Source organism: Colias philodice, chromosome 5 (assembly GCF_061535455.1).
Source record: "Colias philodice isolate Cphi_HAF_F1 chromosome 5, ilColPhil1 Martin Lab GWU primary, whole genome shotgun sequence".
Classification (NCBI taxonomy): domain Eukaryota; kingdom Metazoa; phylum Arthropoda; class Insecta; order Lepidoptera; family Pieridae; genus Colias; species Colias philodice.
Window position 1 is genome coordinate 817889 of NC_143090.1, and position 224669 is coordinate 1042557.

Consider the following 224669-nt stretch of genomic DNA (forward strand, 5'->3'; position numbering starts at 1 on the left):
ACCACGTATTTCGGTGATAATATGAATTATAATGTTGCTTTGGTATTAAAATGCAGATTTGAATGTATGTTTCATCGCTATTTCTGTAGGACTCAGATTATTTACTCTATTCTCTAATAATAGATACATAATAGGTACATAATAATCATTATCTTTATATATAAAAATGAATCGCAAAATGTGTTGATAAGCGCATAACTCGAGAACGGCTGAACCGATTTCGATAATTCTTTTTTTATTATATTCCTTGAAGTACGAGGATGGTTTTTATGTAGAGAAAACGTAAATATGTACCACGGGCGAAGCCGGGGCGGACCGCTAGTTAGATATATATTCGCAGCTAGATAAACCTTATTTAATTCAAACAGCAAGGTATGAATATTCTCTGCATATTATACCTATGATTTGGAAAACAGATTTAAGTAATCTAGATTCAAAAGCGAACTTCTGAAGTAAATAAATAAAATTTAACGTTCATTCGTTCATCTTATTAAAAATTCCATAATACTCGGGTAATATAAGGAAGGTCCCGGTCCTTTGGAAGGCTTATGTGGGGACACAGGTCCAACACGCAGAGGCCCTTTCGAGAGAACTTTAATGTATTGTGGGATATCAAAATTATTACTAAATTATTAATTTATTTATTATTATTATTATAGGTATGTAGACTGATTTAAATATTTATGCTTAAATGTCTAAGATTTTAAATAATTTGTGCAAAAAAAATTAGAAATACTAATTTTATTCTTATTTGTGCAATTGTTCTAGAATATTTAAATGATATTTTCATGCAAAATAAATTTTAACTATGGTGTTACGTAAATGTGTTTTTGTGTCGTAATTGTTAAATAATTCTCAACGTTGAACTTGCTAATTGGATATTAAATAATATAATTTATATTTATTGGACGTTATATTATATTATGATCAAGCTCTATAAACTTTGAGAACATTCATTTTTATAGACTAGCTGTCCCGGCTAACGTTGCCCTACCTTACTCTTATCACTTAGAGCCCAAGGGTATTAAGAATAGATATTGGCCGAGACCTACACTTAAAATTTTATGAGAATCGGTCCAGCCATTACGGATGAGTATGATAACTAAAATTGTGGTACGAAAATTTTATATTTATAGAGATTTTATAGCCACACTGCCAGTGGCGTGCCTAGGGTGTAAGGACTGGGCAAGCCCAAAGTTTTCAAAGTTTTTGCTGGGTACCCTTTTCTTGAATTAGAAACCTATATAGGCCACTGTGTAATTACCGAATCAAATCTTCTAAATTTTCACGCGCGCCCGCTAACAGTTGAGTCAAACGTTTATCATTAAAATCGATAAATTATATTAAACTGTATGACATTATATTATTAATAAAATTGAACAAATCATTTATGTTCTAATAATTCAAAACGGCGATCTTCTGAAGGAAAGATTTTATAACATTGGAAGCGGAATCGGAATCGGAAGAAAGTAGGTGATTGTTTTAGAATTCAATTACCTAACAACTTTCAATTATTGATAATTCAATATTAGGCGTTCTTGGCCATGTGTATTTCTTAAATACGTACCTACCTATGAATTCGATTTAACGATGAGAAAGCACGCTCCGTGGAAGAACTACCTTATACCTACTAGCAGAAATCGTAACTACCAAGTACCAAATGTGCAAGTTTCAACAGCTGGGGCTTATAAGCAATTCTTATTCATGAAATCGATTAATTCGTAAACATATTTTAATTAAAATTTCGTTTATGTGACTTACTAGCTGTTTGTGTAATGCACAAATCGGGAGTTGGTTTTTATGAAGAAATTAATTGATGTTTTTCAGTAAAGTTTAATGATTTTACCATGGACGTATAAAAAAAGACGGACGCCGTTTTACGAACAAACAACGTGAAGCCACCGTAGTAAGCTAGCGATCGTGTAAAGACAATGAACACGCACACATTCTCACCATAGTAAGCTAGTCGACCGCCATTACGTCGTGAACTACCGACTGATTAACTGCGTCACTGTTTCACAAAAAATATTTAAAATGCCGTCTTGCGTGGTTAAATGGTGTCGCAACAGTACAATTTTAAATAACAAAACACAAGGGATTACATTCCACAGGGAAGCAAGTTATTTCTTTCATGTTTTAATGACAGAATTATTACGGCAAAATTTATAGAAAAAAATATAGCCGCCATTGTCATCAGGACAGCTGTTGCCATAGTGTTGCCATGGCAACATGGCACACACACATGGATGTGTCGCCGCCATTACTAGGCTTCACTCAATGTTTAGGCGATACTCCGTCCGTCTTTTTTTATACGTCCATGGATTTTACCTTTCCCCCGCTGAGCACAAAGCAAACCATCACAATTTACAACACAATCTGCTGTCGCGACACTCATTTTATCACAAAATTCGAAAAACATAACCTAAATTACACCGATATAATCACCCGTTCAAACAAACTATACCTAATAACAATAATATTCACGACGTTCGTTCGCGCAATCGTAACTATCTTCACACTGTTAAAGCCGGGCTTTATCGTGGGCCGTGGCTCCATACAGATTGCTATAGAATTCTATAGCTAGGTATGTAGCTACTAAGACGAAATTTCATACGTTAGAAGAGATGAGCGCAAAGCCCGGTAAAAGCCCACGCGTGCAAGCGAGACAACTACATGTTATAATCCATCCAATTTAGATTGTAACGTCAAAATAAAAGGTACGACCTTATTCTGATAGGAAGAAGGATGAAATTAAAAAGTTTACTCGAATTCGTCATTGTTTTATGTTAGGCGTATTATATATTATATTGTAGGTGAGTTTTCATTGAATTTCGGAGCAAATTATGAATTGCTCATTGCGCGCGAATATTCAAACGTGAATTTGGTTATTTTCCTATCTCGTAGCGAATTTCTAAGGCAAGCCGGGCTTTTCGGCTTGTATGAACGTACCGCCACTGCACACTGCATTTCTAGGGTCCAGATTCTATATCAAACATAATATCACTGTCTTCTTTTGGTAAAATTATCACCTTAATACAACAGGTCACAGGTTATCGACCTCAGAAAGTGTGATAGATGTTCAAAAAAAGTATAAAAACTGTAAAGCAGCGGACATCGCGATTTTGGGCTACCGTTTTTGGATATTTTTTTATTAGCTTTTGCATTCAAAAATGTGTAAGAACTGTAATTTTTCATAGAACAGTTCCATCAATGACATGGCACTGCTGTGTTATAATAACGTGCGTACAATTTACGAATTGAGGAAATAAAGATATCTCTATATTGAAACTTAAGTACTGGAATATTAATCATACAAGATGGATTTCAAAGATTTGAAATGGAAGTTCTGAGGTCTTCAAAAGAGAAGAACTTCACCTTCTAGAGAAGCGCGTCTCCACTTAGAGCACATCTTATGGGCTCTCCACACAATGGTCAGTGTTGGCCCAACGAATGATTGTCGATGTTTGCCACCAATGTCCAATACGGCGAATGGCGATTATGAATAACAATTTAAACTACTAGGTACTACAATGACGGCCGCTCATAGAAATTTAGGCCCTCTATACTATTGATTGCCTTTACTCTCCCAAATTGAGGTCATAGAATACACTTGAATACGGGTCTTCACAAGTACTGTATTATTTACGTCAAGTGCACATATCCAGACCATGACATGTCGCTAATTGACACTAACAGCACAACGGGGTCAATTACTTGTCGCGGAGGAAGAATTTGCAATTACCTTGCGATTGTATTACATCTTTAAGACGATCTCTAGAACTCTGTTACCTGTGTTTTCCTGTCAACAATTTAGTTACTTAAATGGTTATCGTATTAAACATCTTACTTCCTACTAATCCGCTTAATATTATTATTGGGTAAGTTTGTAAAGAATGTACTTATGTATGTTTGTTACTCTTTCAAAAATACTTACTTTTGCCCCCGGGCTACTAGTTATTATTCTGTGCCCCGGGTGAAACCGTGCAGCCCAGCTAAAAAGAAACTGTAGACTATATCACTATAGTTAGAAACTGTAGTTAGTATAGTCTTTACAAATTATTATAGTAGGTACCTATAAGCTTTATTTTTTAAATTAAGTATACATATTAAGGCATAAGACAGGTAGGTATCTATTGTCAATAATTAAACCTGTGATTAAACTGTAAGTTTTCAAATTAAAATTACATATATGCGGATTTATAAGTTACGAGTTCCTAAATAATTTTAAGTCAAAAATGTCTTTCAATCAATCGTGGCAGAGATAGAATTAAACCAACTAAAACCACCAAAAATTGGTTGTCTGTAAAGTCGGTTTACTGACGATAGTTGAACGTGACAACGACCGATTGTGCTTCTTTGTCGCTCGTACCGCGCTCTCGCTCGCACTTCAAGCCTTACATGGAACGCCTCAGAGCGAGGTAACGCCGCATGAGTCATGTTTTTTCATGCGTGCACGCGGCTCTATCGAATTATAAGACGTTGTCACGTCAAAAACAAAGCAAATATCATTTAAAATTTAAATAAATGATTGAGCTAACACACACGTTACATAATATTATATAATTTAAATTATTACTTAAATGAAATTGAATTATTAATTTTATTATATTATTTAATTTCTTAAATATAGTGAGCGACAAAAAATGGTAAGTTTTAATTAAAAACAAACAACATAATTTTATGTAAATTAGCAAATGGATCGTGAATGCTTGGGAACTTAGTTTTAAACAAATGCAGTAATAAATTAATTTCTTAAAATTGTGCACATATTACGATAGAGGAGGATGAAACACACACAAGCAAACATATACACACACATGCACCGAGTCTACGTAACAACTTCAATATAATAAAAATTCGCAGTGTGATAATCATATAAAGCTTGAGGTCAGTGTAACAGTAATGTCCCAAAATATTTACTCATAATAGATTCGTCTTATTCATGATATGAATAATTAGCAATACAAATTTTGGTCACCGTTAACTGAACTGTCATCGTAATGTAGGTAATGTTTGTTGATGACGATCATTCGATGGGTCCTTGATTACATTTTATTAACCCACTATTTCATTCATGGAGTTACCATGTCCTAAGCAGTATTATTTCCAGTATGGAAGAATGATAGTGCTGTATATATAGGATGTCCCACTGTTGGTATACTAAGCTCAAAGGAGGGTATAGTTTTGCATACGCTGAGTACGTAAAAAATACTTATAAAATTCCAGACGCAGTTTTTTTTTCAAATAGATGAATTCTAAAAACTCTATGTGTACACTCGCCCAACTTTGCCACCAGTACGTGAGCTTTCGTTTAAGATTATGTTTTCAAGGACAAAATGCTCACATTAGCGAAACGATACCGGCTGCGCGAAGCTAGAGAAGAAAACATGGATTTTCAGGAAAAGTTGAGCAAAATTTTTTTGATGTAATTTTGTTGTTTCAATATTTTTTACGTGATCAGTGTATGCAAAACTACAAGTCCCTTCGCGCTTAGTATTAAGTATACCAATAGTGGGACACCCTGTATAGATCGTTTAGTGCCATCACTTTACCAAGCTGGAAATAATTCTGCTTTAAAACATCATGGAAACCCTAGATGTGAATAAAAAAATACAATACTTTTTGTCCGAATCAAAACACTATGAACTAAATAACAAAAGACTAATGACAACACTTATATTCTGAACAAACTCTATCAATGAATTAATACCACAGTTAATACCGTACAATTCGTAAGTTTAGATGACAAATGACAAACAGTATAGAAGATTAGTAAAAACCACGTAAAAACAGTTTCTTTTCATACAATACTTTAATTACGCACGTTTCTTGAAATCTTATGTCATTATGTATCAAACGAGCTGGAAAATTTGGGCAAATCCCGGATATTTATTTGACAATATGTTGCTAATTGATTCTCGCGCTTCGCTATTATTTTTAATATTTCAAACAGAGCCGTATACGAGCAGCGTCTAAAACTGGCTACTCACGTACCTGCAGCAGGGGCAATTTTGAAATTGGACCCTTAATTGGCTCCTTTATTGTTATGTGACATGTGTATAATAGGCAAGCAGGGGCAATTTAGAGAACAACTGAAATTGCTCCGACTGCCGACCAACCGAGATTGTTCCAATATTGCCCCTGAAGCAAGTACGTGAGTAGCCGGCCTAAGACTTAATGGTCTTACTGTGAATGCTATAAAAACTATTGTAGTAGGTATTACACAAAGGTTTTAGGTCAACGGGGATTATAAAATATATCAATAAGATTTAGTACGTCTCAATAAACAAAATTCGGTTGATATAAGGTTTTGCAAACATCAGGCTTTACTTCCAGGCTCTAGGTTTTAGCATACATAGTTGCATTTGAATGAATTCAATGTGTCAATTGCCTTTTCCTCAAGCTACAGTCTGAGCGGAAAGGTTTGCTTTGCCAGTATATTTCAAAATTTGAAAGACATAATATCTTCATTTATCTTTGTAAAAATTATAACACTATGTGAAAAAAGCACAGTACCTCTTTGAGATAATATTTAAAATAATATGAAAATAAAAATATTCTCTGACATGGGTTCAAATTGAAACAAACGCTTTTTTATATGCACAGAAAATGCTTAAATAATTGTATAATAGAGACGTCCATAAAACCGAACTACAAAAAATAAATAAAGACCTAACTGTTTTGTCATTAAATAAAGAACAATGCTCTACGCACAAAAACAATATGATTTACTTACCTATGGTTTTATATAATTACCAGCTTCCGCCCACGACTTTTTACGTGCATCTCCGTTTTTCCCCGTTCCCGCAAGAATTTCGGGAAATCCTTTCTTAGCGGATAGGCATCCTAACATCTACCTGCATGCCAAATTTCAGCCCGATACGTCCAGTGGTTTGGGCTGTGCGTTGATAGATCACTATATCAGTCACCTTTGAGTTTTATTAATATATATTGACTAGCTGTCCCGGCAGTCATTGTTCTACCTTACTCTTATAATTTAAATTTTAGGTGCATGAGAAATAGATGTGGGCAGATTTTCTACCAAAAAAGCACACAAAATGTCATGAGAATCGGTCCAGCCGTTTGGGAAGAGTATGGTAACTAGCACTGTGACACGAAAATTTTATATAATACTAGCTTACCGCCCGCGCGGCGGCTTCGCCCGCTTTGAAAACCAAATAAATCTTATACTAAAACCTTCCTCTTGAATCACTCTATCTATTAAAAAAAACCGCATCAAAATTCGGTGAGTAGTTTGATGTGATGTTAACGTGGTAACTCGTTTGATACCTATGTTATATTTATTTTAGATTAAAACTTACAGTTCCGCTGAAATTCTTAAGGCGATTTTGTAAAAAAGAAGGAAATCACGGACAGTGGGAGTCTTAAGATAATCAAAAATAATAAAGACCCTTGTTCTAAGAATCCACGAGTTTCCACTTTAAACCATAAATCTGTTTCTATAAGAATATGAAATAATTGATAATCTTTAAAAATATTATAAAATTACTTACGCAAATGTGTGATTCCTATAATAAATATCACGCTATAAAATATGACGCTACTCCTACGCAAATAGAATATAAACGCTAATTAAGAAGTTTATTAGTATTTTCAACGGTAACTTGTATATTATGTTAATATTTATGTTGTTTTATTTTCCAATTTTCCTTATACAAATATATAGTTTATATTATAATTTTTATATTGTATATGGGATTAATAGATAGTATCTGATTGGGTCAAACTTAGGAAAGGTTTTTATCAAATTTAAAAGAACTTTCTTTTATCTTTCTATCAAAGCAATATTGGAAGTAAAGAGGTAGGTACTATTTTTAGGTAGTATTGTATTTTACGTTATTGTTTCATCAAGGATTTATGGAGTTTCTTGCCGGTTCTTCTCCGTAGATACTGCTTTCCGAATCGGTGGTAAATGTTAAAAATATTTCAAAAGTGCTTCTAGAAGAAGTCTAATTGAATAAATAAATGTTTGAGTTTGAATTTGAGTTAAGGACTTTAAAGGTTCAGTGGATCTCTTGGGCCTTAAGTATTATAGTATTCAAGCAATTTGTAGATACGGGTAACAATTCACAAACAAAATATAACTATACTTACAACAAAGTCTTTGTTGTATATTATTTAAATCGCCAATCTCTAACGATTTTAGGAAGGTTATACCCATCACGCTATGTAGATATGGAACATAACATAGCTACTAATGTATAAATGAATATTTATTATATTTCATTTGAATTCGAAAGGTGAACCAAAAATAAACATTTGTGATAACAATGTTGATACTCATTAGATGTTTTCTTAATTACCAATATTGTTTACTTTGTGGTTGCCGACCAGTGATTAAAGCCGGATGAATGAAAACAATGCCACATCCATTAGTATGAACTAAATATTAATTACATATAATCAATTAGTTCTAACTTTCATCCCCTATTAGGGGACAGACGGGCTAGATGGAGATAGCGGATAAAACGTATAATCGTTTTCGAACGATGGTGCGTCGATAGAAACAAAACTGCGGTTTCTTCAAACATAATATAACTGCACTTACAACCATTTTGAAGGCGTCGGTACAGCACACTTTTGAGGTTTCAAAGATTTTACCCGCTCATCAGCTCCATCTGGCCCGTCCATATATTCAAGAATGTTACCTTTTGCTGCCGTCATAAAAATATTATCTATTTCAACATCACATATTAATTTCGGCTCCGTGTTGATGTTTGAACCTGTCTATCAAACGATAGGACCTGTTCTATATAATAACAAACATTAAAGATTTGCGTATCTATAGATTGGCGCAGTGGATCGAGCATTTGCGTCAGAGGGTGTGGTATCTATTACCTTTGGCAATACGAGTATTTCGACTCGATGAGCTATTAGTTGATGATGAATTACTTACCATAAGTTATATGTACGTCAATGGAAAGTTTTGTATTTGACCGACTGTTTCTTATACATTAAGTTAAATGATGAACTAGTAAAGTACAAGCCTACAAATAGAAATGAGAACCTAAATTTTGCAATGAGTGTTTTTCATTAATTTTAATTGGTTACGCGGTAGAAAAGCTAGTATCTAAGCAATAAAACATTAAACTAGAATGTTTAACAATGCATCGATTAAACTTAAAAGATCTGCGTACTTATACATGGATATTTCTTGCAAATGTAGGCATAACTCTACCGTTTGAAACAAAACATCATGTCGTTGACACTTTTGGCCCTACCAAAAAAATTCAACCTAAGTAATGAAGCTTTTAAGTAAAAAAATTAACTTGTGACTAAATTATAATAAATGGAATATTGTAACAAAATAATGTAAGCGCAATGGTCTATTCACTTTTGTACATGTCACGGGAATTCAATTAGTATTGAATATCTTCATCTATTTTTATCAAAGTGACAATAAAGTTGTAACGATGATAAGTTAAAATAAACCTAGAGTTATCTTGGATGTAATATAACTATGATTTTTACAATATTACCGCATTACCTTCGTTGGCTACAAAGCCAAATAATTGAACAAGCAAATATAAAGCTGGTAGTACATGACTAATCTCACACAGAATTTGATTTCAAGAAACTGTTTCACGCATTTCAAGGTTTAGAAAAAAATATTGTATCAATATTTAACTAGATTATTCCAAATCATTATACAAACAAAAATACAGGAATAAATAATAATATGTATAAACATTGATGAATCTAAATTATATGAGAGACTAGCTGCGCTCCGCGGTGTCACCCGCGTGGCTCCGCTCCTGTTGGTCTTAGCGTGATGATATATAAGCTTATAGCCTTCCTCGATGAATGGGCTATCTAACACCGAAATAATTTTTCAAATCGGACCAGTAGTCCCTGAGATTAGAGCGTTCAAACAAACAAACTCTTCAGCTTTATAATATTAGTATAAATTTCGTTCAGGAGGAAATCGTTTTCCTTTCATACAGTTTTTATTATGTTAAAAATATGAATCGAAAAAGTAATTTGTAATTCCATTGATTATTGCACTCGGCTTATTTTGTTCATGTTTTTGTATAAATAATTATTAATGTCGAGACATAGTTTTTATGACGAAGTAATTCTTGGAAAATGGTGATGTATTGTATGAAAATCTCAATAAAAACTACCAAGCAAAGAAAAAATGTCAGTCGTTAATAGTAAAAAAAATTGAATACATATATCAATTTTATACATGATTATGTTTGATAATTATTGCCATTTCATTTATTTAAAAGGATACTTTTGAGTGGTTTTTATAGTATCAAATGTTATGGAACTTTTAACCCAGAATGTTGCTACATAATATTAGACATTGGCGGCAAAAAGCTGAAGACCGAGCTCTATGGCGTGCCTTAGGAGAGGCCTATGTCCAACAGTGGACGGAAAAAGGCTGAAGAGAGAGAGAGAGAGAGAGAGATTAGACATTTGTTAAAATACCTGTTTTATCCATACTAATATTATAAATGCGAAAGTAACTCTGTCTGTTTGTCTGTTACTCAATCACGCCTAAACTACTGAACCAATTTTCATGAAATTTGGTATGGAGATATTTTGATACCCGAGAAAGGACATAGGCTACTTTTTATCCCGGGAAAATGACGCAATCCCGGAAATCCCACGGGAACCGGAACTATGCGGGTTTTTCTTTGATTTCGCGGGCGAAGCCGCGGGCGGAAACCTATTTAACTATAAAAATGATATAAAGATGTTTTTACCTAAATAATATTCTTATCATAGCGAAAATTTATGAGACAGACATACATTCGGAAATAGAAACTGTACACCGGATTTATGTCACGATTAATTTGTTATTCTATACAACGAGATGTGAATATATCTAACTAGCTTTCCGCCCGCGGCTTCGCCCGCTTTGTCTAAAACATAATAAATTATAGAATCACTCTATCTATATCGTTGCGTAGTTTTAAAGATTTAAGCATACATAGGGACATAGGGACAGAGAAAGCGACTTTGTTTTATACTATGTAGTGATTTTAGCCAAGTGTGAATAAATGAAACCTTTTCTCTTTTATTGAAAACTAGGGAAACAAAGGGATCTTTGACTATAAAAAAAAGCATATACTGAAAAAAATTAACATGCTTTTATTAGCTCTATCTGTATGTTTGTGTAAAACCGACTACTTTAGTTTCGATTTTGGCCCAAACGGGCGGGACAGATTTAATTCAAACTAGGTATACACTTATCCGGGATCGGTCAAAAGCGTGTTTTTTAACTATATTTAAATTTCCTAACTGATTTATTTCGCTATACAAATAAACAGTTCTAATCATTTTTCTAGATATTTGACCATGTAAATAAATAAATAATAGACTACATGTAATGAAGCGGCAACGCGTATCGGGATCTCAATAGACTTTATATAGAGTAAGCGGTCTGCGCGCGCGCAGTCCACCGCGACTGCGCTGTGTGTGTGCGCCTCTGTACCGTTCAGTGATAATACCTGTGTGTTGTGTGTGTTTTGTGATACAGGTAAAAATTATTGGTGAGTACATTTTTTTTATTGCGGTGTTTTTTGTTAATTGGTGTGATTAATTTGTAGGTGTTTTTATTTAATTTTCACGTAAAATTGTGAGGATAAAAAGGTGTTAATTTTTATGTTAATTTAAAATTAATTACAATATTATCGTCATTTTACTTTAATTTAGAGAAGCCTATTTAAATAAATGTTTTTTCTTCATTTCTTTCTAAATTTTAATTAATATAATTTTTTCTGGGTTACATTTTTGCTATAAATAATAATTGAATGTTAGGATTATGTGGACATACTTTTAGATGAGAAAAGTTTCAGTTTTTACACACCATCCCAATAATAATGCACTTCTAAAAGCCAATAATATTTCTAAAAATATGCAAATAAATTCAAAACTATACGTTCATTGTATATAAATTATAATTTAATTTAAAATACAAGCTATTGATTGTTTGTCGATTGTTAGAAAATTTTAAAATGAAACATTAATAATTTTAACAAACATGTAGATATATTTCATTTTAGAAAAACCTAATTTATACCGGTTCGTTGTTTTGGGAGTTATGATACCAAACAAAAAACGCAGAAGCACATATTACAATTTCACCTTATTACATACCTACATACATCGAAAATTTTGATAAATTTTAATTTATTGTTAATAATTTATATTTAATACAGACTACAGTTAATTAATAAATCTGCAATCTGTGGGTTCGGGGATTCCCATAAAAAATAAGAAAAAACGTCAGGAGATCCTGCCAAATTCCTAAACCTAACCTAAGTTGGATCTTATAAAAATCACAAACCTTCTTGGGTTTAGATTAGGTAAGATTTAAAGATCCTTAGTAAATGCTTTTAGCTTTAAGAAAACCTTAGTGTGAAAACTAAATAAGAAAACACTTTGAACTCATATTACAGTTTACTTTAAGGCGTGGTTTACATTGTTTAAAACTGAATTCCTTCATTCATAATACTATAAGAAAAATGTTTTTTACGAGTAGATTTCTATAGAAATAACTTATAATAGTTCGGTAGAAAAAACGCAGTAAACGCAGAAAACGCAGTGACTTTGTTTAAGTAAGAGCTGATTTTTCAATCCTCGGTTAAAACTTATTCGTCGAATAACGTATAAAACTACCATTCCAAAATGTATTCTTATTGCACGCAATTGACAGTTTACAGGTGACATTTTAATATTATCGTGTAATACTTTATTGGACGGATAAGTTTTAACCAAGGATTGAAAAAAGTCAATTACATGTATATATAAGTCTTGTAAGTATTACTTGTTTGCAAATCCACTGACTCGGGTCCAGACTTGAAAGTTGAAACCCAAGCAAAAGATCAATATAACAGGTAACTTTAAAATAATCAAGATATTCTTGTATGTTAATATGATTTTTTATTTAACAATAAATCAGAAGCTAGTATTTCAGTATAATTTTATAGACTATTTTTTATAATTCACTAAACATAGTTTTTGATTTATTTCTGAATATAAATTTGTTATGTAACGTTATCTAAAAAATAATAAATTAATTCATAACGTCAAATATTTCTGTAGTTAATTTTTTCGACGTGATTTAGGTGATTCATACATGTTGACTGATGATGCATTTAAAATGATAAAAATAATCCTTTTCCTACATTTAAATTTCATAAGAAAAACAAAACAACTTAAATTTTTAATAACAAAATAATTGCACGCCTCATAAGCGAAGCGTTGAGGTGGGTACTACTGTCACTTCGCGCAAAACATCTGATTTTTCAAACTTAAAAATTAAAATGTCTTTATGTATCATACATTGCACTTGTAAGATAATACATACACACACATATTAAGAAAAAACACTATTTTTAACGTTCATGATATTTTTGATGTCATTTTTGTTATTTAAACTAGTTAAAAAACAGTTTAAAAAAGTTCTGTCTTGGACGTCCGTGTGTCTGTATGTGCGGATCCTTTTTCTTGTTAACACGATAGCGACCGAAATACTTTACTAATCGAGTCTTTTTTTTTCTCTTACGCTTGAGTATGCTCAGGAATAGAACCCTTTCATTTTTCAGGGTCTGATTCGATGTGGTTTAATTGTTATTAAATAAACAAAAATAATAATTAATAAATATTTATTAAAAAAAATTATGAGGCGTGCACTTTTGGATTTTCCAAATTATTTTAATTTATTCTTTCAAAAAACCGAGTCTATCGTGTATTTGATCCTGATAGCATCAAACTCAAACATATATTTACAATCAAGACTGTTTAGAAGCGCTTTTCAATCTTTAATTACATAGCTACCAGAAAGCAGTCTCTACAAAGTAGAGCGTGCAAGAAACTCTACCTATAGTTATTATTTTCAAATCGTATCAATTTCATTCTATTCGTCATACAAAAAAAATTGCAAAAGGACTAATTAAGCGGGCTACTCACATACCTGCCGCAGGGGCAATACCGGATGCACGGCAGTCGGAGTAATTAAAAAGCCAAAGAAATAAAGAATCCAATTTAAAAATTGCCCCTGCTTGCCTATACACATTACAATTAAGGAGCCAATTAGGGTGCAACTCCAATATTGCCCTGCGGGCTGCGGCAGGTTCGGGAGTAGCCGGCATAAGCAGTTATCTTGATGGAAAAATATTTATAATCTTCCCTATCTCTTTGAATAAATGTTTAATTTTAACACAGGTTTTAATTTAGCTAACTAAAACTCTCTTTATTTTATTTTTCACGACAGAGTTGACCCGTGATAAAACGAAATAATATATAACACTCGTAGATAGCGTGACTTTCTTTTGGGAAAATCATTTTTAAAATCAGTTCAGTAGAGTAGATCCAGATATTCTCCTCTAACACATCATAAACTTATAAATTAATAAACTTTATCCTGTTATAGTACTAGACGTAGTATATTATTATTAGTCTGTGGTACTAGTATGTACATAAATAATTGAAAAAATTAATGGATAAATATTTAGTAAAGATTATTGGATCAATATAAGAAATGATCTTCCCCGCAACGAACAAAGGAAATAATTTGTTTATAAACTTTCTCCTCAATAAATCTCATTTCTTATGAATCAATATTTTATACACAAAAGTTATCAAAGACCTTCTTGATTACAGGTCATTGACCTTAAAAGTTAAGTAAACAACGTTTGTTTTACATTTTTCGTTATTTCACTATTTTAGTGTGGAAACTTGTCATTTATTTTGTATAAATTAATAAGAAAACTGTTTATTATGTAATCACTTGGGAAATGAATCGATGTATACTTTGTAGCCGACTTCGAAAAATGGCCTGCAATGTAACGGCTACGTTTATTGAATTGCAATACCTATAAATGATAGTCTATTAGAGCTTGAGAGAATAATACTATGTTTGAAGTTTGTTTTATTTATAACATAGGTGTCGTAAAATCTCAAAGTTAAAGTCAGTTCCGTAGCACTAAAGTTACAGAGAAACAATAATTGAACATAAGGTATAAAAAAAGGTTCTGTGAATTTAAAAAGTACTTCAGAAATGAAAAATAGAGTACCTATTGATGATATATAATATTATTTATAATAAACTTCTATAAAAGAGAAAATGATGCTTATCAAAGGGTTTCCACCGTTCACGCAATAAATATATGCATATTCAATGAATTATTGGTAAATGGCGTAATAATTATACAAACTCATTTAAAATACGAAACACGTCTTCAAATTCTAGTCATCTAATGTTAATTTTAAAACGTAAACGTCATTTATACGACAAGAATAAAGTTATAGAAACATTGACACGATATTTACGGCCGGCCGGTTTCTGAATTGAGTATTTGACGTTACTCAAACCATGCTTAAATTCTCCTTAAATATTTTTGTGTATGTGACAAGATTTCTCCATCTTTAATCAAATAAACTTCTAATTCAGAAATACCTAAACTGCTTGATATTGTCTTTTGAGTCCATAGCAAATAATACAGAAGAACATTCAGCTAGAATGATCTTAATTCTTCTCTCATTTGCTTCCTCTCTTCTCCTCAGAAGACAATTCACTAGAATTTATTTTTTAATATTAACTCAAAACAGAAATAGAGTTCAAAAATTTACAATAAAAACCAAAAGAATACTATAAGAATACCTACTAAAAAAAATAATTCTTATAGAATAAAAAACGCCGGTCGACTTTTATCTCTAATGAAAATCGTTACGACTAAAATAGGAAGTTAATTTCAAAATGCAATAAAGAAAAAATATGATTTCTATTTTTCCTCGTGCGTGCCTCGTTTTTTTTCGTTTAATAAAAGTACTTGTATAATACTTTTGTTAAATGAAAATAAATACACATACGAAACATTTAAAATGAACATTTTTTTGGTCTTTTTACTATACCTATAGTCCTACAAAAATTTCCACACCTGTCTATATTTTTACGAATTAAGTACTTAAGAGAATAAAAAAAAAAACAAAAAGATATTAATAACTCATTCTCACGTGAAGGAACATGTGGATAGCATTAGGTACTAATCACATTGATTAAGCATGAACTATAAATTCGATGTATATTTTTCCTCAATATCAAAATATGCGGTTTTGCGACTTCAACCACATTTCGACTATTTACATCAATAACTAGCTGCTCCGCGCGGTTTCACCCCCGTGGCTCCACTCCTTTAGGTCGTAGCGTGATGATATATTATACCTTCCTCGATAAATGGGCTATCTAACACCGAAAGAATTTTTCAAATTGGACCAGTAGTTCCCGAGTTGAGCGCGTTCAAACAAACAAACAAACTCTTCAGCTTTATAATATTAGTATAGATAATGTGTTTCTAACAAAAAATATTTGTGAAGACAGATAATATAATACTATACTAGTATCTAGACATCAACATTATGTATAGATTAAATATAAATATAAAATATAATGTTTAATTTCTTAAAGCTCAATACGACATGTAAAGGTTAACGAGGCACGAAATTACCGAAAAATTACTGAATCGAAAAAACTGGGCATTCGTCAATAATTATGATAACTCTTTATTTCCTATAAAGCCTTAAAAAGGTAAGATGAGACGAATTCGGTTATTATACCATCAACCATTTAGTATAATTATGTATTTATTATTTTTAAATAAAAGTATGCGTTGGAATTGGGATAAATATTAATTTTTGGACACTAACTTGCCAATGGGAGCCGGTTTATCATATATATTCCATTTTTGTATAACTTATTGAACGCAAAAACAACTTTTTTTTGTCTGTTATAGTGTATTTTTTCCAAATAATATTATATTATTCATTTATGATATATGCCATATTATACAATATAGCTACATATAATATCCACTCAAGCCAACCAAACACAAATAACTTACCCCAAAAAAGCCTCATTTCATACAATTTTGTTTATTTTTTGCAAAGCACGTCATTGGATCTAAAATCGCTTTTAAATTGTTAGTTCCAACTTCAAGGCAGTTATTAGGTAGGCTTTGAGTCAAATCATATCTAGCTCTGGTATAAATTGAACGTTCATTTGTGATGAATGAAGACGGGTTTTAAAGGTCACGATACCTATAAAATTTTAGCCAAATTGTCTGAGTTATTATATATTTTACACGATGATAAAAATAGATGATTTTTTTTTCTACGTATCGATCGATAGCTTGATATATTATTTACTAACGAAATTCTAAACTGCCATCAAATTGTCAGAATCAGACAAAATTTTAATAGGACCGGACCAACCGGAAGGCAACAGCTATCAAATTAAAAAAAAAAACATAAAAATCGCTTTACCCAGTCGAAAGTGTCAAGTTGACAAATACAAAAAAAATCCAGGTGATCTCTTCTTTTTTGAAGTCTGTTGAAAGGATTATAAATTTTAAGTTGCAATGACGTAGAGGTCCTAATTGCTAATGCGGTAGGATAAAGGACACCTGATACCTATTGGTATTTTAATAATGTATTCCATCTAAATGATTGATGATGATTGAAATTGATCCCGGATTATTTTAAAAGGAATTTTCACACAGAATGGTTGAAGGGCTGCGTATTTACATCCGAATACATCAAATTTGTTACATATTTCTGTGCCTCCAGTGAATAAGGGAGTAAGACGAGTTATTCCCTTTGGTTTTTATTGCACCATTGGATTCAGCTCGTCAAAATACACAACATATCAAAAGGTCATATCTCTAGCTGCGTCCTAACCCATTTTTTCGAATGACCCAAACGGTATAAGTAGGGTGTGATTAACGGTATAAGTTACCTTATCCATCATTTTAGGCAATCGCAAAGGAACTATTAGTCTCGAGTCAAAAGTACCCACGAACACAAAGACGTATGTGTAGTTATACTTTTTGAATAAAGACTTAATTCATTTTGTTCCATCAGTCCTAACACTATTTTAGTATAAACTGTGGTATAAACGCATTTGTGTCATTTTTCTAACATGAGCATAAAGGAATAACTCTTTTAGTGTCATTGGTTCAAGTGACGACATGAGACAGTTTGGCATTAATGCCGTGTTGCTATTGGTCTATTAATTGAATACTGCACGGAAACAACACACACTATTCCTTATTATTTTTAAATCGTTTGTTCAATAAATCTGCAGCAACAAATCTTTATATTTTTTAAAAAAGGTACTTATCAGTTAACTTGGGATACTAATATATTTCTATGGAAATTAACTATTTTTTGCAATAGATATTAAAAATACAGTTAACACATTAAGTGCATTTAATGATATTATACTCTTTGTTTATATAAATACAGAACGATGATTGAATCATCTAAAAAAAGCCAACAAAAATGTTAAACTTATATTTTCTTCTTATAATTGGGTAAGTTTTTAAAAAATAACTCGTTTTTAATCTTTTTTCAAATAAATTATCTAACAACAATAATCAAGACAATAATACTATAGTCTATAATAGTCGCATAAAAAAAAGTATTTATAACCAGTCTTGACAATTATGAATATTGTTTTCTCCGCATATAGCGTTTTAGCCACTGTGCTTTGTTAATTTGCCTTTTTTATAGGAAAAAAATCCGCAATATCGATACTTCTTTGGTCCTGCATTTTCGTAAAAATTTTATGGATACTCTGGTACCACATATTTTGAAAAAATTGGGCTATTGTCACGGAGAGTCTCTTCAAAGTGCGTGCCTGTCTTAATTAATCTGTGCTTAATTTTTTCATAAAATCTTTGCGGTATTTTCTTTATTTATCTACATTATTTTGATATTATATGATATAGAAATTGTTAAAATTCTATATCATGCCGTAAAATATCGCAACTGACCACCTATAACTTTTCCTGTATTAACTGAACATACGTATGGTTTTCGGGCTTCTCTTATCTCTTTATAGTGCTTGTATCCTCAATGTATACCACCATGACATTGTGGCGTTGCCACTTTTATTATCTATATTTTATTATCTGTGGCGTTCCGAAACGGAACGCACTTGATCGAATTTTAAATTGATTCGACGATTCATTTTCACTAGGACAATAGCTGTTAATACGCAAAACGCAATACGCAGTTGATACGTAATTAATACCAATACTCAATGATTGTCTCCTGCTAACCTGTACAGACTAGACTCATTGTGGTGACTGGTGAAACATTGTATAGCACTGTATTATTGAAAGATCGATTAAAGGTTTATTTTACAATCTACGACTTTCATTATACATGGGTAACAAAACCCCATAACATATTCGGTTTTACTCCGGACAACATCTTCAGCCACCCAAGCCCTTTGCTTGAAGTCCAAATCCAGCGGAGGACAATAATCGTCATTTACTAAAATTGAAGGTTTTTCGTCCTAGTATAAAAGTTGTCTGGATCCCATTTTATACTCAATCTATAGTATAATACTATAGATATCATGTGAAACGTGACTTGGAAAAAAAATATTCAAATAAATCACAAAATAAAAATTTGAAACAATTTTAAAAGTTACGAAAAGCCCAATTATACGTCAAAATGACGCACAACATCCTCTTTACAACCAAATGGCGGAATTTACCTGGATGAGCCAACTGTGTACTGCTAGGTCTCGACGGCTAATAAGTTGGTTCTGGATTTTGCAGCGATTCGATGGTAAATATAAAAGAGTTCATACGTCAAATTTACGTAGATTGGACTTCTAGGGTTAAATGCATAAATACCTAAATGTTGTTTTGTTTTTATTATCTAATAACGATAAAAAAACCCGTTGATATCATTCGTTTTTCAAGCTACGTGCATAGTTTTTCCACTAAAATGCCTCAATTGAGTCATAAAGTACACAAATTTCAAGCATAATAAGTCACATCATTTCTATAAAACCAAAACTGGCAATAATATAAGTCGTGTTGTGCGATTATGAACATAGTGCATAAGGGCATAAGTCGTTATATTGCAAAGAGTAAAAAAAAAATTATGTGAATACATTGAGTTATTCCATGAAGTACTCGTTCATAAGGCCACAACTACAAAAAAACACGAAAAAAGTATATTTATGGGGTTGTTACAATATGTGTTCATATGTAAAAATATAGTCTAACATCATATCTTACACATACAAGCTTAAAATTTTGAATTAATAAAGATTTAGTATTGATATATAGTTTTTTGTCTCTCCTGAAAAGTGCTGTTTTTGAGTTATTCCCTTATTCACTGGAGGCACAGATTTTTCACCTACTTAAAAGTTCGTAATATTAGCTCATTGATTGTAACCAATATATAAAGAAAATAGCAAAGAAAATTATCAATAATTCATTGTTTTTGTTTGATAACAATTCAGTATATCCGTAACTCGTGGGGTTACGTAAAAAGCGAAATTTTTCAACGCTCCGATGCGCTGGCGCATCTAACACACTTATTATTTACTTATGTCATCAATTAGCACATGATAATTGATGTATTAGTTTTTGTTATGGCTTATTAATCCGTGTTAAATTTTAAAGGTTTGTTTAAATCCCATGTGGGGAAAAAGTAACATTTATTTGTTATATTTATAGCATTTATATTAAATTTATTCGTTGTAAAAAACACAAAAAAATATTAAAAAAAAATAATTTCGTATTAAAAAGTGTAGATAAGATGCATTCATATTTCAAGTCGAGAAATACAATATGCTGTAGTTCCATAGATTGACCTTTGATACGTTAAAAGTTAAAACTTAATCATGCTCCCCTATAATTTCTTTAATCATGGGAAAATTATCATACATGTTCATTTACCAATAGTTTTCATAGCGCAATAACATTACTCAACAGTTAGTTAAAATGTAATTTGTTTCATTTTTGAACCTTGACCACTCGCAAATGTCAGGAATTGAACCCACTGTTAGTTGAGCTGAGGTCGTTTGTTGACCTCAGATGCAGGGCCTAAAGGTAGAATGGGCAAACGTTGACCATTCGATTTAGATTTGTTATACTCAAATTCTTAAGTAGGTGCATTTTATTGATAAACTATGGTTGGCATAAACTACTACTCGTATGACTTAAGCAGTTGCAGACTGCAGTCATTGATCATCACTACATAGTATTAAACAAAGTCGCTTTCTCTGTCCCTATGTCCCTTTGTATGCTTAAATCTTTAAAACTACTACGGATTTTGGTGTGGTTTTTTTCAATAGATAGAGTGATTCAAGAGGAAGGTTCTAGTATATAATTTATTAGGTTTTAGACAAAGCAGGCGAAGCCGCGGGCGGTTAGCTAGTATATTATAAAAATCCTGACCATACCTTATACCTGCCACAGATAAATACACTTACTTTTAGGTGGTTTTAATTAATTTCGTCAAGTATTTTTCGCGTTAAAATAACACAACTAAAAATAAAACAAACGTTTATAGCAGATTAAAAATAAACCAATTAAAATGATTATTATTCGCAAATAAAATATACTTCAAGCGTTTTAAGAACTTGGAGTCTTAAAAAAATACTTATCAAATAAAAGTCTGTCCTACTTTTATAAAATTATGAATTTGTATGAAGTCGGAAGTGAGTGTGCTCTGTTTAATCAAAATAATTGTAAACAATGTAGATAATACACGAAATAAATGAATCATTGACTCCAAGCACTATATAATAATTTTAATAATTAATTTCATGACGTAAGTAGACACATTTCATGAATAAAGTTTTCTTGACTTACAATAATGAAAATGTTTTTTGTTCGTTACATGATAGTTTTTTTCCTAACTGAGGAAAAGCTTACGGTTATGTTAAGCAATAAGTTTATTTTGCCCATTCAATATTTTTCATATATTAGGTATTTCATAAATTCTTCTTTAGCGTGTAGAGGATTCTGTATTACATTCCTTGAGGAATCAAAATCATTAATTAAGAGAAGAAGAAGAAGAAGAGGAATCAAAATGTAACCATATTTTGACAGGAAAATATTCGATCATCTACTTATCTTTAAATTGAATCATAAGTACAAATTACATAATCCAATAACCCAATAAGGATAATTTCAACTTGATATATTATTAAACGTAACCAACACAATATAATACATAATACAGCTGTTATAGTATGAATGAGTACCAAAGAGACAAACAAACAAACACATTATTGCATTTATATTGACAGGGTGTATTAGTGCAGATAATGGCTATTTATCTGCAAAAGGTTATATCCTTGAATATAACTTTACTCGGCTATTAACATAATTCTTTTGTACGTATAATCTTAACTGGACGTTTTGTGCTTTGAATCTCAATTGGTTGAATAGCTTGTAGTCTAGGAGGCAGTGGTGAATTTTTATATCAATACTTAAACCATCTTAGCCACATTTTTGTATCTGCTAGATATAATTAAATCGATTCCGTCATTCGTTGATTCGTATAAAAGGCACTAGGTATAAATAAGTTAAGCATATATTACTACAAACTTCATCCACAGGCTATGCTCGCGCAGTTATATACAAATAATGGTAATTCCCAGTCATACTTAATCCGTTTTCAAGCCGATTCCGTTTAGTTGTGCGAAAAAAACCTATCAAAATTAGAATTTTTTTCAATATCATGTTTGTTATTGTTAGTAATGCGATGATTTATGTGGAACCATCACGTTATTTTATTCAGTCTCTTGGTGACCGAAATTCGAAATATTCAACAATTTAAAATAAAGTATAACCAGCTCTCTGACTAAAGAAATCTGAACACAGGAATGTAGTCACGTGTCATGCTCATTGTATGGGATTTAGAAATAAATTAAAAGGAGATAAAACTATTATTGTTCAATGAATAAGACATAGCATATCATTAATTTGTTATCGATTAATTATCTACAAAATAATAATATCTTTATAATAAGTATCACGTAGGTATCAAATATCAATGGATAAAAAAGTAATTGGTCTGTTTTGGACGTTTAATACGATTAAAATCAAATTGATGCCTAACATCGTAGATTAGTTGGAATAAACATGAAAATCGGCATATAATTTAATATTTGTGCCAGTTGTGCCCCGCGGTTTTACCCGCATTGCTCCGCTCTACAATAAATAGGCTGTCTATTGTCTCACTAAATAGTTTTTCAAATCGGACCCGTAGTTCCAGATCAGCGCGTGCAAGCAAACAAGCTTTATTCTTTAAGTATCGATTTTGTAAGAGATTATGAAAAATACATTATTATAATTGTTATTTGTTTAAATATAAAAATATACTATAATTATTTTCTATCACCTAGCATAAATATAATGCAAGTGTTTCCCACAATAATAACGATAAATTACTAAATGCAATTAGCACATCTTTGAAACCATTTTAACTTTATTATATTGCGCATTAAATATGATTTATTATTGCTTTAATTGTAGTTAATTTATAGAATATTACTGCCACGACTTCATACGGATGCAAAAGCAAACAATTATTAAACATTATAATATAAGCTGCTTACAGCTTTGGCCCCGGTTGCCTGGAAGAGACCACAGCTAAGTGATAAAGCCGCCTAATAAACTATAGTGTATGTGGATGGCTTTTATACTCTGCTCTAGACAATATGTTAATCGTCACAACTCACAACTCACAATGTATAGTTTCATATTTCAAAATTCAAAGTTCTGTTATTTCGTCAGTAGAGCATTTCAAAGAATATACCTACTTATTCAAACATAAAAAAACACGTTCTTTTAACATACTTGTACTGTTATGTATGCTGAATTTTATCGCTGTTTATGATTGTTTACTGTATTTTGGTCTAGGCCTTCTTAGTGTTTCCTTGGTGCAATAGTTAGCGTTTTAGTGTTAAAAGCAGATGTTATTGACTTCAATCGTCTCACCGACATTTATAAAAAAATATAAATAAATGCTCAATAGCTTCTTTACATGATAAAAGACCCAGCGTCTTGGAATAACAAATATGCAGTTACTACGTAATACATTGTAAAATTAAAATAAAAACAATAATATAATATGTAGTGATGTGATTAAAACTCTAATCGATTCTAGAAATGATACTGTTATTCGACAAAATAATGTCCACTTGAAAAGACTCGAATAATGTGTAGAGGATGAGATAGGATTCATGTAGTTTAGCATCCTTATTCCGTAGGTACGTGTATACAATTTAAAAATTAATTTGTAAAAGTATATATGCGATTATCTTGATGGATTATAAATCGTGTTTCATTTGTGTTTAGGTATCATACCTATTACAATACAATTATACATTTATAATATTGTATACTCGTAAATATAATATACAATTAATCATAATAGTGTTAGTCAAATTACTCTGGCATTTGAGCAACAATAACTTGATTATGGTTCTTTCGTAATGTTATAGTTTGCGTCTCTCCAAAAATAGTTCTCTGTACTCAAAAAACATCTTAGAAAAACTTCGAATAAGTTAATATCCTGTGCTAATTCTCTTGATATTCATTGGCATTTATTATCAGTCCAGTTTTGCACAGATTTGCGTGATCAACAATTAAAAACTAGTCACGTAAGTCGGTGAGTTTAACGCGAAAAAATAACGCAAAATGCCTAAAAAATAGAACCGGGTTTTTATTATTTATGACATACGTAAAGTATCATATTTACATAAAAAACAAAGCGCTAATTGTCACTTCAATAAAAGCGTATCTCTGTGATCTGTTATCGCAAAATAAACGGGTTTAAAACCGGTGTCATACGATCTGTGACGCGGTACATTATGGCAACTTGAAATAATTATAATAAAACCAGTTTATATACATTTTAATTTTTAAGCATGAATTACGACAGGAAAATTATGTAAAATAATAGGTTGTTCGAAATTATAAATAGGAAATCCATTAAGCTGTACAACTGTTGCTATTCGTTTAATTAAACCAAAAAGTAATCGAATTAGTAATGGTTTCATTTGAACACTTCATTCTAACTTGAACGGTTAACAAAAGCTTTGGTACCTACATTAATAACCGTAATTTCAACGCCTGGGCATGTTCATTAAAATTTTATACAATCATCACTACATAGTATAAAACAAAGTCGCTTTCTCTGTCCCTAATCCCTATGTCCCTATGTATGCTTAAATCTTTTAAACTACGCAACGGATTTTGATGCGGTTTTTTTTTAATAGATAGAGTGATTCAAGAGGAAGGTTTTAGTATATAATTTATTATGTTTTAGACAAAGCGGGCGAAGCCGCGTGCGGAAAGTTAGTTATACATAATATTATAAACTCATGGTCATCTCTCTTTCTATTCAAAAAACCGCATCAAATTCCGTTGCATAGTTTTAAAGATTTAACCATAATACATAGGGACAGAGAAAGCGACTTTGTTTTATACTATGTAGTGATATGACCATTCAAAAGCACTTCTAAAAAGTACAGTTATAAGCGTTTGTTTGACAATAAAACTTTGTAAGTACATGCTAAAATTGTTATAACAAAACACGTCATTTCTCGTTTGCAGTTAAAAAAATATCGCTAAAATTATTCAAAATAATAGTCACCTAGTCTGGCACCAAATCTGGCATTTGAGAATTTGCGTCAATTCCCATAACCAGTTAAAGTTTAGCATAATTACCTGTTCGTTATCTATAATACACATCCTTAAGTTTTGGCAAACGTCAACGTTATATATTGGACGTAAACATAATAAATAACCAAATAAATACATGTTTGAGGTCAGATATGACGTTTTAGAAATTCTTCAGGTTTATTAGTGCAAGCCGGATATTATAATATTTAACTGATTCGCCGAATTTCACCGAATCTTGTCTATTCTTTAAAAGCTGTAATAGGATTGACTTTTATAGTTTTATTTTCATCAATTTAATGCAAATGAAATGTCTAAAACTTACATTTTGCACGCCTCATAAGCGAAGCGTTGAGGTGGGTACTACTGTCACTTCGCGCAAAACATCTGATTTTTCAAACTTAAAATGTCTTTATGTACCTATCATACATTGCACTTGTAAGATAATACATACACACACATATTAAGAAAAAACACTATTTTTAACATTCATGATATTTTTGATGTCATTTTTGTTATTTAAACTAGTTAAAAAACAGTTTAAAAAAGTTCTGTCTCGGACGTCCGTGTGTCTGTATGTGCGGATCCTTTTTCTTGTTAACACGATAGCGACCGAAATACTTTACTAATCGAGTCTTTTTTTTTCTCTTACGCTTGAGTATGCTCAGGAATAGAACCCTTTCATTTTTCAGGGTCTGATTCGATGTGGTTTAATTGTTATTAAATAAACAAAAAATGTTGTGTGGTTTTATGAAACCACTGTAAAATTGAAACTGTCCGAACGGTTCCGAACACTGCTTTGTGTAGCGCATGTCGCGTGTCGGTCGGCTGCCGAGTAGGTATACCTACTCGGCAGCCGCGATACACGCGACATGCGCTACACAGACCAAAAAGTTTGAGACGATGTAATAAAAGTTTCACTTTAAAAAAATAATTATTAAAAAAAAATTATGAGGCGTGCACTTTTGGATTTTCCAAATTTTTTTTTTATTGCAACCCCGGCAATGGAGCAGGCGACCCACTTGATGATGGTGATGGTCGCCGCCCATGACAATTCACAGCATTCGGGAACGTATTGCCGGCTTTAAATAAACCTTTAAATAATAATTTACATAAACCATTAATAATATTAGTGTCATAATAGGGATAATTATACCCATTCTTGGATATAAAGCTTTTGATAAATATAAAGTTACTAAATTATATCTAGATTTTTCTATAAATCTGAATTAAAATCTTCATAATTTTAATATGTACCAACGCAAGAACAAGAACAGTCCTCTTGACAAAGGTTATAACGTTATAATTTGATGAAGGTGACCGGGTGAGGTATATTTAATAATTAATAAATTAATTTTAATATTAGCTGACGGAATTTATATGTATGTAACTGTGTCTTGGTTCTTATTTTTTTATTTTAAAAGTGAAACTTTTATTACATCGTCTCAAACTTTTTGGTCTGTGTAGCGCATGTCGCGTGTATCGCGGCTGCCGAGTAGGTATACCTACTCGGCAGCCGACCGTCACGCGACATGCGCTACACAAAGCAGTGTTCGGAACCGTTCGAACAGTTTCACTTTTACCGTGGTTTCATAAAACCACACAACATTTTTTTTTCTAGTCCCTATAACCACATCTATTAGTCTAGTCATATTATAATTATGTTTAATGTATGTTTGTCTTGTTACAGGTCCAAAATGGTGTTAGGGCCGAAGAAAGCGATACAACATGTCCCCAGCAAGGGGAGGATATCTATAATGAAAATACAGAACTTTACCGTACAAAAAAGACGTAAGTTATAATATGTTACTCATAATAATACAATATCTATCAACGCACAGGTGAACCAGCCTACAGATAGCCGCTATATATAATATAATTTTTTTTCTAATTATGCGGAGCTGTAAAACTATGTTTGCATGCCAGTGTAACTGGCGAATGTGCTCTACATACTTTCCTTATAATGTAATAACTTGTAAACCACATTTAAGCAAATAAAGATATTTATTATTATTATGATGTAGACATCCGCTAAGAAAACATTTTGATAAATTCTACCCCCAAGAGGTTAAAAGGGGACGATTTGTAACTGAATTTTCATCATTTCATCATCATTTCAGCAGCTAGTCACTTATAAAATATATATAAATTTATTAATAGACTCTACACACAACCGTTACCGTTAATTCATGTGTTAAATGTTTAAAAATAAATACCAAACTTAATTTATTATAACTTTTTTACCGATGATTTTAATGGACTTCCAATTAATTTCATACAACGAGACAAGTTTAATTTAAGAAATAAATCGCACTCATATTTCTTTTAAATTTGCTTTTTTGCGGCGGATTATTAATAATATAATTATATAAAATAAATATAGGTTAATGAGTTTTTATCAACCGTTATTTAAAATAAAAATAGGAAATAACCTTCTAAATTGAACCTGACCTTCCTTAAAGATAAACTATTTGATCTGCCATTATCTTATAACAATAAAAATATTAGATTAAGTATGAAAATATAAATAAACTTTAATAACTAATTTTAAATAACTACATCGACACAGTACACTGGTGAAGATTCTTGTAAAATAAGTATAATTCGCAGTCATTAGCCTAACCTTCGATTAGTTCTTAAAACGGGTTTATTTACTGACTTTCCGGTATACATCAAAATATAGAGAATAAACATACCTATAGGGAAAAACTAAATTATTGATCAGAATTTAGTAAAATGTTTATTTTTTTTGCATTCAAAAGTATTTAGATATTATCTGTGACCCGCGGTTTTACCCGCAGTGCTCCGCTCTTCTAGGTCTTAGCGTGATGATATATCCTATAGCCGTCCTAGGTAAATTTCTTTTATTCGATACTATACAAGCTAATAAGCAGCCAGGGTATCTCTATACTAAGTTGTAGTGGCGTAGGGATACTTGTAGGGGTGAAATAAGGAGTGGAACTCACGAACTATCCATTCCGCAGCATAAAACCTCAGCCTTTCGTGGGTCATTCAAATATAGCGCGACGAAATGTTGGAACAATATCCCCCCTCCAATAAAAAAATCTTAAGTGTAAGTCCAACTTTCGTCGCACTTACAAATCGTTCCTGCTAAAATTCCAACATTAGTAATTCAATATTCTTCGACAATACCTAATACCTGTTATACATATCCAAAATTATATTATATTATATTGTTATTACTTATTGCTTGCTTATATCGACTTCATTTCATGATTAACACATAGATATATACTACCCATAAACTTGACCAAAAATATTGTCTCCTATATATATATATAACTTATCCTTTATATTTATTGTATATCTATTTATTATTATTTATCTTATTTCATACTCCTTCCATCTTAGAGGCGCAAACTAGTCATGTGGGTATCTGGCAGAATTACCAGCGTTGTGGAGTTTGCCTCTGCAACATTATGCTGAACCAGGGCCTTTTTGCAGCTACAATGCAAGTTTGATATAATTAATGTCAGTTATAATTCGATTGTTATCATATATTTTATTTTTGTATTTTTTTTATTTTTGATGGTGTCTTAGAATGTATAAGCTTATCATTGTGTTGTTTGGTTGCAATAAATCTTTTTGTATTGTATTCTTGTATTGTATTGTAAATGGGCTATCTAACACCGAAAGAATTTTTAAAATTGGACCAGTTCCTGAGATTAGCACTTTCAAACAAACAAACAAACTCTTCAGCTTTATAATATTATAATCATTAATATTAGTATATAGATTTAATGTAGACTGCGAAGTTGCTAAAAATAATGGTTTTGTTTTGTTCACAGAGTCGGTAGTCACGCTAGTCTATGGAAGTTTATTAATTATTGTTGGAATGGTATCAATGATCATCGATCCGATTACAATAGTCACAAATTGGGTAAGTTTATATCATCATCATCAGTATATTCTCAATGCCTGTGTCACCGTAAAACTTTAAACATTGTCAGTACAATAAAGCACGTCACACACGGTGAAGATACTAAACACTGACACAAAATTTCGGGTCATTTGTAACAGGATGGCGGTTCTACAGGGGTCTTAGTACGCAATGACAAAAAGAAAAATGATGGTCAGAACGCTGATACCGCTTTCCTTAAGATACTGTAATATTTTATATTAGAGAATCTTAACATAAAATATTAAAGTATCTTCACCGTGTGTGACGCGCTTAATGCGTAAAATTACAAGCAAATATTACAGATTATAATTTTTTGAGAGTTTGCAATCTCGCGAGTTAAATTATAATCTATCGGTTTTAAAATCTTACGGCGACATTATATTATATCTTTTGTAAGAGTTAAGCAATAGGGCATAATCCAACACGCAGGCTTATGGGCCTTCTGCACAATGGGCAGCGTTGGGCGAGTAGAGGTCATCACGATAGTGTACAGGGCTTGTAGAGAGCCTTAATGTCTGTAATCGGTCGTTATTGTTGATTGTAGATTGATTCATAATCGCCGTATTGGCGGCAAATATCGACAATCATTTGTTGAGCCAACGCTGCCCATTGTGTAGAGGGCCCATTGGACAAGGTCGAGAGTAGCATTAAAGAAGTTTATTTATTTAGCTAAATTTATTTTAAAAAGTACTAATTCCCAAAAATACATTAATTAACCATACAATACTAAATTTTAAAAGGTTATAATTCATATAATATGCAGCAGATCTTCAACATTTTTAATGAGACCTCGACATTTACTCCTATTCCTATTTAAGTAACTTTATCTATTGATATTAAAGAATTATGACCGTGAGTAAATAATAACATTCCGATACATACTTATATAATAAAATTTAACATTTACATCAAAGGAACAAATCCATCATATTATTGTACAAATATATACTTAGGCTAACGAAGCCAATAATAGCATTCAATTTACAACTCATAATATCTTTATTACAATAAATTTGATACATTGTTCTTTAAAAACCTTCCTTTTAAAGCTTATTTATAAATTACAGGAAACACTGTATAAGTTTAACTTATTTTAGTTTGCTCAGAAAACAAACATATCCAACAAATATAACATTTAACACTGAGCTCGCGACATTGCAAACAAACTTAATTGTTCACATAATTATTTATTTGTTTGATTTGCTAAGTGTTTTAGTCATTGATTTGCTGAACAAACTTCCTTAGATAATAACGAACGTATTCTAATTATTTATTTTAGACATAACAGTAATTATCCGTATTATTATATCCATAATATATTTTATGTCGTTTTTACGAAAAATTAATTAAGCAATGGCTATTTTTGTTAATTTATTTTAAAAAATAAAAGCAAACTGTTATTGAGCATAATGTTATTGAATAATGACTTATGTATTATGATATAACGCTAAATAGTAAATAAAATATTTTTGACCTATTTCGTTATGTAACATAATGTGCATCGTGATCTTCCAATTTCCAATAACCTTCTTTATTTCGGACTAGCTGTGCCGCGCGGTTTCACCCGCATTACTCCGCTCCTGTTGGTCTTAGCATGATGATATATAGCCTATATTACTCGTGGATAATGTAGCTTTCGAATGGTGAAAGAATTTTTAAAATCGGTCCAGTAGTTTATGAGCCTATTCATTACAATCAAACAAACAAACAAACAAAGTTTTCCTCTTTATAATATTAGTGTAGATTAGAATATTTATTATTGTACTCAATGCCAAATATTGTTGTTGTCAATATTTTGGTTACTGTAAGTTGAATGAAATTTTAATAAATATAAATTGTGATCGTGAAGTTCTATTTTTCTTGGATTCATTTTAATTATTTTACCTTATTTTTTGATGTAGGTTAACAATAAAGATTGCTAATAATCGTAACGAAATGGAAAACGGATGTTCGTAAAAAAATCAATACTTATATCATTCAATGGTAAATATTTTCAGTACCTGTAGTGTTTTGTTACGTTAAGTTTGTCTCAAATATGCAACATATTATTTTCATTGTAAACAAAAGTCATTATTTAATATTTATATAGCTAAGTATTTTCAACATTATAATATAACTCAAGCTTAATATTAGATGAATACATACAACAAATACCTGCATTATTTTCAGCAGTTTTTTCAAACCTGCTTCCGTACCATTATGTTTTAAAGCAGTAGCTTAATTTATCGATATATTCCTAGATATATTATGACGATGTCCTCATCGTGGTACCCCCCTTGAAATATGAAATACTAGGAAACAAATCCAATTAGAAGTTTACTAATATACCCATTTTATTACAGATCAAAATATTAAGTAACTAGCTTTCCGCCCGCGGCTTCGCCCACTTTGTCTAAAACATAATAAATTATATACTAAAACCTTCCTCTTGAATCACTCTATCTATTAAAAAAACCGCATCAAAATCCGTTGCGTAGTTTTAAAGATTTAAGCATACATAGGGACATAGGGACAGAGAAAGCGACTTTGTTTTATACTATGTAGTGATGATACAATAAATATATTATTTTCAGTACGCAGAAATAAAGGAGGGTAAATTCATCTACAACATGTGGTCGAACCCGACGTATGAAGTATTCTCTGACGTCTACATTTTCAACTATACGAACGTTAAGGAGTTCCTGAGGGGAGAGGATAAAGTCCTAAAAGTACAGGAATTGGGACCTTATAAGTTTCAGTAAGTATTTAGTTTTATAGCATTCAAATGCATTATAAATAATATAAATTGTTAAAAACCCGAACCCGCTTCTTCCGCCATTCCGGGGTTACGCATGGGTCCGTGTTACGACTCCTTATTTCCAGACAGTTTATGCCGTGAATTGAACTGACTGACAAATTCATAATATACCTCCCCTGATATCGGCCGGGTGTGATCCCGCCAGAACAATCGAATTTATTCTACTCTTTCGGTTTTATGTGTTTGACAATGTTTAAAAAGTAGTTATCTAGTATCTAGGTAGTGTTTTGATATTACTTTTTAGATGGTATTTGCTTGGTAAAGGCTTGGTATTTATTATGTTTAGATGTCATTTTTGAAGGTTATTTAATATTTTATATTTATCCTCATTTGAATTTTGAATACCACGCGTAGGTATTATATTAAATCACAACTTTTTTATCTTTTCTTAAAGTTCTAAGAACTAACAAGTGATAATCTCTTTTATCTTGAGTTAATGACATTAAGTATAAAAATATCTGGTTCTTGCACAGGGTTCTTGTGATAAGTTTTTTACATATTGAAGTTAATTAAGCGAACGCGAGAGATAAAAATAAATCATATGCTATACCGTAATATTATTATGTTTAGTACCGTAACTAAAATATTTTAATCTTATGTTTATTTAGGACATAAGAGAAATTTAGAGATTATTTAGTAGATAAAAAATCTTTTTTTATTCATATTTTTTAGGACAAGACCTTCCGATCATAATTGTTAAAATATTGCCTATATCGCATTGGAATAATTTAAATTTCTACTGGGGGATTTTTTTCAAAAAATTTGAGAAAAGATATTCATTGCAATAAAAAGAAAAAGAAAAAAAAAATGTTGTGTGGTTTTATGAAACCACGGTAAAAGTGAAACTTTTCCGAACACTGCTTTATACCTACTCGGCAGCCGACCGTCACGCGACATGCGCTACACAGACCAAAAAGTTTGAGACGATGTAATAAAAGTTTCACTTTAAAAATTACATCTTACTTCAAAATATTACTCTTAAAAAACAAATAACTTACTCTTAGGGCTGTTTTCAACATTTTTTGATTCCATATGGCATTTTTTTATCATATAAACTTCATTAATAAGAAGACATTTAAACTGACATTATATATTTTAAAAAGCCCAGCCCTTACCATTATATCTTAAAGCAGTATAATTTCCAGTGAGGAAAAATTATAGCCTTATTTAGATCCTCTAGCGCAACCACTTTCGAACACAAGATAGTATTACTGTAGCCTGTAAAACATCATGGTAACCCCCCAGACCTTAGAAAGAGCATAACATTTGATCACATAGAAACAGCATAACATTTGATCACACAAAAACAGCATAACATTTGATCACATACAAACAACATAAAATATAATTACATAGAAACAGCATAATATTTCATCACAGAGGAACAGCATAACATTTGATCACACTGAAACAGCCTAACATTAGATCACTTGCAGGGAGATGAGGACGAACGAGAACATAACGATAGACAGAGAGCGCGGGGTGATGACGATGAACCCGGTGATCAAGCTGAAGTTCCTCCCGGACCAATCGGTGCGGCACTACAACGATACTGTGATCGTGCCGAATATTGCGCTGCTCGTGAGTTCGATTTTATTTTGGACTTAATTACACTCACAATATAAATTTAGCAACACAGAAAAAAAGAACCGAATGGCAGTCTTCTAGCCAGTTATGATCTCTTCCAGAGTATATAACCACCATTGCCTTAAAAAATGCGTTTAGAAGAGGACTACTTCCACCTTTAGCACGTGGTTTTACACAGTATAGTGGCGGATAAACGTGTTTATCTAGATTATAATTTAGTCTATTTTAGTTATGAAGTAGTAGTAGTTATATATTTATGTCAATTTTAGTCTACTTATAATATTGGTTCCATGGTTTCAGATACCTAGCTGCTAGAATCTGTTTAATATTTTTGGGCATAAAGCTACTTATAACGACTAGATGTATCTAACTTATCGATGCCATAAATATTATCGATGATAGTTATTTAGATTTTTATGAAACATAAATTACTCACCACATCAAAGATATTGAAGGCAGAAATTCGAAATCTCTGGACCAGTCTCATAAATCACTTTTATACATTTCGGCATTGTAATTATAAAGTTGTCACAAAGTTTCCTCAATGAAACAAATCGGCTCACGTGGTCACGTGTACACAACGCATTACCAGAGTTGAATGCCTGTTTGACATTAATATTATTACATCCATGTTAAAGCGACTTCTTCCTACATAATATAGCCACATATAGCAGACTTAAATCTTTGATTTATTGTAAGAATTTGCGAATTATAAAACGAGGGCGTCATTATGAGAAACGATTCCACGTTTTATTTAATTTGCGGAAGCACAAGTGGCATTCGGTAGCTAACATCTAGATAGATGGCCAATAGATTTTCTTGGTAATTGCGTGATAAGTTTATTTATTTATTTATTGCAAAAGTTACTGTCCATACCTGCAAAGTGCAAAGATAATGATCTTAAAAATACTTTTTCTTAATCTAATCACAAATCTTTACATTATTTCCTTTGAAAAGCCATTTGCAGAGGCCTTTTTTTGTTCATGGGCGGGTGAGGTCTATTACCACTCGTTTGCCGGTTCTGACAAAAAAAATAGTAAAGATTTTCCTCAACGTTAAGTTAGTGCCATTAAATTGGTAGTATCAGTATATTATGCTAAACGGAATTTAAGAAAAAATGACACCCGTGCATAATACATAACTTATAGTTATTAATAATTTTTTGTTGGAATTTGATGGTTTTGGAAAATAATATAAGTGGTTTGTTATTAAGATATTTGACTGATATTATGATAAATATAAAGATCTTCGAGGTTAAAAATATCCTTCTCCCTCCCCGAACCGACCGGTCTAAAAATGTAACCTTAGTCATTCAGCAGTAATGAGGCTATCAACTCCAATAATTTAAATTCAAACCAAAACCAAAACGTGAAAAACAAGCAAATCCCTAGCTCTATAATATTACTAGATTTCCGCCCGCGGCTTCGCCCGCGTTTGCAAAGGAAAACCCGCATAGTTCCCGTTCCCGTGGGATTTCCGGGATAAAAACTATCCTATGTGTTAATCCAAGTTACCCTCTATATGTGTGCTAAATTTCATTGTAATCGGTTCAGTAGTTTTTACGTGAAAGAGTAACAAACATCCATACATCCTTACAAACTTTCGCCTTTATAATAGTACTAGCGGCCCGCCCCGGCTTCGCCCGTGGTACATATGAAAAATAGATGTTGGCCGATTCTCAGACTTACCCGATATGCACAGAAAATTTCATGAGAATCGGTACACCCGTTTCGGAGGAGTATGCAGACTAACATTGTGACACGAGAATTTTATATATATAAGAAGATTAAGACTAATATATATTTTAGATATGGTAGGACCTAATGTGGGCTATAAGATTTTTAACAACTATATGAGGATTTGAAGTCTTTAAAATATAATTTATTTCATCAAATTTTTAGTTTAGAGTTATTACCAACTCAATAATACAATATGAATTATTATGGAAAGTCCTTTATATATTTTACTAGCGGTCCGCCCCGGCTTCGCCCGTGGTACATATTTACGTTTTCTCTACGTAAAAACCATCCTCGTACTTCAAGGAATATAATAAAAAAAGAATTATCGAAATCGGTTCAGCCGTTCTCGAGTTATGCGCTTACCAACACATTTTGTGATTCATTTTTATATATAAGATTAGCATATATTACGAGGCAGATTTGGAAGCACGTGTATTCTCATGAATACATGGGAAACGATAGCAAGGTTGGAGGTCATGTCACCTGTACCAGGTGTCAAAGCACATTAGCATATTGCTTTTTGCCGTGTTTTTGTTAATTTTTTGCGTATTTTTTGCTCGTTTTTGTAGTGTTTTGTTATGTATACTGGCGGTCGGCTGATGATATGCAAAATTGCTATTTGACGTTGTAAAGTAGCTGCTTCTTGTTGGAATAATTTTATTTTTTGAGAATGTCATGTATAAAAAATATAAACTGTCAATCATTTACATTTAGAAAAACAGATTTTCTTCATCATGAGTAGAGCTACTCGTTTATAGCTTTGATATCAAAACCTGTTGCCTCTTATTTTTAAACATTCTTTGTACCGAATTATACGTGTAAAATCTACCCTATTTTTCCACATTACCTTTCTACTATTTATACCTATCTATCTATATCAGGCCATCAGTACGCTTCTAGCTGACCAAGGGCTAGGCTATCTCGCCAATGCAGCAGCCTACTACACGATAAAGGCTCTAGACTCAGAACTCTTCAAGGAGATGACAGCTGGTGAATTCTTATGGGGCTATGAAGATCCACTGGTGAAGGTGGCCAGTAGTTTGGTGCCTGGTTGGATTGATTTCGGGAAAATTGGAATTATGGATCGGGTGAGTCTTTTTTATAATAAGGATGTGTGAAAAGTTAAATATCTTTTAGAGATATTTTGGAATTTCAACCTTTTTCTTTTTTATTTCCGTCTCAAAATTTCTTAGAAAAATAACGAGGTTCAATTTTTATGATTTTTTTTCGATTTCGATTGTCATTAATTTGTCGATCATTAATTAAATAAATAAAAAAAAATTATTGACGTAATAAATAAGTAGGTACAGCTTATATATGAATCCATAGGCTCCTGAATTTGTAAAATACTTTGTCTCAGGAGCCAGTGGCTTCTCCCATTAACCTCTAACGGCTCTAACCTGCGTTCATGCATGCATGCATCGCGATGACACATACATTCGACATATCTTCTACGAAAACCACCATATAATAATGTGGCGTAATTGAAAGCTTCAAAATATGTATGACGACTTACTGTAGGAAATTTACCTGCTTATATATACCTATTATATTATTTTTATAAATCTCAGTATAGCTGAAATTTGCATAATAATACATTATATATAGTGACAAATATTAATGTCTATAAAATAAACAAGTTCTAAGTAGGCACTTCCGTGGTTCGAGCAAAAAATCGCAAAACTCACACTTAGAAGGAAAAATATAAACTACGCCTATTTGGAAAAATTAATTTTATTGTCTTGTGACTTGTCCATTTAATTTGCTAGCCGTGACTCGTGATATATTATTTTGTCATATTCATCATACTCGTAAAAATGTATTTGGAGGAAACATATTTTATTACTCGACTGCGACAGAAGGGTTATGTTTTTCGAGTGTATGTACCTACTTGTCGTGTTTTTATATGTATGTGAGTTATGTCAATAGATTCATCTTAATAATAAGATTGACATATCATCTCATCAAAACATCTAAAAAACGGAAAACAGCGCCAAAAAATAATTAATAGTAAAATTAACAGTCGGATTTTTTGTTTTTATAATAATAGTATAATTAATAGACAGTATTATTACATTAAATCAATATGTCTATATTGATTTAATGTCTAATGTCTAATATACGTAGTAGCTAAATAGCTTTATACATTATGTTCTTATAAAATACCCATATTTGTGGAAGCTTTATCAAAATTACAACGTTTGCGATCTTCCTGACAACTACATTACGGTTTATCCCCGTCTCAAACATGAGTTCTAACGTATTTGTTTTTTTCCTGAGTGCTTGTGTTTAAATACCTTTTAACACGTTCGCTGCGGCACAGATATATCTGTACTTTCCATTACTGCGTTACGGGTCGTTTTAAACCTTGTCCTATACCAGAGATTGTGGCGGCACGAGGCATATTAAACCCCACCGCCCGTAGGAGACCAAAATCCTTTTTTTGGCGCCAAATAAGACAAAGTGTGCGGCTTTTGTCGTGATTATTATTAACAATGAGTTCATTAACCTAAATCTACCGCCGCCCGTGGTTAGATTAGTTAGTTTAGATTCTATGGGTAAAATAAAATGTGGGGTCTGATGTACCCCATACCGCACTGAACAATAGCAGTTTTTCATATAATTTAGTGATGGAAAAAGAAATATCGATTTTATTTAATTGTATTTATTTTTCAAACTTATGGATGTTTTTTATTAAAACAGGCCAAACCAGAATATTGTTTGCAACCAGTGCATTCTGAGAGAATTTCCTTTACTTTTTTGTCGGCCTCACGACTTGTTAAGAAGATGCGGAGTTTTTCGTAACATCCTACACATCTCCTCTTCTTTGATCCCTTTAAGAGATGATGACGTGCCTTGTTTGTTGGCTTGTTGACTTGGGCAAGAGTTAAATTTTGATGAGCCATACACCGATTGCCGGGTGTTTTGGATTTGCCGCTAGTTGATTCAATGAACAAACACACTAATAGTAATCATGATTATCAACCTATTTGAAGAAAGTTACTCAACATGTCACATTCACGTTTCTATTAACGATATTTATTATAACGAGTAGTTTGAAAATTAGGTACCTGTATCCACATTCAAGTCCTTCTTTGTAAAAGCTTCAATAAGTTGTTCCACAAATATGTAGTCTCGAATGCGTTGCACAACACTAACCGCGTGAAGCTAGCTTAGGGTGCGGTACGAGGTGCGCGGTGGTACGAGGTGTTCGCAACCTCGTTCCGCACTGTGTTAGAATTTTTATTTGTTCAGTGCGGCACGAGGTCTAAGAAACCCGGTATTAAGGTCGGTATACCATTGAAATAGGAATCAATAGCACATCTCAGATATATAGATATCACTTTCCTACACTGAACCAGATGGAAGTTATGCCTCTCGCACGACAGAGAAGTTTAAGATTTTTCCTACCGCTATAATGACGAGACACGGACAGGGTGTTTCAAGCCCTGTTTCGCAGCGAACGTGTTAAACTTGTAACTTGTTGTTATTATTGGAAAGCTTCCGTAAACATGGCACAAAGTATCATTGGGAGGATTCTAACGGAATTTAAAAATAAGATAAATTATAGAATCGACTTGTCCTTGTCCTTTTGTTAAAAAGGATGTTTTGAATATGTATAAAAATTATAATTTCAAATAAATATTATTTGAAAAAAGTTTTTTGAACGGATAGGTAAAAAATTCTAATCGATAATATTTAGATAGATATTATGTATAATTAGTAACCTGTGGTAATACCGTGGTGTAGACCATGGAGTGGACCAGATTCAAAAGCGTACCTAATACTTTGAAAAATAAAGAAAAGTTAGTGTTTGAGTCATCTACTTAAATCGATATTTCGCGTATAGGATGATGCTTCTCTATAAATATTGTAACATATTCTTGGTTCATATTATGAAGATGAATCCAATATTAAAGTATGATAACACCACAGTATTACCAATAATATTGTTATACTGTGATAACACTATGTCGTGCAGGGCGTTGAAATTTATATGGATATTTTTTCATTTGTTTCTCGTCTCCGGCATGGCCTGTCCCCGGCACGGTGTAGCGTGAATGATGTTTAAATATTAGAAACCATACTAATTAGTATTTATTAGTAATTTTTATTATTAATTAGTTGTTATTATTAAGCATATTAATTAGTATAATATCTTCAGTTCTATGCTCAAAGACAAGAAGAGGTGGAGGTGGAACTTCGGGATCCGAAAAAAAGATACTCCATCAACACGTGGAACAAGTTACCTGGTCTGCCTGAACAGGGCTTTAAAACGCTTAATACAAGGTAGGTTTTTGTTAACTTTGTATTAGATATTATTTAGTAGGTAATGTTTGGTTTTGAGTATTTTTGTACTAGGTACATTTTTTTTAGTAGGTTAGGCTTAGTTTTGAGGTATTTTTGGAAGTGATTTTAGTTTAGATTTTATTTTGTTTGTAGGATCTTGTCCTTGAAGCAAGTGTACATGTTTCGGTTTATTAAATTGCGCTCATTTGAATCAATTAATATTGGATTAAAATATTGTTGTTTTATTAAAAACCTTTGATTCTCATTGCAACTGCATGTCTTAATGGTCTTTTTCATGGGTTTCATTGCATTTTGGTTTTTGTTTAGTTTAGTCTGAAAGCAATTGTATTACGTTACACTAATTCTTCTTTTCAAGATATTCTGCTTTACTATTTTCGACACTTATTGTTTAACCCTCCCCAGCATCCCCTGCAACCGCCTGAAGGGCACGTTCGAAGGGTTGATGTTACCCCCGAACTACAACACGAGCAACCCCATCCCCGTGTTCCGCAAGCAGGCGTGCCGCGTGAACCCGTTCGCCTTCCAGCGCAGCTTCGTGGGGGACCTCGGCTTTAGTGTGTCCAGGTTAGTGTACACTATAGACTTGACTGTTACTGTTACTGTTCATGTTAATGTTGATGTTGATGTTGATGTTACTGCTAGGGCGGCCGTACACGAATTATATTGACCGACCCGCGAAGGCGCAAAAAAAACCGAAATTTACTTATTAATAATTTATTGTAATAAAAAAATTACATTATAAATTATATTATCTAACGGTTCAATGTTGGAACCAAGAGCACAGTATTACAATATTATTTCCTACAGTAAGGAATCGCCTTTGATGTCGCGCGATGCCGCCGCCAGCGTAGGTACTTACGCTGCCACACGAAAATACGCTAGAGTTGCAACAAATGGGAAATAAAACAATTGTGATTATTAATATTATGATGAAATCATTTATTCATATGTACATTCAAAATAATTGCGATTAATATATAATAATATATAAAATAGAATATATAATTACAGATATTGCACTGCTAAATATTTACGTGGACACTATTTTTGGATGTTCTTAATTGTATATTATAACATTTAACTAAGTAATGCATTCGCATTGGGATGTACAATCTGATTAGAAAATAATGAGGACAACATATACATAGCTTTGATTTTAATTCAACAGATACAATTAATACAATCTTTCTGAAATATTGTTTCCTTCTGGGATTTCAATGCAGATTTACATCCGTAAACGGAACAGTTTTTGCGCGCCATAATAGAATATGTAAGTACATATGTATAATAAAATTATTACACAAAAAATACGACTGCGTCGTCCTTTCGCGATAGTTAATGCAAACTCAGCGTGATTGCATTAAGCGGCCCGCGTCGCCCGACCCCCCGCCAGTTCCCCTCCGTTTCTCTGCACAAGTACATTCGTCGCACTACTGTAGGAAATATGGTAATACTGTGCCAAGAGTGTCCATCGTCTTCGGCGGGGCAGCGTCGCGGTGGTGGTAGTTGCCGTAACACTTTCTGGAATCGCAGGTGTGCGTGATGTCGCAATCGTTACCGGGCACAAGTCCTTACTGGGTGGCCTTATGAATCTTCTTATAATTAATGCGTGTTATATGTACATAACACACGGACTGCTCGAGCAGTAGTAACCACTTCAATCCGTCAACTGCGCGGTTTGTAGCGACAGCTCGAGCAGTCAACGACGGACCGCTCAAGCAGTCCGTGTACGTCGCGCAGCCGTTAACTGCTCGAGCCGTCCGTGTACGGCCGCTCTTACTGTCACTGTTAATGTTACTGACACTGGAACTGTTGTGGTTTATAGAATGAGTAATAGCGTGTTATTTGGATTAATGAATAATACATATAACTTAAATAAAATAACAAATTTTATGAAAGTATGACAAATCAATCAAAATATAATATTTCTAAGAAAAAGCAACTTTCTAATTCGCTAAAACTTTTGGGCTCAATTAAGCGAAAAATAACAAAAACAAAATGGCATACAGTGAAATTGCTATAAATCAGCTAATAAATCATTCTCTTAATTGGACTGACCAATAAATATTACGTACCAATAATTTTGATTACCTTGCAATTTTAACCGTAATCTGATCCGAGGCAATATTAATATTATCTTCTAAGTGGGTAAATGACTAAATAGCTGACCCGTGTCTTCTTCTATGGCCGTAAAACAAAACAAAAAGTTGAAATGTGCAGATTTAAGTTTTGTACTTATTTATTATAGTTTATGACACATAATATTAGTATTCCTGTGCGATTATTCAGAATTCATCAGAATCTTCCGTTCGAAGTGTAAATTTAAGCCACCTGAAACCATAGAAAAAACATAATTAAAATCGTTTCAGACCAAAGAACTTACCGGTATGTCTCATAGCAGTGCATAAACTCATGTGGAAATTATACTGATAATATGAAGCAACAAACACGTGCATAGAAGAAATATATACAGAAAGATTTAATATTAATTACTAGGTTTCCGCCGGCGGCTCCGCCCGCGGTTTCAAAGAAAAACTCGCATAGTTCCCGTTCCCGTGGAATTTCCGGGATAAAACCTATCCTATATTACTCGTGGATAATGTAGCTTTCGAATGGTGAAAGAATTTTTAAAATCGGTCCAGTAGTTTATGAGCCTATTCATTACAATCAAACAAACAAACAAAGTTTTCCTCTTTATAATATTAGTGTAGATTAATACTGTAATATTTCAGGTTCCAAATGGAAGATTCAGCGTTTAACAAGACTAATCGTTACGCGTGTGACTGCACGGACCACTGCTTGCCCGACGGCTTCGTCGATATCGGGAGTTGTTATTATGGTAAATATATTTAAATATTACTTCTATACTAATATTATAAAGAGGAAAAGTTTGTAAGTATGTATGTATGTATGTATGTATGTATGGTTTTCACGCAAAAACTACTGGACCGATTTCAAAAATTCTTTCACCATTAGAAAGCTGCATCTTTACTGAGCAACATAGGCTATATTGCATTTTCAAAAAAATTAGAGAGACCAAAAATGCAATAATGTAACCCAAGGTGTAAAAAAATCCTCAATAAAATTTCTGTCATCGCGTGCGCTGCAGAATCTATTGAAGATAGAACAAAAAAATGTTCTACGGTATTATAGAATGGATCAATATCTACAAGAAAGTCCGCGATACCATATGTCCATCTTCAGTAGTTATGTTACTACAACAACTTTTTTACGTTTTCAAAGTAAATAGAAGTGCCGACAGTAATCAAACCATGTTATCCATACACATATATTAATCCTTATCCCATTAAATGATGTTTTACTATAGACTGTTTCAATACCAGCAAAATACTTTTTAAATGAAAAGAATTGGATATTCCATTCAAAAGATATAACGAATTTTTAAAAGTGTCAATCTACAGAAAATAGTAGGTATACTGTTCGAGCAGGCCGTAGTGCGGGGGTCACGGAGGAATTCTACCAATATGCGTCTTGACGGAACACAGTGGGGTTTTGGTCGGTAGGAATCCGTCATAACCCACGGCCCCTCCCCCGGAGGCCGTGGGTATCTATGAAAGATTTCCCCACTAAAACAAAAAAAAAGGCCGTAGTGCGGGACGGGGTAAAGGTGATTTTCATGTGATTAAAAATTAAACCTATAGTCCGACCTATAGTAGACTTTTCACTGTAACGATATCGCTATCTATGCGAGTGAAGCCGCAGGGCATTGCTAGTCTATAATACTTTACTGTGCCTGCTTTAATTGTTGTGTTATTGTTTATTAAAATAACAATTTACTATTAAATTATATTACTATTTAGTTTGGATCCGATAATTTTTACAGCCAGAATCGGATTTGGTTTTCTAGGCTTGCAATATTCTTCCTGAATATTTTCATTGTAATATAGAAATAGAAATAGAAATAGAAAGCGTTTTATTTGCCACCATGTAACTCTTAGTAATATAATACACAAAACAGAAAAAAAAGTTATAGTAATGGAGGCAAAAAGGACTCCCCGTCAGCAAATATAAATATAAATAGCAAATATAAATATAATCTAATACTTATCCTTCCAGGATTCCCAATCGCTTTATCAAAACCACATTTCCTGGACACGGACCCGCAGCAGCAAGCGTTCTTCGAAGGCATGCATCCCGACCCCGTCAGGCACGCCTCACATGTGGATATTGAAACTGTAAGTAACTCAAACTTACTTGAACTCAAAATTAAACTGAGTTTAGTGTAATTGATTCTTTTTATTTTATATGAAATATCCTAAAAATACAACTGTTCATCGTCTTAGATAATATTTAGACTTTAACAATTATTGGCACTATAAATGCTTTCCGGCTAACATCAGAAAATATTATTTACAACTTTCCAAGTTTGAAAAATATTGACTAGAAATAATGATTGAAATTATAAATTAAAAATAAAAGCGGACCTTTAATAGAACCCTGTGGAACACCCATTTATAAACTTATGCCCGATAAATTTTGATGTGCCATTGAATTATTATAGATTGTGTTACTTAAGAAATACACTATCAGATCAAGAGAATTATTTCTGATTAAGTATACCAGTTATTTTAAAATAATGTTTTGTGTTCGACGCTGTCGAATGCTTTAGAAAAGTTACAGAAAATATATATTGTTGAATTTTCAAACCTTCCTCTTATATATTTAAAAAGGCTAAGGCTTCGTTAGTATAATAATGGCATTAAATTGTAAGTACTCCTAACAATTTTACAAAATAATTTAAACACAGTTAAAATGTAATCCAGGGATCTGTCACTTTAATAGTTGTCTATGTGAATTACGACAAAACCAGATTAAAGAAAATCCGCGCTTAAAGATAAACCCTGTCTAAAGTTTTTAGTGGTAAGACAGTATATGTTACGATTCGCAATTATTCCACACTTATCGAAGGTTTACAGTCGTCTATATAAAACTTCGTGTTATAAATCGAGCCAAAAAAAAATTGGTTGTCTGTAAAGTCGGTTTACTGACGATAGTTGAACGTGACAACGTCCGATTGTGCTTCTTTGTCGCTCGTTCCGCGCTCTCGCTTGCACTTCAAGCCTTACATGGAACGCCTCAGAGCGAGGTAACGGCGCATGAGTCATGTTTTTTCATGCGTGCAGCAAGCTCTATCGAATTATAAGACGTTGTAACGTCAAAATATAATTTCCATATATTCCAGCGGCTCGGCGTCCCAATGGCGCTAGAGACCAACATCCAGGTGAACATAGCGGTGCGCTCTGCGGCCGGCAACCCGGTCGCGGCGCCGCTCGCCAAACGCGTGCTGCCGCTTATTTGGTTGTCGCTTGTGAGTATACATACATACATACATGCACACTGTATGCATTGTACTGTATAGGTACACTGACACTATATATTGCACTTTAAACAATGCACTATACATTCTGCACTGTATACACAGACACTGTAGACACGGCCTCTATACACATTACACACTCATCATCATCAGCCCATATACGTTCCCACTGCTGGGACACGGGCCTCCTATAAGTGTACGGCCATAATCCACCACGCTGGCCAAGTGCGGGTTGGCGGATGACACATGTCGTCGAACTTTTTAATTCTTCGACATGTCGGTTTCCTCATGATGTTTTCCTTCACCGTTCGAGCAGTGGTGATGTAACAACATGCGCAGATAAATTGAAAAATCAATTTATTTCCTGCGCTCTCGTCTGGTCTCGAACCCCGGACTTATCGATTCGAAGTCTGAGGTCTCATCACTGAGCCACCACATGTGTGCTATACACACTACACATGTACAAACAAACATAATATAATATTTTACATAAAGATACACTTCACTGCAACACACAGTATACAAGATACTCAGCTCTACATACCACACTCTGTATACATTTGACTGCAATACACATTATACACTCTACTACACTGTATACAGACACTGCACTGAAACATTTACCATACACACTGCACTCTATAAATCACACATTGTCATTCATTCAAATATCTCAATTGTTATAAATAATAAATACCCAATATAGTAATGAGGTTATTCGATTTTGTTTCTTAATATTTTTAAGCTATTGCATAGCTTCTATCGCGGGCCGTGAGCGCGGGGACCGAATCGAGAAATTCCGTAACGAAAAAACCTCACGCTCCCCACTCCGACGGACACGGAGGTGTGGCTTGAAGGCATAGCATGCAATAGCTTTACCGCGGCAGTCCCCGAGTGCCACACGCCTTTTTTTATAATTTTTCACATTGTATTAGACATTTTGTACAACTAGTTACATCCATCATCCATAATTATTGTAGTTACTACACACAGCGTTTTCACCAATTTTTCCTATCTTTACAGTACTGCAAAGGGCCACCCCCAGAAGTGGCATCAATCCTCCGACTCCGTTTCGTCATCGCCCCACCTCTCCTCCTCACCCTGGAGATCCTCTCCATCATCAGCGGCATTGCCCTCATCACCCACGGCGTACTCCGCATGTGGAGGCCCAAGTACAAGCTCGTTCAACAAGAAGATAAACCCATGAAGGTCGTGGAAAGGAGGAAGACCAGTCTGGTTCTAAACATGGCGGATAACTTTAGTGATGATGAACTGGCGAAGGAAGCAGTTTCCTTGCTAGCGATAAGGGAAGAAGATATGGATCTACCGGACTTATTGATGAACGAATCGTGATTTGAACTTTAAACAGTTTAGAAATAATAAGAAATGTTAGTGGTGAAAATCGAAAAATGTGGCCAATAGTGGAAGTTTTTCGGAAAGCGTAATAAAATTGTGACTTGTGTTTTTGAGTTGGTGGGAGGAATCTCATAAAGTTGGACTGGACGCTGTGAAAATGTTAGAAATATGAATCTCGTGATAAGTGGAAGTTGGTAGGAGTTAGGTGGAGGGTAAGTTATTGAAGACGTTAAGTAAAGGTTAAGTGAAACTTGAAATGGTAATGTATATCTTGGAATTCTGAGATGTATAGTTTGGAATATATTTAATCAAATATGTATATTGTGAATCCTATGTATCTTAGAAAAACTAGTTACCTACCTAATAACTGGTAATTACCAACAGTATGAAATTCTGAATTTTTCATACTTTTTTTTATAAATCGATAATCCTCAGTGACAATATATTTAAGTAAATAAATACATTCCTTTTGCCTGTATAGTACTATTTTTTGGACAAAAATGTAGTCTAATTTTCTAGACTGATATTTTTCAGTCTTGGGTATGTAATTACTTAGAAAGTAGGTACTTTAGAAAAAGATTATTTAAATAATTTTCAAGAGGCATTTATTTTACGTAGTGACATGTTTTCTATTGAACTGCGTAAAATTTAGACAAAAATCATCAAAACATAGAAATGCTAGTTTATTTTGAATTTAGTGAAGTATAGAGATGTTTGAAATATATTCCATACAAAAAATATTGCATTTTACCTCGCTTTTCAACAAAGTGTTTGAAAATAACGTAAACTGTTCTATAATATTTATCTGTTATTTAATATTTTTAATAAATTAAAATTTAAAAAGACGTGTGGCACTCGGGGACTGCCGCGGTAAAGCTATTGCATAGCATGCCTTCAAGCCACACCTCCGAGCCCGTCGGAGTGGGGAGCGTGAGGTTTTTACGTTACGGAATTTCTGGATTCGGTCCCCGCGCTCAAGGCCCGCGATAGAAGCTATGCAATAGCTTAATAAATCCTGTATAGAATTGAAAGCCATATCCTATCACTTTTACTATAAATGATTTCACTCCAAAATTGTAACCTAAAAAGGATTACTGAAAAAAATTATCGTATTATTATAATATATTATTGTATAAAACGCATCTTCTAAAGTTGTTGAAATTATTATAATATGATAATATTGCTTGCCTTAAGATTTTTTCTTGCCCATAGATTTATTGATGAATTATTATTTTTAAATGTTTACATTGGGCCCTAATACGGGTCTAGTTATAATTATAATGCTATTTGCAATAGAATAATAATATTTTTCGTATTATGTTATGTACTTATATTATTATTACCTAGTTTATGGTAACACAGAATATTTATCATAATGGGTTTAAAATACCTAATTTCTATATTATTTAAATAACTATTTTTGTGAAAAATCTATGCGATAATTTTGCTTTAAAATATCATCTATTAAAATTTTACAATATTACAATAATAAAATTTTAAAGTGAAACTTTTATTACATCGTCTCAAACTTTTTGGTCTGTGTAGCGCATGTCGCGTGTATCGCGGCTGCCGAGTAGGTATACCTACTCGGCAGCCGACCGTCACGCGACATGCGCTACACAAAGCAGTGTTCGGAACCGTTCGAACAGTTTCACTTTTACCGTGGTTTCATAAAACCACACAACATTTTTTTCTTTTACAATATTATTTATATAAAGATTTAATGAAATATTATTATGAACAAATATTGCGGTAAAGTAGGCTTTAATTTAGTTAAAATACAATTTTAAACTGAATTTTCACTTAAAAATTTTTTTATGCAATATAAACAATTAATTGAAAGTGAATTATTTATATTGTATTGAAATAGAAAGAATATTCCAGAAATACTTAATTTTAAGTACCCATTTTAACTCAATATCTAAAAATGGGACTTAAAGTTGAGTTTGAGTGTCAATAAACTAATTGACATTATTGTTAGGTCTACTACATGAACAAGAAACTGAAATAATTTGGAAAATCCAAAAGTGCACGCCTCATAATTTTTTTTTAATAAATATTTATTAATTATTATTTTTGTTTATTTAATAACAATTAAACCACATCGAATCAGACCCTGAAAAATGAAAGGGTTCTATTCCTGAGCATACTCAAGCGTAAGAGAAAAAAAAAGACTCGATTAGTAAAGTATTTCGGTCGCTATCGTGTTAACAAGAAAAAGGATCCGCACATACAGACACACGGACGTCCAAGACAGAACTTTTTTAAACTGTTTTTTAACTAGTTTAAATAACAAAAATGACATCAAAAATATCATGAACGTTAAAAATAGTGTTTTTTCTTAATATGTGTGTGTATGCATTATCTTACAAGTGCAATGTATGATACATAAAGACATTTTAAGTTTGAAAAATCAGATGTTTTGCGCGAAGTGACAGTAGTACCCACCTCAACGCTTCGCATATGAGGCGTGCAATATTATATAATTTGTATAAATTATGAAATGATTCTACCTTTGTAAAATTGCTCAAGTAGTATTAAGTTTTCCCTGTTATTTATATTTACTTATATAATTTATAGATAGGGCTTCTAATTAGAAGTATAGATTGGAAACTGAAGTGTTATATTTTTAGACAAAAAAAAATATTGTGAAAAATGTAACTTTACAAATCGTTTGAGAATTTATTGTATTTTTTTGTAAACTAATATTTTCTGCTTACATAGACTATTGGTATATACTATAATAGGTATATTGTGTGTTTCTAGCACACTTCAATAACAATTAAATTATTGTTTTCGTAATAATATCATGTCAATATGTATTTCCTGTTATTTAGATTTCACTCTGTATAAAAGTGTATGTATGTATGTTAGTGTTACATTGTTACCATTATTGAAGTTGTCGAATATAATGTGATATTATATTAGTATAGTTATAAGTTGTAAATATAGACTGAAGGATAAATAAAACATTATTATAAAAATATGCCTTTTATTTCACTTGAGTAACATTTAAGACTAGACATTATATTTACAAATGGTAATCAAACGTTAACTTACATCTAAGTTAAATACGTAAAAAGTAAACTTAAAATTTTGTTAATTTCACATTTCAATCTAGTTACGTAAATTATGAATTTGAGAAACTAATTGAAAATAAAATATCATATGTGGCTTTTCATATCCTGTAATGATTATAACGGCTACCAATTACCATATTTCTTAAAAATATGATGTAGTTATTGCAACATAAAACATATTTTACCCTTCATCAGCTTAGAGAAATTTAATTAGCAATTTCTGTAATCAAGCTTATTTAATCAGGTAGAGTTTAATTTGTCTAGAAGCATTAAAAAATCTTCAATATTATATTGTTCCACCAGTTCTGATAGAAAAAAAAATGTATGCGTGTACTAGAGTACACACGTAAGAAGTGAAACTTCTTTATGACCTTAAAAATGTCACGAGTATGGCGTAACGCAAAAATGTCACGCGTACGGCGTAACGCAAAAATGTCACGCGTACGGCGTAACGCAAAAATGTCACGCGTACGGCGTAACGCAAAAATGTTACACTAAATTTTTGTCCAACCCCGATAAAGAAGTTTCACTTCAATAAATTAAAAATAAATACACCTTATTATTATGATTTCTATCGTAACCCACTTTAAATCCTACAGTAAATAAAAACCTAAAATAAATACCAAATTTAATATAGACCGGGAGATACTGACACAAAATTTCGAGTCATTTGTAACAGGATGGCGGTTCTACAGGGGTCTTAGTACGCAATGATAAAAAGAAAAATGATGGTGTGATCGCTGGTATCGGTGGTTTAGTCGCGTGGGCGTTAGCCGAACTCGTCGAAAAAATAGCGAAAGTCAAACGATTTGTAACACAAAAATTTTAGTATTTACCGATAGCCCATAAAAAAGAAGTAGGCGGTAGTGTCATGCCATACTTTTCCGGTGTGACTTACAGCCCGCCATACCGACGCGAATATGTTGATTTAATTAAAATAATTATTCAACCATTTGTACCAGGCTAACTTTTGCACAGGTAACCATCGTCGTGCAGCCATTTACGAAAATCGCCATGCCATACTTTTCGGACGATTCCAAATGGTCGCCATACCGCCGAAAATCTGCAAAAAAAATTTATTTCGCCAAACTTTTTGTATCAGTATTGCATTTGGATTTTTGGAGAGTATTTGATAAAATGTGACCATTATTATATTTGCCATACTTCTAGTAGGGGGAAAAAGTGCTGTCATACTTGAAAATTTAATTTAGTATTAATTTATATAAGTGAAGATTTCCAACACCTAGATCTTTGAAATTTTGTATTTATATTCTTTGATCCTCAAACTTCCAGGAAAAATAAGTGCCATACTGTTACAAATCGTTTGACTTTCGCTATTTTCCGACGAGTTCGACTAACGCCCACGCGACTAAGCCGCCGGTACCAGCGTTCACACCATCATTTTTCTTTTTGTCATTGCGTACTAAGAACCCTGTAGAACCGCCATCCTGTTACAAATGACTCGAAATTTTGTGTCAGTATCTCCCGGTCTAATAATACTAAAGGTATTTTAAACTTACGTGACTATGAATTATCAAAATCACTGGCACGGTGGTGAATATACACTAATAATAATTTTATTGAACTAAGTACATAACTTAAATATTATTTAAATTAAATATTTAAATAATATTAATTATTAAGGTATCTCATTCGGTAATGGGCCCTGTATGGGGCCTTTATTAATGTAAATAAATTCTCTATAAAATATTACAAAAATTGCTAACAAAAAATAAATTCTATTACAACATCAATATACATCACATTACACAGGAGCAAAATGAATTATTTCCATTTTTCACAATGATATTTTAAGTAAAAGGGTGTAGAAAGTTACCAACACAATATTCACAGAGACGAAATGAAAATGACTCTGAATGATACTGAAATAAAATGTGCCTAATATATCTACTACACCTTTTTATATAAAATATCATTGATTGTACAACAGTATTACTTCTATCATGCGCATTAATGCAATCTCTCTGTATTGTCTTTTCACAAAATATATCAAATCTATCACTGTTTTCTTTCATAATTTTTTTCACACAAACAGAATACCTGCTTAATCGACGTTATTTTTTTTGTCCATTGTCTAATTTTTTCGCATTAGATGTTTAGGCAAAATTATATTTATTTTGTTACGTATGCCATTAACGGTCTTTTCTAAATTTCATCGTACCATGGCTGTACTCCGACAGGCAAAAAACAAATTAGTGATATTTTATTGAAGTGAAAACTTCTTTAGCGGCGTTGAGCACTTTTTCTGTAATGGGTATAAAATCTTAAAATCGCGTCAGGACGCGTGACCTGATCGAAAAAGCGTAAGACGTAATATCAAACATGCTCAACGTTAATAATCAAGTTTTCACTTCTGCCGGCACTCCCGGAGTGCAACCCGTCTTTTTTTTTTACTTTCTTCTTCTTTCTATACACAATCTGGCACGCTCTTTTCTTCCACTATTCTTTATTGTTCTTCCCTAACTAGCATACACATGCGCATAAATCCACGGCACATAGTGTTCCACGTTAGTGTACACATCGGGCACTCCGCGTCGGGCGCAGCCCGAGCCGAAGGACGTGAGGCCCCGGAGCTCCCAGCGCCCGCGGGTGCTCCGGCACTGGAGTGGGCCTCCGCTGTCGCCCTACCGATAAATATAATAAAAATATAAATATAAATTTATAAATCTATCGTAATATTATAAAGCAGAAGAGTTTGTTTGTTTGAACGCGCTAATCTCAGGAACTACTGGTCCGATTTGAAAAATTCTTTGAAGCGGAGCTTTGCTTTGCTTTGGAGCGGAGCAATGCGGGTGAAACCGCAGGGAACAGCTATAATAAACACAACGAAATGGAATAAATTATACATTTGATGGAAGTGTGTGTTATGTAATGCGAGTATTTACGCATTTAGAAAAACTTTTTTACAGATAATCTTCTTATATATAAAAATGAATCGCAAAATGTGTTGGTAAGCGCATAACTCGAGAACAGCTGAACCGATTTCGATAATTCTTTTTTTATTATATTCCTTGAAGTACGAGGATGGTTCTTATGTAGAGAAAACGTAAACATGTACCACGGGCGAAGCCGGGGCGGACCGCTAGTAGGTAATATAACTACATTTGTTCGTTCGAAAGGTGAATTGAATATAGTAAATAAATCGAGCATTCTAAATATTGGTGTTTTTCTTAAATTCCTAGGTATTTTTTATAAATTGCTTGTTCTACTCTAGCAAACGTATGCCAAAATCATGCCAAAATCTTGTACCTATAAAAAAATCCGATATGAATATTTTTTATTTTATAGTATGTATATAAATATAGTACCTAGTGATATGAACTATATTTATATAAAACAAAGTAGTTTTTTCTGTCCCTATGTATGCATAATGTATCTTTAAAACTACGCAAAAGATTTCGACGCGGTTTTTTAATAGATAACGTGATTCAAGAGGAAGTTTTTCTAGATAATTGTTTGTATAGTGCAATAAATTATTATTTTTGTCGTCATCATATTTTTTTGTTTCATGTATTTAAACTAATTCGAACTGTGAAGGTATAGTCGAGCTCCACAGTTTAAATTATGATTCCAACTAACACACAACTGAATTCAACCATCGCTAGAAAGATCAAGTGAATTAAAATCCACCGCGCGAAATAGAAAAATCAATTTATCAATCGCGATCAAATGATTGAAACACAAGCTATTGACAAGCGCGTGATTCAGATAAGATACATTCCGACTGTAGAAAGTCTTTTTGATATTTGGGAATCAATTAGGGGTCATGTAATTGCTAGATACATAGGTACTGCATTTCATTTGTATTTTATAGAAGTTGGGGAAGTTTTGTTGTATTTTTATTTGCTTTTTTTTAGTTGGATAAAAAGATTTTTAATTTTAATTCTGGAAGATGTTACAATTGTTAACATATTTGGTAGTACTAGCATCATTAAATGTGATTGTTTGTCAATTTTGATATACTTTTTTGTATTCTGTAACTTTATTGTATGATGCATTGAGTAATATTTGCTTTAAAACAAATTTAATTGGTACTGCTACATGTAAAAAATAATTTAACAAGACAGCGTATCGTTCTGATTCCTGTATTAAAAATTGTGTAGAACCTACCAAAAATATACTTTTTTAACTTTATTTCCCATTGAATTATCAAATTTTAATTTAATTTCAATTAATATAAAATACCAATTATAATACACTAGGTTTCCGCCCGCGGCTTCGCCCGCGCTGTCAAAGAAAAACCTGCATAGTTCCCGTTCCCGTGGGATTTCAGGGATTGCGTCATTTTCCCGGGATAAAAAGTATATAGCCTATGTCCTTTCTCGGGTATCAAAATATCTCCATACCAAATTTCATGAAAATTGGTTCAGTAGTTTAGGGGTGATTGAGTAACAGACAGGCAGACAGAGTTTCTTTCGCATTTATAATATTAAGTATGGATTAATTAAAGTAAAATGAACTCACCACACACGCTCCAGTAGTACCATCAGTACTGCCAGCGCAAAGATGTCCCTCATTGAGCGGCAGAGTCAATGAATATTTATCCCTACATAATGTTAAGGGCAATATTGGTACTTCTGCCTCTAAGAGAACATCAGTTAGAGTCCCGTTTGTCTGTTCCCTTCCCCATCCTGTAGTATAACATTCTTCTTTTTCATCTATACCGTTGTTATCATCTATAAACGGATCTATTTCTTCACCAAACATTAGTTTCTTATCACTTCGATCTATACTTCTTTCACTTGTTACTATTTCATCATTTTCTTCGTTTTTACCATTTCTGTAATTGGGTTCTCTGTCGTCTATTTTAGCTTTAATTAGCTTTATCACACTATCCAAAGTGGCACTGTCGTAAATGATATCTCTATTGTCATCGCTTCGCTGTTCATCTGTCTTCCTTTCTGTTTGTTCGTTTGCGACTCTGACGTTGTATTTCATGTTTTTGTGTTTTTTGGAAAATGCTGAGAACACGTTTTTGGTTAAATTGTTAAGTTTTTCTAGGTATTTGTTTGCGGTATCAGGGTTTGGTCTTGGTTTAGGTTTTCGTTTTTCTGGTTTAGTGTAGCTTCGTTCTGTGTTGTGGTTGGTAACTGTGGGTTCGAAGGGAGGGAGGCAGATGGTGCGGATTCGGCTCCCGGGACTGACATCTGCTGGTCTTGTTAGCTTCATTAACGCTGAAAATATAATAATTTTAAAATTATTTATAAGTGAGGGTAATATCTCGTTCAAAATTTCATCTGAAGTTTAAGTAAATTCAATTGAAAAGTATTCTTTATTAATAATTCTGTTAAAGATTTTTAATTACGAACTCTGTAAGACCAGTAGGAGTTAATTTCTTATGAATCAATTACGACTTTATAAACACCCAATTTTTCACAAAAAAAAAACAATAAGACGGTTTTCCTACTTAACTACTAAAAGGGAGTAGTAAAGTATGAACAAATTCAACAAATCCTCACCAATATCATGCTGATAGTTATGAAAGCGGTGGTGCAGCACGATCCTCTCCACAGGGAGGTAGGCTCCTCTCTGTTCAGCGCGATCCCATTCTCCCAGCACTGCTGTCCAGAGTGCTGGCACTGGGAGGTTGAAGAGCTCGCTGAAATGGGAGTTTTTAATTTTTAGATTTTAAAACTTAAAATTAGAAGTTTATATCATATCATGGATAGTGACGTGACGTTTCTTAAATTGTATAATAATTCGTATTTTTTAGATTAATTATTTATTGCATATTTAAATTTCTATTTTTATTAATTTTTCTGTGACTTTATGTATGTTTCATTGATTATTATATTTTGTGACATTTGAATTTTATATTTTATGATTGTAAGATTAATTTTATGTGTATAATTGATTTTTGTGTATGTATTGTGTTTTAAAATGGGTCTTGGTTACTCTTAAATAAAGAATTTTTTATATTAGATAAGTATTATTATTATAACCCTGAAAATGATGATGAATAGTTTAATGCGTATGCGAAGGGGTTTTCAACTGTAATACCCGCGGCCCCATCATTAAAGCTGCTCGATGGAACACAGTGGGGTTTTAGTCGGTAAGAATCCGACATAACCCACGGCTCCTTCTCCGGGGACCGTGGGTATCTTTGGAAGATTTCCCCACTATAAAAAAGGGGTTTTAACTGTAGATTGCAGAGATGGATTACATATTTATAAAATACGTTTAAACATACATTAAAATAACATGGAATAGAAACAAAAATGTACTCTAATAATTTTACGATCTTTTATATTTTGCATTATCGCTATCTTCAACAACATTTTTGGTTTTGATTCAAATAACTTTATTATTTAATTACACGAGTATTCTAAAAATGCTCTAATAAGAGACGTATTTATAGAGTACTAGCTGCTCCGCGCGGTTTCACCCCCGTGGCTCCACCCCTGTTGGTCGTAGCGTGATGATATATAGCCTATAACCTTCCTCGATAAATGGGCTATCTAACATCGAAAGAATTTTTCAAATCTGACCAGTAGTTCCCGAGATTAGCGCGTTCAAACAAACAAACAAACAAACTCTTCAGCTTTATAATATTAGTATAGATTATTAGCAAAATTGGATATAAATAGAAATAAGGATTACTTGTGAATGCAGTGTGCGGTAGTTAGCAGCCACAGTGGATGTATGAGCACTCCGCCGCACCAGTGGCCGATCAGACCGTAGTTTGGGTGAAGCAGTTGGAGAGATACCTGGAATATCATATTTTAACTAAATTTCCATATTTTAATTATTTCTTGAGACGATTTTCATACTTGAATAGATAGGCAAATACTTAAGCATAAAGTTTTTCATCTATAGAAGCTTTATATAGAACGACCATTTCGCAATAATTGCTAAACTATGATATAACAATTACATAACACCAGCTCTATCTAAATAGAACACTTTTGACATAGCAATTAACTTCCCAGAAAATACTTATTAGACATTTATACAAAATACGTGTACAGAATACTGACCTGCCACGGCCATGCTCCTCTTTTGGATTCTCTTCCCTTGATGATCCTCAGCTGTCCCGCTGATCTCTCGCGAGGCTGCCTCGTGTGCCTTCGGAGGGGAACGCCACATTCTGGAAGTGTAAGCTGAATTTTAAAAATTAACAAAACATAAGTAATCCCTTTTTTTTCTAAGTTTATATTAGTGCCATCCTTTATTTCTAGATATAAAACCTTAATGAAAACAAACCCTTATTTTCGTAGTAATGTATTTCTGCTATTAAATATTGTTTTGATTTTTAATCTATGTTATTGTAAAGAATACAATTACAACTGGCACGTAGGTAAAGGACATTTGTATGTGTGTATTATAAACCACTTAAAAAAGTTGTTTTTCTGGTTCTCGATTACAGTAGGTATTTCAGATAACTTTTATAGTTTTCTGAAATATCAGCCCTATACGTATCTATATGTGTATATAAAACTCAAAGGTGACTGATATAGTGATCTATCAACGCACAGCCCAAACCATTGGACGTATCGGGCTGAAATTTGGCATGCAGGTAGATGTTAAGACGTAGGCAATAGGCATCCGCTAAGAAAAGAAAAACGGGGATGCACGTACAAAGTCGTGGGCGGAAGCTAGTGTATTATAAAGTTTAATAGTTAGTTATTACACAACGTCGTTAACAAGTCTAGATTAGCACTATCAGTTAAGCACTAAGTCATCCGCAAACGTCACTCACTTTCCCTATGTTTGCATATGCAAGCATACGGAAATATAGTGTGTTCACGCGACGTCACGCTCCGTGATGATAGCTATCTGAGTATTTCCTGTATTATAATCATTTCCACGTGCTTTTCCGACAGTTTTCTTTATGTTTTTTGTAGCAGGTGACGCGCGACGGATGTTACGAATAAATTATATATGTTCTAATAGGAACTACGTTAGTATATTATGAATGCTGTGACGGAACTGTTGTTATCATATTTATATATTAAAAAGTAAAATGTTTGTATTTAAAATAAATGAGAATAAATGCAATTATTAGATAATTCATTAGTTTTATTTATAAATTGACAGATATTTAATTCATATCACTATAAATACAATTTACAATACATATACCATTATCATTAAGTAATTTGTTTCCAAGTCATTTACTAAAGAGCTTGAATACGAACAAAAACGTAGGTATAACCCAATGGTATAACCTAAAATTAATTTTACCAGAATATAAAACTTTTCATTACAACAATAAATCACGAAAACAATATTTCCTTCGTCTCATAAACTTCACCACACTATTAACCCCATAAAAGCTGCAATAGTCGACATTCCTTTCCCTGATTTATATAACCGATTGCGCAATTTGTAAGGAACATTTATCATCTAATTGATATTCCGAACGCCCTTAGTAAATAAGTGTATAACTGTTACTGGTTTCACTTTTGCGCAAATATTTGCATCTACTCGGAGACTGTTCAATTTTTGCACGCCTCATAAGCGAAGCGTTGAGGTGGGTACTACTGTCACTTCGCGCAAAACATCTGATTTTTCAAACTTAAAATGTCTTTATGTATCATACATTGCACTTGTAAGATAATACATACACACACATATTAAGAAAAAACACTATTTTTAACGTTCATGATATTTTTGATGTCATTTTTGTTATTTAAACTAGTTAAAAAACAGTTTAAAAAAGTTCTGTCTTGGACGTCCGTGTGTCTGTATGTGCGGATCCTTTTTCTTGTTAACACGATAGCGACCGAAATACTTTACTAATCGAGTCTTTTTTTTTCTCTTACGCTTGAGTATGCTCAGGAATAGAACCCTTTCATTTTTCAGGGTCTGATTCGATGTGGTTTAATTGTTATTAAATAAACAAAAATAATAATTAATAAATATTTATTAAAAAAAAATTATGAGGCGTGCACTTTTGGATTTTCCAAATTATTATGTAATAGACTGGAGTAGTGCAATCTTATGCTAAATATGAAGAGCTTTCAATAAACGAGAGAGGTTTATTTACATATTTTTTGGTTGATATAAAAAATATACTTCATACTTACATAGCAATATATTAGTAACATTTCTATTAGTGTCATGAATTGATTGAAACTTTTTTTACTACTAGGTTCATACTACATATACATAATACAAGTAAAGATTTAGATCATTACATCAACTAAGATTATAATTTATAGCACTGATAAATAATAATTAATTGATTAAAAGAAATGATTACTACGGAATCCCTCGTAAGATAAAAAGGTCGATCATTAAAAAAATATATCTACATAACATCTTTTCAAAATCGATCCCATTTCTATAGGTGAAAACCATAGACATACCAATTACCTAGCTAAGCTAAAAGCTAGGCTAGCTTTTGTTAAAGGTTAAACACAAAGAGGACACATGTATTAAGTAATAGTGTATTTGAATAATGTATGTATGTTAATGTGTGCGTTGTATAACAACTGATGACATGTAATGAAAGTCAATGGTACAGGAAATAAGTACGCAATAATTGGTATCCGCTTTTCCGGACTTCATCCGGTTTAACCGGGGAAAAAATAAGTAAAATATAGTCTATATTATTAAGTAATAATGTAGCTTTCTAATGGAGAAGGAATTTTAAAATCAATCGATTGAATTTTGAATTAAATTGTGTCTACAAATTAAATTTTTGACAATATTTGCATGCTCTATAGTTCTATACTAAGCAAAACGTTCCATGTTTTTAGCAAATAAATGTTATTTTATTTTATTTATTTTAAAAATCAATCTATCACTTACAATATTGGTTTATATTTAGATTATTGAAGGTTCATATTTAACAGTAGTGTACGTATACTCATATCATATTCCTCCAGAAACTGCAAAATGCATTACATAGCTATTTATACTCAATACCGGTTTTCGAAATTGATTTCCACGGTACGATACGACGTACGATTTTTGATGATAAAATCTTGCTAAAATAATATTCATCAAAATCAGCCAAAGTCTCAATGAAATAGAAAACAATCTTGATATTTTTTGTCATTTATGTGAATTACGATAGGCTCTCGTAACTTTCTTCGTCGCAAAAAATATTACGTGATGCTATTGCTTACCGGATGACGGATCCGTCATTGACCACTCAATTTGAATTTTGGTTATTTAATATAGTTACTGCTTTGTGGTTAGAAATTAGTTGTAAAATTAGGTGCTTAAAAAGTAAGTAATCATTGTGACAGACTTTCTGGCATAATAATAATTATTGTTACTACTTAAGGATACTGCATTAAACTAAGAAAAAAGTACTATGTATTATGTAGAACCTAATACAAAAAAATTGAATGATTGTATGGTACATGGGTACATATTGTGTCCTGCTGTAACTATAGAAAATAAACTATTGAACAAATTTATATGAATACAAATTCAACAGACAGACAAAAAATTTATCTACACGAGATTTAGAAGCTCAGCTAAAATCTTAATTGTCATCGAAATAAGGTTATACATAATACTATTTTTTATCAGACACCAGTAAATAGCCTAGACAATCAATAACTAACGTCTTTAGAGAAATTTTGTAGGTAAAAAATACAATGCATCTAGGTAGGTATGTAATGTTTTTGGCAATAGATTTCTTTTCTTTCTTTGTTTCTTTCGGCGTTCTCTAATTAGGTATAGGTACAAAGAAAAATGCAATCTGGCTTTGATGTTTACCCAGTCATGTTAAAGCTTACTTTTAATAAACTCTTTTTATTTCGATTGCACAAGACTCAACTTTAAATATTCGTTCCCCATAAAATCTAAACCTAACCACAAAGATTACATCATTTCGACGTGATTTCGACCACACTGAACATTATGCCGACCATTACTTCGGGTTATATAATTTTATTGACCATTATTAAGGCCGAATCGATTTGCGAAATTCTATTGTTATGGTTTATTTGAGAAATTAAAACATTCAGTCTAATTCGGTTTTAAATCATAATAATACTAATAACGCGAAAGTTGGTAGGTATGGATGGGTGGATGTTACTCTTCTACTTAAAAATTACTGGACGGATTTCGATGAAACTTTACAGGAACATATTTTTACACAGTAGCTAAAAAATACTTTGATTTGGATTTTGGGGGTTCGTCCACGGGTAAAACGTGCGGTACAGCTAGTTCTTTATAAATAAACAAACAATTGAAAATAATATTGGCTTATTTTATCAAATACCCGGTTTATGCAATTAAATATAATATTAATTAAATGTTATAATGAGTCACACTTTCGTTCCTAGGTGCATTGTGCGAGTTATATATTTTTCGGGCCGGTTACAAAAAGTTTTATACCAAGCTTTTCTATTTCAGATTTTTATTCAAGCACTAATTAATAACCTAGATCAGCTGTTTAGATAGTGTTGTACAATGCAAAATTTAATTTCACATTGATTGCTATCAATTCGACATATCATGACATCCAAATTGAGATGCTTGATAAGTAATATCTTGATTGATTGTTGTTTGATTGAGTTTTATCCTGTTCCTATACCTATCTAATACTAGCGGTCCGCCCCGGCTTCGCCCGTGGTACCTACATGTTTAAACTATCCTATCTCTCAAGTTGGATCGAACTGCACATGGTGTGCGAATTTTATTATAATCGGTTAAGTGGTTTAGGAGTCCATTGAGGACAAACATTGTGACACGAGATTTATATATGTATTATGTATATTAAGAAGATTAGATCCTATACGTATGTACGTACACATACATACGTATGTGATCCTATACATGTGGCTATATAGAGGTGGATTAAATTGTATATGTTGCCGTCTTAAACTTGAATCTGCTATTTGATTGAATGACTATAGTGCGCTGCGAATGACTGCGACATACACTTAAATATTGTTTAGGTATAGGTATGTAAGAAAAATACGTTTTTATTTTGTCATCCTCTTTTTTCCCACTGAAAGAACTCATACCTTCTTCAGGGGTTCAGACCAACATGCAAAATTTATAGGTACTATTTTTTCAATATTTCGTTTCAATTGAGGGAGTTATCCACTGCGAAAAAATAAGATTCCTAATTAATTAGGATAAATGCGGAAAATACGTTTCTTTCTGTACCTACCTGGCTAAGATATATATCGGAGCTCATTTCAGTAAAATATTTTCTTATATAATATATAAGAAATGCAATAATCTTTATCGATTCCACACATGTGGTAAACCGTAAAACAGTTTATATAGAGACTACATATAATATGAGAATTAACTTCTCCGTCTCCCGTCTTAAATCATAACGCACACTCATAAGCCATAGAAACTTTAATAATAAACCACATGAAGCTTGTGTAACGCACACAAAAACTAATACCTAGCACATAGCATATAATTATTTCCTTATGCATTGAACGTTCTCACATCGGCTTGCGGTCACAAACCTCATCAAGATCGCATCAGCCGTTCCTAATGATTTCACTTTCTCTGATCTATTGTGCGGATAAATGGTGTTTTTTTTTAGGTATTTATGGCTTTGAAGGACTCGTGGGAAATTGACGGGTACTGTCTGAATTGTCAAGTTGGTATTGTAAACGTAACAAAAGAGCCGTTTAAAGTGTACAAGATTTTGAGTTTTTAAATTATTTACCCATAGTTAATATTTTTTTCTTAGTTTATTTTATACTAGCTTGCTTTTATCCCGCGGTTTCACCCGCGCTGCTCCGCTCATATTGGTCTTAGCGTGATGATAATTATATAGCCTATAGCCTTCCTCGATAAATGGGCTGTCTAACACCGAAATATTTTTTTAAATCGGACCAGCAGTTCCTGAGATTAGCGCGTTCAAACAAACAAACAAACAAACTCTTCATCTTTATAACATTAGTATAGATAAATGTATAGTGGTATAGTATAGTACATATAATAGTATAGTGCTCCGTAAATATTATATATCTAGAGATTTTATAGAGCTAACATAAAAACATGAAAATTGAAAATTAACACGGAATTTTCGATCGAGAATGTGCGTAGTTGTACGAAATCATCGGCAAGAATTTAAAATACTTTAAACACAGTAAAATAAAAATATTAATCTCTTACAAGCTTTATCACGAAAGCTCATTACGTTTACCAATAAAAATTTCAAAAACACTTTCATTTTAAAACCTTCGCATATTTGAAAATAAGAGGTTAATAGTTATCCATACTGTCCACCAATAATTTAAAAGTAATAAAATTAAACTTTCATATCCGTACCGATGGTATCACATTAATGAGAGCAATTAGCCGCCAGCTTCTGGTCCAGATTGCATCTCGTTATTTGTGCCATCTTTGATCTTATTGTCACTGATATTCGTAGGTAGAGAGCTCGCGATATTTTTTGCTGTCTTTTTTGTTTTTAGTTTTATTTAATTGATTTGGAATTGTAGTTTTAAATAATTTCGTTGGATTGTATTATATTCGTTTCTATTATTATTTATTTATGGTGTAATTACTTCAATACACAGATACTTAACATTAATGTAGGTAAGTAAAAATTAAGAGACTCGTTTATTTTTCATAATATCTACTTTAATTCAATTTAATAAAAATATGTTCGTATAAACTAATGAGATTTTTTATTGTTTTGTAAGTGATAGCTTAATCTAGTAACACAAGCACACAACATGCATTTATATTATATTTTAATTAATCCATAGATTCAGGAAAGAAACACCGTAACTCTAAGTTGATTTACAAAATTTTCGAACTTATAAAATGTTCATAATTATCAGGATAATTGACAAAATAAATCACATACTATACAACTCAAACTATTCATTTGTAGTACATACACAATATTTCATAGTTGAAGATCTATGTAATAATAAGACATACTTCGGTCATACCGTTTTTCCTCTCATTAAGCCAGAAAGTAAAAGGAACCAAGTCGGAACTGAACGGGAAGTTTTCCAATAACATTACCATTTGTGAGTCATTCACTTGTCATAATTAGTTCTTAATGTGCTTTCCTTGGCGCGTGCGTTGTTAAGAATAAATTAGAATTAAGTGATATGTAATGCGCTGACGCGGAATGATGTCATAATGTTAACAGAATACTAAGTGAAAACAGAATTAGGTATGGATTAGGGAATTTATTAGTGTTATAAACGGCCTTTTTTATACAGTGTTTTCACAAAAGTATGAGATATTAAAGTCCTATTTAACATACGGCAAAGATTAATATTATTATGGAAATAAAAATATAATAATTATTTGCACAAATATCACCATATCACAAATAATTATATTAAGGTTCTTAAGCTTGAATCAAATAAAAATAGAAAATATTAAGCACATAGAGATGTTAAATGGTTAAATAAACTTTTAACAATTCATAGGAATTCAGTCACAATATATGAATCATCATCATCATCATCAGCCCATAAACATATAGGAGACGTGGGTTCCCACTGCTGGGACACGGGCCTCCTATGAGTAGGAGGGTAGGAATATATGAATAAGTTTCATGAATCTTCATTTCCTTTCCGTATACGCAATAACTTGAATAAATTAACGTAGCGTAACTATTTAGTAATCTGTGATTAGTATCCCATGTTACAATGCATCCAAAGAAAGTAACTTCTTCACTCGTAAAGCACATCATTAAATTCCATCTTACGAACTGAATTGAGAACTTATTATGTACCAAAATCTTTCACAATCAATCTTCTAATCATCTATTCGTGCTTCATCTTTGCGTAATGTTAAGTCTTTCACCATAATGCACTTATCATTTCCATTATGGTGTATTGATTATTCCCGATTACATGAGGCTTGTGACGCAATGACGCCATGGTTATGATGTAATGGTCACTAGAACTGGTTGTGCAATGTTGCGGTTGCCTTCTGGACTATAATTGTATGGGAATGTTTGAATTAACAAAAGAGTAAAAACTTCTTCAGTAAATTTTATTTTAATCTGTAAGCCTTAGAATCTGTAAGCATTTACTAATGTATTACTCTAATGTTGTTAAATGTCAATTTTAGATTTATTCCAATAGAAATTAGGGTTTATAAATACCTAAGAACATAATATTGTAGTGAGCCACAAGCGTAAATAGTTAAGAAGAATATAAAAACTGCCCTTTTAATTTTTTAAATATACCCTCTCTCAGACAATTTAAACAAACTTAACATCATCTTATATATAAAATTCTCGTGTCACAATGTTAGTCTGCATACTCCTCCGAAACGGGTGGACCGATTCTCATGAAATTTTCTGTGCATATCGGGTAAGTCTGAGAATCGGCCAACATCTATTTTTCATATGTACCACGGGCGAAGCCGGGGCGGACCGCTAGTCTGAAGATATAATCCAAGCCCTTTACGCAACACAACATAGCTCTTATCGTAATCGGATAAACACGTGACAATAGACGCAATCAAAATTATCAACATTGTTCAACAATTGAAAGCTGACAAATGAATAGTATAATTGAAAACAGAAGCTGTATACGTTAATTTGCCGCATGGTTGCAACGTCCATCAGCCAGGCATCGAACCCGTGACCCTTGAGAGTGAAAGCTGAGAAACCGCCATCTAGAATTACCCAGTAATAAAATCGACATATTTCCGTGATTTGATCGCTTGTTATAAAACTATTTTCTAATAATTACGCAGTATTATTGTCTTATCGGTTTTGCATTGGGTAAAGCCCTGACCGGTGCGCACTTGAACGAATAAAAGAAGAAACTGCTATATATAAGCTTTTTATTGTATTACATAAAAGAATATGAAAATAGATCTTTAGGCGGGAACATTAGTCACGCCTTTTAATTCATCTTAACTAAACGCATATCTGTCATTTGTATTTTATTAACAACTAGCTTAAGTACCGCCCGCGGCTTCGCCCGCTTTGTCTAAAACCTAATAAATTATTATTATATACTAAAACCTTCCTCTTGAATCACTCTATCTATTAAAAAAAACCGCATCAAAATCCGTTGCGTAGTTTTAAAGATTTAAGCATACAAAGGGACATAGGGACATAGGGACAGAGAAAGCGACTTTGTTTTATACTATGTAGTGATGATGTAAGCTAATGATACAGTTACTAACACTAGAACTTCGAGAATGTTTGTTTCCAAACTTTTATATACTTAAAGCCTTAATAAATATACAGAAATGTTGTGAAAGCCTTTACAATTATTGTCGAATAATTACCTAAGACTAATTAAGACCATGATGCATATTCCCATTGAGTTATGTCCCTTTTATCAATAACTTGTATTTCTTTGATCGCTTTTACTAGTGAACTAGTCATTTGTTTTTAGTTTGATTAAAGCGTTAATACTCACGAAATACAATTACAAATTTTCAATATTTCCTTCCTTCACTATCACAGTCAATATATGGATAATGTTTTTTCTACATTTTACCAATCTACCTATTCATAAGAAAATAACTATATTTACTTTTGAAATGTTTTTGTTTATTATGTAAGGTAGTTAAAATCATTTTAACCCTAGAACACTAACCTTATTTTTCGACGTTTAATACCTACTAACCTTCGTCGTTTCGACTACGCTGTTTATTGGAGGCGATTTAGGGGTTTAATTAAAATAATATATTTATAGTTATGTTTTTATTTTAAGGACAATGTATTATTCTACATATAAAAATATTAAAATAATTATTTTTATATATTTTTAATTCAAACAGTCATCAAAATGAGATCATAGTTTACACGCTTTATGAACATTCTTAAAATTTTTGAAAAATTCGTAGATATAATATATACCACTAAATTGCTCGAAATAAACAATTAATTAAAAAAATAATATCGGAGAAATTAATTAAAAATATAATTTTGATAATAGCTTAGGATCTAAAACATTTGTGACACACATCAAGTTTGTGTTCCCCACACAACGATTTTTTGCACTTAGTGCACCTATTTTTAGTCTACCTTTGCTTTACAGAGGGACATATAGCATATATGTTTCTTTTATTTTGCTGAGGAGGGACATTAGCAGCATTACTTTGCTCAGTCTCATTTATAACATTCACATTACTTCTTCCTGGCATGTTTAAAATTTATGTGATTGAGTCCCGCAGAGTATCAGTAATGCCATCAATTATACCTAAAAAGCATTGAAGAGGATCTAGAATATCTTGAAAAAAAGCGTACAGGCCCACGTGCTATATATGTATGTTCCTTGAAGGTCTTATGCTTTGTGACTTTGTCTGTTGTGATGACCATATGTGTTTATCTTTCCCAAGAAGAATGGTACGCGATGGTCTTATAATCAAATCGCTAGGGGTCAGCTGAAGTGGTTGCTTGGTGCAAGAAGTGTTTCGTCTTCAATGGAGCGTGGGGAGATGCCTCATTATCTTGATCTGGAAATTTTTCTTTATTTACAGTAGAAACTTCATCATCACCCTCCGTTTCATGCTTCATCAGCCTCAATGTGGTCTTCAGACTCTCTCCGAGATGAATCCTCATCACTTTCGACTTCTAATAATAACATATGAATCGTATCTAAAAAATAAAATAATAGGCACCATTATAAATGATAAAATAACGTAATTTTAACTTAACTAAATAGTACGAAAAGTTACGTTAATACTAACCTTCGTCGATGTGACGAGCCATGGTTGCTGGAGCAGCGCGTGTGGACCTTCCACGCACAAAGCACTACCGTCCATCGCAAGCTCAACGGGTCGGCTGAGATTAGCTGAAGTTAGAAAACCATACGGTCGCGCGCGTAAAAGTTATAGCGATTTTTTTGGTGACGCGTCGTCGAATCGACGAAGGTTAGTAATCTAGGGTTAAATCACCTCTTGGACTTTAAAATTATTTCCGTTCGTCTTCACAAAACTAGAGGATATATACGTATATAGCGGATATATCATTTTATTAGCTGTACCACAAAATAATAATTGAAACTATCGTTAGATGTACTCAAAATGTCGATCATCCAAAAAAAGGAAAAAATGTTATGTCCACTATACCTACATAACATACATAACATTTTGCACATAATAAGCCACATATAATAATAATAATGATATATCTACATAAAAAATTGCAAAAAAAAACACAAACATCTCATATAGTAAAAATAATTTGGAAAATCCAAAAGTGCACGCCTCATAATTTTTTTTTAACACGTTCACTGCGGCACCTAAAATGCCAAACTTACCGTTGTTGCGGCATGTCTTCAATACTTCACATCGGCAAGTTCACCACTGTGCGTCATGAGCCATTTTTATCACATCGCACCTACTGACTTTGAAGGTTAATAATTTCATGAAATTTCAAGATATTTCAAAAATTTTTTTTTCGGATAATAGTAAATATAGTCTTGTATATACCGCATAAATAGCTTTTAGTTTGACTCAATAGTTTAAAAGATATGAGGGAAAATGTAAACCCCTGATTTTGTGAAAAATTATTTGCCATCCCGCACTGTGTTGATACGGCATGTTTACAGTAATAGCGATGGGAAACACTGTAAAATAAAACATCGATATCGATATAAATCAATTTTGTATATTTCAGTCTGTTTGTTAACAGATAACGAGATCGTCGATACAAAAAAAACACTTATAAAACAAGGTACTTGATAGAGTACTATCAGGAAATTGTTCAGTAACTTTTGTTTTAATTTGTTCAGTAACTTTTGTTTTAATGTTTTATATTATTTTCACAACTGTCATCACATTTTTGCATTTATGCTACGAAATAAAAGAAAGTAAAAAAACTAAAGCCTCTAAGGTATCATTGTCATTTAAAAATTTGATAACGACGCGTGCGGTCCTGGTACATCACTATGCGAGATTGACACGCGGCGCGCTCGCAGTACAGTGCGGCATGAGGTGCTTGTCCATGGCAAAATATTTGACATGCCGCACACAAAAGAAACGGTTTCTTTTCTATGCGTGTGTCTAATATTTTGCCATACGATTTTTAAACGAAATTGAGCTTTATCGTTTCCACTGTCACTTATATATAATGTTTCTTTACAACTAGGAGTTTTTCCAACTAAATGGAAACTGGCACGGATAGTACCTATTCATAAAAATGGTAAACGGGATTTGATTTCCAATTATCGCCCTATTTCTATACTCTCTACTATGTCTAAAGTCTTCGAATCCCTTATATACAGCCGTTTATATGCTACTGTCAAAAATACTCTATCTATCCATCAGCATGGTTTTGTTAATAAAAGATCCACGAACACTAACTTGGTGGCCTTTATAACTGATGTGTCAGAAATCGTGGACCGTGGTCATCAGATTGACGCCATCTATACTGACTTTTCTAAGGCCTTTGATAAGGTCAGCCACAGTATACTGACTGACAAGCTCAAACATTCAGGCATCACTGGAAACCTCTTAAGTTGGTGTACATCTTATCTAAGGGATAGAAAATCGTCGGTGGTCCTAGATGGTGCTCAGTTTGAATATTTTTCAGCCACATCAGGAGTTCCTCAAGGTTCGACGCTCGGCCCATTATTTTTCAACATTTTTATAAACGATTTACCTGGAATTTTCAAACATAGTACCCCTTTTTTATTTGCTGACGATTTAAAATTGATTCGCCAAATAAATAATCCTACTGACTCTGATTTATTGCAAACTGACCTAAACAGGCTGACTGACTGGTGCGAAACCAATAGAATGTACCTAAACTGCGGTAAATGCTATCAAATATCTTTTTCTCGAACCCGTCATAAAATCATATCTAAATATCATATTAATAGTAATTTTTTAAAAGAACTCTCAACGATTCGTGACTTAGGAGTAAACTTAGATTCTCAGTTACGTTTTACAGAGCATTACGATTTCATAATTGCATCTGCGTACCGCTCACTTGGCTTTATTTTGCGCAGCTCAAAAGAATTTAAGAACTGGTCTACCACGCTATTACTCTATAATAGCTTCGTACGTAGCCGTTTGGAATATTGCAGTACCGTCTGGAATCCCTTTTACCAGACTCACAGAAAAAGAATCGAAGGAATTCAAAGGAGACTTGTCCGCCAGCTGGCTTACCGAGCTGGTATCATGAAATCAGTGACTCGCTACGAAGACAGACTTAAATATTTCAATATGAGATCTCTTGAATCGCGTCGCACTATAGCTGATCTTCTGTTTTTGTATAAAGTGTTTAATAATGGTTTCGATTGTCCAGCGTTACTATCCAGATTTAATATTAATGTACCATCTAGAGTTCCTCGTCAACCTCGTTGCCTTTTTAGTGCCCCCTCTTATCGGACAAACCTTGGTAAAAACTCACCAATAGTCAGACTCACCCATGAGTACAACAAGCACACTGGTATCTCTCAAGACATAGACATCTTCAGTCAATCTCTCACACGTTTTAAATCGTTAATCCTGCAATTTAGCCAATGACGAAAGTTTCTATTTTTCCTTTATTAAATGTAACCGAACTGTATATATATATATTTTTTTGTAATGATAAATTTTAATACATATAATTATAATTGAGTAAAATTTGTAATTTTTTTTAATAATTATTTATTATGTATGTATAATTAAGTGCTCATTAAATTTTGGTTATATAATATTTTTAATAATGTGACGAATATAATTGTAATTTTAAATTTGTAATTTATTTGTAATTTATTGTAATACTTTTCGTGGTATATAATCAATGTTATTAAGTTCTTTTAATTTTTTTTAACTAATATTTTTTAATAAATTGACGAATTGTAACTAATTGTAATAAATATTTTGAACGCTGTAATTTCCTGTAATTAAAGGTGCAGAAGACCATGTACTTAAATAATTAGATGTAACAATTGTAATCTGTATCCTTTGTTGGAAATTCTAAATAAATAAATAAATAAATAAATAAATAAATTGAGTCCTACTTCAAACTGTGATCACAAAAATATATTTGTCTCTTTTCTAGTCATTGATTAACATATAAAAAACCTCGCCGCACCACGGTGATAACTGCGATTTTGGGCGCCGCACTGTGGTGTAGTCGCTGATGGCCCGATACTGGACATGCCGCAGTGAACGTGTTAATAAATATTTATTAATTATTATTTTTGTTTATTTAATAACAATTAAACCACATCGAATCAGACACTGAAAAATGAAAGGGTTCTATTCCTGAGCATACTCAAGCGTAAGAGAAAAAAAAAGACTCGATTAGTAAAGTATTTCGGTCGCTATCGTGTTAACAAGAAAAAGGATCCGCACATACAGACACACGGACGTCCAAGACAGAACTTTTTTAAACTGTTTTTTAACTAGTTTAAATAACAAAAATGACATCAAAAATATCATGAACGTTAAAAATAGTGTTTTTTCTTAATATGTGTGTGTATGTATTATCTTACAAGTGCAATGTATGATACATAAAGACATTTAAAGTTTGAAAAATCAGATGTTTTGCGCGAAGTGACAGTAGTACCCACCTCAACGCTTCGCTTATGAGGCGTGCAATATATTCCCGTTGCAACATCTGCTAGAGCACGCAATAACTTCCGCATCGACTGTCAACACGTGAAAGTGCATCTAATTCGATTTAACAATCGTCACTATCTTAGAAACTCGATAAATATCTGAAAACTGTAGACCTGCCGGTTGATAATTGGTGAATTCCGCTTGCTTCTGGCTAATTGTACTTTATCAATTTAATTCAAACATTTTTAATTGCTTTTTTGCATAACTTAATTTTATTATGTAGGTACGTAAAATACAATAGAAGTTAATTAAAAAAAAAGATAATCTAGCCTAAGGAAAAATAAATGTAACGCGGGTGGCTTAGATAACCATCAAATACATAATTTAAAATATTTTTAACATAATCTCTATCATCAATATTTAATGAATTAACTACTACCGTACTACTTACTGCTATAAAAAAATCTAATGAAATTAAATAGGCTTTTATCAGATAATAAGTCGGATGTGCTCTAGTTATATTTACATAATAATTATGTTCTCAAACAATAACAGTATGACTCAAACATTAATTCTTTTCTCACGCATATTACATGTAATTTTTATATAATTATTATGCAATGAGTTTACGCTTACTGTATATCTTAACGCGAATAAGAGTTCAATTAGTGTTAAACATTACTCGAGCAAAATTAGATTAGTCTCACTTTCAAACTGAATTTAACGGCATACTTACCTTAATCTGTTTAAGTCTTATTTTAGTTAATTCTTTATTTTGATAAATTTAAAGTTTATTAATTAACAAAAACTTTTATCCTAATGAAACTCTACATATTTTTAAACGTTAAAAATGTACACTATTGCTGAGCTCATATTCACAAATCACAAGTGCAAAATCTATACTTTGTGTGTTTGTTTGAACGCGCTAATCTCGGGAACTACTGTTCCGATTTGAAAAATTATTTCGGCGGTTAGATAGCCCATTTATCAAGGAAGGCTATATACATATTATTATGCTAAGACCAACAGGAGCGGAGCCACGCGGGTGAAACCGTGAATCGCAGCTAGTTTGCTGTTTGTAATAAGGTTTATTAAAAAAAGCACGCAATCATTAACTCTTACTACGAATAATACATTTCAACCGTACACAATATGAACGTATCGATCAAATTAATTGTTTCTCACACAGATGTATTAATTTAGAGAAATTATAGATCCAAGTGGAATAAACCGGAACGAGAAATTCATCAATACTTCCATTGTGCTGTCACGTTGTATTGTAATTGGCGGAACGTTTTTTATAATTGTGTTTCTCGGTACATGATGTTTCGTAACTAAGTGTAACTTTTAATTAATTTCTGCTAATGTTATGTGTATTGGATGTGTATTGGTTGGAAGTTGTATAGGATTTATGGATTTTGGAGATACAGGATTTTATTACAGGATGAAGTTCTCTTGGGCTTAAGGAAATAATATAGTTTGTTGTTGGTGAATTATGAGTCTAAGGGGGAGAGGAGATTGGATGAAGTTGTCTTTGGCTTCAATAAAATATATCTTTTACCATTGTCAATTAATTATATTCAAGGCTGTGGCCTGTGACGGTGTTAATTGACGCACTCTTACAGACGATCGACTCGATTAACAAACGATCACAAGATGGGCGCCGATTATATGATTTTCCAACTCTATAATTTTTCAACGTTCCATTTCATGTACACGAATTGCGTAGGTATTATTTTTTCACAAGATAATATGTAGGTACCCAATTTTGGGAACTACTGAAACGTAGATTTAAGTTTATTTTTCTGTTAGATAGGATTATTGATAGTTAACAAAAGATAGTTTTGTTCAATTTTATTGGTGGATTTTTTTTATTTTAACACAGTATTCGATCAAGCTTGTCATACAAAATCGTCGTTTTATAAATAGATATATAAGGATTACTTTCGTCTCCATAATTTATTATTAGTTGAATTAGGAAGTAAATAAAATATTAATGTGTCACTAAAGTTGAGTAAATTTTTGATGTTATGTTAGAAAATCGGTAACGAGTAAAATAAGTACTTATGTGTACATACCAAAATCATAACCTTTGCCGAGTTCATTTTCATCTATAATTTAATATATTTATTTAAAATAATCCTTTAGGTATTAGAATAGCCATAGGTATGATCGCAATGCAATAAAATTTAAATTGTAAAGAAAGGAGAGAGTGTTTGGGATCAAACCAAGAATTATTCAATTGATGGCTGTTGTCCAATCAAGATTATCACAAAAACATGTATAGCTTTAAAATGAAACAATGTAAAGGTAATTGAAAAATGGGTACCTACTATATTATTACGAAAACGGCTACACCGCTTTTCATGAAGTTTTCCGTAGCATTTTTTAAAATAAACAAACAATAATTTATAGTTATCGAAGATTGCATTTCTATGATTTTTATCTATCGTCGGTAAATGCACAATTAAATGCTTACTATTTCCAATTCCCGAAAAATCTTCAATTTACTTCTTTTGACACTTAGCACGCGTTATTAATAAATTAATGAAATACCAAAGAAATATTTCTTATCCTTAACATAAATTCTAGATACAATAATGCACTAAATCTAGTTCTGTTTTCTAAAACACCAAAGTGAACTCATTGAATTGGCCAAGATAATTGTCTATGCCTAGAGCTGTAGGGTGAAACCCCGTAATTTGTGTCCAACTTAACAAAATAAACGTTTTAAATCGATGTACCGCAGTTTTATCCTATACTAGCTTTCCGCCCGCGGCTTCGCCCGCGTTATCAAAGAAAAACCCCATAGTTCCCGTTCCTGTGGGATTTCCGGGATAAAACCTATCCTGTGTGTGAATGCAAGTTACCTTCTATATGTGTGCTAAATTTCATTGTAATCGGTTTAGTAGTATTTACGTGAAAGAGTAACAAACACACACACATCCTCACAAACTTTCGCATTTATAATATTAGTAAGATAAAACATTTGTTTCAATTTAAATTTCTAGATACATTTTGATTATATTTTTCATTAAGTTACAAATAAATATTTCATGAAATAAGGTGTCATATTATCTTTAAAATCAGTAAACAAAAAATATAAAACTTCGAAAAATTAACAGTTCTCTCTTGTCCTAATAGTTAGTACAATATGAATAATAGACCGTTCATTTGTCTTTTATAATCTTTTGTTCATATTTCGAAAGTAACTTTATTCTCATTTAACCGATTTAGGAAACGACAGTGGTTCACAAATTAATAACTCATTTATTTTTTACGAATATGTAAGCTACAGGAATGCTTTCAAAGCTTAGGTATATTTTCAAAGCTTAGGCTTAGGTCTATTACATAGACGGTGAATCCTTTATGTACCTATACGTTGATTATAAACAAGCACAATCAGTTCCTGTCATTTCCTGTCTTCAAAATATTATTTTATAAGTAGGTAAGTACCTAAGACGTAATGTATGAAAATACTGATTAGATGCTGAAAGAATTTTTGTTGGAAAGAGTTTTAAATGTATATTTTGCTAATTACAATTTATTTGGTTTGTTTCATGATCGATGATAAATTTGAAAAATCGTAAATTAGAAATGTATTGAAATATTGGTAGATATAAATTTTGAATCGTGAGAAATAATTATTTAGTAGTATGTATCAATCTATGAAGTTAATAATACATTGAGTAAAAGATAATATTTTGTTTTGTTACTTCCGCCCTGAAAATACTGTTGTAAATGTGAAAAACTCACCTCTTGGGCTGTAGCCATCACAACTTCGCAAAACATTGAATAATATATAAAATATTATCACACTACCAACAACACTTGTATAACATTTCACTGCCATATTTACAACACAAAATACTACAAGTTCATTATCACATTAATTTTTATAAAAGCAACATTACATCACGGACAAATTGACGATCACGTTTGCGCGGTAAAAGTGACATTGACGTTTTGGTTTTATTTCGAAATGGCGCGCGAAATTAAAAATAGAAAATGGAATCGGTTCGAACCATCCGTGGTTGACGGTATTCGAATTGGAAATGATAGGAAAAAAGGTGCGCGCGCGCATTTGTTATTATTGACTAAGTAGAGTATTTTTACTTTTTTCCGTAGGTAGTGCCCGGCGCCTATCCCCACTGGGGAAATATTGTGGTTGCGCTTAACAATGCAGGTGTGAACAACCATTTGTTCTGATGCTAATGACTTTGTATCGTCACACCATACATGATACTGCTAATGTAGTATCGTATGGAAATACAATGTAGATATTTTTTGTGATTTAAAATTAATTTATAGAGAATACGAATAAAGTTCATTGTAAATTGAACATATTTTAGCAGGAATTTCATATTGTCTTTAAGTATAATATTATTTGAATTTTATATTATTTAAAAAAGAAAATTATTACTGCAATATTAAAAAAATCTAAAGCACATGTTTGCACCTCGGTTCGTTTAAAGCAAATAAGATCATTATTTCAATAATTTATTAAGAAGTAAAATTAATACTTACATCGTTTTTTAATTATATATGTAATTTACATAACAATCAAAATGTTGAGCACAACAGAGCTATTATAGAGAGTGAAATGAAGTCCGCAGGCGCGTGGCCATTTACTTGTGTAGTGGCAGTCGTTATCCGACTGTGGTCACAGCTGGGCACCTGTTTAACTACATATTAATTAATTTAATACTAGTCACTCACCCCTGCTTCGCATAGACTAGCCCCGGAAATATACAAAAAACACAGAGGTCAGAGTCCACTGGGGCCCACGGGCATTACAAAAAGTTTCAATATTTTATCCTGCCTTATTTTCAATCTTAGATCATTACTTAATTATCTAAGCACAATTTGGTTAGTGGATCTAAGTTTTCAATGATAAAAAAACAAACTCTTTATAAGCTAAACAGGTTGGTTGCTATAAAAATGGCTATATTTTATTGCAACTTTGCTGCAACGATGATATTTTTAGTCGCGATTATTCAAACATATTAATTTCACACTTGCATTCATAATACATAATTATTACTCGCAGTATTCCGCAGTAATCACACGTAATTATGTGCGAATCATTTGTGACAAACCGCTGATTAGCTAAAGTAGGTAATTTATACTTGATCATAGCAATTTGATAATAGCTGTGTAATAAATTACATTGTACTTTTTAGGAATTAATTTTTTGTTTAGCATACCTACTTAACTAACTCAAAGCTTCAAAGCTTAGTTACCTAATATTTTTAAATAAAACTTTATAATAAATGGCAAGATATACTTAACTTGTAGTATGTATGGTGTTATTTTATTATCTGTGGTTTTATCTCATTTATTTTTTTTATTTTAGAACATTGAGCTATTGAGCTATTATAACAAAATAGTATCTCAATGTTTTAGAATGCAGATTCAACAAAATTTATATGTGCAAAATACTACAATTATATTTTTAATTGAATTAAACTTAAATGTTATATTATATGTATTACAATTTTCAACCGACTTTCTTATAATAATAATAATATTTAAATCCAAGATTTTTAAAAGTGCAATATACTTATACAGCGACATCTAGTGATTTGATACAACTAAATAAAGTACAATAAGCGCCATCTTTTGCATTCTGTTTAAACTCCGCAAAATATCGATATTGGTGTCCTAGAAAATCGAAGTAGTTTACTTTCTAACCACAAGAGGCGCTATTGACGCAAAATCATGTGGGCAGGGCTCCGTCTCTTTTACGCAAGCTACAAACGCGTTTACACGAAAGAGATAGCAATATACGCATTTCAAGTTATTCAACTTAGTACAAATTTTGAAATTGTAAACATGTCAGGATGTCAGTCGCGGGCACAATACCACGGTGGCAAGTAACAATTTTTTTGGGAAACAAGTTAAAAATCTAGTGACCGCGAGTTTTTACTTAAAAAAAGTGATAAAGTGCGTGTACTTTCCCGTTTAGTGGCCGATTTGTTCGTGTTTAGTGATTGTTTGTGTCAATTTGTATTCAGTGAAGCCGATGTCGGAATCTTGTAGCTAACGGTATTGAGTCGTGAAGTTTTGTCTGAAATTTAACATACCTACCTAGATGTTGCAGCCTCCTTTGCGACGAAATACCCGGATATATGCCATGCTACTTTAATTTGAACTTTTACAAACGGTAAGTGCTTTCAATACTTCAAAAGAAGTTTGTATTTATGTAAATACTTAAGTGTGGAAGCTTGATTAATGGAGTTTAAAGTAGTAGGGACTAGAGGGAAGAGTGAGCGAAGAATTAATAATAAAAAAAATGACTAAAAAGTAAAAAGAAACGCTAAATCTCGTTGCGTATTACAATAATTCAATTTTCATTCATTTAAGTAAAGAACACTTATTCATTGTAAGTCTATTTGTGTCTACTTAGTCAGGTCAGATATTTTTTACGATCATGCAGTAAACTACCTATTAACTAACAGACTTCTATACGTTATGGCTGGTTCACACTTTGATTAGTGCGAGTGCAGGTGATTAGTGCGAGTGCAGGTGTGTAGTGCGAGTAGTGTCCAATTCAACTGCGAGTGCAGGTGATTAGTGCGAGTGCAGGACAATGGTGAAATTCGCGACGCTACACACTACGCTAAACACTAAACACTAAACACTCCTGTCCAGACGTGTTTAGGCAGGCACACTGCGAGTGATGGGGAAGGGCGCTTGTGCACTACAAGGAATTTTACTGTCCGGCATTCCGATTTTTTACGGTCCGGTGTGGCATGAAAAAACCGATGAATTGCTTGTGCACCTGTCCGTCTTTACTCGGATCAGTGCGGTACAGTTCAAGGAAGTTTGGCGGTATAATGCTATCATAAATGATTGTTTTTGCATTTTACAAGAAACGAGTAAAAAATATAGAAGGTGAAATATTATATTATTTCGTTATAATAAAAAGTAAAGTTCCGTAAGAGATTTAAAATGCGTGTTTCACATATTTATTTTAATCGGTGACGAGGAGCTAAAGCTATTCCCACTTGAACTTTAACTTACCAACACTTACTTAGATAATAATTATAGGTCACTGCTTGGTCAATGTATATAAAATAACAATACCGACTTCTCAAATCTCATTGCCAACTAAAAGAAAGTAAAACAAGAGCTTACTTTCAATTGGCATATGCAGTAAAAACAGTAAAATCCAAGCAAGTGGGCATTCGAAAACAATTATACCTACAGCGACTCGTAGACACAAAAAACCATCCGGAATAGGGAAAAGTAAAATGTCGGACAGTAAAATTACGTCTAGTGCACAAGCTAGTATATAGATTAATGGCGTGCCATACCGGACCGTAAAAAATCGGAATGCCGGACCGTAAAATTCCTTGTAGTGGACAAACGCCCGAAGGGAGGGCGCGCGGGACGTGGCTACTCGCAGTCCACTCGCAAAAAAATAGAACACGCTTCTATTCACTTTACTACACAGCCTACTAAACACTCGCACTAAACAGTCGCTGTCCACACGTAGTACTACTCATCACCTGCACTCGCACTAATCAAAGTGTGAACCAGCCTTAAACGTAAGTAGGTACCTACCCATTAAAAGTACTTACAAACACCTTTTGTTTTAATTAAAAAGCTTCCGTTTGACTTGAGTTCATTATTTTAATAATTATGTCAATGATCCCATTGTTAAGACCCCATACCTACCTATGTGACGATATAAATGCGAGCTTTTGTAATCTAATATTCGAGCCAAAAATGGAGGGTAATGCCAAAAAAGAGTTTATTGTAAGTTGGTAGGTACGTACCGACTCTTGTTCTAAGGTTCCTATATTACTTATGGACCTACCTTCCTTCATTGTTCTAATTATTGTAAGAATAATAATAATTAGAACAATGTTTTTTTAAATAGGTAGGAAATACCTAACATCTTGTCTATGAAATTTTCGTTCATAACGATAACGATTAACCTTTTTTTTTTTTTTTTTTAAGTGGGGAAATCTTGCATAGATACCCACGGCCTCCGGGGAAGGGGCCGTGGGTTATGTCGGATTCCTACCGACCAAAACCCCACTGTGTTCCGTCAAGCCGCATCAACGACGGGGCCACGGGTATGGTAGAATTCTTCCGTGACATAACGATTAACCTAGGTAATACCTACCTATAACGTAAGTAGCTAAGGTAACTGGTAATCTAGATAGATAGGTACAGATAATTATTAGGTAATGCAACTGCATAGGTAGGTAGGTACTTCGAGCATGTTGGACTTCGGAGTTAGAACTTCTGATTCTCTATCTAAACCTTTTGACAAATTTTATTATGTACCTACCTAGGTAGGTTGTTTGTTTACCGATTACTTTTGAACGACGTAACCGATTATGAATTATGATGCGGTAAGAGTAAGAGCAGTAAATAAGGAAGTTTTGCATACAGCATACCTACGCAATCTCAGAAAGACTAGGTATTTCCTACAAAATAATATTAGATAGGTATTATCCGAAGGTTTAAAGTTAAATTAACGATCAATAACTACCTAGGTATGTTTTCTGTTAATCTTCCAAAAATTGCAGACACAAAAAAATTCACCCCGTGAAAGGTAGGTACATAGGTATAATCTAGTATCGATATAAATTATAATATTCCCTATTGTTCTTTTTAAACAACGAATAACTTTTAAACCATTTAAAAAGTCGATTTTTAAGGTCGGATGTCCTAACTTTTAGGATGATTCATTGGGACAAAGGAAGAGATATGCATGACACGTTCCAATATTTAGCGACATAATATAATAAAACATGTGTAAAAAATAGCGATATTTAATTGCAAAAACAATGAATTATTATTACAATTTTGAAATAGGGTGGAAAGCTTGCAGCTTTTTACGTGGGTGCAAACAGCTGGAGTTGCAGCCGTTGCATATAGCCAGTGTACCTAGTTGTATTTATAGACTCAAGTAGGGATATTAATTTTAAATATAAGTGGGTACCTACTTAATCTAATGGTCTGCGCCAGAAGCAAAATCTTGAAAAGCTCTGCTCTGTAACTTATACGGCTACTTGAGAGGTCTTTCATTTATTTTTAGTTGAGAAAAGAGATTAGATATATTAGAACCTACCTGTTTCACAGACCGATCTTTTAATTGACTCTATATAAAATAACTAGCCGCTCCGCGCGGTTTCACCCCCGTGGCTCCTCTCCTGTTGGTCGTAGCGTGATGGTGTATAGCCTATAGCCTTCCTTCATAAATGAGCTATCTAACACCGAAAGAATTTTTCAAATCGGACCAGTAGTTCCCGAGATTAGCGCGTTCAAACAAACAAACAAATAAACTCTTCAGTTTTATAATATTAGTATAGATTACAAGCTTGTTCTTAACAATTTTGTATTTATCACGCAATTGAAGAAAAACTAAAAAGTTAGAAATCCTACCCAATCGACGCATCTACAACTAATTATTTTAATTGATCTTGGTAACAGTTTATTGTCATTCAATAAAGTTGAGAACTAGGTACTTACTACCTACGAGGAAATACATTCGATGTGAAGGGAACGCAAAAGTATGCCTTTCTCAAATCATGCTATGCTATAAATGCGAAAGCTAACCGGTAAACAGTTTTGAATTAAATTCTTTAAAAAGGCGAAAAACAGAGCCTATTTCGTCTATGAAAATATAAACCGCCAGAGATAGGGCATGGGAATTTGTAAAACCTTCGCGCGATAGTGTGCGATAGCTAGCACGCGGAGAGCTAGTTCCCAAACATAGTATTGCTTTATCTTCCCACGTCATTATTGTTCAAATCTCTACCACAGTCTACGGCTATGTTATATGCGAATTGAAAAAGTGAAGTAACGGCGTACGGCCTTGTAGTAAAGGTCCGAGTCTACCGGTTTGTCGGTTTGTCACGCACGGTCCGGTCGTGAGTCGATATGAATCATAGCTTTCCTTCGATATTTTGTAGCTATAATTAAAGGCTTTGAAACGGATCTAGCTTTTAACCCAAAGGAATTGTTAAATTATTTAGTTAAATATGCAGATTATAGCTTTAAAGTTTAAACATAGCCGTAGCAGTGACACACCAGTAAAACTGGTACAAGTTAATACTAAAAGTATCTATCCTTTGTTCTTGATAACATAAAAGGTGATACGATTTATTACCAAAGAATAAATAAAAATTATTAAACAAAAATTCCCAATGCATACATTAGCATATTAAAAATATGCTTCACATGATCTAAAATAACTACTTATATCACAGACTAATAATAATATACTACGTATACTTATATATACAGTATGGAATACCTAAATGAAAATTGCACTGATCATGAAGATAGCTTAAGCTCATAGACCTAATTTTTCTGTTACAATTGCTTACAATGCAATGTAGAGCGATGTAAAAAAAAACAATTTCTGGGCAACCAATCATGAATGATCTAACATCTAATGCTTGCGTCGAGAGTCGAATCTTGCACAACTTTTTAAAACAGTCACCTCAATTTTAGAGTGCCAAGGTAACGAGAACAGTTTAATATCTTAATATGGCTGAATGTAAAAAAAAAATAAGTAAATCTATTTAAAAAAAATTACAATTATCATGACGCGGAAATTAGAGTCTCGCTCGCTCACTTTCGGTACGGAACCTTAAAAAGGAATCATAAAATGAATCTACACTTGAAATACGTCCCTTCCTCTAATATGAATTCCAGATATCCAAAGCAATTCAAATACTTATTTTTAAATCTGACTGCATTAACCTTTTGAAGGTTGCTCAATCAATTTTATGCAACTTATGACTAAGTAGATATTCTTCGTATTGGAGATCGCTAGCGGATGTGTTAAGATTAAAATTTTTGTATTTCCTTGTTTCTTATTGCGGTCTAGATTATAATTTTAAATCATAATTTGAAAAGCTTTTTTCGGTTTACAAGATTGTTTTAAATAACGACTTCCGTAACACAAATATAATTCTTTGACACCAAGTTTATCAACATTAGGAAAACATACTAGATTTTGTTTGTTTTGCTGTGTTTAATGTTTACATACCTAAATAAATTTAACGGTAAGTTACCGTTACCATATTGTGCTATAATAAAAATTGTAAAAATCTCATTTATAACTTAGTTTTAGCATTAGCACGTCTTGTCCTTTAATAAACACGAACAGTTCGTGAAAATGAATTGGATGTTTGTTAATCTCATAGCTGATAAGGTCTAAATTAAATAAGCACACATATAAAGTCTGGAACTCATTTCAACCAACCAGAAGAGGGTTATACTTATAGATTTATCAGTAAATTATCCATTATAATATTTGTAGTTTGATTCTAACCTTACTGGATATTCGATCTTCTAATTCACGTCAACACGTGGCGTCAAGGCGATCCGCATTCCTGCACAATATTTAACTATGCATATAGTTAGGTATACATTGCAATTTGCAGTTGCCAGTATTGAAATACTAACTAAATGACTTGAAACTGAATGAATAGACAGAGATATTAGCCCAGATCCGGTACCGTAGATTGATATCAAATATTTATTAATAACTAATTGGCTGGTCTTCGTGACTTTATCTAAATTATGAGATATAATTTTACCTAAGTTGCCCTACAAGCTTGTTCCAGTGAAAGTTCAATGACAAAATCGTTTAATACGTCTCAATGATTATTATCAGCACAAACAGAAAGGCGAACAGAAACGGTTTGTTGAAACTAAAGCATACGTAAATAGCAAAAAACTAGAGGAACATTATGGACTTACTTAAAATTTATTCGTAACTCTATGCCGATAAAATGCGGAATTAAAATTTGTCTTTGTACTTTTTTCAATTAGGTAGGTGTTATTTTATACCCATGCCTTTTATATATACATATATGTTTCACGTAATCTTCCTCCGTTACTTGAACATGAACTGGGAACAACCAGGAAATATAATTTAGAAACCCGACACCATAGCAGTTGTATTGTTCTCAACAGTTCTAAGTTTCACTTTTATACGCTGACCAACAGACATGACTAATGGGAGAAAATATTATGAAAGACCACTGGAAATTACGTTTATATTATCATATTTTATAATAATTACAAACCGCTGCAGCTGCTAAGTTGTAACTGTGCCCTTGCAAATATGAAAATATAGTTTTACGAATATTTCGCTCATTAATGATACCTATTTTTAAAATCCCTGATGGATGCATTTTATTTTTTGTAAAATCTTTAAGTGAGTGCAGACAGAGTATGAAGTTGAAAATGCGGGTCATTTTGTAGAATTATTTTGATTATTTTGATGATAATCTATACATACATATATCGAAAGTTCGTTCACATCTTATTTCTTCTGTAATTCGTTGCCTCGTCCGTATTTAATAAGTACATCATTATATCCTACGAAAAATATCTTCATTATTTTCGTATAAAGCGCAAAGTAGAATGCAGGAGAGAGTAGTTAGAGCTTGCGGATAAACTCCTATACAAATAATTTATTTTGCGTTTCGCTTCGGAGGTCACGTAAAGTTACGTTCAGAAATCGCTTCGTGTTCCGAATTTTATTCATATCCAGTCTTACTGAAAATAAACTGCACTACTACAATTTTATATCCTCATGTTTTTTTCTGCTGGGTAGCCTTCGTCCCTGCGGTTTATTTTTGTTTGAAACAGTTGTTTCCGTAATTCTGATCCACGCATCGATAATCAAAAACGTGGGCTGATTTTTCAATCCTTGGTTAAAACTTATTCGTCGAATAATGTATAAAACTACCATTTTAAAACGTATTCTAATTGCCCGTATTTGACAGTTTACGTGAGACTTAAATATTATCGTGTAATACTTTATTGGACGGATAAGTTTTATCCAAGCATTGAACAATCGGCCCTAAATATAGCAAAATTAAAACGAAAAGATGTTCTTTTATTGTTGTTTTATGCTAGCAAAAAGCATTATATACCATATTCATGGTACTTTAGCATTGTAATGCTACCAATTTCGTTTAATTAAGGGACCCAAACTTTCTCAGTAATTGATGATGATTTGCCCTAATGAATATGGAATAATTTACAACGCACACATAAAGTAAATACCTTATAATTGAATATTTAAGAATTATGTGCGAATAAATTAGCGTATTACCTAACGATAATTACGAATCACATTCTTTATGAGCGTTACGATGTTGTTATATCATAAAACGCAGCTGCAAGGAACAATTGTTAGAACAATGGGTAAAAACAATGAAAAAGAGAAAAAACACACTATAGGGGGTGAGACGTCAGAATTGGGTCATAATATAAACGGAAAATTTAGTTTAGAAAACCAAAGATTATGAGAACAATTACTACAGGGTCAAATACCCCGGCTGGGAAAAAATGATAACTTAATTTTTCATTGTTCTTCAATGAAGTTGAATATCAATTTGGAGCTCGACTCGATAGGTTTTGAAGAAATACATAATCTGGCGCCAAATAACAGCCATTTAATTTTTATTATAATACATATTTGGTTATGCCCATGTCTTCTTAAGTTAATTAGGTACTTATCTGCTGTCGTTGTCTGTCTGAAGTAAAATTGTAGAAAGAAAGAGGATCTATGAACTTAACTACTAAAAATTAAAACGGGTAAATTCGTGATTCAATCACATTTCTGTGCCAGCATTCAATAATTATCCTTAATAACCTCGCTTTAAGCTTATATTAAATTTCAGAAAATATTGCATGTACAAATTATACGCTTTACCTCTTTCCCATTACAATAATTATCTCACACAATAACAATACAGTCATTATCCTAAAACCCAACAGGACAGCAAATCCGCTCGCTTATTTGCATGCAAAATACAATTCTAATGACCATGACATTTAATTCAAATTTGCATGATTTACATCGAGTCTTGAACTACGTAAAATTAAATGTATAAATACGTGCTGAGGTCAAAAGCCTATAGCAATATGCAGTTACAAGAGATATTCTACTAATATTATTAATGAACTAGCCGCTCCGCGCGGTTTCACCCCCGTGGCTCCTCTCCTGTTAGTCGTAGCGTGATGGTATATAGCCTATAGCCTTCCTCGATAAGTGAGCTATCTAACACCGAAAGAATTTTTCAAATCGGACCAGTAGTTCCCGAGATTAGCGCGTTCAAACAAACAAACAAACACTCTTCAGCTTTATGATATTAGTATAGATTCAGATACATTATTACGAATAACTTCTTATTCTTCTCCTATTGAACTTATGTAATTAATTAATGATTCTTATAACTAGTATATTTATTTAAAAAAATAACTGGATGATAAAGTCAGAACTTCTTGTTCCCACAACAATATTATTCACAAGATTTTTGCTTCATGTCTTGGATGCTTTGCCATAGAACAAACGACGACCTCAGATGTTTTTTTTAATTAGTATTTATAATATTTTCGCTATGTTTCACACGAAACTGAAGGTCGCGACAAATGACCCGATTCCCAGGTGGCTATTCTTCGTGGGCATATATTGCATAGTACAGTTGGGTAAGGAGATGAACAAGATCTGTGTGCTTGTAATTATAATAGTTGTTAACCGACTTTTAGAATGAAGTATAAAGAGGGATTGTAGTTTGAAACGTATGTAGCTATTGTAGCTACCTGTATGTTTGTATGTCTATTAACATAATAACTAATATTGCGATAAATATATGTATGACTTTCAAACAATAAGAATTGGCGTCCAGAAAAAAATATTTTATATCATTTATCTGAGTCGTATACAAATTACGAAGTTACGTGAAGTAATGTGACATGAATATTCCCATTGAAAGTTAAATTTTACATCAATACTGGAATTTCCTATTTATCTTAGTTAATATCATTCTTTTTTACTCGTCTAGTTTCCGACCATGGGCTTGAAATCGAAAATCTTTGCTGAGAGTCACCATAGTTACAACTACAACTATCGCGTACACGTAAATTAAAATGTATAATAGTTATTTACTTTTATCCATTTATAGTGACCTTTTTATGCTTTACGATATGTTGTCTACATGAAAACCTGTCAACACTTAGTAACTAGTATTTCTTGGTACATTGACATGATTGTAGTGTAATTTATTCCAAGATAGAAAAATGTCGTATTGAATTATGGTTTGAGAGCGCTTTATTTTATTTTATTCTATTTTGAATTGAGTGGGTACAGTCTAGCTTTTTATATCTAAAAATGGAGTGTAAATATAAATAAATATCTACGAGCCATTAACTTAAAATCTTAAATTATTTCCTGAAATATTATGGCCCTTTTGCAAATGCAACATACCTTCCAGATTTTTTAAGGTACTATCTTTGCTTTTTAAATTAAGCTGTTTACGATGTTTCTGTTCTGTGTTCTATTATTTTGTGTGTATTTTAAATTAGGGATGTAACGATACATGATTTTGCCGATACGATACCGATACCGATATTTGCAGTAATGTATCGGCGATACCGATACCGATACCGATATCGATGGCTTGGTAGAAAAATAAATAGTGAATTATGCATAAAAAGTTACCAGCATTTAACAGAGACTCAACTGTTAATCGTATTCTATTAAATAAAAATACCAAATCAAAAAACAACAAAACCATTTATTTTAGTATTATTATTTTACAAAGTCAGTTAAACTTTAAGTAATACACATAAAATCAGTACCTAATAAAAGTTTACTATTGGTAGAGTTTTTTCAGAAAACAAAGTGCGCACGCGTGGGCGGCCTCCCGCATCGTTCATTGGGTGCGGTTTTTTGAATTGTTTGATATCGGTATCGGTTGTTTTATTATCGGCGATACCGATATATCGGCTTGCCGATTAATCAGCCGATATATCGGTATCGGTATCGGTATCGTTACATCCCTATTTTAAATGTATTCTTTTATTGTGTCTATTTATATATTTTTTTATATCTGATGAATTGAAGTAAACGCGTAAAGCTGTTTTCTTTAGTTAATAATTACATTAGTCATTAGATATAGTGAGATATAACGCAACGAGCTCTCTTACTACATATATATACTCCGGTAGCCGACTGCGAGATTCCTTACGCAATCGCGTAAAACATAGATTAGTTTTTATTCCGAGCCGGTAACGGAAAAATCTTGTCTTCTCCATAGTTATGCTCCTGCAAGATATTTTCATTTTATGGTAAGAGGGGAAGCGAATGGCGCGAAATGACGGTGGCCTAGTAATTATAAACTTAATTTAGTAATTTTCAGTTGAATAGTGAATTAATATTGTTAGTTAATTAAATAGATAATTAAATAGGTGAGGTTCAATTGCGTACGCTATTTTAATTTGTAATACAAATGGCAGAAGAGAAACTACTTGAAAGGCCGGCAACATACCCACAATGTCTCTGACACTGCGCGTACATATGGGCGACGTGGAGCACTTACCACCAGGTGACGCGTCTGCTCTGTTGCCCCCTATTGCATAAAAAAAAATGAGCTCTCTAGTAGGTACAGAGCTTTTCAAGAAGACCTTTTGGATACGCATTAGTTAGAATTAGTTGTTTTTGTGGGGGATAATGTTTGTAGGTTCGGAGGATTCTGGTACAACAAAAATGAAACCGTACCTAATTTATTTCCATACAATATAATGAAATGATACAACAGCTTACATAACATCAATTGCTTTTGAGAATCAATAGCGAACGTGATCTCGGGACGAACGAATCGTTTGATTATCACGTATTTTGAATATTTTTGTGACGTCATCACTGGGCAATTTTCTCCATGAGAATTTTTTACCGTCCACATTCCTTTCTGTGTAGTAGTAATTTGTTTGTTTTTATTTATATTTTTGTAAATTTTGTAACGTTATGAATATTTAAGTTAATCTATACTAATATTATAAAGAGGAAAAGTTTGTAAGTATGTATGTATGTATGTATGTATGTATGGTTTTCACGCAAAAACTACTGGACCGATTTCAAAAATTCTTTCACCATTAGAAAGCTACATATTTACTGAGCAACATAGGCTATATTGCTTTTTCAAAAAAATTAGAAATCCTTACCAAAAATGCAATAATGTAACCCAAGGTGTAAAAAAATCCTCAATAAAACTTCTGTCATCGCGTGCGCTGCGGAATCTATTGAAGATAGAACAAAAAAATGTTCTACGGTATTATAGAATGGATCAATATCTACAAGAAAGTCCGCGATACCATATGTCCATCTTCAGTAGTTATGTTACTACAACAACTTTTTTACGTTTTCAAAGTAAATAGAAGTGCCGACAGTAATCAAACCATGTTATCCATACACATATATTAATCCTTATCCCATTAAATGATGTTTTATTATAGACTGTTTCAATACCAGCAAAATAGTTTTTAAATGAAAAGAATTGGATATTCCATTCAAAAGATATAACGAATTTTTAAAAGTTGTTCGAGCAGGCCGTAGTGCGGGGGTCACGGAGGAATTCTACCAATATGCGTCTTGACGGAACACAGTGGGGTTTTGTTCGGTAGGAATCCGACATAACCCACGGCCCCTCCCCCGGAGGCCGTGGGTATCTATGAAAGATTTCCCCACTAAAACAAAAAAAAAGGCCGTAGTGCGCGACCGACGCGGTAAAGGTGATTTTCATGTGATTAAAAATTAAACCTATAGTCCGACCTATAGTAGACTTTTCACTGTAACAATATCGCTATCTATGCGGGTGAAACCGCAGGGGATTGCTAGTAGTCTAATACAAAGACACGTCAATATATTATTATTTAAGGTGAATGGAGTATATGAATTGAATCGCCTATAAAAGAAAGTCTCGAAAAAATAAACAACTTTTTTTGCACATAAAACATAATCATAAGTGAATTATGAGTAGGTACATAAATTATTAATTATACAAGCAACAGATTTTAAAAGATAAAAGATGTTAATTCAGAACATTATGCTTATGTTAATTTTATATTTAATTAATGTAAATGATCGGTTGAGTAATGTTACGCTAATGTTTTCTTACTTGAGAGTTGAGATGAAGTAACATCCATCTAGTTTAAATTATCAATTTGACCTAATGCGATTTACGAAAAATATATTTAAAATAAATTTAATATTAATCTTCTTATATATAAAAATGAATCGCAAAATGTGTTGGTAAGCGCATAACTCGAGAACGGCTGAACCGATTTCGATAATTCTTTTTTTATTATATTCCTTGAAGTACGAGGATGGTTCTTAATTCTTATGTAGAGAAAACGTAAATATGTACCACGGGCGAAGCCGGGGCGGACCGCTAGTTTATCATAATTATGCACAACAAAAATACTTTTGCACTTTTTATAAAAAATAAACATATTTCCATAAGTCGTAATATTTTTGTTTTATGTATTTCTTTGCTGCCTTTTATTAAGGCTTTATGTATTTAATAAAATATTAAATTAAAGTATTTGGTTGTACTTTGTTATATTGTTTTAAATAATAAATACCTACATAATTTCAAACTACCTATTAGGTACATATTACATCACGCCGAATTTCGAGATAAAAATCAAGATCTTACAAGAAATAAACCGCAAAAGTTATTTCCAACACAAGCCACGAAACCTGCACTATACCATGTTCAAGTAAAAGTAAATCAAAGTAACTGTAGAAGGTGTCTGGTTAAATTACACTAACTGTAACCAGTGATGCGGTTACGGCTACTGAGTTCCCATGGCAAGGCAAAAAACGGGATATCCTGGATAAGTTCCGTTGGAGTTATAGAGACTTGTATTTATAAGAAACTTCAGTTTCTTGATTTTTGAAATAAATGTTAATTGTTCTCTTTAATAATTATATTAATAGGTACTTTTAGTAAATTTTCGAATTAATCACAAAAATTCAATGGGTTTTTAATTTTTATACTCTACATCGTCTCGGCTACCAAGATTTTCTTGTATGTATGAAAAAATAATGATACCTATAGATCTAGTTTCATTAATTACTAGCTGTGCACTGCGGTTTTACCCGCATTGCTCCGCTCTTGTTGGTCTTAACGTGATGAAAACGTGTATAGTGTATACCTATAGCCTTCCTCGACAAAGGAGCTATCTCCGAACACCGAAAGAATTTTTTAAAATCAATTAATTAGTACATATATATAGATTTTATGTGTCCTACGTGTAGTTTAATGTATTTCTGTTGCTTTTAATTCAATGTAAAGTAACTAAATCACGTTCGTCTAGTGTCTACATTGAATAACATAACGCATACTACGCGGTTTAAGTCACATTATAAATTAAAATAATTTGGAAAATCCAAAAGTGCACGCCTCATAATTTTTTTTTAATAAATATTTATTAATTATTATTTTTGTTTATTTAATAACAATTAAACCACATCGAATCAGACCCTGAAAAATGAAAGGGTTCTATTCCTGAGCATACTCAAGCGTAAGAGAAAAAAAACCGGCCAAGTGCGAGTCGGGCTCGCGCACAAAGGGTTCCGTAGCAGCAAATATAATAAATTACAGTTAAATCAACCTATCTCAAAAACTATAAGAGATACTTTGATCAAACCAAAAATCGTTGAAAGAGTTAATTAGCATGCATCACCTCTATTTTTTTTAGAATTTTATACCCCGTAGTTATAAAAATAGAGGGGGGGGGACATACTTTTTACGACTTTGAGAGCTGATATCTCAAAAACCGTTCACTTTAAGAAAAATGTTTTTTAGAAAACTTTATATCATTTTAAAAGACCTTTCCATTGATACCCCACACGGGTATGTACATCGAAAAAAAAAATTTCATCCCTCAGTTACATGTATGGGGGGCCCCACCCCCAATTCTTTTTTTTACTATTTAGTGTCATATTTTTGTAGCGGTTCATACAACACATATTCCCATCAAATTTCATCACTGTAGTACTTATAGTTTCCGAGTAAATCGGCTGTGACAGACGGACAGACGGACAGACGGACAGACGGACATGACGAAACTATAAGGGTTCCGTTTTTGCCATTTTGGCTACGGAACCCTAAAAAAAGACTCGATTAGTAAAGTATTTCGGTCGCTATCGTGTTAACAAGAAAAAGGATCCGCACATACAGACACACGGACGTCCAAGACAGAACTTTTTTAAACTGTTTTTTAACTAGTTTAAATAACAAAAATGACATCAAAAATATCATGAACGTTAAAAATAGTGTTTTTTCTTAATATGTGTGTGTATGTATTATCTTACAAGTGCAATGTATGATACATAAAGACATTTTAAGTTTGAAAAATCAGATGTTTTGCGCGAAGTGACAGTAGTACCCACCTCAACGCTTCGCTTATGAGGCGTGCAAAAAAGACTCGATTAGTAAAGTATTTCGGTCGCTATCGTGTTAACAAGAAAAAGGATCCGCACATACAGACACACGGACGTCCAAGACAGAACTTTTTTAAACTGTTTTTTAACTAGTTTAAATAACAATAATGACATCAAAAATATCATGAACGTTAAAAATAGTGTTTTTTCTTAATATGTGTGTGTATGTATTATCTTACAAGTGCAATGTATGATACATAAAGACATTTTAAGTTTGAAAAATCAGATGTTTTGCGCGAAGTGACAGTAGTAGTTAGTACCCACCTCAACGCTTCGCTTATGAGGCGTGCAATATGTTATGGAATTACTTAGTTTTTTTGCATATAGCGTTAAAACTAGCATAAATTGTTGTCTTATTTTAAACACACTGAAAACTTTTTTTAAATACATCGAAAAAAGTACCTACAATTTATCGAAGCGTTGAGTTTTAAAATCAACACAAGTGAAAGAGTTTAGTCATTTGTATAATACTAGCTTACCGCTCGCGGCTTCGCCCGCTTTGTCTGAAACCTAATAAATTATATATACTAAAACCTTCCTCTTGAATCACTCGTTCTATTCAAAAAAAAAAATTGGTTGTCTGTAAAGTCAGTTTACTGACGATAGTTGACCCGTGAACGTGACAACGTCCGATTGTGCTTCTTTGTTGCTCGTTCCGCACTCTCGCTTGCAATTCAAGCCTATGGAACGCCTCAGAGCGAGGTAACGCCGCATGAGTCATGTTTTTTCGTGCGTGCAGCCGGCTCTATCAAAATTATAAGACGTTGTCACGTCAAAAAACTGCATCAAATTCCGTTGCGTAGTTTTAAAGATTTAAGCATACATAGAGGGACATAGTGACAGAGAAAGCGACTGTTTTATACTATGTAGTGACGTGATACTTACACCATAGGTATTACAGTTTAGGTGTTACTTAATACGTGTTATAACAATGCCCTCAAATACGAATTTCTTAACACAGATAAAGAAATTGGTAACAAACAATACCTACAGACGAGCGATTTGCAAAACCTTTCGATTTTATTGTTCCCACAGATCTGGTTTATTGCATTTCTTGTTATGTATGAACTCGTTTGAAGAAATAACAAGATATTGCTTGCAAATGTGACATACAACGATGACGTTTTTACTTTTGTGTAGTGGGACTTGTTATTTGTCGCAAGATCTACATATTTATATGATAATTTAATAAATAAGTCAACATGTAGGTCGGTACCTACCTAATTAATATTTTTTTCGTTATTATTGACTGCTGTCCGTAACTTCGTACAAGAACGCTTTACCTACTACATATAATTGTAAATTGTCACATTGTGAAAACCATTATCAAATTGGTCAAGCCGTTTCTGATACAAATAAAATATTTAAACCATGTTATTCCGTAGTAGCTGTCTTATGATAAAATGTGTCGTGCAGTTTTAACAATAAATCATAAGAACGATACAAACAACAAATTAAATTTCTAGGTTCATAATATTAGTCTTGTTTGTCATAAAGCATTATTAACCGTCTCTTACTAATCAAAACTTAAATTATTTAACTAACAGTTAGGGCGCGGGCACACGATGCGTTGCGGCGCCGCACCGCAAAGATTTCACCGTGTCAGTGGGCACACGAGCGGTGCGGCGCCGCAACGTTGTTATGTCGCAGCGGCGTCGTAGCAGGGTTGCACAGCGTGTCCTTCCTTGTGACGCAAAACAACTGAGCGGTGCCGCTCCGACGTCGCACCGCATTCACCCCTCCCCGCCTCGTCTTGGTGGTTGCAAGTCCGGTGCGGCGCCGGAGCGCATCGTGTGACATGCCACAGATATTTCTATGTAAGACGACGCAGCGACACCGCTCCGGCGCCGGACCGCCGCCGCAACGCATCGTGTGCCCCCGCTCTTAGCACCAACATGACTCTAAAATCTAAATAAACCTAAATAAAAAACGATCCTATGTCAACTAAATTATCTTTTAAACAGAGATGAGATTAACTATTAGTTAAATGCTAGTATCTTAACTAAATACAACAGATTTCCGTAGAAACCTCTTATCATAAATATCAACAACGAAGGGTTGTAAAGGGCTTGAGCAATATCGATTAATTAAACAATAAAACCGGCCAAGTGCGAGTCGGGCTCGCGCACAAAGGGTTCCGTAGCAGCAAATATAATAAATTACAGTTAAATCAACCTATCTCAAAAACTATAAGAGATACTTTGATCAAACCAAAAATCGTTGAAAGAGTTAATTAGCATGCATCACCTCTATTTTTTTTAGAATTTTATACCCCGTAGTTATAAAAATAGAGGGGGGGGGACATACTTTTTACGACTTTGAGAGCTGATATCTCAAAAACCGTTCACTTTAAGAAAAATGTTTTTTAGAAAACTTTATATCATTTTAAAAGACCTTTCCATTGATACCCCACACGGGTATGTACATCGAAAAAAAAAATTTCATCCCTCAGTTACATGTATGGGGGGCCCCACCCCCAATTCTTTTTTTTACTATTTAGTGTCATATTTTTGTAGCGGTTCATACAACACATATTCCCATCAAATTTCATCACTGTAGTACTTATAGTTTCCGAGTAAATCGGCTGTGACAGACGGACAGACGGACAGACGGACAGACGGACATGACGAAACTATAAGGGTTCCGTTTTTGCCATTTTGGCTACGGAACCCTAAAAAGTTGAATTTTAAAAATTTATTATAACATACAGTAAGTATAATATTATATAAATTTTTAAAATTCAACTTTTTTTTGCTTAATGAAAAAATCCTATCCTACTAATATTAATACAAAAGTTTGTGAGGATGTGTGTGTGTGTGTGTATGTGTGTTTGTTACTCTTTCAAGCAAAAACTACTGAACCGATTACAATGAAATTTAGTACATATAAAGGGTAACTTGGATTAACACATAGGATAGGTTTTATCCCGGAAATCCCACGGGAACGGAAACTATGCGGGTTTTTATTTGAAAACGCGGGCGAGGCCGCGGTTGCAAATGTAGTCTAGTAGATAATAAAATTGGGAATAGCTGCCACGTGTAACAAATAAGCTTGCAAGCAAAACCGCGTACAGAAAGCTAGTTAAATATTATTTAATCACCATTTTCCATCTCGTGAGAGCGATAACTTTGGCCAACTTTATGTCAATTATAAATCGCTAATTGTTTAATTGTGCAAACTATTCAATGATTTCACCAAGTATTGCCTTGCATGTTTTGTGTTCTACTAGTATATCAATTGGAATGTGGAAGGTTGAGTTTTAGACAAAATAATTCTGTAATCTTTTTGGTTGGTAATCATACATCTGCATTCTAGGTACAGTGTGTTTCTTTATTTTTTGTCAAACCTTAGTTTTCAAGCCTTTTCAGATTAGATAGTTTTAATAAAATGTCAAATATTACTTATATAGAACTTTTAAACGACATGAATACATCCCTTCCCTACTAATATTATAAATGCGAAAGTAACTCTGTCTGTCTGTCTGTTACTATTTCCCGCTTAAACCTCTCAACCGATTGTGATGAAATTTGGCACAGACAATCTTTAGAGTTTAGTCCCTGATACAGAACATAGGCTACCTTTTATTGCGAAAAAACACCACGCGGGCGAAGCCGCGGGCGGAAGCTAGTTATATATAAACATCTGTATGTGCATCTCAACCTACATAATACCTATGCAACATTAAGGTAACTTTGCATGCAATTTGTCTTAATAAGGTTAATTACTCGGACCTTTGGGTCAATCATTACAAGGTCCCTATTAATAAATTACCATGAACTAAAGTCGTTAGCTGGCTAATGATATTAAATAATAATTATGTATATAAATTCTTGACCTCGCAAATATAAGGAGGGTCAGCATTCAGCAATGAAAGTAGTTGGTTAGTATTATAACTTTATTCATTATATTAAAATTGTTGTGTCGCAGCGTTTTTAACCAACTCTTTCGAAACGGCTGGATAGTTTGTTATGAAATTCTTTTGGTTTTAAATACGGTAGGACTGACAATAGGTCCTAATATAAGGTAATACTCATATTTTTAGAGAAAGATGTGATTTGTATGTTTGTTATGCATGAACCCGAAAATGGATAAACCATCTTGTAAAATTCTTTCACACATAGAAAGCTGCATTATTGTTGAGTGATATAATTTGTAAATAAATAACATAATCAACTAGGAATGTTAGATCAATAATGACATTTATGCTGGCTCAGTAATGATAGGTTTCCGGCCTATAGGTATGTATGGATCATAGACTTCTCATCTCAATTGATTTATAAATGGCGAAGATTGGATGGTATTCTGACGATGACCTTTTGCAATGAGTGATAAATTCAATTAAAATGATTAATTAGTTATGTAAAAAATATGCATTATTTCAATAAAGTGTAGAAAACAATGAAATTTCCTACTTCGGGAACGAATAAATTTTAGATGTATATTGTAGGTACATACAATGTGTATGTCCCCGTCCGACTAGGGCCCTTCCGGCCTCCTCCACCCAAGCGACAGCCCAAGCCGAGGTTCGAGATCCCCGTCGAAGGGGGACGCCCTTGCGCATGTCGCTACCAGGGTGAACCTTCAGTTCACCCACGCGTCCTTCTGGCTAACATTGAGAGACACCACGCAAAAAAATGTGTATGTTGGGTACCTATTGCAATACTCAAGAAATTAATTATAGCGCGATATTTATATGAATTTTTAGAACAGTTTATTTATTTTTATTTCTTTGTTACAGATAATACGACATGGCGATAAGATGGCTTCCGATTGTGTTATGGGCAGCTATATTTTTTCGAACAGGTAACACTTTTTAAGCTATTACATGGTCGATATACATAAAGTACCCGTCACGAGAAGCTATAAATTATGTAAACAAACATCTTTTACTAAGTAAACATTTTATACTGCGAGATAATAATAAATTGACCATATTCAATCGACATGAAATATAGACGGGTTATATGAAAGTAACAACCTATTTAATTTAGTCGGATCATATTTTAACGACGCAAAGCGCTATCGTTTGTGTTTCTTGGTACCGGAACGCGTCCGTCGCAGGGATTGTGAACTATCGGGACGCCATTTTGAAATAAACGCATCATTTGAGTTGTTTCATTGCTTTGCATATATCGCGGATCTGGTTGTTATTGTTAATTTTGTTATTGTTTCGTTATCACTTTTTTATTGTTGTTACTTTAATTGTTGCGTTAATTTTATTTGTTATTACGTATAATGGAGCCAGTAGCCAGTACATCTAAGGAAATAAATTCGCCACGAAAAAAACGTCAAAAGGTGCGTAATACAATTTATCTAAAATATATAATAAGTAAAAAGAAAGAGTTGTTTGTTCAAACGCGCTAATCTTTGGAAACTTAAGGTTAATATTAGAAGTAGGTTTTAAATTGTGAAGTAATTGGTTAGGTTAATTGGTATACCTGGAGATATAGCTTGAGCTTCGTGTGACAAGTGACTACCGGTGATTTTTACAGGTGACGAGCTTTACGGTTAATGAGAAAAATATGGTGATCAACGTATATAAGTACGTGAAAGAAAATTGGCCATCGAATGAATATCCCTACAAAACCGAAATAAATAAAAAAACAGCATCGATTTTGGGAATTGGCATAGCATCTGTGTATAATATATTAAAAGAATATAAATCAGAAGAGGGAATAAAATCACCTATCAAGTCTAAAGACAGGCCTAAATTTTATCAGAAAGTAGACGATTTTGATAAATCCGTAATTAGGAAAAAAATTCACAGTTTCTTTTTAAATGGCCAATTACCAACAATTCCCAAGATTCTTCAGGCAGTCAATGACGATGAAGATATGCCAAATTTTAGCGAAACAACTCTCAGGCGGCTAATAAAGCATTTAAACTTTAAATATATAAAACGACAGCGAAATAACGCACTTATTGATAGAGATGACATAACAATATGGCTCGCCAGATATTTTACATGGATGAGACATGGGTGAATGCAGGTTAGTGTGTTTTTTTTTATTGCAGTGAAACGGCAGACTACCATACGGTTCGCCTGATTGTAAGCAAATACCGTCGCCTTTACCGTGAAGTGATGTGTATGATACTGCAAATCTATTTGCAAAATAAATATAACCCACGCGCCGCCGACCTTGAGACATTAGTTCTTAAGGGCTATCACAAGTGTGTATTAATAATAATGTACTTCAACTCTTTTACTGCGCAAGACGCTAATTAACAAATGTTTAATTGTTTTTACAGGACATACCGTAAATAAAACTTGGGTAGACAAACAAGTTAAAAGTAAGAAGCAGGCTTTCCTAGAAGGACTTAGCATTGGTGCACGTAACCCAACGTCAAAAGGTAAACGATTAATAATTACCCATATCGGCAATGAGAACGGTTTTGTAGAGGGCGGTGAAAATATATTTGAATGCAAGAAGATGGGAGATTACCATGAATCAATGGATGCAACACATTTTGAACAATGGTTCGAAAACGTTCTCCCAAAACTTGGAGAAAATGCAGTAGTGGTAATGGACAATGCACCATACCACTCAAGGCGTCTTGAAAGAATTCCTACTACTGCCTGGAAAAAAAATGATATACAAAATTGGCTTGTAAGTAAGAATATTTCTTACGACGACAATGAAATTAAGACTGAATTACTGCTAAAAGTAAAAAATGTTAAAGACAATTTTAAAACTTATGTAGTGGACGAGCTTGCAAAAAAATATAAGGTGGAAGTATTGAGACTCCCGCCATATCATTGTGAGCTTAATCCAATTGAGCTAATTTGGGCCAACGTAAAAGGATATGTTGCTCGCAAAAATACAAATTTTAAATTTGACGAGGTAAAACAATTATTACAAGAGGGACTGCAGCAGATTACTTCGGAAAATTGGAAGCGTTGTGTGGAGCATGTTATCAAGGAAGAAGATAATTTTTATTCCAAAATCGATGAGATGATTGATAAAACTGTAGACAGCTTCGTGATACATGTCACTGATTCTGACACAGAAATGGAAACATCTGAATCTGACGAATAATTATTCTTAAATAATATTTATGTTAATTAATATTTGTTACTTAATAATTTATTAAATCTTAAACAAATTCATTTTTTTTGTTGGTCCAAATGTTGTGAACTCCTGAACACTTGTTTACAAAATTTATAGCTTCTCATGACGGTTACTTTAGTTTAGTAGTGAGGATAATATATATTGAGTTTTTAACGATCGATATGTAGGTATGTCTCTTGCAAAACATCTCCTAGAGTTGGGGCTGAAGCTGTATATAAATACTAGCGGTCCGCCCCGGCTTCGCCCGTGGTACATGTTTACGTTTTCTCTACATAAGAACCATCCTCGTTCTTCAAGGAATATAATAAAAAAAGAATTATCTTAATCGGTTCAGCTGTTCTCGAGTTATGCGCAATGCTAGGCGTCCATTAGAGACGGATCGGGGCGGGTCGCATCGCAACGGGCCGTCTCTAATGGACGCGCTGTTTGCTCCTGCGTCCACCTGTACGGGGCGCGGCGGACCGCCTAGGCGGATTTTATCTAACAGACGCTCGCCGCTCACATCCGCCTGCCTGCGTCCACTAGACGGGTCGGGGCGGGCCGGGCCGCAGCGCACCGCCGGCAGAAATCCGCCTGCGAAGCGATATCCGCCAATGCGTTGCGGCCCGCCCCGACCCGATCCGTCGCTAATGGACGATGTTTCATACAAAACAAAGGCCGGCGTATTTTTGCGTTGCGATGCGGCCCGGCCCGATCCGCCTAGTGGACGCCTAGCATTACCAACACATTTTGCGATTCATTTTTATATATATAAATAAAGATGAAATATCAAATCTTCATTTGTTTGTTTGACCGCGCTAATCTCAAGAACTAATGGTCCGATTTGAAAAATTCTTTACTTGTTGGATATCCCATTTATCGAGGGAGGCTATAGGCTATATTATATCTTCACGCTAATACCAACAGAAGCGCAGCCACGCGCGGGCGGAGCACAGCTAATATTATACATATAATTTTTCGTTTGTTGTTGTGTTTGTTCAGTACTACTTTGTATCTTTATTTTGTGTCATATAATATTCCTCTTAACAAGTTTATTATTGATTTTTTCTATTCTTTATAAATTTATATTTATAAAGCATTTGAATGCCTTAACCAAAAATATCAATTTCAACAAAAAAGGTCGTGTTCCATCGTTACAATATTGTATTCACTGTAAAGTGTTTCGTGTTGGTTAAGATGGTTGTTTATCACCTCAATAGATGGCGCGCGGTGTGTCCCTTTGACACATAAAACTGAAAGAATAGAATAGATTCGATTGCTCTGGCGGGTCACGAGTGGCTGAATTGGTCAGGCATCCGCCCCGGAATGGCGCGAAAGGATGCGGGTTCGAGTCCCGCCTCGTGATCGAATTTTTTCTATTCTTTATAAATTTATATTTATAAAGCATTTGAATGCCTTAACCAAAAATATCAATTTCAAGTTTATGAGGTTTCATGTTCCTCTTAACAATAATTGTAACAGCTATGTCAAATATAGTACTTCTGAACTTTTCTTCGCTCCATACGAACCAGTTACATTAATTAACACAAGCGAGTGCGAACGTTAACACCTACACAATGTGTCCATTGTTCAAATTTGATGAATGTACCAGTAACGGAATCTTATATTGTATGTCGAATATTGTAGTTTTAAATTGGAGAATTATTTTGGACAGAAAGTGTGGCTTTCTCAGCATTGTTTGTTTATGATTTAATGCAATTAGGCTCGTATCCTGGTCTCGCTTATGTGAACGGAACTGCGAAATTATGTATCTACATAATATTATGTTTGTATGTAAATAAGTATCGTTGCGAATTTTAGCAAAACGCTGTAAACGAGTTAAAATACGAAGTGGTAATTTCTTCACACGACGACCATCCCGCGATTATACCATTTTGTAATTCATTCGTAATTTAAGTAATTAACATTTTGTAGTAATAAGTTAAAGTTAAAAAAAAATCTAAACCTAATTGAATACAGCAAAAATACCTCCTCTCTAACTGCTAGAAGCCTTCTATTGTAATCATTTTCCCAGTATTTCTGTAATAATAAATACCTGATTAACTATTCCAGGATGTCCCAAAGGCCTGCCAGTGTTTGTGCAGGATATGGATAACCTGCCGCTATCAGAGAGCACGCCAGTCGGCGAAATGGTGTACACTTTGCTAGGAACCGACCCTGAGGGGTTACCGGTAAGTCAAGAATGTTTATAGGATGAAAAGAATACTCTTTATTGTAATACATAGAAATATAGTTTGATATATGGTTGAGTTAGCTACTTATAACTTATAATAGAGATGTACAAAGAGCGGCTTTATCGCTCGTCAGAGATTTCTTCCAAACAACCAATTATCAAAGTAACTAGTTTTTAGAACTAACAGTTTTTATGGATTAAAAAGTGAAGTCCCATGTCCCCTAGTGGATGATGCATTATACATCTGTTTCACTGATCGATTTTTATCAGGGACAAGTAGGTGATCAGCCTTCTATGTCCTGCCAGACCGAGACATTTTTTTTTCTTCGTCTCCACGGGAATCGAACCCAGGACCTCTCGGTGTTGCGCTCACGCGTCAACCACTTACCAAAATATTTTTTTATTTTTTTTATTCGCGGTTTAGAAAAAAGCAAAGCCTCAAGCTCAAACCCAACTATGTATGGTTTCAATAATTTCTAATTTCAATAATTCTTGAACTAGTTTTTTTTTATTATAAGTATCGTACAGTAATTAGTAAATACCTACGTAATTTATATTGTGACATACCTACGTCATAACGTACAGCTGACATGTGCCATTTACATTAGAATACACTGGAATACACTTACTTGGATGTTAACTGCTGTAACTAATTCTATGTGAATTACTGACTAATGTATCCTTATTTATTTTATTCTTTGTTCTCACTTGTTGTATGAAAAAAGTTTATTTAAATAATTATAAAACTTTTTTTTTTCAGATTAAATATGGCTTAGTGGGAACAGATAAATTTTCCGTGAACACCAAAACTGGAGAGGTCACGCTTGTTCAACCGTTGGACAGAGAGGTATGTTATATTACTGTTATTTATTTGTATGGTAGGAAAAAATCAGAAAGACAAAGAAACAAGTTAAAATTACTAGCGTCTAGCTTACACTAGAAAATTAATATATTTAATCTTTTTTACAACACATCAAACATTGTTATAGAAAGAGGAGTGACAATAGCGATTATTAAAAAAATTGCATTGATGATTGAATAAAAACATTGTACAGCGAAATGCAATAATATCTACAAGTACCTACAATAATGTTTAATAATATTTAATATTATCAGTCCATATTCAATTGTCTTCGAAAGAATATCAAACACTGAATCAATGTTTATGTTATTGTTAATATTTTAACTATACCTAATTAAAATGCATGTTTTGGTTGATGTACCTATAATTAAAATGCATGTTTTGGTTGATGTACCTACGTTTGTTTCTCAATCAATCCTGGCTGGCTAAACAGATCTTATTAAAAATTTCACAGAGCCTTCACTTTATGGATGATTTTTTTAAGTTTTTATAATTACATCAACAATTGTATAAATCATGTAATTGTTTCAAATAAATTATTTATTACAGATTACTTGTACTTCATATCATTCATCCTTCCGCACTATAATATTATTTTTATTTTTTACCCACAAAAAAAATCAAATTAAGTATAAATCTTACAAACACAAAAACACTAATAGTTTAATCTAATATTCCAGAAAGAAGACACAATAAAGTTCCTAGTGGTAATCGAGAGTCTGGACCCAGATGCTGCCATCAACCTGGTGCAGACTCAGCCTGTTACCGTCATCGTTCTAGATGAGAACGACAATCCGCCTATATTTAAAAATGTATGTATTTTTCTATAACATAACCTATAAAAATAATGACGATACAAAGTGTATTTGCTAATTAATTTTTGAAAAGTAGTAAACCTCTTCATAAACGCTGTAACTGCGGAGCGATTACTTATTATTTATTTGTATTATTATCTGATGAACAATAATCAAGTGGCCAAAATAATCCTAGTCTATGTCTAATACCATTTCCCTAATTATAAGAAAGACATCCCACTTCTGATATATGATATATTAATTGTAATATTGTATTTATTTGTGACACTGACAAGCAATTATCAAATCAAAATATTTCATGAGCAATAAGAAACAATAATACAATACATTTATAGGAAAACTACTCACTCTAAGATAACACTTAATATTCAACACTGTACCACATCATTTATAAACATTCCAATGTTTTTTCCAGAGTCCCTATGAAGTAGATGTGCCTGAAGACGAGGCAATAGGCACAACAATACTACGGAATATAGAAGTTGAAGACAAAGATTCAGTTGGAGACAGTCTGGAAGTTGGATGTATTGTAAATGAACAGGTAGTTAAAAAAGTTAAATAATATATGGTGGAAGTAAGAGTCGTTAGAGCTCTGCCTTTCTAAGACGTCATGGCAATGTGGCCGGGCACATAATCAAGCAGTTATTTATATAGAAATGTCCAAATAAGCGACGTTGCCAGACCGTCGCCAAGTGTCATATACTTAAATTTTATGTATGTATCTCACTTGGCAGCAATGTTGCCATGCCGTCTTAATGAGGCAGTTCGACTGTAGTTCACATGAACCTTGATTGCACTCAAATTTATAATAGCTGATGTATACAGGGTGTAATCGTTAAGTGTGCACAGGCGATTATTATTCCGTAACTATTACAGATACCAAAAAACTTTTAACTGATATCGAAAGTAGGTACTATTCAAAAATTTAACGAGAATTATCCAAAAATTTTACATTAAACGATTACACCCGGTATAGATTATTAATTTACTTTGATTATTTATCTACTACATATATTTTTGTATAAAAAAAAATGTGTTTTTTCTTAGTGGCCAGATGTCTGCGATTATTTCGAAGTAGTGAGCCTGGAATCGACAGCCAATAAATATACAGGCGCATTGGTGTTACGAAAACAATTAGATTATAATGAGAAGCAATTCTATCAGTTTCAATTACAAGCCACGGTGAGTGTTTATGAGAAGAAAATGAAGTATTTGAAATCATTCTATTTTTCTACATTCTATAATATGTTGTAAAAAAGTTTTATTAAGATGGGAGTGTATTAATATTTCAACTGAAATCTGTGTACAATTATTTTTTCAACACTTTATTAATTACTTGGAATTTTACAATATGGAAATTTTTTTTCTCTATGTAAAGAAATGTTTTAAGATGTGTAAGTATCAACTTAATTTAAAAATATAATGTTGGGTCAAAAATTCTCTAATTTGCTATATGTTCACTATTATTGATATCTTTATTCTTTCAGGATGGAACACTAAATTCCACAGCGCACGTTGAAATAAAAGTAGTAGACGTCCAGAACAGTCCGCCAATGTTCAGCGGATCTCTAAGTGGCAGTCTCTCTGAAGATGCAGCAGTTGGCAGTGTAGCGCTGGTCATCAAAGCCAGAGATGCGGATAGAGCACAGCCCAGGGATGTTCGACTTGACCTGGTTACTAGTAAGTTTTAGGATTTAGGAAAAAAATTGGTTGTTTGTAAAGTAGGTTTACGATCGAGATGTTTACGTGATAACGTCTTATTGGTGGCAGCGCTCGAGATGAGACGGGAGATCGGTCCGTCTCTCTCTCGTTATACCTGCGATCGCGCTCGTGAGGTTTTGGTGTGACACAAGTTTCTGAACATGTCACCCGACTAAAACGATTTTAAAAACGTTATCACGTCAAAAATCATAAACATTAGGAGGAACGACTTTCCTGGGTTAGTAGAAGGCTTGGGCTTGTCTAGTTTGGTCTACTGGGCTATTAAAAAAGGTGTCGATGTTCACAATTGCCCTCAATTGCCTGTCAATATTCAGAATAGTCTGTCAATGTTCAGCGAATCTCTAAGTGGCAGTCTCTCTGAAGATGCAGCAGTTGGCAGTGTAGCGCTGGTTATCAAAGCCAGAGATGCGGATAGAGCACAGCCCAGGGATGTTAGAATTGAGCTGGTTACCAGTAAGTTTTAGGATTTAGGGAAAAAAGCATAAACATTAAGGAAGAACTTTCCTGGGTTGGCAGAAGGCTTGGGCTTGTCTAGTTTGGTCTACTAGGCTATAAAAAAGGTGTCGATGTTCACAATTGCCTGCCAACATTCACATTTGTCTGCCGATGTTCAGCAATTACCTGCCAATGTTCAGTGGTTTTCTCTCAGAAGATGCAGCAGTTGACAGTGTAGCTCTGGTTATCAAGGCTGGTTACCAGTAAGTTATGGGAACTGGAGTTAAGGCTTTTAGAAGTGGGGGGGAAAGTTTTCTGGATATTTCCAATTTGGTCTAGTAGGCTTTAAAAAATGTTCAGAATGGTCTTCCAATGTTTAGTAGATCTGTGTTTGATGCATTACTGGAAATTTTTAACCATTTAATATCCTGGATAATTGAATAGGCCTTTACGGTTTATGTTCCTGGATAATAAGATGACATGAACAGTATTTATTTTATTCACTTTTAAAATGTAAAAGTAATACTAACAGTCAAGGAATTGGTAATATTTAAGTTGGTAATGAGTTAAAGGTCGGACATTTGAAAATAGACTGCAAAGAATTAAGGAATTTATCAAACAAAGATAAATAGTAGTATATCACTGTTAATATGTTCCTCTTGTCGTCTTATTTCAGATCCTCTTGACTTCTTTTGGCTTGACAGCAAAACTGGTGAATTGAAAACAGCAAAGCCTCTAGACAGAGAAGCCTTAGCTGATCCATCGTCACCACTAAATCTTACTGTTCGAGTGAGTATACAACAAAATATATACAAATAATTTTAATTATTTTATTTTAATGTTTACAAAATATCTCTGAATGTGCGTTATTTGTGATTTACTACTTTTAAATGCAGAAGTCATTAATATCTTACACATTCACATTATTTTCAAGTGAACAATTATAAGGCATAAATTATGAAATCTTAAAACGAAATGACATTAGCTCTAATCTCAATCAATTAATAACATAAGACAACAAATTAACACAGACATCCATTTCAACAATTTGCTATATCTTCCAGGCAAGTGAAATAGTAAATGGTGTGCCAATAATATCAAACCTGACATCAAGCCTAGCAACGGTTACCATAACAATCCGGGATGTTAACGATGAGCCTCCCCGCTTCAACAAGAGAGAGTACAGTGTGGAAATACCGGAAAGTTTGCCTATTGGTACTCCGCTACCGAATTTGGATATGGTTGTTACGGATACTGATGTGGTTAGTATAATAACATAGGTATATTGAGTTTTTTGAGTAAAAAACTGAATTAAAATAAAAAAAATTGGTTGCCTGTAAAGTCGGTATAGGGGCGAAAGTTTTACGTGACAACGACTTTTTATGTCTGTCTCTTTCGCTCTTAGGCGGGCTAACCATGCCCGCGTGCCTCTCACTCGCTCTCATTGTGAGCGCATATCGTGAGCGGAGCGTAACGCAGTTTCTTGAAGTGTCACCCGGCAAACCAATTAATAAGACGTGGTCACGTCAAAAACGTTTTGTTTGCGTAAAAGTGGATATAATAACTCAGGCCCCGGAACCACGGACACAATAGAAAATCTATTGTGTCTGGGACCGATCGGGCCGCTTGGGGCTCAATGGGTTAAAAGTAAAGTAATAAATGTGCGAAATATACTCCTAAAACACATTTTTTTTATTATACAGTTTTCGCTATGTGTAGGTATTTGAAATAAACAAATATTTAGAAATACATACTTATAAATGAAAAAATCCGTACACTTACTCAACCGTGAGATTTCCAAATGCTTTTTTTTTATGCGGGATAGCCAGAAATGAGGGTAGATTTAACTTTACATAAATATTTTCTCATCCGTATTTGTTATTTATCTACGTTCTTATTCTTTTCATTTCTGAAAATAAAAGACATATTAGATCGACTTTTACAGGAAATTTGTATATTCAACATGATAGTCATTTTTTTTGTGCGAGCTTAATCGGATATTTTAAGATATTTATACTTTCCCATTATTACCTTATTTTTAAGCTATTGCATAGCTTCTATCGCGGGCCATGAGCGCGGGGACCGAATCCAGAAATTGTGTAACGAAAAACCTCACGCTCCCCACTCCGACGGACACGGAGGTGTGGCTTGAAGGCATAGCATGCAATAGCTTTACCGCGGCAGTCCCCGAGTGCCACATGTCTTTTTTTAATGTTTTGCAGGGTCTAAACTCAGTATTTAGTCTCCGTCTATCAGACGAGCTTGGAGCATTCATAGTGGAACCCAGCACAGCCACGGGTAGCGCTACTGTAACACTAAGACTGAATTCTAGTTTGGACTACGAGGATCAAAACCAGAGGAAGTTTATTTTAGAGGTGGGTAGTTGAAGTTTTAAAATAATTATTTGATGATATTTTTTTTATATAAATATATATTATAATTTTTTATATAAATATTATATAAAATAATTATTCGATATCTTTTAAAATGTTTTACTTATCGAATCGAATCTTTAGAATATTCACGAAAAAAAAAATTCAATGAGAAAAAAAAAACAAATATAACAACGTGATTTTAGACATGTTTTTTCTCGTCATTGATAATAGCGATATCTATTTTGACACAAATATACTTGAAAATAAATGTACAAATGATTGTACATTTATTTTCAAGTTGATATAAAATTACATTGAGGGTAGTTATCACAATAAAAAGCAAGATTTATTATAAAATTCAATTCATGTTTAAAAAAAAATTGCTTGTTTGTACGGCGAGTCCGACCCGCAATTAACGAAAGTACGAGTCGTACTCGCCGTACTTTTTAAAATGAATTTTTAGCTATTTTGTCGTGTCGCGTGTTTGTTGTATTATAACTTATTTGCTGTTATACATTTATAAATTATTTGCTGTTATTTGTTTCTTGTTTGGCTTTCCCGTTTCAGTTTAAAGTATGTTTACCTATTTTTTTTAATCTAGGTGATAGCAGAAGAGCTCCACACATCTCCGCGTCTCTCGTCCAAGGCCAGTGTCACCATATCGCTGTGGGACGTGAACGACAACGCGCCGCAGTTCGCGGAGCAGGCGCACGCGGGCAGTGTGCGGGAGGCGGCCGGCGCGGGCGCACGCGTGCTCGCGATACGCGCCGCCGATAGAGATACCGGACGGTGAGTGACACTGTATCCCTGTGGGACGGGAACGACAACGCGCCGCAGTTCGCGGAGCAGGCGCACGCGGGCAGTGTGCGGGAGGCGGCCGGCGCGGGCGCACGCGTGCTCGCGATACGCGCCGCCGATAGAGATACCGGACGGTGAGTGACACTGTATCCCTGTGGGACGGGAAGTTTATAGACTACAGTACATGTAGGATGAATTTTTCGACTGGGCGTGCTTGGCGAAGTACAAAATTGAGGGTAATATAAAAAAAAGATGATTAAAACTAAAACTGCATAATCAAATTTTTCAGAAATCAATATCGATTATGTCAGGTTTCGAACACGTTGATAAAAAAAGAACGTGTTTACCGAGAACACGTGTTAGAACCTAACCTAACCTAAACCTTGAAACTTCTTCGGCAAGATTAAAAAATACCAAAATCGTCGCTTTACTCCATGATGTGACGATATTGCTGTGATGATATGCGCATGAGTAAAATTTGAATTTATCAACTTGAAATTATACTCTTAATGCGCCTACAGAAGTTTCACTTCAAAAACACTATATTATTACACCAATTGATAATGTTCCCGAGAAACCAATCCCGGAAATTTATTACTTCACTCCCTGCATAATTTTATTATCAAAATCTATCACACAGGTTCGGTACAGAAGGCATCGTATACCAGCTGTCAGGCAATGGGGCAGATTTATTCCACGTTGACAATAGAAGTGGGGTGATCTCTGTTGCCCCTTGCCCCACGCCGGGTACGCCCCCGTGCTTGGATTATGAAACGAGGAAGGACTATTTCTTGCAATATAAGGTAAGAAAGAAATATAAAAAATTATGATTTTTTTATTGATATTTTTGTATTTGAAATTCTTATCGTCTATGTTTATTTTAAGTCATAACCTCAAAAACTCCTGTCCTCTGTTATAAAAAAATATATAATTGTCAAGTCAATATTTTTTGTTAAACTTTACAAAGTAATTATATCACGCTATACTTTGTAAATTTTCTACATCAATATTTCACTGTGTTCAGAACGAAATACCTAGCTTTCTTTAGACATATACTGACCAATCCTCAAACTATAAAAATTAACTTATTCAATTAGAAAAATTTTAATTGAATTTAGTTTCACCATTTAACACCGATTCCGAAAGCAGTTTATACGGGGGAAAACCAGCAAGAAACTCCATAACTCTATTTCCTTTTTTCTTTGACTCCGTCCAGAACAAAATTACTTGCTTATTTACGAACCTATCTACTAAAATTGTGAGGGGATCCTAAAACCTGTAACACAGTTTTGAACTAACACTGGCTTTAATTTTCCCAAATATTATAAACTGTATTATTTTAAAAAAATTTCAATAAAGATTTTTTCTATTTTTTTATCTTATTTCACTTCCAGGCGACAGACGACGACGGGGCTGGGCAAATGAGCGTAGTATCGCTACACATATCAGTGACGGACTCCAATGATAACCCGCCGGCTTTCTTAACACCAGTGTATCGAGCTTCTATAGATGAAGATGCGCTTAAGTTCGAGCCTGAGCTACAAGTTAGTATTATAGTAGTGATGTTTTATGCGTGTAAATTGCTAAGTACTGCCTTTTTATTTAGGTAAAAAGGTCAGGAATTTTGAAGTGAAAACTTCTTTAGCGGCGTTGAGCACTTTTTCTGTAATGGGTATAAAATCTTAAACTCGCGTCAGGACACGTGGCCTGATCGAAAAAGCGTAAGACGGATGGATATCAAACATGCTCAACGTTAATAATCAAGTTTTCACTGCTGCCGCCACTCCCGGAGTGCAACCCGTCTTTTTTTGAAAGTATAGTTTCGTGGGTAGAAGTTGGATTTATAGGAAGAATACCTTGCTTTATGTGATAATTGCCTTCATCTTTAAACTGGTAGATATGGTGCCAGAATTTGTAGATTTCATAAATGTATAATTATGCAAAAACACAAAAGGTAGTAACTTGTAAGTTTATCTGATTAAGAATTTCCAAGTATAATCCGAATTACAATAAAAACAACCTTTATTAAATGAATATTGAACGCTTACTAGCATAATATTGAATCGCCAATTTTACATTTTACTAAGGGCCGATTTTTCAATGCCTGGATAAAACTTATCCGTCCAATAAAGTATTACACGATAATATTAAAATGTCACGTAAACTGTCAAATACGGGCAATTAGAATACGTTTTTAAAATGGTAGTTTTATACATTATTCGACGAATAAGTTTTATCCAAGCATTGAAAAATCGGCCCTAAGATGGTTACCAGATACTATAACATGTGTATTTCTTATAAATATAGCTTTATATTTCATCACCAGGTACAAGCCCGCGACCCAGACACGACGTCTGACATCCGATACTCCATCACAGACCCACCAGACCATCCATTCTGGATAGATCCTGTGTCTGGTCGCATCCTCGTCAGACCTAATGCTACAATCACTGCGGAGGATAATAGGATCGTGCTGACTGTGCTTGTGAGTATAGTTTTATATGTTTGACTAACTGCCCTTCGTGGTTTCACACCCGCAAGGCTCCGCTCCTGTTAGTCTTAGCGTAATATATAGCCTATAGCCTTCCTCGATAAATGAGCTATCTAACACCGAAATAATTTTTCAAATCGGACCAGTAGTTCCTGAGATTAGCACGTTCAAACAAACAAACAAACTCTTCAGCTTTATAATATTATTATTTATTAGTATTAGTATAGATTAAACACAGGACGTCTGATATACGCTACGCCATCACTAACCCGCCAGACAACTTGTTCAACAAGTATTTGAGTTAAAAAAACATTTTATATGGTTAAATTGAAATGTTAATTTATTTAAAGCTAGTAATAACTATAATGGTCAATTTATACAAATGCATGGTGCATTCAAACTTCAGTTTTCGAGCTTTAAATTTATTTCAACATTATTATCATTTATCAAAAAATTTCAAAAAAAAAAAATATCAGCTTATATATTTAAGTATTGTATAAAAGCAAAGTTCTTACACTCCGATAAAGAAGGTAAACTGTATGTATATTCAGAATAAAAAGATCACTTGTAGATAAGTTGTTGTTGTTAAGCTCCATGTTATTAAATAACTTTATCTTTTATCTCCAGGCAACAGACGGTATATACAACGCGACGTGTAGAGTAGAGATAACAATTCGAGATGTGAACAATCACGCTCCGGCTTTCGACACGGATCGGTATGAAGCTGACATCGCGGAGGATGCTGTTATTGGTGAGATTATTATTTTATATTAAAATATAACAATAATATCCATATTAAATGGTCCGAGATTCTTTATGAATAAAATATAATAATACATTCGTAATTGGTTTAGACTTCAGACCTTGCTATGTTAGAAATATGATTCTATCTATACTGAAAGTATTTTTTGTTTTTTAGTATTGGTTTTGATGGATAGATGAGATATGGAGGTTTAATACCAAAATTATTTTGTTGGATTTGCCAATTTGTATTATTTTTTTAATTGTGTAAGACGCAAAAGCTAATAAACGTCATAGTTTAGGACTAGATATTTACTAGATTTCACACTACAATGTTCAAGTATTTGTTTATTGCCTCTAATTAATTGTGTTGTGTCCATTGTTATATCTTAATCTCCACACCTTTAAGAACATATTTACTCAATGTATTTACACGTGTACAAGGAAGACGGATAAAAACATTTTCCGAATTTGATATTCAGAAATACATACTAGGTTATCATCTCTCAGGTACGGAAATAGCAGTGGTCCACGCAACGGATCTAGACAGCGGAGTGAACTCAGAAATCAAATACAACATACAGAAAGGCGCGTTAGATGCGTTCTCTATAGATAGTATTTCTGGTGTTGTCAGTGTTGCAGCTAAACTGGACTATGACAAGCGAAACACGTATAGGATACAAGTTGTTGCTACTGATTCCGGTGAGTTAATCTTTATTTCTTACTAGCGGTCCGCCCCGGCTTTGCCCGTGGTACCTACATGTTTAAACTATCCTATCTCAAGTTGGATCGAACTGCACATGGTGTGCGAATTTTATTATAATCGGTTAAGTGGTTTAGGAGTCCATTGAGGACAAACATTGTGACACGAGATTTATATATATTGAGACTAGACCTATTTATAACGGAGAAATAATTGCGTTGGAGAGCATAATTTGCGTATTTTAAAAAGCTATCTTTGAAATTAACGTCCTAAAGTGGCAGATGGGTATTTCGTTTATTATAATTTTTCTTCACTCTTTATAACAAAATTAAAATTTAAAAAATAAAGTATTGAGCTTCGTGTCTATTGTATAGACAATGCCTATAGAGGCAGTAATTGTCTACGCCTTATTGTTATCGTTTTATTTGATATTCTTACAAATATTACGCAACCTTAATGCCAATTTTTATATTATATTTCAAGGATTTTTAAAAGGCTAATAGCCAATCTAAAGGCACTATTAACCCCTTGACCACTGCGGCCCGATCGGGCCACGACACAATAGATTTTCTATTTTGTCTGTGATTCCGGGGGCTGAGGCATTAATCAAGTCTCACTTATTACTACTGTACATTTAAATAATTTCCTTGTCACACAGGTATACCCAGCCTCACAGGCACAACCGAGCTAACAGTCCACGTTATCAACGTAAACGATAAACTCCCGAACTTCACGCCGCCCATCCAACGTGCGGAAGTTTCCGCCGACGCAGCACCCGGCACCATTGTGCATAACTTGATAGCTGTGGACCCGGATATCAGTGATAATGGTCTACTGGTCTTTGGGATGGAAGAAGGGGTGAAAGCGGTCGATAAGAATGGGAAAGAGGTGGGTAAAAGCTTGAAAATAAGTTTTTAAGTGAAAACTTCTTTAGCGTCGTTGGGTATAAAATCTTAAACTCGCGTCATGACACGTGACCTGATCGAAAAAGCGTAAGACGGATACCATTCCAAAATATCAAACATGCTCAACGTTAATAATCATGTTTTCACTTCTGCCGGCACTCCCGGAGTTCAACCTGTCTTTTTTATTTTATGGTGAAGGGCGGAATAGTGTGAAAACAAGTGTTATTTTATGGCGAAGAATGGAAAAGTGTGAAATCAAGTGTTATTTTATAGTTAAGGATGTAAAAGTGTGATAAACTTAATCCGCCGACGCAGCATCCGGCACCATAGTGCATAGCTTAATAGCTGTGGACCCGGATATCAGTGATAATGGGATGCTGGTCTTTGGGATGGAACCTGGGGTTAAAGCGGTCGATAAGAATGGGAAAGAGGTGGGTAAAATCTTGAAAATAAGTGTTATTTTATGGTGAAGGACGGAATAGTGTAATAACAAGTGTTTTTTAATGGCTGAAGGATGGAAAAGTGCGAAAACAAGTGTTATTTTATTGTAAAGGGTGGAAAAGTGTGATAAACTTAGGATATTAATTGTTATGGTGCTTTCTTGCAAATAGAATTTCTCCAATTGTATATCTCCAAATGCTATGCCGTTATTATTTAAATACATTTATGCGCTAAAACTACATAGAGCACCATAGTTAGAGTATAATTTGATAGCTATGGATACGGATATCAGTGATAAAATAGTATTTGGGATTGAAGATGGCATGATAATGATGATAAACTTATCATAATAGTGTTACATATTTACTGGCCGGTTGGCTTGGTTGGTAGTGACCCTGTCTTCCAAGCCACTGATCGTGGGTTCGATACCCACCCGGGGCAAATATTTGTGTGATGAACATAGATGTTTGCTCTGTGTCTGGGTGTTAATTATCTATATAAGTATTTATTTAAATTATATATGTGTGTTTATCAGCCATTTGGTTGCCATAACACAAGCGTGTGTGAAAATTGTCCCGAAATATTTAAAATATTTATGTTATGTTGATGGTACTGCAAAATACCAATGCTCCCAAAACCGTAATATGCAATATTCTTGCATTTATCTTTTAACATGTAACTTGCAGGTGACAAACGAAGGCACCCTGAGCTCCTGGTTCAAGGTCCTCTCTAACGGCAGCGTGGTGGTGGACCGGCAGCTCGACAGAGAACTGGCTGCTGTAGTCACTGTGCCTGTGGTTGTTACTGATGCGTCTGCGCCTAACTTGCAGAGGACTGAAGGTATGGAACTTTAAAGATTTTCTTAAAAATTGGCCATATATTGAATATTGAGATTAATACTGTTGTTTTAAAAAGTTTTTGTAATTGGTAATATTGTGAATTCAATAATTATTTTTGACTAGCGTTCCGCCCCGGCTTCGCCCGTGGTACATGTTTACGTTTTCTCTACATAAGAACCATCCTCGTACTTCAAGGAATATAATAAAAAAAGAATTATCGAAATCGGTTCAGCCGTTCTCGAGTTATGCGCTTACCAACACATTTTGCGATTCATTTTTATATATAAAGAAGATTACGTGAACTGTCAACTTATTTCTATATTATTACTATTTTTATGACCGTTTAATTACTATTTTTTTTATAAAAAAATTTTTTTTCTTAATATCCTGTTCTGATGATAAACACAACAAGAAAAGATCTAACAAAATCGGCCCAGCTGTTCGATTCGATAATGGGATTCATTTTAATGTGTAGTGAGTAGTGACCAAAAGAAATAGGAATTAATTTTTATATAGAGAAGATTATTGTTTATATCTATGAAATATGCATTTTTCTCCAATTTCAACTAATATTTTTCTCATTCTTTCCATTTTAATCCACAGGCGAGCTAATAATCAACATAGTAGACGTCAACCGTCATGCCCCCGTGTTCACACAGCCCTCATACTTGGAACGAGTGCCTGAAGAACAGCCAATTGGAACAATACTAGCGACTTATACTGCTACAGATAGTGAAACACCGATATCGGCGATAGTTATACACCCCCCTAGCCCGTACTTTGAGATTGATAATGTTACCGGTAAGTTAAGACATTTTAGAATATTTGGACCATTTGGTCTTATATATTTTCTTTAAGACGTACAGTTTTAGAATAATTGTTTTAATCGTCTAGAATGATGATTTAGGACTTTTGTTTTATAAAATGTTAGTAGAAAGTAAAGAAGTCCTAAAATTAATGTGTAACAAGATTGTTTATGATGTCCCAAATTTAATGTGAAAAAGACTTTTCAATATCCTGACCAATCTTAGCAGGAAAACATTCATCTTTTAATATCACCTATTATATGATTATTATTTCTAGAACAAAACACTTAAAAATCACCGTTCAATAATTTAGACATTAAATAATGCACCATCTTTTATATGTTTGCTATTTCTAGAACAAAATACTTCAAAATCACCGTTAAATAGTCTAGATATATATAATATTTGTAATTCCCAACAGGCATCGTAAAAATAATCAAACGAATCGACTACGAAACAACTCACTCTATAAACTTTACACTCATCGCTATGGACTCTGGTGTGCCCCAATTATCCACATCTGCTGGGGTATTTGTGCAAGTGGTCAATGTGAATGATGAAGAGCCTGTGTTCTTAAGGGAGCAGTATGAGGGTAGTTTGTATGAACATGCGCCCGTTGGTAGTTCTGTGCTTACTGTACATGCAGATGATGGGGATGAGGGTAAGTTGGGAAATTTTAACAAGTGTCTAGTTAAAACATCTTAGGGCTCATTTTTCAATTCTTGGTTAAAACTTATTCGTCGAATAATGTATAAAACTAACATTTTAAAAACGTATTCTAATTGCCCGTATTTGACAGTTCACGTGACATTTTAATATTATCGTGTAATACTTTATTGGACGGATAAGTTTTATCCAAGCATTGAAAAATCGGCCCTTAGATTACAGTACGATTCAAACAAAATGGCGCCTCGGAACATCGTACGTTCCAATGCGCAATATGAAATTTTGGGTTTGTTGTCAACTTGACTGTCAGTACCAGCGCGCAACTGCACTCGCAGCTAACTTCCGAATCGCCATTAAGTTTGAATCGAACTGTATCTGTTTTTATATGGTCGCGATACCTTAATGTTAGGCTTTGCCACATAGAAAGCGCATTGGAAAATAGTCTTTATATTCATTGCAACTCTAAAGTTATTTTATTGAATACCCTAAAACTACTTTCTATGTTTATGTCGAATGTTCATATCAATGAAAGTAATTTGTTTTAACAAAAGGACCTAAAGCTTATAAGCAATGAATACATACAGAACAGATTCTTTAAATATAAATATAAGATACCTACATACACATTTTCTACCGATAGGCCCGTGTCCCAGCAGTGGGAACGTATATCGGTTGATGATGATGATATCTGACGACGCGGTTGGCGCAGTGGTAAAGTAACTGCCTACTGAACCGACGGTCCCGGGTTCGATTCCCGGTCAGGGCAAATATTTGTGTGATGAACTCAATTATTTGTTCTTGGGTCTGGGTGTTATTATCTATATATGTATTTATTAAATATTATTTATCGTCGCCTAGTACCCACAACACAAGCCTTAATTGAGCTTACTGTGGGACTAGGTCGATTTGTGTAATAATGTCCTATAATATTTATTTATTTATTTATTTATTATATCCCTACCATTAACAAACAAAATTCTTTTCCAGGAGAATACGGCGAAGTTCGCTACTCACTAACCGGTGATCAGTCCCCACTGTTCACCATTGACCCATCATCAGGGGTGATCAGTGTGGCTGATAACATAGACCGGGAGACAGTGGCAGAAGTGAGGTTACGAGTGGTTGCCACTGATAAGGCGCCTGCGCATCTTAGTAAAAGCACTAGTGTGCCGGTAAGTTGTAATTAGAGAGATTTGTAATTGCTTTTGAAATTTAATCAAAATAACAGTAGTAATTATCGAAAAAAAATTATGATCAAGATTGGTAACGATAAAGGAAAAGCAAGTTATAATATTTCTTAAATTTTGTTTGAGTTTGACTTGATAAACTTAATTTGGCCTATGATTTTGACTTACTGAATAACAGTAATGATGTTACTACTAGTTCACTAGATCATACTACATTTTACCTTCATTTGGCTTGCTGTTTTCAAAAATTACTAAAGCTTTTTCTCTTAACCTCAATATCCAAAATTTCATTAACATACTTAAATGAATACCAATATCACTAGAATCAAATCTATATTATGTAAAACTAAATTCATAACTTTTTCAGTTGCACATAAAAATCCTAGACATAAACGACAACCCGCCGATATTCAGTCAGAAAGTTTACAAAAGTACAATCGCCGAGAACCTTCAGTTAAACCCACCGGCCGCCATCTTGCAAGTTTTGGCGGAAGATAAAGATGAAGGGATCAATGGAAAAGTGACCTATAATATTACGGAGCAGAGTGTACCAGGTAAGAGAATTTAATAATTTATTTATATTATTAATTATTGTTGTTTAACTGATAAACAACTGAGACAGAGAAATATTTATTTTCTTTACTTCTTTAATTAAACAATTAATCGCTGTAATTAGATGATTATGTTGAAATGATCATTGATCATGTCATAGTGGTATTTAGAACCATAATGATCTGAGATTTCCAGTTCAACATCATCAACTATAACTGAAGTATCATAAAGAATTGTCCCTTTCTAAATATTTCAATACATATATATTATATTGACAATAACTATAACAGAATATCCGTCCATATTTCCTCCCATTGCGACAACACTAACCTCATATATTAATGTTATATCCAATTTACTCGTTCATATCAATTATCAATAATATATTCCCCAAATTTTCCAGGCACGTTCACAGTAGACCCATCCTCGGGTATAATCTACCCATCAAAACCCGTAATGGGCGACAGCACATACACATTAACCGTAACCGCGTCTGACGGTGACGGTCACGGGTCTACGGATACAGCCCGTGTGGATATACACGTGGTTAGCGTGAACAGACATACACCCGTGTTTGTTGCCCCGCCGTTGGAAACGAGGATTGTGGAAATTCCTGTGGTAAGAAATAGGGTTACATTTTTAAGTAAGGTAGTTAGCAAGTAGGCTTAGTGGTTGCAGGATAGTTAGGGTAACATTTAAAAGCCCAGTTGTTGCTTTGCTACGAAAACTATTATTGATCTTTCTAGGTGAGCTGTCAAATTTACCTAAACTTTTGGTCAAAGAGAAATGCACATAATACGGCTTGCTATGTCGAATACAAAATAGTTAAATGGTCAATTTGAAGTGACGAAAAGTTATGAGAATTAAAAGAGGATCACAGAATTCCTGTTACTGAATATGTAACTCCTAAAAAAACTAAGAATAGGAGCTATATTTATAAATATTTTTATCCTGTAAAGTGTAACTAATATATAATTTAACATTTGAAAGTACCAAGTACGCTGAACCATCTTTTATTTGTATTTCCATAATTATAACTATTACCAACTTACAGTAAAACATTTTTGCCATCTTCATTTTGATTTTCACTTATAATTTCTAATTTCCAGAACGCAGCACAAGCAGACTATCTAGTAACAACGATAAAAGCAATCGACGCGGATTCAGGCGAAAATGGCCGTGTGTCGTACTACCTTAAGGTCGATAATCATAACGTGCTTGAAACACAGGAGTTCAGTCTAGACCCTAATAGTGGTCAATTGAGGACTAAGACGTTTTTGGATCGGGAAATACAGCCTGAATATCAGGTAAGTTAGTTTTACATATTTAAAACAAACACCGTTAATATTAATTGTACTTGTTATTTATTTGTGACATAAAAGAATTGACCCAAAGGTTTCTATTTTAGCAAATAACTACTAATATAGGCAGCAAACGGAATGGAAAATATTTTTTAATCAGTACCTAATGCTTAAAGATTTTGGTATCGGTCTTTTTTTACAGTTTCTCTTATTTCTAGATTTCTTTCACAATTTCACTATCACTACATAGTATAAAACAAAGTCGCTTTCTCTGTCCCTATGTCCCTTTGTATGCTTAAATCTTTAAAACTACGCAACGGATTTTGATGCGGTTTTTTTTAATAGAGTGATTCAAGAGGAAGGTTTTATTATATAATTTATTAGGTTTTAGACAGAGCGGGCGAAGCCGCGGGCGGTAAGCTAGTATTTGTATAAAACAAAATATGTTTTCTACGTTAATCAGTTGCCATTTTAACAATGAAATATCGTTACCAACAAACATTTATGAACTTATTTTCCATACATACATATTTTAATTAATTTTGACGACGCGGTTGGCGCAGTGGTAAAGTAACTGCCTACTGAGCCGACGGTCCCGGGTTCGGTCCCCGGTCAGGGCACATATTTGTGTGATGAACTCAATTATTTGTTCTTGGGTCTGGGTGTTATTATCTATATATGTATTTATTAAATATTATATTTATCGTCGCCTAGTACCCACAACACAAGCCTTAATTGAGCTTACTGTGGGACTAGGTCGATTTGTGTAATAATGTCCTATAATATTTATTTATTTATTTAATTTCTCATCTAGTTAGTGATAGCAGCAGTAGACAACGGAACCCCAGCCCAGTTCGAAAGCCTGCGCGTTCTCACGATCATACTAATTGACAATGAAGACCACGCGCCGGTGTTTCAAGAGCCTGTGCATATGTTTACCGTCGCTGAAAATTTACCCAGTGGCATTATTATTGGTAAGTAACAACAGTTTAGGAAACAGGAATATGGCGGAAAAAAAGTATTTGGCACTCAGGAGCAGTGCGGTTTTTTACTACTTAGGCGTCCTAACAACGAAAAAAATTAATGTTATGAAAGTCTCATAGTTATTTTAACAAATAAGTAGGGAATAAAAACAAAGATAACATTGTGAAGACCAAAATATCAAATAAAGTTAACGTATTTATGTTTCTAGTGTCAAAACAATTTTTTTTAATTTAATTTGGCCATGAACGAACGTTTAAATACAAGATACCTGATTTTTATGGAAAAATTGAAACATAATTGTTATTTGTTTACAGGCTCAGTAAAAGCAATAGACAAGGATTCAGGTGAAAATGGTAGAATATTCTACCACGTGCTAGAAGGTAACCAAGATGGCGCCTTCACGTTGGATCGAACGCAAGGGATCATCAGAGCGAACGTCAGTTTTGATAGGTAAGAAAAATATTATTCTTATTTTTATAAAGTTCTATTACGTATCGTATCATCATAGTATTGTAGTATCATAGTAGTAGTATCATATTGTATCTGTAAAAGTTCGTATTTCTTTTGTACGATAATTCGTCCATATTTTACATAGAAAAATTTCAAAATTTCTATTGTAGATCGAAAAGTGCAGGGTTAAGAACCTTGCCTTTTTTAACGCATTAATAAATTAACAATTAATAAACTGCATTTACAGAGAAAAACGCGACGAATACTCAATGACGATATACGCAAGCAACAACCCGATACTAGAGCACGCGGCGGCCATTTTGAATTCGATAGACAACACTACAGATAGCCAAGATGGCAGCTTCACCGTTGTGAAGGTTAAGATTTTAGATGAGAATGATAATGCGCCGAAATTCGAAAATAACCTTTATTATGCTGGTAAGAAAGTTCAGATTGAATTATCTTAATGTTTTTTCGTAAGAGTGCTCACGTATTTTAAGTATTTGATATTTGATTTAAAGATTTTAACAACTGTATTGTGTCAATATTGTCGAAATTTCTTTTACAGAGTAGACATTTTTTATATCCTACTTCAAAGTACGTATTATGTTTATGAGAGATAATCGTTTGGCCATTATAGTCATTGGCTTTTTTGTGTGTTTTTTTTTTTCGGATAATATTTATAGTACAAATTATCCGGATAAAAATATAAAAAAATAGTCCAACATGAGAGAACAAGGCATGTTCATTGTTCAACCAAATAAAACCCATTTTTAAATACATCCTTCCTCTTTGTTGAAATTGATATTTTTGGTTTTATGGCATTCAAATGCTTTATAAATATATATTTATAATAATGTTAATCATCTCAATAGACGCGCGGTGTGTCCCTTAGACACATAAAACTGAAAGAATAGAATAAATTCGATTGCTCTGGCGGGTCACGAGTGGCTGAATTGGTCAGGCATCCGCCCCGGAATGGCGCGTAAGGATGCGGGTTCGAGTCTCGCCTCGTGATCGAATTTTTTATATTCTTTAAAAATTTATATTCCTCCTCTTTTTTAACCAGGTGTAAAGCACACAGCACGAATCAACGAGCCCATAGCCACAGTACTGGCCATAGACCCGGATCTTGGCTCTAACGGCACGCTACTCTACGCGATAGCGGCCTCCAATCTATACAAGTTCGGGGCACAGGCCTCCAGCGGCAGTGTCGTGCCTTCGCCCTTCAACATCACGCAGGATGGTGAGGGTAGTTTCAAGTATACTAAATTGGGCCAATGGCTACTGAAATTGTATTTAAAAACATGTCTTTGAGGCACGTGTGGCACTCGGGGACTGCCGCAGTAAAGCTATTGCATGCTATGCCTTCAAGCCACACCTCCGTGCCCGTCGGAGTGGGGAGCGTGAGGTTTTTTCGTTACGGAATTTCTCGATTCGGTCTCCGCGCTCAAGGCCCGCGATAGAAGCTATGCAATAGCTTAAAAACTTTGTACAAGTATAATAAGTACTATAACCCAGGATTGACTTGGAAAAAAATGGTGAAAACATTCGCAATTATTGTTTCTCATATCAAATAAAATAATAATTAACACTTTTACTGTTAAAAATTCTCTATAGAAACTTCTGCGACTTACAGAGTTGTTAGACTTCTTTCACTAGAAAATATTGATGGCACGATTGTAATATTGTCATCTTAATCTTTACAATGTAGCAGAAGCATACATAACATTATCACCTCGATTAAGGGCCGATTTTTCAATGCTTGGATAAAACTTATCCGTGCAATAAAGTATTGCACGATAATATTAAAATGTCACGTAAACTGTCAAATACGGGCAATTAGAATTCGTTTTTAAAATGGTAGTTTTATACATTATTCGACGAATAAGTTTCATCCAAGCATTGAAAAATCGGCCCTAAGACTAATATTCTCACACCATAGTATCCTTCTCCTGGTTCTAACCTACCCCCATACCAATTTACAGTGAAATCAGTTCAGCAGTTATTAATATGCCTATAATAGATGTTCATAAATAAATATTTTCCCCAGGTATACTAGTAACAGCGACATTCATGTCGGAATACAACCAAGACCGCTTCGTGTTGGACATCATCGCGCAAGAGGAAGCACCTCCACATCGACAGGCGAAGGCGCAGGTTTATGTAAGTACTAGCTTCCGCCCACGACTTTGTACGTGCATCCCCGTTTTTCCCCGTTCCCGCAAGAATTTCGGGAAATCCTTTCTTAGCGGATGCCTACGTCCTAACATCTACCTGCATGCCAAATTTCAGCCCGATACGTCCAGTGGTTTGGGCTGTGCGTTGATAGATCACTATATCAGTCCCCTTTGAGTTTTTTTTTATACTTAGATAGGTCGACGTTTGACCTCATGGAAAGTGGTGACGAGATCTAAGGTGGTAAGTCACGCCCGCCTAGAAAGTGCCTATTTATATATATAGACTAGCTTTCCGCCCGACTTCGCACGCATTTTAAAAGTAAAACCCGCATAGTTCCCGTTCCCGAGATTTCCGGGATAAAACTTATCCTATGTGTTAATCCAAGTTACCCTCTATATGTGTGCTAAATTTCAGTGCAATCGGTTCAGTATTTGCGTGAAAGAGTAACAAACATACGCATACACATCCATCTTCACAAACTTTCGCATTTATAATATTAGTAGGATAGTAGGATTTTGTGTTTTTGAAAGAAGATAGAAAAGACGTTTATTAGTTATTACCAAACACTTAATACAAAATTTATCTTATGGTGGCAGTACACATGGGGCCAACGTGTTGGGCCAACGGGTTGGGCCAACGTGTAGAGAGCTACTTGGCGGTATGTTGGCTTCATTAACCTAGTTGGCGCCAATATTGGCAGGCCATCCGAATGTTGTCGGTTTTTTGTGCACACTTCAAAGGATCTTGGCGCGCTCCGCAAACAGCGTTCACACGTTGGTGTCTTGTTCAGTTTGTCGTTACTCGTCAGCGGAGACAGTATCGTTGCGCGTCAATGAAATTTACGTTTCCATGTTCCGATAGCGATGGCGGCGCCGATGTGGACAAGCAATGGATTTACAATTCGTAGAATTGTATCGACATGAAGGAATAATTTGGATTCCCCGGCATGAACTACACAAAAATAAAAACCATATGACTCAATAAATTAGATGTTTTATTTTCTATTTATTATATTATTCTAGATGTTTTTCATAACTCACTTTCATACATTTGCGATAAAAAAATGAATATATATTTATAAAATGAGTAAAATAGTATGAAACAGTTAAGTACTTGTTCTTAAAAATTAAATAACAATATACAATGAGCATGATTTTGATCAAATTGTGCTTTATTACATAAATAATATTATCAAATATCACCAATCAATACATCCGTCTGTAATCTTTAAAGTTTCGTTTTATAGGTAGTTAAAATTAAATTAAATGTAAAATGAACACATTTTAAACATTTTAAAAATTCAAAACATATTTTTTAATAATGTTTTATTTACTTATACAGAAATAAAAAAAGGAAAATAGAGATCGGAAAATGGTATCATCGCAGACGGCAGAGTACACTCATTGTTATTGGTTCACATATACGTAATAATTAAACGCACTGTATAAAATAATAAATTGCCGCGGCTGCAAGAACTTCTACGGACTACGTCCATCTTTGAAGCGCCAATGCAGAATGATCTGTACGCCAATGTGTGAACAGGAATCTTGATATCCTTCATTTTTTCCCAACACGTTGGCCCAACGCCTTGGCCTCATGTGTACTGCCGCTATTAGGTTTAAATGGGGCAAACGGATTTTATTATAGAATGAAAGAAACAAATGCTTATACTCTGAAGTATTTCAGAGTATAAGCATTTGTTTCTTTCATTTTTTAGCCTAATAAGTGAAACAGTTTTTATTTTACGAGGAATTTGCCAGGCCAATAATTGCCAATAGCATTCATGACGTACCTAATATTGTTTAATATGCGGACCAAAAATGTACAAGGAATTTTTAAATGCGTATGACTATCACACTTATTTTACGTGAGAAACACTACACCACAGAATAGTGAATATTTTAGGTACAGAAGAATTACTCGGCAAGAAGATAAATTATAAGTAAATTCGAGCCTTACTATTACGCGAAATGGTGGTATTTAGGTTGAACAAAATTATGTACCTATAATTTTATTCACCTACAAGTTTTGTCTCTTTCTATCGCGTGGCCCTTATCTTTTCTTACGCTGTTAGGGTTGATACCTAGTATGTACCTATTTAGGTATTAACTATTAGTATTATTGTAATTGTATGTAAGCTCTAAAAAAATAATATTTCAGACCTAGTATAGTATGTACCTATTTAGGTATTAACTATTAGTATTATTGTAATTGTATGTAAGCTCTAAAAAAATAATATTTCAGACCTAGTATAATTATGCGACTCGCGCGTGACATGACAATCTGATGATATCACACACACAAAAGAAAAAGCAAATACAAAACTAAAAATACTACTACTTGCTTCAGTGCAAATTTGCATTATTCCCACACAGTAATGCAAATTTGCACTGAAGCAAGTACGCATATTACGCATAATACAAAACTAAAAATATGCGTACTTGCTTCAGTGCAAGTTTGCATTATTGTGTGGGATTTTACGCACTTACGTGCGTATTTGCGTTTTGGGATTCATGCGTGTATCCGCATGTTTTTCCACTTGTAGGCGCGTGATTTAATTGAACGTGGATGCATTTTCTGTGTGTTATATGTTACATTGTTACAATATTAAAACACGCATTTATGTGTTATTCTATATTTTGTGTGGTAGCATGTTGTTAGGATAATTAATTGAGTAACAACAATTTGTCATCACTTTATAGGTGTGGATAATCGACCGCAGTGCACTACTACGCCTGGTGGTGTCGCACGGGTGCGGCGGGCCGCTAGAAGGCGCGGCCCGACGGCTGGGCGGCGCGGCGCACGCGCTGCTCGTGGCGGGCCGCCGCCTGCCGCTCGTGCAGGCCCGCCGGCAGGCCGACTGGTGAGATACCATAACAATCATAACAATAAACCTCGAAATAGTCCTCCATCGGCCGCGGACTGCTCAGATGGCCAAGACGAACGTCAAAACGACATGGAATAGAATACGCTATCGATAGAAATTGACATAAGCGTATGATGTTTTGTCTAAGGATTTGGTCACCCTACCAACGACAACGACGACCACGAACAAAATTTTCATCCAGTCGCAATTAAATAAAATTGTGCAAAACACAATTAAAAATGAAATTTAAGAATTTCCTGTCATATTGGTGTTTGGAAAAAATTTTTTTGAGATCAATGTATAAACAAACAGGTTTTTCATAGAAACGGTTGCTCCTACAAAAAATGTATTTAACCTTTTTTGTAGATAATTAGATGATCTACAATTTTGGTTCAGGTGATTGTATGATAAACTTACCGTCTCGGCGAAAATCGCAAAAAACCCTATTTTTTTTTTTTTATTAATTTACCTCGAAATTTTTTATTTCCGAGTACCAGAATGACGGGAGATTTTAATATTGATTTTGAACAAATTTCGGCAAGATTGGAATTTTGGTCGTGGTCGTCGTCGTCGTTGGTAGTGTGACCGAACCATTACCAAAATGTCATGAGCTTATGTCAATAATTAGCGTTAGCAGTATCTTTTCCATGGCGTTACGTACGTTTGTTTAAAGGCCCAGGACTGTATCTCTATAGTGCAGTCATGGGCGGGCTGCGGCTGGTGTCCCACAACACAGTAAAGTTCTCTAAAGGGCCTCTGCGTGTTGGATCCGTGTCCCCACGTAAGCCTTCCAAAGGACCGGGTGCCTTCCTTATGATGATACCCGAGAATTATGGAAGTGAGATACACATAATAATAAACGGGCCAAGTGCGAGTCGGACTCGCCCACGACGGGTTTCGTACTATGGGAAACCCACTTAATATTTTTATTATGTATTTATTTTTATTTTATTATTTGTTGTTATATTGGCAACGGAAATACATCATTTGTGAAAATTTGTGGAAGCTCCAGAACTTTATTTTAACGATTCAAACTTTTTTTTAAGTGGGGAAATCTTGCATCCCTTGAATTCCCCGGGGAAAGAGCCGTGGGTTATGTCGGATTCTTACCAACTAAAACCCCACTATTTTCAGTGGAGCCGCGGGTATTGGTTGAAATTCTTCCGCGACAACCTGCTTCTAAAAGACAAGTTTGATTCAATTCTATCTCTATAGGTGTGAAATCCACCTGCACGCAGTAGACCCGTCTACTTGGCAAGTGCTCCCAGTAGACCGGGTGCTGGAGAACATCGACTCGAAGTACGACGAGCTGAAAGACGTGTACCAGGAGTACGGGGTTGAAACCCTGGTCGCTGCGAGTGCTGCTTCTAAAGGTAAATATATGACACTAGCTGTTCCCCGCAGTTTCACCCGCATTGCTCCGCTCCTGTTGGTCTTAGCGTGATGATATATATACTATATAGCCTATAGCCTTCCTCGATAAATGGTCTATCTAACTAACACCGAAATAATTTTTCAAATCGGACCAGTAGTTTCTGAGATTAGCGCGTTCAAACAAACAAACATACAAACAAACAAACTCTTCAGCTTTATAATATATAAGTATAGATTACCATAAATACCACCCAAAGCATTAAACAAATAAAAATATTATATATTTTGTGTTAAATCCCATAAAAATAGAAGTTTTAACATAGCGATTGAAAAGAAGAATATCAAAATGTTTGGAATACTAAATTTAAAGAACTATCTGTGAATATTTACCCGCAGACTAAACTTCGTGCAACAATTCTCATACTTTAGCTGTTAAAATAATATAAAGTTGATATTTGAAAGAATTAGCTTATGTTTGTTCCTGGGTCTTCATTTTTTGTAACTAGATTTAATAGTGCTCTAGTGCAGTCGTGAAAGCGTAACCTCTTTTGCCTTTTTAATATTAATATGGACCATCAGGACATAAATCCCTTCTTTAGACACTTCTTTTCTCATTATACCAAAAACTTTGTAACTCAAAACAAAAAAACATAATTTTAGTAATAATAAAATTATTTTTCTATTTGTTTCAGTACCGGACAGTTTCGACCCCGCTCTGGCGACGTTAATAGCATTATTAATAGTGCTCTTCACAGGAATTGTTACATTTGTAGTGGTGTGTGCGTGCCTCAAACACTGGTAATCTAATAAACTAAACTTCTACTTCCGAGAAAACCGTCAATATTTTTCCGGAAATTTACAAAATTTTCTGGAGATATTTTTAGTTCCCTTACATTCTATTAAGTATTAAAATAATTAATTATTAAACAAACGTTAGTAGTAATGTTTCTAAGTCACAACAAAAATCTATTGATCTGTTTTTATGTGTTTTCTCTTTTAAGTACTGAAATTATATTTAGTTTTCTTACAAATAACATTGAACTTGCTCAAAATTTTTCTTATTTTTCATAGCACCAAAGGTCCTTTTTGTTACGTTTCAACTGCGCCGGCACTAAAGGTCCTTTTTTTAATTTTCGACTGATTTATTTAGTTTCAATGAAATCACCTCCCCTTTTCCAGGGTAATCCCCCCACCATCTCTCCAATCAAGTAAAGGCGACAGTTTGGCCCGACGACGAATTCTCGAAGAACTCAGTACTACAGAGAACCCATTGTGGTTAGAAGCCAAGTTACGGCCGTATGAAGAACAAGAACTGACTATGAATGTGTTCGCTGACCAGCAAGAGGCACAGGAGCAGCCTGTGAGTGATAATAAATAAATAATAAATAAATAAATATTTCAGGACAATTTCACACACCGCACGATCTGATCCCATACTAAGCTTGCGCTTGTGTTATGGAAACCAGATGGCTGATAAACATACATATATAATTTTAAATAAATACTTATATAAATAATTAACACCCAGACACAGAGCAAACATCTATGTTCATCACACAAATATTTGCCCCGGGTGGGAATCGAACCCACGACCTCTGGCTTGGAAGGCAGGGCCACTACCAACCAAGCCAACCGGTCAGTCACTATAGTAGAAAATATAAGTGTAGTTATTTAACCCATTGACCACCGTAAGGCCCGATCGGGGCGCGACACAATAGATTTTCTATTGTGTCTGTGATTCCGAGGACTGATGGATTAAGGAAGGTGTTTAGTGACCAACATTAGGCGCAGGAGCAGTCTGTAAGAAAAAATCATTTGAAATATAACAAAAACTTCAAAAAATATAAAAAAAGTCTTGGAACTGTGATTGATTATAGTAAAAAATATTCCAAAAAAGACGTGTGGCACTCGGGGACTGCCGCGGTAAAGCTATTGCATGGCCTTGAAGCTACACCTCCACGCCTGTCGGAGTGGGGAGCGTGAGGTTTTTTCGTTACGGAATTTCTCGATTCGATCCCCGCGCTCAAGACCCGCGATAGAAGCTATGCAATAGCTTAAAAACAATATGTTAATATTAGGAACGCATACAACACAAGTCATATACTTGTACTACTCACTACAGTGTACATGTTTCTACAAACCTTATGTAAATGTTTGCAGACGGTAGACAACACATACGCGACGATATCGTGCGGGGTGGAGCGGCTCGGCGACTACGCGACGCTCGGCCGGCACTCGCCCGACGCGCACGAGGCCGCTATGGGCTTCCAGGTGATATTTATATATTTTGAGTATTTTTTGGATTTGAAATAGGAAAAATATGTGACGAAAAATGGACCGCATTTATGTTTTAATATTTTCATAAAATAATGTATCTGCTACATTGAATAAAATGTCTTAGAAGTGACATTAAGTTTTTGTTTTAATGGTAAAATTAAATTACTTAAATGTATAGAAATAGTGTTTTTTTATTACTTTTTCCCATAAGAAGGTGCTTTACTAATGTAGCAAACTAACGATCATCAAAATCGGTCCATCCTTTTTTAAGATTACAAATGCTTATCTTATTAATTATTATCTTATTTTTTTCTTTGCAATCTATAGATAGATTTTGAATTTTATGTACCAAAGAAAATAGTCAATATCGATCCCTTCGTTTTCAAGTAATATAACGCAAAAAGAAAACTATAGCTTATCTAAGGGCCGGTTTTTCAATGCTTGGATATAACTGGAATAATGTATAAACTACCATTTTAAAAACGTATTCTAATTGCCCGTATTTGACAGTTTACGTGACATTTTAATATAATCGTGTAATACTTTATTGGACGAATAAGTTTTATCCAAGCATTGAAAAATCGGCCCTTAAATACTTAAATAATCCTATATAATAAATAGAATACAAATATTTAACATATTTTATTAATTTCCAGGGTAGCACATTCAAACCCCCAACAGCGGACACCCCGGAGCCCCCGCCGCGCCCCGCGGGGTTGGGACCCCTATAAATTTATTACACCTAGATATTCAAGTAGATAAATGTATCGACATACGGTTTTACAAAATGTTTATAATATTGAGAAAAAAAAATGATAGTAGAAAAAACGAAAAAATACTTCGTTATTTTAAATCATACAAAAATCTTTCCAAGCTTCTTTACAATTTAAAATAATTTAATATTTCAAGAACTTTAAATTATTAAACATTTTGTAAAACCTGTATATTTTATACGTATTGTAAATTGTAATACGACAAACGAGTCATTAGCTTTGAGATAAAAATATCTCGATAAGTTTTGATATGTAAATATAATTAAATAAAATGCATGCATGTTGGCGACGTATTATTTATATTATTCATTGAAATGCTCAAAAATATCAACAAATGGAATTTTATGTAAAAAAAAGCCTGTTTTGCATAATTATGAGTAAAAATAGAATTATTTTTTTTGTATTGCCAAGTGTGATATATCAGATTAATCATAGTACAAATTGCAATAGATTTTGTCATACATTTATATTTGCATTTGAAACTAAAATGTGTCATGAAAAATATACCGGGCGAATTAAGAACCTCCTTTTTTTGAAGTCGGTTGATACTCCTTCTATAGAAAACTTAACCCAGAATAGGTATCATTTGTGGTAATAATTTAATTAATATTCTTGTAATTTCTTATATTACGTCCATAATGTGACGTTATTACAATAAGGGCTGCTTTTTCAATCCTTGGTTAATACTTATTCGTTGAATAACGTACTAAACTATATTTTCAAAAATGTGTTCTTTGGCCGTATTTGACAGTTTACGGGTGACATTTTAATATTATCGTGATACTTTATTGGGCGGATAAGTTTTAACTATGGATTGAAAAATCGGCCCTAAATTTTATTTCCTTATTTCTATTTTAAAAACCATACGTTTTAAATGCTCCTTACTTTCTTGTTTCTACTAAATTCTGATCTTTAAAGTTACCAGTAATACGTCGTCAACGTTCATTAATTGTATAAATACTCCTATAGTATGTACTTATTTGTATATTTAGTTTAATATTATTGATAATTTTTGTATTCATTTTTACTTATAAATATTTTTCTACGCGTTTCTTACACAAGACTTAATTATTTTGTGATATTTTTTACAGAATCTCAAAATCTTAGCCATGATGTATTTTAAATTATTTTTTTTACTTATTAAAGTTTACGGTATTATTTAATGAAATCGATTTTTTTAACGACATATTTAATATCTTTTTTACAATTTTTTTTCAATTATACAATTATATTTTCGAATATTTGCATATGGTGTGTCAAAATCGAATTACTTTTCAATGTGTAAACTTTTCTGAATATTTACAAAAATAAATTGCCATAAAATTGTATTAATATAATAAATTCAACGACCAATACGATTTAAGATAAATTAAAAATTAAGGACCAATGAAATTAACTTAATAATATGGTCCATGAATTTCAAAATCAAAATATTGTACAAAGTAATAGAATATATTTTTAGATAAGATTGAGTAAAATAAGTATTTTTGTACATATTTTATACGTACATTTACAACGAAGTATTTGATGCCACTTTGATATTAATGAATAAATGATGATTTTTCTATTTGTGTCGTTTTATTTTTGGAAATATTTAATTTACCTCTTGCCATATTTTAGTTATTTATTACGGTTTATGAAATAACTACGTACTTAGTTCTCATTTCATAAATAAAAATTTTGAATTTAGTAGTTCAACTGGTTAATTTAATATCCTTGCTAATAACATATTCGTGGAATATTGTTAATAAACAAGCATTACAAATATTTGCTAATTCCCATCTCTAACATTTTCATGTGACATTTTTTATATGTATTACCTAAGTACTGGCTTATATTTTAATGGATGGATAATTTTCAACCAAAATTGTAAAATCGGCCCTAAAAACAAGGAAAAGCAATAAAACACATTATATTTTGCACTATTTTTATTCTTCATATCATAACATATATTCAAGTTATCCATAATACTTCTAACTGTATTCAGATATTGAGATAAACACGATTTCAAACACTCTTCCAAACTGAACGAAGCATACACCATTTTAAGGTAAAGATCGCCCATTGCTTTATGTTTCAAATTTATTAGCCTTTGAAAAGCTATGTCGAAGTTGTCTCGCTGCATCTAGAAAAAGAAATTAAGTAAGAGACTATTTCAATGGTATATATATAGGCTAGTAATTTGAATAGAAATCTACTAAGAATACAGTATTTTATTTTCATTACACTTAAAGATAAGATACTTACCTAGTAAAAATATTACATTTTAATGGTAATTTTATGTAATTCTATTAAATTATTGCTTTTTATTTTTAATTTCTGCTAATCTGACACTATATCTAGTTAAATAAAAACTGGCTTTTACTCATTATGAAATGTAACTTACATATTCAACTAAACACAATCCAACAGCCTCTTCATTCCCCGGATTATCCTGGTGACACTGATTTGCCAGATATCTGTAGCTCTTCCGCCATTTTTTTATCTAAAAATATTACTTTAGATGAATCAAATCCAAAATTTCAATGAGTCTATTACACTCTAATAACTAACATCGAAGAAGGACTAAGTTTTACTTCTTTCTTGGAATCCATATTAAATTTATTTATAAAAACTTAGTGATTCCCTAAAAATCTAGCTGTACTCTATTACCTACTGAAAAGGTTAATAATTTAACGTGTAAGTGCTATTTTTATATAATATTTTAGTTCTAATTGGTACTTATTCAAATGCTTTATAAATGAGATTTTTTTTAATTAAAAAAATTTGGACTTTTTTTGCTATAACTACTGCTTATGTCCAAAAAAAATATAATTAATTTACTATGTTCCCCACCTCCTTAGCAACCTGATGAACAGATCTCCTCTCAGTATTATCAGCAACACTGGCCACTTTGAGACATTCCTTTTCACTCTCATAGTACGTACTTTCCGATTTCTTTATTTCCTTCTCGTGTAGAGATAGGCAATCGAGCCACTGATAAAATAATTACAAAGTAGGTCTTAGGACAGATTTAATGAAAAAAAATTAAAAAAAGAATCATAGAACATTGCTTAGGTTATGTTAGGTAGGTATCAATAATAGATCATAGATTTGTTAAAATTATCAGTTTTATAGGAATCACTGGTTCTCGCTCTTATGTTATATTATGGTCATTGCAGGGCTGAAGGTACCAAATCACACTGCGAAATTACATCAACATGTATTCTTGCGTGAAAGAATAACAAACACCTAGGTATCTATCCATCACGCATACTTTCGCACATTTGATATGTGCGAACAGCGAAAGTATGCATGGGGCTTCTATACTAACTTACATGCTACTGTTCCAAAAATAATTATAGTAACATACATTCTGGCTAACCGCATTAGTGTTAAAACTGTGTTCCTTATGTCTGGTCATGTCCAGTCTATAATGTGACGTCACATTGACCAGAAACACTTGATTCTCCGTCGCCCAGCTCTTCAGAAGAACTTTGTCGCTTTTATCGAGGTCGTGGGATGATTTAATATATTGTTCGTATTTGAGTAATGTTTCCGATATGGTTGCTGGTGCAATCTGGGAATTGTTGGAATTGGCAACATTTTAGTGTTTCGTAAAATTATTTGTTTATAACTATGGAAGAACTAGTTGACTCAAGGGTTAGTCTGGCGACAAGTATCTATCATCAATTCATCAAATCCGTTCAATGGTTTTCGCGCGAAAGTGCAATTTGAAACTTTTGCGTAACTAATGCGTTTTTAATATCAGTAGGATATATTCTTTTCTTTATTATGTTGTAGTTTAAAAATAACCAACTGTGAAATGATAAATAAAGATGATGTTAGAAACATATGGTTGTTTTATTTTTGCATCCCTGTATATACCTAAGTAGGTATCTCTGGTACTTATAATGAGGATAATATTTTTTAATAAACCTTACCTTACAATGCACATTAGTAAGAAATAAGAAAATGAAATAAACACGACACATTATATCTAAATCGCATCAGTGCAAGTACTAGATTAGTGCTGATGTCAAGTTCTAAGAGTCAAGGGACATAGATAAGGGAATATACTAGCTTTGAACCCGTGCTGTGCTGTTTTAAATTTGTTGCGTTGATGTTATAAAAATTTGTTTGTTGAATTTTACTTAATAGGTAATTACATACTTTATTTTTTATACAGGGTGGAAAGTTTGAATGGGGCCTGGAGGAACAGTTCTTTAAATAGGTACCTACTGTCGATATCATTTTTTTCGGAAAGGAAACATTCCTTTATTATTAATGAGCAATAGCATTTAAATACTCACTTAGTCCGGGAATCGAACTAGATAAAAAGCTAAAAATTTAAAACATTTCTGTCGAATCAACTCACTACTTAAAAGACTTCTCGATATTATCATCTAATTACCTACTAAGAAAAGAGAATTTAACGTACCTAAATTTGGTAAATGTTCTTATACATTATAAAATTACGGTTACCTATAGAGATTAGGTGTATTATTAATAAAACACATATTCTTAGTTAAGACTTTATTACAAAAATATTCATCAAATTAACAACAAACATAAGCAATAGTTGTACTCTCGATATAACATATTTTGTTATTTTACAATAATTTAATAAATTACGACTATCACAGTGAGACTAAGTACAGATAATTCTAAGCTATGTCTAATTTATAACTAGAGTGATCGTTTGCATAATTTTGATAGAAATTACCTATATAGGTAATTTTTATAGGCATAAAATAGTGTTGTCAGAGAAATAGGATACTGTGAGGTTTTCATTACGTATACAACTATAAACATATTAATAAAGGCATAACTAGATTATATTCCTTATAGTTAAGTATATACTTATAGACAATCAAAAAACAATGAGATAGGTATATAATTTTAATTATTAGGTATTAATTCAAAAGTTTCTTTAGTAAAAAAATATTTTTTCTAAACCATTTTATCAAACGATCACCAGTGTGTCCTAATCTTACGTTTAAATGTGATTGAAAATACGTATTTTTTATTGTTTAAGAAATATTTCAAAAAGGATAGTTACGAATTGAAAACCTGTGCCATTATTGGGAACAAAAACGATATTACTCAAAAGTAGAACTAACTAAACTTTTAAAAGATTTTTTTTATTATATTGTACTTAACTAACTAAGTAGTTACTTATTTATTAAAATACGTATTTTCAATCAGGTAAAACTTAACCTACTAACAAAAATTGTTAAAAAATAAACATTTATAACTTAGGTTATTGGAGTAAGTATGTTTGAGTTAGTTTAAAGTTAAATTTTAAATGTTTGTACATAATAACAATTAATACTTTTCTAAAGAATTATACATCAAGCAAGTATTATAAAAGAAATATAAGAAATTCAAAATGAATGATTGAACAAAACGATTTAAAGTACTTAAATGGATTATTTTAAATTGATTATCCTTAGATTTAAAATGTTTTTGAAAAGTGAGTCAATTTTAAATCAAAAAATTTTGTGTGGTTAAACAAAGATTAGGTAGGTATCTACCTAGTTGATAAGTGAATATTCGTTCTGATATTATACATATTATTTAGTTAACTAATTACAAAAATCTTCCTTATACAGGGTGTCCCACTCAGCTCTACTTAAAACTATGAGTTCCATGAAACATAATACAGCATATTCGGGACACCCTGTTTATAATGTATTGTACTTATATACCAAATAATTAAGACACCTATGGCACAAAATACAGGGTTACTTGTAAAACACCAGCAACCTCTCAGGACAAGATAGCTAACATCATAAGTAACAACATTTGTTCTACGACTTTTGGCATAACGCAATACATTATTTTTAAATTATTTTTTTAAAGTTTTTATTGTACTCTCCTAACATTTGTAAGTCTATGTTCTATTCATTATCGAAAGGACGACGCGACGCCTCCTTTCCCCTCGGCCCTCTCGTTCGCTTCTAGTTAACGTAATTTTTGGGATGCGCGTAGAGTTTATACCTAATATTCAAACGGAAAATTAAATGAATATTTTATATTTATTTTAGTATGAAAATAAAATCTAACAAATTATCAAAAGTCATAGAACAAATGTTGTTAAGTACTTATGATGTTAGCTATCTTTTCCTGCGAGGTTGCTGGTGTTTTACAAGTAACCCTGTATATTATTAAGTAAGCAACATACAATAAGTAGGTTAAATACAGTTTTCACACTTTTGTATGGGAATTATTAATTACTTATTTCAATAAATTATCTAACTAATATAATTCTAAGGGTCGTTCGAATATTTTTACAATCGTTTATCGACAGCTCGTTTATTCATATAAAATTAAATATTATAAATAAAGGTATTTTTATGGCATATATTATGAATAGTTTCAGTAATGCATTTTATATGAAATAAAGTAATTATAATAAATACACATAATATATTGTTTTAGGTACATATAATATATTTATACTTTATAGTTATATTACTTCGAATAAAGAGTCTCATTTTGATTACGTACCATCAATTACTATATAAAATATACTTACTACTTACTCATTGTAGTAATAATGAAATATTCGTAGGTACACTTTTATATTTATCTATAATTTCAATACCAATTAGGAACTTTAAGTAAAATCTTATCTTAATTTGAACACAAGCCAATAACAATAATTTTAAATTTATAAAGAATAATACACACAAACATAATATGTTGATGATAAAAAAAGTTTTATATTACTTGCAAAACTAAACATTCTGTATAACGTAGTATGCATGGCATTTAATGTGAGATAAACAATATTAATTCAAAGAGAAATAACTCATACTATTTCTATTTCCGAATTTATTTCTCTCAAAATTCTTCACAAACTATTTTTACAATAACTCATATCATATGGCAAAAATCTAAACTAAGGTTAAATTTAAAGCACTCGCATAACATAACCAATCGATACCTAGACGAGATCTTAATGTATATTTTGTAATTTTCTTAAGCCGCATTTACACATTCGCGCGAACAGCGAAGCGAACAACGAACATGAAATTGTAAAACTATGTTATGACGATGCAAAAGTGCTTCTGAAGTGAATTCTGATCTACTTATACATAGAAAAATCGTGGGAAAGTGACAAAATAAAACATTGAATATTTTTTTAAAGAATTATACATGGGGCGTGATTTACAAAATTTATTGAAGCCTAAAAAATAAAACCATAATAATATAGATTTTATAATTTTTGTCTGGGCCAAATTCTAAAAGTACAAGTTAAAAAAACATGGATTTACTTCCAATTTTGCTTAAATATTACTAACAGGTCGGGTCCAAAGAATCAACACGCTAAGACCTGTGCTAAGACCTACGCTGGGAATGCAGGTAAAACCGCGGGGCACAGCTAGTTGAATAAATAAACGTCTGTAAACATGTCACGTCGCTTCACTATTAACACGAAAGTGTAAATTCGGCATAACATTATAAATTATAATGTATATTTTAATTTTATTTAAGCTAGCTACGTCTTACACAAGACTGTAACGTATTGATTGCGTCTTGTGCCCGCAAGGTGGCGCGTTTCCTGAAATGATTAAGTTTACGATGCGCGTGCACAAGTAGATCCTTGTAGGATCTACGCGAGTGCTGTATGTCGTCGCGCACGCGGTGGATCTCGGTTAGAGCGAGACGCCGCCATCGGGTTATACGGGGTGTTGTCTGAAAGTGATTTTGGTATTTTTATTTATTTTATTTATTTTTATTTTTTTTAATAAAATGTTGTGAATAATGTGTTAGTTTAGGCGATTTTAATGATATAATATGTTAAAGATTTTCATTAATGGTACAGTACGATTCAAAATTAATGGCGGCTCGGAACATCGTACGATCCGATGCGCAGAAAACAATTTTAGGTATTAGCGGGACGGTCCTGTGCGCACAGGAGCGCACACCTGCACTCACACCTGCACCTAACTTCCGAGCCGCCATTAAGTTTGAATCGTACTGTAGCGGAAAATTTGATAAAAATTAAAAACCTTTGTATGATTAATTTTGCCACTCTGAAATTTTTATATTCAGCTAAACTTGTATCCTTTACAATTTGGATGCTTATGAGCAATTCTGGTGTGTATCTGGTCTGTATATTGCCAACAATAAAACACCGTTACACATTCCAATGTTCCAAACGAATCGATTCGACGAGTTTAAAAAACCGATTCCGAGTTACGAAACATCAAAATTAATTTGCAAAAAAGACCAAAGCGAACATTTGCAATGAATAACGTCAGTAGTATAATTTACTAGTGCAATGATCTTGATTTATATTTAGCCTATTAATTGCGATGTAGACGGACATAATGTTTTCAAAAGATAGTGATGCAATATGTATTCTGAGTTCCTACCTTGAGCATTGACGAGTGCATAATATTTATAATAAGTATGTACTATTATGATGTTAGCAAATATTAACGATTTATGAATATTGGTGGGGTTCATTTAGACTATGGGGAACTACTATTGTGATTGATTGGGAAAAAATAGGTAATAAAGTAGGTATACTTACTTCACATGGCGTGCCACATGTTTTGATGATTTTGTCACACTTTTTTATGTATTCTTCACTCTGGAAAAGAACGAGATACTTAATTGATTAAATTCATAGATACTTGGCCCTTTTAGTGTCTTGCATTTTTCTCAAAAAAAAAATACCTACTTATTACTTGGCAAGAAAAATGGCATGTGAATTGTGTTACATAAGTAAGGACGTCAATCAGAAAGCTGCGGTGTTGTTAAATGATAAAACCACCATGATCAGTGCTATGGATTTATCAATATCTCCTCTAAAATAAACTTTTCTCTATCAAGACATGTCGTGGCTGAAACATCAGCATATTATAATTTATTAAAGTATAACGTACCTTATTAAGATGCATCCGGAACACAATCATGTGTCCCAAGAAGAACTTGTGGTGGTTCTCCCCACTGAAGGTCGCCGCTCGGTGCGCGTCGAATTCTATCTTCTTTAGCTTCCTTTCGAATTCTGCTCTGCAAGATGGCGGCTGGAAATATGGGTTTTTTAGTTAATAACAGATTGTGATTTATTTGCTTTTTAAGACATGAGTTTTGGTACCAAATTGAAGTTATGTTTACTTATCGTAAATTTTGATTGAAGTATTAGTTGACAGTTAATAAAATTATACTACACATTATTCGAAGTGTTTCTAGGTGTTAATATCGATATATCGTAAGCTGTAGGCTCCATTTGTATTTTAAAAATATGTAGTGAAGTTTTATGTATTTGCCAATCTCAACGCATGAATAGCTGAACAATAATTGATGTTATATACAGCAAATAGATAGTCTATAAATGTATAAATCACAACAAAATGAAGTTTCAATCGATTCTCATACAAAACAATGCTGAAGTGGATTAATCTTTCCAAACGAAGCCATTACTCGTTACTAGTGAATGAAAAATTTCGAAAGGTTAAGAATGTGGAATATTTACTCAACGTCTACAAAATTTACGTGTAATTTTTTATTTCACTCATAAGTTAATTTAACACCGGGAGGTTATGAAAACAACTGAAAATAGTCCGAGTTTCCGTCCGCACGTAATGATGTCCGTCAAATATAAAATAAATTGTTTTTCACAGCGATCGATAAAATATAGGGCCATGAATGATCTCATCGATCTTGCTTGGGGCTATTGAAACAGCGATTTAAAACTTAATTAAACAAGAAAGAAGCTTATGTGTGTAAAAATAAAGTATATGTCTGTATAAGTAAATCACCCTGTATTTTGCAATTATTGTTTCGAGTACACTGACAATCTTTTTAATTAAATGTTATAAGTTTGTCATGCTTTTGTTTTTGTTATTATTATTTAACTCATTATTCTTTTGAAGAACATAATATTATTACAATATAATAAATGTAGTCTTTCATTTAAACTGTATTAAAGAATTAACATTGCGAAAGACATGCAGTCTTTAAATAAAACCTAATATAAAATACACACGAACATTTTGGTAAAAAATAATTTTTCTATAATTAGTTACCTATGTGCGATATTTTAATAGACCTTGTATCGCCTGTGTAATGGCCACAACAATATGTCTGTCACTATCACTGTCAAGGTTTGCGCAGCGGATTACACAATGCTATTGGATATTGGATAACTTCTATATTTTAAATCAGATGTTTAAACGGATTTAAATCACGGTCATTTTAATGCAGTAGGTAGTTAGTTACCTACTTAAGGTTGGGTCGCCTAAGATCGGACGCATATGCCGAAAATTTTATACGTACTGTATTTTTTATTTTATTTCTCATGATTCGATGTCGTTTTTCTGTTGCGGTCAACTGTAAATTGATGACAAAAAAATATTGTTTAACCCCTAATTTTTTGGTTTGCGTAGATGCTATCTATCTAAGCAAATTTAGAGCCTAAAAAGCAGACTTTTTTCGACTTACCATAGTGAAGAAAATAACAGTTCGGCCGAAGATCGGACTATGAAGTATCTTCACTTCTATGCGTTTAATAATAATGTTAACATTAGGAAAACATCCGGACTTACGTCCATACATTGAGCATCAATGATTGAGTCAGGAAATTCCTCAAAAAATTTGACAAAGAAGTTTTTTTTTTATTGCGTTTTTTTTAGTCCGGTCTTCCCTCCTCATCCTAATTAAGTTTCTCAAACTTTTATCCTCCGTGTTCTAGGACTAAATAATGAAAATGTACCTAAGGTCTGATAGTCATAGCGTCATTGGATAGTTAAATATATTAAAAGTTAATAATTATTGCGCATTATTGCATAAGGCGCAGTCAAGAGCTAAACTTCGGTCCGATCTTCGGCATTGGGAGGGAAGATCGGATCTTGGGTTGTGAACGTCCTAGGCGTAATCAAAGTATACAGATGGAAAGAGGATTCGCTAATTCTGCCCCAAAATAATTAATTACATTATTTCAATGAAAGTACTCTCCACAATGAGCCATCAAAATTTTGTAGGTAAGATCGGATCGACGATTTTCGCCACAAAATACACCTTTTCTGCTGAATCACCTGTGTACACGTCACGCCGGCTGGCCGGCCGCAGAGTGAAGAGAGGGGCAGAACAAAATGGCGGATCTAGTAGTGTTGGTAGCAGTAGAGAATATTGCCTAGTTTGCGAGTTATTCCATGCATCCGATCTTATGTCACATCCGATCTTAGGCGACCCAACCTTATTTATAGGTTGAAAAATCCAACATTATTTTTCTTTTTATTGTAAGTATATTAAACAAATCTATTTATAGGTTAAAAAAACGCTTCACTCTTCTTCTTTTTACTTTCTTATGACTTTCTTATTAATATATCGTGATTTTGGATTTTCTTTATCACAAACATTTCAATAAATCCTGTTTATGAATTAAACAAATGTTTATGCTGCAAAAATCTATTTATGAAAGAGTCTTCATAATATGTATTGTCAGCCTAGCTAAATATTATGTTTCTCCACTTTTAGTGCTGTTATAACATGAACAATAAATCGAAATATTGTATCATATCAACTTTGATCAAACAAAAATAAGTTATATTACCGAATCGTTTCACAGAACTAGGCCATTAACAAGCTGTCAATACAATTACAAATACAAAATGTTTATTATCACAAGCAATAGTCTCTCACAAGTTTTAAATCCCCATAAAATGTTTCTCGGGAAGTCGTTAAAATAACAATCGTTACATAAAATGCAACCTTGCAATACTTGCTGAAACTGTAACAACCTTCATGCTTGACGGTACGCAAATATTTATAATATTGCACTCATGTTTCTAATGTATTCTTCACGTTTATGTGATGCGTCTATTTACTAGTTTAATTTCAGAGGCTTTCGGAAAGAAGCAGTTTTATTAAATTGATAGTAAGTAGGCTGTAGAGAATAATAAAAGAAAATGTATGTCACCTGAATGAAAATGTATGTCACCTGAATATGGGGTTATGAAAAGATGAAGGACGCCACTAAATATTTTAACAAATAATATTTTGCTGTGAATAAACAAAACCAATTTTAAAAATTTTTTTGTTTTGTCGACAGATAAACATAAAATATTTTTTGTTAGAAATGATATCCGATTTTTTTTTTATTTTATGACATTACCGTATTTTATTTTAACCGCGTAAATAAATTTAATGCAACCTAATAAATTTTAGCACATTATTAAAGTTTATTCGAGTAAACTACAGAAGACTATTGTCTAGTTATTCAGGGTCGTGTAATAAAATGTGGATATATGATGCTAATGAGCTACAGAAGTACCATGAACTGATGGCAAGTCAAGGCGAGATATTATTGTATTCATTAATAAAATATATACTTAATTTTATAATTATGAGTGCCATGCAATATGGAGATTTTTTACGAATGCATTGAAATTAATAATAATAGACATACATAGTTGGCAATTAATATAGCGTAGTATCAGATAAAATGAATAAACTAATATTATAAACGTTAGTTTGTAGGTATGGATGGGTGGATGTCTTTCATGTAAAAACTACTGGACGGATTTAGATGAAACTTAACTTTAGGAGCAAATAAATGTTTATTAGTAGATTTTACATTTTCAGTTCTTTAATCTTAAGATTTAAGATAATAATTAATAAATATACTACATAAATAAAACATTGCATTTCATTACATATTATGTTTCGTAATTTAAGTTTATTAACCCTTGGTTAGACCAAGGGTGTCAAAAATAGAGATAGACTCATTTGAGTGTTCCCCTCCACGGAAATCTTTAGTAAAAGGCGAAAGATTTATACGTTTTGAAGGGAAACCAGAGTAACGAAAATTCCTTGTTCCCGAGTTTAAGTATAGGAGAGAAAAAAATAATAATAGCGCGATTTAAAATCAAGCGCTAGACAGTAGCGCCATCTATGGTAAGAATATGTCCCTATAAACTAGTCACATGCTCCGAGCATTGATTACAGTATAGTAGGATTCGATTATAAACATTTAAGTACTATGTATTTTAAACTTAATTTTTTACACCGGTTTCTTTTATTGGATTTAAAGACCAACTTACTGAAAAAAAATCCATGTCTTAAATTATTTTCATAAAACCTCTTGATATTTTATAATAGTTTATAGCGTTTCGTTTCATTATTTAATTTTTAATATATTGTAATTCAGAGTATCTGGTGAAAATTTAACGAATTAGGATTATCATTTATTCAAATTATAACTATTAACATTTTAACCATTTAGTTTTAAATAGCTATCCATTAGTAATTGAGATATTTTGATTAAAACATTAAACAAGACGAAAGCCTTGAATGTTCGCAATTTAAGCCAAATGTTAGCGTGATATCAAATTTTGGCAACGCCTGCGCTTGCGTCTGCGTAAATAGTAATTATTGAATAATTATAAATAACTTCACTATTAGGTTATTTTGGAATTATATAAATTAATCTATTTACAGGTTTACGCATCTGTATTATCGGATATGATATTGTAATTTGATAATAAATAAAATATAGACATATTATCATTTAAAGTATTTATACGTAACTAGCAAACCGGGCGAACTTCGTTTCGCCACCAGCCTTTTCTTTGATAACCTCACGGAGCCCGAGACCTTTCCAATGAATGCAAAACCGTGGAAATCGGTTGGTGCGTTCTGGAGTTATAGCGTCAGGAAGGAAAACCCGACTTATTTTTATATAGTAAATGGATATCTCGTCTGCCACTCTTCAGTCTTCTATAGTGTTCATTAATGCTGCTGTGGGGTGAAGGTAAGGTGGTGGGGTAGCGTTTCCTTACATTTTTTTAAATGCAAAAATGTCCGTATTTCTTGTGTGTTGCCTTGCCACAAAATATCTTAACTGATTTTTGTTCAAAATTTAATAGAATTGAGACTCTTTAATAGGTCACTCTTACACAATACTACACAGTCAAACAAACATGAATCATATTCTAAAACCACTATCTCTTAAACTCATCTATTACATCGGAAATGCACAAATCCCAACCACGCAACCATTTGCAGGCTCCAATAAATAACCTGAGAGGATTATCTTAAGTACTAATAGCATAGATGTAGTTCAGGCATGTGCAATGCGTGCCACTTGGAAACATCTGGGTGTATACTGTATACTGCGTGCGAAATTATGGGAACAATTTGAATTAGATTCTATGAAAATTTCATGTATTTATTACAAGCCACTGGCATTCTTCCCGGATCCGATCGAGATACCCCGGGATAAACACAAAATTAAATTAAGTTTATGTCACAAAGGAATAATGTTGCTTTCTGTTAAATATGTTATCAAATAAATACAGTAGTTTCAGAGCCTATTCATTTCAAACAAAAAAGGGGACGATCAAATCTTTCCTCTTTAAAATGTTAGTGTAGATTAGATCATAATATAACTTAATAAATTAATATACCGTATAAATCATGGAACTTTATAGAACTACTTCATATTGTTATTAAAGTGTTTGTGCATATATTTCGTAAAAACTAATTCCAGACATTAAATATAGATGAGTCGCAGTTCTAGCCAAAGTTTAAGTTAGCTGATATTATGTAACTTATATTCTACGATAGCTCACAAGCCTAAAATTATTCTATTTTGCAATACATAAAACGTTAAATTTTTCACCCGGAAATCATAAATATCGTTCGCATTTAATAAATAGTAATATGCACACAACACGCTGACTCAAGTCATATGACGTATTACCTAATATCAATTAGACCGTAATAGAATATATTTCTAGACCAGGTCTAGGCTAGAGAAATTGAGAGTATTTAAAATCGATTAGTCATTTGATAGGAAAAGTTGGCTTATTGTTGACTGTCTATAAATAAATTGTAACACGAGTATTGTCTTGATATTTTAATTTGGCTCGCAGTTGATGGGAAATGCAACGATGGGTATGCTTTTGTCTATATAGGTATGTAAGTTGTTCAACTTGCAGTATAAAATATACTAATCTGTTTTAGTCAAATAAGATCGTTTAATTGTATTAGAAGAAAATTAATATACGATAATGAAATAGTAGCCTATGTTCTTTCTCAGGGTCTAAAGATTGTCTGTGCCAAATTTCATCAAAATCGGTTGAGAGGTTTATGCGGGAAAGCGTAACAGACAGACAGACAGAGTTACTTTCACATTTATAATATTATAGAAGGGCAGGCATGGGATTACATCTGACAGTAGGTAACCTGAATTAAAATTTACTAATACATACATTGTTACCTAAGAAGATAATTGATTTTAGAGTTATACTCGTTTATAGGTTACTAGAGGTCCGCCCCGGCTTCGCCCGTGATACATATTTCGCAATAAAAGGTAGCCTATGTCCTTTCTCGGGTATCAAAATATCTCCATACCAAATTTCATGCAAATTGGTTCAGTAGTTTAGGCGTGATTGAGTAACAGACAGACAGACAGAGTTACTTTCGCATTTTATAATATTAGTATGGATTTACTACTTGCTCTCCATTAATTGCAAAGTACTTTAAGATTTAAATGATATACATACGAGTACTAAATTTATCCTACTTTCGCTTAGGTTCGTGACTTAGCTGTTAGAACTTTCTATGTCACATAAGCACCAAGATTATAATTATTGCTACAGTTATCTTCTATGGAGAATTGTTTAACATTTCAAATATATGTACCTACATACGTATTAATAATTTTAATACATAATAAATAATAATAAATACGGTAATCACAGTTAGTTGTATTATGTATAAAGTTTTTCATACATTATAAACGTTTATGTATATAGTTAGTAACTATATAAAGTCAAATTTTATATTATTTTAATTTAGGACAAAACGCGATTTATCTACTAGGTAAATATCAATGTTTGCATTATTTTTTTACCTAAGTTTTTATTTATTATTTTAAATTATTTATTAATTACTACATTTCCGCCCGCGGCTTCGCCCGCGTTTTCAAAGGATACCCGCATAGACATAGTTCCCGTTCCCGTGGGATTTCCGGGATAAAACCTATCCTATGTGTTAATCCAAGTTACCCTCTATATGTGTGCTAAATTTCATTGTAATCGGTTCAGTAGTTTTTACGTGAAAGAGTAACAAACATCCATACATCCATACAAACTTTCGCCTTTTTAATAGTATTAAGATTACCTACCTCAATAATTATTTAATCTTACATCTGAGAGTGAATGTGTCATTTTACTATTGCCCTTATTCATTTATTTCTATCTCATGCTTATTACCATATCAAAATAAAACACATCCTGAATATAAATAAGCAAACACATATGCTAATAATAGTCTCAATAATTTCGGAATGCATGCCGGTACATGATACATATATGCCGATGCATGCACTTTGCATACTGAGACCGCATTCCAATGTATGAGATTTATTGTCTATGGATAATATATTGCATATCGATATCTATGGTTTCTAGAGTTATTATGAGGGAGTGGGTATTGTTGGTCTTCCAAGATAAACGTGAAAGTGCGAAAAACAGTAATAATTTTTATTACCTAGTTTAGGCACCAGTCTCACACTTATATATTCTACTGAAAATGTGTAAACTTATGTAACTGATGTGAGAAAATAAACTCTTTTTTTATTTATCTAGTTACTTATATCAGGTTATTTTTTACTTCAAGTGTACCCGGGTGAATTTTGTCGAATTTGCGTTTGGTAGGTACTCTTTTACGCAAAAGAAAACACGATCTGATCTGCATGAAATTGACTAGGTAAGTACCTACATAGTATAAAACATAGTCGATTCTCATTGTCTGTCTATGTATGCTTCAGTAGATCTTATATGCTAACTACCGAATGGATTTTGGTGATTTTTTTTAATAGATAGAGTGATTCTCGAGGAAGGTTTTATTATCTCTCGGCGGTATGCTTGAAACGGGCGAAGCCGCGAGCAGAATCTAGTAGAACTCATACATATATTTTACTCACCGCATTCTCCAAAACGCTCCTGTCCATTCCTTGAACAGTTTCCTCAGTCAACTTCGATATATTCTTAATAAAATTCTTCAGATCCGACCCGGCTTGTGCCGTGTACTCTGTGTATAGGAGGAGGGCATCTGCCTTAGCGGAGTGTAACTCGTCGATCACCTCTGGGGTGTACCGCCTTTCGATCAGGTTCTCTGGGGTCACGTCCACCCATATTGACGCGTCTGACTGTAAACATATTAAGGTTTAAAACCACGCAAACTTATGAAATTAAACTTATTAGGTACCTACTTAGGTATATACTATATGTCACCTATACTGATATGTGTTAAGTGTTCAAAGTTTGATGTATTTTTCTGTAAAGGCTTCTAAAAAAACTGCCTTTTTACACGCTTTATATTAGCTTCACCTGTATGTTTGTAACCGACTTCTTTGGGCGCGATTTTGACCCACTTTAAACGGCCAGATTTCGTTCAAACTTTGTAGATTTATTGAGGACCGATGACAATACACTAATTTTATAAAATAAATAATAGTTAAAAAAAAATAAAAAAACACGCTTTTTATAGAAAACCGACCTAAAAGCGTGTTTTTTAGTTTTTTAAACTATTATTATTTATAGAACAAATGCATTATGTTAGCTATAAAATGTTACATATCGTATTAAAAGATCACTAAGGAGTTATTGATTGAGTCATTGATACCTATTTAATAACCTAATTTATTGTAATAACATTCATAGAAGTATTTATTATGGTCGAGTAATATAAACGATGCTGTGAATAAAATTATTATGTGCGTATAATGTTATCAACAGACAACACTGATTTTAATAAAATAAAAATAATGTTTAAAATAATAAATGCATTATTTAATTTAACATTTTATCTTACCTTGAAAATAGAATAGGCCGATCATTAAAAAGTTCGCGAAAAGTCAGTTATTTAAAAAGTTAGCACTAAAGCGGCCTTCGGTACGCAAATTCCTACGTCATTAGCAAATAAAAATATCGTTTACGACATAATTAACAGTAAACGCTTGATGAGAAAAGCATATGCGTTCTTTTTGTTGTTTCCCTTTTTTTCTGTGACGTGCCAGTTTCAAACGTCATTGTTTCAGCGCGCAGCTTTCGCGCCCTTGTTCGCGCCTATATTTAATTATTTTATAATTAGAAATTGATATAAAATTTGATTAAAACGAAACTTCATAACACAAATTAGGCTTTGAATATAAAAAAATAGAATTTATATTTTTGCTGCACACTGTCTTAAGTCTCGAAAAAAAAGCAAATCATTTGAAAAACGAATGCGGCAATTTTTTTTCTTTCATTTTCTTTTTTTCTCTAGGTTTCTAATCAGCCAGTTATCTAGTTTTATTTTAAGCCTTGCCTACACGGCTGCTTAACTAGGAATAGGAATGCAACCTAACTTGTTTATTTTTAATATGACGTATTTTTGCGGTCGCCGTACAGTCTACATGTATATGATCATATTACGCATATCTATGATATTATCTAATCAAGTTTATGAGCATGCAGGAATACTACAAATGCAAAAAAGTACCTAGAAATTGTTTCAAGAGCATTGATTATAAATTGTAATAGTTTATTATAATTACCTATGTTTGTCTTTACATTTTTTTCGTCGGTCAAAATAAGAGAATACCTAAAGTCTGACTTTACGCAACTGAAACATGGATTTACCAGTTTGTGAGTTTGAATCCCCATTTAATATAAAAGTATTTTTTTATTTAAAACATTGATTGATTTGATTTTCTTCGAAATTATTGAGCTCGGGGCTTTTGCGTTACTATATTTTTTATATTGTATCTACATTCTACACCCAAACATGTCAAAATATGTATGCCTAATTACCTACTATTACCAACATACTATTACTAGGTGGATAGTTATTGATGGGTACTTACATTCATTAACCCCTTGATCTCAAATTATTCAATTTTGATAAGGCTATGATTGACAAATGCCTACAATAAATTAATTAGATAAACTCAGAGGGCTGATTAAAAGTGTTATCTATCCCTGTACATTTCTAGAATATCGTACCGAGTACGAATATTAAAATCGAATGCACATTTACGCAAAACCAACTGATCGGATTTGTTTGAAATTTGGTACAGAGATAGATAAAAGTCTGGATAAGCACAGAGGCAGTTAGTTTTATTTCATAAATACGAAAATATTAACTTTATCTTTTATATTTTCCGTTTTTAATAAAGACTCAACTCTTGAAATTGATATTTATCGTTTTATGGCATTCAAATGCTTTATAAATATAAATTTATAAAGAATAGAAAAAATTCAACTCGACTCTATATAGTCTATGTTCACATTATTTCGTTTCGATTTATTATTAATTTTATAGTTAGGTTCAGGGTCAGTATCCAAGTAACATATCTTCATAATGTTGCTATAATCTATGAATCGATTTTGGCGGGAAATAATTGACTACTTGTCATTAATTTTCAATACTTAATACAAAACAATTTAATCGCAAATGCAATAATATAGAAAAGTAACTGCACATTGGATAATCAAATGGAATTATATTTATATTAGCGGCCATATTTTATTTTGATTTTGAATATATAATATAAACTTTATGTTTCCTTGGTGACATCATATGAATGTTCCGACATAGTTTATGTGTTTCTGCCGTCCGTCGATAAATTCTAAATCTACTTTGATATTTAGGAATATGTTATAATCTCTAAGTGCATAATATAAATATTATGTATATGCAATTGTAACTTTTTTAGAGGCACCCTCCACATCAGGGTATTGTCTCAGCCTCCTCTAGAGTGTGTGTATAGTCTGTGGTAGAGTCCAGAGACTTTATTTTCATTTCATATCAATAAAAAAATGGTACCTAAAGAAACTACTAGGTACGATACGAACTAGAATGAGTTTCTCATGAACATAAAACTATCATTAGGTACTTTAAATTACATTCTTAGTTTATGTAAATAAAATAATACAGTCCTTTATATCAGTTTTTAAGCAGCAATAGTTAGAAATTGATTATTTTTGATATCTACTAATATTTTCGATTCTTAGGCAGCATAGGTAACTTGTATGAAGCATCAGATTGTGTAAACTTAATGATTTTTAGCAAAGAAGCAAGAAAATTAACGAAATAAACTGTAATGCTTAAAAATAAATGCACACCTGAAAAATTTCGTCGAAGAATTTAAAATATTTCAAGGTGAGGTCAAAGGTACATATTACATAAAAATTATCATCACAATGTGGATCAAGATCACCGTGCGAGATAACTCTGTTTATTCAGCATGTTTGTTCATACCTATGTAACCAAACACCAAGCTATTGTGTTACGGCAATATGTTATGTATTACTTTGTGATAGAGGCTATTCTCGTATACTTGTTTACTGATAGGTTTCAGGCACGGAATGTATGAAGGTATGTATTTTTATTTAGGTGACAAATTATTAAATTATTTAACATGTTATTGGTAGCTAACTGATTCAATAATGTACAGTAGCAGTAATCATTGGTTTAACAAATCTAACTGAAAAAATAAATAATTTAGTAATACCACAGACTAATAATAATATACTACACGGTATACAAGTAATACTAAATTATGTAGCTTGTATACAATGTATGTGATATAATAAAACAAAATAACAGTTTTTTACTAAATAAGTACTTAGTATAGTCGGTATTTTCAAATCTCAACGAAAAATATTTTTTACTTATTTCAAGCGTCACTTGAACTTTCATATCAAGATCGAAGTCAATTGGGTTTCTCTACGTATTTTTACTACTAGGTACATAATAAAATGATGATAGATTTGCTTTAACTTTGTATAAACCTTTTTAACTGTATCCACTATCCAGCGATTTTACCAGATATAATTATCATAATATTTAACTCTTGAAAGACATACCTAATATGTTCGCATAAAAATCTATTAGAATTTAGAATCTACGACGACGACTTATAAACAATTTTATAAGCATAGATAAACAATTTATAAATACATTTCATACGAGGTATGCAATAGGCTCAGCAGGTAAATTATTTTTACTAGCTGGTAGAAGGTCCCGTTAGTTTTGGACCTAGGCACTAGGCAGGGTCGGGACCTGGGCTCGATGTTTCTCCGTGATTTATGAATGGAATAATGGATATTTAATTTTATTTGGCATTGGTATTTATTGTTAGCTATTTTAGACAGGAAGGTAAGATTAAGTATAGGTAAAAATAAACTTGAAACTAGTTGATATGATATGAAGCCTTCGTGAAACAGAAGGCATGAATTTTTTAAATAGGCAAGCATGATATTTTTTTTAACAAAAAATATTTTTCCCACATCATGAAAAATTTATAGATCGATCAAATATTGGAATTTAGATGAGACAGACTTCGGGATTACATAATATTTTATATGTAACATACCTACAAACCTGACAAATCTTAGATTTCGACAAAAATTTCTAATTTAACAAAAACAGAAACACACACCAAAATATTTTAGTAACACCCATTGCGAAAATACCTATCTAATTATAATGCAATCCAAATACATAATATGAATTGCTGTAATTATAATGCATTTCAATTTATAGAATTGATCTCAGATCTAGACGGCTAGACTGAACGTCTAATCCGTCTAGATCAGCCTTTCCCAACCTTTTCCAAAGGCGGACCCCTCGCGCTACATTAATAATATTATGATGCGCGGACTCCTAGCCCCACATTAACATGATCCGCGGACCTCCAAAAAAAAAATTATTCGCATAATTCAATATATTATGTATTTAAAAAATTGTTTGTTTTCTTGCAGTTTTTTTTTTTGTGAGCTGAGCTGAGCCACCCATTATTTATCAGATTATTCCATTTTAAAACTGAAAAATACAAAATCCGGCCGTTAGAATAGTCTGGGCACTAGGCTTTCGTAATTTTCTTGATTTGTCTGCAGACCCCTGGTATATGCTCGCGCCTAGGGGTCTGCGGACCCCAGTTTGTGAAACGCTGGTCTAGATCAATTCACAAGTGTAGCTAACTATGTCTGTCTATTTATAACGAACTCATATGTCTCTTGGTATTGACTTTTGAAACATGCAGTTCATCTTTATTTTAGAACTGATATAAGTTTTTCAATGGCAACTAAGTATTCATTTCTAAGTTAATCAGGATTCGAACCTTTGCCAAACTTAAAATGCATGCACTAGCAAACAAAATAATTACCTACAATATTTTTAAACCTACAGATACAATCATTTTCATCAATGTCTCTTCTAATATGGCAAAGAAAAAGATTTGAGGGTGTTTGTTTGCGATTTGCGATGGATTAAGAGGGCGTATAAAGCCAGATAATTCTACGATTAAGCCCCGCACATTACGCGCCATGCCGCGCGCCCTCACAATACCCTCATACACCCGGCTCATCCAACGTACGTAAAGTTCATCGCACGCTAAATTATACACAATATTCTTCGCTCGTTCAACGCGTATTTTCGGTAGTTAGTAGGTATGTTGTCTAAAATAATTGTATAAAACAGTGAAGTTGAAATCATCACAAATTATGTAATATGTCTTTTTATTATTATTTGTTTATAATTATTAATGATAATCTATACATATTATAAAACAATAAAAAAAGTAAAAACTGTCTGTATGTAATATATAAAAAAAAAACAATATTAGGGAAACAGTATAGAGCACGAATCCGTAAAAAAAGTCTGTCGAAATAGCGAGTATAGATACTATTTTTAAATAAACATACGCAGTCGACGACACACATTCCTCCAGAACTTTATTTTGGTTATAGTCCATTGAATGAGTCCCTCCAAGGGGGGTCTAGAGTGCGTGAGTTAGTAACGTAAGATGTTTCTTCGGAAACATGTCAAGAGTCCCTAGGTAATAAACATACTAAAACCCCGGGCCACTAGGAGGAGCCCCGGAGTGGGGGGAGGGGGGAAATGGGTCCATTTTTTTCATTTTTCGCTTAAATCTCAAAAACGGTACATGTTAGAGAAAAACTTTCAAGGAAAAATTGAAAGGCCATAAAATTATCTACAAGTTGTACCTGAATCATTTTTTCCTATATCCTACCGTTTCTGAGTTATACGCAGTAAAACATGATTTTGGCTCAAACAATTTCAACATCAATCGATCAAAAAATATTTCTTTCTTCCAAAAAACTCAAATGTGCAACTTGTGACCAGTACTGATAGATTGCTCTTAATTAGGTCTATAATTGGTAAAATAAACACATTCCTCCATGGAAGCCTTTAGGAGGAATCGATTGTCAAAATATTATATTAGGGCAGTTTGAGTTACTGAACTTGATCTTTTTATTTTTTTCTTCCAAAAAACTCAAAAGTGCAACTTGTGACCGGTACAGATAGATTGCTCATAATTAGGTCTATCATTGCTAAAAATACCAGATTCCACCACGGAGGCGTTTACGGGGAATTGAATTTTATCAGGGTAGTTACGATACATGAACTTTTTATTTTTTTTTCTTCCAAAAAGCTCAAAAGTGCAACTTGTGACCGGTACAGATAGATTTCTCATAATTAGGTCTATCATTGATAAAAATACCAGATTCCACCATGGAGGCGTTTACGGGGAATTGAATTTTATTAGGGTAGTTAGTTAAAAAGTTCATGTATCGTAACTACCCTAATAAACCTACATTCATATCATATAAATATCGTCGCATGAATACTCAACTCGCGGAAACGAATTTACAGAATTTACACAAATAATAATATCCAAACTCGCCTGGATAAACTTTCTCAAATGAATCTATAGTTAGTTTAGGTGGTCTGTTGCGGTTCTGCATCAGGTGTTTCAGTTTTCAAAATAAATTATTATTTTATATTTCCCGGATAATATAATAGTACCTACACCACAAAATAACTTTCATTCAAATCCGTCCAGTAGTTCCGGAGATTAGCGTGTACAAACAAACAGACAAACACAGACAGTTTTTTTTATTTACGGGATAAAACTCATCCTATGACCTTTCTCAGGTCTCAAGCTATATCTGCACCAAAATTAGAGCCCAGACATACCTACATACAGACACACATACAAAAATTCTAAAAACTATATTTATGTATAGATATGTACTACATATTACTATGTAATACAGATTATGAATATATTATATATATACATATACATATGTATATTATAAAAAAATACCTATTCAATGTAAGTACAATTTTGACTTTCGTACGAATTTGTTATACCTATGTATAGATGTTATGTATGATTATCTAATACAGATTGTAAATATAATATATATGTACTATTCACAACCGGTTTACATATTATTGATATTATTATTTACTGGAGCGAACATAGGATCTGCCTATAGTAATAATAATATAAATCTTTCTTGACTTGATTGATTGCACCGCGACTGTAAGAATTAGGTACCACTATGAATTTTATTTACCTATCTATAGTTGCTGCTGCTATCGCGTCAATACCTACTCAGCCCGCGGAAATTATTTTACAGAAACTAAACTTTCTCAAATAGGTAAATCAAGACTTATCTTTTTATATTATAATTATTATTTATTAATATTATAACAATACTATTATATTATACATTATATACATTATTACCTTCGACATTTAGTTATCTTTTCAATTTGAATCTTCTTTAGTTCTCGTTTCTTAAGTCTTTTCATTTTGTTGTTTACCATTTTCAACAAATCAATATTCGGCGTAATTATAAAACACGGCGCAGCAATTTTAGCGTGGTCTACTCGTCTCAACGGAGCGATAGCGTCTGATGTATGAAATAGAATTATGTTTTTAGCTCCCGGAACGTGCGATGGAAGATGATTTCTTGCGTAATTAAAAATATAGTAAGCGCCAAAAGTGTTTTATCGTGATTAAACCAAAACTAAAAGTAATTACACAAAATGCTCTGACAAATATATTGCAAATGTTTTAATATAATTGTTTATGAAAAAAAAATCATAATAAGTATTACCATGTCCAGTAAAAAACGTAAAAGTGTGAAATTTAGAGGTAACTTCGTGAATTTTTTCTATCGAGTCAATTTCAATATTTTATGTTTTTGATCTGACAATATAATCGAAAATATCATCAAGTTTTACATATATTTTATTTTTTATATTTGGTCTTGAATATTACACGTATCAACTAAAAGTTGATTGGTGATTTGACTTTATACGCGCCCTTAACTCGAAAACCACTTAACTTACTATAAAAATTCTTCTACTAGTAGAAAGCTACATTATTCATGATTATCATAAGCTAAAATTTTCTCATTTTTACACGCTTTATATTAGCTTCACCTGTATGTTTGTTTGTTTGTAACCGACTTCTTTGGGCGCGATTTTGACCCACTTTAAACGGCCAGATTTCGTTCAAACTTTGTAGATTTATTGAGGACCGATGACAATACACTAATTTGATAAAATTTTCTATGTTTTAGTTCGGTTTTCTATAAAAAGCGTGTTTTTTAGTTTTTTTAAACTATTATTATTTTCATTCCAGTTCAATCCATTTACAGTTAAAACGAGCGGTTAACAAAAAAAATTGACTTGTCCAAACATTAGGTTTACATTGACTTATTCCTCATTATATAGATTAGCGGCGGTTTATTTAAATAGGCCATACGTCATGTGCATTGTGACGTGACCTTGCACATTGCAGACAGCGTCATAGTATATTTATAGCTTGCAGTAATTATAGGTATTATCGTATTATATAATCGAGTCCGGTTTGTGATGTGTTGATAATTTTGTTTATGTGCATGTGTGTTTATTGTTGGTGTAATTTTTAGGTTGAAATTGCTACTAGATATATTTTTTGTCTGTTCGTCATAGGGCACTGGAACTTACCTACTAATTGTGACTTTCTATGGGCAAAATATTAGTTTCAAACAAAGTGAGAATATAAAACTTAGATACCAAGTAGGTAGTATGTATTCACTATTAACCTTCCTAGGTTTAATTTACAATTTAAGAATAATTACAATATTTAATATGATTTACTCATAACTTTCATAAATATTTTCTGTCACAAAATAACGGGATAATACCTATATTATAATCATTTAGCTAAAACCCATTACGATGAATGTGATAAACAGACAGACAGTCGACACAGCACAGCACAACATTGTCTCACGGTCCATTCGACTCTACGGGTCAGGTGTCATTAGCTTTCATTGAAACCTGGGTTCTGTATAATATTCATTGTTTTTTTTGTGACGCAAATGAAGAGTTTTTTGTTTAAACGCGCTAATCTCAGGATCTACGGGTCTGATTTGAAAAATTCTTTCGGTGTTAGAAAGCTCATTTATTGAGGCTATACGTATATATATCATCACGCTAAGACCAACAGCAGCGGAGCAGTGCGGGTAAAACCACGGGGCTGAGATACAGATAATTTCAGTGATGAAGAGACAGTGTCACAGTGATATAGGTAACTACCTTAAAATAATACAGACAAGCAAAAAAATCTCATGTATGAACAGCATATGTACTTAAGTTATTTAGAAAAAATAATATTTAGGTAATTTTATATTAGTTAATTTGTTTTGTTTTACAAAATAGCCACAAAAATTCATAATTGATAGACATATCAATATTAATAGATTTTCAAATATTTTAATCTTATCTTTTGCCACAATAAATAAATGTCTATGTTATTCAAAACCATTTGATTTTATCACTTTAGATTGTAGACCACACTCAAAAGACTGAGATTTATTTTGTCCGTATGTTTATTACGCCTGTACAGCTAAATTTCTTTGGATTAATTTTAATGTATGGATAGATTTTTTTCACGCAAAAATTGCTGCGTCCATTTTGAATAAATTTAATATTTAAGTAAGTAGATCGATAGTGGTCAATAATACTTATTAGTTATTTTAGACAGTTAACACGCGAAATAAAACCTAGGCCCAAGGTTAGTATGTTAAACATTTTTGTGCCCTTCACAAATGTTATAATTTATTAAACATTGTAGTTATTTATTTTAATTGTAAATATGAAAATTACTCACTGATAACAATTACTCACGGCTTATCAAAAGAATTTCATTATTTACGAAACAACCAACTGAGTAAATAGTAGTTCACTGTACGAAATATACATATTTTGTAACACATAGGTACAGCAAGGCAAATAATTATAAAAATATTATATTGTAATAAAAAAAAAATTATACGAATAAGGGAGGTATGTAACAAAGCAGGTTACAAGGAATAAATAACTACACTACAAATTATATAACAATAGCTGTGCCCCGCGGTTTTACTCGCAGTGCTCCGCTCCTGTGGGTCATAGCGTGATGATAGTATGTCAGTAGCCATAGCCTTACGATGAATGGGCTATCTAAAACCGAAAGAATTTTTCAAATCGGACCACTTCCTAGGTAGGTACCTACTTCCCGAGATTAGCGCGTTCAAACAAACAAACTCTTCAGCTTCGATCCATTTGGATAAAAGTTATAAGATATTTTTAACCCGACGAAGCCGGAAGAAATTGATAGTTATTTATAATTTATATTTATATAATTAATATAAAGTTACATGAAGCTATACTTTATCTATGTGTAATTTAATATCTGTGTAGGGTGATTGCGCTGGTTTTCGTCCAGTTATGGGAGTTGCCAACTTTGTGATGCGAAATAAATATTTTGGAGCACCCTTCCTTAAACATATAATATTTTTATTTAGTCCTTATATAGTCTTCTTTAAGATAATATTAAGTGAAAATAAATCATTTTGACGTATCTTTTTATTTAAATTATTTTCTGCAAAAGTAGGGTAAATGCTAGTTTTCGTCCAAAAAAACTGGTTTTCGTCCTAGTGTAAGCTAGTTTTCGACCACCGTGTAGAAAAAGGAGGGTAGGTCAACTATTAAGTTAAAAACCAATTACAGGTAAATATATACTTTTATTTAATCAACATCACAATTTCTCACTACCTTACAGGTTTAGTTTTACTAATAATAATCAATATAACTAGTCAACACTGAGATCTATGTAGCACTTGGCAGTCTTTATATTCGTTAGTGATGACTGTTTCATTCGTAATAAAGAAAGGAATGCGTACAATGTAAATGAATAAAGTAATAATTATAGGACTGAGAAATTACATCAAAAAACAGAAATATTCATTCTAATACTTTGTTTATCAAATGAAACGTACTATATTAAACACAGCCATAATAATACGTTTTAGCTACTAAAATAAACTATACTATACCTTACTGAACTATGCATTATTGTCTTACTGATGCCTTTATTAAAGATAAAGATTCTTCAGTGTACGTAGCGTTTTTTTTCTAGCTTTCTTAGACTCCTTCGAGGCCATCTAAAAACAATAAGATCTTTCTTAGGATACGTTGAGTAAGTAGAATAAAAAAATATTGCATTGGCAAAACAGACCTAGAATAAAAGATGATACTCAAGTGAATGATAATCAAGAAAAATACAGTGTATTATGTCTGACCTACCCCCATTTATGCCACGAATAATTGACTCTACTTCACATAAGGAGAATGATACATGACTGAATGAATGACAATATTAGGTACCTACAACACTCTGGCCCTCACCAATTATTTATAAGGAAGATACTGAATAGAAAACTTTTCAATACGTAAAAAAGACGAAAAGTACTGCAAAAGAATAGCCATTTTTAATTTTTGTCCACTCCAATACTCATTCATGGACGAAAACTAAAACGTTTAAAGCTAAATTTAGTTTTCGTCCACTTCTTTAAATATTTTTTTATTTTGGCAGCACTGACAAAGCAGTGGACGGAAACCAAAAAATCTAAACTAATAGCAGTAAAGATCACTTCGGGAGCAACTATTCAGTATTTTAAAGGTCCGATACAGTAAAAAGAACCTAACAAATATTCACGTAGCTGTTTGAGTTTTCGTCCACTTGGACGAAAACCAAATATTTTGAGAATTTGGTAACCTAGTATCCGTCCACTTAATTTTTCGAAGAGTATTATAAAAAAAGTATGATAAACACTTCTAATTGCGTTTAATAGGCTTATAACTAAACATACGTACCAAAAACATTACGTTAACTAGCTAAAACAGTGATTTAACTTACCATGAACTTTTCTCGCCGGCAAATTTTTCTCTCGCGCGATGACATCTGCAAGGCACGGATGGGAAGCGGCCACTTTTACGTTAATTTTTTGAACTCTCTTCTTGTCAAATCAAATTTTGATGTTGATAGTACTGTTGCTTACACATTAAGGACCGTAAAAAGTGCAAACTTGCGCGGGAAGGTAGGTTTGTATTCAAGTTTTACGCACGTGATTGTAGCAGGTCAGTCAAATGGACGAAAACCGAAACTGGACGGCAAACCAGCGCAATTACCCTATTTCATTACCACACACATCGAAACCTAACGCTAAGTTATCATAAGTATTAATAATAATTATTCACTATATTATATAAGATCGCATATAGGTATGTATAAACAGACAAAAAATACCTGACATTTTTAACCTTTTATTTAGACACAAGAGACATTATTTGTGTCCTTGTAGGACAAATAGATATAATTTTTTACTGGCAAAACGTTATTCAGCTTTCTAAGATCTATAATTATTTTAGCGATACTAGGTATAACTTTTACAATTATTAAAAACGAATAATTTTTTAAATTATACTTAGGTCGGTATTTATGTATTATAAAAATTTGGATAATTTCTCAAATAATTAAATTTTATTGTAAAATAATTGAATCAAAACAAAAAAATCTGACAAAGATTTAGGAACAAAAAGCAGACAAAGTTACAAGATAAAATTAGTGCTAGATGGAAATGCTAGACAGACACCACACGGAAATAAATTCTAATCTACACTATTGCTAATGTGAGATTAAAATCTTATCAATAATAGAACGGTATTTCAATGGCTACAATAGGCTATTTGACAGTATAAAAAATAAATTACTTTTTTGTGTAATCCATATATATTTATGGTTTTTGAAGCGATTTAAATTAATAAATGATATAAATAATAACTTATTTATTTATAAATCGTCGAGAAAAAACATCATATTTTTTAAAATGACCACGTGACCGAAAACATCCATGATTGGCTGCATCTGCCATGACGTCACAGCGGCGTAAATAACAAGTGATCCCAACGTTTACTCACGTCGTTGCTGAATTTCGCTTTTGGTTTTGTTCTTGTATAACTTATTTATTGTGATTCAAGGTGTCTGTAATCAGTTTTGTTCTTTATGTGTTATTTTTGTTTGTCATGGAACCTAATTTCGAAAAAGCAGACAGTAGAAATCTACCTAAAGTGGACGCTATAATTAGGAAATAATATTCTAATACTGTGCTATAATGGTTGGCATGTTCTTTAAAAACAACCAAGATTTTTACGCTCCTCAATTGAGAAATGTGAAAACAGCTACGTAAGTTAATATTTCAATCGTCATTCATTACCTTAATTGTACCTACAAACATGAATCACAATAGCATAATAATTATGAAGTATACATTTTTTAGATTAAGTCCTTTATTTTTCATTTCAGCCATCCAGTTTATAGGATTGATGTGTTTGTATTGATTATTTTCAATATCAATACAAACACGTCATCATCAATTTATATATATTATTATCTTACCTCAAGCAGGTAAGTAATGAGACGATTTATACTATGTATTGCAAATAAAATAAACTGCCTACTAAGTATTCAACACCATACTTACATCGAAGTGGTCTTCACAAAAAAATATAACTGTTTTAATTGATATATCTAATATCACTTGGATTTCTGCGAGCTAACTGCAACCACTTTCTACGCATTTTTATATCTTTTGGAGCACATATAAATAGTTTGTCAGGGGTTTTAATAGTTGTATTTCTGCATCCAGGAACTACACACCACCTATAAGAACTCATTCTCTGGTTTTTAAACAGATTAACTTAATTTTAATTATACTATAATTAAAACAAAAACGAACAATAAGTACTAGGAGCAAGTTGACGTTTACGCCGCTGTGACGTCACCATGGTCGCGAGACGCCATATTCTTCAAAATTGTGTTTTGGCGGCGTATTTGAATATCATGTTTTTATTTTCCATTTTCTCAATGAATAACTACAAAAAATTAAGAAAAATGTGTTTTGTGTGCTCTATAAACGTATCTTAATAATTTGAGACAGTTTTCAAAACCTTGTCAAATAGCCTATTAAACAATTACCGATTTTGAATTGCCATACTTGCATAGTGATGATTTAAAATAAATTTAAATAAATAAAAACATTTTGCATATAGATAGTTAGATATAGATAGGTCTATGTGGATTCGAAATTTTATAAGCTCAAATAGATACCTAGGTACAGGTACTTATAAGATAATTGGCATTTAAAAAGTTGCTTTCAATAAATATTACCAAATGTTCCTTCTGTCGCATGAAACAAGTTTAGAATATAAGGTAAAACGATTAAAGAAAAACTAACCAATATAACCCTGTTAGAAACGTTATCGAATACCAATAAATTTCAACACGTTTGCATCCATAGATTAAAAATTGCATTTGATTGCTATAGGTAATTAGATAGTCTCGAAAAATATATATTTTTTTTACTATAATATTTGTACTTCGCGGCGTTTTTTTTTTCTATGGTACTTAATAAGTATAAAGTATAAACTATTTGACAGTTGTTTATTTTTAAATTAATCAACGAACTTCCACAGATAAAAATTGTATTATTTAATTAATATAGATAACAAACCAAACATTCCAAATACAATTTTCACGTGCTAAATATTTGTATTATTTTATACTAAAATATTTTGACAAACCTCAGCACTCGCGTTCGATAGCACCGCGTAAAGCACTAAAAACACTAAATGGACGGCCATTCTTCGCGCGCGTTACACCAAACTGAGGAATGAAGACTACGTTTTCAATTCAACACTAATCTCGGTGCATCTAGATAAACATGTGTTATAGGGTATATATATTACAGTGCGCTTAATTTCCCGTCCGCGTCCTAGTATTAATTCCATATTTTTATACCGACTACCTATTATTTAAAGAGTTTCATACCCTATTTCTTTCTTCTTCTTTATAATATAACATAGCTTTCGAATTTTTTTTCTCTGAGGTCCTTTATTAAAACAATTAAGTAACTAAGTAGGTACACAATTATTCGCGTATTTATTATAAAAATAAATATTTCTAGATCTCACAGGATGCTAGTAGAATTTATGTCAAAACGGGAACTAACATTTATTAAGGTAGAATAGTACATAGTAACTCAATGGGTAGAATATATTATAGACGTAATTATTACCTTTCCCATAGCCCATAACCTCATAAATATTTGCTACTATTACAATTTCATATTATTATTAGCTGGATATAATAAGAGATAAATGCAAAATATGGTAATATTAAAATTATACTTACCAGAGAAGATTAATAATAATAGCCTGGAAAAAACAACACTTAACTATATTATTTTTTTTAGATAATAATACCTTTTTTGCAAAGACATTGTTAGTACATATTTGGTATCTAATATGATTGTAATATTCCATCGACAACATGAAAAAAAAGTACTTATTGAATCTGTTCAGAAGTTCTTTCTAAAGTTATAAACTTGTAAAAGAAGACTTTCACTTATTTGTATATTGTTATTACTTGATAGCTACATCTAGGTACACTACAGCACAGTATTACAACTACAGGCCTATTCTAATACATATTGTCTTCCCTTAATTAAATGCGAAAGGATAATAACACAGAAGTCGATTCATGAAGATCCCTGGTATTACGTCAAGGGTTTAAAATATCAATGATTTCTCAAAACCAGTTTGTTATTTAGTATTTAGTACGTGTCGGTATGTGGACAAAATAATTCGGGACTACAAGGAATTCACGTAGGAGAGAGTTTTGTAAACACTGTAGTGCACATTTCTCTGATGATCTAAGTTCATGATTCAAGAGTTACAAAGTACTGCATTTATAGGAATTTGTAAGTTTATCGCGGTAAGGAGAAACAGTCGATTATGTTGAGATGTAAGAGAGAATGTATTAATTTTATTGACGGCCTAACTTAATTAAAAGTAGGCAGATTAATTCATTTGTTGCAATGCAATTTAATCACATGCTGACATATTATATTGCTCTTTTTTTAATCTAAATAGGTAGGTACGTATTATTTACTCTAAAATAAAAAATAAGGACCTATAATGATTAGCGATAGAAATAAAAATCGTATATACATATAATATGTTATATTGTATGTATAGATAGCTCATTAAAATATGTAAAGTATTGAAAATAATAATTCTTGATCTAATTACGTATTTTCAATAAAAGTTTAATGTGTGTTATTACTTATTACAGACCTAATAGATCTGACACTATGAAAAGTCTTACATAGGTACTCAACTTACCTGGCACCTGCATTTAAAATTAGAAATTTCACGCCACCAGGTTGTTGTTTACATGTTTCATTATTTCATTTTTCATTTACTCACAACAATTTTAACCTTGAAACATTGTATTATGAAATTAAAATATCTAAAGCATGAATAACCAATGAGAATTCATCACCAATAGCTAACAGTGATGCAAATGATAACACTATCACATTCTAGGCCATGTATACGTGTTAGGAAAACGGATATTCTAAGGAATTTAGGATGACTAACTAATCTATATTGTCATCGTAAATGGAAATAAGTGTGAGTCGAGAATAGTCACTAACTTCCTACTTCATTGTTAAAAAGTTGTATGGTAGGTATCTATCTTAATTCAATAGGTAAGAGTATCAATGTTTTAATATTTTAAGTAGGGATGTAACGATACCGATACCGATACCGATATATCGGCCGATATATCGGCAAGCCGATATATCGGTATCGCCGATAATAAATCAACCGATACCGATATTTTTTTACTAAATTCTTTCTTTTCTTTTATGTTTTTGCATTGTATTCATTCATATTGTTTTATTTCTGTTTCTGTAATAGTGTTAAGGAAGAGCGGAACCTCCTGACACAAGCATTTTATTTGCTTACTAGGAGTGTTCCAATCACAAATTTGTTTATGTAAAGGAAAGAAAGAAATAATTTTGAATTTTTTTAATTTTTAACGTGATAACGTTTTTAAAATCGTTTTAGTCGGGTGACATGTTCATAAACTTGTGTCATACCAAAACCTCACGAGCGCGATCGCAGGTATAACGAGAGAGAGAAGGACCGATCTCCCGTTTCATCTCGAGCGCTGCCACTGCATTATGTTATCACGTAAACATCTCGATCGTAAACCTACTTTACAAACAACCAATTTTTTTGATATCAAATAATTCAAAAACCCGCGCTCAATAAACGATGCGGGTGGCCGCCCGCGCGTGCGCACTTTGTTTTCTGAAAAAACTCTACCAATAGTAAACTTTTATTAGGTACTGATTGTATGTGTATTACTTAAAGTTTAACTGACGTAAAATAATAATACTAAAATAAATGGTTTTGTTGTTTTTTGATTTGGCATTTTTATTTTAAAGAATACGATTAACAGTTGTCTCTGTTAAATGTTGGTAACTTTTTATGCATAATTCACTATTTATTTTTCTACCAAGCCATCGATATCGGTATCGGTATCGGTATCGCCGATACATTACTACAAATATCGGTATCGGTATCGTATCGGCAAAATCATGTATCGTTACATCCCTAAATTTTTAAGTAAATAGATGGAGATAATAAAAAATGTATTTTTTTGAGCTATTGCATAGCTTCTATCGCGGGCCTTGACCTTGAGCGCGGGGACCGAATCGAGAAATTCCGTAACGAAAAACCTCACGCTCCCCACTCCGACGGGCTCGGAGGTGTGGCTTGAAGGCATAGCATGCAATAGCTTTACCGCAGCAGTCCCCGAGTGCCACACATCTTTTTTTTTCATCTTTATAATCAAGGGCTGATAGTAAGCAGATACAAGAAAATGAGTTTTTTTTAGATTTCAATAGTAGATCGGAGACATGAAGGAGACAGTTTCAAAGAGTAGGCAATTTTCTGTTTCCCCCGGAGTTGCCGGCTTGTGGAAATAGGTATATTTTTTTCCCATGGCCATGGCTACGTTTGCATGATACCTATGTGAATAAAATATATAACATTAGAGCACATTCATCCATCCTAACAAATTTAATGAAAAACATAGTAATAAATTAATAGTTATATACCTACCTAGTAGAAATATGATAGGATACAATTACTAATGCGGAAGTTTATTAAAGTGCTGATAACACTATAATAGCATTACCTATGGCTATGAGCACAATTATAAACAAAATTCTCTACAATCAACACTTAGAAAAGCTTATAAAGAATGAATTGTTTTCGGTTGTTTTGTTATACCTACTCAAATACATTGTAACTATTGTTATTAGTTATGATATAGGTACTGGGAACTAAAACTTTATTTTGCGGCTCTATATTTGCTTACACTCTTACAGGTAGATATTGTTATTGAAAAACACTTCTTTTTATATTGAACTAGTATTCCGCCCGCGGCTTCATCCGCAAATACTTAAACCTCTCTCTCGAATCACTCTATCTATTAAAAAAACCGCATCAGAATACGTCGCGCAGTTTTAAAGATTTAAGCATACAAAAGGACATAGGGACAAAAAAAGCGACTTTGTTTTATACTGCCTAGGTATGTAGTGATTCAATGCTTCCAAGATGAACTTATGCAAATACAATGCCTGCGGATAGCAACTACTATTTGTTTACTTATTAATTTTTATTAAAACATTAAATAATACAAAATGACTACGGAATCAAGTACCTAACTATATTATTTACTAGCTGTGTCACGCGGTTTCACCCGCATTACTCCGCTCCTGTTGGTCTTAGCATGATGATATTATAGCCTTTATTACTCGTGGATTATGTAGCTTTCGAATGGTGAAATAATTTTTAAAATCGGTCCAATAGTTTATGAGCCTATTCATTACAATCAAACAAACAAACAAACAAAGTTTTCCTCTTTATAATATTAGTGTAGAAAAAGCGATATCAAACTAAGTACTTAAACTCAAACTCAAACTCAAACATTTATTTATTCAATTAGACTTCTTCTAGAAGCACTTTTGAAACTTAGGTACTTTGACTTAGGTACTTAATATAAAAATAGCTGCGCATAAATCACCAATCAATTATATTAAATAGGTACTTCTGTTAATCTATTATCTACCCACTTGAGAACAAACGAGTCCCTTATTAGTTTGTGTAAGTGCTTGGGTTAATTTGTTTTATTTATACTTTACTGGGTAGTGAATACGTGTTCTTAGTTACAATGTAATAATGCAGTTATTTAAAGCCTGGTAGAGAAATGCTCTTTCTTGGGAGCTCTTCATTGAATAACATAAACTTATTCTAAACTAAGCAGGCTTTATCGTTGGTACAATAATTAATATTATTTATGAAAACTTAGATCATGCTTTCAGCAATAGCAGCTTTCAAATTAATTATAAGTAGGGACGTATTTGAAAATTCTCGCCTAATTAATCAAATAAGAATCAAATAGATAAAATGTGAATAGCACAGCGAAATATCAACACGTTATTCGAATAGGTACCTACTTAGTTAGCCAAAAGAAAAAATCAACAGATTTCAAAAACTGTAATTCACTATAATATGCTATCATATAATAATTTATAACGTACATTTATCCAATTAAAGACGCTTGGTACATCGAAAGGATCAGAAAGCCAACAGCATATACCACTAAAATGATGTCCATGGCCGTTGCAAAGATTTCCCTTGAGGCTTGGTTGCGAGCTAACCTTTGGATGTGGCATCTCACTCGGCTACATGCTCGTCCAACTTGCACTACGAGTAACTCTGCTGTGTTTAATATTGCACTGTAAACGGAATAAATAATAAACAATAAACAGTAAACTATCGAAAATTAATAACAGTGGAACTGAAAAAAGTGTAAAATAGCTGGTAAGAAAATAAATTTTGAAATTTGAATTCCTTGTTCTTCGTTCAAAAATGATATTTTTTTTGGTAATTTGAAGTTATTTTCTGAGTGTTTTATTTTTATTTTGTATTATTAATTTAATTAAATGTATAATAGACATTTATAGTTTAACAATAAATTAATAATTATTAAATTTTATCTAAAATTTATAATTCACGGATTCTTACGATTTATAAAAGCGCCATCTAGTATGCGTTAATACGCACTACATTTCATTCAAGCGCCATCTATACAACAACACTAAATTTACGGTAGCTGACCACACAACGGATTCTTCACGTTTGCAAAAGCACATAACAGATGGCGCTGTAATCAAACTATTTCAAGTTTTCACTTCAAATAGATAGATGGCAGTAAACTATATTTTCATACAAACCTTGGCGTACATCTCCAATAGGAGTTATTTGCGCTGAATAACGGGAGAAGCAAGGCAGCTATGTACCAGAAGCTTGAACTTAGCCTGGAATCCCGGGATGTGAGAGTTGATCTTTGTATGACAGGCGGCCTGTATAGAAGGAAAAGGAGTAAGTAATAATAATTATGTTTTATTTTAATTTCAATAAAACTTTGCCTTGGCTATGGATTGTAAACTTTTTGTGATTGGAATGAATGGGAATAATTTCTTTTTATCACTGATAGTGTAGATGAGTGTGATTCAAAAATTAATAGGTAAATAACATCACACAAAAATCGCAAATGCTCAATTTACTCCATTTGGCGAAAAAAATAGTTTTTTCCTTTATCATGAATAGCTATACTCGTATTCCGTATAAAATATAAGCAGAGCTCGAATATATCTATAAATACTTAGAGTATATTATATTACATACAACCTGCGGTTTTGAATCCCATTCACATTAGAGTCTGCTGAGCCCCTGATCCACCGGTCAACCTCTCTACTGAGGTGACTGTCGTCACGTGCCAAAACATATGATGAAGAATTTGTGACCATGCTCTGGAAAAGCTTTTCCTTTCAATTCCTTGTGGTAAAAGAAATGTATTGAACTACTGATCTATAAATTTTGAAGAGGATAGAATTGATTTGTTTGAAATAGATACTTAAACCAATTTTTTTAACCGATCTCAATAACTCTTTCTCCAGCAGAAGGCACAGGCTATATTTTTATGATGAGGACGAGTGTCCTGTATGCTTCGTTATTCCTATCAAAAAGGCTAAGGTAACAGTTAATTTCATAATATTGGTTTAAAAATGTCTGACCTCTGATTCCTGCAATGTTTGCCGGGTGTCCAAATCATTTGGGTTATTGTATGAACGCCGTTCAATTATTGAACGGTCTAAAGAATTTTCTAAATACTCTTTTGCGATATCGGCCATTTTGTAGTAGGAAGTCGTTACTGTGTGATAAAAGTAGCTTTAAATAAATATTTAAAATTACTAAAAGCATGTACATTGCTTAGAGAGCACTTTTGCAAAGTCACCAAATGTGATAACACAAGTTCAATACCCACCTCGCTCAATAGATTTATTATTATTTTCGTAACTTTTTATCCTAAAATATTATCCGTAACAATTACGCTCTTTACTCTACATACCTATTTATGTATTTGTTGTTCCCTAACTCATGCCAAAGTAGAATGGCAAGGTTAGGAAATGATTATTTCTGAAGATTTACATTATTGCGGGAATATTTGAAATACGGTTTTTTGAAGAAATTATAAATCCAATGTGACGGCATGTCAAGCTAATGTTGTTTATGAATAAGAATATATATTTTACATAGAGGTTATATATATATAAATAAATAAGTGAAAATTATATAGAAATGTTAGCTTAGGTAAAAAAATATTCTGCATCGATTGAGCTTATATTTTTTAGACACGATAATAATTATTATACTCGTATAAACGTATTGCACTTGTAAAACTCGTATATCAATTTTAATGATGATTAACAATGCAATCACGGATGCAATAATATATATACCATACCTAGTTGCAAAAATCATTACTTTGACCACGTGTAGAGCCAAATTATTAATTTCTCCGACCACATTGAACAACAGTCACACTTGACCGATTCTAATTAAATTATACACATGTCTACACCTATAATTAATTTGTTTAATTCAGTAGCGCGTGAATTTAAAATACTTTTTTATCTATGCCTATGTCATTGTGTGGTCTGTGCGGGGAGCTATTGGCGCGCTCGCAGGAGACCTTTGTTCGAATTGACGTCCATTTGAATTTAGAATTTCAGACTTCCCGCCGTTTCTTTATTCGCGAGTTCACAGATAAAAAATTCTTTTTATTGTCATTTGATATAGAAACTTTTTGCGGCCTCTTTGAAATTGGTAAATTAGTTAATTTGAAAACAAGGAATTATTCAAAATGGTGCGGCAAAAAATGGAGAAGATTAATGATTGTGGCTTTCAATGACATCGTTACAAAATATTGTAGGGATGGAACTAGAAATAGAGATTAGGTATTCCCTGAGACTTGGGATCAAAATTTGTAACATTTTCTACAAGTGTATAGTATCCCTTTACAACCGGGAGGAAAAATTTTGCCAAAACCAGTTAAAATCTTATTCTGTCCTTTCCTTATGGTCCTTATAATGTAAGAAAAATATTAAAAAAAATCCTGTTCATGCTGGTCTCCAGCAATCAGACCCTCACGATCGTGAGTCTCAGGAATAATTTGTAAGTCGCATGATCGTGAGTGTTTGTTCTCATCGATATATTTACATGTATTTATAGATTAAAAAAAGAAAATTTCATATTTTAATATATTTATTTTAATAAAAAAACACAAATTCAACATTCTTTTATAATTTTTAATCAGTCTTCAAGACTCAATAACGATAAAATCAAACTTAATGGTAAATATTAACTTCCAAGAGATCAAAGTATGTAATTGTAAATTGTAATGTCAAGTACAATAGGATTTATAACAATAATCAGCCTTAATAGATACTAGTAAAGATAAAGACTACATATTTTTAACATGATAGGACATAAAACAATTTTTGTCACGAGACAAACATAAATACCCATCACATTTGGTACATTTAATTTTAGAGCGACTTCCACAACCTTCCATTCGACAGCATCTGGGTGCTTTAATGTCATCAAAGACAGGATAGTGTTCATATCCGTCATACCTCTGCTTCTGATAAAACATTAGCTGGTCAGAATATTTTATAATGTCGAGGAGGAACTGATGGTAAATCATCCTCATTTTCTTCTCTACGAAGACGATCTGGTATGCAGGATAAGCTATCAGCAACATTCAAACGAAAATCAAGCAGAGCCAGTGATTCTTTTCTAGGTAACTTATTGGCTAAACAATAGTTTCGGCAAAGCCTCCAAGAGTTGACCAGCGCAAGATCCAAGAAGTGTATGAGAACTTTCAACGTTGTACGTTCCATAGCGGATTACCTGTATCTTTTGCAGCCGGAGTATCAGAATCAATAACATGGAGTGCATTACGAAGGACAAGGAACCTGTCTCGCGACATAAGACGAGATACCAGCTCTCCAATACATCGGCAGTCGAGGAAAGGAAATGCAGCCCATGTTGATATGTGCTGCAAATAATTAAGCGATCTCTGCACTTGTACATTTGAGTTCACGGCCTGTAGTGCGTAGGAAATATTCGTTTGTGCACCGCGATACTCAGTGTCAAAATAGTCGTTAAAATAATCAATTGGACGCCTTGCCGGCTTTATTTGCAGAGCAGGATAGTCGTGCGCTTTCTCTGCGAATGTAGTTTGCTTCCATACTCTCTTTCTCGTTGCCCTGGGTGCTGATGCTGAAACTCTTCCTCGAACAGCTTCCAGAACAACTTCTGATAAGCTGGATCTGTCATGTGTAGCAGAAGTTGAATTGCCTTGGCGTGATCTTCTAGATGCCTGAACAGTGTTTCTTGGTGTCGGTGGGATTTGTATCTCAATCAACGGAGAAAGTTGTGGCACTACTGGAGTAGATGACGTCGAAGGAGCCATAAAGGAACTCTCAGGGACAACTTCATCGACCTGCTCCCCTTCAAAGTGATTTTCATCATTAGTTTGCCTAAATAAGACATCTTGTTCGAATAATTCCAGGTCATCTTCGTCAAAATCTTCTAGCTCTGAATTATTTCCATCATTTAACAGGTCTGTTATCATGTCATCAGTAAGCTTAAGCCCTAAAATAAAAAATAAAACCATATTTAGGAAGCATAATACTCAAAACCAACTTAAAAATGCACCACAACAAAACAAATTAATTGTACGTACTACGACCGGTATCACACGACCGTGAGTGTTTAAATTTCGAAGAAGATTCTAATAAAACTATCGATGTAAAGTACAAAAAACACTTGATATACTTTAAAGCAACTCATAAACACACGATACACATAGAAAGTTGTTTAAATATCTGTTTAAATTACGTAAATATTAGGTACTTACGCGAGCGGGAATCGTTGTCGAAGAACGCAGCCATCCTTTCTGCGGCCTCTGGGCTTCTGACAAGTTATGACTTGTGTCTACACTAATAAACCAGTTTTTCGCGCGTTCTCAGATAGACTCACTAACGATCGGCACAGGTTGCGTTCGCAAAAATTGATTTGATTTTGGTCCAGATTTTTTTAAAGTCAAGACTCACGATCTTATCAGACCGGTTGTAAAGGGGTATAGTTATGTGTTTAAATCGTTTAACTTATTTCTTACTAGCTTTCCGCCCACGGCTTCGCCCGCGTTTTCAAAGAAAAACCCGTTCCCGTAGGATTTCCGGGATAAAACCTATCCTATGTCCTTTCTCGGGTATCAAAATATCTCTATACCAAATTTCATGCAAATTGGTTCAGTAGTTAAGGCGTGATTGAGTAACAGACAGACAGACAGAGCTACTTTCGCATTTATAATATTAGTATGGATTATTATATTATTTCAAATGAATAAAAATAAACGTTTTCGCATTGAACTATAAAAATAAACAACCGACACTGCAGAAAATCTCAGCATTTCGGTGTAATTTTGTATGATCACTTCAATAAAATATAATGATAATTTTCACACAATGACTGCAATGCTACTGTTGATGACTTAATCTGGATATCCTGTTATGTTGATCACAGGCAATCTAGATTATAATAATGACACCTCGTTTGGGATTTAAAATTGGTGGGAAAGGATAATGAAAACCTTGAATATTTTGTGGTTTAGAAATTAGTTTGAGCTCTTATTTCGAATATTTTATTCAGATTATTATGTCAATTATTTTTTCGAATACTTTTTTTCGATAATGACCATCATTGACATGATTTTAAAAGAGCAACTATGGAGTTTCTTGGCGGTTCTTCTCTATAGATATTGCTTTCTGGATCGGTGGTAAACACATAGCATAACCTTTATTAAAAGCATATCTACTAATGTTTTCGAAAAATTGTTTTTGATGCACATTCCCAATCAATTATTGATTGGGCGTGCAAAATCGAAAGTTCATGGAAAGCATTGCGAATCGATCAATATTTTTTCGACTTGCAACACTTTTTTGTTAAATTGTTAGCCGCCACTGGCCACACCGCGGGACACCGCTACCGTGAAGGCGGGAGTTTGCAATTTTTTTTCCATTTTGATATAGGTTACAAATAATATCACGAGAGACAAGCTGTCATGATGGAATTTAATTTTTTTGCAAGTTTCCGCGAACTTTCTAATTTTTGTACTCGATCTAGTTTTTTTTTCAATTTCGATAAATTTATTAGTTAGTTGAATTATAAAACAAGTGATAACTGCGTTAAAAACAACCGACTTCAAACTTGCACTTGCAACATTTACAAATATAGACAAAAATGCTTATAAAATAAAAACTACTGGGCCTATCCGAATAAAATTTTTATGGGACCAATTCGACACCATCCCGCATCGAACAAAAAAAGAATCACGTAAATCGGTTCAGAAACCTCGGAGTAATCGGTGTACATACATAAAAAAAAAAAAAACATACCGGCCGAATTGATAACCTCCTCCTTTTTTTTGAAGTCGGTTAACTAGAATAACATAATATTTTAACGATTTCTTAATAAAAGAGCGTGTGTGCGAGCACACGTGTCAGAAGTGTAACTTCTTTGGCAAGATTCTAAGATACCAAAATCGTCGCCTGAATCCATGACGTGACGATATTACCATGACGTAACCCTGAAATTTTACTTGATTATAGAAAACTGATAATTGGATTGTTCACTACACCACCACCCCATTTACCTATAGGTAACTGTAGACCCTTACATGATTATTCTACTAGTCTGAATTTTTATATTTAAATTTCTATTTGACTTTCTTTAACTTTTAATTAAACAAAAACACCAGCAAATCTCAACTCACTTGTTTATTTGATGCGTATAAAAAATAAATCGGCCATATGTTGACCGAATAGTATCAACCCTTTATTTACCGGCGCGATCGTTTAGACCCCTATTATAATATTTAATGCTAAACAAACAAGGGATTTTTCTAAATGACTTCATTGTTGGTCCACTAATCGACTAAATGGGAACATTAAATGGCGGTGTGCTTCAACCGGGACTGTTGGGAAAAGTAACAATTCAGTTTAAAAGTACCGATTTATTTTTTAAGTTTCAAAGACTGCAGCAGATAAATTTTGTGATAAATTTCAGATGAAATTGTGCAATTATCAACAAAATACAGCATCATCTTGTTAAATATCTGTACTAACTACAAATGTTTATATCATTATTTACAGTGCATTGGGAGAATTTCTGATGTGGGGTAAATGGGTAATGTCGAAAAATTGTGAATACCACTTCAGAGCATTGTTTTATTGTAAGTATCGTGAAGGTATTGTATTGTATTTTGAAGTGAATCTAAAATTTCAAGGTCGCGTCATGGCAATACCGTCACGTCATGGAGTAAGGCGACGGTTTTGGTATCTTTCAATCTTTTTTATTATACAAATGCGGTCCACTTGGGAAATCTTGCCAAAGAAGTTTCACTTCTGCCACGTGTGCTCAGCACACACGCTTTTTTGTAGGAAAATGAAGTACTTATCAAACAAAATACTTAATTGATAGCCATATATTTTTCTAAAGCATCAAATAATTATATAAATATTAGAAAGGTTAGACAGGCTATAGTTACTTCGCGCTCCAATTTATGTAAATTGTGTCGTTTAACCCTTTGAAGGCTTCTCGGCACTTTTGACCCTTATTATATTTTCGGAGAAATGTCGTAAACAGTATTTGGAGTTTACCTTACATTTATTTAAGACTAATGAAGGGATGAAAGTTAGTTATGATTAAATATTATTTTGTATTAATTGGCATGAGTTTTAGAGGGTTTTATCTGCCTTTAAGATAATAACAAGGCTTTTTAATTAATCAAAATGAAAATCAAGAAAAAGGTCATATGTAGGTGTGTATTACTTTCCTAAATATTTATAAAAAGAGCCTTTGAGTAGGTAGATAATTGGGAATAAAATTCTCATTCCCAAAGTATGAAATTAACACACAGCTAGCGGTCGTTATTATAAATATGAATGATTTTAAGATCAAACATGTATTTTTTCATACTGTAGGTACCTACTATAATATGATATATTCTTGTATTCAAACAATGTATTGCATTCTTAAATTTAAGAAAATACCTTACATTTCATAACCATTATCAACTTGCATGTTCCTAATCAAATTGCTGTAATTTTAGCAACATATTGCTTTCTCAATATTTTCTACTTTCATCACTTTCTTACTTATCGATTATCCAACCCCTTCTTGCTCCAACTTTCCCGTCCAGATTATCGTCTATTGTAATAATCCATATGTTATTTCCAATATCCTGTTTAAATTCAAATTTAAACTTGAAATTCGCGTAAAGCCTACCCTCCCTTCCGGAGCACGTGGCTACAATTCTTTGCGATACAAAAAAATATATAAATAAATATAACTAATGAATGTTCTGTCTCTTTTTTGCAAATGTGATACGTGGATGAGTGAGGGAGATGGTGACCACGCCAGTTGGTATGGCGTCTGCCATCACCATATGTTATTGAGGTTTCAAAATTACCCCTTGGTACGATTCTACCTTTTCTGCTCTATTCATTTGAATGACACGATCTTTTGTGATGTTGATTGGTAGTTTAATTTCTGATAGTCTCAGGTCCTTAATTATGCTCTAATAATCTGGTAGGTACTCACTGATTGTCGTTACCTAAAATTTAAAAACTTTCTTGAAGTTGGATTCAATGACGGTGACAACTTTTGTCCGCAATAGAAGTGATTCTTTGAGGGACTCTCTCTACTTGCTTTTTAAAAGGAATCTATGTAACCTATTCATTAGGTATAGCATCAGCTATTTGCTAAATAAACCCTCAAGGACACAGTAATTTTGGTCATCAATGAAACAGTCAAATATTTTTAACGTTTGTTTATCAAAAATCCTGCTAAGTAGTACCTAGAAGATGTTTTTAGCTATTTTTCAGTTTTGAAACAGTCATCTCTTAAATATTCAAGTCTTATTGAAACAATTGTTAGATTTAACGCATATTTTCACTTAAAGTTCACACATTTCAATAGAAGAAATGACATAAAGCCGATTGCGAAAGAACTGCCAAGATCGGTTAACAGTACATAATGTAGACCTTATATTTTTCCTAGCTCTTAAGTCTTTCAACCAATCTAAAGGCTATACAGTTTACTTTCACTAATACCCCTTGAAAAAAGCATATGCGTTTAGTGTATACTTATTAACAAACAAAAACATCGCTCCCTCAGGTGCTCGGTTGTCAAAGAGATGCGCACGCGCCATATGTCGTCCCCTAAGTTACGTTTTTTTAACGCTATTCGTATGATCTATTTAAAAGTTTTTTTGTTGTTTCTAATAATTTTTATTTTATAGCAAATAAAATATGTATGTAAGTGTGAAAAAAAGGGTTGACATAAATACACGTAAGTATAAAAAATGTAAAGTGAGACTTCAACTATTTGATATAGGTACTGAAAATTACATAGGTACTGTTTTCAAAAGTTAAAAAATAGGACCCAGCTACAAATACACAAAGTTCCTAAATTAAATGAATATATAGTAATACTTAGAACACTTGTATTTTGCAATAAAACAATGTTAAGTAATTTTTAACACCAAAAAACTTTTACGACGGTCATAACATTTCACAGCAGCTAATCTTTTGCCCTCAAGCCAAAACAATAAAACAGTTGAGCGACAAAGCGTTTTTTTGCCAAATTTTTACGGCGTATTAAAGCAAATTAGTCACAAAAAGTGATATTTATTAGTTTCCTAAACAATAAATAGTACGAAGGATCTATGTGTAACTACTGTGTGATGTCGTTAAGATAGTGAGCGGATGCTTCTAGCTGTATTTTGCGATTGAATTCAGGATGTTTGATCTATTTTTATAATATAGATAGCAAAGGTATTTCTGTGATTGTTGCGAATTACCATCTCATTTCCCATATCATTAAAAACGTAACATATGTGTTTATTTTTTACCTTGGCTCAACACAAGCATAGTCGGAATATGCACACATCTAGTTACATGCATGGTCTGTGTTCAGTTGAATACAGTCTATTAATTAGCTTTTCAGATATTTTATAATATTTATTTACTCTGTTTGTGTTCTTTTCCAGTTTTTCAATCATTTTTATGCAGATTCTTCTTTCTGTTTAAGCACTTATTTTATTTTTTTAACGATCGGAATTGATACGAAAATTTATTTCATTATTCACAGATACAAGATGCACGCAGCATAATAATATATCAAAATTCTACTCATTTTGATAAGTTCTACTTCCATATTGTTTATATTTTTTTTAAATCTATTGACCACCGTATAATTGTCTCTCCTCAAACTATATGGCTTTAGACTTCCGTTTTTATTATCACATTATCTCTTCGGAGAAGTGTTTAAAGAAACAATTAAAACAATACAAAACGAAAGCTTAACTTATCTATGCTACAATAACTTTACACCTTTGGGCGTTAATAAGTTATGTATATGCTATCTTACTTTAAAACGACTTATCTTGAAAATAGGTGCAAACAAAAAACGTTTTTAATTTCATAGGATCAAGACTTAAACCCCTTTGTCCTTGAGACCTCGCTGGCGCTACGACGAGTGCGACGTAAAATGTACTTTATATCAAACAGGTAAAGTTCAAATTAGTTGAATTTTTTTATTCAAAGCAATGCGTCTATTGTAGCGTAAAATAGGGTTGTCTGTTTGTTCACATTATCGTCGCGTGGACACAATAAATTCAGTTTTATTGCTCTACTTGAGTGACCGAATATCGATGGGCAGCTTTGACTTCTTAATTTGACAATAGACTGTCTGGGAAACTTAATTAATGACGTGCGTCTTATCTAAGACAATAATTGAAAGGTAAAATATCGATTTGTTTGTTATCATTGCTAATAATTGCTAAAGAAGAAAGAAAAAATATTTTATGAAAGAAAAAAGTTGATATCTGTCAAAAAACATTAAAAAAACGTTCATTATAATTCATAAAATATAGTATATTAGATTTTGCTTATTACTATTTTATCACTTGAAATTTCTGCACCAACTGTGGAAACTACCGCAAAAATAGTTTCCACTATTTTTGCGTACAGGTAGGTACATTGATTAAAATGGTATGAAAATAATCGGCCATTCTGAATATCAGTTTTAATATCACTTAGCATGGTTTGAGAAACGTTAATATGCTTCTATAGCTATTTTAAATTGCTAACAAACGTATCGTTGCCTTTTTTGATTGATTGACAGATTGACGTAATATCAATGGCTAATAGTATATAATATCACACGCGGTAAGCTTCTTTATAGCCTATTAATTATCTCTTTAGCCACGCTAAAATGTAAGTGAAGCTGAGAAACTAACTCTATCACAAAAATGGACTTTAAGTTTTAGGACTAAAGTTGAAAATCGTAAAAAACGCAAAATGGCATTAATGCACTTTTACATTGGGCGTATTTCAGTTGCATCAAATAATGGATAGTCATCGATTAATCTATTGATATTTCTACCTAAATATAGTATAATTACTGGTTCTACACGCAAGTGGCTATTAAGAGGTTGCGAAACATCAAAATATTTTTTAAATACTTTTGTAGTAGGGCGTATGGATTTATTTCAATATTAAATGTAATGGGTGGGTTTATAATTATGGGTATTAAATCTTTGGTGATTAAGTTGGAAGAGGATTTGGTTCATTAGTGATTTCTAGATTTATTCGGTTCGTGAGTGGGCTTCTTTATGATTGCTATGAGCATCCGTAAAAGCATTAACATTGGAATCGTATTAATATATTTTCTGAAATAGTTCGTTCTAATAGAAAACTTACTTGTGGTTTGCAATTAAGTATCACTTGTCATAGATGAAATTAAATACCCTTTTAATATAAGCATTATTTTAAAATGTTATAGGTCTATCTACATAATTATGTAGGTATTACCTTTACCTATTCCCTGCTATTTGTAGGAGGGACGTGTAGGTATCTATAAATAAATAATACAGTTTTATTCTTATCCGCAAATATATTTAAAAGGGAGATACTTAGAGACAGTAAAAACACTTTCTTTAAAATAAAGTAATAGAGCAATTCAAAATCAAGGGTTGACAGTGAATATCGAAAAAATCATATTTTTAATTTACTGCCTTCTCAACCCCGCGTCCACCCAAAACTGCTGGACCCAATCGATTAAGTTTTTGCTACACGCACTTCTAAATAAAATCATAAATTTGAACATGGCGGTAGGTAGCAAAAAACCGTGCATTATGGTATGCTCCGGGCGTGGCATGGTCAATTTATGACTATATCGTATGGCCCAGTTTTGACCATAAGTGCTTTAGTCATTGTTAACGTTCCCATATTATTATGAATTTAAGTGATGTACGGTGATATTGAATTGTGTTTTATGGGGAATACCTCTTTTATATTTGTTTCATTTAGTTTACTTGTAAATTGTAATGTTTTTCTGTTGCTTACAAACATTGTTCATTCAATTATTCAAGTTTGTAGTCTATTTTTTATAGACAGCAAACACTAAAAGGGAGCGAAGCTATTTTTTTGTGTGTTATAAATCCTTATTATTAATTAGTTATTTATTTACGTAACAATGTGAAGATTTAATACAAAATAGAAAATTAAAATCTTAGTACGTAAATACTCAAAAATAATTTACGAATCAACATGGATATAAATTAAAAGAATTTCTTGCTATTAATACTACTGACAAACAATTTATGAAAATGTAGGTCGAGGTCTGTGAAAAAGGCTAGCTTTTTTAACACTTATTTCTTTTCTTTTTCAGCAACTGAAACCGGCCCCGTGATGTAAGGGCGATTCCTGACAAATGATATGTATACGTCAAAATGGCGTCTATTTACCATGGTCAACTGTGTCTCACAATCAATTTGCGAAGCAGGATGTCATGATGAAGGGTAGCATCAGAAGGTCCCAAATTATCGGGTATTACATTCTATTAGAGGCTTGCAAAAAAGGCTTGTCATCAAAGAGCGATCATCTACTTAGGAGCGACTATCAATTTGGCTAATGTGATATAATCTACTGGGTTGTTGCGGTTAAATTAAAAGTCGCCGCAAAGTTTTATAACTAGATGGCACAGGGCAATAAAAAGTACATAAAAATCATACCAAAAAATAATGGTTAAAACTAGAACTTATAGTAGATATTAAATTGCATTAATAAAGGTTGTTTTAGTAGCTTTTGCTTACAAACGAACGTAGGTACCTGCACCTTTTCTTGAAGTTTTGAAATGACGTTTAATATTGAGAGTTAATTTTAATAGCATTATAAAACAATAATATTGTAGGTAGCAGGAACAAAAATAATTTATACAGATTAAAAAATAACATAAAATATGAATTTTTCAGACAATACCAAAACCAAAAGCTCTTTCAGCCAAAAAGCTCTATTTTTTAGATTAACTTTTAACATAATAGATACAGGTAAGTTATCACTTGTCAGCAAATGGCCACATTCTCTTAACAAGAGGAAATGACACAAACATTGATTTAATTTACAAAATAAATCATAGTATTCACAAAACTATGTCTACCATTATGTCAAATTATGAGCACAATAACAAGGTATAATTTTCACATTTGCGGCCAGTTCCTTGCGAATAATTGAATTAGATGCGGTTGATTTGTTACCTGTGGTTTTACTACGGATTAGTGAAGAAAAAAACACGACAAACAGAATAAGGTAGTTGTACTTAACATGTCCAATGTTTGGCAATTATTATCCGCTGAGATTGGTAATTTAATGAGAGATTAATGAAATGAAAAGAGAGTCGAAAATCAATACGTAACTAAAAATGTATGCTAAAAATATATAATTTTGTGCTTCTATACTATTAATATTCTAGAGGAAAAGCTCTTTCAAACAAGAAGCTTAAATTCATTAAAAAATATTGCTTTTATATTGAATTAAACGACTGATCGAAGTTTTATGTTTCCCTAGTTAGCGTTATAGTTATTTTCAGCTTCTTAAAATGTAAATCACAAAGTATAGGATAGGACAAGGTTCCGTTATATTCGTAAGTGTGTCTTCCAAGCCTTGCCTTAAGCCATAATAGATAGAGTTATTAGCCCTGCACGGCCTATAATAAAATTAGCTTCATGCCTTTTCTATAATTTGCTTTTAATGTGTGAAACGCATTAGTTGTGTGATATTTGTTACGCAAAATAAAAACGGAGATATTAAAGATGTAATATTTTTTAAGGATTTCGGTAGATGTGTTTTTATACGTTTAATTTTCTGCATTTTACAATCATAATATTGTCATCAAATCTTCTCTTACCTATTATTTTTTGGTATATAAAATTCTCGTGCCACAATGTTAGTTACCATACTCCTCTAAAACGGCTGGACCGATTCATATGAAATTTTGTGTGCCTATTGGCTATCTGAGAATTGGCCAATCTCTATTTCTCATTTAAATGATAAGAGTAAGGCAGAACAATTTTTGCCGGGACAGCTAATCATCGTAAAAATTAAAAGTGTTACAATAAGAAAAAAATCACAAAATGACACAACTCTCTTACATTTTTAAATATCAATGTCACAACACATCCGTTTCGGATCACTTTATAAATAAATCGTTGCAACCGACGCCGGGGTACCGAGCTAGTTACAATAATTCCGGTGTCCAGCCCATTGAGCTGTGCAAAATGACCGTTGTGGAAGTACAGAGATGTGATCAAGCTTCCTGATTTGAATAGTCTTGATACTTGAAATAAACTAATAACTTAGATACTACTTATTGTTACCTGCTATGAACGAGTGGAATGGATTAATTTTATTGCAATACAGTATATAAATATTAAAGCCGTACAATCAATTAAAAAAATGACAAAAGGCGGTTTTAGATAGCGCTCTACCACACTATTTATGTTATTATACTGTTATTATAAACGCGAGAGTTTGTGAAAATGTAGGTATATGTTCTTTTTGGATTATGTAAGTTCCCTCAAAGCCATTTCTTTACATATTATGATTACAGTGCCTTACTTGTGGATATTTATTTTTGTTCACATAAAATATTAATTTTTATTTCGATCAAGCATCAAGTCATGTTGTTCGCAGTATATATTGACATTATTGGCTATTAAGCGGAAGTGCGATATCTTACAAATTCTGCTAACTTCCGCTGTGAAACCTTTTTGGGGAGTTATAGGAAGCAGTAATTTTGTACGCTCTTTTGAAATTCATCCGTTTCGGGGAAACGTTAGGTTTAATTAGAATTTAACGCGATGGAAATTCAATAATGGTTCTTTATTTCTATCGTGAGGTAATAAGTAGATACTTTATTTTAAAATGGAATGAAAATTCAGGTTATTAAAATATACGAGAAAGTATACCTACAGAATTATACCTATACGTAGGTACCAACAAGGTAAAAATAAGTGAGCACCTCCGTCGCTTTTTAAAAACTTCGTTGACAAAGGTTTGTTTTACCAATACTGGTTCATATTTGCAATTGTGTATTTGTAAATTCATATTCAAATTATCTATTTTAGATTTCACATGTAGGTACCCAAGAAAGTAAAATAACGGCATAGAATTTATTTTTATTTAAATTGATTTTTATAATTATTTCATTAGGACGTTGCATAGTTAACTATTGATAAATACATTACTTTAGTAAAAGCTACAGATAATAAATGTTAAGAAAGGAGACATTTCAACTTTTAAGTTTAAATTTTTGGATTGAAAAACTAATTACGCATTTTTTTTACAATGTAGAGCAACTGTTGGCAATTTTTTACGAAGAAAAACTCATGTTGCCATTCGTAAAAACATAGCACCTGCCTATTGTTACTATCAACAAAAAGCGACCAATTGCGAACCATCTGTTGGCGCATGCGCGAAGGCGCGAAGCCGTACAGTCGCCATGTTGCTCGAATTGTCACAACTGTCACTTTTCGCGCCTTTTTCTTTTTCTTAGCGCGAACAGATGCTTTGTTTTTTACAAAATCACAGCTAATTGTTTATTGCGTGGTGTAATTAAGCGAGTAATTGGTGTAATCTTTCGCCATTTTGCATACTTACGTGTGAATCTTGGCAGATGTAGGTCAGTCTTGGGAATTTGTGACAGACGGGATTAGTTGTGGACGAATATTTTCTCATGGGAATGAATTATGGTGAACTTGATTTGCGATTAATTAAGAAGATTTTTCACACGCCATCCATGAATTTGCATATTTGTGAGAGCAGTTTTCTTTATAATGACTGGGGATTTCGGGAGATGTTGACCCGGAAAATATAATTTTTCCTATGTTTCTTACATTTGTCATGTTGAAATTGTGAAAAATCTTTCATTAAATATTCGGCCGTGGAGAAAGTTAGCTTGCAGATATTAATGTTTTTTTATAAATTACAATCGTAGGTAACTACTAATATTATTATATTGTAGTTTATTATAATAAACAATTGATATAACATGTTTTTCTTCCAAAAAACTGAATGGATAATTTACGTGTTAGTTACGCGCGAGACTAACACATTATTAATAAATCAAACGTTTTATACACAAGATATATAACACTTATAATAATATTGAATCATAATATACTATTGAAAAACGAATTACGTCTTAACTGACAGAAAACACCTATATAAAACTGTATTTTACCTTTAACAAGTTAATTAGTCTTTTATAATGAGTGTAAATCAGTTTGACCACACATTTAGCGGCCAACGAAGCGTGCCTGAAGCCCCACGAGTGCAACCCACTACCCTACTGTTCTCTTCACCTGTATGACCTAGGGCTACTGTGCATCTAGATCTGTTTGAGATGATATAAGATGATGGGAAACATAGTGTAGTAAATAGGTTAACTGATAGGTAAAGTTTAGTTGGATTTTGATATTCTTTGGCTTTATGGCATTTAAATGCTGCTCATAAATATACATACATATATTTTTTGCTATACTTTATATACTTAGTTAGAGCTTTAGTTTGAGTAATGGAAAATGAAAAAAATGGTTTTTTTAAATGTTTTTAAATATTTTTTAAATGATAATTAATTGACTCAGCATTCGAATCTTGAACTGGTAGATATTTAATACTAGATTTTTTTTTTGAAAATATAAATTAAAAGCAAAATAATACTAAGATAGTTAGCTAAGATAGAAAAAGAATAAAGATTTTAGTTTTTCAATACGCACTGTTTCTTTTTGTAGCCAAGTGTTTAGAAGGGTTGTTTGTGGGGAGAAATGTAACTTCCCAAGGTATAATTGTGGGAACACGTTTTTGTGTAATTAAAAAAGTTTGTAATGATAATGTACGAAAAGGACGGAAGACTTCCGCAGCATCTTTAGGTTTGGGTCACACTGAGTTTTATAGTAGAGTATGGCAATAAATTAGTCTACATATTTTGGTTTTTGCATGTAGGTACAGCAGTTTTAATGGTCAATTAAGTTCTGAATATAATGTGATATAAATATCTTTAATAAAAATAGTATTTAGCATAATTTTATGTGCAATATACCAGTGTAAGCTATAAACATTTATAATTATAAAATATACTTTAAATTAAACATACTGAAAAGCAGAACATAATCCATGAATCCCAGAGTTTTGACTAAAATCGCTAACAATTTCTCAGTGTGTCACCACCCTAACATCACTACCTGTGTATAATGACGTCCTGTATCAAAATGATTGTGGTTCCCATATCATTTTACTGTTCTAAGAAACTATTACAGGCAACAATAGATTTATTATACTGAGGAAATCGGGAATAATATTAGAAATTTTGTAGCTTCTTTTTATATTAAACCACCGAAATAAAGAACACAGAAAATTTCTGTGTCCTTTATTTCGGTATTATGTATTTAATATTCATTTTGGATCGAACTGGAAAACTTGAGTATAGTTATGAATATTATTTTGTGTGTATGATGAAAATATGGTATCTGTACTTAAAATTCGACTACTAACCCTAAATATTATGTAAAGAATACGAGTGAGAAAATTTTACATTAAAATAAATTTGGAATATAATTTTAATTAATGTCTTTAAAATGCTCACGAAAAGTATTTAAAAATATATTCCACTTGCATATTTATTTATAACGAATCCAGAAGTAGGAGAATTTTGTAGATCTACCTTCACAATTATAAGCACTTATTGTAAGCTCAAAAGCTCTTTCTTATTTTTTGTCTATGGCAGCTCAAATGCTACTTTTTCGTTTTAATTTTTATGGTTTTTTTTCCTAAAAAATTTAGGTTGCAATCTATGGCTAAAACCGGGTGGTCACGATCTAATGTTGCCACCCAATTACTTTAAATCAAAATAAAAGTCAAAAAGCTGGCGAAAAAAGTTAAAAAAGTCCAATTTGAGGCGCCAAAACTGCCGCCACCCTTTTGTCACGGTCATTATTAATTTAAAAAATATGACGATAAAATATTTTACGCCTTTGCCTTGTGGGAAATTATTAAAAAAATACGATGACCGTCTCTGTTTTTAGGCGATGAGAGAACGAGATAGCGTTATATTTTGGGTCGCATAAAATAGCAAAGGCCACCCAATTTTAAAAAACTAATGGCGAATTTATAGACCCTATATTATTACTTTGGTTCTGTATAAAATAGGGTACCTACTTGCATTTATATTTCGTGAGTTTAACAAATCAACTTAATAGGTATAGACTTCGTGTAATCTTGCTTTGGAATAAAAAAAATAAGAACGTTCTAGTCCAATGTTTTAATCTATAATATAAATATTAGGTAATTTACAAAAAATGCAAAATAAATACTTTTTGAAAGTGGTTACAGTGTATTATTCTTAAAAAATACAGTGGTTTGTTTATACAAGAGACAGAATCCCAACAGGCCACATGAGGAGGAAGGAAGCTCTTTCTCTCTACCGACAGTGACTCAGCATTATCCAAATAAAAACCGATCCGCGATGACTGTGGGAAAAAATTGATGTGTCAATTCGATTTTGGAGGTATACTGGGTTAGGTTAGATTGGAATAAAACAAGCTGTACAAAATTGTATTCACTTCGTTAGTAATTGGAATATGCCCTGAACAACGTACTCAGTACTATAAGTAGGTAAGTCGTATAGATAATATTATAATAGTTCCCTAAAAAATTATTAACTACTAGGTTTTCGCCCGCGGCTTCGCCCGCGCAGTCAAAGAAAAACCCGCATAGTTCCCGTTCCCGGGATTTCCGGGATTGCGTCATTTTCCCGGGATAAAAAGTAGCCTATGTCCTTTCTCGGGTATCAAAATATCTCCATACCAAATTTCATGAAAATTGGTTCACCTAGTTTAGGCGTGATTGAGTACCTAACAGACAGACAGACAGAGTTACTTTCGCATTTATAATATTAGTATGGATGAGACATAATTATATGTACGACATGATAATATGTATAATTTTTATAAAAATTTAATTTCTTTACTTTAATAATTAATAAATGTAGGTACCTATTTAACTCGTCCACTCACTCACAAAATATGCTAAAATTTAACCCTTTCCTACGCCCGACGTTATTTACAGTTTTGTTTTATATAGGTAACACAAGTCGTAAACGTAGATATGATTAGTTGCAAGTGTGACTAGCTTTTACATAAAAAAAAACCTTAAAATCTTCTCTATTAAAATTCTTCCAAAGTTTTTACAACAAACTTGAAGTGCTCTGAGGGTGGCAAAAGTAAAAAATCAGTAGCAAATATAAACACTTGACAAATTCAAGTGTTTTGTTAACAAAATATTAAGTTTGAATGGTCCACATATTTTGATGAGAAAATTATGTTTTTGACACATCTCGAAAAGATATGAGTCAGAAATGTAATTATAATACATAGTTAAAAATATAATTTTTTAACTATTTAAAACGACAGTTAGCTATTCGTGGTTCAAGACTATCTTTCAATGTTTTGAATTGTTTCGTAATATAAAAATGTTTTTTTTTTTTAATTTCATATTTTCAAAAACTACTGTAAAAAATAATTACGTTTTTGTTTTTCAAATCTTTGTCATTGAATAATAATAAAACGTTTTTTGCAACATCTTTCAAATACAAAAGGTAACTAAAACACAGAAGAACACTTTAACAAAATACCGCATAAAAGGGATTGATAAAAAACAAAAAATCACACACAAATACCAAAAAATCTACGCCAATTAACGAAACAAACGCTTTTATCAAAATTAAAAAATTACCAAGCGTTTTGGGCATAAAATCGCGATTTTTCAAACGCAACGTGTGTCCTTGTGAACAATGGGTTAGCCGATTGAACAAAAGGGGTATAATGCGATTAAATTGAAAATGATACGAATTAATTCTGCAACGTCCGTGCCTACATACACCCCACGGGGCAGGGTTAACATTGTTGTGTTTGATCCTTTATTCTTTTTGATTTATTGTTTTTTATCAATTCTTGTTTCTTCCGGTTTATAATATGGTCGGTGTTATAAATAGCGGTGGGATAAAGTAATTATACACAATATAGTTTTGAATTGTGTATTAATGCACCTAATTGATGAATTTCGTACTGCTGCATGAATTGTCTTTCATTTTTCTTCTGATGCGCGTTTAAAGTTTCAGCATTTCATTTTAGCATTCTTACTTCATTCACTATAAATGATTGCTTAAATAACATTTTTTTAATAGAAAAGTGTTAATTCATTACCTACACTAAAGTTGATATTTTTATGTAAACAAATATTTTTAAAAAGAACCTTTTTTTTAACAAAACAAATCTTCAATAATTTGCATTTCTCCAATATAAAATAATGAATAAAACTGTCTGGTATCATATTTAATAGAAATATCAAAATAAGAGCTATAAAATTTTATAGACTCTCCCGCTGCGTTCCCTTCGCTAATTGACGCCGTTTGCATAAACTTAACCCTGGGAAAATGGTGTTTTATTAATAATCACTACTATATTGTTGTATGGGAGGTCCATAAGAATGTTTGTGTTTTAATATCAATCAGTTTCTAGGAATTTTTGATGTTTGAAAAAGTTCATACTTAATGAAAAAAATCATAGCACACGTAAGATACAGAGAAAAAAGTTATTAAAAATATTTTTCAGGTGAAAACTCAATCGGTAAAATATGTATACTTTTTCAATACTATTTCTAATGAAATGTGTTATAAACCTACATAATATAAAGAGAGCCTATAGCTTTTAGCAGAAATAGATGACAGACTTTAAAAACGCAATTTAACACGTGATTTAAACATACAATTTTCCTTAGCTATTCCAGATTAGGTCAGGTAATGAAAAAAACTTTTATTATTAAATGTATTCTATTTACGTCAGATTTTGCTACACTTGCTCCAAATGATTGCACCCACCAATCATTTTCCCGTTTAAGTCCTTAAGTACGGCATAACTCGCTGTGTAACTCCAAATTTTCTTAACAAGACAAATTTCGCAAAGTAAATTATAGTTACTCATGTCTTCACACTCAAAATAATTTTAATTTGAGCCGCTCGTGTCTTTAATGAGACACCCAACACACGTGCTGCGCGACATATGGAGCCGCCATCTTGAAGAAAAAATAACGTCATGTGGCGGTAAAAAACATGTAAATGATAGAGGAAGTGATTTTACGCGTATATTTCAAGCTTTCTTATATAAAGAGGATGTTGTTATTAATTTATGTAATTGTTCAACCCTTAAACATATGTTTTGGTTTAGATTAACTGCTATCGAAGGGGTTGGTAGCGTTTAATTTTGAATTTGTTTTGATTGCATCTTGTTTTGGTCGTATCCGGGGAAGTTTCCGTTAAGGAATTGTGAGTTGGTGTTATAGCTTGCTTTTATAGTCTGATTTATATTAATGAACTTTGGATTAGATAATGTTCGTTGTAAAGTTTATTGTTATAGTTATGATAGTGTTTTTATACACTATACACAGATGATATTATTACACATATGTACAATTTCTTTATAATTTTGACACTACTGCAGAAGTTTGTGCATACCTACGAATTGGTTTAGTAATTAGTTGATGTTAATTTTCTATAGGGAACAATATGGATTTTTAAAAGCTGTTAAAGGCAAGAACGTTTTAATAATAATTAATGCTACTGAAAGTTAAGAATTGAATGTAAAATTGACATTATCGCATACCTCGAGCGTATTCAAAATGCTTAAAGAATTTGTCGCTTCCCAAATGCCTCTGAAACGTTTCAATTATTATATTTAATACAGTAACTTAAGGGCATTTTAAAGGCGATAATAACATTTAGTTAGCAAAGACAAATGGTTCGCTCGCGGCGCTTCGTGTCTCGTTGAATCACAAATATTGAAATTCTTTCATTTTTACACATTACAGGTCCGAAAATTTCTTGAAGCTTTGGACACGCGCCGGGTACTTAATAAATATAAATATTTCAGGACAATTTTCACACATGGCACGATCTGATCCCATAATAGGTAAGCTTTCGCTTGTGTTATGGACATCAGATGGCTGATAAACATACACATATAATATTAAATAAATACCTATTATTGATATGTTATATTTTAACTGAAGCCTAATTTGACTCTCCTTTTTATGAAACTTTTTACTAGATGACCGAATAATGTAGCTTTCAAGCTTCTCTAGTAAATTGTGTGAATGAATACTAAAATTTGAAATTTTTAAAGTATTCTTAAAATGAAAAGCAAATGAATATGTATATAATATCTCCTAGAAATTTTGAATTGTCGTAACATAGTTTTACCATTTACCACAATCTGAAAGCTTCAGACCTACTAGAATTACTTTTGAAAATTGAAGATATACGTGTATACTTATTAAAAGGTAAGGCATAAAAAACTTAAAAAACATTAATTGTACGTTACACTTAAATATAGAACTTTACTGTAGATAAGTACCTATTGTAACAGTACAATATACATACAGGTAAAGTGTAAAGTACAGACTTTACACTTTACCTGTAGATAAGTTTCCTAAAAGCATTTAATTGAATGTTAAATTAAATTTAAATTATTAAAACCCAACAATCATGCAGTACATAATATAACACATGTCAATTATTATAAAAAACGTTAATTTACTTATATTAAATTCGCTTTAAAACAGAGCAGCACTTATGAAATTTCTGTGAAAATATGACGAAATTAAATATATTCTCAGTTACAGACACGCGACCTCAGCGACCAGTGATTTGGCACTTTTGACCATTTGATCATTTATAAACAGGATGTTTAATTTACAATTTATTTTTTTACTTTTACACCTTCCTTAATTTTAATTGAATCTAACTGATTTTAGACTGCCTCATAAATGGAATTTAATGATTTCAAGTTTACGAAGAAACACACTAAACTACGCAATAGTTCTCTCAGCAAAGGAGCTGTGGTAATACATATTTAGAAGTGTTTGTCGTTTTTGTGAGGACCCGGACAGTCTATGAAGGAGACACACAGCATTTGTGAATTATAAGAATTGCCTTATTACTACTTCTTAATTTAAATATGTATAAATTCATTCAAATTTATGATGGTAAAAAAGAGAATTCAGTGTAAAATAATAGAAATGAACTAGATATATAAGTAAATACATATAAATATATTCATGTGAAAATAACGAATGTTTTATTATTCCCCCTTTTTTTTAAACTATAAAGCTTACCTAATTTATGATTAATCTGATACCTCGATAGGTTTTTATTCAATTGAACACTCATCGAACGATACGACTTTTCAGTCTGAAACTTTTCCTAATCTACACCTATGTATATCTTTTTTACTCGCGATTATAGAGCACCCTGTATAAACATTATTTTCAGCTCGTTAGCGTGTTGACTTTGTGTCGAGTGTTACGATTACGTTGAAATAATAACGAGTTCGACTCCCGGAGCCGAGAAGTGATTTAATTTTATACTAATTTCACTAAAATGCTCCAAATTGAAGAGCGCTGTCTCTGCTGGGACAATTTGTGTGATCACGGTGAAAAGACCAGATAAAGTTATGGATAATATAATAATAATACAGATATGTAATATCATGTAATATACGTATAAAAACTGCTAGTAGTTTTTTATTTTAACCGTATTAAGTGGCACAAACGTATATTATATACAACTGAAATAATTTAAGGATTCGGTAATTATTATCATTTCCATGGAAATTTCCTTGTTCTAAGCAGGATATTCAAAGGAAATTTAAAAATATCGCATGTCTGCTAAAAATACGTAGAACCGCATTTAAAAATCTATTCCCATTCTAAAATGTCAAACATAAAACCATGCTAGCCGGGAATACCGGAAATATATCCTAAAATTCATAAAACACGTATAAAAATGTACTGCAAATTCATTTGTTGGACAAAAGGCTTGTTAGCTGAGCTGATGAACGGACGTCAACACAATTTTGTCTGTTTGCTTTATGTCCGCAGCGATTTAAGGCGCAGACAGTTTGCGAGTTTTCATGAAATAGCAAACGCGCGGATAGAATCACGCGAGATAGTACCTATAATTTCTGTATCTCAATATACGCTATAACCATAATACGAAATATCAAAATTCAGTTATAACTGACCGGTTGGCTTGGTTGGTAGTGGCCCTGCCTTCCATGCCAGACGTCGTGGGTTCGATTCCCACCCGGGGCAAATATTTGTGTGATGAACATAGATGTTTGCTCTGTGTCTGGGTGTTAATTATCTATATAAGTATTTATTTAAAAATTATATATGTATGTTTATCAGCCATCTGGTTTCCATAACACAAGTGAAAGCTTAGTATGGGATCAGATTGTGCCGTGTGTGAAAATTGTCCCGATTTTTTTTTTTTATTAGTTTTGACGTGATTGATTCGCGAATATCTAGCTAAACATCAAAATATTCGCATTTATTTCTATACCTAACACGAATATTAGTTTATAGACTCTCTACATTCAACGTTCTGTGTTACAGCTGCTCCTCATAGAAGATTACAAAGCACAAGCCGTGCAAACTTTGTTGTTGTTGCTTGTTCTCAATCTTCGGTTTCCTGTCTTCCTGCGAAATATTGTTTGTTAGTTTTCTATTCTTTAAAAAAATTCACATCAGTTATAATTCAAACTGGCTAAGTTGTTTCATCGTAATAGAGAAAGAGATGGAAACGGTATTTCATTAGTAATTGCATGTAATATTCAGTTTTTATAAACAAACACCCACAAAATTTTTATTCAATTACTTATTCTTAAAATAATAACAGAGCGTCGCCTTAAGCCATCTGTTTATATTTTCAACGAGTGTAGGCCAGTGTTTGACGAGCCATGTTTATCGCGACCTCGCGAGTTCACTTCTGTTTGTCTGTTTGTTTGCCACGGATTACGTAGAGTCAATATTATGGATGCTTAGGGGATTGTGACGTTTTTGGTAGTATGTGAAAAACGGTTTTTTTTATTAAGAAATTGACTTTTAGGCTTGTAGTTAAATCGGTAATTAAGCCTCACCAACCTCACCAATAAAAGCAAAATTTTCCTTGTTACGTAACGTTTTGGATGGTTTTATTGAAGGTTACTAAATGTTATTTACTTAAATAATTTCAACAGCCTATTTTTAATGTATGCGAAATTAATATTTTAGAAATATTAATTTAGAATGTGCACAAAATTGTACGGATCAGAAGATTTAACGATTATTTTAATATTGAGCGTACACATGTTTGATCCGACCACATAAAACATTGATTAGTCACATCACGCGAAACAAAGATAATAAATGATCCCCACGCGACTGATCTCATTACCTATATAGCTTGCACGTGGCTTTGTTTGCGTTTTGTTAACTAGCCGTCACTCCCTTTGTTTGAAATTAGGTTTTTTGGAGTTATTATAGTTAGTTTATGTTATTAATTGGTGATAGAAAGTTTCGTGAAATAAAAGTCGTTGAGCGTGGCGTTTCAGATAGATTGTAGAGCAAACAGCTCTAGGTATATCATGATATTTAGTATTTTTAGATAAATATTTTAACATTAATTAATTATATTAAAAATTAATGTTATATTCCTATAAGTTTATTTAACTTGTTGTATATTTTATACAAACTCTACGACAAACTCTATTTCAGTGACTATGTTCATACTAAAATTAAATGAATATATTATAGAATACTAGCTTTCCGCCCGCGGCTTCGCCCGCGCAGTCAAAGAAAAAACCGCATAGTTCCCGTTCCCGTGGGATTTCCGGGATAAAACCCATCCTATGTCCCGGGGTAAAAAGTAGCCTATGTCCTTTCTCGGGTATCAAAATATCTCTATACTAAATTTCATGCAAATTGGTTCAGTAGTTAAGGCGTGATTGAGTAACAGACAGACAGTTACTTTCGCATTTATTAGTATGGATTTAATATTTAATTACTGATAGTATAACTATAAGAGCACGTTCTTAATTTTATAGTTTACTACATTATAAAGGTATTTCCCAGGAAGCAGAGACCCACACTGCCCGCAACCTACCACACCAGCACCAACTATATGTTTCCCAGGTAGCACAGATCCTCGTTGTCCGCAACCTACTACTCCCGCACCTACCACTCCCGCACCTACCACTCCCGCACCTACCACTCCCGCACCTACCACTCCCGCACCTACCACTCCCGCACCTCCACGTTGCTATATATTATCAACTTTAAATTCACTTCATTAATTAGCTGTTTCAATAAAATGCTTAACAGATGACACGTTGATGACGCCAATTATTTAGGGGATGACCATAATAATTTAGGGGACGTCCATATGGCACAAAGTTCCAATGAGGCTTGACTAATGTGCGCCCGCCCTTTGCGGCTATTGATTCTACTATGTTTAATGTTGTGTTTATTACTTTTAAAAGTACATTGTATTATCGGTAATTGAAAGGGGAATTACTGGGGCATGGTTGTCTTGTACTATTATTATTATACATAGGTTAAATATTGTTAGAAAGAATTTTACTTTTGCATGTAGACTTCTACCTAATACCTATATGCTCTATGTTTTTCAACGAAATGATCAAATCCAACATCATCAACTGTAACAAATTTTCATGTATTAAGATTGATTTGTTTTTGAAGTTTGAAATGCCACCTAAAATGGACAGTTTATGGTGCTGTTACATCATGAACATACATAACTTTCATCCAGAAGTAGGCTGTAGGTGCACTGTGAAAGAACAGCCTGGGTATAAGTAAGGAAAAAATGCTAAAAAAAGCAATAAATCATTCATATTATATTCAAATTAGTTCTGGAATATGTTATTTAGATAGAATAATTGTAAAAAAAATACAAGAATACCTTTATTTCAACAAGTAACAAAAGTTCTGCTTTTTCTTTATACAAAATTGAATACGAATTGTTTATTCAGAAACAACGAACTTTTCATCCATGAATTAGTTCTAAATAATTACCCCAACGGCGCGTGCGCACCCTGCCCTAAATAAAATTCACCCCTGTATTCAAATTAACAAAGCATTACTACATTTCGATACAATTATTTTGTTCGTCTTGAAAAAAATTTTCACCCCAATTTGAAATATTTTCGTGACGTAATTTCTACCTTAGAAGGGTATAAATAGAGTTCATAATAAATTAACTGGTGGTACTGTATGTATAATTGAAGAAAAAAGGTGGCACGAGCCCCGTCGTACGCGCAAGTACTGTATCTTCCCTAGCGATCGAGGGGTTACTTAGTGATGTCCCTACATATCAATAAAATGTCGATAGTAGAGGAATAAATACCACTACAAATCTTATTAGAAACATGTTAGACAAGACATGTTAATTATAAATTGTAATAAACCAATTAATATATCATCTTGAGATAGGTACTTAATACACTTGCAAAGAATTCCTTTTCTAAGATGATATTACATTTAGGTACTCATATCGATATGATACGATGAAATTTCCAAAAAAACAAGTGATGTTTCTAGGTTTTGTATCAGGTAGGTATATAAATTAATTTATGTAGATTATGTAGATTACAGGGCGTATATTTGGTATACGACTTATCGATTGTAAAAATTATCAATAATTTCATGATACTATTTTGTATCCCTAATTATGTAAGACAAGTCTAGACACACAGAATATACAAGACAATGATATTTAAAATAACATTGTACCAATTTAATAGTCCACTATGCCCTTTATCGACTCTACCCCATCCCTACGCCACGCGTCACGTCACTACGCGTGGCATCGGCGCGTGCGCAGGTGCCGGTTCCGCTCGCTTATCGCAGCCCACACCTGGGACACTATCGCATCTAAGATTTACTTCTAATTTTAATATAAGTGCAATTAGGTAATCCGTTACAAGTTTATGAATAATATCTATACATCGTCAAGTTGTAAAAGTTTGTACTTATATGTGTTTGATGCTAGGCCATTTCCTACGATTAAGATAATTTGTGGATTTAAAACGCTTTAGTTCAATATACTTTTTAAAATAAATGGATTTTTATTGTTTTCAAAAAACTAAAAGAAAACGTAAATGCTTAGGAAGCATAAGGTAAACAAAACCTGTCACAAAGGTGACAAAGGGCAGGTGATTTTGGCAGTAATGTAAAGTATGATAGATAAATCTCCTGTGAAATCTGTTTCTTTGACCTAATAATTTGTATAATCAGTAGGTATCGAGATTAAATCCCAATACAGCAAAATTCAAACATTCTAAGATTACCGAAACAAACTGAAACAAAGCATGAATTTTGAAAACGAATGTTTGTTTGACACCAGTTCTTTCTACAACTATTCATTTTTCAAAATCGGTCCTCTAGCTTATACGTGAAGCCTACCAGACGGACATACAAGATACAAATGGCATTAAATATCGGTTTTAGATAGCCCATTTATCGTCACACTGCGGGTAAAACCGCGGAGCATAGTTAGTACATACATACACACAATATATTACATTTATTACCGCACTTTATACATCTGTTTGTATCACTTACAAAATTATTATAATAACGTTTCTTCTACGAATGACTTAATTAATAAGATTACATAATTTTAGGACTACAAGGTGCTTATCATATTTCACCGAAAATGATTTACCAAACGGGTTATATTTCTAAAGAGATGGACCATTGTGAACCAATTGATTATCGCAATCAGTATTGTTGCAGCGGCCATTATGTAAACGGGAAAAACTTGCTACTTTGCGAAATTACGTACTTTATTATTGTTCGGTTAATAAGATCATGAATGAAGTTGCTTGTAATTTTGACTGCTTGATAGTTTAGCCGTGGTTGGCCTTCTTACGTAACAAGAATCAGCATTAATTAAGTCAATCATCGAAATTTGTAACAGCAAATATTAGTATAAGTTATCTTCTGTAGTCTATGTCATTTTATTGCAAGATAATAAATGTATATTCAAGGGAAGAGAGAAAAGGTTACTGCTCCAGAAACGTGCTCCAACTTAGGCTACATCTCAACTTACCTGCATCCGACGACATCGTAGTCAAACGATTTTTTATCATTCAATAAAAAATGCATTTTAAGTATTACATTATTTCAACAGTTTATTTTTGTATTTTCGTCTCCACCCAGTATAAGCTTTTGCTGTATTTATTCTATAGACATAGTCTGATTTCGGTAGCACAGATTCATAAAAATAAAAAAATGTTTGATTTTAAAGCTGATTTTCCAAAAAAATCAAGTCACACAATAAACCAAGTAGTGTTACCACATTTTATTATTAATTTGAAGGCAATCAGCTACTGATTTCGCGAAATTGAATACGAATAAAAGTGTTTATGCTAAATGAGCGCTAATAGATAGCGTGATGCGATCAATCGGCGGCGCCGCGGGCTAACATTATGGTGCGCGTGCCGTCACTTGGAGTTAAGAGTAGGGAAAAACAGAGACTACTGAAAACCCAAAAACCTTGTAAAATTGGGATAAATATTAACCATATTAAGTATGAGAATGATATGATTTTCCGGAATGGCTCTACATTATCGATATTTTTGTGAAAAATTTGAATAATATCGTCTTTAGAAAACAGTTTATTGGGACGAAAAATATTCCTAAAGTTTAAGGCGTAGAAGGATGTTGAAATTCGAATTAAATATTCATGTTCACTTTCATATAGGTAAGATACACTAGAAGTATAGTATAGTATTCAAATATGATTGTGATTTAAAATATACCTAGGTAATCTATTTCGGAAACTTAAATTTTCTGTAGTAATACATATATGATATGGCATTTAAAGCAACCAAGGAAGAGAAACGTAAGGAACTAACATATACACATAAGTCTCTATAACTTCATTACTCTACACAAATCAGTGGTAGCATTTTATAATCTCGATTGACGAGGCAGTTAGCTCGTAATAATGAGACTTAACAGCCTGTTAACGTGACGCCTCTGAACTCTGATGTAAAGAAATCCCGATTGTTCAGTGTAAACTATTACACGTTCTGAAAACACGCACAGAATCAATAAAAAATTAAAAAATATATACAGATGTAAGACACAGACGAACATAGAAACTTTTCCTTCTTTCTAGAGGTGGGTAAGTAAGCTCTATATTCATTTCTAATTGAGGGTGACAAATCAACATCGAGCTATGCTGCGCTGTACTGCGTTGTGCTGTGCTGTGTTTCTTAAGCTACGTTTTTTTAACAATTAAACGATGCTGCGCTGTACTGCGCTGTGATGTGCTGTGTTTCTTAAGCTACGTTTTTTAACCTTCCTATACTCGCGCGTTGGTCTGTGAGACCGACGAAACACATTTTCGTAATTATTTTTATGAAGGTAAATCCTGTGAAGTCGAGTTCCTTGCTAGTTTCCGGATTTGGGGCTAACTTCATTTTAGTGCACGTCGCGTGGTCGGCAGAAGTTCACGTGTGTGTGCGATTTTTTTTTTGCATTTGGCGCCAATCGGTCCATGAGACCGACGCGAGTATAGGTGCAACTTTTTGTGTAAGTATTAATATTATATATTTTGTACATTTATATATTTTTACAGACTTTGAATTCTTTATGAAGTATGTATAGTAAAATATATGTATGAATGTTGCTCTAAATTATATTTTGGCCAATTTTTTAGGCCATACTTCATGTCAAAATGAACGATGATCAAATCAGATTGTTGCTGGAAGAATCAAGTTCTGGTTCTGCTATGAAGACGAAAATGACAGTGAGGTGGAAGACAACGTGGAGGTACAAGAAGAGACATACGAAACCGAGCAAGACGATGACAATGAAGAGATATCTGAGGAAAAACACAGTGAAGTTCCAGTGATTTTTACTTGGGAAAAGATGGACAGACAAGGCTCAAAACTAAGCCAAACATAGATAAATATTATGTGCTTTGATATGTTTATTATTATTATTTAGAAGTTTATTTTGTTTTGAAAAAGAAGTTCTGTTTTTAATTTAGTTTTCCCTAGTACTTAAGAAAAACATCTCAAATTCGAGGACTGATTTGTGATAGACTATAAGTCAATAAAATAATTAATAAACTAAGTATGATCAATACTATTTTGTTTCAGTACATCCTAAACAATCTAGCTCAGTATAAAGTAATCAGCAGCTCGTGTAGTCGTTTATCTCGTCAATTATGACCCTATTTTCAAAAAAACGTAAACATTACGACATAGTTGAATCCGATGAAGATGAAAGTGAAGAAGAAGCGGATATGGATATTTTATGTGTTATTTTGTCGTTAAAAGAGTCCAGTCACGGTAGCTTGTTACCTCACACCATACGTGAAAAAAAAGGAAAATTTTAATGAATTTAATGCGGCGATGGAGGGGCACGCAGCGTGCTCCAAACCTAGCATAGCTCGACACAGCGCACATGGCAGAGCTCCATAAAAACATAGCACAGTTCGGCACAGCGCGGCTCAGCACGGCGGGTAGCGCGCCTCGCTCGAGACTGCTGCGTTTTTAAACAGAGCGTAGCCTCACACAGCGCAGCACAGCATGGGTTGTTTGTATCCTCATTAAAATATTAGACGAGCGAGTTGACCAAACACAGCACAGCGCAGTACAGCGCAGCATAGCTCGATGTTGATTTGTCACCCTGAATGGTTGGTTTTTTTAAATGGATCAGTCATCAGCCTTTTATGATGATGATCTGTTATTAGTGTTTATTGTATTTGTTGTCTATCTAAGTTTGAAAGAAATTAAAATTCAAGCCACAGCATTGCGTTGGATGATGAGCTTATATGACGTCTTGGTTTGATCGAAAATAACTAAGATGATTATAATATTTGAAAATAAGTCTTAATCCCCGACACAGGTGTAATAATTTAAATTTTAACATATTTATATGTCTGTATATATTATGTATGTTGTAACTTTGCTTTAATTTGAAGAACACAACTTGATGTTGCGTAGAGCAAATTTTTTATTATATGTGACAACCATAGCAGTGATTGACGTGCCAGAAGATTGTTCTGGAACTTAAGAATGTTTAATTTTAGTTGATGCATTTCTATTGTGATTTATAGACATTTTCTGCTCATCTGACTGACCAGTTGGATTGGTTGGTAATGACCCTGCCTTCCAAGCCAGAGGTCGTGGGTTCGATTCCTACCCAAGGCAAATATTTGTGTGATGAATATAGATGTTTACTCTGTGTCCGGGTGTAAATTATCTATTTAAAATTAGGTATATATATGTATGTTTATCAGCCATCTGGTATCCATAACACAAGCGAAAGCTTAGTATGGGATCAGATCGTGCTATGTGTGAAAATTGTCCTGAAATATTTATATGTCTGTTATTTTTTACACCTTGTTATCGTTTTCCTCTATAACCGTAATAAATAAAGCGACTCTGCGCTAAATCCGGCTGAAAGTAAATATATTCTCACGATATATTACCATAACAAGACCGGAAGCACAATTTGTCGGAGGCTTACGCCCATCTATCTTGCGACTTCCGGTTCGCTTTCTCAAATAAAACGATACTTAAAGCCTCCTTGATGACGTGTCCTGTTTTACTCGATTTTTTGGATTTATTTTAGCTGCAGGTTGCGCAAAATGTACGTTTGTAGAGGCGATGAGCTTTTTATATCATTCAGTTATAACCTTAGGTTATAACAGACAAATTCAACCTGTTTTACTTAAAGTTTTTCTTCAAGATTAGCTTACCAATTATCGTTAAACAAGTAGAACTAATTGAAATATAAATAAAGGGTTATTGCTGTAATGGTTTTTTTGCAGTACGTACCTACTTTGACACATGGTCAGTAAAAAGCAAGCATGGAGGGGTTTTTAAATAAAAGTTTTTTTATTTATTTAACTTTTTAGGGCATAGCGGGAAACTAAGCTACATTCATACATGATACAATTGCGACATCCACCGCCTATGAACTTTTGCAGAGGTACCTCTAGAAATTTTATTTTATTTTATTTTATTTTATACAGTAACAGATTGCAGAACAATTCCTTATATCTAGCTCTTATCTAATAATACATATAAATTCTACAACCCGTACACAGCTTTGAACCAAAAAACAAAAACCGTTTAAATGCTTAGCTTTATGGATGAAGTTTGTAACAAATTATAATTCAAGCCACATCATTACGTTGGATGAGCTCTATATGACGCGGACGTCTTGGTCAAGTGTTATTAAATGACTGTCGACGGATATAAAGGAATGGACTGGGAATAGTGAAGAAAAGACAACAAGCCTTCCATGTTACTTATGACACTTACCTGCTAATAAATACATATCAACATTCTTACAATTACGGGATAAGTAATAATTTCTTACGTCTCTTCTTGAAATGAATACATTTTATTTTATTAATAATCGTCAGTGACAGTTTAAGGGCTAATTTTTCAATCCTTGGTTAAAACATATTCGTCGAATAATGTATAAAACTACCATTTTAAAAACGTATTCTAATTGCCCGTATTTGACAGTTTACGTGACATTTTAATATTATCGTGTAATACTTTATTGGACGGATAAGTTTTATCCAAGCATTGAAAAATCGGCCCTAAAATTAATAATCTTGGTCAAAGAACAGTAATATATTGAGAACATATCGACGAAATCGGTAGTTCTTCAAAAGTAACCCGCCTCTATCTAACAAAGAAATGAATGAATAATTCATCAAAAAATTCTTTAAATTTCATTCGAACAATCCAGAAGCTATTAGTGACATTATTAGAAGGGTTTTCATCATATTAAGTATCGCATTTGTCAACCGTGACTAAATTAATATTAACTGCATTGTTATGGTAATTTTGTCATCGATACGTATTTTTAATAGAGATGTTATTTATTTCTTATGGTCTAACACAATTACGTATATATACATATTTTAAAATGAGTATCTCATATAAAAATAAATAAGGTATTATGTGCTTTGTTTTATGTTATTTTGCTATTGTTTCCTCTTGTATAAGGTTTATTTTTAAAATGAAATATTTAATTACTTTCCTATTGAATAGAATGTAACTAAAGAACTCTAGCGAATGTTTTTCAATTTACTTCTATCTGTTGACTGCTTCTGATAAATCGTATTGAAATACACGTAACTAATGTTCTGATTATTTAAAATATAATTAAGTAAGTTAAAAATATGTATTAAACTTTATTAAATTTAATCAGGCATAAGTTTAAAATATTTATGCGAAACGATTCATGTATCTCTTGCGTTTATAAACCTATATAATAGTTAACTTCATAAATCCAGACAAAGTCACAGGTAAAGCTAGTACACTATCCTGAGAAAAGTCTCGCGATAATAATCTTCAGATGTATCCTACTTAATATGAGAGATTTACGAGCAAACCCGCGATGAAAGTGTTGAAGCTCGATATCTCAATGATCATGTATAGATTATGCTAGTGTAGATGTGGCAGTATTTTTATATTTATTTTATTAGGTATGGAATATATGGATATGTATCATTATGTGGAATATAGAAAAACAGACTTGTATATAACTGTATATTTGGAGCCTGGGATATTAAATGTATGTAACAAATAATGGTGTAAAATAAACGATTTATTTATTTAATATGGGAAAATATGTTTGTTTTGGAAATAGTATGTGATATTAGTCCAGAGGCTCTATGTAGAGAATATAAATTATTGCTAAATCTATTTGTGAGTAGTATGTTTAAACTTCTTTTAAAAATCTTATTTTATTTTTGGTCATTGCTCATAATATAATGATAGGTAAGTGTATTGAACTATAATATTAATATTAAGTAAATTAGATTACCAGAATTTGGTAATAATTTGAATTTTCAATTTGATGTAATAAAAACTGAAAATTTAAACCAAATATCACAAAAAAAGTTCTAACAAAATATCTAATCATACTCTTTGCCGCATCTCGCGGCTAGTGGCTACCCACTGCATTATTTCCATATAAATCATACGTTTTTTTGCCATTTTGCCATCGACAAATATAAAACTGTCAACCGTTGCCGCAACATAAAGGATGTCCATATTTAAAAAGCCGTTTGAATCATTTCGAATGAAATACACTTCGATTTTCAAATTCGGAATAAATTTCGTGTCACCTGCGCCCGCGCAACCGGAAGAAGTGCGGTGTTTTGTTTCATTCACACGTATGAGTGTGTCCCTCTCTCTCTTCTTATGTTTTATTGTTTGTTTCGCTTTGACTCCCGGAGATTTGTATTGAGATAATTTTTATGCCTGTTTTAAATGCGATAAATTTCTTTGCGTTACGTTTTTCATAGATTTTAACTTTGATATGAGGAAGCAATTTGTAGCGGAGTACTGACAGCTGAACTATTGCATCGATGTCTATCAATAAGGTATTCTTATCTATACTAATATAATAAAGAGAACAAGGGCTTTTAATTGTTTGTTAACTTAGGGTCAGGTTAAAACTAATAATTATTATTTAATAGAATGAAAAGCTTCAAGCAAAACGATAGCAAACGTCGCATAAATTTAATTTAATTTTTTTAAGGAATACAGACTACCTAGATAGGTACCTACTATAAAATATTGCTCATTCTTTAAAACAATTAGAAGATCCAGTTAATGTTTGTAATAATTGAGAAATTTAATCCAATTTCTTCTAATTAAGTAGGTGGATAAGGAAATGGTAAAAAATTAACGAAGCGTGTGTTTCATTTATTAAAGGGTTCCGTACGTGTATATTTAAACTTTTAGTTGGTTTCGGAACTAATCTGTAATCCTTTTGTAAGCCAAAAGTTTGCACAAGGATTTTGTAGAAATTAATAATACCTGCTAAAGGAAGAAAATAATTTGCAAAATACAAATTGTAGTACAAGAAACATTATATGAAAAGGTTTCGAAAATATTGTGACAAAATTAATGAAAATATAGAGATGTTTTGCTATCATGCAAATAACTTGTAATTATGGCTAGAATAAGTTTATACCTAGTAAAATAAATTTATAGATATTCAGCGGACCTCTAAAAGAAATGTTGTAAAAATTAACTTTTGTGCATTCTGATCGTTCTAATGGTTCTAACCACGCCTTATCTTCCGTTGCTAAGATTAATTTCCGTTATTTATGTTTGATATATTAATCAAAGAATCATTTACTACTAGGTGGTGTTGGTTTAATGTGATTATTTACTTTTAATTTAGTTTTTAATTTTTTAACGATCTATCTTAATTTTTTACAACCTTACATTGCGCAGAGGCATTTTTTCAGGGTTTTTGTTTTTGTTTTATTAGGTTCCTTTCGTTCCTGTTTCACTGATAGATATAGAATGCATTAATAACGGATACCCGTAGATACAAAACATAGTTAAGATTACAAATAAACTGCCCAAAATTTTAGCTAAGTTTAGAATATACGCCTATTTGACCTAATTCAATTTATTTTCACGACGAAGACCTATTTCTTCAGTAATATCCATCAGAATTGTTACATTGATTGAATTAATGCAAGTTAAGTTTATTTCGCATTTATTTCATACAAGCATACCGCCCGCGGCTTCGCCCGCTTTGTCTACAACTAATAAATTATATGCTAAAACCTTCCTCTTGAATCACTCGTTCTATTAAAAAAAACCGCATCAAAATCCGTTGCGTAGTTTTAAAGATTTAAGCATACATAGGGACATAGGGACAGAGAAAGCGACTTTGTTTTATACCATGTAGTGAAGTGCAATTAGTTCCCTAAAATGTCGTGGTAAAGGATATATTTTGCATATACGTGGGATGATAAGATGAGATGAATGTTTGTGTTTCTGAACGTGTGTAAGATTAATAAAATTGTTGATCGAAGATATGAATGGAAGAGCGATATGGAAGAGCAGAAAACGAATGAAGAATGATCTTTCTCTTTTATTGGTATCGTGGGTGAAGACGGCTGTTTCTCTGTTAAGGAATTTTCTAAAAATTAAGACTGTGGTTTGAAAATAAATCTAAAGAAGTTCAAAAGTGTTTTTCATTAAGCCCCGATCCTACATACATTAGTATAGATTGCACTACCCTTTAATATTTATACACTCAAATTAATCGTCCCACTGGGCCATGGGTCATGTCCCACATAAAACTTCCACCTGCAAATACAATTCAACAATCTAACCTGATCTCACTTGCGTTTAGCCGACAGCATAATTGCGACACATCCGTCCGTCTGTCTGTACGTCTGTACGTCTGTAAATCGTGGACCGATTATAGTGGGGATTATAGTGGGGTTAATTCGTCGACCTTCGCGGTAATTGTTCAATCGGTAAGACTCTTGACTTGATAATTTCGATTGTACTTTAAGGTGAAATTCGTTAATTTATGTAATTGGAGGGTTTTTTTGGATTAGAAGGTAAGTTTGTAAGTGTAATTGTTAGCGATAGTTTATGTTGAGATGTTTTCTGCAATTCATATAGTTTACAATAATGTGGTTGTAATGACATTGCTCACAAAAAAGCTTTTGTTTCGCAAAAATAGCGTGTGTGCACACGTGACAGAAGTTAAACTTCTTCGGCAAGATTCAAGATACCAAAATCGTCACCTTACTCCATGACGTGACGGTATTGCCATGACGTGACCTTGAAATTTTACTCTCAACGCGCTCTAAGAAGTTTCACTTCAAAGTCTAACAAAGTAAGATAGAAATTCTTATGACAGATAAGGTATAAAAATGAGATATAATACCTATAAGAACGCAAGATCGCAAGATGTATCACAGATTTTCAAGTTTTCAAGTAATACCTCAGTTTTTAGGACAATGGGACGAATGAAAATGTTATCTTTCTCTGCTTATTACTTACTTCCGACCGCGGCTTCGCCCACTTTGTCTAAAACCTAATAAATTATATACTAAAACCTTCCTCTTGAATCACTCTATCTATTACAAAAAACTCCATCAAAATCCGTTGCGTAGTATTAAAGATTTAAGCATACCTACATAGCTGGGACATAGGGACAGAAAAAGCGACTGTTTTATGCTATCAACTATGTAGTGATGATATGTAGAGTAATCTAATATTCTAATATATATATTATAAAGGCGAAAGTTTGTAAGGAAATTAACACATAGGATAGTTTTTATCCCGGAAATCCCACGGGAACGGGAACTATGCGGGTTTTCCTTTGTAAATGCGGGCGAAGCCGCGGGCGGAAATCTAGTACCAAATATTTTACAACAACACAACAAATTATAAAGGAGCGCTACAACTTCATATAACTTTTCCTAACACAAAGACACACACATATATAAATAAAACACTCTGTTTATTCATTCTATGCAGTGCGCGTGCGCTATGACTCGTTTTCTATTGGTCGAGATCCAGCCAATACTGTACACAGCTTTTAAATAGGTATAGGGGACCCGGTTTCAAGTGCATACTGATTTATGTACAGTTGAGTATAATAACTATGTGTAGAGCTTTCTTTTGATGTTATTGTTGATGTTTTACTCTATTCGATTGCAGATAATATAATACTGATAGTACTAGGTTCTATGTAGAACTAGATTTCCGCCCGCGGCTACGCCCGCGTTTGCAATGGAAAACCCGCATAGTTCCCGTTCCCGTGGGATTTCCGGGATAAGAACTATCCTATGTGTTAATCCAAGTTACCCTCTATATGTGTGCTAAATTTCATTGTAATCGGTTCAGTAGGTTTTACGTGAAAGAGTAACAAACATCCATACATACATACATCCATACATCCATACATCCTTACAAACTTTCGCCTTTATAATATATATTAGATTTAAGATTCTGTAAAATTGCGGGATTTGATTCCTTTCTTAATCTTCTTCTATTAAGGGTACTTAATTGTATAATTTTGTATATAATTTATACAACAAACACTTATAATCTAAATACAATTTATTCTCTAGCTTTTACACTAAAAAGATACAATAAGAAACTTATAATTACGAAAGCTCTACAGCTCTACGTTAATTTGACTTATTGAGCGTTTAGTCAATTGATTCGAATTTGGACTACCCAAGGGACTACCTCGTAGCTTTTATTTTTTATTTCAATGACCTGTTTTTACCGACATTCACCAAGAAGGCATATAAACGAGTCGATATCATGGACTCTTTAGCGCTTACAACTTAATAACAATCGAGATAATAGCAATACATTGTTTAAAAATATGGAAAGAATACGATTCAAAGTAACATATTATATTATGATTATTAAAGGGGCGGCACCAAACTATTGAGGCGTTACTCCGCTAACGAGACAAGTATTTCTCACGTAAAAAACACGAGTCACGCAAAAAAATCCACCTATTAACATTTAACACCGCGATATACGCCAATATTAATGCGCAACGCCAAAGAAACGCGTATGACTCGGCGCATTTGACAGCTGTCAAATCTGTCAGCTGTCAGATCTGACAGCTCGATGAAGACGTAAGGCGGCAGAACTGTCAGACGCAGGTAAGTGGTGATTACGTTAGCGCCAATTTCGTTTTAATTACATGGCGAGATGGGTTATTATCATTTTTATGGGAATATTATAAAATTTTAAATAGATCGACCGTTAGAGGTGTTAATTTGGAATAGGTTAATTGCGGAGAATATAAAGATTACCTATAAGGTGTGTTTAACATCAAATCTCAATTTATAAAGAAGAAAAACTGTAACAGATAGCATAATAAACTGGTTATTAACAAACATTACTTTAGATTCATACCACCATTTTGTAAGGGAGCTACGACGCGACATCAAAAGTAGTTTTCAAAGAAATTCAAGATTTAAAGAAACAATTGTAATTCTAATTATCACCGAAAGATATTTGATGAACTTCTGTCCATGCTGAAAAATTTCCGCAAGCGACAGTTGTATAAATTTTTGTTGTGGATATCCGTAGCACTGTAAGAAAATGTAGAGTCATAATAAAACAATTTATTAAATAAATTTAACTGGCGTTCCGGCACAGAAAATTTGGAAGTAATAAATATCTATTCTACATTTTAAACATTTAGTTGAAGTTGATGCTTCTTATTTAAGGTTTTCTTATTTTCAATGGAAAGTAATGGAAAGCTCTCATTCAAATTACTGTCATATAAAAGAGTATTAAATTACGATTGTTCTATCTAATCTCGTCGTAGCATTTTATTAGTGGGTGGATTTATTTTAATATCGAAACAAGGATTCCAATAAACTTTATAATGCACGAAAACAATATTTTTATTTACATTAGAAATTCCAAATAAAATAAAAGTAAGTAAGGATTATGCAAAGGAACTGAATAAATTTTATTATCACGGCGTTTAAAACAAAAGTCGGTACATCTGCCCGATTTGCATACACCGACTGATTGGACCGTGACGGATAAGGTTTTGACAAGTTAGCCCTATTTTTTATGAAGCCCTAAAAAGTAAGCTCATAAACCGTTGTATCTACAAACATTATAAGTATTAGTTTTTTGTTACACAAATTATCACACCTGGTTTATATTTAAAGATTGAATTTAAACAAGCCTATATTTTTAATGAAAATGAAAATGTATGAAAATTATACGTTCTTATATGTATCAGCATATAATATGCTATTGTTGTAATATAAGTCTGTTGTTAATGTTGTAACAATAATTTGATACCCAGAAAAGAAGTATTAGATTTTTTTCGATGCAAACTCTACATAGAATTCAAAACAAAAAAACGTGTTATAAAGTGCATTATTTTTAAGAATATTAAGATTTTATTTAAAAAAAAGTCTGTTTTCTAATATTTAATAGAAACGTACATCAGAAGGCGTACATATTTTCATTAAAATCGGTCACATTTTTTAAATTTTACTGTTTGACTGAACTTATTTTTAAGGTACCTATTGTGTTTAATTTTTGAATCTAAACCATGAAATCATTGGTCATTCAATCATCATAAGAGATGCATGTTAAGATTGTTCACAGTTTTATAAATCTTATATATAAAAATGAATCGCAAAATGTGTTGGTAAGCGCATAACTCGAGAACGGCTGAACCGATTTCGATAATTCTTTTTTTATTATATTCCTTGAAGTACGAGGATGGTTTTTATGTAGAGAAAACGTAAATATGTACCACGGGCGAAGCCGGGGCGGACCGCTAGTATGTTATAAATTTATATAATTTCAGCCATGTATATTCGAATATTGATTCAAAATGTAAAAAAGTTTTTATATCAATTTATAAGCATTACTGGTTAAATTTCAAATATATATGAAAGATAACAAAGTTACTTTTGAGAAATTGTTATACAATTTTTTTACTAATATTATTTCTATATTCTTAAATATAAATTGAAAAGAATATATTCTTTTGAGTGGTGAATTGTAGGGTTTAAATAAAAGCAATAAATTATAAACGGAATTTGTGTATTTACAAACATATTAATGCTAAAGTTATATATTTTAACAATAATTTATATAATACTGTATTTACTTAGCCTAAGCTTAACTATATTGGAATGTAATACTATATCGGCAAGATGTTTCACATAAAAATAAATTCAAAAGATACGTAAAACTAAACATCGGTAGGACGGATTCTTTGCAATTAAAACTAACTATTTACATTAAAAATATAAGCGTAGGTTTTCATAACGTAATGTACAAACTGACATACAAACACATTTAGTGACTTATCGAAAAGCATCTAAAATAGGCAAGTCTATATGAAATACAACTAAAACCTGCGGGTTTACAACTACGGTAACGAGTATTATGGTACTAATATAAATATCCCTGTAGGAGTCTAATAATTTGGCAAATTACCTAGAATCTCTAATTGGCTTCGTCTTCAATGTATATCTTAAGCTAATAAACACTTCACTATTACTGTAGAAGTTCGTACAACGCGGCAATGTATGTCTGCGCCATTTGCAGGGTCTCGTACTTGGAGAGTTGGCGGTCAGCTCCCAGCGAAGGTAGATGCCCTCGGAGTCTGTCGAAGGCCTTGTTCAGGTTCTGCATTCGTCGCCTCTCCCTGGCGTTCGCAGCTAAGCGGCGTCTTCTTAACACGGCAGCACTGGTTGCTCTACCACGACGTTTGCCAGAACCTTCCATGTCCACATCCTCAGAATCTTCTAGAATATCGTTGGGCAATCCTCTGTACGCGATGTGATTGGACTCGTGACTCCCATCCAGCGATGGGGTCGGCTCCAAGCTGGACCGCCCTGAATCGGGCGACCTTGGCCAATTCAGATAACAGTCCTCCGTCGAATACTCCAACATGACGTCAGACGAAAAGATATCCTTTTCGGAGTACAATAGCCGATGTCCGTAAGTTTCGGTTGCCATTTTAAGGTTTATTTTAACACAGGTGCACACGTATCGAGGTCCCGAAGGGTTCTACCGCTCCCGTTTACCTGTCAACCCTTATATATTTTCCTGTTGTGTTGGAGAGAGTGCGCTAAGGCTTTGTGTTCGTGATGGAAAGGGACGGAAAATGCGATCGAGGGTAATTTGAGGCCAATCATCATTAATTATTTGTTCCCCGGCAGTGCGTGTGCCGACTGTACAGTATTGTTTGATACTCTACTTTCGTGCCAACCTATTTTTGCCCTTTGTAATAGATAACAATATTAATAAAGGATATTTATAGATATTAAATTGATGTCGGATAATGATACTGGGATGCCTTTTATTGTAATATCAGCTAATACTTAATTGGGGATGTTAAATATGAATGATAGACATTTGTATAAAGCGAAATAATAATACCTACTCATTGAATTAAGATTTTTGTCTAGAGCGAAATAATAAATTTCATTGAATCAAGTTTTTATAATTTTTAAATTACATTATTATATATTGAATAAAGTAAGTAGTAAAGGTGACCTTAAACTAGTACTCTGTGGTATCTAGATATTATTATCATATACATTGTTTTGCTCTACATCAAGTAATCAACTCACTTAAACTTTTAGGTACAATTATCAACGAATAGCAACGTATTTAAGTTTAAATTGAATTTTTTTATAACTAGCTTTCCGCCCGCGGCTTCGCCCGCGTTTTCAGAGAAAAACCCGTTCCCGTAGGATTTCCGGGATAAAACCTATCCTATGTCCTTTCTCGGGTATCAAAATATCTCCATACCAAATTTCATGCAAATTGGTACAGTAGTTACTTTCGCATTTATAATATTAGTATGGATTAATTAGAAATGTTCTTAAACTAATATAATTGAAGATATTAACCATCATTTGTTTATGAGAATGTTTGATTCTATACAATGTTTCTAAACTCTATTTATTACTCAGCGCTTTAAAATTGTCGTACTTACATTATCTTACATGAATAAAAATGAAATATGTTTCTTTCTGATACAAAAATACAATCAATCTAGTTTCTCTTTATTCAGAAGTACTTATAGTCAGTAATAAGATATTTTTATATAATAACTAGCTTTCCGCCCGCGGCTTCGCCCGCGTTTTCAGAGAAAAACCCGTTCCCGTAGGATTTCCGGGATAAAACCTATCCTATGTCCTTTCTCGGGTATCAAAATATCTCCATACCAAATTTCATGCAAATTGGTACAGTAGTTTAGGCGTGATTGAGTAACAGACAGACAGACAGAGTTACTTTCGCATTTATTATAATATTAGTATGGATTAATTAGAAATGTTCTTAAACTAATATAATTGAAGATGTTAACCATCATTTGTTTATGAGAATGTTTGATTCTATACAATGTTTCTTAACTCTATTTATTACTCAGCGCTTTAAAATTGTCGTACTTACATTATCTTACATGAATAAAAATGAAATATGTTTCTTTCTGAATACAAAAATACAATCAATCTAGTTTCTCTTTATTCAGAAGTACTTAGTCAGTAATAAGATATTTTTATATTATAATTCGATGGGCTAAAATTTATAAGTCTTGCTGCACATTATTGGTATTGTATTACCTAATTGTATTCAAGTAGACCTAATAAATATTAATTTTATTTATTAATTATTTTATCTACCTAAAATAATTTTTATATAAAATGTAAGTAAGTATGTAAGTATTTTAAAATGGATAGCTTAAAAAATACCCCTTTGCAAAAAACCTGTAATAGCATTAAATAATAAGACCTAAATCTTCAATAAAGTCTAAAAGCAGATAAAAATGAATGAAGTGAGAACCAGTCACCATACGACACCGCCGGGAATCGAACCTGATATAGTTTTCAGTCGCGAGTGAAACACAACACTGGACTGTAGGTGGCCTGTGATTTACAACGATCTAGATATACTAGAATTGACCAGTTATCAAAAAAGTTTAAAAAAATCTAAAATTTTTCATACTGGAGGACATATACGGAGGGAAAATTTACAATTTTAAGAAAATGTGGAAATTATGTTTAACGTTATTTTTCAATTCGGAAACTACTAGCGCAACTTTTTTTTACATTAGGTAATATATATTATGAGGATAGAGAAAAAAAAATTTTTGATTCACCCATAATTTTTAATAAATTTTCAGCATAAATCACTTTTTCACCTTCACCGTTCGCCTTCATCCATCGTTTAAATAAAAATATTTATAATTATAGTCAGAATGACTATATTAAAAAAATTCTAAAAATCAAACATAAATCGAGTACTTAATTTAATTTACTCGCAGTTATAATCTTTCTGTAAGTAGATATCTGTTATTTTTTATACACCGACGAGAAATTAAAAATGAATATTAAATTTAATATAAAATTTAAATTCTCTTCCATTTCTATACATCTTTGTAGCATCATCCTCCACCCGGTGGTCCGGTCGATTTTCAGAATCTCACACACGTTACCTAAATCCACGATTTTGTTCATTTTAACACAAAATTCTGTTATAAAATTACCTAATTTTTCAATAAAATTTTAAATTCAAAATTATTTTTGCATGAGCTCCCGATTGAAAAGATTTTTATGACAACAATTAATAGGAGACTATGAAGCGGCCTATATAATTTCAGAACTAATCTAGGACTCTAGTTTCTGTAAAAAGGTTCGAACCCAAAGTATCTCATTTATGATTTTAACTTTATTTTTATATTTATATCTTATTTATATGGATAATTGTTTCGGCCATGTATAAATTATAATAAAATGCTAATAGTGTTTTGCGAAATCCATATTTATATTTGCCAAGAATAATAGGATTGACTATCAATTAAAACATGTTTGGTTGGTTGTTAGTGTCTTATTTATAAATTGTAAATTATTTCTTTCACACTTACTTCCTATATTTCTATTGATCTAATATTTTCATCATATACTTTGTGTTTGCAATCCAACCACCAAGGACATAAGCGTCATTGGATAATAATTATATATTCATCAAATAAATAAATAACAATGTTTGACAGTCGTCACGAGTCACGTCTAAACATTGCGATGGGTCGAATCGGGTCAGGAACGTGTTTTTTTCCACCATTTTCCGCGCCATTAACCCCCCAACAAGGCTCGGATTTCGCGTTAAAAAATCGCCCGCTCGGCCGATTGTACCTGGAATGATTTTTGTGGGAAACGACTTAAAATTCACCGAGATAGGTGAGGTAGGTTCTTATTTTGCGTTTTCTTACTAGGTTATAGAAAATTGTAATTGGCATTTACATGTATTAAACTTAAAGTGTACTAAAAGAAGTTTTAAAACAGATAAGCCATTAAAAAGCGGGAACCCAACCCTAATTTCTATGCTTTAAATCGTATATGTTATTCTGGCAATGACTTAAATTAACAACATGTTTATTAATTATACGTTATAAGACTGTGTATCGTAACATAGATAACTTATGCAAACAATTCTAGCTCCAATTGCCATTAGAAACTTTATTTCTGAAATATTTTCATCATGTTGCAATAACCATATGATGAAACAAGAGATTTTCCATTGTCTAAAATCATGTTTTTATGGACCTATAAGTAATTATCAAAACCACTTCACAAAATAAAACAATAAATAATTTAATTAAAACACGTAAACAGCCTCAAACGTAACGGGATCCACTTCAAGTGACGCGTAATAATTTCCACAAAAGTAGGGGTCGTTCGTAACCGTATACAGTTAGCGGAGGGTTAACCGTTATGTTCATTTGTTCCGGGTTACTTCCGAAAAGGGTTGAATCTTTAAATCGAACTGTGACTTATGTGGTGTATCCAGTTTCTTGCGGATTCTGTTTGGTAGAAGCATTTAACCTTATTTTTAAAAGCAAAGCTTTATACAAGACCTAGTTCATAAAAACGCAGTATAAAAGATAATGATCTCAATTTTTTACTTTTAGTTCTAAAGATATATCGTTATGTATATTTACAAATTAAAGAAAGCTGCTATGGTTGTCCGAATTTATCTTTTGTATAATTACCAGTACTTATAAATCGTTTTCTAAGGCTCTACACATGACCTTTCATACCATTTAATAAACAAAAGAAATTAACTGCGTTTTAATCTATCTCTAATTATACACAATTTTAGTTCTTAAATCAAGCAAGACATTCTTGCCTTGCCACAAGCCCTAAACACTTAATTAATATAATTTACCATGAAAATAACTTTATTAGTCTAACAATACCCAGTAAAATATTCAAAAATAATCTTCTGCTATAAAGATCGTAAAATTATGATAATCTGACTTGATTGTTTTACATGACCACACAGATAGGCGGATATTGCCAAAACTGAATAACTTCCCTTTTAAAACTTGCGAGTTTTGCAAATTATTGTTACATAACTAAATCTAAATTTTTATCATCATATTAACAAATCAAATCATTCAGGCATAAATAATCTCGCATTGACTTACAATTATTGTAACTGCGCTTTAAAGCTAAGCTTCTAAATCTTTTTATGAAAACAATTATGTACTTAAATATGATGATATATTTTATAATGAATAAATTCTTACAGTCTTCGTACTTTTTAAACCATTTAAAAATAAAACCTTTGTGCAATATACCAAAAAAAGCATCGTCTTAAAAAAATTCTAAACGTTTCCCGCCAAATTACATCTGTCAAAAATGACACACAGATAACACATAGCTTATCGAAATTATAGAGCGGCGGACAGAAGCTGTTAAAATTGACACATCTAATGGTCTATTTTTGGATCTTCTTGGGAGGTTTTTACTAATATTATAGCTAGATAAATAGTTCCGGAGAGGATATGACTTTACTGAATTACGATAGTTTCCTTATTTTTAAATATAGCTTACGAGAAAAGAACTTTATGAGTTATGGGGACTTTTAAGCTACGTCCCCCATGCGTATTTGTTTTTATTTGAAATGTTTGATATTGAAATATTCTTCTTATTTCCTATGTTTACTTCAGACGCCGACTTACGAAAGTACTGCTTTTAAAGAACGTATTACATCTGCACTTATAGCCATCCCTATATTACAATAAAACTTCTCAAATGGACAGAATTTGGTAAGAAACTAGTATTTAATTATAAACAACACTAGCTTTCCGCCCGCGGCTTCGCCCTCGTTTTCAAAGAAAAACTCGCATAGTTCCCGTTCTCGTGGGATTTCCGGGATAAAACCTATCCTATGTGTTAATCCAAGTTACCCTCTATATATTGTGTGCTAAATTTAATTTTAATCGGTTTACTAGTATTTTCGTGAAAGAGTAACAAACACACACACGCACACATCCTCACAAACTTTCGCATTTATAATATTAGTAGGAGACTCATTTTAAACAAACGAAGTTTATCATCTAGTTATATCTTTAAAGGTTTGCTCTCCACTATTTCTAAGTATAATTCCTTCTCTTCACGTTTATATTAGAAACCGTTGGACAGCAATTGATACAATTGCAGAATTCTTGACAAATTGCGCTGACCGGCTATGTTAAGTGACCGTGACAGACGACTTCCACTTTGTTAAAAGATTTAAACTTACTGAGAGAGTCTGTTTATATAGAAAAGTGATTAGGTATATCATAGAAATCGGTTTTAAATGTTTGACGTTGAACTTGGAATTGGAAATGAAACTTGGAAACTATGCTTCACGACGGGAAGTTTCTAAGGATTCATATAACTTAGCAGATATCTTGAATTATTGTTTCTAAACTTTTCATCTACCATATTATCATGAAACTGAACATATTATGTTTATATCATGGTAATATTTCATTAGCATTATGTCAAGCATGTGCGTCTCTTTTCTGAAATTATTTATACAGATATATGCAATGTTTTGAAAGCTATATTAGGAGTCTGGGGTCCTCTTTTTTGTGTAATGTATTTTGGTTCAATAAATGATTTTTATATATTTTTTTTTTATTTGTTTATTTTTTATTAATATACCTAAGATGAATAAAAAGGACTACCAAATCATTGAGATAATATTACTACGTATGGAGGAGACACCACGAACAAAATCTGTGCGCCATTTTTTTGCTCTAACTAAGTTTTAAAAATTATTATCTAGTTAAGTAGGTACTAACCGATGAAAAGTTATGTTAGTCACTTTTCCGTATTATTTGTATTATTTGTGCAATATCGTAACACACACGAAGGCATATTTGATGCGTTTCACTTTAAAACAAATAAAAAATGAGCGTGCAATTAAGCCATATGGCTTATGTTGAGCGGAACATAAGTGATGTAGGCGGTGTCGTCTCCATATGTAAATATCTCAATGTATCAAATAAAATATATTTTTATCTTCTACATATTCCGGGTAAACTAAATCGTCGGCACGATCAAACAAACAAAACATTTATATAATTTGCAAAAACTAACATTATACAATTAAAATAAACAGCCAGTAGTATCACGCATCGATTATTATAATATCATAATGATATAAAATCGATTTCTAAACGAATCAAAGAAATTGAAAGTGTTGATTTTAGCCTGAGGCTACAATCAACACCTAATCCTAGAGGCGGATAAAACAACACGCATTTGAAATTATAGTTTTTTAATCAATTATATTATTTTTCAGCATCTGTTCCGTTTGTTGATTAAATAAAATCATAGTTTGATGTTTGTTGTTCAATCACGGTACCTACTGAATCGATTTTGTCGTAATTTGGTTCAGTTTTTGCCGAGTGTTCGCGGGACAAACGCTGTGCACTTGTGCAGTGTATTTTTATACTTTTATATGCAATTTCGTAATTTGTAAGGAATTGGTTGAAGAATTAGGTCATCTTACATAATAACTAATTAGGCTTTTTTACAAGTTAACAGTTTACAGTATTTCGCTGAAAAGGGGACCTCATTTTGTGACCTTTGAGACATAAAAGGTAATTTGTAAGTAAACGGTATCCTGCCCTTGTAACAGGGCTGGATTTGACAGGGATATGAGGTCCTGGCGCCTTAGGACCCATAAACAGCAGACTAAGATCAATGTAACACGAAATTATATTTTCTGGAACGACTTATGTATGTACTAAGAATATAGAACTATTTTTTATAAAATATGGAACTTGTATTATACAAAAATAAAACGGAGTTAATACTTAAACGGGAGCCTTTAGTTTCTGTGATCTGTGAACGGGAGATATGACGTCATGACAATGTAAAATTTCAAACAAAGTTCAAAATCGTTCATAAGGTTATGTACCTACTTACCTGCATAAGAGAGAAGACTACCATCAGACCTAGTAAACCCTAAAATAATTTTTGTATCGTTAAACGCATATTCGTTCTTTCATAGGCGTAGGTAAATAAAAGGCTTGTTTTATTGTGCATTTATTTTAATACATCAAGTCTGGCCCTGGTTTTCCATTCAATTTTGTTCTGAAGAAGGCCTATTGAGTTTCCTTCACAATGATCACGCAATGAAGTAAAGCTTTTATGGTAAAATATTGTGTGTTTGTTGATTTTGGTCCAAGGCCGAAGGAAGTGCTTATTATATAAAATTATTCCTCATTATTGAACTTATTTCATATGCGGTTTGTTTCTTGTAAAGAGTTTTTAATAATTGTTATTTATTTATACTGTTATTAATTGTATTTTAGTTACTAGTATAAAAAAATTATAGTAACTAGTAAGAGGTTTTGTGTAGCTCATCATTTATCTCTATACAGGACTTTTACGGTGCCCTAAGTCTTAAAATTTATTTATTTATTTATTGAAAACACACACTAACATTACAGTTTCCCAATACGATAGTGGTTTTACATTTAATTGGTTACATCAATAATTATTAAAAGGAACTTGGAAGAGAACAAGTTGTAGAGCCCTGTAAAAAAATAAAAATATAAATAAAAGTGTTCTATACATGACTGAGAACCGTCGCACCTATTCCACTTTAAAACTTGATGTACCTAAGAAATAATATAATAGGCGGTGTTAAAGTTTATCAATTGATAACATAAATTATAAAAAGATAGGTTTGGTAAGCTCTCGTAAATTAAAAGATTTGTGTTTCAAAATTTATTTAGGTAGCAATTGGATATTGTGACTTATTTGAACTCTTATCTAATTTTTATGATGCTAAGGGCCGATTTTTCAATGCTTGGATATAACTTATAATATTAAAATGTCACGTAAACTGTCAAATACGGGCAATTAGAATACGTTTTTAAAATGGTAGTTATCTTGTAGTTATATACATTATTCGACGAATAAGTTTTATCAAAGGATTGAAAAATCGGCCCTTAGTAAAATAATTACCTATTGGTTAAGTTAAGATTATTTTCGAAGTTCCTTCTTGAAAATGATACCAATAGTACCGACAAATATACCGGTTATTAAAGAATTAGAAAGTTACTATAATTACACAAAACAGATCCATAATTTGCAAAAATAATATTTACATTTTTTTTCCAAAGGCCACCGCATTTATGACAAATAGACGAAAAGCGCAAGTCAGTGCGCAGGCGCCGGCCACCTTCGCACTAATGCAAAAACTACGCAAAATCTGCGCAAAAAATGTCTTTGTCGCAAACCGCAAACGAAAACTACAAAGATAAATGAGACATGATTATAGTTATCAATGTAAATTGGACTCTAATACATTGAATTAGAGTTCATTTTGAAAGCGTGTTGAGTTATATTAGCTGTTATAATTTTGTCAAAAAATGTTGACAGTTGCTATCTTTTTCAGTAGAGGTATTGTATTTTATACCTTACTACTATTGTTTTAAGAGCTTCATTCAATTTGGTGGTTACAAACAAAATTGGTATAGCGCGACTAACACTTCGTTAAGCAAATATGAAAAAAAACTAATTATTGTCTTTGTAAGCGGCGTTATTAGCAAAAATATTGGTTTATAATTATCCATATTTTTTGATGTTTCAGTGACAGCTTTCTGCGGTATTGGTTTTTGTGATTTACAATATTGTAATTCGAATTTTGAAAATTTTTTGTTCGGTTATTAATTTTTTTGTTTTTTTTTTCCTGTTTCTGTTTCCCTCACTTCCGTAAGCTTTGAAAAATCCATAGAAATCTAAATAACAAGACACTAGAAGTCGTAAGCGCGCGTGACCTTGTCGCCACTGAGGTGACTTCCACAACACCAGCGTGTTCGTCACTGTTCAGTTGCTCTGGAGACGTATGTGTATAAACATGGTGTGTTTCAGCATTTCCCATTGCGGAAATTCTTCCACAAGTTGTAATTATACTAATAAAGGAATAATATTTCATCGGTAAATATTTCTTTTTTAGAAATAATGCCGTTTTTCCTTAAAATTATAGAATATTTACAAGTATTACGAGTGTCACCATAGTAATCGAAATAACAATGAATGACACAGTCTACCATTCTTATTATCACGTTTAACACAAACAACCTTATTTCTATGAGTTTATGTTCAAAGTTATATCTATTGAAAATTGACAACTTCTGTTGTAGAAAAGCCGAATTTTTTCGTATTGGAACAAAAGGAAACAAAACGTCTCATATACTTAGGGATGTTATTCTAAAATAAACCGTAAATTTGTGCGTTAGGATACATATTAAAAAGCTTAATTTAATATTTAAGGTAGTTTTCACTAAATCAAGCTGTCCAATAAAATGCATAGTTTACTTGTGTGTACTGTTTAGCTATCGGTTTAAATGTGTTGATTTTGGCGACAGCGGTTTTCATATGAATTATGACATTATAGCACTTCTATGTGTCTTGTTATTTAGATTTCTATGGAAAAATCCCTACGGAAGAGGTGTCATGATATTTTGTAGTACGAAATGAATCGAATGCCAAAAAAAGCCTTTTTACTGCATAAAATAAGTCTTTAATATTTTTTTATGAAGTCATAGGTAATATAAAAAAATAGAAGAAATTATATTTACTAAAGTTCGACCTATTATTTTAAATCCATTTTAGTAGCAAAAATAATTTGGTACATTATTATTTCGGCACCTTCATCGAAGCATCGCAAACTATGATGATGTTATTAAATCTGATTATTGGTTACGGGTCGCGGGTTCGATTATAGATATTTGATACCGATTTGGTGCAATCTAATTCTGCTGTGTAAATATAATAAATTATATTTGTTTGTTTTTGTATATTTTCGGGCGTTGTTAACACTGTTGTGAGCGGTTTTTATTTTATTTATTATTTAAGGGTTGTTACAAACTAGAAAGTAGAAAATTATTTTAAGAGAATAAATCTACCTATACTAAGTCAGTATTCTAGCGAAAGCTCCAGAAAGCTCTATTAACTAATAACTCTAATATGACTCTACGAGCTCTACTCTTATAGTTTATTTTTCAATTAGTTTAATTTATTAAACACTAGAAGTAGGAGATATACTTTTAACAAAAATAATAAGTATATAAGTAGGTAGGTATCTACAATATCAAGACGAACCTATTACATCAATATTATGTGCTCATTTTTGTCAATTTAAAAATGCACAATGTGAAATAGGGAAATTTTTTATGCGTTATACGAATATCATGAAAGAACTTTATTTAATATTTATATATTATAAGTATAGATTTTTTACAACCTAGTAGCGTGTAATATTTAACGAAAATACTTATTATAATCATAAACAAATACAATTTTCTAAATTACAACGCAACGGTTAGACCAATAATAGCAAAGTTTTTTTTATTTAATAGACCAATTGCAATGATTATAGAAACGGCAGTCCGATAGACAATAAAACGGTTCGATAATTTTATGGTTGAAAAAACTATTTGGCGCCAATTTAGTTTGACCAGTAGTTTTAATTTTTTTGTCTGTTTTTACAGATTTAGGTAATACTTTCTTAAAATTGTAGCTTAATAGAAAGTTTTAACCATTTTTATGTTGGTTACTATTTGTACTTGTGCAACTTTTAGGAATTATATGTAACTTAAACTATTAGTGAATAGATATAATTTATCGTAGGTATGTATGCTTAAAATTAAATACTTGAAAAATATCTCTATTATGTATTGAACTACACTACTCGTATAGCTCTATTTTTAAATTAGCTTGAATATTTATTCTGAAAACTAAACATACGACATAAACTTCATTAAGTTTCTCCTTAACCTTTAAATACGAGCTTAACTTTAAAATACTCAAAACAAAATTTCACACGAAAAATCAAGATAGAGGTTTCATAAACGTGTTAATAAAATGTTTAGGGCCTTGTTAGTTTTCGGTGAACAAAATAAAATCATTAAAGGCTATATAAATAGAAATAAAAGCAAATTATGGTGTTACCAGCATCCAATAAGGCACAGGCTGCCTCAATTAATTGGTTTGGCAAAAACCGCGTTTTCACCCGACATAGATTAAATATTTTGTAGAGGTGACTTGCTCTCGAAAATATTAATTGAAGTTGTTTATATATTAAGTATTAACAAAGATCGTTGTTAGTTTAGAATTTAGGTAGGTAGATGATTAATGACACATAGAAAAAGCCAAAAATTGCTCGGAATTATTTTTTAAATTATGTTAATCTGCTTAATTTAAAAGTTATACATTTAATAATATATATTGTGTCCCTCACTTTCAATTGACCTTCAATAACAACACTTGATTATGTATCTTTTTTCACAATATAAATCCTATCCCAACATTGATTTCTGATTAATTCACCAACACTTTTCATTTTTAATGTAAAAAAGAACTTCTATAGCGGACAAAACGAAGACGCGTAGCATTTGTAGAGTCTGTAAACAGTATAATCTATGATCCAATCCAATCAGCGGGCCATGATTTATGAGCTAGTCGATTCCGGCGGATGTTTGTTTAATCGATTACAGGTATTATGTCGGTAGCATTAACACAACATCGGCGCCTGCGCAGCAAATTGGGAATAGGTAATGTCTTATTCTTTGTGTTAGCTTGCCTTGTGGTGTTAGCTTAAGAGGTAAAAGGAGTTTTATTTTTGTATCGGGAAAAAACACTTTTATGAACTGATTTGTCTGAAAAATAGTCGAGTTTGGGTATTAATATTATGGTGTGCTACGGAGCGTCAATGGTTATACGCAGATATATTATGATCAAGATTATGATGGTAGATAAGTGAATATGAACAGAGTAATTTTTATTTATCTGAGAATATATTTGACAGCAATCTAATGATGTTTGTTGTGCTCTTTCATGGCGAAACAAATTACAGATTTGGTTTATGATAGGCTTCATTACTCCCTAAAAAAGACATACAAATGGCTTTATGTCAGTCTAGTTTTATTATAAGTCTACTCAGACTATAACATTGAATACTAATTATCCAGTATCGCCATTAACCGCTGCATAAAGTTAATCCAAAAATACGAATGTTTATAAAATTATAATTAACCCTCTAACAACAGCGTGCTTTACCGTTGGTATGTGACCATAACCCGTGACCGATGTACGTTAACCCTGTGATACCATCGGTGACATATGGTCATTTTGACCATCATTTTATGACACTAGATTAGAACATTTAATGAAAGTTAGGTTGTGCAATTTGGTGTATTGATTTCGATATTCTGTTAAGAGGATTTTTCATGAGGTAAAATATGTGGACAGATTTAATTGAACTGTAAAAACTACAAGTTTTACTTTGTAACTACCTATCTATTAAATTATCTTCTTACAAATATATTGCCATTTGGCTTGGCTTTGTCTGCTTTGACCTGGGATGGTAAAACTACCCATGTATTACTGAGTTAAGATTTAGCTTTCTTTGTGTAGAATTTATTTTTGGATTATTCTAAGTTGTATGAACATCACTCCAAGGTGACATGGTAATTGGTAATATCGTGGGAAATGTACCACCTGTCATGTAGATTGTATGTATGTCTTGTTCCCATAAGGCACGGGCAGTCACTGTGACCACCCTTATTGGTATGTATATATGCGCACTTACCTTTATTTAGAACGACCCTTGTGAATTATTGTTACGTTTGCGTGTGAGACTTACTTCTTCCTATAATGACCTATCTACTAATACAGAAAAATGCAGCAAATTACCTATGGAACATAAAAAGGCATGTCGATTGTTTCAAAGCTACAGATCGAATCAAACACAAAAGGCTGATTGATGATTACTTGTGAAACTATACCTTGAAATGTTTACGAGAGTTTATTCTTACAAACCTGTGGACTGAGGTTATGGGAAAAAATAGTAAGTTGTAAAAATAAACATATACCTAAGTATTGTTATTTGTAGTTAAAGTCCAATTTATTAAACTTGTAACAAAGTGAGAAATTTTGCCCAACCACAACAAAAGAACCGCATCATTTGGCACTTTTTTTTTTTTTTTTTTTTTTGTGGTGTCTCTCAATGTTAGCCAGAAGGGCTTCTACATTTTAACGCGGACGCGGGGGTGAACTGAAGGTTCACCCTGGTAGCGACATGCACAAGGGCGTCCCCCCTTGACGGGGACCACGAACCTCGGCTTGAGCTGTCGCTTGAGTGGAGGAGGCCAGAAGGGCCCTAATCGGACGGGATCATTTGGCACGATAGATTACAGTCTCAAATAGCATACCTATAGTGTATAGATTATTAATTCTGGTTCTACATTTAATTTTTGTTTTTCCTTTATCCGTTATTCTATAATTTGTGATCTATTAATTTGAATAAATTATATTTCAGTCTATGAATACATCTTCTTATTGTTCCTGAAAGGTAAGATCTTCGATGCCTATCTCTACACACACATAATCCATACATTCTAATACAAATATATCGATACAACTAATCAACAATTATTTTCGACTACAGGTATCCGACGTTCCGGATCCGCCATATTATGTCCGTCCGTTAGCACCACCTGATTCTGCACGTGCTATACCGTTTTTGTGTTGTTTTTGTATTTGGGTAATTCAAGCTCTATTATCTATGATACGTTTGATGGATACGTCAGTTTGGAACTAGGTAATTTGATGTGACCTAGCGTGTCACATATTATGTCCCTAGTTTGTGAAGTTTGACTAGGCTTAAAGGTACGCAAGCGTTAATTCTATGAAATCGGAAAAGTCTCATAAATTAATTGTTATTTTTGTTTTTAATTCGAGAAGCTGATTGATTTATTTGAATTTAAATGTTAGTTTTGAGATAGAAGAAAATATGTATTTTAACACATGAAAAACGAAATACGTTTTACAGTCTTCACTTGCTCTACAATAACTTTAAAATGTTTTACTTATCTTGAATTTTCATATTTTTGGTTTTATGGCATTCAAATGCTTATCTTGTTTACTATAAACCTAGCTAAATCAATGTAAAGAATAAGGGTAGGTACTTAGGTCTTACATTATTCTGATTACAATAAGGGCTATGCCAATTTTTATTATATGTAATTTGCTATACCCAATATAATGGTATTTTAGGTACCTACCTGAAATCTACAGCTAATAAAACCTATATTATTTCTTTTCAATAAATTCACGAATCGTTACAAAATTCACACAGCATCAGCTAGTTATATACCTACTTACACACCAAAAACGAAAAAAACAAACATACAACAGATAACGCATCGTTTATAGATATTAAAATTGCATAAGTCAATGACGAATACCCTAATTAACTTTTATAACTCTAGTCGGTCAATACACAAGGTCAAACGTTTACCCTCTGACATAAGGGTGCATGGAGTTAAATTACGTATATATTGTTGTATGTAAATTTAAAATGTATTACGATTTTAGATTTTGTGGATTGCTATTTTTTTTGGTACACGAAGAAAAGTTTTTCGTCACAAGACAAATCTATACTTACATTAATATTATTTTCTTACAGAAACCTAGGCTTATAACGATTGGAATGTGAATTTAAATATTACTCTATATCGGTACGTTTACTCCAAACGAGCGAATGCTCATTCTAACCCAGTTCTACCACTGTGTCAAATTATTTTAGTGTAAACAGGCGTAGAGCATTCATTCGTTGTTCTTAGTGCGTTCGAAAAGATTACATGCAATGTTCTAATACTGAACACCACTGAATACGTGTTTTCGTTTACACTAAAAGATCACGAAAAATTGCTCTTGCTCTAGCTTTAGCTCTATGTTCGTTTGATATTTAAATCATTAAATGCAAACGTTATAGTTGTAAAAAGATAATTTGTCACTGAAAATGACGATGCAGCGTGGTAGAGCAACAAAAATGTTTTATTTTTTTATTTAAAGTCTAGATAGAAATTAGAATGTTAGCATTATACCTATATTTTATGTCAATAATCCTAGTTAATTGTATTAGGTAGGCATTCGAAGTATTGGTATAATTTATAAATTATTTGCAATAACAAACATTACTTTTATACAGCATTACATCTAGAATTTCCCATCAAAACTCTAGTAGGCAAGACGACACATTTTTTATCTGTGCCAAAGAACCGCATCTTCTACCTGACCCGTACCGTATTTTTTACGTCTCCTCTTAATTTCACGTCAGTTTTTACCAAATGATACCTAGCCGCTATTATTTTGTCATAAAACGTTTACAAAATTGCTCCGGGTCTTGTGGAATTCGACCGATCGCATAAAGTGTTAATCGTTACTGTTACAATAAGTAGGTATTGAAGGTACATTTAGGCTGAACCACATATAATATTATATTATATTGTACCTAAGCTATAAACCTGGATATTTGGATACAAAATATGCCTAATAACACGAAATATTCAGAAATAAAAAGAATTTTACATTCATTCATTCAAGAGGCAATTTTTTTGGTCCTATTTCATGAATGCAAGACTATTAATTTTATTAATAATGTTGGTATTATAATTGCATTTAATTTGAAATGAAAGCACAGAATACTTACTAACGAACGCTAATGAAAGATAAAAGCTCAACGTGTTTTCCATATGAGCTTTTCACGCGGCTTCGCTCGGGTGCTCTTTATTATTATCGCGTGACAACCGTTACTTACCATTACTATTTACATGCTATGAACTTGACAGTGTATATACTTTTCTATCTCTAAGCTAAATTAATCAAAAAATTGGCTCAATCCTTTCTGAAAAAAAAAGGCGGGATAGAATGCATCCTACTGTTTAATATTATAAATTTACCCAATTTAGTTACTCTTTCAAGCGAAAACCACTTACCGAATTATTTTGGCACCTATCAGAAACATGTGTGGATCTAGAAATATACTGTTAGATCAAAGTGAAACCACGCGGCAAAGCTAGTAGACAAAAATATGATAACACTTTTTCTGTCTTATAATTTCAGGGATTTCCTAAACAAGGTCCTCTGTTGTTAACGGTTCATAATAATACCAGATTATTTTAACGAGATTATGATAGATTATTTTTACGTTATAAAAAAGTGTCATAAGTGATGCAAGGTCGTGTTAACATGCTTAGCGATCTCTGATAGATAAATAATGGCTGTCATTTGTCACCCCGTCAACCCTTTTGGTGACGTGATTGGAACAAAAAGTATTTAAATATGTAGCTATGTTTATGAAGGGCAAAGGAACA

General features: G+C 32.7%; 7 protein-coding genes, 1 long non-coding RNA gene and 1 other non-coding gene across 9 annotated transcripts; 3 read left to right on the top strand and 6 right to left on the bottom strand.

Annotated features, from left to right (window-relative positions):
- The first annotated feature begins 11464 nt into the window (after nucleotides 1–11464).
- On the top strand, nucleotides 11465–47978 carry LOC149488210 (scavenger receptor class B member 1-like). The gene is made up of 12 exons (XM_089695381.1): nucleotides 11465–11522; nucleotides 27166–27266; nucleotides 29285–29376; nucleotides 31971–32134; nucleotides 33631–33775; nucleotides 36402–36608; nucleotides 39686–39810; nucleotides 40234–40395; nucleotides 42564–42670; nucleotides 43909–44027; nucleotides 45035–45160; nucleotides 46193–47978. The coding sequence occupies exons 2-12, from the start codon at nucleotides 27173–27175 to the stop codon at nucleotides 46520–46522; spliced, it is 1671 nt and encodes a 556-aa protein (XP_089551507.1). The 5' UTR covers nucleotides 11465–11522; nucleotides 27166–27172; the 3' UTR covers nucleotides 46523–47978.
- A 3675-nt stretch (nucleotides 47979–51653) lies between these two features.
- LOC149488211 (chymotrypsin-like elastase family member 2A) lies at nucleotides 51654–75102 on the bottom strand. Its single transcript, XM_089695380.1, has 6 exons — nucleotides 74761–75102; nucleotides 56604–56713; nucleotides 56227–56333; nucleotides 55086–55225; nucleotides 54091–54800; nucleotides 51654–52250 (listed from the first exon to the last, which is right to left on the bottom strand). Exons 1-6 carry the CDS (start codon nucleotides 74855–74857, stop codon nucleotides 52086–52088), a joined length of 1329 nt encoding a protein of 442 aa, XP_089551506.1. The 5' UTR covers nucleotides 74858–75102; the 3' UTR covers nucleotides 51654–52085.
- Nucleotides 75103–76834: 1732 nt separating this feature from the next.
- Nucleotides 76835–130639, top strand: Cad87A (cadherin 87A). Its single transcript, XM_089695383.1, has 36 exons — nucleotides 76835–77170; nucleotides 96024–96088; nucleotides 100408–100526; nucleotides 101289–101375; nucleotides 102071–102202; nucleotides 102621–102746; nucleotides 103253–103387; nucleotides 103693–103885; nucleotides 105039–105151; nucleotides 105427–105624; nucleotides 106585–106737; nucleotides 107339–107526; nucleotides 108176–108338; nucleotides 108930–109079; nucleotides 109862–110020; nucleotides 110654–110777; nucleotides 111278–111469; nucleotides 112129–112358; nucleotides 113503–113656; nucleotides 114259–114456; nucleotides 114883–115122; nucleotides 116115–116299; nucleotides 116682–116868; nucleotides 117270–117484; nucleotides 117976–118173; nucleotides 118982–119141; nucleotides 119466–119601; nucleotides 119849–120039; nucleotides 120671–120847; nucleotides 121655–121767; nucleotides 124485–124645; nucleotides 125864–126021; nucleotides 126715–126820; nucleotides 127202–127382; nucleotides 128183–128293; nucleotides 128956–130639. The coding sequence occupies exons 2-36, from the start codon at nucleotides 96034–96036 to the stop codon at nucleotides 129028–129030; spliced, it is 5463 nt and encodes a 1820-aa protein (XP_089551509.1). The 5' UTR covers nucleotides 76835–77170; nucleotides 96024–96033; the 3' UTR covers nucleotides 129031–130639.
- On the top strand, nucleotides 96124–96818 carry LOC149488213 (uncharacterized). Its single transcript, XR_016315628.1, has 2 exons — nucleotides 96124–96580; nucleotides 96778–96818. It is a non-coding gene; the product is annotated as an uncharacterized LOC149488213 (long non-coding RNA).
- A 249-nt stretch (nucleotides 130640–130888) lies between the features above and the next one.
- LOC149488214 (uncharacterized) lies at nucleotides 130889–133077 on the bottom strand. The gene is made up of 5 exons (XM_089695301.1): nucleotides 132996–133077; nucleotides 132425–132631; nucleotides 131908–132048; nucleotides 131459–131557; nucleotides 130889–131197 (listed from the first exon to the last, which is right to left on the bottom strand). Exons 1-5 carry the CDS (start codon nucleotides 133044–133046, stop codon nucleotides 130889–130891), a joined length of 807 nt encoding a protein of 268 aa, XP_089551427.1. The 5' UTR covers nucleotides 133047–133077.
- A 502-nt stretch (nucleotides 133078–133579) lies between these two features.
- On the bottom strand, nucleotides 133580–160921 carry LOC149488215 (uncharacterized). Its single transcript, XM_089695382.1, has 5 exons — nucleotides 160840–160921; nucleotides 146003–146227; nucleotides 137955–138095; nucleotides 137600–137659; nucleotides 133580–136755 (listed from the first exon to the last, which is right to left on the bottom strand). Exons 1-5 carry the CDS (start codon nucleotides 160897–160899, stop codon nucleotides 136555–136557), a joined length of 687 nt encoding a protein of 228 aa, XP_089551508.1. The 5' UTR covers nucleotides 160900–160921; the 3' UTR covers nucleotides 133580–136554.
- LOC149488216 (U5 spliceosomal RNA) lies at nucleotides 141755–141872 on the bottom strand. The gene has a single exon (XR_016315674.1). It is a non-coding gene; the product is annotated as a U5 spliceosomal RNA (small nuclear RNA).
- Nucleotides 160922–165692: 4771 nt separating the features above from the next.
- On the bottom strand, nucleotides 165693–167372 carry LOC149488217 (uncharacterized). Its single transcript, XM_089695205.1, has 4 exons — nucleotides 167256–167372; nucleotides 166870–166991; nucleotides 166413–166541; nucleotides 165693–165914 (listed from the first exon to the last, which is right to left on the bottom strand). The coding sequence occupies exons 1-4, from the start codon at nucleotides 167370–167372 to the stop codon at nucleotides 165719–165721; spliced, it is 564 nt and encodes a 187-aa protein (XP_089551331.1). The 3' UTR covers nucleotides 165693–165718.
- Nucleotides 167373–207344: 39972 nt separating this feature from the next.
- On the bottom strand, nucleotides 207345–208187 carry LOC149488218 (protein atonal-like). Its single transcript, XM_089695206.1, has one exon. The coding sequence runs from the start codon at nucleotides 208166–208168 to the stop codon at nucleotides 207704–207706; it is 465 nt and encodes a 154-aa protein (XP_089551332.1). The 5' UTR covers nucleotides 208169–208187; the 3' UTR covers nucleotides 207345–207703.
- Between the last annotated feature and the right edge of the window lie 16482 nt (nucleotides 208188–224669).

Bases quoted from the DNA above. Each gene is read 5' to 3' on its own strand.
- LOC149488210 (XM_089695381.1), top strand. From the start codon at position 27,173: ATGGTGTTAGGGCCGAAGAAAGCGATACAACATGTCCCCAGCAAGGGG. The intron at 36,609-39,685 runs GTGAGTCTTTTT...TAATATCTTCAG, and splicing joins AAATTGGAATTATGGATCGG to TTCTATGCTCAAAGACAAGA. The intron at 39,811-40,233 runs GTAGGTTTTTGT...AACCCTCCCCAG, and splicing joins TTTAAAACGCTTAATACAAG to CATCCCCTGCAACCGCCTGA.
- LOC149488211 (XM_089695380.1), bottom strand. From the start codon at position 74,857: ATGGCAGTGAAATGTTATACAAGTGTTGTTGGTAGTGTGATAATATTT. The intron at 56,334-56,603 runs GTCAGTATTCTG...ATGATATTCCAG, and splicing joins GAGGAGCATGGCCGTGGCAG to GTATCTCTCCAACTGCTTCA. The intron at 54,801-55,085 runs GTGAGGATTTGT...TTATATTTTCAG, and splicing joins TAACTATCAGCATGATATTG to CGTTAATGAAGCTAACAAGA.
- Cad87A (XM_089695383.1), top strand. From the start codon at position 96,034: ATGGCGATAAGATGGCTTCCGATTGTGTTATGGGCAGCTATATTTTTT. The intron at 105,152-105,426 runs GTGAGTATACAA...TATATCTTCCAG, and splicing joins CACTAAATCTTACTGTTCGA to GCAAGTGAAATAGTAAATGG. The intron at 116,300-116,681 runs GTAAGTTGTAAT...TAACTTTTTCAG, and splicing joins GTAAAAGCACTAGTGTGCCG to TTGCACATAAAAATCCTAGA.
- LOC149488214 (XM_089695301.1), bottom strand. From the start codon at position 133,046: ATGTGTCGTGTTTATTTCATTTTCTTATTTCTTACTAATGTGCATTGT. The intron at 132,049-132,424 runs GTATGTTACTAT...TTATTTTATCAG, and splicing joins CTAATGCGGTTAGCCAGAAT to TGGCTCGATTGCCTATCTCT. The intron at 131,558-131,907 runs GTGGGGAACATA...TAATATTTTTAG, and splicing joins TTCATCAGGTTGCTAAGGAG to ATAAAAAAATGGCGGAAGAG.
- LOC149488215 (XM_089695382.1), bottom strand. From the start codon at position 160,899: ATGGCCGTCCATTTAGTGTTTTTAGTGCTTTACGCGGTGCTATCGAAC. The intron at 137,660-137,954 runs GTACGTTATACT...GTTCTTTTCCAG, and splicing joins TCCGGATGCATCTTAATAAG to AGTGAAGAATACATAAAAAA. The intron at 136,756-137,599 runs GTAAGTATACCT...AATCACTTTCAG, and splicing joins CATGTGGCACGCCATGTGAA to ACAACACCCCGTATAACCCG.
- LOC149488217 (XM_089695205.1), bottom strand. From the start codon at position 167,372: ATGGCCGATATCGCAAAAGAGTATTTAGAAAATTCTTTAGACCGTTCA. The intron at 166,992-167,255 runs GTCAGACATTTT...AAGCTTTTCCAG, and splicing joins AAACATTGCAGGAATCAGAG to AGCATGGTCACAAATTCTTC. The intron at 166,542-166,869 runs GTTGTATGTAAT...CCTTCTATACAG, and splicing joins AATGGGATTCAAAACCGCAG to GCCGCCTGTCATACAAAGAT.
- LOC149488218 (XM_089695206.1), bottom strand. From the start codon at position 208,168: ATGGCAACCGAAACTTACGGACATCGGCTATTGTACTCCGAAAAGGAT.